General features: G+C 40.5%; 3 protein-coding genes and 2 long non-coding RNA genes across 12 annotated transcripts; 1 reads left to right on the plus strand and 4 right to left on the minus strand.

Moving 5' to 3' along the window:
* Positions 75,167–95,597, minus strand: ATP6AP1L (ATPase H+ transporting accessory protein 1 like). Its single transcript, XM_021379849.1, has 8 exons — positions 95,577–95,597; positions 90,787–91,088; positions 85,027–85,067; positions 84,194–84,255; positions 82,303–82,544; positions 78,601–78,651; positions 77,097–77,340; positions 75,167–75,815 (listed from the first exon to the last, which is right to left on the minus strand). The coding sequence occupies exons 2-8, from the start codon at positions 91,062–91,064 to the stop codon at positions 75,513–75,515; spliced, it is 1,221 nt and encodes a 406-aa protein (XP_021235524.1). The 5' UTR covers positions 91,065–91,088; positions 95,577–95,597; the 3' UTR covers positions 75,167–75,512.
* On the plus strand, positions 96,112–98,242 carry RPS23 (ribosomal protein S23). Its single transcript, XM_021379855.1, has 4 exons — positions 96,112–96,409; positions 96,671–96,830; positions 97,523–97,643; positions 98,048–98,242. The coding sequence occupies exons 1-4, from the start codon at positions 96,406–96,408 to the stop codon at positions 98,192–98,194; spliced, it is 432 nt and encodes a 143-aa protein (XP_021235530.1). The 5' UTR covers positions 96,112–96,405; the 3' UTR covers positions 98,195–98,242.
* ATG10 (autophagy related 10) lies at positions 107,731–189,513 on the minus strand. 4 transcript variants are annotated; one of them, XM_021379853.1, is made up of 8 exons: positions 189,132–189,513; positions 187,827–187,952; positions 182,963–183,079; positions 136,195–136,321; positions 128,805–128,902; positions 109,718–109,815; positions 109,316–109,447; positions 107,731–108,932 (listed from the first exon to the last, which is right to left on the minus strand). In XM_021379853.1, the coding sequence occupies exons 2-7, from the start codon at positions 187,950–187,952 to the stop codon at positions 109,330–109,332; spliced, it is 684 nt and encodes a 227-aa protein (XP_021235528.1). In that variant the 5' UTR covers positions 189,132–189,513; the 3' UTR covers positions 107,731–108,932; positions 109,316–109,329. The 4 variants fall into 4 exon arrangements, with proteins under 4 accessions (XP_021235528.1, XP_021235525.1, XP_021235526.1 ...); XM_021379850.1 differs by lacking the exon at positions 189,132–189,513 and adding an exon at positions 188,993–189,121; XM_021379851.1 differs by lacking the exon at positions 189,132–189,513 and adding an exon at positions 188,944–189,104.
* Positions 208,281–219,697, minus strand: LOC110390352. Its single transcript, XR_002433714.1, has 5 exons — positions 214,996–219,697; positions 214,241–214,403; positions 213,134–213,286; positions 210,291–210,405; positions 208,281–209,694 (listed from the first exon to the last, which is right to left on the minus strand). It is a non-coding gene; the product is annotated as an uncharacterized LOC110390352 (long non-coding RNA).
* On the minus strand, positions 248,560–256,175 carry LOC110390305. 5 transcript variants are annotated; one of them, XR_002433682.1, is made up of 6 exons: positions 255,892–256,175; positions 254,049–254,465; positions 253,855–253,960; positions 253,527–253,609; positions 252,352–252,498; positions 248,560–252,143 (listed from the first exon to the last, which is right to left on the minus strand). It is a non-coding gene; the product is annotated as an uncharacterized LOC110390305 (long non-coding RNA). The 5 variants fall into 5 exon arrangements; XR_002433684.1 differs by having other exon boundaries at positions 254,049–254,128; positions 255,892–256,167; XR_002433683.1 differs by lacking the exon at positions 255,892–256,175 and having other exon boundaries at positions 254,049–254,128; positions 254,310–255,882.

Here is a 256,208-nt window from a genome sequence, read left to right on the forward strand (position 1 = left end):
CCGCCATTGCAATTGCGAATAAAATCTGCTTTTATCAGAGATACCGTCCTGATCAATTATTTGGATATTTCCAACACCATCTAATAACATTAGAATTTTGTATGTTTTATCCTCTTAATTCAGGAAGGAAAGGCAGAATTTCACAGTCAAAAAAAAAAGTTGGAAAAATATTCTTTCCAAGTAAGTAGAACCGTATGTATTGTTCACGACTCTTTTAACTTCAGCCATATTCTTATCTGACCCCCTAGGTCCCATTGTCATCCTGCAATTAGATAACATTTTTAAACTAATACACTGACATAGGAAGTCAGTTTTAAGTCTCCAAACAGAATGTCTCTTCAATTTTAAATTTTCCCTTCCCCAAAAAGGAGGAGGGAATTCATCTAAAGGTATCATCTAAGCCCAACTACTCCCAACAGAAAATCATGGTTTCCATATGTCACGAAAGTTTCCCAAACCTATTTCTGCTTTATTGCAGGAGCAGACGACACTCCACCCCACCCAACCCAGACTAACCAACAGGTCAAGCCTTACCCCTTCGTACTCCTGCTGCAGCATTTGTGAACCATCTGTACAGAGAGGAAGCAGGAGAAGTGAACACAGCTGTCAGGAGAAATTGCGTTTCCCTCTCTTGACTCGCACCATATGCAAACTGAATCTCAAAATAGCCTGGCGGAACCACACAGTGCTTTGTTCCTCTCTACAATGGTGATGCTGAGCAAGGAGGTAATGGTACTGGCGGAGATGAGCCATTAGGATTAGAGATGACCATCAGGATTAGAATGACTATTGAATAATTAAAAATGTTTGCACAGCAAATGGAGAAGAGAATGTATTTCATACTCCTGCAGCCTCCAGTACAGTGTTAATTTTAGTAAATTAGCTGGATAAGGGTAATTCTTCATGCTCTATGAAGGCAGAATTTGGATAGGTAACACACAGTACATATGCAAAGACTTCATCCCTCTGTTTTTTAATAATGCTTTCATTGTCAACGATGGAGCTTCCTTGATTTCCCATAGGAAAAGTCAAAAGCCGTGGTCTGGAGAGAAACATTACAATTAGAGCCGGACAGAAATTTTCCAACCTAATTTTTTTACCCTTAGAAAAATGCCGATTCCATGAAATCAACATGTTCCCACGGTACACTTCATTTTCATCAAATCTTTAGAAGGAAACCAGCTGCCTGGTTCACTGCCAGTTTGCTGCTTTCCTGGTGGCCCACCTTGCAGGCAGTGGCAGAGCCAGGACCCTAGAGGCACGAGCCCACGCACTGAGGATTTCTTCATTCTGCCGAACAGAACCCTGAGGCTCCAGAGAGATTTGCATTCACGTCTCCTGCTTGTACAGCAAAAGGCAGCTAGATGCCTGGGCCAGGGCTGAGGATTCTTGTGCTGACTGGAGGTCCAGCATCAATTTTGTTTTGAAAACACATGGAAGGAAATATCCTATCCATGAGACAAATTAAAAGTTTGCTCCAGCATAAAGTTATTTTTTATTTTTATATTGAGTTCAGAATTTCCTACAGAATGAACACTTTAAGCGCCATATGGCATCATAACATAGAAAGTCACTACCAGATATAGTCATCACTGATTTTGGGCTGGGGGAATTACCTACGTTTGTTTTGTGAGTGGCAAATGACATATTTAGCATTGACTCTGAGCAAGTATTCTTTAAAACACAGGAGAGGAATAGAAGGAAATACACAAGAACCTACAAAGCCAAACTCTAACTGAGTTGGCCTCCTCATAAGTACACAATGAATGAACAAATGCAGTGAGGTAAGATGTCCTATACTTGAGCACACCAGGAAAAAAAAAAACCAAACAATAAAAGAAATAAACCTTAGAGAGATCACCATCTTGGTCAAAGAATAGGAGTGAATGATTAGCAACATAAATGTCAGCCAGGAAAATATCTTGATCACAACTCTGATTTTTTGAGCTGTGCTTCAGGACTTTCAAAGAGGAATCCTGCGACTTCTGTGTAAAGTCCTTGATGAAACCTGAACATGAGAAAGCCTTTTTTCAGAGGGTCCAGAATCACTCTGAAGCAACAGGAGGCAGAATTGTATGTGTGGCTTCCCTATCTTCCAGCTGCCCTAGTCACTGGGCAATCAACTGGCCAGAAAATCAGTGGAAAACTGAAGTAGTTGTCCCACCACTTGAGGCAGACTTTGAATTGTCTTCTAAGTGAGAGCAGGAAGCAGGCATACTGCGCCACCTAAACAGTGCCAGGCAAGACTTTTACCCCTCTGGCTCAAACTCAGGGATGCCTATCATCTTAAATAATCCTTTGCTTAAAATAAAAAGAAGAAGACAGAAAGAATCTAGGCCTTTCCTCCTTGAAGTTTTTTAAATACTTGCAATATAAGAGAAAGTTTCATAATAGAAAGGACTCATTAATTATTGTCATGCAAAACCGTCAAGAAGAAACATCGCTGGGAAATTCAGCATTCAGTTCCTGCTTACAAACTCTTCAGTGAGCCATCTCAGCTGCAGAAATCAGCATTACAGAATAATGTGGCTGAAGGTTCTTCATTCAAAAGGCTGTTCAAGCTGAAGCCAAGGTAGCTGAGTACAACTCTTACTCAGTAACTATTAAAGATATAATCAAACATAGCTGCACTGAATAAACCATTGACAGACTTAGAGAACAAATTGCCTCAAATCTGAGGCCACAAGAAAGGCAGAGTCCAGAAATTACTGTGTTGAAAAGAAAGCCCGTGAATTAATCATGTAAGCATACTAAAACATTAATAGTTTTGAACACTGAAGGTGAAAGAACATTTGTTCACCAAAGGTCAGTCTTCCAGCTCAGGGGGGAATTTTAAAGAACACATGTTGGAAAATTCACCTCAGTATTTGTGTTATTTCACCCCTGGGCATCGTTTGCAATGTAAAGCAATTAGTCTGGTAGCCAATGAGCATCCTGGTGTTGAAACCCTCCAGGAAAAGTCAGCATCACTTAAAGTAACAATACCTCACTGCTGGACCCTGGTTCTCATGAATAAGTATTTACTCTTTATTAAAAAGAAAAAAAAAAAGTCAATTCCAGGCTAGAAAATGAACTATCGGACTGATATATAGCAGATCTACAGCTAGCAGAAGAAAAGCAACTGTCAACGTCAAAGCTATCACTTTTGGAACAATGATATTTTTTAATGGGGGAAGGTAAGTGAGCACATGTCTGAAAAATAAACCACTGACAAACTTTTGTGAAAAAAAATACTTGGTGTGAACAAGGCATTCTGCACCCAGCTATGATGTAACAAGGATTCCTGTAAAGGAAATGTAGTCAGAGTGGCTGTGACAAAGGAAACAGTGAAATAATTAGAGAGAAAGTCTGATTGCCAGCCAAACACATTTTAATATTCCCTTAAATGTCAATTTAAAAGAAAAGTAAACGTAAGAGAGTTTTTCCTCATTTCAATTTACATAATGGAGGCAACGGTAATCTCTTTGGAATTTGGTGCCTCTCCAATGTTTATCACATCATTTATCTTCCAGATTTCCAGCTTATAGAAAAGTGTAATGTGAAGTACAACTGTTAAATCACGTTGTTCTGTTGGCAAGAAATGCCATATATCGTATTTAAAAGGAGTACAGTGGTTGATTTGTTCAAATGGTTACATTAGTTACTTAATATGACAAAAGAGGCAAAAGAGTTTTTAACTATGATAAGGTACACAGTATGGATATTTCTAATGTGAATTCACGAAAGATCCATACTGTAAGTTATTTTCATAACCAATGTGATGGCTATACTACTATGGGACAAGTTTTTGACCTCATATATCTGCTTTTTGCCACCATAGTGATATGAAACATGCTAAAATCATCCTAAATTGACAGCTTCTAATTCTGTATTCAGAATCAGCTTTCTTAAGGAAAACCCTCTGTAAATCCACTAAAGTGATACTGAGAGCATGGCTGTCCCACACTGAGTGTTGAACATTCTCAGCTTCTGGAAGACCTACTGAACATCTCCCTGGAGGAGATGGATGTACATACCATATGTATGAGCATTAATATATGCAGACTATTTACATACTTGAATGTAAGAAAACATAATTACTATCAGAAATTAAGTTCCACTACTGCTGTCATTGTATACAATAATGACTATTTACTCATGCAGCAGCTCACTGTATTGCAGAAACAACCTTACCTATCTCCCATAAGGAACAGTCAATATCTACAAACATTTCTCAGATATTTTGTGGAAGTGCCACACCACCAGTGGATAAAAATGAATTTTTTCTTCATCGTATTTTCATAATAGATTTTTCTTCTTCATATTACAGAGGTCTGCCAGCTGCCCTACAGTATTGTCTGATAACTAGTTGTGGACTCTAATGTCTACAGGCACACATACCTACTCAGACTATATTTAGGCAGGATTTGCAGTACTCCGAACAACAAAATAAGGCTACATCTGAGGAGAAAACTCAGGCTTTTAAATTGCAAGTTCCCAAGACATGTTATCTTTATGAGAGGATGAAAGGACAAAACCATAAACAGTGACCTAAGCATGCTTTGGTGGCATAAAGGTGGAATAGGGAGAAACAAGAGGGAAGAAGTTTAGGGACTCCAATTTCCTCCACCTGATACTGCTACAAAATCCACACCAGCCATTACATGTTCTTTCAGTCAAAATCCCCTTCTGCCTGCCCACCACATGTGGCGTATGAAAGAAATGTAAGGTCAACACAGGAAGTCACCAGAAACTAGGAAATATAAAACAGAGATGGAAAGCGTGTGGTGTGGAAGAGGGATTTGCCTTGCCTTGGAGTAGGGCCAAGGAAATAGAGGCATCAGGGCTGGGAAGCCCTAGCTGAGACAGCTGGGGAATTCAACTGGACTAGGGGCTCTGTGTAGACCCAGGGCTTGTTTTAGTGTACAGCCCATATCACAGAATAAAGAAAGCCTGCAATCCTTCAGTAAGATCTTTCCTGCAACACAGAAGCAAAACAAACAACAAAAATAAGAGCAAAACACACAAGTAGCTTGTCCTGCATAAGGCTTCCTGCTATGATAGCCCAATGGTCAAGAAAAAAATGCAACTACACAGCTAGACCTGGGAAGACAAAGACACACACTCATAGCTGAGCCTGTACAAATGCCAATCTTGGACAAGTGTCATGGTTTTATGATTTTGGTTATCGGTATTCCACATCATAACATCATGTAGTGCACTGGGAGTTAAAGAGTTAATGCTCCAGTTCCGTGGATCGTGGATAGTTCCGGGTTCCTGGTTCTCAGAAGAGAAGAATTACTACATTCCCCAGAGGACTTCACTGCCCTGTTACCATTTTCCATTCAGAGGGAAAGATAAAACTGTTTGCATATCATGACACGTTCCCTCTTCTCTGCCCATCTCTCGTCCCGGCAGCATCTCGCTCCCCAACCATCTCACCGTCGGTACTAGAGTAAGGCCTATTTTAATTTTGGACACTCTCTCTCATTGTATTGGATTTATTAGTTTAAACTGGAATTATATTGTATTATATTGTATTATTTTGCATTCCGATATCTTGTTTAGTAAATTAGTTTGTTTCTCCTCAGATTGTTGCCGCTGTTTTGTTTTTAGGCCCATCTCCCTACCCTTCTTCCCTTTTCCCTTTTCCAAGGCGTGAGCCCATGGGTCCCCCGCCCCAATTAGTCACAGAACCAGGCCGAACCTGCCTGTAAATGGTTGACAACAAGTGACTAACTTCTTCCAAGGCTGAAGTTTCTTTCTTTGCTTGTTTTCAATGCATATTCCCTCAAATGAAGAGCTCTAAAGCTAATAGATTAGTTTATGTACATGAACTTCGTTTTTTTCTTCAAATTGATCATAATGTAAGTGATTTACTGATATCAAAGCCTTGTTCAGAGCCCATCCTCACTAACAGAGGACTACCCAAGTGTCCTTTCCCCAGAGATGAGATGAAGTAGAGAAGCTGAAAACTGTGTCCAAATTTTTGCGTATTAGGTAACATTGGGTGGCACAGGGACACAACATGGGAGAGAGCCAGTTTTAAGAATGATAAGAAAAAAGTAGTCCATGGTAACCTCTAAGTAATAAAATTGTCAAGATGCTGGAGGGTAGACCATGTCTTCAGTTTCTCTCACCATGCCCATTTGCTGCTAAACCTTCCAAACCTTTTACAGTACAACCACAATTCCCATCTTGTTGTAACAAAGGGTGTAGTAAAGATTAGAAAAATTTAGGAACCACATGGCATTCTTTACCTAGCAGCAGATGAATTTGAGCTCCACATTTCGACTGTGGTAGTTATCAAGTAGTCACCTCCGAAGTAAAGCATTTCATGCTAAGTGCTATAAGGAGCTAAGGGGAAAAAAAGTATACAGGAAGGAAATGGAAAATAATCACTGAAGCGGCAGAGGAACTGGAAGTCAGTTTGGAGTTGTAAAACTGCTAAAGAAAGAAACACACACAGCTATGGACTCTCTATGTCCAAAGGATGCAGAACAGAATGTCTTAATTTGAAACGACAAAAATGAGGTTTGAATCATTTGGTACATATTCCTGACTATAGACAGAGAAGCAATGAATTTACATGAGATTGTGCAAATCTCATTACTGGTCTTGAAATCACTACAGATTGTGATGCCTCTGTGCAGAGGAAATGACTAAGGTGCATTCATCTTCAAGCATTTCTCTGACGACAGATCAGTAAAGAGGAGAAGCTTAGTTTTACCTTGGTGGGGCTGTTGTCATGAAACTTGGTAAAATCAAGTTCAATTCATGGTAGTTTGTCTGCACCTGTTGAGATTCAGTGGCCCTGAGAAGTCACAGGATGCAGTACTCACACACACAGCTAGCTCTGCTCAACTCAGTGGTATCCTCATGTCTCTGGAAAAAGTATCCTCAAATGCCTTAACACTGGACTAAACCACAGGACGATTACCTCATAGCATCTATCCTCTCTTCAGTCGTTTACAACTATACTCATAATGATTTCAGAACTAATTATGCAAAGCAAACAGTACCTACCTTATATTTCACTTTTGAAATGTCAGGAAAAACTTTGCACCAGAGCAGGAGTAACTCCTGCATAGGAGACCTCTCTGATAACTTGCCTTTTTCCTTTGTGCACATACGCACAAGTCAGGAATAGTGTGACAGGCCATCCATTGATCACAGTAACAGCTGTCAACTTTTCTCCCACTTCTCAACCTCTCCTTTCCTTACAAAGCAGTAAACTGTCAAGCTTGGACACCATCCATGCGCTACCATCCTATCCTGTGCATTCACTGTTTCCTAACAGCTAAAGGGTTAGAATCAGCTTTCTGAAATGTACAAGAAGAGTAGACAACCCCTGGTTTGCAAGTAGCATGTTTTTTGGTCTGGTATTTTCAAGACTGGAAGATGTTATGACATTACAGGAAAAGGTGCTCCTTGAAATTATTCAGTAACAATCATGACATTTGAAATCATTCTAAATTGCTTTTGGGGGTTTTGATATCCAAGTTTGAAGAACAATAATTGCAAAACATCTCTTTTATACTTATTCTACTATATTTGTACACCTACACTCATTTTCTAAAACAAATCTAAAAAAAATCTTTCGAAGGTATTTTTTGTTAAAATTATGATCAACTTTGCAAGAGACAATAGGGAGAAATAAAATCAGGATAGCTGAAATTGTGCAAATTGTGGTTTAGAAGCAGGAAGATGATCAACAAGAACAAGCTACTTGTAAAAAAGAAAATGGAAGAATGATGTATGAAGTAGCTTATCAGCCCCTTTCTCTGCCCTGTGAATTGTTAACCTTGGCAGCGAGCAACTGACTCTCTGCAAACTGGATTCTAACCAAGCAAAATAATACATAGGGCTCCAATCAAACCGTATATGTTAATAATGTTGAATGAAATACTGAGAGAGATGTACAATCACGATCTATCATCATATAAGCTCCTTTATTTTTATTTTTTTCTTTTTTCCTATTCCTTTTTCATGATTTTTAAGGTGATTTTAATGCTTAGTCTGACTTCAGACTGAATTTTTCTGGCCTTTCTTCACACAGACACAATGAATCCACCATTTATCTAATCAGTGTGTGACATCCACATAGGTATACAGAAAATATGGTAAAGATTGAGCAGGCCCATTGGCCAAGAAGACAAAAGCACTGTGTTCACTGAAATCATTCAGTTCCCTCTGCTTTGCCAGCTCAGGAACAGCTGAAAGAATTTGAGGTTGATTATTGGAAAAGAAAGTCTGCAGTTTACAGCAACTCAGGGTTGAAGTACATACCGTAGTTACCGGTATTGTCCAAAAGAAGATTAAAATTTTGGTTTTTAGAATACTATGAAGAACAGAAAGCAGATCTTGCTTGCTAATTAATGAAAACTAGAATAAAAATAGTTGAAATCACACATGTTCACAAGATGATCTTGTCTACAGAATCAACCTATATATTTGACCTATAAAAATTTAATGTGAATATTCGGTCCAACCATGAAACGAGAATAACTCTTGATAAGTGATACTGTCATTTAAAATATAGCAGATTTTCAACAGCTGTTTGGATAAGAAAGAAACCAGATGAAAGTTGTGAAGGAGGAAAAAACTCAGCCCAAAAATTGATGAAGAAAACAAAAAGTACCATAAAGAATGATGTTCCTAGCAGGCAAAAGAAACACGCTGTCATGCTTCTGCAGATGGAACACTACTAGGGTTGAGATTCTTTATCAAAACAAATGGGATATAATTGAGAAGGGGTGTTGATGTTTTGAATTAAGACAATGAAACAGTGAATATCACCATGAACACAATGCATTTTACAGTGAAAAATTTTAAATAAGTAAAATCCTCAGAACTATCATAAACACAGCCCTATCAATAGAAGAAAATCGGATGATTTTCCTGGAACTGTATTTTAAAGATAGGATAACAATAAGCTTAAGATAGCAACAGAAGACTAATTATTGATATACTCACTTGGAAAGGTCAGAAGAAAGAAACAAAAGATTCTGCAGATAATGAAAATTAAGAATGATGCAATAGGACTTTTCAAGCCATTATAGGAGAGAAGTTGATGATTCTTTGTGAAACTACAGTGCATCTGATGAAAAAAAAAACAATGTGTTAGCACAGTTTGGTAGAAATATACAATAAATCAAAAGAACTCTTCCTTTAAGGTATTACATAATTTTTTATATCCATTCAGTCAGTTGGAAATCCAATTATTTTCATTTGCATGCAGCAAAAGGAGTAGGATATAAAAATTTCCCAATTGCAAAACATTGTGCAACTTCCCTGCTAGATCATGGGCTTGAACCATAGGTGATGCTGCCAAGAGCAATATACATGGCTCCACATCTGTGATCCAGTACACTACGGCAAGCCCTAGGTTCCTGCTACATCTTTGTCTTTGTTTCTGCTGTAAACAATCAGTCTGTGTAAGCTCATTATTCACTTAGTTGTAGAGCCTGAAAATTGCAGCAATAGACCATTATTATAATAATTATGAAGAGCATTTTGGAAATTGTCTTCTTTTTTTATGCAGACCCTCTCCCGCTGTGCTTCAAAGAATGCACAAAAGCTGAACCTAGAAGGCTAAATCATCCTAATGAAGAAACGACAGCTAGTTCTTTGAAAGAAGAGACAGCTAGTTTCAGCACACTGCTAATCTCTGTGATGTCATGGTACAGCTTTCATTTAAAGCACACTAGAAAACAGACACCTGAAGAATTATGAAAGAAATTATTCTTTTTGTAGCCTTAGAATTTTTAAAAATTTGCAGTGAGTAAGTGACACTTTCTTCTACAGTATTTCTGAGAAGAGACAGCAAACCAACCTCCTTAAGGTCAAAACTATTTAAGTGGGACGCTTAAATTCATATTTAGGTCTCCAAATAAAAGTATATGATGGCAACCTGCAAATAACCCCTGACAAATGCAAACCTTAGTCTCAGCTGCTTTAGTAAGTCCTTAACTCCAGCATAGCCACTTTTTCCTCCTGGAGTTTCATGATGATGTTCATTTATTCTGGGGAAATGAGCATGACATTGACAATGACATCATAATTTTCCCAGTGCAGTATTCTTTGGAGAGCATCCTAGCAGCTCTGGCTAGGTGTAAAATAACTAAATGAAATGCTGTTATTTCTTATTACAGAGAAGCAGATCTGGTGATTTTAGTTTAAATGCTTGTTATGCTTCCTGAAGAACAATCACCAAATATGAAGTTAGCACTGGTAAAGAATAACAGGAAGAGGAAAAGCATGCAAGTTAAGTGCTCCTTGAAGAAGTCACAAAACACAGGCTGGCAGTGGCTGTCTGTGCAGCAGATAATTTGTCTTGTAGCACACTTTATCAGCATTTGCCAGATAAAACTGAAAACCATGTAGATGTGGATTTCTCTTGAATGAGTTAGCGGCCTGAATGCGCTTTTATGAGCTCATTACCTACCGTTTAGTGCTTAATGCTGAGCTTTATTATAATCTGACTTTTCCCCTAATTCCTTACCGATTTGTTTTAAAATTTGTCTGACTAATAAACTGGTTCTCCCCTTCCAATATCCAAACACCAGCTGTCCCCAGATTCTCCTCATTAAGAGAAGAAGAAAATAACATGGGTCAGCAAACTGCCAATGAGGAGATTCTGGAGGGAGCAAGGCAAGGAGGCCAGAAGGCTGAAAGCAGCAGCAGGGACATGGCTGTGAACATCATCAGGGAACACTGCACAGAGTATGGGAGCTGCACCAAGGATCTTCAGGCCCAGTGTCCAAAGCTGGAAACTCCATTTTTTTGGGTAGTTTGGGAATTTGGGTAGTTTTTGAGGTTGTTTATATATTTTCGGGCTCTGCACATCCCAGCAATGAGTACTATAACGCATGGGAGCAGTGCAAACTTCTCTGTCAAAGATGTCCATTAAGCAGTCCACAGAAAAATGAGAGATCCTTCCTCAACCCATGCTTTTCCTCCATGATTTCAATAATTTCACATGTCTCTCTCATTCTTTACTTCAATTACTCAGTCAGAAAAGTCTTGTTCAGATTTATCACTATCTGCTTATACTGGGCTGCCCTTAGGTTTTGCTATAAAAATGTTTTGTTATACTAACTAGATATGCACTTCCTTTCAAGAAGAGAAAAAAAAACCTGTTTGACTGATAGCCACAAAAATACTTGCTCACTGCACAGTGATCAAAGTACAGGTAGAAAGCCAAGTGCTTCTGTAGAAACCAGCACAATGCTCTGGTGGTACTCTCCCTGTGGGGCAGAGAGAGCATGAAAATGGAGAACCTGAATCTGAAGAAAGAGCCACTGGAGAGCAAAGTAAACAGCTGTGTGTGGCCTAGAGAGGGAGACACAATCCAGAGCTAAGAAACATGGATTTTGATCTCTGAGCAAAGAAACTGCCTAATTTACTTTACAAAGGAGTCAGGATTTAGAGATATACAGGATTTCTTGGCTGCTGTCTTACTTCAGTGAAGCAACCTGCAAGTTCCTGAATATCATCTAACCATTCAGTCCAAAAAGTGCAGATATATCGTTCTGTATGTGTGAAAACCTGTGTTTGTCCTTGATGCTCTTGCACCTTTGAACTCATCTCTGCCTTCTGCACCTCCTCCTCTCCAGCTCAGTCACTCATCCCTAAGCAGCATCTTGTATCTTTAAAAAATGTTCTGCATAATCTGTAGAGAGTAGTTTCAGTGCTGCTCGAGATATAAGCTTAAGATAAAGAGATATCTCATTATTTGAACTCTATTCTCTGAATAATGCGTAGTCCCATAAAATTTGATTTCCATCTTTGGCCAAGCCAAGGTAAAGTCTCCTGGTGGCACTACAGATTACTGCTCTTCTGTCCAGTTTTCTTCATCCTCCTTCCTCTGTAACCTGTTTTGATCAAACTTCTTAACAAAATCGGTGCTTTGTCTCCTTCCCACACATTGGGAAATTACTAATATGTTTATCTTTGTGTCTTTAGAGGTCTGATGGTTTCTTTCATTGCTTTTTGTAAATATTTAATCTTAGCTCCACAAGAGACTGTTTCCTTTAAGCAATATATGCTAACATTTCCTGTAGTTCATCAATGTTTTAAAAGTTTGCACTTTATATTGACCATTTATTTTATTATTTATTTTATATATTTTCTTGTTTCTTTTTTTCTTTATCTTTTTTTTTCTAACTGTTGTATGAAAGGAATCTCTATTTTATTACTGTTTTACTTTCTCAATGGAAGATTAAGCACTCCTTTACAGGGAATGAAGCTGGCTTTCCAGCTACCTTTTAAACAAAACTTTATTTAAAATCACTTGTGAAACCAGAAAGATCAACAGATTAGACAGTAGTTAAATGTTCAGATCAGGAGGCTTATAAACTGCTCTTCTTGACATCCAAATAAATCTGTTACTCAGCTTTTCTTGTGACAAAACAGGAATTTATCTTACTTAAGCCAGAGGGAAAAGTAATAGGGCAGAGTAAATACATTGATTATTCTTCCCAAGCAGTACTACAATGAAGTTATCTCCTCTCGTTCTTGTGACTCATTCCTGGGACGTTTGAACCAAAAAACTGCTGACTTACATCAAGAGTATCAGCAATTACAACAAAAACAAACGTACTGCAATTCAGATAATTAATTATGAAGGCTTATTTTTACTTAGAAGAAAATAAATGCATCTTTTTATAGTCTCTTTTAACAAAATAAAAGCAAACAAATACAGGAAGTAATAGTCCAAGTGACAGAAAACATGTTCAAATGCTAAGCTGGAATTTTCCAAGCAGCCAACATGAGTTAGGTACATAAACATTGCTGAATTCATTTTTTGAAATACCATCCTAGGAAGAAAACAATGAAAATCCATATGTAACATTTGCAAATGTTTACTACTAAAGTATTTCCTAGGCCAACTATGTACCTGTGATTGCATTTAACATTGAGGGCAGTATTACAAGATAGTATAGGTAACAAAAATGTTTGGGAAGATAGTGGTAAATTTGAAGGAGATACTGAAATTAGGAAATACTGCACATTCTACAGCACCATGGAGTAGGCAGAAGTTAAATACATAAATGGTTTTTAATGCCCAGTGTTGGATATTGTATTGCTTGCTCCCTGTTCTTGCATCAGCCAACTGACCAGCTGTGAATATGAAGTCTAATTTTCATTGAACAAAACAACATGGAGGTATTCCAGTCAGTAGGATGTGAAACTATTGGAGCAGACTGAACAACAGCCGCAGAGAGCCCATATTAGGCATTCTGTCCACTTCATGATGCACTGGAAACATACTTTTCCTTTTGGACACTTCAGGCCTTTCAGTAAGTTATCCATGGTTGATTTCCCCTTCCTTCCTGCTTTTTGGGTTAGTGTGTGAGGCTGAGGGAAGGGTAACAAAGTCATGACAATGCCGGTGCCAACACAGTTGCAGGTAGCCGTTCATAGCCAAGGCAAGGAGAAGGCTCAGACATAGGGTTTGCTAACATTGATTCTAGGCTTATCAACCTCTCTGAATCGCTGCCATAAAATGATGGTCAAAACATTCTCTGATATTGAAAAACAATGAGGAGAGCAGTAAATGTCAGAAAAGGGAAAAGAGGCCTTCTGGCATAGTAGAGATGCTAGAAGAAAAGACTTCTTCTAGCCAGCAGGATAGAGCATGTCAAAATCAAATCCTATCCCATCTAGTTATTGATGAAATTTTGAATGAGTCTCTAATAATGACAACCCAATATTGATATGTCCCACCTAAGTCATTTGGATATAGGTTTTAGGTACAGGTTTTCACTGGACTCACAAGTGTTGTGCCTGGAGGATTGTAATCTCTATTTATCAATGATTAGATGTAGAAAGCAGAAATCTGCTTAGGATTTTGTTTTCAACTAGCCATTATAACACCAGGGGAATCAGTATTGCTTGTATTGGAAGGGTAACTGTGGTTATGCAGGAAGAAAAACTAAAGCAGTTATCAAAGTAATAGTGGCAGTAGAGTACCCATGTTTCAGCCAATAAAGAGCTCACAAATCCAACTTACAGCACTCTGATATCATTTTACAAACCTCTTTCTGACTCAGATCGTTCATGCACACTGCAAGCCTATCATTCCATCAGAGAACACCCTCCATTATAAATAACTTCCTACTTCAAAGAGTAACAAATTACTTTGATGCACTTTAAAAGTCAGTGTTTTCAGTTCTCTAGCATTTTTGCCTGATAGGAAATCACTGAATAGCTGAGAACACCTTGTTTGCATTTACAGCTGTAACCTCTATGAGGAGACACTGGCCCCTTTGCCCTCTGAGATCTGAGGTACAGTATCTGTACCATCCACATCAAACAAGCTCAGAGTAAACCTGCAGTCCATGCCTGGCTTTTTCCAGGAAGAGTTTTGATTCAGAATGATCCTTCCTTTCTTCTCATCTATTCAGTGGTTTGCCAAATCAATGACAAATCATGGCTATGAGTACTAAGTAATCAACAAAAACAAAAGTGTCAAAAAGCAAAGTAACCAACTATTAATCACATCTCTTTGATAACCCTGACCCTACTAAAGCATAACATCTGTCTTGTGTTTTTTGTGGCTGAAAGCCAAAGCTGGGATCAGGAAACAACTATTTCACTGGTCAGATGTTAACATAGCACAGCATGTTGACTTTATAACCACCCTATGAGCTCAGAGAATTTAATGGAACTGTCTTTTATTTGGCTTGGTCCCATTTATTAATATTATCAGAGTGAGTAACTCACATGATCAGACATGTACTTAACAGAGCCATGTCTAGACAGACCCTGAAGTGTTCATCCTCTTTTTCACAATTAAACAAAATCTGTAGACTAGCAAATGTGGAACAGTTATTTGAGTTCACACTGAAAACACTCCCATTAGTTACTATCAAGGTAGACACATGAAACAGCAATTACCAAACAGTAGCAGACAAGAACTTTTGACTGTGGACCAGATGGTAAAAATTGGTGGCATTTATGCCAGTATAATTATTAGGTGACAAAGATAAGTGATTATGCATACGTCATTTCACCAAAGTGGAATTTAAATTGGAATTAGTCCATAACTAGCAAATCCATCTAGTTTCAGTAGGGTGGCTGCCACTTCTTGGCACCACTGTGGCTGATGGTCAACTGTGATCTGCATCCTTTATCGTGCAACCACAGGTTGTCAGGGAGATTCAGAAGATATATAACACCCAAAACCTTCTAGGAAAATAAAGTTTTGTTTTTATGAAGATACAAACTTCAAATCCTAATCTTGCAAGACTTTGACCTTTTTTTGTGATCTGATGGTCAGATCATAAATTCTTATAATGGTGTGGTTTGGAAGGGACATTTAAAAACATCTAGTTTCAACTTTCTCCCATGGGCAGTGTTGCCATTCACCAGGGCCCCATCTAACCTGGCCTTGAGTACTTCCAGGGATAGAGCATCCACTGCTTTCCCTGGCAACCTGTTCTAGCACTTCATCACCTTCATCATAAAAAATTTCTTCCTCATATCCAATCGAAATCTCTGAAATCCTCCCTCTTTCTGTTTTAAAACATTATCTCTTGACTGGTGGGATTCTGTGTGGAAGTACACATACCACCAAATGTTTGTAGCCATGTTATATGTTTTCAACGGTTTACGGGTGTTCGGTCCGGTTCCGTGACAAAGGGGATGGGGGACCCATGGGCCCATGCCCCGGGAAAAGGGAAAAGGGGAAAAGGGTAAGGAGATGGCCCTGAGAGCAAAGCACAGCGGCAACAATCTGAGGAGAAACAAACTAATTCACTAAATAAAATATTGGAATGCAAAACAACACACTATAATACAATATAATTACAATTTAAGCTGATAAATCCAATACAGAGAGAGAGAATGTCCCAAAATCTAGGTAGGCCTTACTCTACTATCGACGATAAGACGGCTGGAGAGCGAGGTGCTGCCAAGAGGAGAGACGGCAGAAAAAGGGGCGAGGTCTCGTGATCTGCAAGTTTTTATACTGCAAGCTTTTATCTTTTCCCTCCAGCTGGAAAACGGTAACAGAGGAGCAAAGTACCGTGGGGAATGTAGTAGTCCTTCTCTTCTGAGAACCAGGTACATTCACTACATGATGTTATGATGTGGAGTACCAATAACTGAAAATCATAAAACCATGACATATGTCCACTCCAGACCAGGTACAGCTCAAAGCATTTGCTGGCCATGGAGAAGTCTGTCATGACAGGTATACCCTGTAGTGTCCATGACCATGGATAAGGCCATGCCAGAATACCTCATAGCATCTGAGGCCATGGATAAGATCAGGACACAGCAGGACATCTGAACAGCCACTGACCTCTGAAGGGAGTGTGGCTAATTGAAAAACTGTATCACAGCATGTAGGTGGATCTCAAAGTGACTGTGAATGGGGATCAGTCCACACTACAACAAGTAGACCTCTGAAGGGATTGTGACTCATGTTGGAGAAGGTACACCTCTTAGGAACTGTGGCAAATATATAAACCCAGGCTGGAGCACAAACAAGAAGAAGAGTACATTGTGATGTTAAACCCTGTGGTGGGTTCCAAAAGGACTAGAGGTGGAAGTTGTGATGGACGTACCTTTAAATTGTTGTAATTAATGATATGAGTTGCATGTTTTAAGAAGTCCTGAAGCACGAACCTCTCAAACTGGCAGAGGATGAGCCTCACAAGAAGTAGCACAAGTGCTGTTGTTTCCTTACCTGGCTTTGGCATCCACACATCACACTGCTTCTCCTGTCCTGACTGACTACCATAACAGATAGAACCTAAGTCATAAACTAAAAGAATTCAGTGGGCATTTTATGGACATTTTACAGTGGTGGTCCACAGATTAAGGGAGTGTTATTTGTGAATTAATGAAGATGTACTGGAGAGTGTGGGACCTGAGTATGATGTAAATGGTATGGAATAAGAAGTGGATATTGTCATGGTTTTGGTTGGGTTAGAGTTAGTCTTCTTTTTAGCAGCTGTTATGGATTTTTGATGAAAATACTGATGATAATACAGCAGTGTTTTAGTTGGTGCAGAGCAGTGTTTACACAGAGAGCCAAGGATTCTCAGCTTCTAATGCTGCTCTTCCAGTGAGGAACTGTGGATGCACAAGGAGCTGGAGGGCACAGAGAACCAGGATAGCTGACCTAAATGGGCCAGAAGAATATACCACACTATATGGAATCATGCTGAACAGAAAAAGCTGAGGTAATGAAAGAAAGAGGGGAGTCTTTTAAAGTGATGGCATTTGTCTTCCCAAGAAAGCGTTATGCATGATGAGCCATGTTTTCCTAGTAGTGTCTGAATATCTGCCTGCTGATAGGAAGCAGTGATTGAATTCCTTGTTCTGCTTTGCTTGTGAGCACAGCTTTACCAAGTAAATTCTCTCTATCTCAACCAGTGAGTTCTCACATTTTAGCTTTCCATTTCTCTTGCTATTCCATTTGGGAAAAGTGAGTGAGTGGCTTTGTGGTGCTGAGCTGCCTAGCAGGGTTGAATCACAACATTCTGTCACTACAGGATCTGGTAAAAAGTATTCCTCTGTCTTTCCTATAAGCCTTCTTTATATACTGGTGTCCTGGGCTCCATCAGAAGAGGGGTGGCCAGCAAGGGCAGGGAGGTGATTGTCTCCCTCTACTTTGCCTTCATCATGCCCCATCTGGAGTACTGTGTCCAGGCCTGGGGCCCCCAGTAGAGGAAAGATGTGGAGCTGTTGGAGAGGGTCCAGAGGAGGGCCGCAAAGATGGTCAGAGGGCTGGAGCACCTCCCCTACAAAGACTCTGTTCTGCTTCTTTATTCCTGTGGACAGTTTTCCTGGGAGACTCATCCAGTAACTCCTTAAATAGCTGAAAGTTCACTCTCCTAAAATTTATTCTTTATTATCCTGGACTGCCTAAAGCTAGCTTGTTCTCCTGGTTCTGACACCTGGCAGATGTCATGCTGATTGAAGTTCCTCAGCAGGATCAGAGCCTGAAAGCATGATGATTTCTATAGGTATGGTAAACTCTTCATCAACATCTCCACATGGAAGATACTGTATATTATCACATACATACTCTATTCTTTTAGGCTCACAAGTATCGATTCTAGACTTAAAAAGCATACAAGAACTGTAGGATTCTTCCAATCCTTGTGCTCCTGAAATCCTCCATGGGAGTTATGCCCAGGAATTAGCATTCTCTCTGTGAATCTCTTTACACTTGCATAAAGAAACCAATTAAGAAATCCACTGTTAAATTTAAATAGTAATAGCATTAAGTCTGAAGATAAAGTATCTGTATGTCTGGGCTCAGCTTCTTTTACTCGTTCTTTCAGTGTATATATTCCCATCACTGTTCTGTGATTCCATTAGAGAAACAAGAATTAGAATTCAGTACTACTTGGAAGAGCCCCCGTGGCCTCAGAGTCAAGGTCTACCTTTCTGTTACTCTGCAGACAAAGCTTGCACTATGTGCAACTAAGTTTGCAACTGAGGGTCATAGTTGACATGATATTTGTTATAATGTTTTCATTAGTGATTTCTCGTTTTACAAAAATCCAGGGTAAAAGCTGTGATAGAATGGCACGGAATGATTTACCAATGTCTATAGCACTTGGTTTGATAATTCAGCTGCCTGTAATCTTCACATGCTTATCTTCCAGCTCCTCCTTTCCCTATGTGAAAGTAGTCCTTCAACTCTCTCATTATTACTGGCACTGCTTGATCTGGCAACAATGCTTTGAGCAACTACCAAGGACAAGATGGTAACAGCCATGATTAACTTAATTTAAATGGTTAATGCAGACAAAGGCAAGTGAAGAAAAGGGAAAATAAGCTGAAGTGAAAATTTGTGCCACAAGTAGATATTACCTCATACTATTTAAACTGCACAGAAGCCACTGAATTTGCTAAACTGGATGACCTCAGTGGTCAATGCCAAAAAGTGAGCAATTGCCTCAAAGGCAGTTCCTCCTATCTATCTACCAAGAGTTTAATTGCTACCTGTATCCACTGTCTAACAAGAAGTCCAGATGAGTAAGAGGCTTGCTTTTAAGATGGCTAATCTTCAGTCATTAGACATCTGTGTTTAAAATAAGAAAACCTACTCTATGTGAGTTTTGGCTTTACTTCAGGTTTCAAGCTTAAACAGACAGAAACTAAGTCTTCATATGTAATGAGCTTAAATGTATACAAACTCACTATAACATGTGTTTTGAGCATTTTCATTCATTTCATGGGATTTACTTGTTCATGCTTGGATATAATATGCCTATTAGAGTAAATTGGAGATAAGAGAAAACAAACACATCTTGCAAACACTTGAATTACTGCCAGCTTCTTCATCCATGCTGCCTAACACATTTCCCTGAGTACTACTTTCTTTGTTTGTCTGAAGTATTTGCCTGAGTTTCTTGTGTTTATTTTCCTTTCAGTGTTTATGAAATCATTTAAATAATTCAGACATTATCCTGAAACATGTATTATTCAAAAGAGAAACAAGAGTACACACCTGAGAAGCTTATATTGTTTTCATTCTGCCAGATAAATATAGTCATTCATGTACAAGTGGCAATGTACTTGCATATAGTGTTAGCTCCCAGATCAGAATTACTCTCCTGAATCACAGTTATTCTGTTTAAAATATGCAAAACATTTCAACAGGTGATTAATTTGAAACATTTCTGTCTTGTGAATGTTAAGCATTCTTTTGGGCCTTTGTTGGGTCACAGCTTTACCTATTCCAATGAGAAAAAGAACCTATCAGATCAGCAGTCCAATGCTTTGGGTCTGATTCTTCCCTTTTATTAAAGGATAAATTGTCATGGAGAAGCAAAATCACATTTGTTTAACAAAATACGTGTCCAAAGAAGCTGCATGTAGTATTTGAGTCAATGTGTCGATACAGAATGCTCTCAAACATCAGCAAAGTGAATTGCAAACCAGGAACCAGTTGAATGTACAAAAAAAAAGAAGAATTACAAAATAATTTGAAGTCCATTACCTCAAGAGATATTCAAGTATCTCAATAGAAATTACTGATCTCTGTAAAAGCTTATGAGCTGATATCTTTTTATGATGTATTCCAAATATTTAAGATCCTAAAGGACCCAATATAATTTTGAAGTTACAAGAAAACTTGTATTTTTATGTAAAACAACAAGAGTTAAAAGCTCATTTTTCCTTTCTGCTTCAGCTATACTCAACTCACCATACAGTATCCACAGTGGGACACATTATTGCAGAACAGCATGGAAGGCACATGCCTGTCAGAAGAGTGTTTATATTAAATGTGAACCATGTAAGACTGTGGTTCATGCAGTCTGTCAGCATCCAGTTTGACAACACTCATGCACAATACTCAGGTGTGCACCTCGCCCATCACCACTCCCACTGCTAACCCACTCTGTCAGCAAAAGCTGTCTGACATGAGGGTACAAATAGGAAGGCAGCTGGCCTTCAGGCTTTTTGTTTGTTTTGATCTAGACAGGGAAAAAATTATCCTGAAGCACATGGCAGGAATTTGTCATGAGATTTCATCTTTCCAGAGTATACAGCATAGCATTATTGAGGGAACTTCAGCCGAACTGAGCTCTGAGTTCTCCATAAAACCAGGCTGAGACACAGAAGTCTTAGGTAAAAGAACACAAAAAAATATCTAGCCACAGTAAAGAATTCCACTTTGAAATTATCAGGGTGCAATTAGCAAGTAGATAAACTGCAATTATCAGCAGATAAAGACTTGGTTTGATGGTCACAGCCAGAGGGCAGTGGTCAACAACTTATTTCCAGCTGAAGGCTGGTGACAACTGGTTACAAGAGCTCTGCTTTTGTAAGGACCCATCTGGAGTACTGTGTCTAAGCCTGGGGCTCCTGGCACAAGACAGACATGGTGCTGTTGGAGTAGGTCCAGAAGAGGGCCACAGACTTGATCACAGGGCTGGAACACCTCTCCTGTGAAGAAAGGTTGAGGGAGATGGGCTTGTTCAGCCTGGAAAAGAAAAGGCTGCAGGGAGACCTGAGTGTGGTCTTCCAATACTTAGTGGGAGCTTGTATGCAGGAGGGAGACCAGCATTTTACATGGACAGATAGTGACAGGACAAGTAGGAATGGCATTAAAGTATAAGAGGGGAGCTTTAGGTTAGGTGTTAGGAGGAAATTCTTCGCTCAGAGGCCAGTGAGGCCCTGGCACAGCTGCCCAGAGAAGCTGTAGATACACCTTCCCTGGAGTCATTCAAGGACAGATTGGATGGGGCCCTGGGCAGTCTCATCTGGTGGGGGACAGTCTGCCCACAGCAAGGAGGTTCTTTAATGTCCTTTTTAACTCTAGTCTTTCTATGATTCTATGATTCTAAGAAACAGTCAAAGCTGAAAGAAAATCATGTGGGTGAAGTTCATTGCTTTAAACAGCTCAAGAATTTTTCTAACGTTGACCTGTGCGGGAAATTGTCAGTGTTTTTGTGTGTCTCACAGTAGAAGGAAATACTGTAATGCTGAAGCCCTTTGGAATATGGAACTATATTAGGGATAGAAATTTTAGGACATTAGGGGAAAAGGCAGAAGGAATTTTTAGAAGGAACAAAAAGGGTCTGAAGGGAACTTGTAAGATCAGAATGCATAGCTCATGTAATCAACGCACAGAGCATATTTTAATAAGAACAAATATTTTGCTATAAAGAAAACTGTTGATGAAACTGAAAATCTTCCTGTTACTACATCCCATGCCCTCTGTCTGAGGAAGCACAGGTAAGCGAACATGAACTAGAGCCAGGAATACTAGGTTTCCGTCCCATACTTTGAGGTAAAACTTCCTAAATAACAGAGGACAAAGTTGATCCTCTACACAATCCTGCAGGGTCTGCAGGGGTCCTGCTGGGGGACACCCCCAAGCCTTGCCACTGATCCATCACACGGAGCTGCCTGCAATGCCCTTGAGGGCTGCAAACCTCTCCCATTGCTATCAGAAAAGCTGCAGCAACACCAGCAGTTTGGATCCTCCTTCCCATGCCATTTTTATCTAGCATGCCTCCGTTGCTTGCAGGATCCTGATTTGTACCAGTGTAAGCAGAGACAATCCCTCGACTGGTCTTTGTGAAGAGAAGTGCACTTCTTAATACATGAAGTCCTTGAAGCCTTGCAAGAGAAGTGTTTCCTTGCAAGAAAACCCGCTTGGAATCATTTGGTCCCAAAGTAGGAGGTTCACCATTTTTAAAAAACTCCTCTAAAGAAATGAACTTGTGGCTTTCTGCAGTATACAACTTAGTCTCCCTGATGGATCCCTTCAGTACACATTTTTAAATGCTAATGGACAAGTAAAATGAATAGAAAGGCTTCAAACTCTGCAATTCCTAACTCACATCCATTTCTCCAAAGTCAACCCTCTTGACAGCTGCCTCAGCTGGCAACAAAACGTATATAAATACAGACACAGCTGAGTTTGGGGTATCTTTGTTAATATTTATATAGCCTGCCACCGGGTGTTTCAGCAGCACAGCTGTTTCCAGCTGATAACTCCCTGTCTCCAATCACAATTGTACAATTTTGTTTCATGAGGGAATACATATAATCATAAACTTGTTATGACTGTCCTGCCTGGTTTATTGCCTGCATATCTCCAAAGACCATTTTGACATTCCAGATGCACTGTGTGTTCACAAAATGCTTCAGGGACTACTAGATTTCACAGCCCCCTTATAATATCTTTAAATAAAATCGCCAGTATCGATATTATGTGGATGCAAAGGTCATAATGCCCAGTCATTAGGCAGTGATGGGGAGTATCTGTGTCTAACTGTACACAGGCACACAAATAGAATCATAGAATCATTAAGGTTGGAAAAGACCTCTAAGATCATCTAGTCCAATGTATAGATAAATGAAAAGATAGACAGACAGATACAGGCATGCACAAATATACAGGTAATTATGCAGAATTCATTTCAATAAAGCCTAATTTAAAAGAAATCAGAAGAATCTAACAACAATACTGGTTTGGAACAGCAAGTTCAATGTCACACAGCAAGACTGGCCAGCAGCACATCATGATAAATCCTTGCTTTTGCAAATAGTCCCACCAATTCCACCTTAGATGTCAATGCTATATGAAGAAAAAATTCCGGAAGTGACCTCAGAAGCTTTCTTTCTTCTTCCTATTTCTGAAAAAGCTGAGGATGGGGGGAACAAATGCCTGCCTGTGAAACTCTTTGAAGTATTGCTCTAATGTGGAGCTCAGCTGAAGACATATCCTGATGATAATTCGTTTATGCAGGAACAGTGAGCCTGGTGTGTTACTTACATATATTGTCTCCTCAGACACTAACATTTCAGATTTTTTCACAATAAATCTTCATCTTCTAAGTCAAACTGAGAATTTTCTTCTAAATAACAGAACTGACAATGACACATTTCAACACAGCTAGAATATAAAACTGTCAGACTCCACTCCATTCCTCAATCTCTATCCCCGTCAACAATGTCTGGTTGCGGAAATTTCATCTTGCAAACCAATCTACTACTAAGCAGGTTTTTGTAAGTCTTCGAAGAGAGAGAAGGATTGAGAGGACAATGAACCCCCTCTGTCTTTAGTGCTAATTCATTCGTTCTCTTATAGAGAACTTGTCACTGCTAAAAATTAGAGGAATGGACCAGGTCAATCAGAGCTTGAAACTATTAATTAGCTTCCTTGAAATGAATCACATTTTTGCATGTCATGAGGGCTGTGTGTTGGGTGAATGCTGATATATTATTAATCATCACTGGATAGGCTTTGACTTAATCACTTATCACCACCTTGTATAACAGGCAGTGGTTTTTCACTATCAAGTCAGCAGTACTTCAGTTGTATTTTTTTTAAGTTGTAAATGAAGCAAGAAAACCTGCTAAATAAGAGAAAAGTATCTCTATAAGCTTACATATCCACATACAGCCCTTGTGCTATAGTCAGACCAAAGTTACCAACAGCTTATGAAGCTCAGTCCACACGTCAGTAAGCCAATAACACCACTTAAAATTTAAAGGGTGAAAAAACAGGAAAGCAGAGACATGAAGCTAACCTATCATCTGTAGCATTATGTGAACTCATCCCAGTATGAATCAGTAAAAGGACTTTTACAACAGATATAACTGCAGTATAAACACATCTGCTCAGTGAATGTAACACATAAAAAACTTCAAAACAAAAGCAGAAGATGATATTCAAGCTGTTGCATTTTAAAATCATTATTAAATGAACTAGAATCCCATTAATTTCTCAAAGGGTACAATCAAACCAGAGGCACACAAAAATATATAAAGTCCCAGATATTTTCTTGCCAGAAGGGACCTGACAAGTACCAAATGCTTAAAGAGAAAATGCACAATCTACTACACAGGGCCAGAATGGATGATTTACTGAGTGGAAGTTTCTTATTAATTATGAGACATTAGAGAGTAATTTAAAACCCAAAGAGACCATATCATCTTGTCAAAAGAACCTAATTCCAAATATTCTATTTGCAGAATTGACTTTTGAGACTTTCTGATTTCTCTACACAACAGCATGCAGTGTCAGTGACTCCACAGCCAGGACATGCTACAGGAAAAAAGACTTTTTGTGTGTGTGTGTGTTTTGTATGCAAACTGTTGAATCATGGCCTAAACCACTGATTGAGCACCTGGAGAAAAGACCTCGTTAGCCCTGGAAGCACAGGTAAAGGCAATTCACCTGTGCAATTGGAAGGGGTGGAGCCAGGCTCTTAGGACTCATTTAATGGCTGATCTCTTTCTGGAGATCCCTGCTTGGTGGAACTTTCCCCTGTGAATCTAGATCTTTAGAGACAGGTAAGCAATCTTCTTCCCTTCCTTTATAGCACCTTTCTATTGTGCTGGTCCTTCTGTCATTCCACCTCTTTTGTAACACCTTTTTCTGTTGTGTTGCTCTTTCTGATTGCTATATTTGGTGAGCCAGGCAGGCCAAAATATTAAAATGGCTTTCCTATGGAATATCTTTAAGTGGGTCAAGGGGGAGAACATTGTCCCTCTAGATAAAACCCTGTCAGGGTATATCCTATGATTTCTAGGATCCTCCTTTTATGAATTTGCAGCCATAGTTGAAAAATGAGGCCCCTTGCAGGATAGTGGGAATATTTCTCAATCCTCATCCCCCATGGCAGAATATTTCTATGGATTGGGTAAAGATATTCTAATTACAAAAGAATGACAACTGGCTATGTCTGCTGTGGCATGGCCACTATTAATAGCACTGAATCATGCAGAATTTTCAAATAGTACTTTAGAAAATAAGAATCAATTACTGCATGATTGCATTGAGAAACTTGAGCAACAGCTTGGCATATTGACAGGGAAAAAATCAACTTTAACTTTCCCTTTAAAGCAAATATGGAATATCACATTGGAAAATACTCAGGCCTTTGAATCAGTAGACCTAGGTAGTCCAAAGGAAAAAATGTCAAGGTCAGATCTCGACACCTCACTTGAGGTAGATCCCTTCGAGATCCGACCTGTAGTGACACAAAAAAAAAAAAAAGGTACAGGACAGACCAGTGGAGTGCCCCCTGATCAATGGCCCCCTGCCCAAATCCACCTCCATTTAACAGCTTGCCCCTGTATGGCATCTGAATTAGTGGACTTGGTGCAACAATTTTGACAGAAACAAGGGAAATTGTACCAGCTTGGTTACTTCAGTTATGGGGCATGGAGGTAGAGAGTGTTGTAGTCAAAGGACCAGAAGTTTCCAAGCTCTCATCCATTACCTCGCACCGTGCCCTTAGGCAAAGACTGTATGCCACTGTGCAACATCACAAGGAAAGCTATTCCCTAATGTATTGGTTAATGGTGGCATGCTGTATCACTTGGCCTAATAAGGCTGATATTCCAGTACATACAGATTTATGGTTCTCCATGGAGGTCCTACAAATAAACATTTGCAAGCTAGGAATGAAAGAGGCAATTTACGAGGAAGCCTTTGAAAGCCCAGATTTAGTAAAATTCTCAGCTGCAATGAGGAACCTAATTTTACAACAGGCACCCTCCCACTGTTACGGTACTTTAGTATCTGTATTGAACCCCCTGTTGGCCTCAGAGGCCGTTATTCAGCAGGCTGCCCAGTTGGTGGCCAATTTGGGGAGATAGAGCGCTTAAGAATGAAGCATAGTATTAGGACAGTGGAAGTGGCTGAGGTATGTCCAGTTATAAAACTAGAAAAGCTGCCCCACAGACATCCCGATTGGGCCCTATATGGATATGGGTGTCCTGAAAACAGATGTTTAATGACCTTATATGGGTTGGGGTGGCCTTTGCTAAAATCGACCACCAACCTAATCATGTTTTCTTCAATTATGGAAACAACTAAAGGATGACCAAAACTTTCCAAATACGCCCAAAAGAGCAGGGGTATGAATAATTGAATGAGTACCATTAAGAACAAGGAACCCTGTAATGGTATCCTGAATATCTGCACAGGTAATTGGGCTGTGTACTAAGGGCTCACTCTCTGGTCAGGCATGGATAGTCCATTCCTGGGTGGCCCACTGTGCAATCCAATCTGGGGCAGAGATATGTGGTTAGACATATGGAATGTGGTTAAACACAGAACCGTACATGTCTACCACGTTTCTGGCCACCAGCCCCTACGGTCACTGGGAAACAATGAAGCAAACACACTGCCCTGAGTTTGGTGGATTGACGATTCACCATCTGAGAACATCACCCGCTGGCTACATCAGAAGCTGCAGCATGCCAGACAGAAGACAATGTAGGCAGCTGCTAAAGCATGGGGGCTTCCCATACAACTATCTGATATCATCCAGGCATGCCGAGACTGTGACGCCTGCTCCAGGATGAGACCAAGACTGTTGCCCATAACAGCAGCCCATCTTGCTAGAGGACACAGTCCTTTTCAGTGATGGCATGTCAATTATGCTGGGCCCCTCCCTTGGTCTGAGGGGATGAAATATGCCCTGACCTTAGCAGACACAGCAAGAGGGCTAATGCAGGCCAATCCAATACAAAGAGTGAACCAGGCATATACCATCAAGGCACTCATCAAGTTGATGGCTGCTTATGGGACACCTCAAGTCATCAAGAGAGACCAAGGAACCCATTTTACTGGCACAATGATACAGTGCTGGGCAGAAGAAAACAACACTGAGTGGCAATTCCACCTGCTATACAATCTGACGGGGGCAGGCATTACTGAACACTGTAACTGTCTTCAGAGCAGCCTTAAGAATACAGACTCTCAGTCCCTGCAGGCATGGGCAAAGAGGCTCTTATGAAACCCCATGGGACCTGAATGAAAGGCCTAGAGAGAGCAGACCCAGTGCCCTGAAGATGCTACAGACAACATGGGACTCCCCACTTAGGATCCGAATATGGGCACTGATAATTGGGTAAGACCCCAAATTGGCAACGAAAATAATCTTCATGCTCCCTGCCCCTGAAAATCTAGAACCAGGTACCCATAGAATGGAATGGCATTGGAAGGTGCCAGTAGGACCAAAGCGGTGTGGCCTACTTTTGCCTTGGGGGAGATTATTGGAGGTGGGAGGCTTGGTTGTCCCTCTGGTAATTGGTGTAGGGCCTACTGACATTGTAGTCAACACTCCAGTCTTCGTTGCTTAGGGAACCCTCATCATGTCCCTGTAGCAGATCAGGACCCCCTCTTTGGTGCATGCCATAATCATGCAGCCACAGATATCTGGCCAAAGGGTGTGGTACAGATGGCCAAGGCATGCCCCAGAGCAAACTGAAGTGCTGACCCAGGACAGGAATACAGCCTGTATTTTTGCCCTAGAGGACAGACCTCCCTCTCCTGGTGCCATTGAAATATCTGTACTACTCCCTGTGAGTCTTTTGAGTCTCTAGGATCACTGGAAGGAGCGAAAATGTCATCAAAGTGTTCCAGTGTCGCTGTGAGATCAAGCACGACACCCAGTGATGGCTTACGTAGGACTGACAGAACATGAGATGGACCCGCGCCAAACAACTGCATGCCTCCAGTAACGTCATTGAGCACTGGCCCATGAAATGAACATGAACTTCAACCGTGAACCGATCATCAATTGTCTTACATTGTGTCAACCTGCATTGCGACGGGCAATTGTGTAAGCGTCGTGGTGTGTCGGACCCCTGTATCAGGGAAGGCTCACCCTCCAGCTGACTCAGTCATTGGCTCCTGCCATGAAGGGGTGGAGTGTATGGGAACTGTTGAGTCATGGCCTGAACCACTGATTGAGCATCTGGAGGGAAGACCCAGTCAGCCCTGGGAGCACAGGTGAAGGCAATTCACTGTCTCCGGAAGGGATGGAGCCTGGCTCCACCCCTCTTCAGCCTCATTTAAGGGCTGACTGCCCCTGAGGAAGAATCTGTTTCTGGAGATTCCTTTTTGGTGGGGCTTTTCCTTGTGAACCTAGATCTTTGGAGACGGGTGAGCAATCTTCTCCCCTTCCTTCATAGCACCTTTCTACTGTGCCTGTCCTTTCATCACTGCACCTCTTTTCTAACACCTTTTTCCATCCTGTTGATCTTTCTGATTGCTACAGTGTTGCAACTTGAAAATTGAACACCTCCCCTTTTCTGAATCAGAGAACATGGTTGTTATCTCTTCTGAACATCTTTATCCAGACTCCCAGTCTTACGCTGCCCTTTTACCATTTCCCTCTTTAGCCATCTGCTTCCTAAAACAAACCATCAGAATTTCTTCAGTCTTCCATCAGGGGGTTATTTTTCCATATCCCCAAACATTCTTGCCTCTTTCTCCTCAGTCACTTCTAATCCATGCAATATAGTCATTCATGTCCCAGAACTGCCAACAGACCCCAAGACACAGGAAAAACTGTGAATCACTATTCACCCTTCTCTGGCATCTGTCCATTTTTGCTTGTAAACTTATATACTACAGAAAATTTCAGTTGTTGTCTTTGTCAGAGTAAGTTTTTCCACTGCAACTATTGCTGGAATGTTGAGCTCCAGTATTTCTCACTGTTAATTTCTTACTTGGGCATCTGATCCCTTGGAAAGAGTTGTATTCATTTTTTTTCCATCGCTGCAATTATGTAGCTATATAAAATCAACCTTTCCTTGAGGGGGATGGGGGGGGTGGAAATTGAGGCACTCATCACATACATTCATGTGGGGTTGAAAACATGCCAGGCTTCTAAAAACTTCCACTTTAATTGGTTGTTTGACAGGTGAAGTTCATCTGGAAAACCTAAGCACTCGTTTCTTATCCATGTGAGAAAAGTGTCTCCTGTGGTCTTCTTTTCTTCATTGATTTAAGCTGGGTTTCCCTCTGCAGATTGCCCAACACCTTTTCTCCTGAGTCCCAAATGCATGACCAAAAGTCTTCAGACAGAAGAAAAAGTATTTAATTCACCCCTGCTGTGTAGCTCTATCTTAAAGTTCCTCTGGCCAGTGATGACTGTACAGCCGTAGAAAATGGTGAAAACACTGTTTTCATCCCAAATTTCCCAGTGGGCTCTGAATACTTCATGCCAGCTGACAGAGGAGCAATCAGTCAGTTCTCTGGTAGGGCTGACACAGCCTCTGCCTCAATAGCCCTGGTCTTTGCTGTAGCCATTAGTGTTGAGAGAAGTTGAGTTCTGAATTGCACTGTCTCCAAATGTTACATCACTGTAATTTCCAATACCATCTCTTTCTCCATCAACAAACAGCATAACAGTTTCTAAGTTAAAAGGTTCGGTGCAGCTACAAAAACAAAATACTGACATGTAAAAGCACTAAAATAAACGTATAACCACACAGAGGGATTTTCCCATGAAAATTGAAGCAGAAAAATAATTTTTGAAAAGTATTTGGAAGAAAAAATGTAATTCTTTTTTTTCTTCTTCTGCACTCCCCACCACTTTTTCTGATGACAATAAATTTTCCACAGAGTCTCACCACGTGAAAAGACTCAAGGCAAGATCCTCAAATAGAATAGTCTCTGAAACCTTAGGAGAACTTAGAAAAGAAGAAAAACTCCTAAAACTTAATGGATAGCTATAATTAAGTTTTGTTTATTAGCCAAATCAGCTCCTAATAGAAAAAAAAAAAAGAAGAAGAAGAAGAAGAAAGAAAGAAATGCCTTTCATTTTTTCATACCTGGAGCCACAAATTGATAGTATTCATACATCTCTTGTTTCCTGTAGTTAGATTAGCATGACAGATCTGCCTGTTTGCCAGCCCTCTTGGTTTCACAGATGATACATCAATGACTGTCTGCACCACCTTATACTGTTTAAGGATCCTACATCTCTTAAACCCACATCTTTTAGTAGCCTTCATCTTTCTAAAACAGCAAAACACAACACCTTGTTTCAACTGCTTTGTTAGGTAAAATGTAGCAAACCCAACAAGAAGGGTAACAGTGCTGTGTTGCTGATCTCCAAAGCCACCAGGGACCACCTGACCATGTCAGCTGCCCTCTGTGGCAGAAAGAAAGATACAGCCAGCATCAGCATGCAAATGGCAGACTTGGACTATTCAGTTAGGTTTACCTCCTCAGGAAAATGACATTCCTCTTAAGAAAAGATGTCTACTTTTTTACTCAATTTGTATTCTTCTTATTATTTTAGCATGAAAGTTAACTACAGAAGAAAACATTTAATGTATTATTAAAGAAACTGCTTTCAACTTTCACTGCCATTCCAAGTTGCTAAAGAAAAGCAAAATGCCTGCTTTTGGTTTTGTGTATATTTTTCATCTGTTTGTTGTTTACAGTTTAACTTATGAGTTACAAATTATATTCAAGGGCACAAAATAAAACACAAGAATGAAATACAAAGGATTGTAAGGACTTTATTTCAAATTGAGAAACTTATTGTGACAATCCAACTATTCTTAAAGAAGAACTGAAGAGCAGAAGAATACCAAGCTCGCTCAGAAATGCAAAAGTGTCAGTGTAGATATTCCACCACCATTATCAAAGACACATTTAGTCAGTGATCTGAGGGTCCTGACACTATCTTCTGCAACTATTTATCTCCTGTAAAACAGAAATGTTACTACTTACTAATCATAAGGATAGAAATTCATTAACATTTCTAACACATTTTGAATGAAAACAAATTATGAAAACAGATTTTGCCGTCAGTTATAATTTTTTAGTTCAGAGTTAGTGAAACTACTGTCATATATTTCAGATTCAAAGGGCAGGAGAGATTGCCCCTCAAGATGATGTGCTAGGCAATGTTATCATAGTTCAATTCTATCATATTATTTTACTTCAAGTCTCCAATGTGATTAATTCAGACTAGCACAAAACAAGAACATGGAGTACTTTAAGAGGCTGTGTCACAAGATGAAACGCTTATTATTTCAGTACTCATAGAATGGCTTGGATTAGAAGGGACCTCATGGATCACCAAGTTCCAGCCTCCCTACCACAGGCAGGGTTGCCAGCCAAGTACTACATCAGATTGCCCAGAGCCCCATCCAACCAGGCCTTAAACACCTCCAGGGATGGGGCATCCACAGCCTCTCTGGGCAGCCTGTTGCACCTCACCACTCTCTATGTGAAGAACTTCCCCCTGATATTCAATCTAAACCTTCCGTCCTTGAGCTTAAAACCATTCCCCCTTGTCCTATCACTATCTACCCAAGTAAAAAGTTGATTCCCCTCCTGTTTATAAACTCCTTTTAAATATTGGAAGGCCACAATGAGGTCTCCCCACAGACTTCTCTTGTCCAGCCAAAACAAGCCCAGTTCCTTCAGCCTGTCTTCACAGGAGAGGTGCTAGAGCCCTTTGATCATTTCATGGCCCTCCTCTGGACCCCCCACAAAAGCTCCACATCTTTTCTGTCTTGGGGGCCCCAGGCCTGGATACAGTACTCTAGCTGTGGCCTCGTGAGGGCAGAGTAGTGGGGGACAATCACCTCTCTGTCCCTGCTGCTCACTCTTCTTCTGATGGAACCCAGGATACAACTGGCCTTCTGGGCTGCAAGTGCACACTGGTGGCTCACATTAAATTTTTGATCAACCCCTAAGTTCCTCTCAGCAGAGCTACTCTCAAGGAGTTCTTCTCCCAGTCTGTACACATATCTGGGATTATCTCAACCCAAGTGCAAAACCTTGCACTTTGCTTTGTTGAACCTCATTAGGTTTACAAGGGCCCACCTTTTGAATTTATCAAGGTCCCTCTGAATGGCATCCCTTCCTTCTGCTGTATCAACTCCACCACTCAGCCTGGTGTCATCAGCAAACTTGCTGAAGGTGCACTCAATCCCATCATTGATGTAATTGATGAAGATGTGTTGAGTACCAGAACCAAGACAGACCCCTGGGGGACACTGCTTGTTACTGGACTTCACCACTTGGACATAGAGCCATTGACAACAACTCTCTGACTGTGACTTTCCAACCAATTCCTTACCCACCAAATTGTCCACCCTTCAAATCCATCTCTCCAGTTTAGAGATAAGGATGTGGTGGGGGATCATATCTAAGGCTTTGCAGAAGTCCATGTAGATGATATCAGTTGCCTTCCCTTTGTCCACCAATACTGTCACTCCATCATAGAAGGCCACCAGACTGGTCAGGCATGACTCATTTATTTGGAACATGTTATTTGCTATTATGGTATAAATGAGCTTTTGCTCATAAAAGTGGCTGGTACAATGCTGATATACAGAATTACATGAAGTAGAGGAATTCATTAATTCTTAAATTCACCCTAAGCTGTATGTTAGCCTACATTTACTATCATTATTCTGTTGTTTTGATGCAAGAATTCGTGCTCTGTGATCTAGGATTTATCTACAGATGGAATCTGTAGAGATTTACTTGGAAATGGTCAAATGTCATCAAATAAACATTTTTGGGCTAAATTGTTACTCAAATAGAGATAAAAGCTTTGTTTTATTAGGCACTGAACAAACATACAGTAGTCTTACTTCTAAAAGCCACATTACTCCAGCTGAGGAAAGTGTATTTATTGGCTTAACATTTCTTTCTGATTTAATGTATGCCAAAGAACAGCAATTCTCTTTTAAGAGAGTCTGCTAAAGACAAATGAATCAAAACCAGTGTACTCTATCTTAGCTGAATTAGTTCAGCTTGTAGGTTCAGGAGGCCTTAGGAGATGTTAGAGCATCCCATTCTTTAGCAATGTAAAATTAACTGCTGTCTCAATTAAGATACCCAGGTTCTCCATTTATTTGCAATAAAAGCTAAGAAATCTCCAATGAGAGAGATTTCTGTTTCCCTGAATGTGTTTTCTGTATAGCCTACAATAAGAAATCTCAAGGAGAAAGTCCTACAGACTTTCTGTTCCCTTTCTTCTGGATCATGAAGCCAGAGATGTCTTCAGAAGTGGTTTTTGTCTGCCAAAAGTTCAGGAAATAAAGGCACAAAGCATCTCATGGCTGAGGTGTTAGAGCAAGCCAAAGGGATGTGAGAGACTTACACTGTGCCAGAGCTGGAAAGGCATATCTTGAATTCATACCCCAGGTGAGTACACAGTTGTCTCTTGGGTCTTTTTTTCTCTCTCTCTCTGTTGGAAATGTTCAATTCTGCATAAAAACAATATGTTGGATTGTAGCCTTAAGCTTACATGCCTAGTCATGGGACTTAATTTATTTACGCAGAGCAGACTGACTGCCAGAAGACAATGAGAGAAACACGCTTTGAAAAACCAATAGACTAGCCATTAGAGCATTTGCTGGGGATGCAGCAATGCATTTAAATGCTTGCTGCAGATGATGAAAAGAGACTAGGACTGATCACTCAAATTGATGTCTAAGCAGTGGGATTTTCTAGTACACAAGTAGTCCTACCCGGATGACTTAAATGTACCTTGAATACAACTAGAGAATTGCACCTTATTAGTCAAAGAGAGAGGAAAGCCTCTTTAAAGCATTAATTCAAAGTGACTCCTGCTACCTCTGTGGTGAACTGATAGAAAATACGGTATTTAGGGGATTAAGAAGCAACCCATTGATAATTTAAAGGGTACTTGTGGTTCAATATATGTAGGTTATGGTGCCTGAAAATGCAGAAAGGTACCATATAGGATGATAGTTTTAAAATAACTTTTAGACAAAAGCTCCTGTTGGTGCACTCCAGAAGGCTGCAGAAATAACTTTATCACCCCTTTTCATAGCAGAAGAAATGTTCTGGTTTGCACACCTTTTTAATAGCAGATCTCAAGCAGTCCATCTACACGTATTATATCTCACATCCTGTTTAGATGAACTATAAAACCAGGTCTGTCACCTGACAGTAAGCAAACTCTTAGTCAGTACTGGCAGGTGAAACTCATTTGCAATCACACTACACTGAATAGAGGGGAAAGGAAATATTTACAGCTCCCCCCCTAACCCATGGTGGGGAGTGGCACAGGAGGAAGACATACCCTTGGGGCTGGCTGTTTTCCTCGGCTGTGATTTCCTACTGCCTTGAAGTTTTCATTGCATGGTGTCTCAAGAGCCACATTATTTACTTTTTGCATCTTTAGGATCTTAATTTTTTTCTAATTTTAATTTTTTAAGGATTACAATTTTCTAGTACTCTTTAAGGAAGATCTCACAAATTAAATCAGGGACAGGAAGGGAGCAGGTGCTCAGCTTCAGTTAGATGTTTACTGAGGCAGGACTTGAGCTGTCCTATCTCATGTGCTCTCAAGACACTATTCCACACATCGTGATTTGGGCAGTGAGTGGCTTCCCCCTGCCCTCTCCCTTCTGCTGATCCTCTACAGAAGATCCTGAAGAAGTCTGTTCCAGATTTCATGGGAACTCATGACCTGGTGGTCCCCAGCTTTGTGAACCCAACCACACACACACTGCACCTTTTCAGCAAATATTTCCAGTAATTATTGCACTGACAGAAACAGGATCTACTCTGAGCTGTTCACAAAGCAAAAGAAGAGTGCATTCATCAGAGAATTTCATTACAAGGGATAAATCTATCAACTAATGCTTCAAGTCACCTTCTTTTTCAGAGAATTAAAATCACATGGCAAGATTCTCAGCAGAGATACAGATGCCTCCAGGAGCTTCTGGGCAACTGCAGCCATTGTTGAAAGTCACAAGAATTCACAAAGCTGCCTTTTAACCCTAAATCCTCAACAGTCTGACTTCCCTAACCGTTTGCTTACTGTCATGACCAAGTGCCTCAGGTTTCACAACATCCAATTGTTTACACGATCTCCAGGTATGCCTAGGCTGGGGTCAGAAAAACAGGTCCTTCCATGCCTTCAGGGCTTCAGCTTTGCTCTCAGACCTACAGAAAACATGGTGGTCATCTCACTTGCCTGACGCATGCCCAAGGCAGTCCAAGGATTGGGCTGTGACCTACCTCTTCCACTGCCTGGGATGGATACCTGCCTTTTGGGAATGAGGCTGGCTGCTTCCCTGCTGCGGTGGTGGCATCCCATTAAGACATTTTTCTCACTCAGATCCAGTGGATCTGCCTTATTGCCGAAATCCACATCTAGAAGTGCTCTCTGAGATAATGAGGTCTAGCAAGAAAGGCCTTTTGTACCACCTTACTTCCAAACAAAAAGTGCTCAGGCTGATCTCTGACCACCCTAGCTGCCTTGCTGACCTTCATGAGCATAACTATGCCATTTATCTCATACTACGAATAAATACCTACTGATTATTTGGAGGTTTTCCCACTCCCATATAGAAAGTCTTTTCCATCCAAGGAGCTATGGTTGTTTATTGACCAGTAGGTTCACTTGAGATTTTAAAAATTCTTGCAACATACTCAATTAACTTTGAAACAGTCATGCTACATTTTTGTAACAATGACAAACTGCTTCCTGAGCAAAACAATGAGATGTCAGCATATTCACAATATTTCAACATTATGTGCTAGTCCATTTGTATCCACAATGTTGTTTCTAGAAAAAAAAAAAGAAGAAGAAGAAGAAGAAGGAAAAAAAAAAGGAAAAAAAATAAAAAAAATAAAAAAAAATAGGAGGCCAGCATAATGCAAAGGGTACTTTGATTTATTTTTCTATTTTTCCTTTTTTTTTTTCTTTTTTTTTCTTTTTTTTTGGTTAAAAATATTCCAGGGCACACCTTGTATCAGTCTTGATAATTCATAAGTGAAACAAATTTGTTTCTTGAGGTGGGAGGTCAGAATAAACAAAGAGACTATCTATAGTTCAAGAACAAGGCACTATTCCTCTTCTGGAAGGAGGGCAGCTTCAGCAGAGCTAAAGACATGAGCCTTGTTCAGCTTACCCTTCTCTACTGTATTCCAGAGTGTTATCACCTTCTTAATGTTGCATTGGACCTTGAGTCCAAGAGACAGATGTATTTCCCCAAAAGTTCTGGAGATATCTATAACTTAAATTTTCTTCTCTCCGACTGATTACATTAGAACAAGAAATGGCATCATGCATACATTCCCCCACATGAAATTACTCTGTTCCAGCAGAGCAACCACTATGTGGACTAACTGTGGGTGTTGCAGAGGGACCAGAAAGTAGAAGCTCCATCACTGAAGAGTTCCCTTCCATTTCTGGGCTGCAGTATGCTCAAGATGAGTGTTGTTCCTTTTGTTGCTGGAGGAAGAGGGAACATGTGTCTCCTGGACTATGGTTCAGAGCACCCTTCAGAAGCACTGCAACAAAATACCCTGATGCCTGAATGCCTCCACTAGGCCCTGCATCATACGTACCTGGATGTTGCTGGAAGAGATTTTGCTTCACTTCTGTTTTTACAACCACGATCAAAAACCATCTTCTTCTATCCAATATCTTAACATACATACAAGGAACAAGTTCCACAAACGGCACTGCTATGAAAACACACTCACCAGCTAACAAGAATATATAATGGAAATCTCCTTTGAAGAGCTCCACTTGGGAAAAGCTGTTAAGAGAGTCTTCAAAGATAATGTCTTTTGGAGAAGATAATGGCATAAGGAAAAAAGAAGGCTCAGCTGCAGTAAAAGGAGCTGGAGAATTCCTCAAAAAGTTATTACTGATTATTGCTTCCAGGAAAAAAAATCCCCTTTGGATAAATTCAGCTTTCTGGAAAAGAGTTTAAACTTCACACATCCATTTTACTCACACTTTGCTTTCCAGCATAGATAAAAGGTAATGACTGACATGAGCTGCATGAAATCTTCTCGCTTATCCACACCTCTGGAAAATATGCTCAGCTCTACTTCCTTCCCAGCTTCAGTGAGGCCCACATTTTCACCCTAACATAATCTTTCCCATGTGTTCAAAAAACTGAAGGTCTCTTTGTATCTGGAGAGTAATCAAGTGTGCACATGCCCTGAAGATGTAAAGTTAATTTGTGTCTGAGGAGGAAGATCTACTGGTGTTTAGGAGCAAATCTTGGCACGTTTTCTTCAGCTGTTGATTATACATCTGCCTCCACTTCTTGTAGACGAAACACCTGAGAAATCATGTGTGTTATCTGAGTGCCAATGCTCCAGTTCTTGCACATGTGAATCCTCTTAGGACCCTTTCTCATGGTTGCAGCTGATGGCCAAGTCAAGGAGCAAGGGGCAGGAGCAGGTCACAGCAGCCCAGAACTCATGGGTGAAGCTCATTCAAGCAGAGACAATGCCAGTGGTCAGCTAATGGCCTGGAAGAGAGATTTTATAGTAACTAGGTGGAAGATGCATGTCAGGAGCATGAGAATTAAGCTTCACTTGGTACAAGAGGTCTTTGAGGAATTCAAGCATGAAGCCTGCTCTAGAGAGGCCTCCTACACTGTGCGGCCTTCACTCTCCTCCCCAGGTACTCCTTGAGGACAACTACCCTCTTGGATGAAAATACAGCTGGAGACATGGGATCCTGGGGCAGGAAATATAAAGGCACCATGTGTCCCTGCAAGCTCCTCTGAACTGTGAAGATATTCAGTTAGCATTTCAGGCACCATTTTTTTCACCTGCATCTCTGATTTGGCTTTTCCTCGCTGAGCATAAACTGTTAGCTCCTGAGGGATTTACAGTCAGAGGATGTTTAGGGACCCTTAAAGAAGAGCTAGGATCTGTGTCTTCTTATACTAGATCAATATTCATTGAAATGCAGGGAAAAGAGAGGCAAAGAAGTAACTGCCTTCCAGCCTTAAAGCACAGCACATCTGCTGCAGGAAAGGTCCAAGGTCAGCACTTTCAAGCAGAGCTCGCTGCCGCTCACATGCAGGGTGAGGTCCTTCATCTCTGCAGCAATGACAGAACATGCCCTCAGGCTGAAGGAGCACTGCATTCACACGAGGCATGCAGGACCCTGGATTGGTTGGGCTTTGTCCTAATTTAGAGGATATGAAATGCAAGAAAAAGCACTCACAACACAAGGATGAGCCTCTTTGTTTCTGTTTTTCCCAGATTCCCTACCAAGAGCAAGATATGCGAGGTGGACTCATAAATGTCTCAGGCTGCAGCCATTTATAGAGCCCTCCATTTCTCACAAAATCCTTTAAAGGAAACAGAAAAGGCCACAGAATGAAGGAATACTGGCACCGTCCAATGTTGCTCTGTCCATTAGTCCAAGAAGCTTCCCAAAAATCTGAATTCAATTTCCAGGCTGCTGAATGGTTGCTCGCCTGGTAACAATGTACCGGCAGCTTCATAAGTTTTTTATTTTCTGTTAAGAAATCAATTGCCTTGAATTCTGGATGAAAATTAAAACAACCCAGCTCCCTCTTACTGTTTGTTCATTGTTTGTAAGCTGTTCTGTATTTGTCCTGCTTAGTGAGCTATTGTTCCACAGAGGCACTGCAAACCTCTGCGAGCACAAACTCAAACCACATGGTAAATAGCACATGGCTTTGTTTAATCCAGCATGTACCCCTCGGCTGCAGCTGCAGAGGCGGCCTGGTGGAGCGGCAAAGTGACCTGCCTGCTTTATTGCTGCCATTAGAGGTTGCCTGCCAGTGCCAGGCAATTGTGTGCCTTATTTATATTTTATTTTTGAAAACTCAGCAACATAAATGCTTCACCACGCTGACTAGTCTTGGGTATAGGGATGTGCTAAGAGTTTCTGTCCACTAACTAAAACAATATTGCCCTGTTCAGCTCTGCTAGGTAAACCTATTCTGGTCCTCAAATGCAGGCTGCTGATGCCCTCTGCTGCTGCACTGCTGTCTGTAGGAGGGCTTTCTGTTGTTTCTGCGCATAGAAAGATTAAACTGCCAGGTATCATTTTCACTCCTAATGAACATGTGTCTTGTCAACAAGTTATTGCAAGTACTTTCCGATTCAGAAATCTATTACCAGGCCAGACAGTGAACTGTTCGTCACAGTGCTTTCCCCTTCAATTTAAATGGTAAGAATTGTAAGCTTTATTTATTTTCTTTTTTCTTTTTTTTTTTTTGTTCATAGCAAGATTTATCAATATTTCAATAATTCATGCAGGGTGATAGTGAGGACATTAAAATTACTTGTCATAAAACTCTTCAATCCCACTATAATTTGCAGAAATCAGCCTAGGCAGTCATTCTGCCCTGGCTGTACATTGTGCACATGAACAATTCAGAAGTTTGCCATGATCATGTATTAGTTTACCCGCTCTCACACCCTGCATGCCATGGGCACAATCGTGAAATGCAGCACATGGCAGTGGCTCACTGCGTGGGGAGGAAGAGCTGTCCTCGCGTGAAGCAGCAGAGAGCCAGGGCATGGCTCTGACAGCAGGGAGCAGACCACAGCCTCCTATAGGACGAGCAGCAGCTGGCTCCTTGTGCAGGGAGCCAATTCTGCTCATCCCCAAAGAAGGATGAGAAGTAACAAGGGGGGAAAGAAAGAGGTTTCTATCTTCTATACGGATAAGTGAACTTTGCCAGCGCATAACATGAAGCTAGCATCTCTCTGAAGCAATGAGGGTGAGGCTAGCTCTGCGAGATGATGCTGCAGCACTGTCACCATTTTGACTGAGCTGTTAGCCAAAATCTGGGGACAAACACACTGTTTCCATTAGGAGAAGTAATTGATGAAGAAATCAGATATTTTTCTGATGCACTCCTATTTTTCTGCAGAGAATGTACAAAGCCTGTTTCCCTTCCCCCATTGTGTTCAACCAGCAGGAGACAGAGCTTTTCTGTTCAAAACTCCAAAACATTTTCCAGCTAGGACTCTTCCTAAGGGTTGTTTCTTACCCTTTTCCTCAGACACATTGCAAATGTGGCTTTGGCTGTCTGTGTGTCTGCCTGGCTCTTAGTGCCTCTTGCTGGCAGTCCCAGTAGTGTCCATTCCCAGGTACTCAGCATACCACTTTCATTAGATATTCCCCACAACCCCCCAAAAAAGTTGACAGCGCTACTGCTTGCATCAGACTCCTTTGCTTTGTGTCAGCAGTGTTGCCCTAACCACTGCCAAAAATAGGTCTTTGCCACCTACTTATTTCATCTGGATGGCATTAAGCAGCAGATTCACAAGCAACTCAGCCATCAGACTTTTGTATGTGCAAACACAGGAAAACGAGCAGTGCTGAGGAGGCCTGGGTGGCAGCAGCAGGGCTGGATCAAGATAAGGGTGCCCTCCTCATGCCGCCTCTCCCACTCATTTTGGTAGGACCTTGTCTCAGCCCAAACACTTGCATCTAATTCTTGGTGCAGGCAGGCTAGCAGAGCTCAGGCTGCTAACTGTTCCTGTGCATCTCTTACTTGCGCTGTTCAGGTGAAGCAGTGCCTTTGTTTCCAGAGGCTGCTATGGGAAGAGCTTCCTCAAGAGCTTTTTTCTCTTTTCCCCAAACAGAGGATGGCTCTCAACCTCTGTGACAAGAGACCTTGCTCCTCACTGTTCTCACAGCACTCCAAACAGGCTGCCAGAAGAAGCAATTTCTGTCAGGGCTCAGCCCCTGAAAAACGTGTTTCCCCTCATTAGCAGATACTAAATTAAAAGTTGATAATCAGGAGGAGAAAGCAACTTAAAAAAACAAGTTCTCCCTGAGGGGACAAAGCAACCTGCTCCCACAGAAGAAAACGAAATCTTAAAACAAAGCAGACTAGATAAACCTTCCGTCACTTGTGCACACCACACAGCTGTAAATTCATTGCTTGCTGGAGAAGGTCATGGAGTCCATCTGCTAATGGATTTCTTGCCTGAGGGTATTTACGAGAGAGTACATTTGATGGACAAGGGCCATCACGGGTGAAAAAAAATCTGACAGCAGAAAAGATGAAAGCAAAGAATGACCAGAGCAGCATCCTTCGAGGACACATCATGGTAACAGCTCAGGCTAAAGGAGTAGACCTCTGTGGGCTCTGAACAAAGAAAGATGCTTGGAGTCACACAGCTGATGAGCACTGACATAAAAAAGGCACCGGGAGTGGGGAGCTCGATGCCGTGCTGATGCTGCAGGGAAGCCTGCAGCTAAGGAGGTACCATGCTGGATGCCTTTAGGGTAAATGAAAGGCAGATTGACAGGGGGCCCAGCAAAAGCAAAGATTATAGAGAGCAGTAAAAAATTGATCATACCTGTCCTTTTTATTCCTTTTTCACCACTCGCATTAGAAGATGGACATATTAAGAAATGATAAAAGGGGAATATGGAAAAAGCAGACAAGGGCTTTTTTGTCTTTCAGAGCACAGGAACTATGTACTCTGAAGGTCACCTACTAGCCCTTGATCTGCACATATAACATCTGTTTATCCATGCACACCTTGACATTGCTTTGGTCATCCCTACATCTTTTTCCTGTGTCTCTGCACTCTCTCTCCTCTCTGCTGTGAGCAGGGCCAGGCATGTTAGCCAGCATCATGACTCCCTCTCAGTGACAGACCCTGCATCCCACTCCCCAGCCACCTGCTGGAGGTAGAGGCAATGGTTTCTTTCTGGGAGCCCTTTTGACTTCCAGCATCAGAGCCTACTTTACTTGGCTGTGCCAGCATGCACTCATATCCACACAAAGTGCCTTTGGTGGCAAGCACAGGAGGTGCTCTACTGCAGCATGGGGGACTTATTCAATGTAACTCTGCCTTTAAATCCCATTAAGCTGGCAATCGAGCTACTGCCAGGTGTGTCATTTGAGTCTGTGCTTTGATGTGACCCAAAGGTTGAGCGGGACAAACAAGATTTTTGCTTTGCTCCTCATGGCTCCAGCACAGTGGGTAGCAGTGAAAACAATATCCTCCAAGAGACTTCACTGTCGCTCTCTGCTCGGCAAGAACTTTCAGTCTGCTTCTGTCACTGTTTACAAAATGTGTTTCTGGGGTTGTTTTTTTTTTTTTTTTGCTCTCAATAAACTCACACAGCTGGCAACTTATTCGCCTTTCTCATGTTTCCCCCCATAGTACAAGCATTGTTTTGCTCTTCCTTGCAGGCCACTCTGTTTCTCATTAGTCTGTGTTTGTCTCTCATTTTACACAGGGTAACTAAACTCCATCACTATTACGCTTTCATTTTCCATCCTCACCTCCCTTCTGTTTTTTCACCAGAAAAGGTGCCGTTAGGACAGTGTGGTGTAGGTCCTTCACCTCCCCACAGCACATGCACTTCAATGCATCACCTCTCAGCCCACAGTAGCAATACTGGGGCCCTGGGAAGCGTGATCTGGTGAGCGGCAACCCTGCCCATGGCAGAGAAGTGGAACAGGATAGTATTTATGGGACCCTTCCAACGCAAGCCATTCTACGGCTCTCTGAAGGAGGACTAGGTATCCAGATCATGGTACTCACCTTCCCTGGGGAACTAGGGCACTCAGAGGGTGTGCCAGCTCCCTTCCCACAGAAGGGACGGCATCAGGGGAGGCCCAGGCCATGCCCAGAGCAGGAGGGCAGCCAGTAGGGAGCCTTGGCCCTCATGGCTCACAAAGATGTGGACAAAGATGGTTACTTCTGGTCCTTCCAATCCAGGCTGAAATTGGAGCAACAGCCTCTTTCCATGGGATATGTACAGCCATGGCCATGAGGCACCATGCAGGTGACAGATCCAGCTCAACATGACAGGCATTTCTGCCATGTACCCAGTGCTCATCACTGAGAGTAGCTCCAAGAAATGAAGCTTCAAGCTGGTGTTGACATTTCTCTGTCATATAAGTTTCTCTGGTTAAGTAATATTGACACAAAGTCTTTTGAGTACTTCCCATCAGCTTAACCTGCTGCCAGGCAACATCATCTCTTTTGTATATAAGCACGAAAAGCTTGTATACAATTTATTAACTTTATGCATTTATTTATACACTAAAAAAAGAACAGGTAATAAGCGTTTGTTTTCATCATGTTGGAAGCAGTCAGTTAAGGTAGCTCTTAACTGACTCAGGTAGCTCATTTTTCTCTGAGACTTAGATTGCAATTTTCAAAATGACCCTTGGAAAATAGGCACCAAAGCTACTCATAACACATATTTGGACGCACAAATATTTGGATACTGAAGCCCATTACTTTTGAAAGGTTACATGATGTCTTAAGTGAAGTCTGTAGAATTAAGGTTTCTCCTGTGGTATTTCGTTCATTTCTTGATGATTTTGTGATATAACTTGCAAACTCATAAGCAAGTCAGAAAAAGACTGCTAGCAGAAAACAGCTTTAGGAAGCCAGAATTGCTGTCTGGCCATCTCCTCATCTCAGCAGCACTTCTGCAGATAGCCAGGCTGCCCATCCCAGGCATTTTAATTACCCTACCCATGTTCACAGCCTAACCCCTGGCTGGGTGATGTGAACACAACCCTTTGCCTGCCTCTGTCCCCTCTTTTGGAGGGCATAATCCCAGCAAGTATCTGTGTCTGCAACCTCTTGTCAGCTAAATTTCGTTTGTCCATAACCAGTTAGGGGTTAGGATGGATGAGAAACTGGGCAGGAACCAGACATTTGTCCCATGGCAGAAAAGCCAGTGCAAAGCAGAGTGGTTCTGCAGGCATTTTACATGGGCAGTCTCATTCCAGTAATAAAAAACTAAATGCCTATTTTAAATTCTTGCTTTTTCTCTTTCCAAAAAAAACTTCTGTCATGCTTGCTTGATTAGAAAACTAAAATCCCTCAAATTTGCTGATGTTTCTGAGACGTGAAAAAGTTGGTCAATGAATTAAATTAAAAAACAGACTTGTTGAATGTCTGTTCTCTCTGGGATTTGGCTTATTTTGATTTGTTAGGTTTTTTTGTTTGTTTTTTAGCAGTTTGTTCCCACATTTACCTGGTTATGCAGACCGTCCCTTGTGGAATGCTGTAGCTCTGCTTCTTCAGGTCATCAGCTTCTGAGAAGGTGCAAGAAGGACTTGCAATCTGCAAATCCAAATGTGTTCAATGAACTTCAGATGAGATATCCTTATGAACAGTGTCCAAGGGGTGTGATAACTCTCTCCATGGAATTTTTCCAAATTAATTCCAAGAAGGGCTATCTCAGACCTCTGGAACATCCTGGCTTGTGAACCCACTGAAAACCTTGGCTTCTGCAATATCTGGATGAATTAGGTGTCTAAATTCTATGGTAGGCATGCATTTCAGGACCAACCAGAGACATATTTGTGGGAAAGGAGCAACAGATTTGGGTCTAAGTCTGTCATAAAGAGTCCAAAGTGCATCTCTGAGGCTGGCTGTGGGCACCATGGGCAGACAGCATCCACTCAAGATAGTTCTGGACTCAAGTGGTCCAAGAGAAATCTTCGTGTGATGAGTACTATGTGGCTATGTTTAGGCTGTTTGAAGGCAGACAATTAAATGCTTGGCAAATAAACATCTATATTAACAGTGCTGCCCTCTGTATAGTGCCATCTTAGAAAGCATTTGCTGCTTGAAGTCTAAAAATAGATTTTCACATCAAGGATTCCTTTGTAACTTACGAAATCAATAATCACTCATCAGAATGTCTGGTCTGGTTTTAATCACTAGTTAAGTCCAGACCAAGGATATTTCCTGGCTGCAGACAGGTGGGATAGGAGCACAGGTGAGCACAGAGCCATGGTTAACAAACTCTTCCTCCTACAGAACCCAAGGTGGAGGCTTAATTCTCAAACAGTAAATTTTTCCGCCATCCTTCACCAACATTAAGTCAGCAAGGGTAGTTTACAGCATTCTTAAAGTATTTTTCATTTGCCTTTACAATCAGAGAGGGAATACATTAGCTTCTTTACATTCTCAATGTACTTAGTGGATTTTGAAGAAGGTCAAAACTGCTCAGATTGGAGAGAAGGATCATATGAACCCAACAGTCCGCCAGAACCATTCATTACAATTACTTGCCTCCAATGACTGTTCAGTAAAACTCTTAAAGCACAGACCTACCGTTGACTTCAATAGGGCATAAAAGTGTGCAAATTTAGACCCCAAAAACATTGCCTTATTGTATTTTCCCATCTCCCTGGGGGGAATCTGAAGCTGTCCAGTTGCTCTTGGATCAGGCCCTTTTGCATATAATAAAAAATTTTCGCCCCCTTTTATTTTCATCTGAGCCAAATTTTCAGATTAGAGGCCTGTATTTACATATGCAAAATGTGTGTGCATTTGCCATCATTATGGAAAAGGTAAGAGGCCTTTTAAGTGTATTATGCCTTCTTATTTTTTCAGAGTAGGAGTACTTTTCCATCAGTTACAAGAAAATCCTAATTAAATAAATTAAACACTGAGCTGTAAATAGAGCAAGTATTAAATTAAGATCATGACTCAGAAGAACTCTGAAGAGATAGTGCATGTTGCTCGTCCTGGTTCACTTGTCAGACCTTATTCCACATGGAAAGCAGTTTTCATAAAGACAGGCAGTAGGCTTTGCTTAGAATCTTCTTAGTTTTTATGAATATGAGACAAAGATCTTGGTCTGAGAAAAAAAAATACTAATTTCAATAAACATAAAACTACTGTTTCAAAGTAGGCAATGGTTATTAGAAAATAATATATCTAAGTGTAAATGTAGATGACATTACAAATGACAGTGGTGTGTGGCTAGTGGCAGTGTGTCTGCTCAGCAGTGAAACTGCAGTTTCCAAGCCTCTGAAAGCAGCAAATAGCATACCTTCATTCAAAGCCATGAGCTCCTAACTCCAGAGACATCCACCACTGACAAGGTGCTGAGTTGTTTTAACTATGAATCTGCTGTATATGGTAAAACGCATCAGGAAGTCAATACATGCACTTAAGCCTCTGCTGGTCTTAAGTGCAATTGCAGCAGTGTGAGGTAACAGTTTAATGCAGGAACTTGAAAGAGTCTACTTTGGATTCTCCTCTAAACCACTTGAAATGCAAAAATGTGTACAGAGTATTTCAGTTAATTGTAGGATGGATGTTGACTTCACACTTACATTTGTAAAACCCTGTTATACAAAAAGTGTGCCATGTCTTTACCTAGTCTGCTATGCTCTGCAGATCATGTTTATTGTATTGCAGATACAGATAGTCTGAGTCAAAAAGTCTTAACAAAATTCTACATCTTGGCATTTCCAATAGTCTAGTTTCAAAAAAGTCAAAAATTAGAATCTGAACACTTTGGTTTTTTCTTTTGTTTGTCAGTAGTTGCCATCCCAAACAAAGCCACAGAGACAGACATCTTGTTTTCTTCTTCATCACAAAATCTGCCCAGTGCCAGGATCAAAACCACACAGCTCATCCATGATTACACTTTTTTTTCAGTGTAACCTTCTATTTCACAGGAAACTTCCCTTTTTTTTCAGAAAAAAATTCATACGTACAGAAGTGTTGATCTATATTTCAGTATTCTTTAGGCAATTATTTCATTTGCAGACAAACCATTCTAATTTTTTGCTTGCTCAAAAATACCACAGTAGCCTTCCTCTTCCCTAACAGAACTCACAACAAAGCCAATACTTGTGTCAACACAGTAGGGTTAGAACTTGCTGTTGAGAAATATTTATGATGCGCTGCCAGTGTTGGGGGAAAAAAAAAAGAAGACAACTTTGCCTGGAGTTTTCAGGCATCAGTTGCACAAGCAATGACAACAAAAACAAGAAAGCAAATCACACCTATGATTCAAAGAAGCTAAAGCATTCGGGATATTCAGACGTAAGCTGAAAAATCTGATGCTGAGCTTGTATGTAGAACAATGTATATTTCTGTCAAATATTCTCTTTTAAATCAGAGCTCTCAGGCTTTGAAATTAACGCTACAACCAATTGGTGCAATGGTGATTTTTCAAAAGTTTTACAAATTGGTGGTGCAGTTGCTGGTAGTTTATAAAGATTTCAGCTCTGAGCTTATGCTTGTAAAAATTACCTCAGCTCTTTTGAAGTATCTGACTTTGGGCACATAAATAAGCTACCACTGAGTAAATTAGGACACCACTGCAACAGCACATTGTGTTGGGAGATGACTGGCCTGCAGGGAGGGAAAAGCAGGAAGCTGTAGGGGACTCAGTCTCTAATGAAGAACTTGGTTGGGGACCTTGATCAAAGCAATTCTTTGTCTTGATGAAGATGTACCAAAGCCAGTTGGCCTCATTTGTCTTGCTAAAGACCCATGAGTGGAATGGACCCAGTTGGGATGATCCAAGCTGGGCCTCCACACAGAAATATAATGCTGTGCTGAGAGTGCTCTCACCCATATTGCCATATTGTACAGGATGTCGAAGGCATGATTTACTGCTCACTTCAGAAAGGAGAATTTAAGATTTCTATTTTCCTTATCAGGGGAAAAAAGAATGAGGAAAAAAAATACTTTTTTAGAGAATGATAAATAGACGATCAGAGCAAGTCTTTCAAGGATAATCTGAGCTCCTTTTTGGTGTCAGACATCAGCCAAGAGTTATACACTCAGAAGTGGTAGCCTCCAACTCATCTGTCTCCTGTTTTCTTTTCCCATGTGTTGTTCTTTACCATCTTCCTTGTACTCTGAGATAAATCCGTTTAACACGGTGCCCCAACTAGTTAATTCTTAAACTCATCACGTAAAATTCCCCCCTTAGACTAGTCCCATTTGCTGTTTTTTTTTTTCTCTCACTTCCTCCCTATATTTAAAGTGCTATTGCCTTATTATTGCCAAATCTAACACAGCTCTGCTTTAATCAGTACTGGCATGATCCCTTTATTTTGATTTCAAATTATTGCTGACCCTTTCCAATTCCTCATTAACCTCCATTTCTCCTTTATTTCTTTGTTAAGAGATTATTCATCCAAGCAGATCTGAATGCTTTCCTTACAAGCTCTCACCCTTGTTTAGGGACAGGAGTGCTGTACTGGCTAATACCTTTAGTTTAAAACTCCCAGTTTTCTCTATACAAATTCTCAGTCTTATCACACTACTACTTACGAATACCTACATGTACATACCTATCAGTACTAGGAACTGCAAGCCCTTCTTAAATGCTTGCTTTCATCAGGACAGCTACAGCCAGTCCTAGGCCTCTGAACTACACCCCCAGACAACTACTTGAGCAACCTCCTTTGTATTCACTGCCTCTGCAGGAGTCAGCTTTTCATGTAGTTTGCTTATTTGAATAGATATGAATATTCCTTCCCTAATGTGGCACTGTGGTGTTATAGTTCTCCAGCACTCAATTTCAGCTCATAGCCCTCACTAGTGCTTATATATCATCTGAAACATCCCCACCAGTGAGACTGGTGTTGTGTATGGCTTTCACCACACTCATGATACCAGCAGCTAGCAGAGAAGTCCACATACATACCATGTAACAGGAGAGAATAAACCACCCTGCTTGGGAATACCAGAAGAATTGCCACATGAAGTTGCAAATTCCACACCAAGGGCTTTAATAAAGCTGTAAAATCTGCGTGTTGTAGTAAGACTGGAACTAAGCAAACACAGGATCAGAGTCACTTACCCAAGTGCATATGTCAGTAGCACTGATTAGTACATCAGACCCACTATATCATTTGAAAAAGGCAAATGCACTCCTCTCACACATCAGACAAGGTATCCAGAAGGCAGGTAAACCACTAATGTTATTTTATTAACTAGACATGAACCTTTATCTGGAACTGTCTGTGCAGTTCTCCCATCTGTGCTGGAAGATGAGCTAAAGTGGGAACGGATACAGAGATATTGCTGGGGAGACCAGGGGAATAGACAGGTGATATTATGGAGGATATGTGGAAGGCTTGCTTATAGCATATCAAAGTGAACATTAAGAGGGAATATGACTGATCTTTAAAAATACACCAAAGGTTAAAACTCAGGGAGGAAGAATGGCTATTAGATTAAATTACAGTTATTGGAACAGCAACAAAAGTGTATAGACTATGAATAATATTGTACTTCAAGTCTGATGGCTTTTGTGCACTGGAGCAGCAAGTCTTCCTCTAATGGAGGCAACACAGGGCAGAAACTAGGAGTTTTAAATTGAGATGTTGCAAATGCGTCACAATGATGTACAGCCCATCTGATCCTCTTTCTTTTTTACCTTACTAATTCTCTTATTAGCCATGTTATGTTACTTTGTTATATTTCTTTTATTCAGATGTATTTTAACCAAAGTCCTGAAGTTTCTGGCTGCTATTTAATTTTGAACAACACTGTATCATGGTTTTCCATGCTCTTGTAGTAACAACCACCAGCCTTATATTCCATAAAAACATGTGAAGGTTTTCATGCCAGACAAAAGTGCATAAGCCAGGATTCTTTCCATGAAATTTTAAAAAATTGTATGATTTTATGTAATATCTCATCCAATAGAATAAAGTCAGTTCGTTTATGACTTAAGAAATTTTTAATAGAATCATAGAATCCTTAGAGTTGGAAGGGACCTTTGAAGATCATCTCGTCCAGCTTTCCTGCATGAACAGGAACATCCACAGCTACATCAGGTTGCTAAGAGCCTGGTTCAGGCTGGCCTTGAGTGTCTCCAGGGACAGCGTTTCTACTACATTTCTGGGCAACCTGTTCCAGTGCCTCAGCACTCTCACTGTAAAATACTTTTTCCTTATATACAACCTAAATCTACCCTCTTTTAGTTAGAAAACATTTCTCCTTGTCCTATCACCACAGACCTTGCTAAAGAGTCTATCCACTTCTTTATTGTAGCTCCCTTTTAGATACTGAAAGGACCACTTCTAACCATTTCTAAATCACATTATGGTATGAAAATATGGTTTTGTCACTAATTTTAAATGTTCCAGTATAAAAAAAAAAGCCTTTTGACTTTTTAAAACTTACCTGAACCTAAACCCTCTGTTGAATTAGTGATATATTCACAAAATCATTAGGCCAGAAGAAAACTGTAGTTTTCAAACATTTATACAAAATAATTCATCCATTCCAATAATATAACAGAAGTAATAACACTCTTTTGCAAGTGGCACTCTTGCTACTACATGACACTTAAAAAAATAGAATGAAAATAACCACATGGCATACACCAAAGTGCACTGGAGCTACAGCATCAGTGGATAAAGGAAGAGCAACTGACATCATCCACCTGGACTTGTGCAAAGTGTTTCACACTGTCCCACATGACAGACTGGTTGCCAAATTGGAGAAAAATGGATTTGATGGATGGACGGCTTGCTGGATAAGGAATTGGCTAGATGGTCGCACTCAGAGAGTTGTGGTCAAAAGCTCTGTGTCCAAGTGGAGACCAGTGACAAGTGGCATTCCTCAGGGTTTTGGTGCTGGGACTGATGTTATATTACATCTTTGTAGGCGACATGGACAGTGGGATCGAGTGCACTCTCAGCAGGTTTGAAGATGACACCAAGCTGAGTAGTGCAGTTGACATGCTAGAGGGAAGGAATGCCATCCATCAGAACACTGACAGGCTTGAGAGGTGGGCCCATGCCAACCTCATGAAGTTCAGCAAGGCCAAGGGCAAGGTCCTGCACCTGGGTTGGGACAATCCCAAGTACAAATATAGGCTGAGTGGAAAACATCTTAAGAGCATTCCTAAGGAGAAGGATTTGGAGGTGTTGGTTGATGGAAGACTCAATATAAGCCAGCAACGTGCACTTGCATCCCAGAAGGCTATCCTGGGTTGCATCAAGAGAAGCGTGAAGCTGGAAGAGACTTTTTATAAGGGCATGTTGTGACAGGAAAAAAGGAAATGGCTTTGAACTGGAAGAGGGTAGATTTAGACTAGATATTAGGAAGAAATTCCTTGCTATGAGGCTGGTTAGATACTGGAACATGTTGCCCAGAGAGGTTGTGGATGCCCCCTCCCTGGAGGCATTCAAGGCCAGGCTGGATGGGACTTTGAGCAACCTGGTCTAGAGGATGGTGTCCCTGCCTATACCAGGGGGGTTGGAACTAGACGATCTTAAGGTCCCTTCCAACCCAAATCATTCTACGATTCTATAAATATTTTAAAGGGTAATTGTAAGCAGAAAATCAAAATCAAATAGAAGTTCTTTTTCTGCAATTTTATAAACTAATTTTACAAATGATACAGGATAAAACATAAAGTGGTTACAACAAAACATGGAACTCAACAGATGATAGCAAGAATGGGAGAATAGTAAATAACAAATTGAAAACAGGACACTGAGTGAAAACAACCTGAATTAGCCTTGGCACATATCAACTGTACATACATACATTTATCTAGACAGATAAAATAATGCATGCAAGAAAAAGAACATATACCACATATATAGGATATAGCATATCTTCCACAGGAAATAGTGATTTAAAAGATTCAAGAATTGATAATCTCTGCATTGTGATCTGCTAGTGACAGGTATGGGCTGAGAACTAATGGAAATTATGTGTGCATAGCAAATATAGAATAGGGACAGGAATACTAAATACTTCCACATTAGCATTTGGGCAACCACTAATGCAATATTGTGTCTATTTCCAGTATGAGCAGATAAATAAGGATGAGAGTTCTGGAGACGACTAGCATAACTTTAAAGAGTCTTAATATTAAGAAAAGAACATGAAATTTGTGATCAAGGAAAGATTCATCTCTTTAGCCTACTCCTCTCCATGAAGAACAGACATTCACAGTAGAGCCCCTAGTAGAGCAGATAAAGTTGCAACAAGCAAGCAGGAGCTGGAAGCTGAACAATAACAGTTCAACACTGAAAAGGATTTCAAAAAATCTAACATGCATTATAAGTCATTTTCCATCACTGGAAATCTGCAAATCAATAAATGGAGGACAGAATTATTTGAGGGAAGTCCTTGTGATCACATCAAAAGTCCCTTCAGCTGATCCCAGTGGTTACTCATTGCAAACAAGAAATCAGAGGTACAAAGGGAGAAGGAAGAAGAGGATATATCTCCATTAAAAAGTTTTCTCTGTTTTCCAGACCCTGTTGACCTTTCCTCAGTACAATCCTGCTGTAACTCAGTTGCATAGTGCTGCAGCATTCTTCCTGGTTTGGAAATATCCGGTAGTCCTCCTGTCCTGTCACTGGAAGATATCATGATCATCATATGGGAAGAGGTCAGCTCATCTCCTATTCTGGATAGTGCTTATGAATTTCAAAGGAACTTCAGATTATCCTGACAGCAAGACAGCACATGGTGACACCTTCAGTGCTTCCTTGCAGGAAGATCTGATGTATGTTATCCTCAAGCATTTCACTGGCCTTCATGTGTTACCAATCTGACACATCTACTGTAAAATAGAATATATTAGACCTGAGGATCTAGCCTTGTCATAGCCATATTAAAGAAGATATTTGCTTCAGCTCACATGAAGTTTTCCTTGATCTGGCACACACACTGTTTCTTCCTTCAGCCATGCATGATGCCCCTCTCAGGAGCCCCTGAGGGGGGCTAGCATGGGCAAAAAGGCATCATAGGTTTATAACCATTTTGCTTTCTTCCCCAAACTAGTGGTCAGTTGCTGAAGGCAGTTGTTTATTTGCCTGCTCCTAGAGCTGGCCCTTATAGCAAAACAAGAAATTCACAGAACCACACTTATTTTAATGAGTTATCTTATTTACTCTTTCTCAAACAAAGCAGACAATGCTGTCCATAAACTACATCCTTCTTGCATCCCCATCCTGTTTTTTCCCTTGTACAAATGTCTCCATCTCACCTTCTAACAGTACATCCAAGCATACAATAATCTCTTCAAAAGAGGTGTTGTCACACTGAAAGACTAGCCTTTATCCTCAGAAACCAAAAATATTTTTTCCCCACTAACTACAGTATTTGTAGGTCATAACATTCATGGCAATATTGGTTCCTTCCTTCCACTAACAGCTACTTTCATCCACAGAGAGCAAGCTGGTATATAGGAGTGGAAGTACAATACCATCACTAAATAACTGGCCATGGTATAGAGACCACTGGCCCAGATTTTCAGCATGGACCATGTGAAAAATCTGTATTACTTTCAGAAGAAGGTAATATGGATAACCTGGGAAGGTCTCCCACTGCTTTTTGTGCACAAGCATGTTATATGCAGAGGGCAGCATTCCTGATGATCATTTTAAGCACATCCCATGCCCCACTGACACTCTAGTAATGACTGTATTTGCAAACGTGGAATGAAAGGACAATCTTGTAATCAGAGGACTTTAATCACACAACAGCTGGAATAAATTTTAAACAAACTCCTTAGTTTACTGAAGTTGCATGTCTTATATTTTCTAATTTAAAATCCTCTAAATCCCGGTGCTACATTTCCTTGCAGAGAAGCTTGATCAGATTGCAATGCGTGGGATTCAAGGGAAGTCCTGTCATGCAGAAAAGAGCATCTGCTTCCCATCTATCAATATCCTGTGGAAATAACCTTGCAAGCCTCATTATTTCTAACTGATAATATCTTATACATGTAGTCTTGTGAAGACACAGTAATGTGCATTATCCATGTACTTGTAGCTTAATGTGACCTGATTGTGCAGTCACTGGGATTTTTCTCTAATCAGGAAGCATTCAGCTTCTTCCACATTCTAATCAGTGAAAACAAAAGTCCTTCTTTATGACCAGGTCCACACACAAGCTGTCTCAAAGAGCAAAGATCTACCTGAATCTGGCTGTCCCAAGCTGTTCCCAGAGAAACAACATTTAAGGTCACCACAGCTTGAGGTTGGAGAACATTAGATTAACTGGAAATTGCCTTGAGCACAAGGTCTGAAGTCAAATCACTCCATCTGCAGCTGAGTCTATTCACCTCCCTGCTGTTACATTCAGACAAACGTTTAAGATTCACAACCCCTGGGTATTCTCATTTAAACCAGATTTACTTAGACGAAGGTTAAGCTAGTTGAGTATAAGTTCAAGTAATTGAAAATCAAACATGTTTCTGAAGTAAAACAGAGTCCATTCAGAGGACTACAGCAATATAATTACTTTGGGCTTGCGACTATGCAAACATGCGTACTGGAGACCTAATGGTGGTATATTTAAATTAAAGAAAAGAATGTGAAGCAAACAGAAAATCTGCCTGTTCAGTTTTCTGATCTCTAAATTTACTGAGATTAGCAAGCACCACAGTCAACTGAAAGCTGCCAGCAGTAAAGGGTGAGACAGAGGTGACAGGGGACATCAGGCTGCCCCTTTTCAGGAGCAGTGAGATATTAAGATATTAATTAGCTGTCAAAATACATCAGGAGTTCAGCTTCCTTTGGATTAATCTTCTATATATATAAATATTTATTGCTTGCATATTTCTGGCTTCATGATCATGGTTCCTAATGCATTTGAAAAATGGCAGCAATGGATATCTACTTTTTGAAGCTAAACTGAAATACAGTTCTGGCAAACTTTCCCCATAATAAATCCGAAGTGATGCTCTAGACTTGTTGCCTCTTTCCCCCGCAGTGCCTGGAGAACAAAAACACTCGTGAGCATTATTCAGGACCATGCCTTTGTTCCTTTGAGGCAGGCTGCTGAAATGTCAGAACAAGAACTGGAGCCATAATCTCCAAAGGAGACAGCCACATCCCCAGTCTGCCGCATTCAGCTACAGACACAGATCTGATTTCAGCAGAGGTGAATTAAACAGTGTCAGAGCACACCCTGAACTGACAGCTTCCCTTAAAACAAGGCTGATGAATAACACAGCTGATGGAAAGGGCTGTATAGCAAATACATGCTGAGGTTTTACATCGTACAAACAACACTGACTAGAAGAAACAATCTCTAAAGGGAGCATGACAGTGCTGAGTGATGTGTGGGAAAGAACTGAAGAGTTCCAGTAGACTGGGTGAGAAAAGTCACTTTGTAAAGCCACAAAATCAATTTAGGTTGGAAGGAACCTGTGGATGTCATTTAGTACTATGTTCTGCTCAAAGCAGGGTACAGTGAGAAGGGAGGTCAAGTTCCTCAGGGTCTTGTCCAGCCGACTTTCAAATATCCCCAGGGATGAAGAGTTCACAGACTTTCTTGACAATCTGTTCCAACACTTAATTATCCCCATTATGAAAAAAAATCTCTCATAGCCTGCTGGAATTTCTCTTGATGTAACCTGTGTCCATTAGCTTTTCCTGAGCACTTCCAATCACTGAATAGGTAGCTGAAGAAAACAACTAGATTTCCCTCATCAGCCTTCAGTTCTGCAGGCTGAACTCCTTGGCCTCCCACTGTACACTATGTTCTCTACACTCTAAATAATCTTCTTGGCTCTGTACTGGAGTTTTTGAGATTATCAGAGTCTTTCATGTAGTGGGGTCACCAAAAGTGGATACAGATGCTGCCTCATGAAAGCAAAGTAGAGGGGAACAATTGGTTCCCTTGCTTTGCAGACCACACACTTCCCCATGGAGCCCAGCATTCACTGACAGAAAGATGTACCCCTGACTCATGTTCAGCTTGATGTCCAGTACAACCACCATTTTTTGCAAAGATGCATCCTATTCTGTAATACCAAGCTTAGCAGCGTTGCACAGAGCTGCTCCATGTCAGGTGCAGGGTGTCTTGTGCTGCCAGCTAGGTTTTGAATCACTATCTGTTACACTTTGACTCCAGTTGCTTGACTAGGTTTCACTAAACTTGCACCCAATCCATATCTACACAATTCATCACAAGGATACAACAGAGGATGGCACTGAGAGCATTGTTAAATGAAGATGAACAATGTCTACTGTTCTCACATCATCCACAGGGCCAGTCATCAGAGAAAACAATTAGGGTGCTCAGGCAGGAATTTTTACTTGAAGAAAAATAGGCCTTTCCCAAATATCTTTTTTTCTTCTATGCTCACTGGCATGGCTTTCAGGAGGATTTGCTCGACAATCTTAGAAGGAACTGAGGGGAGACCAACCACCCCTCTATTTTCTGCACAACATTTTCACAGACACTTTCCTTTCTCCAGGTATCAGAAGACTTCCCTCATCACCAAGACCTTTCAGAAATGACACAGCTTCTCAGTGATGCCCACTAGCCATCTCAACATTCCTTCTTTCCCAGTAACAACCAAGATTGTGTTTTTGCAGCCTTGATTTCTCCAATTTTTAAAAAAAGTTATCATATCATGACTATATCATGGGCCATCACCAAATTCCAGTAAACATATTCTGGAATACTTTAAAAGAGAGGTCTTCTTCAGTAAAAGGTTTACAGCTGTCTGGAATGAGACAAACCACCAGAGATCAAGGACTCTATTTTTCAGTAAAATATTCAGAGGAGTGCAGCAGTCAGATTTCACAGACAGTCAATTCATTTCAGAGCTTGCTATCAGACCACTCTGCACCTCATCTGTATACCGTCTGAAACCTTTTTTCAGCAACAAAAACTAACAGAGAAGACACACCTCACAGCAGTTCATTTTCAAGAGACTGACTTCTCCTTTGACTTGTTGCATGAGGAATTTTGATTAAGAAAATAAATGAGTGAATTCCCTGCTCTTTTGCACTTCTGATACCGCTCAGACAGAGGGGGATTTAGCTGGGAACCCTATGTTAAACTCCTGGAGACACACTGTTTTTTCTCCATAGTCTTGATACTAAGCCCATCAAAGTCAGTGGAAAGATTTTATTGCTTTACAGCATTTCCGTTTCTCTAGTACTGCAGCTGCAATGTTTTAATTATGAGTAGGCTGCTTTCAATAGGAATTCCAGTTTGTCAAAAACTTATATACGTTTTTAAGTTTAGTTCCTTTGATCTGGAAATATTGTGTGACTTCTTAGCTGCTCAAAGAGTTCAAAATAATAATACTTTAATCACATAGATTTCATTATCTTGTGTTCCACTTTCTCTTTGGACCAAATGAAAGTTCAAATGTTATTTGGCAAATGCCAGTGCTTACGAAGTTCAATTTCCTAACATTGCGGACAAAGTTAACACTGTAATGGACTGTACAGCCATCTTCTCTATATAGCTTCTGCAGAACCTTATTCATCTATAATAATGTGAAGAATGGCTACAGACTATGGTGTTTTATCTGGTGTCTTGCAGAGATGCCAAAGTCACAACATCCAACAAACACTGATCTTTTACTAAAGCCTTAGCTGTGATGCAGCACCACCCACCTCTCCCAATCTATCAGCCGTTTACTTAGCTCCTATCTGCCTGTCTTCACTCCATCGTGAATATAAAATACTGCACAATTGTAACAGTTCACCAACAGTGACAGCATCAGGACAGCTTGTTGTCTCTCCAAAATTGATTTCCTTTCATCTATGGGAACTCAGCCACTGGTGACACATAGTAAGAGACACATGTACATCTTCACCTTATAGAACTTGTCAATACACAAAGCACGAGAGCTGGAGCACAGACTCTAAGAAGGGACAAGTTGCTTGGGAAATTCATACTAACATGAAAATAGTAATTGTCCTCCAGGTCAAAAATAAAAAATGTCACAAGGAATGCTGTCATTAATGCTCACAAAGGCTACATTCATCTTTGTAAATTCCCCAAGGCGAGATGCCTGCTAAATTCAGGAACTGGCTTTGTTCTGCAAAGGGGAAGAATGAGCGGAGGGGCAGCATGGGGAGGTAGCCAGTGAGGGGCCCTTTGGGAAGCCTTCTTCTCGATCTTCTGTGGAGCCTTGGCAAAAATCACTGTGTGAGATACCAAAGGCACACGAAAACAAAACTTATAGAAGTCGTGGAAGGTTGCATCAGGTTGATGCAGAATATCTTAACTTCTACCTTCCTGTGACAGCAAGATCAAAGCTGTTCCACAACAGTGAGTTACAATTATATTAATGAGGGTGGGGGTGATCTATGTCCCAATAAATTCTCTGCATGTCTCCTGCTAACTTCAGTAGGAGTGAAATCAGCCCACAGTTTGTGGGTATATTCAGAAACAATTATACACTGCAAAGCAATCTTAGTATTGGTTACATGAAGGAAGGGAGCTATTTTCAAAGTGCACTAAGATGGAAAATGCAGAAAAGTCTCCTGGGACTTTTCTCACTGCTCTTTGTAAATATTATTTGGACATTTCACAGGATCTCTCCCACTATAATCTCACCTGCTTCCCATAACAGCAGAAAATATCAGAGTATCTATGCCTTCCACCATGAAGCACAGTGTAATTTGCACAATATTGTCCATCTTGACTCCATATTTCAGAACTGAAGACTTCTCAACTATTTAACAGCTCTGGAACTTAAAGACGGGTGTCATATACTGTAAGTCATCTTCTTGGTTTACAGATGCTTCCTTTGATATGTCATAAAACTGCTGGTAATTGAATCCCATAGGAATGGTTTTCAGAGCAGTTTGAGAGTTGAACTCTGTTAACAAATAACGACTTTCTCATGTTTCCCTCTGTTGGAACGCAGTTCTGCAGCTCCTAAGGATTCTCAGCTCCCACTGAAGTTGCAGATGCCAGAGGATATGGTCCTTCAGATGGCCTGAGCATGTAGATGTGCATGTGTTTTCAAGAGGATGCACGGAAGTTAGCACAAGAGAAAATGTGCAGGACTCCAAAGCTACGAACATAACTCAACAGTCTGTAAGACAGAAGTAAACCTCATACAGACATAACATGGCAGCTGTTGTCAGATGTTCCTTATGTTTATTAGGGTGCAAGAGGCTGAGCCCTTGTACATAGTGCCCCTATGTATTCCTGTTGATCCAGAGAGGTAAGAACAGCACCCCAAGGCTTAGTGGTCAGTACACTGGAAAAACCTCAGAGCCCATGCCTGCTGCCCTGCCCAGCTGCTTGAGGTATTGCATTTCCCTTCCAAGCCCCACAGACTTGCCCAGAAAGCTGTAGTCAGACCCATGAAGTTACCAGGTCTGCAATCCCCTTGCCTCCTCACCAGTGGTCATTTCCTCTGCCTCTTCATTCACCATGAAGCTCCATGCACTTCAGGCACTGGAAAGTCTCTCACATTTTGACATGGGAACTAACTCAGATTATTGTTGTTGTGGAAAAATACTTGTAAGCAGAATGTGAGCAGCAGTGACAAATGGAAGGAAACAAAGTCCTGTGTCATCAGCCCATCCCTTCTTAAATGACATTTCTGTAAGCAGAGGAGTCAGGGTAGGGTCAGTTTCAATACAAAGACATTGCTCACGAGAGGATTGAACCTCCTGATCCATGGTTTGCAGGGAGAAAGCCTGCTCCATCATGGGCCTCTCCATGGGCTGCAGAGTACCTCTGCATACAGAAAATTAGAAAGATGAAAGCCCAGCTAGAGCTTAATATGGCCACCATTGTAAAAGGTAGCAAAAACGTTTTTACAAATACATTAACAAAAAAAGGAGGGCCAAGGAGGATCTCCACCCTTCAATGGATGCAGCAGGGAACATCACCACCTAGGATAAGACTGAGGTACTCAATGCCTTCTCTGCTTCAGTCTTTAATAGAACAGTTATTCTCAGGGTACTCTTCCCCCTCAGCTGGAAGACAGGGATGGGGAGCAGAATAAATACCCCAGAGCCTCATACCTATTGACCAAAGGAATCTTAGAAAATGAGGTAGGCTGGGAGGAGAAGTCCCTGAGCAGGGACCTGTTTCCACTCCCCTCTCTCCCTCAGCTCCCCTCCTTCTGCCTGATGGTGAGAGAGGAGGGGATCCACCACCGCTTTCCTTCTGAAAGATCTTCATGCAGGACATTTGTTCTTCCCAGTCATTGCTTTTCAAATGCCAAGTGCAGTTCTCAGGGAGTACAACTGCTGCTCTTTCCTAACACTCCTCTGCTGACAGCTCCGGTTCACCCATGTTGGTTGGTCCCACTCTCCTCATTAGCCTTTGGCCTCCCTCCTTACAAAGACAGACGGTCTGCCTTGCAAGGACCCTAGGCTAGGAGCAGGGGAGTATCACTCGTTGTCCTCACCACCACCACTGGCCAGGTACCTGGAGACCACAAGCAACCAACCATGAGCAATGGAACTTGTGAAGTCAGTGGTGTGCCTTTGTTGCTTTAAATGGCCACAGCTGCCCCTGCAATTCTGCAGGCAGGTCTGAGCCAGCAGGAGAGCGGGCAGCATTGCCTCCTGTCCTCCCTGCCTCCAGGGGTGGGTTATTCAGGATAAGGAAGATGCAGTCTCCCTGCAACCTGGGAGACATTTTCCTCTTTGATATTTCTGCTTTTAAATTAAACAGCAGTCTACAGGTCAAGGGAGTTCCCACATCTCCCAACATAAAGCTCTGCACTGCGTCTAAAAGAGAATTATAGGAGATGAAATACCCATCTCTGGACACACGTATATGTGCACACACATAGTGCCATGGAGTACCAGCAAGAAAGACTGCTGTCCTTTCTCCTCCAGCAGGCAGATGATATACTCCAGCCCCTCAATCCCTACTGCCCCAGCATCAAGAGGAGGATGCTGCAGGACAGGGGAGGAGACGCAGGCATAGGCAGGGGAGAGACAGGACTTCTCCAGATGGTGCATTTCCATCCACAGAATAGCAGATTCTCTCTCCTGCTCCATGATCCCTTGTGCCAGATACAGCAAGCTCACATCTGGGAAGGGGAGGAGAGGACTGCACATCTGCTTAGCACAGATCTGTCTGTAAGGACATGCAAAGGCAGAGCCAAATATGTGAACCTCACATTCTGCACGCAAGGCCTGGCAGACCAGTTGTGTTCATTTACACTTGTGTCATCATGAGCTACACATATGTAAGACACAACTAAATTCAGTTGATTTGTTGGAAAGATGTTTCCCTTCTATGCTGCAAGGTGACCTCAGGTCCTGAGATCAAGGGCTTTATTCAAGTCAATATCCCTTGCTTGGCTGTCATTATATCCTCCAATAAAACATGTCACACTATCATATTTCCTCCTCCTGTTTGCCTTTTCATACTAAATATTTCTGGTCTTTTTTAAGTTCTCCTCATGTGGTTTCTACTCCCCAGGCATTGGGTAATTTTCACTGCCGTACCCTGGACATCTTCTCTCATACAATAGCCTCCTTTAATCTCTTCTCCAGTGAGAGCCAGTCATCTGCCACAATGTTTTCAGGATACGAGGAAGAAAAATGTTTTCCACATCTCTAATTGTATCACATTGGGACTGCAGCAGAGCCACGTTCTCCCCAAGTATCTGCATCCCCTTATTAAACGGTTCACCTCCATGAGACTGGCAGCATTCATCAGAGCCAGCCCTGACCTGACCCTCCTCTGAAAGAGGAAGAGTGCCGGGGGCTGGTGGTTGCTCCTCTTCTTTGCTCCATTTCTGTAAGGGACCATGGGAAATCAGATCTGACAGCCACAAGGAATGAGCAGGGGAAGTGCAGACCCTAAGGAATGAATCTATGGGAGGACAGACAGCAGCATTAAGGCTTGTTAAGAATAAAACCTCTCAGAACTCAAAAAAAAAAAAATGGCTGGGAGGAAAAGGAGGAGGGGATGGGAGCAAAAGGCAAAGAAGAAAATTCTTTGCTGACACTTAAGGTGGTCCACCAAAAGGTGGGCTGGCCCATGGGGATATGCAAGCAGCACTGGTGAGAAGCTAAAGAAGAGGTCAAGTAGGAATTATATGACAAGGGCATGAGGAAAAATCAGCGGATGGAAGGCTCTCACCGGCAGTCTGAGTGGCAGAACACAGAAAAAGGGGAAAAGACCACAAGCAGGATGCTCCTGGGGCTAATTAAGGGAACCTCTCTGTGCGAGGCAGGTGCCTATCTTCCTGACTGACAGAGAGGAAGGGAAGATCATATTGCGAGAAACCAAGCTGAACAAGTAACAGCGGGAAGCGAGACAGGTGGAGACGGAAATGAATTCCCCAGCAGACACTGAACAAGGGGCTCCCCTTCTCACTGCAGGGCACTGGCTGCACGCTTGCAGAGGCCAGGCATCACCTCACAGGCCTCACCTCACCCCCAGGGTTTCTCCAAAAAGCAGATCCAACAAGGGCAGCCAAGCCATTGCTGCAACAGAGGATAGGTCTAGGAATGGAGTGGCAGCACCTTTTGCTGTGCAGAGGATGAAGAGGTCTTCAGACTCACAATCACCTTTGCTTCTCTGCTCTGAGCTCACCTCTCCTGGTGGACCGCTCAAGGGACCACAATGCTGGTACCACGCCAGCTGGGGTCTCACCCACTGGCAGAGAGCAGGAGCTCACCACCTCCCAGCACACATCCCCAAATTGTGGTGGTGTTTTCTTGCCACTATTCACACTGCCCAGCTGACTGCCCGATAAAAGGAAAAGCACATGAGCTCTGTAAACCCAATTTCCTATGCATTTTTTCAGACTAAACCTGACATTCCTATCCAGAGTGCCTCTGGGCAAATTTAACGTGACTGTGGCATGTGCTAAGCATGGACACTTAACAGCATTAGACGACACTAACATGCGAAAACAATTTTTTTAATATAAAATCCTACTAGCTGTAACAAACCACAGTGAGGGCGTAAAACACTGCAGCTGCAAGTTAGGCTCAAAATACCTCATCACTTTATTTCTTAATGAATACCTCTTCTCAGTGTGCTGTATGGAGAAGCTTAGGCTAGAAACAACACCACCTCCTGTTGAGAAACTGCCTGCTTTTCTCCAGAGGTCTTTCAGCACAGAAGCAAAGGCCGCTGCGAGATGTTTTCAGATGCTTTGTTTATACCTGGCAGACGGAACTCCTCTGTGTTTGTGAAGGGATTTATTTCAACTCCCTATGGCCAGGGGAGCCCTTCAACCACTGTTCGGTGGCTTCACCAGAGAGGGCAGCTTTCAAATCAGCTCCTGGTGGTTAACCATAAGACATCTTAAAGTTCTGCATCTTTCAGATGCCTTGTCCACATCTCATCCCCAGTCTGTCCCACATGCCACACCTGCTGGCTCCAATCCTGCCGCAAAGAAGAGCGGATGGCATGCCACTGACTCTAGGTAGGTTTCCATGTCTGAAATGCAAGGCAATGGAAAAGAATTGCCTGGCAACAAGTCATTTGTGTCCAAAAGAAGGGGACAAATTAGTCAATGTCAACACTTCTGGACAGGGACAAAAGATTCTTAAACCATATAAAAGTAACTGACATTTAAATGACAGTGGCAATCTTTCACTTGGTGCTGCTGCAGCATACAGTGCAACGAGAAAATGATGCTTCATGACATCCCTGCACATTACTGGAATGTAAGTACAGAAATATTCATAAACAATATCAATTCCCACACATAGCAGAGCCAGGTTAGTTTCTGCCCCTGTCTGTGATTTCATTGAGCAGAAGATAGAAGTGATTCAATTTTTTGTGGCAAATAGTCCACGTTATTTCTAAATTCGGAGTTAAAAAAAAAAAAAGGAAAGAAGAAAAAATATCTTAAAAATAATAAATAAGTGCAAGTCTTCAGAAAAAAATAGGATGACTGAATTTCCTCTGCTGATATCAGCAGCAATTTCATCAACTTATAAAAAATTCTAGAGCAGTGTTAGAGTGAAAATGCAACAGTGGGCAGATAATATGCTATTTTACCAGACACATTTTATACTCAAGGAATGGGCATCTTCTGGAAAGTTTTAAGGACACCCTAAGAAATCTACTGTTTTCTACAATTCTATTGCAAGTGTCTGCTTATTTTTAGGCTTTTTGATTATTAAGGCTTTTCTGACTGTACCCATGGATGAGGGATCTTTGCACTATATGCTTACTTTCCAAAGTGTTGTCCTGCTCCCATTAAAAAAATAACAGGAAATTGTGACAGTAAGGCTCTTTCCATGGTTAATGGTGTTCAAGTAATTTCTGCATCAACAAACTTCTCTGTAGTATCAAATATGAAAAACAGAACCAATGAAACAAAGACACTGTGTCCACACTAAAGAACTCGATGATAAATATCAAGGTGCTAAGGAGAAACAAAGAGACTTTTACTTTACTGTTGTGCAAAGTCACTAAAAACCTTAGTGATAAGAACAATCTAGCAGCCATTTGTTGTAGTTTCATGGATCTTAAAACTCTGCTGTCTAAGCAGCTTCAGCAGTTTCCTCCGTGGAGGCAGTTATCCCACCACACACCTTCAATCCAGAGAGCAGAAAACCTGCACGTTGGGACATCTTGATGGCTTCTGCTGAAATATGAATCTTGTATGTGCTTTGTGCAGTGGAAAACCAGTCTAGAGCCAAGCACAGATAACATAAAAATAGTCGGTAACCAAAAAAACATATACACAAGTTTACTGTTATTTTTTTTTCATAGTCTGAAAGTAGAAAACAGGTTTTGCAGGGGAATCACTTGGTTTTAAAGAAACCATTAAAATCTTATTACTACAGTTTGGTTGTAAGGTCCTTTGAAGAGCAGTTCATACTGAAAAAAACAACTGCGTGTATGTGAGCAAGACCTCATACTCTCAGACTTGCTCGTTCTTGTTATCCTGGGATGAAAGAAGAACAGATGAGCAGGTTTCTACAAGACTGAATACTCAACAAACGAAAACCTAACAAGGGATCCCGGTCTCTTTGCAACTGCTAAAAAGATGAAAAGAGATTTTAAAATATGATAAGGCTTGAGTAAAGTCATAGGAAATATTCAGCTAGGTTTTGCTTCTCTTTTGTTTCAAATAAAGGTCTGTAAGCATCTGCATGTGTGAATGAAACTGCTGATTCTTTCTTTTTGCTCGATGGTTTTACCTTTCCAGTATCAAGCTGCAATTAAGAGTGGCTTCAGGCAGAGTTTGTGGGAAAGGTTTTGAAATCATGTACCTTTTGGAGGAAAGACATGCTTCCTGCCATGTCTAAAGACAATCGGTCCACCAGAGCCACCAGTCTATTATATCTCTTCTTCACAGATGCAGTCAATTCTATACAAGGGTTGAACCAAAAGCTGTAAGAAGCTGTGAACATCTGTATAAGAACAATCAGACTTACACACACTTGCATGGCCTCCACTCTGAACAGCAACTTCAGTATCTCATAGTCTCATACATGTATCTCCTCACCAGTACATTTCTTCACCTCTCATCACTGTATGAGGGATGGAAGAATAATTTTATTCTCCAAACTCAGTTGTGAGGAAGAAGCTTGGACCAAAGTCTCCAGTCTTACAATGAAGTTCAAATGGTGAAACAGAACTTTTAGTCTTAACCCAGGCAAGTGTGCAGCCATGTTTTTTTGTATTTAAAACCAGCTGCAAAGAGTATCTGTCTTTTGAAGAAAGATAGCCATCTACTGCAACCACTGTCTTCACCCAAATTACATCAAACCACATGTATTGTTGAGAAACACTCTTTAGTATGAGGCAAACTCTCTGGAAGAAATACAAGATAATTTTTGATAGTTTAGGATCCTTTTCGAATTATACAATGCTTGATTGAATTCAGAAATCTCTCTCCAGAATAGGGAAGTGAATTTATAGCTGTTCATTTTAAATAAAATATGTCATAGATTTGGCATGATAGTACACTTGCATCAGACAGTATATCCGTCTGCTATACCATATTTCTTAATGGATATTAAACAGGAAAAGTATCAAAATGCATAACTTGGAAGATAAAATTAGCATTAACAGAATATTTCTGGGACTATTGCTCTCCTGTGAAAATTTTTGTCTCAGTATCCTTGGAGAGGTCACGATTTTAAGGGTGTGGCAGAAAATAAGCTTTGACTGGACTATGTTCAGATGTTCGGAAAGAACATCACACTGGGGAGAGAAGCCCCAGAAAAAAATTGACTGGACAACACCTGTTTGAAGACATAAATTGCTTCACTCAGAAACCAAACTTCTTATAAGACAAGTGGAAGGAGATATTGGCACTCTGGAGTCTCCAGACTGCCAGAAAGTGAAACTAGATGGTCTTAAAAACTTCCCAGATTTTACCATGGGAGAGCATAGCATTCCATTCTTTCTTCTTACTCTAAGCATCTGCTGCATGACACTTCTGGCAACAGATAAATAGTCCTACTGGGATTTCTTCTTGTCTAGTCCATTTATTTTTATATTGTGTTGCATATGACCACAACCAGATGAGGATACATTAAGATTACAGCTTCAGCATAATTATTTGTTCCTCTAGTGCTTGAGCTTCAGCTTTCCTGAAAAGGAAGAAACTTGTGTCAGGTGCTAAGAGTTTACCAGTGATCAAATATCTTCCTTGTTCTCCACCAGTCAAGGAGAAAAAAACAGTTTAAGAAGCATCACACCCTCCCCAGTAGGTATCAGATAGCAGCTGGAGGCTGTGTAGTTTTTGACTCCACAGATGAGTGCTTCCGCAACATGCATTTTCTGAGATTATTGAGAATAAATGTTAGGTCTGGAATGTCACTGTGGTTGTAGCAGTAATTTTGATACTACTGCTATTCTCAGTTGTTGTTGCTTAACACTGGTGAGCGGCTCAGGAGCTCCACACTATTCTCACTCTACCTACTCAGAAGGCCAGGGAGAGAAAATACAATGAAAACAAACAAACAAAAAAAAAAACCTCTTGGATTGAGATAAGGACTGGGAGATCACTCATCAATTACCATCATGGGCAAAGCAGACAGCACAGGGAGATTGAAGATTAAAGCAGCAAGAATGAAAAGAAAAGCCAAAACCGTAAACCTAACCTTTCCCTCCATCCATCCTCTTCTACTTTCTCCACCAAAATGGTGAAGGGGAAGTAGGAACAGGGGCCATGGTCAGTTTGTAATGCTTTGTCTCTGCCACCCCTTCACCAGTCTCTCCCTCTGCTCCACCACGGGGCTTCTCCACAGCTGCACATAGAGATCTGCTCCACATGGTTCCCAAAGGGCTACAGCCTGCTCCATCATGGGCCTCTCCACAGGCTGTAGGGTACTTCTGCATAGAGAAAATCAGACAGATAAAAGCCCAGCTACAACGTAACCTGGCCAAGGTTGTAAAAGCAGCAGCAACTCCAGCCTGGTGGCATCTGCAAACCAGAACCACCCCTGACACCACATAGCACTGCCCAAATGCATGAGGAAACCACAAGCCCTGACCCGTCCCACAGCTGGCAGCAGCCCCAGAGCTGCCTACGTGCCCTTAGCAATGGACCTGCTAGTTAACCTGAGGGATAAGAAGGAAATGCATAGGCAGTGGAAGCAGGGACATGTGGCCTGGGGAGAATACAGGGATGCCATCCGGATGTGTAGAGTTCAGATCAGGAAAGCCGAGGCACAGATGGAACTTGATGTGGCAGCTGAACATGAGCCAGCAGTGCGCCCAGGTGGCCAAGGCCGCCAATGGTATTCTGGCTTGTATCGCAAATAGCACAGTCAGCAGGAGCAGGGAGATAAGCATACTTGATTGAATCTCAAGTACTGCATTCACTTTTGGGCCCCTCACTGTAAGAAAGACATTGAGGCCCCAGAGTGTGTCCAGAGAAGGGCAGTCCTGGGGGAACAGCTGAGGGAAATGAGATTGTTCAGTCTGGAGAAGAGTCTCAGGAGGGACCTTATCGCCCTCTACAGCTGCCTGAAAGGAGGCTGTGGTGAGGTGGGGGTTGGCCTCTTCTCCCAGGTAACAGCGATAGGATGGGAGGGAATGGCCTCAAGTCGCACCAGTGGAGGCTCGTTGAGTATTAGGAAAAAAATTCTCCTCAGAAAGAGTGGTGAGGTATTGGAACAGGATGCCCAGGGAGGCGGTGGAGTTCCTGGAGGTGTCCGAGAAATGTGTAGACGTGGCACTGAGGGACATGGTCAGTGGACATAGTGGAGGTGGGTTGATGGTTGGACTGGGTGATCTTAGAGGTCTTTTCCAACTTTATGATTCCATGATTCTATGACCTTGATGCCTGTAGGGCTGCTGTTGATCTGTTGATTTTTTCCTCCAAAATCTGTTGATTTTTTCCTCCCCTACTGTGAAGTCTTTTTGTTGAAACATATTTGCCAACTAATTGACCTTAACAAAGCTGTTTTGTTCACAGACTTAAACAAGAAATTGAAGCAACTTTTCCAGGTCTGGAAGGTCAATGGCAACATAATTTATTTGATCTTCATCCACTAGACTTAATTTTAGACTTTTATATAATTGTTCTTATAAAACAGATCCTACAGAGCTAAGCCAAGCAACTCTGGGACATCTCATGAATTTTTATGTAAGCTATTGGAAATTCAAGGATGTCTTACAAAATGTACGACCTGAAGAAAAATTCTAAAAGTCCATAATATTTATCTCAAGCAATGAAGTTCCCCTGCACCATGAGACTTTTAGGGAAATTAAAAGGGGCTAATAAGGATTAGGTATCGCTTAGTCCTAATGTTTCTGTGCATCTAATAAGAACAGGGAATTGAAGATGTTCCTTGCTTCAGGGCTCAGATTAGGAAGAACGTGAACTCTTCAGAAAACAGCATGGCTGAGCAAGAGCTGTCAGGGTCCCTGATGGCTCTAAGAAAGTCTTTGTTGCCCCAGAACAGTTTCTCCACCCTGCTCATCCTCCATAACCCACTCAGAAATGTTACCCAACCTTTCTTCATAATGCCCAGTTCCCTTTTGGTAGTGCATCCTGGAAGCAATGAGACATAATTCAGGGATTAGGCCCCTTTATTGGACCACAAAATATTCATTAATAATTGCAATCACGTTTTTGTTTGGAAGTAGAGAGGAAACATGAGTGAGAACCCAGCTACAAGAAGCACATGAACTGAGGTTGCGGTGGTACCACTGAAACAAACAGCACGGCAGTACTCTCCGGCCTGGTGTCATCTGCTGCAGAAATGCTGAATTCCGTAGTGCCAGATTATATGTTTTTTTGTAAGACATCAACAAGTGAAATGACCAGTACGTTCTGACAAGCTGCTGGTGGTCAGAGAAAGTGGTAGGGTAACCCCAGAAAGGAAACATAGGGTAAATACTGCTGGATTCGTTCTATTTACGTTTCTTTGCACGCCCTGAATCCCTCCTGCGCGCGGAGTTGCGGCGGTCAGGTTTGGCCACCAGGGGGCTCTCGTGCTCCAGAGGAACGAAACTGCAAGCGCAGGGACAATTCCATCGACGTTAGGCAGCCCCGCTCCCAGCGTTTGCGTGTGCTCCTTTGCAAAGCAAAAGAAAATAAAAAAAGTATTATAACATTGCCTAAAAAATGTCCTTCCAGCAGTTGGCTAAAGGACACATTCAGACAAAAATGCGTTTAGGCACAGCTTCAATACGATCCTCCAGCTACTTCCACGCAAGCTGCTGTAAGGGTACTATGATATCCACTCAAGCAGATTTTCAGGAGAACTGTAGTTTTCCTAGTCACTTTAATTACCTGAAAAATCTGCCACTGAAGGGGTCTGCACTATCACCGTGTTCTCTGTGGTGGTGACCCACTAATCTTCCCAATGCCGAAGTAAGACTCTACATGTAATTCTGTCTTTCTAACTTTCACTGTGGAGTTCTTGCAAAAATTAAAAAGCTGCATGGCATATTCTGAGAACAGAGGTCTCACCATGAGCTGGCAGAGCATCAGTTTTAGTGTAAGTGTTTATATAAACTGTTTCAGCTCCTAAACATTCCCAGCCAGCCCTACAGGCAGCAGCCATGCTGACTAACAGGATGCATGAGCTGAACAGCTGGATTTAAAATTACTTCTCATGTAGTGTAAGCAGCCAGGCTGTTTCAAGCCAAATGGGATGGAAGCACTTTTGAAACAGAGGAACATTAGCACTGAGGCTTTGCTTCTTTGGAAATAGGTTTGGGGATTTCCACGGATAGAAAGGACAGAAGGGAGCTGACTGGGAAGGATTTTCCATTGGCGCACCAAGGCAACACTAAACATTTTAGAGATACCCCCAAAGCAATCTGTGTCTGGGCTGCAAAACTTCCGCACTGTGCTTCCAAATACCCTGTTTTCAAATTCTCCATCATTTTCACTGATTCCTCTTTTCTGCCAGCTCTCCCTTGCACCTGAAAGTCTATCATTTTTGTACACATTTCTTTTCTTTGAAAAGTGTCTGTGCTATTAGATTGATACTGCTGCCTAGGGAACAATGTGATGACCACCTGTGTTTCACAAGGACATCACCTCGCCAGCAGGAATTCGGGCACTGGCGCACTGCTCACCGTGTTTAGTTCTAGGACTTCGCACAGTGCATGATGCTTTTCCACCTCTCCAGAAGCCTTGGTTAATACTTTGTGATGGAATTCCACCACTAGGAGTGAAAAATCTGCTCATTGTTGATAAGGGAAAAGGCTGCAGCTTCAAGGATAAGACCCTGGTGAGCTTCAGGCTGTGGGAAGCCACTCTTCAAAGCCAGAAATAGAATCATAGAATCACAGAAACATTGAGGTTGGAACAGACCTCTAATCCAACCATCGACCCATCCCCATCATGCCACTAAACCACATCCCTCAGTGCTACATCTACACGTTTCTTGAACGCCTCCAGGCAGACTGATTCCACCACTTCCAGTGCCCCACTACTCTTTCTGAGAAGAAATTTTTCCCAGTCTCTCCCCTGAGCTTCCGCTGTTGTAACTTGAGACCATCCCACTCTGCTCTGCAGGAACCTGTGGAGCAGCAGAGTCTGGTATAAACTCAGTCACCCTGAGCTGCTCCAGTGCAAGGCACCAGCTGCCCCTGCCTCACAAGGTAGGGAATGAACAGTAGCGCTCCTTAAGACTCTTTATTAAATATAAGCACTTCTGGTGGTGCTCATCCTGCAGTGGGGGAGCTGGGTCCAGAAAAGGGGAAGACCACCTGTAGATGGAAGAAAACAATGGAAGAAAACAGTAAGTCTTGTCCAGGCTTGGAGCAGTAGTGGGCTCGTGGCCCCCAGGGTGCTCTTTGAGGACAAGCTGAAGGAAGCTGTATGCTACGTACAGCGAGATTGTTGGAATAAATGGAGCCACACACCTTGCTCTGACTGGGCACTGTCAAGTTAGTTCAGAAAGCTGGCCTGTCCAGTTATGGCATTAAGATGAGGAAAGTGCTGTTGTGTTTAAACAGAGGGTTATAGAGTAGATGAACGAGTATAGAAAAGTGACATGGGCAGAAATCAGTGCAAATTTCCATCCTAAATCAATATTCTCTTATGTTCTGAAGCAGCAGCGCTCGCCTACAGACAGGCTCAGAAGTTACTCGCAAATACCAGTTCAAATCTTTAGCTGGCCCAGGACATGACAGTCTACATGAAATTATCACTTGTCAAAAAAAGAGGAAAAAAAAAGATTCAGATTTAGGCAGATGAAAAGCATTCAGGAAGGCTGAATCTCCTTGAGAGGAATCAAAAACAATAAGTATCTTTAGCAAATGTATATGACTCAGAAGAAAAAAAACAACTACATTTTCTGACAAAAGAGAAGTTATCAGCTGGAAGGAATAAAGTGTAAAGGTGCATATACAAGCCTTAGCACTTTCTTCTGTTTCTTATCTCATGAGTGGCTTGATGTTCACAGGCTGTTCCTCTGAGGTTAAGCCCGTGCCTGAAATTCTACCACAAAAATGCTGTTTCTTAGCTTTTGTCGTAAGTTGCCATGGAAGCCAACAAACACCTGTCATGAAAAACAGAGTTTTGAGCAGAGTTTTCATCGGTGCTGACAACCATCTTTCTAGAAAAGCCTATTACTGCATAGCTGTTCTCCTGTCTCTCTCTACTGCTGCTTTCCTCTTCAGAAACAGCTGTAAATGGATCAGCTATGGCCTATGCCAGTACTACATATAAAAAAGTGGTATTTATTGGAAATCATATGTATCATATACTGCTGCTTGAGACACTTCTGGTAGGATTCTTTGTTCAGTCTCCTCTATGCAGATCAGTGTCAATTTTAACTTCAGAGCTCCTCAGTGGTGAGGATGTATCTGCATATAATGGTTCTCCAGTTGGGCACAGACAGGAAGATGGGGAGCAGCACAGCCCAGAACAGGAAAAGAGGGTGCTTCAAGCTCAGCAGACCACACGCCATGGCATCCCAACCCCCTGGGTAACATGCAAGTCATAGCTCTTGGTATGTTCCTTCAGCTGGGCAGACTCTGAATTTTAGTGAAAGGTTTGCGACAGGGACCACAGTTCACCTTAAACAGCCGTGTGATAGTAAAGGTCGTGCAGCTCTGAAAGTGGCCTGGATCTTTGTTCTGTAACATCAAACATGGCCAGCAACATTACAGCAAACAAACCAAGGTGTAAACCAGTAATCTTTGGACTGGATTTAAGATCTATCAGACATCAGCTACACGCTCTTTCTCAGTGTTTACTGGAAATGGAGGAAACTTCAAGAAGCACTCAAGCAATGGTGAAGAGCTGACCCATCTGGAAAAATGCAGACATCAGGGGGTTGGCTGAACAATAGAAGTTACAGACAGAACCCGAAACCAATTTGCTGTTACCTGTAATACAAAAGGGAGAAACAGTGCAGACAACAGCCAGTGACAGTAACATGAGATGCGGGGCACCAGCAGTGTTGGGTAACTCAAGAGCATCCATCTGTAGAAGAGGATTTGTCCTATCTGTCCACCACCAAGTGAATACTGAGTTGTGATTTCTTCTCATTTCAGCATTTTTATTATTATTTGAGTGAGTACACATTTCCTGCAACTAACAGGAGGAACTAACACGGAACTAACATAACTTCCAGGACATGGAAGGAGTTGCTGACGTTTGTTTTCTTCTTCAATCTCACATCGACATAATAGCAAAGCTCTTCACAGCTACATCAAAGTAATGACCGAACTCCACAAGCCCCTGCGTGATACAAAAGAAGCAAAAGGCCTCACAGTGCTGCCGCAGTGGGAATTAACACTTAAAGCGCTAGGAGAAAAATGCCACAATTTTTAAAACTTCTAGTGAAGAAGGAAAGCTTTCTTCAGGTTTGCAGGGATTCAGCCCTACTTACCAGCCTATGGGCTGGGCCCATGTTTCTTCTCCATCTTCACAGCCTTCACATCTCCTCAGCCTTGTGCACTCATAACCAACACTCAGCCAACAATCCACCACTGCAGGTCAATGAACAACACTTCTGGAAAGGTACTTCCAGAAATTTTAGTTTTCTGCAGGTGTGAAGTTGGCTTATACTGAAATGTGGGGAAATAATATAAAATTTAAACTACTGCAGCTGAAATACATGAGAAACAAACATGCTTCGGTTTGGTGTTATCATTGCACAGTGAGAGCTGCAGAGCGCATGAAATCACAGAATTATAGAATCTTTAAGGTTGGAAATGACCTCTAAGATCATCCAGTCCAACCATCAGCCCATCCCCACCATGCCCACCGACCACATCTTTCAGTGCCTCATCTCCACATTTCTTGAACACCTCCAGGGACAGTGAATCCACCACCTCCCTGGGCAGCCTGTGCCAATGCCTTTCTACTCTGTCTGAGAAGAAATAGTTCCTAATACCCAACCTGAACCTTCCCCAGCGCAACTGATGCAGCAGCAAAATTTTGCAGCATGTGGACTGTGTAAAAGAGGTTATGTTTTCTTAATGAGTCTGTTCATGTGAATGTAGCCTGTTTTTGCAGCAGGCAATGTTAACGTGAATTTTCTTATGTCAGAAGCAGAGTGATGGAATGCCTCTGCTGTTCCAAAATGTGCACTTGATAAGGTTTGCTTATCTGCCTCACAGAAAACAGCCTATCAGGAATGCAAAAATCCAGGTTTTGTCTTTTTCAACCATGGTGCTTGCTTTTATAATGATGTTTTTTGATTCTCATTCTGCTTCTCCACTAAAACATCATTAACTCTTTACAAATACATGGTTCCTAATTCCTGAACATCATATTTCTTGCCCATCTAACTCAGCTGGTGTATTTATTATCCTTTCTGACCACTGGTAGCACACAAGTTGATGTGCGATGATTCTGTGCATTTTAACTGCCAGGTGAGAAGTCCCAGCAGAGAGGAGATAACCACCAACCATACTCCATCACCCCTGACACACTGGATATAACACCAATTCTGACATCGTTTTGAAAAAGCTGAGAAAAGATGTTTTTTGCCTTCTTTTGTTGTTTTTTTTCCTCTGCATTCTCTTTCTCCCATTAAGTTTGCCTTGCACATAGTGCATACAAAATCATCTGTCTTGTCCAAGTGCCTCACAGCAGAAAGCGCACACACACACACACACATCTTTAATTCTGCTGCAAAATTCTGCACTGACACGTGGGCAGAACATCATGTGGACAGGAGAACAGCTAGGGAAGGAGATAAATTCGAAGGTCAGGCTACCACTGACAAGTGCCAGTTTTTCATTGCCTGATGGGGAAGCAGACCCCAGGCACAAAAGCACGGCTCTCCCAGCTCTGGGGAACATCACCTATTCAGCACTGACACCCTGAGCTCCTAACATTGTCATCAAGCTGCACCTGTCATTGCTGTGTTTAAGGAAGGGGGACCAAGCCAATGAGTATTTCACCACCTCATGTAGAATGCCTTGGATTTTTTATTTGCAGCTCCAAGTCTTCTTCTCATTCAGGTTCCCAGATATTCCTGGTTTTGCTTGTCTCCTTTATGAAACACTTAATGTTTGGCAGAGACCGGCCACAGGCAGCCCTGCCAAATCCCCAGAAGCTTATCTCCTACATCTAGTTACAGTTCAAAGATGACTGTTATTTTCCTCTGAAGTGCTTTCCTAACTCAGCTAACTGCTTCATACTTTAAGTCTGGTCTGTGGGTCACTTGTGCTACTAAGTAAGAGCCCTTTGGACAATTTTCAAGGTGTTTAAAGAGCACTGCAGGATAGGTTAAAAAGACCATAAACAATTAACTAGCTCTGTTATTTAAAATAATATTAAAAAAAAAAACTTTTGCAGAATGTTTTCTAACATCCTGGATATTCTTTTTGCTGCTGGGGAGCTTCCACTTCTACTATGCTTGCATGTATTTTCAATTTGAGCATTAGGTATTCTCCATTTAGGTAAAATATTGGAAGACTAAAGGGATTTGATAGAGAAGGAAAAAAATCTAGAATTATAGGGCATAATGCTCATAATCCTTCTTTCGGCATGAAGTTGAGCTGGGAAGTTAAGGGTAAGCCTTTGACCAGATGTCTGCTCTTCTCCCACCAGATCTTTATGGTAAGCCTCCGGCTTATAGAAAAGTATCAAGATGCCTCTGTACCACAACTATCACTGTTTCATCAGTGTAGCGGGTAATACACAGCTTAAATGGCTCTGAAGAAGGAGTTCATGCAAACAAAAGGAGAGGTGTAATTTGGAATGCCTGAATTAAATATAATGAAAATACACACTGAAAAATGAATGGATGCTATTTTGTTAGAATACATAGCAGAATGGCTGAAGCAATTACAAAACTCTCGCTGTAAGAAGGAGCCAAGAGATTTTATTTTTTCTTTTTTTATTTAACTTCAAAAAAATTCCATTAGTGATTCTTCTCTTCAGAACTTGGTAAGCTGGCTGCAAAGGTATGCATTTTGGTTTTGTACTACAGGAACAAACTCCTAACACACTACATCTGTAACTCACACTGGAATCTTTTTCTCTTGTCCTGTTTTCAAAGGAAACTTTGAGATGGCTATCAATAAATAACAGGATAAATTGGATAAACAGTCTATTACCTACTTTCCTTTCAGTGGTTGGTGAAAAATTTGCACAAACTACATAGAACAAGGCCAGTAGAAAAAAAAAATACCACTTTCACTGTTACGCTGAGACAGATGCACACTGCTAAATATAGATCTTACAAAACTGTTGGCTTCTAAGTTCATAGGATTCATTTCCGCTACTTCTTAGTGGCTCTTTCTCATCCCCCATGTCATTGTCTTTCATTTGCGCAAAATAGGCAGGAGAAGCTTTGCATTCATAGTGCCTGTCAAGAGATTTCAGGTGGATCAACATATGAAGAGCATAGGCGAGGACCAGCAGCAGAATCAGCGACATAACCAACCCCATTAGAATTGCTGGAGAGAAAAAGGATGCACAATCTTTTGCATAGGCAAAATGTCCTTCTTGAATGTTAAAACCTTGAATCTACAAAGAGAACAAAAGGGCTCATATTAAATAAAGTCTTTGCAAACAATTTTGTGAGTTTGCTCTGGTGCAAGTAAAAATTTTTAATTTAGTATCATCATATTACAAAATTATATCTAGCAGTGCTAGCTGGAGATCATACTGAGCTTATCCAGGTCCGTCTTCTGGAAACCAACAGTTATTCATCTCCTTCACTCTGCTGCCCAAAGGATTTGCAGTTGTATTTTAAACAAAATCTTCCATTATCACTCTCAATAACTTGGTCACGTTTAGTTGTAAGTGTGGTACCTTTCTGGTGCAATGTATTTCCAGTATCATTTGTTAAGAATTTCCAGACTCTGTTTTAAACTGTGCAAATTTCAATGCACCAAACACACACAATTGCCTACCCTCGTATTATATTTTTATCACCAGATTCAAGCATGTGATACATGGTAACGAATCAGCCCAGTTACAAGAAGATGCATTCAACTATGGCCAGTACAAGTAAGTTTTACTTGTGGCTTCAGTTCAAATGTGAAGTTTACCACACTGGCATTCACAGAGTTGACTGCTTCACTGAAATCAGTCCAGGGACATTTACCAAATGGAGACTAAAAGGGGAAAAAGTCCCATATCTCTGCATTTATTTACTTACATTCTTGTTTTGCTTTACTGTCACTAAAAAAAACAGTGCACTGATGGTGAGGTATAGTAGAAGTACTCAGTCCAGTCAGGGCTACTGGGCAATTTGGGCTGGGATTCATCCCCTAAAACTTAGGTATCTAAATGCAAAATATCCAAGCCGAGTCATTTTAGGATCAATTATTGCCAAATTCAGAAATACAGGCGCTCTCAGATGATGATTAACCTCATCCTAAAATAAGGACTTAGGATGAGTCAGAGGAATTATCCACTGGCTTTAGAGGCAGACTGGGGTGACTGTAACCAGGCCACAAGGTTAACATTTCCTGTCTTCTAAAGTTGAGTTAGATGAATCCCAATCTTGATGACTGGTTTTAAGAGTCCAGCTCAGAGACATCTAATAATGACAGTTAATTTTACTTCCCTCATTAAGAGGAAACCCAAAGAAGACACTACAGAAAAGCTACATAGCCCCACATCACCTTTGACAGGAGAATGACTACAGCAATTTAAATCTCCATTTCTATTTAATTTGTTTGAAGTTCTGTGAAGATCATGTAAACTGTACATGGGAGGTCATAATACTTTCTTGAAACTTACGTACAAAATTTCCCATCAGTCTACCTATGGGATTCACCTGGCTTGACTCCACATTACCTGGAAATCGATGAAAGTAACTTCCCAAAGCTTTGAAACGTCGTTTGCAGAGCTTGGTATCAGCAGTGCATCATATCTCTGCAAGCTGCTCACATGTTCACAGTGGAAGGAGTAACTTGCTGGTGCATATATTCTTGTTGCATTAAAGGTTGCTTGTACAGAGTGGTTGTAAAGAAGCTGCAGTCTGTGTAAGCTGAACCAGTTCTGAACAGACAGCTGGTAATAGCTGGTTGTTAGTAACAATCTGAAAATATTTTATGGGAAGAAAGAATAATACAATAGCAAGTCTAAGAGTTTGAACTATTAAGTTCACATGTCAGATAATCTTAGAAGACCAACCAATATTACCAGTTTCCTCCATTTGTATTATCGCAAGCTATCACTCTCTTGAGCCTGGAAAATAATTTGTGGTTCTTCAGTATTGTACCTGAAGGATTTTGTTGCTCTTCCTCACAGTGAGAGGAAAGGCATGGGATTTTCCTAAAGAACTGAGATCTGTATCCAACATTGATATTGCATTTCCATCAACAATATGGAAAGTCTCTCACACCTCGGCCTGCTGATACATATGCTCATATGCCCGTAAGTCACTTCCTCAAGACTCCAGTGATCACTTTGAGATATGACCCAAACTCCACAAGAAAACACTATAGATTTTATTGATGTTAATGAGAACACTTTATGTGTGAAACGTGTCTGTCATTCCAAGTGTACTAAATTGTTGTAATGGAAAAGCTAAATTTTTCTTTTGTCACCTACACTAAAGCCCATTTTTTGCTCTCTGTGTACTATTGTTTCATACAGTTCCACAGTAGTCTACAGGCTACACAGAGAACACCACAGATTCATTACATATCCCAAGATGCTTATCTATCTTAACTTTAGTCATGACGCAGTAAGTTAGAAAGAGTGGATGGGTGTGGAAGAAAGCAAGCTAAATCAATATGATCCAGTATACACTCAATTTATGCATTGGTAAAATACAATCACACACAAAATCATTTATCAAGAAACGCTGTTTTCTTCAGACACCAACAAGCAAACAAAGTAGATCTGATGCCTGCGCAGCCTACACTATCAGTTCTTTAAAGAAAATTCCCAAACAAAAATTTAGCTAATTAGCAAGGTATAACAAATATCTCAGACTACTCAAATGAGATGACCTGAACTTTTCTCATGAGTAGAAAATTCAACATAGAAGAAGAAATGCCATAAGAAAATATGATAGGCAAATAATACAATCGAAAATGACAGCTCTATTAAATGCAAATGTCTTGATTACACCACAGAATCATAAAATGTTTGGGTTGGAAAGAACCTTTGAAGACCATCTAGTTCCAAGCCCCCTGTCAAGGGCAGGGATACCTGCCACTAGCTCAACATATCAACAGTTCTATCACATCATTTTTAACATCTCTCCCCCCAAAAACATCACACAAATAACTGCATACCAACAGATACGAACATGTGATTGCCTAATATTATTCTTTATCATGTAACTTACCTAATAACAAGTCCCTTTAGATTTCCAATATCACCAAACTTCAGAGAGAGCCTAGGTCAAAAAGCAAGTAATGTCAGGCTAGAGAAAAACTTCAGAAGTCTTAAGAGAAAAAACAGCACAGAAAATTAAGCAGTTACACACACTCTTTTACTCAGTATACCTTTAACATCCGTAGAAAAAAACCCTTACAATTATTAAAACTTCTTCCGTTGAAATCCAGTGGTTCATACGTTAATTTGAATGCAGCCTAGTCTATCCAAAAAGAACACAACTGGAAGCTCAATTTTCAACATACTTAAATGCCACTGTTTCAACCTCCTTTGATAATTAGGTGCATTTGATCTGTGCTCACCTTTTCAAGTCAAAAAGGCTGATCTCTAATACGTGTATTGGTCAAGTGTAACCTATATATGTCAGTAAAAAGAGCTACATGTAAACAGGTATGTAATCCTCATCTTTTTAGGTACTAGAGCATAATAAATGCAGATAGTATGGAAGTTCAAATGTTACATATGGGCATCATTACAGCAAAATAAATACACTGGCTGTGAGGTAGCTCTACAAAGCTTATGTGCAGTCAGCATGGGTAATTGAAGTGAAAGGCCCTAATATGTACAAAACTAATCAGAAATATATTGCAAACTATTTTATACTTCTTGTGAGCTTTCTGAGATGCTGAAAATTACAGAATTCGTCAGCAGTGCATGAGTATTCCAGATATTTCTTCCACAGTGAACACATATTAAATCACTGCACAAAATTATACAAGCCAAAGTTTAATCATTAAATAAGAAAACTTACATGCCAACTTAGTAACAAAAAACGCATGTCTTCACAGGCACTACATATGTAGGTAGGTCTAAGCATTATCAGTAATCACTGCATTGTATTCACCAAGCTGCACAATTGAAACGTGGGTTTCAATTCGACTAAGTATGTGTGGTGGGCATGAGAGGTGGAGTCAGCTCTGCCCTGAACCCTCCCCTCTGCAGCATTCCATTGTCACCTACACATCCACACTTGAGCTACACACAGTCTTCTCATGAAAATTACCACTAAAAATCATACAATAATGTTGAAAGTTTCCAATCATGTGGGAGCCGCATTACTAGTCATCCAGGACCATATGTGGCCCACAGGCTGCAGGTTGCCCCCTTCCCCTGAATCTAGACCATCCCATGTTTTATTACAAAGGCATATCATAGTCCAAGGATAGACACATCACAAAAGAAGATTAGACACTGGCAAATGCGACATTTTACTTACTTGCCTGATCCAGGAATTGGTGCATAAAAACCAAACCAACCAACCACTGGCTGGTTTATTATATTATATTTACATAGCAAACGCATACACATTTGTAGCCAGGTCCTGGCTTCAGCTACTTTGCATTGATCAGACAGTATAAAGCAGCTTGAAAGCTAATCCAAAGCCACAGCACAGGATTGTCTTAACAAAGAAGGCTGCGGATGAGAGAAGTTTAAGGGACTTCTCTGGGGAGAGAAAAACAGGGCAATTCATCGTGTGAGCACTCAGACAGATAATCCGCTATCTAAATTGCTAAGCCACTATCAATCATATGTGAGAAGTCATGGCAGTCTGGTGAAGTTCCCAGTAACTAGAAAAGGGGAAATGTAGCCCTAATTTTTAAAAAGAGAAAAAAAGGAAGACCCAGTAACTACAGGCCAGTCAGTCTCACCTCTGTGCCTGGCAAGACCATGGAGCAGATCTTCCTAGGAATGATGTTAAGATACATGGAAAACAATAGGTGGTTGGTGACAACCAACACGGGTTCACTAAGGGCAAACTGGTGAACTTCTACAGAGGGTTTACAGCATTGGTGGATTAGGGAAGAGCAACTGACATCATCTACCTACAAAGTATTTGACACTGTCCCACATGACATCCTTGTCTCTAAATGAAAAAAACATGGAGTTGACAGATGGGCCACCCAGTGGAACTGGCTAGCTGGTTGCACTCAAGGAGTTGAAGTCAATGGCTCAGTGTCCAGGTGGTGATGAGGGGTGCTCCTCAGAGGTCTGTATTAGGTTTGGTACTATTAAACATTTTTGCTGGTGGCATAGGCAATGGGATTGAGTGCACCCTCAACAAGTTTGCAAATGACACCAATCACAGAATCATAGAATATCCTGAGTTGGAAGTGACCCATAAGGATCAACAAGTCCAACTTCTGGCACCACAGAGGACCTCCCAAAAACCAGACTATATGACTGAGAGTGTTGTCCAGACACTTGTGAACTCCAGCAGCTCAGTGCCATGACCACTCCCCTGGGAGTCCATTCTGATGCAGACAACACGCTGGAGGGAAGGGATGCCATCAAGAAGGAGCTGGACAGGCTTGAGTGGGCCTATGTGAACCTCCTGGAGTTCAAAAAGGCTAAGTGCAATGTCCTTCACCTGGGTCGGGACAATCCCAAATATGAATACAGGCTGGGTGATGAGTGGCTGGGGAGCAGCCCTCCAAAGAAGGACTTAGGGGTTTTGGTGGATGAAAAATTGAACATGAACGAGCAATGTGCACTTGAAGCTGAGAAAGTCAACTGTGTCCTAGGCTGCACCAAAAAAGTGTCGCATGCAGGTTGAGGGAGGTGATTGTCTCTCTCTACACCACTTTCAAGAGACCCCACCTAAAGCACTGTGTTCAGCCCTGGGGCTCCTAACACAAAGAACACATGAATCTGTTGGAGCGGGTCCAGAAGAGGCCACAAGGATGCTCAGAGGGCTGGAACACCTCTCCAACAAAGAAAGGTTGTGGATACATCTCTAGGCGCTAAACAAAACTGCTGTTTTCTGTCACAATATTTTTAACATTATGTGTCATTAAATACATTCAAAGGATAGATTTAATGCTTGTGTTCAAGTTAGGTATTCATTGCCTAATTTCTAGACTCCTGTCTACTAGAATGGAACCACCAACCTGGTGCAAGACATGCAGCCAGGTAATACAATAGTACATGGAGGGAAAGAAGTTGTCAGGCACACTAAGAAGGATTAAAAAAAAAGCATACCTTTCTAGTATGGCTATAGGATGGGAGGAGTTGGGATCCAATTAGGTTAACTGGTAGGAGTGAGGCAATGAACTGTTCACACTAAAGTAATTCATGCCAGACTAGTATGCAGATTTCAGGGTTCTGGAGACCTTTCAAATCACATGCAAACCTGTAGTGATTTCACCTTTTCAGCAATTCATAAATCACATTCTGGGATGTGGGGCTACTTAACTCTGTTTCTAAATACATATCTGCATCTTGTAACAATGGTTTACATTATTGTAAACCATTACAATAATGGCACACATCCTATGTAGAGGTAAGTAATTAGTCCACCACCCAAAGTCACATACAGCCAGCCTCTAAATCCTGACATTTAGCATAGGGCCCGTTATTCACTTTCCCAAGCAGCTATTCAAAACAGCTGGAGACTGAAGAGATCAATAGCTGCAACCACATAGGCACTAATGGAAAACTGGCCACAAGGATTGACGTTACTGAAGATGGAGACAGCCATGTCCATCTATATGCCCCATGAAACATTGATCTGAAAGCATTTAAGCCACACCGCCTTGCTGGCTGCAACATGCCCTTGATGTACTGGGGCTCTATACTACACATTACAAGGTTCATTTCTTCAGTGTTTACTTACTAGACTTGTTATCTGGTATTAGTTTCACTGACATCTTACATTGCATTGTCTTCACTGCAGTTTGAATCTCCAACATCCACTGTTGCATGGACACCAAATGTCTTCTCTGTCAAATCCAGCTGCGTGTGGTTTTCAAACTTAATCATGATCCTCTTGGCCCAGAAGAGAATGCAAGGGATGCCGTTAATTGTGACATTGAGAGGGCTGTAGTGGTTGTGGGTGAATGGCCTCCAGGATGCTCTTTCCAACTGTTCCTTCCTGCTCAAGTTGTAGCTGACAACCTGATGGACCATACAGAGGATAAGTATCAAAAGATGGATATTGCAGGAGATAGTCTCCATCCTACTAGAATAAGGTGAGCACTTGTAAAGCATTGCAAGAGCCAGGTCTTAGCTGCAGCAGTACTGAGCTAGGGAAGCAGAGAAGTCCCTGGCTCACCCCTCCCTACACTGGGCAGTGTATCATACAGACCTTTAGCTCCAACACAACTGGCGAGATAGCTAATACAAGCTAGAGTTGTTCTTCTAGTCACTCTACAGAAGTATCACTAGGGTAAATAACATTTTTAATCGCATCTCAGCCCAGCACAATCAGAGCTGCCCAATATAACAAGATGAGGCAATGCCAGAATCACAAGCTGCTCACCCCTGCAAAAGGCTCTCTAGGATTCAGCTGTGGCAAAGCATACAGCCTGCTATACCAAAAGCACATTAGGCAGCTGTAAAGGTGGAAAAAAAAATCAAATTTAAATTGACCTGTACACAGCTGGGTCCTTAGTATGGCTCAGTGTGGATCTCTGCTTTTACAGAATCAGTAGTTCATGACATTAAATGCTGGGAACTTCAGCTTCCACCATGTTCTCTAAGGGCATCAAAGATCCTATTCTCTCTGAGTCAAAGAAAGACAATCTGGCTGTGAGATAATATAATGTGAGGCAGTAAGTTAGGGTTCAGAAAGGATTTCAAAATTTGTCATTTTCATATTTTAAGATTTCCAGATTTTAGCTCTTTTTTAACTATACATATGTCCTATCTGAACATAATAATGTATGTAGTGCCTTCATGGCTGTTTTGCATGCCATATGATTGAGGAAATTCAAAGCATGAACAAAAACAAAGCAGGTATTCTTTCTAAGTTTCAGTCACAAACAGTACCTTATCAGGCTCCAGAAGGGACACAGTTAAGCCCCAAAGCTTTGTCTTGGCTTAAAGAGAGATGGGTTTTTTGCTGTTAAGATTAGCAAATCACATCTCCCAGCTCAGACCCTGAAAGACCCTTTTGATACTTGACCTCACATACGGCACAACGCTGCTTTAGGAATTAAAATTAGTTAGTACTCACAGCAACAAGCAGAAAGCAAGGTAAGATCAGCAAGAAACACTGACTATGAATGTTATTAGCATAAGCAATAAGGCTGCGTTCTATGAATTACCAATGAAATAAATTTTATAAACCAGTTTTTTACATTAGAACACATCACTTGCAGGGTTTTTGATAGGGAAGCCTTTTCCTCTTCATTTCTGACAAGACTCACAGACTGGACTCAGGAAAAACTCCAATGGAATTTAAACAATCAATCAGCAGTTTTACTTCAGATACTCTTTTTGTACCCAGCAAAATAATGGGCACTGCAGTGAAATGGAATTGTTCAGAAAAGGGGGAGTAGAATTTGGTTCTTCCAATACAACCCTGTGCCTGAACCCAGTGCCAGTCAGCTCCAGCAATGGAGCCTCACCTCACTTCTCAGAAAAGCAGAAGACACTGAAATGCATGTTGGGAATCAATAGCACACCGCAATGACTCAGAATTTTGTTGGCTGTTTCTTGTAAATAATAGATTATTTAATTCAATAATAGATGTAAAAAGATCTCAACATGCTATGAAAAAAAAAAAGACAAAGCTTTTCCAATACAGTTCCTTCAAACATTACCTGTGCAATTCCCGCTTGATTTACGTTGAATTTTGGCTTCACATCACCATCATAGCGTCGACCTACAGATAAAAGTGTGTTTTGAGCCCACAGAGAAAGCATCCAATCATTATAAACCCATAATCTTGTGAGTTCTGACGCAAGTAGCCTTGAACAAAATCCTTGATTTTGCTTTAGAAAATATGTGTCTGATGCAAATATCACCTTCAACATCCATCTTATGTTTTAGTTTACCTTGCTCACAAAACAAAGTCTCCTTTTCACTGTCTACTTTGCCATCCTTACTGGGAAGAACTCTGGTGGCCAAAAATGACAGGACTTAGCCTATGCTTGTATACATGTATATACATCTCACACATAATAAAACCTTCTTTCTTCTTTATGCAGCAAATTATTTTCAAAAGGTGTGTGTTGAATTACATGTAAAAGCCTGTGTCTAGGGGTGGGGATTTTTCTCCCTGCATGGGACAGGGATGGGAATCTGTGACAAACAGACAGTCTGCCTGGTTGTCAGGACAATGAAGATTCATAGATGTGAACTTGCTTCATGGACATTCTCACATCTTCACCCTTCAAACACTTAGCTCTGTTTTCATTTGGTTAAAAAAAAGAGAAGACTTCTTCGTTCTATATTCTCAGTACATTTCAGAGTCAATCAGTACCTGACTGTTTTAACCAGACAAATCCCTTAAAGGGTAACTGTTAAAGATGGATAGTTTTAACAAAACATTTGACAAAATAGCAATACCAGAAGCAGCTCCTGGGAATTAGGCTTTTTTACAGCTGCACTGACAAAGCCAGTATCCAGGCATTTAGCCCACTCAAAACCTTACCAGTTCTTTGCAGAGAATCTTGATCTGAAACTACATGTGAACTAGAAAAGAAGAGAAAAATATTTACTTTACAGCATCTGAAGTCTCCAACAGGTTCATAAGGAAGAGCTCCTGCCACTATGTTTCATTCAGTATAACATTCACAATGCAAAATACTTGAAAAGATGCATGCAAAGACCAGAACAACGTAAGGACAACAAGCGGGAGTTACACCAACTTAAATGACTTCACAGCATCCTTAGTGGCAGGATGGTGAGAGTGAGAGCATCATAACCTCATGGAGAAGGATCACAGAGTGGCCTTGAAGTCTGCCCTATCGCGTCCAAGAAGCTCTGCAAGCCAGGGAATTTGATCCTTCTGCACCTGGCTCACTCGAAACCCATGTAATTTCATGAGCCAGCAGAGTGCCCAGGTGGCCAAGAAGGCCAATGGTATCCTGGCTTGTATCACAAATAGTGCAGCCAGCAGGAGTAGAGAGGTGATTGTCCCCCTGTACTCTGCTCTGCTGAGGCCACATCTCAAGTACTTCACTCAGTTTTGGGCCCCTCACTACAAGAAAAACATCAAGGCTCTGGAGTGTGTCCAGAGAAGGGCAACAACGCTAGTGAGGGGTCTGGAGCTCCTGGGGGAGCAGATGAGGGAACTGGGTTTGTACAGTTTGGAGAAGAGTAGGCTCACGGGAGGCCTTACTGCCCTCTACAACTGCCCGAAAGGACAGTGTAGCGAGGTAGGGGTCAGCCTCTTCTCCCAGGTAACAGCAATAGACAAGAAGTAATGGCTTCAAGTTGCACCAGGGGAGGATGGATATTAGGAAAAAAATTCTTCTCAGAAAGAGTGATGAGGTATTGGAACAGGCTGCCCAGGGAGGTGGTGGAGTCACCGTCCCCGGAAGTGTTCAATAAGAGGGCAGATGTGGCACTGAGGGACATGGTTCATGGGCATGCTGGAGGTGGGTTGATGGTTGGACTGGATAATCTTAGAAGTCTTTTCCAACCTTAATGATTCTATTATTCCATGATCTCACACATAACACGCTGTTTACACTCATGGTTTGGAAGTGCAGGAGGCTCCTCCTTCTGATGAGTGCCTCCCTAGCAAGAGCAACTTTTCACAGGGATACTCTGTGCTGCCAAGAATAGATCTGTTGTGTGCCCCTGCATACTCCTCAAACCCAGAAGGCAAAACAGACAAAAGTGACATGAGTCCATATCCCAGCTTGTCACTTTGTCACCAAACACCAGACCTGATGAGCAGTTCTGCTTCTGACCATACAGGAGGCTCAGTCCCTTCAGCAACCAAGGCAATAAAACAGAAGACAGTCTCTGTGACACAGAGAAGATGTGACACAGTACAAAAAGACAGCTACAATCTGCAGCACCATGCAGTGACTCTAATCTGAGCTGAACGAGCCAAAAAGATTTTATGTTATAAAAAGTTCAATATATATAACACTGTTCAAAATCATTTTGGCAGTTTTAATTAGACAAAGTGAGCCCAACCCTCTCCCCAGCCAAGAGCTGTCAAATCCCACAGACTTCAATTAGTTTGTGCACTTTCAGCATGGGTCCCACTCTCACCACATTTTTGAGCCAGGTGTTAGTGCTAGGCCAAGACCTCAAAGTCATGCAGAGTTCCCACGCCAAGTGAGAAGCCTACTTTGATAGACAGGTAATAAAGAACCGCTCACGCCTCTTACCAACCTATCCATGACTAGCCAATTACTTCACTGTCTTCCCCTTCTTTTTTAAACCACTACTTCACAAGAAAGGAGCAGAAGCAGAGTAGTTTTGCTATACCTACCAAACCCAAGCAATCCAGAGCATAATTCCAGAGCAAATTTGTTGACTGTAACTTCAACAGGATCCCACTGAGATGCATGTACTGGGTGTGTATACTGACTGCCCTTAACCTAAGGCTAATTATGGCCCAAGCTGCACCAGAAAGCCACTGTCAGATCACACACAGCAGACTTCAACATCTCCAAGAGTCCAGTGCAAGGAACAAAAACTGGCTGTCACAAGATATGACCAAAACAGACTGAATTTTGTTCTCTTGATCAGACAAAGCTCTCTCTAAGGTTTTTTACTGACTAGGAGCATGGACTTTGTCGTTTGGGCCCAAGAGTAATTTCCTTTTCCAGTTTCTCATGACAGATTGTGCCTTTGGGACAGAGAAGGCAGTAGCTCATCTTGGCATTTTTTCACGACAAAAGCTATAAAAATGAGGCACACGAAAAAGAAATTAGTGTGAATTATTTAGATGCTAACTCTAGTTACATTTAGTTATATCTATACATATTTAGTTATGTTAGATATACACTTAGCTTCTTTACATATGCTTAGATAAAAGCTCAAGGCCCATTATTCCATTTTGGAAACTGCCATGCTGAAGCAAGTGGACTAAAACTAGGATGAGAAAAGACGGGTGAAATTGCATAATTCGGTTAATTTCATCACTGGACTTGAAAGGTTTTTATGTTGCTCTGGAAAGAGGAAGGGCCGGTTTAGGTTTTATGATTGCTGATAAGAAAATCATTACTTAGCTCCCATCTGGGATAATGCTAACACCATGGCCACACCAAGTCGTTCACCTTGAGGAATACTAATTGATAAGCAACATCAAGCCTCCAGGAGAGCAAATAATGAAAATATGAGGCACCATACTCATGGGAAAAATCTGTAGGGTTATACCTTGAACAGAGTTACAAATGCCCTCTACACAGCCTGTGAGGCTCAGGCTGAAGCCTGTGACAACGCAATCTGACTCCTCCACATCACATGCAGTACACTACAGCAACACAGCCACGCTGCTCCTGAAGGCCAAATTGCTTCTCTCAGCACGAAGATATTCAAATATAGATGAATGTGCACAGCTGATGAAATATTCATGCTTTCATGAGGAATGTAGTAGAGAGTGTGACCCAGGAATCACCGCTAAGTGCCACAGTATGACAAACGCTCTCAGCCACATGGCAGCCTTCTCACACACTTGGGATGCAGGCAGAGGCACAGCAGTCAAATGCCTCCACCTGAGTACCACTGTTACTTATCGTGCTCACCAGCAACACTAGCTGCCTCCTTACTTCTTGTATACTGTGTGAAAACCCACTGAAGGGTTTGCTTTGTCTTCTGTGGCACAGATAGTGGGATGTGGGAAGGATCACCTCCTTTTCTCTGAGCAGAAAAAAGTCTGTTGATTTTATCAGGTCCATCAACTGCTTTTGACATTTATAACCCTGAGGTTTCATGGAAGTATGTGATCTGTGACAGAAATGGGTGGCCTTCAATAACCATCCCACTATTAAATCAGTGACCCTTCCAGCCAAGAGCAATTGACGGGTGACTTCTGGCAGCCAGGTGCTTTTGCCCTCAGCTAGACCATGCTTCAAAGGATGAAAGCATTGTAAGAAAAAATGGGAAAAATAACAGCAAAATAAGTACACACATTTGCTTGTATACACAAAATGTTAACTACAGTAAGGGGAGAAAGGAAACTACCTCTAGCTAGCCCTAGAGCTTTCTTCTCCACTGCCTGCAAAACTGATAACAGCGGGGCTGCAAATCAGTAAGAGCAAATCATTTTTAGCAAATAAAAACATACAGCCGACTTATGACACATAATTTTTTTTCAGCCATTTTGTCCTATAATAACTTCGAATTCAGGAGCACACATGGTGTATGCTTTGAGGACTACCATATTTATTTACCAATTCAGAAATAACTAGCCCAGACACAAGCAGACAAGTATGCTGTATGTTGAACTTACCATTCTTAGTGTGTCAGGAGCCCACATGAAATTGGCTTAGCCCTAATACAAAGCACTGGGATGACTAATCACTATGTAAAACCCAATTAAATAAGATTATAAGAATAAAGAAGTGTAAATTCCCTCTTATCAGACAACATTATCCATCTACAAAAGATAACAAAGTCTAACTTGTGTATCTAAAATGTTCATTTAGATTCCATCCCTTGAAGACTCTCATGTGAGCAGTCTTTTGGCCACTGAAGTGAGCAAAATGAATAAACCTGGTATGCAAGAGTGATCAAGTGTGGAGCCCACAGTTTTCATGCCATCAGCTTAAATGTTTTAAGGGGAAGCCATATTGATGGTTGTCTTTTACTTTTCATATTACTGCTCTCACAAACCACATCAGGTGCCAAAATACGCTCTGCTGCAGTATTTACCCCAGCTACACTCACTCTATTGTACAGCTGCAGACTACCTCACTGACTGCTGAACTAGTTTCAGTAATATATGAAGTACTTAGTTGAAAAATAACATAAACCTTCATACACACTAAAAATGAAATTATGACCAAAAGAGAGGAATGCTTGCGGAGCAGCTGGCAGCAACAAACAGATTGTAGTCCCAGGGACATTGTTCATAGGTAATTTCACTGAAGTTATTAAATTATAATTGTGAGTCACATTCAAGGTAAAATCTAATTCCTTCTAAGAAATGTACCTAACAAAAACAGTAATTATTTACAATGTATCTGCTAAAGAAGTTATATCATTAACAAACACCTATAAAGCCTATATCTCTTTACAGATTTTAAATTTTAAATATTCAATGTCACGTTTTGGTAGCTCCATCTGTGATGGGACATGGGGAGACAGACTTACATAATTATTTTATTTTGCACTGAGTATTGTCTGATCTATACTTTTAACATATGTCCAAACAGAATTAGAACCTACACAAAATTCTAGTTTCAAATATAAATAACAAAACAGAGCTCAGAGAAAGTCTATCATATTACAGGTACGATCTCACCTCTGCAAATGCTGAATTCCCATTCAGTTCAACAGCATTAGAAGCACAACTACATTTCTTAATTTTTATTAAAGTTCATGCAGTGTTTTACTCCCTTCTCTCAAATTTTGATCTGATTGCAGAGAAGTGCAATTACACTAAGAAGGCACTGACCAACCTGAAAACTGGCAGAGGAGAACAAGAAGTAAGCTATTTAAATGAAAACATATTGTAGCACTTACTGGTAACTGACTACTAGCTCTCTTAATACAAGCTTAAGCAAATCACCACATGTCCTTCTTGCCTTAGTGCACAGATTTTATTGCCAGCTGTGATCTTCATCAGCATATTTGATGTGTGTTATTAGTGACTTGGGGGCATGATTCAACTAATACAGTTTAGGCTCTTTACACTTTTATAATGCTTGGCATGAGAAAGTTCTCTTTCCCTTACTTTGATTTGGGCTTCCTATTAATATTTCATTAAATAAAAAAAATGGCACAATAAACAGTGATAAATCCAAATTCCTTGCAATTTCTGAACCGTAAGACTTTTGAGCAATGTTGAATTCATGCTTCTGCACAAGTCGAATATTTTAGCACCCCCGTTTCATGGAGTAGTTTTCACACCTTTGCTGTTATTCTATTTATACCTCTTAAAAAAAAATAAAAGTCAAGGAAAGTCAGAGCAAAATAATCATGAGCAAAAGAATCATTAAATATAATGTAAGACAGATGCTCAGAAAACATTCATTTTTAAACCATTTTTAGTGTTACATATAAAGTTGTTTTAAAGTTACGTTTTTACACAGTGTAGGCTTCAAAATTATTAATTTCTACATTTGCCCCAGCTGTTCTCTGACCTGAGAGGAAAATTGAAACCATGCCCTGATATTCTAAACCACAGCCAAATCTTCCTCACGACATACACCACTAAAGGACAACATTCAACACATGCACCCAACTTCACCAAGGGTCGGTCAGTGAGCACTCCATCACTCACCTGCCATCCAGTGTGGCAAGCGTTTGTTCCGCAGATGCTGAGAAGCCCAGACATGAGAACAGAACAAACAACCTAACTGCAGCGTTTCTTTCCATGGAGAAGAGCCCGTGCATCCACACCAAGCACATCTGCTCCTCTGGGCTGGGGGGTGCTGCTGCGCGGCCCCGCACGCCCGGCGGTGTGATGGACAGCAGATGCAGCCAACGAGAGTCGTCTCCGCTCCGGTACCCGACGGGAGAAAGTCTCTGTATGCTCCGATGTGCACTGAGTGCACGCATCGAACGTGGGCACGGCCCATTTCCCTGCGAAGGAAAGATTACCAGTTTGGGGGGAAAATGCACTGGGATGTGAGATGTCTTTCAGGAAAAAAAAAAAAAAAGTAAGAAAGAAAGAAAGAAGGAAACAAGAAAAAAAATAGGAGAAAAAGATAAAAAGAAGAAAAATGGGTGGTCTCTGCAAGCTCTGACTACACTAAAGCTGCAGTTAGAAGTGCTTGTTATCTGTACTCAACCTAAGCCTTAAAGAAGGGTGAAGGCTATGTTTCCAAACAGCTCATAAATTTCCCTATCTGTATGATAACCTGATAAGGATTATTTGTATTATAAAGAAGACTTATAATACCTTAAGAATACTAGTGCTAGCTCCATTTTACTGATGGGAATTAGACACAGAGAGCTCAGAAGTCAAACATTCAGTGTTGGTTTACTTCAGTTTCACTCCATTTGTGCGTGTCCACCTCTCTGGCTCAGATGTTCACATACCTATAGACAATGTGAAGCAGAACTAGCATTGCCAAATGTCCACAAAGTGACAATGCCTCAGTTTGGGAATTGTCTGACTGAGGCACCAGGGTCCATGCCTAGCACAGGTTGGGTCTGGGCACTGGATCAGGTCATTCTGACAAGGGCAGTGGGTCATGGGCATGGGCACCTCCTTCCTTAAGACCTCTGTCATCATGCGACACATCAGAATGGACTTTCAGGTTGGATATTAGGAAAAATTTCTTCACTGAAAGAGTGGCTGGGCATTGGAACAGGCTGCCCAGAGTGGTGGTGGAGTCACTGCTCTTTGAAGTTTTCAAGAAACGTGGAGACATGGCACTGAAGGACAGAGTGGGCAAGGTGGGGATGGGCTGCTGAGTTGGACTAGATGATCCTAGTGGTCTTTTCCAACCTTAATGATTCTATGATTCTATTACTGCAGCTCTATCTGTGCAGGGAAAGAAGAGGGTAGGGCACAAAAATTATTTCTCACCCTGTTGTCTATGTGCTTTCTTTACATATTGCTCACTAACAGCAACTTGAATTCAAAGCATCCACACCGGGAAAGCTGAAATCAAGGCAATTACTGGTGGATCCACTGTCAAAACTGTGCTCTTCCACCTACTCACATCCAGTCTGCCATCAGACATGAGCACAGCTATGATCAGTAATCAAATTGGGAAAAAAAAACTGACAGAAATGACTTCTTAGTATAGGCATTCAGCATGGACAGCCCACTCTTGAAAGATCAGTTTCAAGAGGCAGTCCAGACCAGAGCTCAGCTCACATTTGCAGTCATGCTGCACCCACAGGAGATAGCTACAACCAGTTCCAGCCAACAGCTGCCTTTATATATCTGTGTCTTTATCTACATACACCATACCCAACCCATACCCAACCATAACGCACACTGGTGCCTTGTTTGGCAGCTAATGTAAGCTACCCACTGATGAGATCACAGAGTAAGACCTACTTCACTGACTAAGAGCTCCTGTCTATTGCATTCCAGATACAAGATTAAGACAGGGGCTTTAGCACTGTAACTATTCAAAAGGATTTGCCATCTCAATTTCTCTTTCAGGGACACAGAGAGTATTCACTAATCTTAAAAATCTCTCAACAGCCTGTCCACAGTCATGCTGCTTCTATCCAATTTAAGGTGGAATCCAGATACTTATGCGAGAGTCCTCACTTGAAAAATGAGGTGAGGGAGAACAGTGAAAAATAATGACCAGGTGACAATAAGCTCCACATTTTCTGTGAAACAGCAGAAATTTATGATGCTGAATGTAGAATAAATACACCAGTAAAGAGAAGTGCCTCAGCTGAGAATTTTAAGAAATCATGAAAGGAGGCAAAAGTGTCACACACATTTCCAAAAATTAGTAAGCCACTAAAACAAAGGACATGTTAAATTCTTTAGTACCCCTGATGCATAGTTCCTTTTAAACAAGTTTTTGTTGTGGCTTTTTGTTTGTTTGTTTGTTTATAAAAAGGCACAGTCTTCCTATTTCTGCCTTAAGATTTCACACATGGGTATTTTGTACATGATCATTTTTCACCAGTACAGGAGCAAAAGCTAAGAAAGAAAAATGCTGAAATGCAAATACTTACTGCCCAGATTAACAAACCGTGCATCCTTTGAGGCAGAGAAAGGGAGACAAAATGGTATCGACAACATTTGGCAGACCACAGCTAAAATAAGTCACTATAGGCTGAACTCAATGAAACATCCATTCTCTGTCAACAGAATGTATATTTAATTGTACTTTCTGCCTGCATGTTTCTGTGGGGCTCTCAGTCTTAAAGGGAAAATGCTTTTTCAATCCACTGTTTCACTGAGTGAGGGGAAACGTGCATATTTGTATGCTCAGAAATAAGGCTCTTTTGCAGACAACCAAGAGAACATGTACTGCCAAACTGCTAACAGAGGCTAAACCAATATAAATCAGTGACAATATACTGATCTTCTCACTACATACTGCTAGCACATGCTGATAGAAGGTCACTAACTAGCAATCATCACCTGACAAACTGAGAGAAGCAATGGACATGAAGAAAAGTCTCTCCTTACTTCTCAGCATTTGCTCATAATAAAAAGCATTCACCACTCTTGAAAAGGTTCTTTTTTTAAACAGACTGTGCTGAAAGCAAAGAAGCCATCCTATGCATACACTTTGTTCTGGTGAAGAATCATGATGAAACATCCAACTCTGCAACAAAATTTCTATAAAGCCTGTAAAGAAAACTTTTTGAATGCAGCCTTTACAACAGTAGTCTTGAGTAGGACATGATTAGATGAGCTCTTGTGATTTGGTTGACAACCTACCGTGTACGTTTGCGTGTTTTATATTGAAATCACACAGACAAGCAAAGCTTAATCAGATGTACCTTAAACTGCAACTATATACATACACACCAGGCAAAGGGTGAACAAAGGATCATGGGCAAAGCCCAAATTGTGTTTTATGGAACACTCAAGGTCACATTCAACTTTGCAAATGCATCCAACAAACTTCCTACAGGACAGAGCCAACAATAAACTAACAGTTTTGTTTACATCTCACAAGATGGGCTATTGTGGGCTGAGAGTGGCTAATATTTCAAATAAGAAGATTAAAATGCTGTTTATTGTCACAATTCCTCCATCTGACAATATGGTACTGCTTAGGATCACTCTTCATGCAAAACTTGTCCTGTAATGATAAAGCTGCTATCACTCGTTTATTTCTCAGCATCATGGTATTTCAAACACTTCTGCTGCAAAACGTATAGCAGTCAGGGAGAAGACACAGCAGATCTCATTGCATCTCTTTTTAGATCTGCTCTTAACTGCTCTTATTGTTTGGGATTTGCCTTGCAGAAAAGGTAGTTCAGAAAGCAGTTGGCAATTTATATTCAGAATAAGGGTTCACAGTTTCATGTGGTTTGTGAAGCAAAAAATCACAGAGGCCAATAGGTAAGCCAATCAGCATTCCTGGCCTTCCACATACCCCCAAATGTGTCACCACAGTTCAGCAAGCCCTCTGTCAAAGAGGATGATTACATAAATGTTGATGGAGGCCTAGAGATGACAGCTGTTCTGCCTGATGCTGCAGTGATTATGTACGCAGTGAGTTTGCATGCAACGAATGAGAGTGCAGACATAATTTTAAACATGGATAATTTATCTCTTTGGAGGGCATCTCCTCAGGCAGACAGTGGCACAATTTATTTTCAACACAGTTTACCTTCAGATGACATATCAGGTCACTGTGATCACAACAGCTTTTTAAAATAACATGCCTAACAAAATAACTAAGTATGACATATAAGCCACTGTACAAACACTTAAGAAACCATTCCTATTTTTCTAGTTTAAGACAATGAGGTGTTCCTCTGGTTCACATACAGCTAAAATGGATTGATTCCTGAAATACAACAAAAGTACGGACAGAAAATTGGCTTTAATACATAGAAAAAGTTTATCCCAGTTTAAGCAAAATCTCTTCTTGGCAACTAATTTGCCTATGAGCTTTTCAACCATCCATACCACACAGGCTGTGATGCTGAAAAATTGAATCGTCACAACACAGCTTCCTTCTCGCTTCCCTTCTACTGCTAGCATCCTTCCCATTTACCTCAAAGGATCTCACTCTATCCCAAGGAGCTTTCATACAAAACTGGGATCTTGCTGCATCTGGCTGGTGGGGATGGAGACTGGCAAAGGCTGAGGGAAGTGTTCTTGTTCAGCCTGGAGAAGAGAACGCTCAGGAGAGACCTCACTGCAGCGTTCTACTACTTAAAGGGGACCCAGAAGACTTTCTACTACTTAAAGGGGACCCAGAAGACTTTCTGGAGAGGGATTTTATACAAGCACACATAGCGACAGGACAAGAGAGAATAGTTTTAAAGCAGATTAGATGTTAGGAGGAAATTCTCCACAGCCAGAGTGGTGAGGCCCTGGCACAGACTGCCCAGAGAAGCTGTGGGTGCCCCATCTGTGGAGGCCCTCAGGGCCAGGTTGGGTGGGACCCTGGGTAGCCTCACCTGAGGGGGGGAGGAGGGCAACCTGAGGGCAACCAGCCACAGCAAACTGCTGGAACTGGGCGTACTCTAAGATCTCTACCAACCCAAGTCATTGCGTGATTCTGTGATTGAGTATATGGGAAAAAAAAAAAAAAGTCTGTTTCACAACGTTGATCTACCACGGTGAAAAGAGATCCCAACACCCTAGCGGATGGAACATGCGGAACGGACGCTCAGCCCCACAGCACTTCGCAAAGCACAAAGCCATCAGAGGCCTCTCCCGCCTCTCACAGCGGCAAAATGGCGGCGCCCGCGCGAGGGCCGGCGGGCTCACAGCGCCCCCTTGAGGCCGGGTGGTCCGCCGGAAGCGGTGGTGGTGCCACGCTGCCGGGTGCTGAGCCTTGTCTAAGACAGCGTCACCGTCGCAGATGACATCTCTCCTTGTTAGGGCGTTACCGAGCAATTGTCTTACTGCATCGAAGACCATCGTTTGCTTCAGTATATTCCGTTTCAATTTCCTTCCCATCAGCTTTTATCCACTGATACCGTTTAAGACTTTAAACATTTTTACAAATGTAATATTCTTAAAACTACCAAATCGTGCCTCCATAACACCCACCCCGAACAGCCGCCAACTCCACACACACCTCGCCCCCCGGCAGCCACGCGCCCACCTCAGGCCGCTCACGGCCCCGTCGCACCGCCCCGCCCGGCGAGGTCGCCCTCCGCCTGCCGGGCGCTTTCAGTCAGGCGCGGCGCGGGCAGCCCGCGGCGGGTCCTCGCGGCCGCAGCTAGGCGGCGCACAGCGAGCAAGTCGCTTCCTTTTGCGCTCGGCAGCCGCAGCAGCAGGATGGGTGAGAGCGGTTGGGCTGGGTCGGGCCGGGGGCTAGGTGGATCGGGGCCTGGGCACGGAGGGTCGGAGGGGCGGGGAAGGGTTCCTTCCTTCGTCTACAAGCCTGCTGCCGGCTGAGGGCCCTGGCGGCGCCGCCGCGGTTCCGTGGAAGCGGGGCAGCTATTTCCCGCCGCGTGGCCGGGCAGCAGCGGGGCGGCTGGGCCTCACCGCTGGCCTCGGGCCTACGAGCGCCTCCTCATCTCTTTCTCCCGCCGTCTCGCAGGGAAGTGCCGTGGTCTCCGCACCGCTCGTAAGCTGCGCAGCCACCGCCGCGACCAGAAGTGGCACGACAAGCAGTACAAGAAGGCGCACCTGGGCACGGCGCTGAAGGCCAACCCCTTCGGCGGCGCGTCCCACGCCAAGGGGATCGTCCTCGAGAAAGTGTGGGTGACCCTCCGCCGCTGCGGGGCCGGGGGAGGACCGTGGGCTGGGCCTGGAGGCGGCGTGCGCGGGGAGGCCGACCGGGCCTCGGAAAGGGCCCGCGGGGAAGCAGCGAGCATAAGCTGTTCTATTTTATTTATTTTATTGTATACCGAGTAGCGTTAGCGATCTCTGGGACATCATATTTCTTATTATTGCTTCTTTACTGTGCTAGGTTAAAAAGCACGGTTTTTTTTCCTAGCGATGGTGTTGAAGGATTTTTTTTTTCATATGGTTGTCCTTTCTTGTAAAGCAAAGTAAATACATTTTTATTGGTCTAATTTAGGTTTCGATGGGTGGGGTTTGTTTTTTTCTTTTTGAGAGGGGAGGAATTCTGTATGCCATGTGCTTGTCTTCAGGACTTCCTTAGTGATTTGTAAGCTTTCTTACAATGCTGCTAGGACCTCAAGGGATTTTTTTCTTTTTCAGTTTTATTTCCTGAGTTAATATTTGTAGGAGATGAGGTTTTTGTTCAGCCTAGGAGCTAATTAAGCTTTTAATACTGAGTAGCTCTAAATGCATCAGTGATAGCTTTCTGTGTTGAAATACGTGCCCAGCCTGAAGTTAATACAGTATTATGTGGTGGTGTAGTAAGGGTCTGCTAGCTCATCAAACAATTTTTTCACTGATGTGTTTTCACATGCTTCCATTTTAGTGGAGTAGAAGCTAAACAGCCCAACTCTGCCATCAGGAAATGTGTGAGAGTCCAACTCATCAAGAATGGCAAAAAAATAACAGCCTTTGTTCCCAATGATGGTTGCCTGAACTTCATTGAGGTGAGTGATACCCAGGAACTGACTGATAATGATTGTGTGTCACAGTGAAGAAACATGTAATTGATGGATTTAGGTGATAGTTAGACAAGGTTTCATGTCATTCTAAACAATGTGTATTGTGATGTGGTAGCTGCAGAGGAAGACAGAAGACATCAGAGGTGCTTTTATACTTTACACTTTGTTGGCAAAGCCAGATTTCAGTGCTCCTGTTGCAAGCTAAATAATATTACCCTTTCCAAAACACTGAAGGGGATATTAATCTGTGTGCCCATTGAAAGCCTTCAGTATTTCATGTCTTTTCCCTAGAAAGTTTGTATTGGGGCTCAAATTTAATGCATATTGCTTCAGGAGCATGGATGGCCTTGTTGTTTATAGCTTTGTAACTGCATGGTTTTTCATTGCAGGAAAACGATGAAGTGCTGGTTGCTGGTTTTGGTCGGAAGGGTCACGCCGTTGGTGACATTCCCGGAGTTCGCTTCAAGGTTGTCAAAGTAGCCAATGTTTCTCTTTTGGCCTTGTACAAGGGCAAGAAAGAGAGACCAAGATCATAAATTTCTATTAACTTGCCAAGAATATCAATAAAAATTTTGATTGGAAAAGCTTCTATCTCATCATTTAAGATTTACAATCTTTTTTTAATGTGTTACAAGGGATGGGCCTCATGGAGGTGGGGCACAGTGCCCTTTTGTTGCAACAGGTTTTTCCTTATGTAACACATGCTTTGCTGTTGAATGAAAGAAGAAAGCCAGAACATCTTTAAAACCAGTATGTTAGCTCAGAAGTTCCCAAGTTAACCAACTCCTGTGTTTGGTGGAGCCAACATAGCAGCTGTTTGCCTGGAAATTCAGAGATTTACATAGTATGAAATTGCATTCAGTGCTTTTGGGTCTGCCTCCAGTTGTCAGATCCTTCATGAAGGCTTCTTTTGCTGTCACGATGGACCAATAGATGCCTCTGAGGCCTCTGTCCCTTCACAGGCCCTTTCAGAAAGCTGTTGCGAAGATGGTCCCGTCAACAAGTTGCTGAATAGTCATGCTGCCACATGAACCTCAGGTCTGAGTATGATGCTAGTACAACAGCAATCTGGGGACTTGACATTAGGAAGGAGGCTGCATTAGAGAAGAAAGAAAAGGTCTCTAATTTTTGCTCTGTAGTCTGGATGTTTTCAAGGGATGGAGTGCTGTAAGAGCATAGAGGAGACTGGTGCATGATGCTACCACGCACATGGTCTAGCACAGAGCTGACAAGCCCTGTGTGCCCAGTGAACGCAGTATCTGCAGCAGCTACAATTTCTTAGGACGCTGGAGCTGAGTTTTCAAGCTCCGTGCCTGAGTCCAGACAATGGCTCCTTGTGGTGGGCTATTTCTTTGGTGTCAAACCTACGATGATTCTAATAGGGCTGTATTGTACAGCCAATGTCAATCATTAGTGGTGGCTTCTGTGGTGGAAAGGATTGAGAAGTTTACTGCTTTATGCAGTAGAATTGTTTCCTTGTTTATCAACACCTAGATAGTGGGGAAGAAAATTCCTGGAGAGGGCATTTCTAATTTGGTGTACAGTTCTTACAGATAGAATACAGCAAAGCTGCTATGACCTTTTACTAGTCATGTAATATTTTTGAGAGAATTAATTCCTATTTTATAAAATATTTCTGAACTCCACAAAGAAAGATAGTTTCTTTGGAGTGTTTCAGAAAATACTCTAAAAGTAATGCCTCCTATTTTATGATGTTGGCCCACAATGTCGGAGGTGGATGTTGATGGTATGGCAGCAGAGGTTGAACCTTCCCAATATTTTGTTGCTGTGCAACAGATGGCAGCAGAGGGGCACTGACAGAATGGTGTAACATGGAAGTGCAGATGAATTAAAGGTGTGCTGTTGCATTCCTCCATGCATAAAAAATGGCGCTCGCTGACATTCACTGGTGCTTGCTGAACATTTATGGCGAGCAACCAGTGGGTGTAAGCACGCTGAGGCAGCAGGTGGTGCATTTCAGCACTGGGGAGAGCAGGTCACCTGTACCGGCACTTGTGCACGGCATGCAGGCTCTTTTTCATCACTGGTGAAAATACACAGCTGATGGTGGTGACTGTGTTGAAAAACAGTGTTTTGTAGCTGTGAATTTGCCCTATCAAATGGTGCTATTGTAATGGTTGTAGTTTCCATGGAAATAAACAGGAGGCAGTAGTTGCCAAGCAGTCTACATAGTCATTTTTAGTATTCAAATAATGACAGCAATTCTACTTTCTGGTGTGAAGGCAGGCAGTGGCACCTGATACACAATTTATCACTTAGGTCCTGAAGGGATTATTAAGGCATTTGCCTAATTTCATCTCAGTACTCTTCAGCCCCCAGGACTTCACCCAGCTGTTTTCATATTATATGTTATGTGTTAAATAGTTTGACTTGAGCAAGTCTTGCTGATTTGAAGATACTAATTTATTTTAGTGCATTCCAGTTGTTATCCGTTATCACTTAACTACCAACATACTGACTCAAATAAATCTCTGAGGAATGCTTTTTGCTTTCCTCTGCCACATTAAAACAAACTTCTAAATAGTTGGGACTTTGTTTTGCTATTTTGGGTTGGTTCGTTTGGCTTTTCAGAGGTCTCTAGACCATACTCAAGCTACCTGAAAAACTGAAGCTTTTATCACTTCTCTCTATATTGTCCAGATTTTCAATATTACATTACAAAATGGATGTTAACATAGAATTACAGACGATAAGTAAAGAGGTCAAAATGTCCCTCCATGTTAGCCTTTAAACCACTTCCAAATCTTCCATTCTGTCAATATCAGCACTCTTTTTACCTCAAGTTTGGCCTTCTGAAATTACATTTTATGTAAAGCATATGGTGGAGCACTGGGTCCTTACTTTCGTGCTAGGGCTATCTTATGCAACAAAAACTAAAAATATCTATTTGGCTGAAGTTGTGAGTGTAAACAGTTCCCTCATTAACATCATGGTTCATCTGTGTGTTCATCCACAAGGCTCTGTTTCAATTAGCATTCACTAATTTATATGGAAGAGGAATAAAATGTAAGAGCAGGCTGAGAATCTCTGCCACTGATTGTTTTGCAGCTTAGTCACCTAGTTATTTGTGAGATTTGGATTCAAATCTTTGCTCAGATCAGGCACAGAAGCAGTGTTGAATTTCGTTTTTCCGCAGCCTTGCTAATGCTGTAATTGCTGTTCACAGCATAGTGAAAACTTATTTATTTGCATCCCCTTCCCAATTTTGGGAAAGTTGCTGTCTGTGATTTCAGAATTAGGACTCCCTTAGTTGCAACCTGAATTAAATACCCTCAGATTTTCAGACCCTGACTTCAGAGGCACAGTACTCTTTGGTGCAGAGAAAAATGAGGCTGAGAAGACCAGGGCCATGATGAGTGGGGAAGACACAACAGAACAAGACAGACAGAGAAGAGGGAAGAGTTTTTTAGGAGCTCCACCAGACAGACTGTAGAAGCAGTGCAGATGCACAGCACCAGTAATGTACTCCAGCCAACCAGCACTCCAGAACCTGCGAAGACTCTGGATGGGCCCCATGCCATCAGCTATCCCCGCAGCTTTGGTACCCACTGCCACCACTTTTTTACTGAGATTTGTAGTTTGGCAGCCTTCCTCTCATCTTGGATAGTGGAGGGTTAACAGCTGACATTTTTGTTCTTTCGTGCAACCATATGTGTTTTCTGGATGTGTTCTCTTCACCTAAAAATGATGTTGACAGATTTTGAGGATATTCTACATCTGCCCAATATTTCATATAGCTTCAGTGAATCACATCTACTGTTTATGCACTGTAACTTCAACTATGATATTGTAAGCATAGACAGACATCCCAAATATGTCACTACCACGTGTCCGCTGTGGCTCTGTGTATTGCTTCTGTGAGACACACATGCAATAATCAGAGGTTGCACACAGTAGAAACGCATATATATCCTCCATGAAATCTCTGAAATCCAGCCTTAATCTAGGAGCAGAACCGAGTATGGTGACATCCTGATCTGAAAGAACTGGTTGCTAGTAGTACAGCTGTATGTATCCATAATATGCATCAAATCAAGCGCAGGTAAACAGGTGAGAGAAATCATAATTACACACAAACCTGACCAGCTAAAATGCGATTTTTTTTTCAGCTGATCTTTGATTACAGTAAGATTAGAAGCTGCTGGATTAGCAGACCAGCCACTGCACTCAAGGCTGTGATTCACAGCTTGCAGACCTGACAGTAGTTGTAGTGGAAGAGGCAGGTCCCTGTCAGCCAATTTAACCAATATATCAGTCCCATGTACACAAACGTTATCCTGCACCACTGCTGGTGTTGCATTATTTCACCCAAGTTTATCGCCAGCAAACTGAGTCTTATCATTCCTACTGTGATTTGGTTTTCTTGCTTACCAAAAAATATCAGAACGGCTTTCAGTAAGAAAAAGGATTATACTGCAGCTAGCAAAGAAGACTGTTAAAGAGGTTGTGGTTCGTATTCTTTTCAAGTCCTGAAGTCAACCTGGCAATAGAGGAAACAAGGGTTTAGCAGGGGGTAAATGGAGCTGTTTCTGTAAGTAGGGCACTGTCGTGAGGTAATCTCACCACTAGATGTTGCTGTCAGTATGATGAGGGGAGAAGGTGGAGCACAAAAGGTGTAAACCAAAAAGTTGTCATGCACACTTTGACAGAGGAAGTCTTCAAAATGGGAAACTTAGCTGTTAACCGATTTGGTGAGTTCCCATTAGAAAAATGGGGCACTTCCTGCCCTTTGTCTTTGTGTACCCAATTGAGGGACAGGTGCCATACAGAAACACCAGAGCTTACGATGTGATTTCACTGGACATCTTGTTAGATCAAAAACACAGAATAAAAGAATACAGAAGATTACTACTCCATTGGGCATGTGGACATTCTACAGGCTTGGTTAGATTAGTTTCTGGTTTTTTTAACTTCTTGTAAAGACAGTATTAGATAATATTAGTTGCATGAAGTGAGCAAACACACAGAACTGGGAGCAGAGAAGCAAAGCACAAAATTATTAAAGCTAGTTGCACATTTTGAGTTGCATTTTGCCACTGGTTTTATAAACGTGTTTAGCATCTAATGTCTGGTCAGAATTTGGGCACCAGGATTCTTTTAGGATGTCTATCTACAGAACCTGTCAGTGCTCAAGAATAACGTGTGTTATCTGGATGTTGCAGAAAAGAATTCGGAGGAAGATGAGCCAAGCCAGGCTTTATCACAAAGTCACTAGTAAAGTGGTTCTAAGCCTAATTGAGACATGTTAAAACTATGAGTTATGCAACCAAATCCTCCAAAGCAGAAATCAGAGGTGAACTTGTGCAATAAGTACAGCAGACGTGTAAATTCTGAAGCAGTTAGCTAACCATATGAAGCCAGTCATACCTGACTGCTGGATGCAGGAGAATGAACCTTACACTCTGGAGAATCAGTGTTTGGCCTAGTAAGGCCTGGATGGAATTTACCAAAGATCATGATTTTGACATGGATCAGGTGCAAGGAAAAGAAGGACTACCTAGTTCCTACAGGCTGCCAGATCATTTTCCACCTCTCTCAGCCTAGAGCTGTGGGCTCTATCTGCCCCTGAAGTGGGGTGGCATCAACTGTGACACTTTTTGCAGAGGCAAAAATCACCAAGTCATGCCTCTCCATTGTAAGGTGATGGATTCCAAGAGATGGATTCCAAACCTAACACTGGAGATTCCTCTGGTGACGCAGATGACTGTTTACTGGGATCCTTCTCTGTCCATAGCCTAATCCCAGGCAGAAGCAGAGAGAGGCTGGGAAATGAAGTACCTGAATACTATCTGTCTACCTCCCTCCTTCTGACTCTGCTGCTGCAGCTCATCACGCCTGGCTCCTGAGTCTGGCAGAGCCATGGAGAAGGACATGGCCTAACCTTTTCAGACAGCGCAACTTCCTCCAGTGTGCTGCACTAAAAACGTTGTTGAAAAATAATACTGCAGGAAAACATGCTGTTTTCTAGCAGGCTGGAGGAAAAAGAAGGTGTTCAAGGTGAGACTCTGTAAAAGCACTCTTCTCTCACTTGAAGTTGAAATTCATCTTCAGTAGGTGCCAGTTACAACAAGCTCTCTAGTGGGTAAGTCAAAGTTTGCTGTTTTTTTTTCAGGCACTTCAAGACTCCAGACCAAGACGTGAAGGCAACAGCTGCAACTACTTCCTAATGCTTTCTGAGCACTCAGCCCAAAGCTACACTCTTCAGGGCCACTCTCCTAGCATGCCTCCCCTCTGTAATTAGCCTGGCTTTCTAAATTATGAATTAATGCTGCATCTACTCAACAGGGCAGCTTTGCAGCTATGAACTTTATGCATACATCTTTTTTCCTGGATGGTACAAACTCATTGCTAAGAAATGCTTTAAACTCTTCAAAACATTTTTAAAGCCTACACGTGCTAAAAAATATATACACTGATATCACATGCTGTATTCCCTAGAAGAGAGCACTTTGGAGGAAACAATTGTAATTCACAGCTCAGGGGAAAGAGCAATTGTTTTCCTTTGTGCTGGAGCTGGAATTCTATGCAATATAAATACAGATGTCCAAACAAACTCATTAAATTGTAGTCACAGCAAATGGCAAAAAAAAAAAAAAAAAGATATTGAAGAAGTTCTGCTGAAATTCACAGAGTTGCAACAACTGATATTGATTACTTCACCATATTCCGCTCTAATTAACTAGCACTACGCTGTTGTGAAAACAAGCATGTGATTTGACCCAATAAGTGTTTCTTTTAGTAACCAAAACCAAACAACAAACCTTCTGGCTGACCAGATGGAGGATAAATTCTAACCTGATCATTCTGACACAAATGAGGGATTATGTAGGTTGGAACTGTATTCCAAAGCAGAGCATGTTTTTGGCTTAGTTGAACACATAGAATTCATTTTTCATGCTGATTCTTGTAATTAAGGGCAGGCATGAATTGGTTCCCTTAAAAGAAGTCCCCAGAAGCCATGGTCCTCAACATCTTTCCCAGATTAGCAAGGATGAATGACTGAGCAAATTTACAGAACTGTTTGAGTCCAGAAATTTCTTCTGCTAGGCTGTAAGATTTCAGATATGAAACTACTAAATATCTGCCACATACTAGCAGATAACTTAATTTTGAAATAAAACAGGATTTCAAAACATATCCAACCTCTGTAAAAAATCCTGTAGAGTTATTAAGGCACAGACACAAACTGGGATGCCTACCTCCACTCAAGCCATTAGAAAGTAGATTGTTGAACATGATGATAGTTCACCTTAATCCCAAATATTTAGGTTATTCTGTATTTGTCTCTCAAACTAAGCTTAGAGCATTTGTACTAACTTAACTGAATTTTTGTTTGGTGGTATTCCGGGCAAATTTCAAGGAAACATTGGCTCTGATGATGATACTGCTCTGTTCCTTAGTTATTTATGGTGTTAAAAGGTTCAGAATTGTAGCAGGGCAGGGAACTGTCAGTTTGCTTATCCACTTCATGCTCTCTATTATCATCATTGTGTCCAACTAGCTGGGAACTGGGTCAAGACACTGCAGAGGAATTTGGGGAGGTTTTATCAGCAGAAAGGAAGAGAGAGACTGCTTTAGAAACTGGGAAGAACTATGACTTTGCAGCTAAGTGAATGTGTGGTTATAAGATATGTAAGAGGTAGAGTGATTACCAGCAGAGGACATCTAGAAGCTGGAGTGTGACTGTCAGGACACTGACAGAGCAGTACCCTGCTGGGTGAAGTCATCCCTTAGCAAGTGCCTTGGGTTGTCTCCGACAGGGGAAATCTTCAGCGTAGTACTATTGCAGTGCTCTGTCCAAATAATCCACAGTTTTGTTTACAAGTGATAAATTAATGCAGAAAGTAAAGGCTACTGAGAATTCCTTCATGTCAAAGAAAATATGTCTCATATTAGAATGGCTTGGGTTGGAAGGGACATTAAAGCCCATCCAGTTCCAATGCCCTGCCATGGGCAGGTTGCCACCCATCAGGTAACACTGCCCAGGGCCCCGCCCAACCTGGCCTTGAGAGCCTCCAGGGACAGAGCACCCACAGCTTCTCCGGGCAGCTGTGCCAGGGTCTCACCATCCTCTGCATAAAGAATTTCTTCCAAACATCGAACCCAAATCTCCCTTTAGTTTAAAGCCATTTGCCCTCATCCTATCACTATCAAACTGTGTAAAAAGTCCATCTCCCTCCTTATCGCAAGCTCCCTTCAAATACTGGAAGGCCACAGTGAGGTCTCCCCAGATCTCCCCAGAGCTTTCTCTTCTCCAGGCTGAACAAGCTCAGCTCTCACAGACTTCCTTAGTGGGAGAGGTGCTTCAGACCTCTGGTCATCTTCATGGCTGTCCTCCAGACTTGCTCCAGAAGCTCCGCGTCCTTCTTGCACTGGGAGCCCCAGGTCTGGATGCAGTTCTGCAGATGGGCCCCCACAATGGCAGAGTAAGAGGGGGACAATCCGCTCCCCATCCCTGCTGGCCACCCCCTGTTGATGCAGCCCAGGATACAGTTGGCCTTCTGGGCTGCAAGCACCAGTGCTGGCTCATGTCCAGCTTATTGTCCACCAGAACCCCGAAGTCCTTCTCTGCAGGACTGCTTTCAAGTTCTTTCTCCCACACTGTACACATAGAATCATAGAATCATAGAATTAGCTAGGTTGGAAAAGACCTACAAGATCATGTAGTCCAACCATCCACCTACCACGAATAACCCCACTAAACCATGTCTCTCAACGTTACATCTAAATGTTTCTTGAACACCTCCAGGGACGGTGACTCAACCACCTCCCTGGGCAGCCCATTCCAGCGCCTGACCATATAGATATTATTATATATAGACCATATATTATTGCCGTTATTGAATGGAAGAATATTAAGGAGCAGTGGAAGGCTGATGGTGTGGGAAAGGTGATTGAGGTATATTTTCCTAGAGATTTCTTATTTATTTCTCCTTGTCTATAATTACACTCCGTTTAGTTACACTGTCCAATGGACAATGTCACACAGATGATACAACATACTTCTAATAATCAGTCTTGTCAATGATAATGAAGGAACGCAACTGCTCAAAGCCTACTTCAAATAGAAGTACTGTACCACAGTTTCTGCTTTTGAGGCAGAAACAGCAAGAGATGGTCTCAAAAAAATGTCTATGAAACTGTGGTTATTATAAACTTTGCAAAGCAGCAATTTGGCAGTTGAATCTTCTTAAGGTCTAACAGTTACTATTGAAAAGAATATTCAAGGGTGTTCAAGGCTCTTTTCATTTCCTTTATCAAGTAACAGCTCTTGTCCAGTACTTGGAAACATTAATACTAACATGACGTCCGTAAGTTGTTCCAAAACCACTCTGTATTCAGGATTACATCTTTTCATTATATTCCTTAAAAATGGAATTTCTTCCCAGTACTTGATTGTTATCACAGTACCAGGTAACATCCATGATGATATAAGAAAATGAGCACATGTGATCCTGAGGTACACTGATGCAGCATTCAGTGTTGATGGTTGATACGAAAAATTCCATCAGTCCTTTCCACTTTGCTGATCCTAAGGACAGGAGGAGCTAATTCAGACCTTCACTGAAGTAACAGGACCTGAGGCTAGTTCTCAGTTATCCTGGGAACAAAGGTCCAAAGGGCTTGCCTGCACATAGTGAGTGTACCACTGTGCTGGACAGAGGCAGCAGAGCTGGCCAGCAATGCTGAGCAGCTGAAAGCAGCTGTGTGCTTTCACCCCTCTGTTCTACTGCAGTGCAGACAAAGATGATACAGTAGGGATGAACATTTAACAGCTCTTACAACTGCTGTTATCTGCTTTTTGTTTTTCCTCCTGTGCAAATCTTAAGTTTCAAAAGGGGCTATGGATGTAACCATCAAGCACACGTTACTGTGTAACTTAAGTGTTAAAAAAGATAATGTAGATGCTGTCATGGAACATGAATGGAAGTCCATATTTTACAGATAGTACATGGAAAAATGCCTTTTCCGATTGGTATGACCCAGAATAGGATAAATGATGTGGTTTTATTAGTAATTTCAAAGGGTTGGCAAAACAATACTGCACCAATGAAATTTCAAAGGCTTTATTTCAATCCACTAAAAACATATGATGCAAGTTTAAAATATGCAACCAAGCACAATATAAAGAAAAAAAAAACAGAATTTGAAAACTGCTGTATCTTATATTTCCAGCTCTGATGTGGCATACGTTAGATATTGCTGAACATAAAAAATAAAATTTGAAATTCCATCCTGCTTAGGACTAGTGGTCTGTTTTATATTACACATAAATGTGATTGGGAAGGAATCCAAGATGCCTTGTACAGAAGTTTCGTCTGTTTCTCACTGACTACACTACTATGTGATTCCTACTTGCTCGAACTTCAACAGCTGTCAGGGGATGCTTGCACAAAGTCTGCAGGATGGGGACTAAACATGTGAACAACTACTAGCACAATGATAAATACTAACTGACTACAACAGTTACTCTCTCAGGGTATGGCAAAGCTTCCTTCAGAGGCACAGAGGCAGGTAAAAGCCTGATGTTCTCACAGGATAGCATTAGGCACCTTGAACACTAGAACCATACCTGCTTAGTAACAATATAGACTATAAGTACTCTCTGTTCACAGAATCCTGATCCAGTTTTCTTTCTGAAGCACGACATACAGAATATCTTCTGAGGAAAGTTTTATTCAGCTCTGGGATTCGGATATTTTATGTGTGTGATGTGGAATACCAGGAGGGTCAGTGTATCAGGCTATGGTGGAGAAGGCGGTCCCTAGACAATGTAGTCCCAGGCACTGATTGCTACAAGCTTAAAACACATTCTGCAAGTCCTTCCTGTACATATTATCACACACCGTGCAGTAGAAAAGTGAAAGTAGGTACATTTAGTAGACTCAAACACAGCATTTCAACTCTGTATCAAGGAACCGGAGGTTTGTGCATTTGTGTGAAGCCCTGCTAAGGCCGTAACCACAGTAAAGCAGAGGAAGAAAATGAGTGACTTCAAAGGGTCAGTGCCATCACAAGGGAGTACAAGTATTCATGGTGTTTGGGAGTTGTCATCACAACTACGGCCAACTCTTAAGGCTTCAGCTGTAACTAAGCAAGTACTTGCCAAAGAGAGCCATGAACAGTCATCTTTCAGTGTTGTACTGCTTACCAATTACACAGAATTCCTTTGGTCTGTGTTTGTTTCTTCTCTAGCAAAGTCTGCAGTAGCTTTACTACATGGCTATATCACCTGTCCTCAAACTCAGGGGTCTGGAGACATCAAAAAGGAAAAAGAGAAGGAATGAAATCAAAGTTACAGCAGCACCGTTTTGACAGATCGCACCATCAGCCGTGAGCTGGAAGGACCACCACTAAATGCTCTTATACACCTGAGAGATACCTCCCTTTCAGGAACCTTCTGACAGTCAGGAAAGGTCACAGCTACGTGCCAAACATATATCTCTCAGTGCAAATTTCCATTGCAAAGCAGGAAAGGTAATAAGGCAGTTGTGTAAGCAAAATACCAAAATCTGAGTCCTACATGAACTGAACCAAGAGCTTCAAAGGTAGATAATATTTCTGTCAGTTATCCAATTTTTTTATAATTTTGGAGAATGATGGGAGAAAGAAGAGGTGATACAATTTTCTCTTACCTTTCAATAAAATTTCAATCCATTTCAGCATTTGCATTCTGCGCGGGTCCCAGCTTTGCGTAACTCAAGGGTAGATTTAGACCCACAACTGGGCCTACAGTACTTAGCCACAATATAATGTAATTTCTGTGTCTAGAAAAAAAAAAGACATAAGGAATCCATAAAGATCTTACTCAGCTTTTCCTGGATTACAGATACAGTTGACAGTCATAAAGTAACTTAAAACAGGGCTACTCCTTCACTTGAGCTATATCAAGTGTGTTATAATTTTCAGCACTGAAGTGACCATACAGAATCCTGTTCCATTTGGACCAAGGAAGTTGTTCTGCCCATGTCCACTTCCCGGCTGATTTACTTTATCTACAGCACATAAACCTTGCAAAGCACGGTAGTGTTTCTCACCTGTTCTCTTTTCGTGAACTGGACAGTATAGAGCACATGAACTCATTAGTCCGGCAGGGGTGTAGAACAAAAAATGGCTGTCCAAGTAAGGGGTGCTCCTAAAAAAGAAAGTCAGTTATTTTATTATAAAGAAAGAAAACAGAAAATACATCATATGCATTTGGAAAAGATGAAGGGTCCAGTTGATGCAATTTTTCTCTTTTCAGAACTTAACTCATATTGTTCTTCTGCTAAGTCATTGACAAATCAATATTTAACAGCACATTATCTTACCTAAAAAGAGAAATAAAACCACCAAGTTGGCTATGCCTCAGTTTTAGTTCAAATGTAAAGGTTTCCAAAAGCAGCTCCAGTTACTGTATCAATATTTCTCCAATGCAAGTAGGCAAATCTATTGTATTTAATCAAATGTAATATATAAAACAAAGCTGCTCCAAGGATAATCTCTTTAACATAAAGCCTTGTCAAACTTCTGCTGGGAAGTAAACAGAGTTTAATGTGGAGCTCGTAAGGGGAAGCAGGAGGAAGAGCCACAGAGGTGGCTTTAGCTTCCACTAGATGGCATATCCTCATTTAGGCTATTCTACAGAAAGATGTCCTGAACAGTCATTGTTTGTCAGGGAGCCCAATCAAGATTGTCCTGAGGAAAAAATCATTTTGTGATTTTTAGTTAAGTTTGCAGTCTGACACACTCCCCACAGCAGGACTTTCATTCTTCCTTTCCAACTTCACACGGCACAAGGTGATGCTGAAAAGTCAATCTGATGTTCCATAAAGCTTTTGCTTTCTTCTCCAACAGGCACTTACACTGAGTATGTGCTCTGACTTAAGCTTGCACTCAATCCTTGGCCGTAACAGGCACCCCACATCTGCTTTTACACCAATGATACCAAGATATCAGCACATCTGACTGCCTCATGCATTGTGCCCTGGGAACTGATTTTCCTTAATGCTGCTGAGGTCACTGTTACTGCTTTCCACCAAAATAAACAAATTCCACCTCACACTCACATTCAGTAAGGGCATAAGCACTTAATACAGGACAGCAGGGAACAGTTAGGGGGCGATTCCAGACAAGGAGGATGTCAGACACAAAGGGCTAGGGTAGCCTGTGTACAGCCAAGCTGTGTGCATGGCCATCTGCTGAAGCTTCAAAGCACCGCACACAGCAGGGGTGAGGAGGGAACCAGGCATAGGCCACCCAAACTAAACAGCAGGATCATCACCTCCACACTGTGTTCTCTGTTCTCTGACATGAGCCTGGCTGACAGCACGGGGCTGCTCACTGTGGCCTCAGCAGACCAACAACAAAGACTGATGTGATGGGCAAGGGATCCTGGGTTAAGACCCTGTTCAGTCTGCTTCTTGTGGTGGCTCCATTTCTGGTTGGCTGAGAACAAACTACACAATATCTATACTCTGAGACACATTTATTTCCTTTGTCCAGGCCAAAGCTCCCTGGTTCTGTGACTGCATTTTGTGACTGCACTGCCTGCACTGAAGAAAGGAGGCTCACCAAGACTTCTTGCTGCACAGTAAAAACTCCTTCTCCAGCCCTTTGCCTACAAACAGAAAACAAATCCTGACCTGTCATCTTCAGCAAAAAGGGTATATCCCATTTTGTCTCTTTCAGTTAAAGAACACTTAGTTCTCATGTTGAAAACACACTCATGAGGAGTCGTCCTTTTTTGTCTAAGAGAACTTTAAAATCCAAAAGCTTCAGAACACACAAAAATAATGTTTGGAAGGCTGTGTTTTTACACTGCAGTGCAAGTAGATAACTTATGCATTAATGCTACTATCTGCTGTTGGTAGCAGTGAACTGAAGCCTTTTTCCATTGAAAAATATTGACAGTTTCAATCAAAAAACCCTTTCAAATTATTTGCTAGCTTAAACCAGTTTAGGTCTCTAAGAAATTCTAGAAAACACACAGCTTGGGCCAGTGTTAGTCCTCAAAGATAGTAAAAACCGTTAATTAACAATGTTTACAAAATAATTAAACAAAGAAAAAAAGCAGCAATTTGAGTCAATTCCCTTACATGAGCAAAGAGTGTAAAGAGTTTATACAAGCACCCAAAAAGAATGGAGAAGATCATCTGGGCTTTAATGTCGAAGCACTCTGAAAAAAGCATAGTTTTCCAAAGCTGAACATTGAGCCTGAAGTCAATCCCAACCATCCTGTTACCCTGTATTTCATTCTACCCCCTCCCACTTCTCAGTTGAGCCAACTACCAATGAGTGACAAATGGAGGCCAGAGGTCATTTCTTAAAATAGCTTATTAACCTTATGTTCTACATATCTCTTTCAGTTTTTCCTCCTCTTACAAGATGACAAAGTGAGACTGAAAAATTCCCCAACTCTAACAATTAGATGTCCATATGAAAAAGCAGAGTGCATTGCTACCCAGTCTTCCAAGAGGGTAAAATCCTTGGTCCTATCTTTAGTGTCAACATATAACATGAGCATGTGTTAAAAAGATATAAAGGCTCTCAGAACGCTTGGTTTAGTTTAGCCAAACTCTCCTTCTCCCAAGTCTCCCATATTCATCAGCGTATCAAGGGTTGCTTCATACAGTTTCTGAAGCAACAGTAGTGCCAGAGTGGTCCAAATCTTGCTACAATATGCATAATTTATAATGTCAACAACGAAGTGCCCATGAAGTCAGAAAAGTTTATTACTGCACAGATCCTTCAGCAAGACAGTCCATAGGCATGATGTCAAGCAAACACTTGTGTCTAAAATGGGAAATTTTCAATAAGGTTATTGCATCAGTTTATCTTTCCCACCTTAAATAAAAGGAATGAAACTGCAAGAATGCAGTACTGTTCAGAACTGCTCAAAGCCTGAAAGATAGGAATACATCATACACCGCGTGTCTGACAGGAAAAACACAAAAGCAGAAGAGATTAAAAGAAACACCAAGCCAAGGCTCATTATCAGGAGTCTCCAAAAAGGGAAATGGCTGAGGCAAGGAGGAGAGCTGCTGAGCAGTTAGGGAAAACATTCTAAGAGCACCAGATCTGATTCAGTCCAATTCTGAATTCCAAATCCTGTACATAATGGACTCCCCATGAGGCTTAATATATACTCAAGGTTAAATGACTGACACAGCAGCTCTGAGGAGGAACTACCAGACAGCTGCCAAAAAAAAATGCAAGAGTTATCAAAGCTCTGAATGATTTCAGAATTGATATCGAACTATAGGGCCTTTTCATTGTCAGGTCACCAGTTCAGATTCAGCCTGGGCTGGCAGTGGCTAGAACTCATTATTATGTGATGGCTGTATATGCAACTGTTGGGCTTCACACAGGCCAACCGGCATTACTTAGTGCCTTGCTGGAGGCAGCTGCAGATGAGTCCAGAACTAAGGACAGTGGCTTATCTTGTCATCCCAGGGGTAATCCCAGTAGGAGCAAAGAGCTCTGTCAGGACAAGTAGGCAACGTGCACATGAAATAGTATCCTGACTAAAATACCAGGGCAACAATACTAGCCTTCAGGTAGCCTCTTCTGTGCACCCATTAAGGAGAAAGCATGAAGTCCTACTGAAGTTTTACGCACACCAAAAAAGATCACTTTAAATAACGAAGAGTCTTCTCATTTTTGATCAGTCATGTAGCGATGTCTTTTACTGCGTGTATGTGACTTTCAAGTCAATTCTCACAATCAGTCACTGGCATTGTATAGAAGGAACCCGTTTAGAGGTTGCTCTCAACTCTTCTGCACAGCAGTACCTGCTCAGTTTATCTGAAATTGGCAACTTTATCTTCTTGCAGCTATCCCTACACTGACCTGCAACACTGCTCAGCAGCAGGCACTGCAGTCCACCACACATCTTTGTATCTTTGAGTCTGACCCAGCTTTAATGGGAAATCAGATTTTTACAAGGAGCAACTAGCTCCAGTGAATGTGAAAGCTCAAATCACTGCCAAGTTTACTCCCTGCAGGAGACTGTCTTTACTAGGTAACTTCAAGAATGACCCAAAAGGATGATCTGCACCCATTTCTGTAGCTGATCACTCAGCTTCTCTCATATAAAATCATATAAGAGAGATGGAAGAGAGATGTGAAATATTTCACTGGTAGTTTGGTGATGAATGCACCTTTGTTTAAGGATGCTACAGAAGACTAAATGTGACTGAGCAGTGTGATAGCCTCCTACTTGTTAGCCAAGCAGCTAGAACCATCCCTGCAACTGGGGTGAGCTTACTGGACTATGAAGTCAAACTGGTGATCTTAAACTTCTTTCACAGGTTTATGTTAGGCAGTGTGCCTGAGCTCTTGGCAACAACAATGAAAATGAACACTACGGGCTACTAGAGACTGAAAAACACCTCTGTTTTAGAAGCAGCTTTTTCCCTGTGGTATAGGAAGGTCTGCTCTCAAAGTCTGTCAGGGACACAAAGGCTCCATCACTGTCCTTCACCCATTCTGTCATCATTTACTAACACAACTGGATTTCCCTCACAAGGTTACAAGGAGTGAAGGTGTAAGCTTCATTCCCTCTCTGTGCAGCGCCTGTAACACAGTGAGATGTCAGACATGAATCTGAACAGTGGCAAAAATTGGGTAGTTCCTAAGTGCAAGTAGCGTAAAATACAAAATTTCCATCAGATTGGATTATGTCACTTTATCTAGCAGTGCATGCAGGAAATACTATCCATGTCAAATTTAAATTAAAAATAAACATTACTTCAGGTAATGGGTAATTGCCTGTAGGTAGCCGTACTGTGCTCTGCACTTCTCTTCCCCAGCCAGCAGGTATTCTGTTGTCAGTACATCTGTTGTAACAGCACCATTTATCTTCTGTGTCATAACTGGAGACTGTCCACTAGTAATGGCTTCTGTCTTCTCCAGTGCTACATTAACCTGCCTCTGAGCATACATCATAACTTTTATCGCCATTTACGACAGCGCAAGGGATTCGTGCCTGAACTACCTCTGCCCAGATCTGGTTCGCATGATGTCACTTTACAAAAATAACTAATTGAGGGGTGTCAGAACTTTCATGTGGGATACCTTACCAAAGAACCCAGCACCAATTGTTTTCAGGTATCTTGCCTGTGGTGTTTGCAGTTCCAGTTATCAGGTCAGAAAAAGATGGTAGGATTAATAAATCATGGCCCCAAAATCTCTTCCACTTAGGGGTACAGGAATAGGGACACGATAAACAAAGAAGTTGCACATCCTTCCCTTTTCACCAACTCTTAACCACAGTTACTCAAACAAATGTTTAAGTAAAAATCCTTCACTCAAGATTAAGATGCTAGAAGTATTTTATAACCTTGAATTCACAATCTCCATTTTCATTCTTTGTTTTTATATATGCCAACAGTAACTTACTTGCCAATAAAATCAAATTTCTCTCATTCAGAAAGACAGTGGTAAGATTTTGCTTTACAGATTGAACACATGTCCCATGAGCAGAACAATAACTGTACACACGTGAAACCTAACTTGTGTTGAACTTGAGGTCAAAAGAAGACCTCATGCTTCAATTACACATGTGCCCCAGTTCAGGTATAAAAGAGCAAGTAACAAGTAACAAACTCCCATGAATGAGGGCTAGGGGAACTTCGAGCCATATGCATGTTGTGATTACAAGAACCACGAATGGTGCAAAGGCAACAGGACAGCAACAGCTGTCAGATGAAAAACGTTTCAAATGTCTCTCTCCTACTGTTTCCTTCTTCTTACACAAGTTTTTCCTCTAATAATGCAAATACTACAACAGAAACTCCATTACTATGCTATTGCTATGTTGCAGAAGCAGCATTATGGAAATGCAATTACATCAGGAACTTTTATCACTCAGTTAGAAGGTGTAGATCGCAGCAATAAAGCTGTTAGAATACTAACTGCATAGCACTTTTCCATTCTAGTGACATGGGTCACAACATTGCTATTAATGCAGCCACTTCATAAAAATAATGTATAAGTAATAGGATTGGTATGGGTTACAGAGAAATGATAATTTAAAAAAAACCTTCAGAGATGGCAAAAAGGCTGGTGAAAGAAATGTGCTTTCTGTAATAGCTGTCAGATTAAAAAAAAAATCAAAATCTCCTTTTATCTTAGTGGGCACAGGATACAGTTTATTACCTAGGACAGGTAACATATTTAGTCACCTTGATTCCACTTTACAAACGGAAGCCAAGTCATCCTCCTGATATAACTGAGGAAAGTTTCTGTAACTTAGCAGTAAAACACAGAAAAACACTCCTACTGCAAAGCCTGATGATGATGAAACAACCTACTTCCGTCCGTAAAGACTGCTAAAGAATGACTATCACTGTTCTCCTGCATTTGCTTAGATAAACAAAATAACTGCACTGATACTGAGCAAGGGAAAACTACAGACCGGCTAAGGACTCCAAAGAAACAACAAAGTGAAAACCAGACCAAAAAAGCAAGTTTCTGTAATTACTCAATCACTTTTTGGAGAAGTCCACAGAGGGACTCCAATTTATGCTCAAGTTCTTTGTATAAGAACAGTTACCATTGTCCTTATGATTTAATAGTTGTGTTCCCTGGGTATTTCTAAAGACATATCAACTAACTTCAGTGGCAAGTTTACTTTAATCCTTTTATTACTATGAAACTCGCACAGCCAACTAAGCTTTCTTTTTGCATCAAGTTTAAAGTCCAAGCTGAAAAAGCAATCAGTCAAACTGCTAACAGTTTTCCTGAGAAAAATGGAGTTGCTCTGGCAGATTCCACAGCACAAATACATGAGGCTACTCAATACAGCCAGAAATTCTGCGAGATGAACCACACCTGCCACTTTGTACCCGCTGCTTCAAATCCATCATGGCCAAGAAGGTGGAAATGCTGGTTCAAAGAAACAAACACTTCATGGCACTAACTGACAGTGCTCTTTCCATAAATGACATCTAAAACCCTGCTAATGACATTAAGCCTGAATGCAGCCTTTTGTCTATATTTTACAATAAAATTGTTTTCTTGCTTTGGGCAGAGCTCTGGCCACCATGTTCCATACACACGTCACCTCCATATTGCTAACTTACTGCTCCTTGTGTTGACAGCTGCAGCTTCTGCTGAATGTGACACTTGAACATGTCTGCAGTCAAATGTCACAAAGATATCAATCTCGCTTTTCTGTTTTTAAAGCTATCAGAACTATCAGAGTGTATCCAAAACCAGAACAGTACTTCTGTCCACAATCTTTGAAGACAGCTTTGCTTCTCTTGTCTAACGCACAGCACAAGTTAAAAAGACACAGACAAAGCCAGTTATCCAGAAACAGTGTTTTCAAGGGCAGCAGATCAAAATGAGTTTAAACAGGAACTTTTACATCAGTATACTTAACATCTTTAGGTCTTTTCTACTTCAGGTGTATTCAAAAGATAAACACAATCTCCATGTAGTGATTTCTCTAACTACAATTGTGGTAACAACAGAAATTCTGTAAGATCTGATGTGTATGTGTACTTTTTGTGCAGAGTTAACTGATTATTGCCATACTTTAAGAGCAGAGAATAAAAAAAAGTAATACATAACTAGATAACCAAGATTTATTATGTTTCATTCCCGAAATCAATTCCTTTGACCAATTCCAGAGTGATGAGGTGATGATCCTTTTTTACAATTAGTAAATACATTTAATAATTTATTTAACATCTAACACAATATCCTTGAAAGGCATACCTAAGACATCATGCAAGACAAGCATAACATAAATCAGTAGACAACACAGCTAATACTTACATATATAGAGTGAGGTTTTGGTTATTAAATTTAAGAACAACTGGAATCAAAGCACTAGGTGACGCTCACACAAAACTATGTTTTCAAAGCTAAACTTCTCACAAGTATGTAACTTGCATTTAGGATTCTTCAAGAAAACTCTATAGCTAAAAATTGGCAGGTCCATAATTACATTGTCAAGAAATGGCATCTCAGCCATTTTTCCAAGAAAATAAACAGATGATTCTTCTCCCATGCTTGCCAAAATGAGATTAATTCAGTTGTCACAATTTTAGTTATGTAGCATATAGTCTTAATTAATTACTATTTAAAATCTGTTCTTAAGTTAAGGGATTCATCTAAGGAACAAACCTGAAAGATCCAACAAGCTGTGGAAGTATGGAAAAGATACAGGGGGACACATTTCCCACCCTGATTAAAAAATGGTACATTAAAAAAATAATAATCTCTGATAGCATTTGACAAATGCACCCCTAAAGGGCTCACTTTATGGTCCCAGGAGTTCCTGGACAAAAAGATCTTGGGAAGAGAGATTTCATTGGAATTTTGAGCTTGAAATACTGTAACTAGCAAATGTGAAAGCAAATATTTCCACCTTCTCTTTACAGTTTATCAGCAAGGTAGTATGGCTGATAGCTATAGCACAGTCAAACAGTTAGTTAGAGACTGTTACCACAGGGTAAGGAATGGAAAGCAAAATTCTACTGCAGCAAAGCAGCAGAATGCTAATTTAACTTCTTCAGATATAAGGAGGCAGTGAAGAATCCATAAAAGTGTGAGTCAACCCTCATTCCAAGTTCGGGCCAAGGGAAGAAGACTTTCTTTGTTCCTCATCTCTTCCTACAATGCCAGATGACTGCGTTCCTCTCCTTCAGTTGAAGCACCTTGTGTTGCCTACTACTCGTGATACCATTTGTTGGACCAGTACTCTGAACAACTACTGAAACTGCAAATATTATATTCTTGCACAGACACTGTAACACTGTCAATAGTCAGCACAATTTTACTCATGACAGGCTCCACAGTAGGCTACAAACACTGTATGACCTACAAGCCTGACCTGTCACAAGTTTGCAGAAGGTAGTCGAGGATTTTCATACACAGTCTGGCAGAGGCAGAAGTTTAAACTGGGATTAGTATCCACGAGAAAAGGAAATGCTAGCACAACAAAGGTGGACAACAAAAAATGCCCAAAGGAACTGAAATTGTCTCCAGCAAGGCTTAACAGCCTTCTCAGGACTGCAGCTAAATGCTTTGATGACACCAGTATCTAGAGTTTAAAACAGACTTTGAACACATCAGTGTCTGTAACAGCACAAGTGAAACACTGAAGTCTCTCCTGAGACTAAAAGCTTATGCAAGTGTGAGCTCACCTTTTCTGCAGGAGCCATGCTCCCATCCTGCAAGGGCATCTTGGGTGGTGTATCTCCTTATTCTTGAATTAGGCTGCAGTGCAGCCAGAAATGCAATGTACAAAAAAGGGAACCAAAGCAGGGCTCCAATCGACTTTCAACTTTAAGAGCCATCAGCTGGCGTTGTGAGCTTTGGAGTCTCCATGTAGTTTCATTAACTACCCCGACTCCGTGGAGAACATCCATCTCCCCTCATTATTTCATTAACTTTCTTGAAGCTCAGACTGCCTTAAGAATGCAAGAAGCACCTTACTGGATTGGACTAAAGGTCCATCTAGCAACATATCTTGTGTCTGACAGCAGCAGTTGGGACAGCTGTCTTAGAAAAACAGAAGCCTGGCCCTCCTCGGTGGTTCATCCCTCTTGTACTGCTTCAGCATATTTGTTGTACTAGAGTGTGTGAGGTAATTCTGTAGCCATTTACGGACAAGTGGTTTCATGAACTTCTCTAAATGCTTTCAAACTGCTGATACCATCTGCTTTCAAAACTCGAAAGCACAGGTACTTAGGCATAAATACCTAAATTCCATGTTAAATGGTAATTTAGGAGCTTTATTAATAATAATTAAAAAAAAAATTAAATCTGCAGAAGGGCTTGACCAAAAGCCCGTGCTGTAGAAAGAAAATTGGACATTCTTACGAAGTTTACAACAGTTTTATGACCATGCCAGTTGTTTTTCAGATGGAGTTTAACTGAATGTGACTTATGTGATAACTGCTTCTCTCATATTGTGCAATCAATGTTGCCATGTATTTTAGAATTTTTCATAAAAACTTTCAATAAGAGGGGAACATTCAGTACCCAGCTTTACTCCAGTAATGAACTGCTGGATCCATACAGGTCTGCTGCAAGGTAAAGACACCTCACCTCACAATGAGTAATGCCAGACCAGGTAGAAAATATGCTATTCCATCTCTTTCAAAAAATCTCCACCAGAGGATATCTGTGGAATTTCTTTTACCAGAGAAACTGCAAATGCAACATGTAGCATTGACACAATTTTTCTACAGAAGAAGAAGGATAAGGATCAATACTATTACACTGTAATTCATTCAATTAATTATGAATCAGTGTTGAAATATTATTAAATCTCTATTTCAGAATAACTGATCAATTCAAGCACTGGGCTTGAATACTAGCGCTTGAAAGGCTATCCTGAATTGTGTGCTGCAAATTGGCAAGGACTCTCCCACCACTTTTTATTTCTGTATGAACATTATCAGCTAAGCCTCTTTGTTTATTGTACATCATTTAGTATTAGCCTACTGTTTGGTCTTTTCCTCCTGTGAAATTAGTCAGACCAGGTTTATGTTCATAAAGTCTTACTGGAAGAAACTTGACTCTACATGTGACTATACATTATTAATTAATGCTTAATTTTTTAACAAAACCTACTTGCTAGATCATACAGTACTGTTCCTTGTTTTCAGCCACACAAGTTCAATATACCACAGAAACTTTTAGTTTTAAATAAATATCCACCCCGCTTCTCCATTCTTAGATTTTTTCCCTTTGAAACCACTTTCCAATCCATGCTGGTAATACTCCCTTTCCTCGGGATGTTGTACTAATAATTTTCCAAAAATATTAGCAGGGGATCCATAGCAACTGTTGATATGACTCAAAATGATTTAAGAGCAATCTTAGCAACCTTCTGTTAAGATATACTTTATACAGCCTCCCCCACTTAGCAAAATCCCACAATATGGCAAGAAAGATTTGTATGTCTAAGAATAGCTACCTACACACATTTTTCAAGATGACTGAGCCATAATGATTTAAATCCTCCCTACCACAGTTTCAGCAAGATGTGCCTCTACAACACTATATCAATGTGTTCTGCTCAGTTTTGAATCTTTTTCCTTTTCTGAATCACACCATTAACATCCCTGCCATTTTAGAAATAATGTTTATTGATTTTTCTGTTAACACTGCTATAAATTAAGTGATGTAATGGACAGGATTATTGAAGTACTATAAAGAATATGTCTTTCAGATACTTAACTACATATTGAAAAAGCACAGACACTGGAAAAATACTGCAGTTCTCTGCTGTTCTTGGAAGTTAAGGTTTGGAAAGCTACTTTTTATATGACAGAATGAACATATAAGACAGATGATATTACAACTACCTGCTAAGTACCGAATGACAAAAGAAAAACACATGATTCAGATGAAACTGACAAATAAATACGGAGAAAAAGTCAGAAATAAGAAAATTCAATATCACTTACGATTCTGAAACTTAAGATCAGTAATTTGGGGGACACAGCTGCTAAAATCCCTTTTTGTAGTAGAGTTGTTATTAGTAAATGCCAGCAGCTTTGATCATTGTAGGTGAAGAATCAAAGAAGAGCTGAGTAGTCCAAAACTCAACATGCATGAACAACACAGAAAGAAAACAGAACAATCACCATCAGCCTTCCTCAGTTAATGTTGGTTTCAACAGCCGACAACTTTGGTTATGGGTTATACCAGGCAAGCTTTTAAGCTAAGACTTGAAACATTGCAGAAGATCTTTTAACAGGCTACCACATAGACAACAACAATCTCCCATTTTTAAGAATTTATTCAAGGTTACAGAACAGCAGGAACATACCAAAGGAGAAATAACTTTTTAAGAAAGAGGTATTCATGAAACAGAGCCGTGAAGCTGTGAAGGGTCTGGAGCACAAGACCTATGAGGAATGGCTGAAGGAACTGGGATTGTTCAGTCTGGAGAATAGGAGGCTCAAGGGAGATCATATCACCCTCTGCAACTGCTGAAAGGAGGTTGTGCCGAGGTGGAGACTGGCCTCTTTTCCCAGGTAACAGCAACAGGACAAGAGGGAATTGCCTCAGGTTTCACCAAGGGAGGATCAGGCTGGTTATTAGAAAAGCTTATGCTCAGAAAGAGTGGTGAGGTACTGGAACAGGCTGCCCAGGGAGGTGGTGGAGTCACTGTCCCTGGAGGTGTTTAAGAGAAGAGCAGATGTGGCACTTAGGGTCCTTGTTTAGTAGGCATTGTGGTGACGGGTTGATTGTTGGACTGGATGACCTTAGTGGTCTTTTTGAACCTTAATGATTCTATGATAAGTTAGACCACAAGGTCCATCTTTTCTGCAATGCCACAGAAAAGATACTTCCATGTCAACGTAACCACTGGAAACTTCTTAAGATTCTCAAAGTTTTTTGCACCCATTTGGGAGCAGAATTTCAGGCTGGCAGAAAATCTGAGTTGCTACAGTCCTGAAATTCAGGCCTGCATCTGTCCTTACAAATTACTGCATTTACAGTCAGTATCAGAACGCTATCAATGTCTTTCTTTCTGGGGCATCTCCAAAGCAGAAAAACAAGCAAAACATCAGATCACAGAATCATAGAATTAGCTAGGTTGGAAAAGACCTACAAGATCATCCAGTCCAACCATCCACCTACCACCAATAACCCCACTAAACCATGTCTCTCAACACTATATCTAAATGTTTCTTGAACACCTCCAGGGACGGTGACTCAGCCACCTCCCTGGGCAGCCCATTCCAGCGCCTGACCACTCTTTCAGAAAAGTAGTATTTCCTAATGTCCAGCCTAAATCTCCCCTGGCGCAGCTTGAGGCCATTCCCCCTCGTCCTGTCACTAGTTATAAGTTATCAACATACCATACATGAGACTTGTCTACTCCCATGCTTAGGGACATGCACACAGATTCTGAGTTCATATTTTGATAGTAGATACACTGGGTCTGAACAGTTTTTAACTGGCATGGCACAGAGATGGAGGGAGGGAACGCACGGTCTGTAACTTCATAATCCTTCAGAGCCCTTCAGACCCCCACAGATCAGTTTTTTAGACTGTTTCTACAGGACCTTCAAGTCACCAATCTTTCATTCTTGTTTTATTGGGCAGTTTTTCAACTGCAGAACCTCCCATTATAACACAATTCAATTTCTGTCCTTGGATGTTTGATTTTACATTCCATCATCACTACGCATTGATTAAGCCTTAGCTCATATACTTGATTGTGTTTATGGGTTTCTCAGAGGAAGGCCAGTGTTTATGACAACATAACACTCACAGTTTTGTTTTTGTAACAAAACTCTTGGTGATGCTTGTTCCCAACTGCAATCAGGTTCCTTTAAAATAATCTTGTTAGTTTGCTTCAAAACAGAAACAAACAAAAAAGAATTACAGAGACAGGCACAAGTGAGAAGAACAAAAAATGGACTTGGGCGCATATTTTCAGGGATATATGTTAGATATATTCTCTGAAATTCTCACTCAGCTTCTCCCTAGCCTTAGGAATATCTGTTTTTCAGACTGCTAAGTCCCTCCTCCCAGGAAAAAAAAAAAAAAAAAAAAAACTTTTCTGCTTCTCACCATGTGCATAAACAACTACAACTTGCAAAGATCAGCATCCGACCTATGCCCAATTTGACTCCTAGCATATGTCTGCAATGCAAGTATCCCATAGCCCTTTATGCGGCATGCGCAGCAAACCTGGTCTCACAGAAAATATATCAAATAGGAAGAAGAGATGGTAGTTTTGCCCCACTTGACTCTACAGGCAAGCAGAGAACTCATCAGAGATGCAAGAGACCTAGATTCTGCTTTCTTTTCTGCCTGGTTTTCCTAGCAGAACCATTCACCACTGACCTACATGGTATTTTGAGGTGGGAACATTCCACTTTTGACTACTGAAGTTGTTCTATCCTGAACACAGTTTTATGAACACCTGTCAGAACAAAGACAAGATGGAAATGAATACTGCCTTCCCCTATTGCCCAATCCAATAAATATTCCACTACTTCAAAACAACCTCTAGAAGGTGTCTGGAAAATAAATAGGTCTTCGTAGTTCGCCTTTTAATAGGTAACTGTATGCATCACCGGGCCATAAGTTAGAAAAGCAGGTGTGTAAAAATAGAGGACAAAATCTGACATTCACAGGTACTTACGGCCTGTGAAACTTTTAATTACTGCACATCTCCCATTCACATGAGAGGAGATTTCCAAAATGACAGAAGATGAAGTACAGCCTTTTTAAATGAACTTAAGTTTAGTTATCTCTGTTCTATAAACTCCTGGTTGTTATACCACACACTCTCCACTGTTTGGTTTTGATAGTTTTTCCTATACTTGTGGGTTTTTTTCCTTTTATATTGTCCCATCATTTAGCATTGAACCACGTCAACTTTTGGAATTCTGCCAACTTAGGATGCCTCTGGTACATCATACCTGGATTTTCATATGGGGGATCTGACGTTGGCTTACATAAAGGGGGACCACTACGTTGGAGTTTTTATACGCAGTGCCACTATCTATCTACCAAAAACCATACTGGATTTCTGTGCTAAATATCAGAGCATTTGTGAGAGAAGCACGTCTTTCTTGCTGGCATCCATTACCACAGTGATTTATTTCATCATTCCTTTGTATAGACTTCTACTACCATTTACCTTCAACTTCTTTTAGATGGATCCATTTACTCAAGGCTTTGGAGAATGTTTCTTGTTTTGTTCTCCATTATGAATTGAAATCTCTTCAGGACCTTCAGAGTTATTTTCACATTCATTCTGTTTTCAACTTCTCTTGTGATATTTCTGTTTCCCCCCAATCCACCCTCCTGAACATTTACATCTCTTATTCATTCCAAAGGCCAATATATAGTTGGCTTAATAAGTACTTTTGAAATGCCATGCAACCAGGGAAAAAAAAACAAGGCTGGAAGCCTGAGGAGTCCAGAAGGTCCCCTAGGAAGCTGACAGGGGGATGCATGGCTGGGATTTCATCCTAATTCTCACAGAACAAACCAGCTGGAGGACAGTTGAGGAAAGCTATGTGTTTGCATTTCAGGAAAGGTTACACCAGGCACTCAGAAAGGAGCTTCTTCTAAAGAGGGCACTTCCAGCATCCATTAATTCAAAAAGGCAAAGAGCCATTCTTTTGAAGTATGTAGACAGTAATAACTAACACAGGATATCCTCAAAAGCACTCACCAAGTTACAAGAAAACTATTCAGGACACAGACATGCAATGTCTGCAATTCCATTTCTGACTCTTCATAAAAAGAAGCTAAAATCACAGTTGGCAAGGGTTCTAAAATGCAACAGTAATCCATAAATACTCCTTAATTTTCCTGTCATTGCAGAATTAGGCTACTTCCAGCTCACACAGATCTTACCAGGTGTGCTAAATTGATGTCATTATAAACCATCAGGAAATACCCACAGAGACCTGTAGCAACATTTAGAAGTTTTGTTAAACAGCTGTGTGTTATAATTGATTTGTATTATTTAAAACAGCTAAAGCAAGTTATCTCCGGATGTAGAAAAGGGATGACTGAAGACTCTAGGGAGATTTAAGTCACAAGAAAGCCAATCATAGGAACTTCATTCGAGCATTTTAAGATTATTACTAGAGGAAGTGCAATTAAATCATCACCATTTATCAATTATCATTATAAAACACTATGCAACCTTATCACACTAATTTATTTACAAGAAGGTAACTAGATGACTTCTGCTTTCTCCAATGATAATCATCTAGTCAGTAAAAATATCTGAAGGCACTTTCTCTGAAAATGAATGTGACTTTCCAATGGTAATCAAAAGTAACAAAAAAAGTTCAAATTTTACCTAAAATTTGTTTTTAACTACACCGGCAATGTAGCTGCCAAACAGCTAAACTCTTTGGAGCTTAGGCAGTGGTTCATTTCTGGTCTCAGATATGTTTTACCATATAGAGTACAAGCCAAAATATAGTTGTATCATAACTACACAGGCAAAAGTATGTACATTTCATAAAACATATAGAATATAAGTCCCATATGCTTAGTTGAAGATTGTGGATCTGTGACTTATAAATGACAGTATTACTTTTTTTTTTCCCCTAACCTACCAACCAAGGGTTAAAAGTTAAGTAATGTTATCCAGTGATGGTTTTTTGTTCATTTTTTCCCAATAGTGAATTGCCTGTAGAATTTAAAATTTTTGCTCTGTTTTGAAGCAAAATCCTAAATGTTCTTTCTCTGCTGTTCACATGCACTGAGAATTCAAGCTTGTTTTGGTGAATTTGCCCAGTGACTTGCATTATATGACCTGCGTCCCTGCAGGCAGAGCCTAACCCACATAACAAAATGGGTCAGCAGAAATGCAGAAAAGAGAAACTGTGTATTTCAGTTCAGAACCCTGACCCACTTGAGGGCAAAAAACATGCTTTTTCTTGCAGACCTAACTCATTTTGATCTGAGCTTTGCAGGCTATTGCTTCCAGTGTGCTTGTATTATCTTTTATAATTCCTATGAGAACTCTCTGATTTCCGCTGCTGTCTTATATATGATCTGGCATATGTATCTCTCTATTTACAAGGGGAAGTGTTATAGCAGCAGTTGCAGGCACTTATAATACTATAGTGTTGGCACTGCTAATTGTGCTGGTGCTTTCCCTCCCCTCCAACTCAGCTAGAGATGTATTGAAAACCATGCATTCCCCTCATATTCTGATCACCTGACTGAATGACCACGAGTGAATGCACCCTCACTGCCTGGTGCCTTCCTGCTTTCATCTAAAATTAAAACTATAGACCTCTTAAAGCTGCTTTCCCAGAGGCTCTCTCTCACAGACATGTAGAAAAGCACATTTTCAATCCACGAATGCAGCTGGGACCTATGGACCCTGTTCAGTACTGATATGAAGTAGGCTTACCTCATTCAAGACAGTGAAATTCAACAGCCTTAAGCCACAGGTACATAGTCTTCATGGAGAAGACATATGTACAAGAGATGTAGGAAAAAGAAAGTAATTCCAAATTATGCATTTAGTAGAACCGCTGAAGGATCTTACCACCTCCAGCTTCTACCTGCCAGCAGTTCCAATATTATGCTTGATGCTCAGTCTGTATTATTCTAGAAGAAACAGTTTAACTTAATCCGCAATGTCCTCATTTAATGGAATATCACTTTGATGTGTTATGTTCAAAAGTATTTTGCTGTATAACTTATGATTTCTCTGAAATGTTCTTTCTTATATCCTAATTTCTGTTTGTCACTGGACTCATATAGGCTGAACTGCCTCTGGAAAAGTGCCACCAAGTCAAGAGGTTCAGCACACCATACATTTTACCATCTCTAAAATGTGTCTCTGTAAGCCTCCGCATGCATGGGTCTCATACACATCTCTAGTTATAGTATGCAGGACAGTTTTACTTTCCTGTTCCTTAAGAGTAATCTCTGAGTGGGAGTTTTCTTTTTATCCTTTTGGCTTCCATTACTCTGATTTTACACATTTCAAACATATTCTTTATGCTTTATTCTCAGTAGCACTGTATTATGATTTATTACCTACACAGGGCTGTAGGTTGTTGCAGTGCTTTGCATCAAATAGAAAGAAAATGCCTTCTATTGAATGTGAATGTGGCTTTAGGCCACAGAGGAATCTGGAAGGGTGTAGAGAAGGCAAAAACACCTCAGAAGTGCACAAAGCAGACACTTCTATACAATTTTCCAGGTGGGAATATAAACTACCCACAAATCAGAACAGCTCAGCTGGGAAATACTAGAGATGTTAACCCTGAAGGATTCTTATCATCTGACTGTAGGGTTACTGGTCTCTATCTACCAGGAATGCACAAAGATGGATTCAATGAAGGAGAATTAATTGAATCCTCTGCCTCTCTATGCAGAAACAATGACCATTTAGCTACAAATCTTAAAATTCAGCTATGAATCACAAAACTTTACAGTCTGAACTATGAAACTTTCTTGTACAGATAGGCAGTTCCTGCTAGCATGTTATTTTATTAAATCTAATTTTCTCATCTTCGTTCTGCAGTAGACAAGCTGAGTAATTAACACTTTATTTAAAAGCATCTATCATGAGAGAACCTGCAAACTTACAATTAGAATTCAGAAATGCACAGCAAACATTGGATAACCAATGTCTGTGAGATTCCCAGGGAGCTATTATAATACAAATAATAGTCTGTGGCTGCAAAAACATGAACATTGCTTGTGTTCCCATGATTGAGTACCATTTACAAACAGTAATTAAGTTGTATTAGCTGAATTATGGGAACACCTGTAGACCTCAGTTGAGGTTACATCCCTGTTGTGCCAGCTGCTGTGTTAAGAAACCTGTGTACCTGAAAACAGCTAAGATCAAGAAGCCAGTGATGGAAGCAGTAAAAGAATGGAGACATCAGTATCTTCCTCTGATGATAAAAACTTCACACTTGGAGAGTCCTCACTCTTTGCTCAAACTTGCCCTGCAGGCCTGGAGCAATCAGCTCAGCTCTGAGCCTTATGTCACCCTTCCTATGCACAAGTGATACTGTTTTCAAGACAGCCACCATGCAACTCTGGGTACAGGGCATAAATTGCTGAAATAATCCAGTGTCTTCAAGACCACTTCAAATAAAAGTGATTTGAATAGCTCTAAAGCAAGGCAGTGATAGCAGAGTTTTCTAATCTGTTTCCTCTTGTAAAACACAGCATTCATTAACCACTGATTCTTTAGCACAGTTGTCAGGAATAACGTATCATTTGATTGAGAGATTAATTTTCTCTCCTTCAATCCTAGGAATTGCAAGTTTATTTAAAATCAAAAATTATACAATCTTTTTGGTAATTCGATTAGCAGACAATTTGGGAAATGTTGCATACTAGGTAGCACTTAGTTAAGTAAGACTACTTTTCCATTTACCCAAACCCATGATTACTCAGAAATCACCAAAAGGTTTCAGGATTGGCTTTGGAAAAGTATTTTAAATAAGAGAGATTGTCACATTAAGTCTTAAGTGGTGAATTATTCATTCTTCAAAATCCAGGTCTGAAAATGTTGCTAAGTGGCTCAAACAGCGCCTCAGTGAGACTTCCATATATTTTATTCGTGTACGGGAGACAAATAAGACCTATGAGGATTTGGGCATATACTGCGCTTATCAATTTTGTAAAGGACCAGTGGCTTCTCACCTGCTGTGTAATAGTGTCCCACGGCCCTTCCTGCAGACGAGCCTGGTAGCACACATGAACACTTTTCCATATTTCATCCAGTGTCAAAGGCCTTCCATCTGTGGGAGTGGAAAGGGGAAAAACCACCCACAGTTAACACACTTAAGGAGGCTATATCTTTAATAGAGAGCAGCAAAAATAAATACAAAAATACTGATTACCTGGAAGGAGAGGGAAACAATCATATCGAAATGTGATTGAGACACTTCTCTTGCCTCATAGCTCCAGAACAGCACTGCTCAAATCCTAACTGGATGTGTGTATAAAACTGTCCTAAATTCTCTGATCGTCTTTATTCTCCATCACCTGAGAGCAACAACTTACTTTTCATGTTGCAAGTTGTAAAGTTAAACTAATTATGTAAAGCAACGCCTGGGTAAAAGAGATTAAAAGCCACTGCCCTTCAGTAACCTAGATGGCTGCATTGTTGCAGTAGGCTTTTAGTGGTAGTGTTAGGACTATGCCAAGATATTAGCGTCAACCATTTTGAAAATAAGCATGTCAATTTTTTTCCTGAATATTTGTTTTTGACAAACAGCAATAGGATATTTTGATATACTTTCAATAAGCAGCTTCATCTTCGCATTTATTAGGTGTCAGAGACTATTATTCCATGATAACTAGTTTTATTCTACTGACATTTTCACGTCTGTAAAATGAACAAGATTTATTCACCCAATTAACATTTGAATACCATGTTTAGGTGTAAGTTAAAAACAGCTGCCTACAGCCTCTGTTTTAGTCTCTGCACACATTTTATAAAGCAGCTCCAAGTTCTGCCCTTACATAAGCACGACAGAGCAGGAGCATTAAGATATGTAGCAAATGAAGTATCTGTGAAGGCAACAGAATATTCTGTAGATAAACTAAGCCATCCTCAGGAAGGTGAGACCTGCTAGACCTTCATGTCCTATAGCCTACAATGGCAGATATCAAAGTTGCTCTGGAGACAGCCTAAAACCTGCTAAGAAATTTGGTACTAGCGTGTAAGTCAAGTTTAGAAGGAAATATTTGTGCTGAGATCATCAGCGTATAGGTAATACAAAATGCCATGGATGCTTGCAGTTTCCTGATTGCCTGCAAAGGCAATCCAGAACAAGTCCCAGTGCAAAATGTAAAATAACACACATTTGAGTGAAAAATTCCATCTGCTTCTCTAGATTTTGCTCTGTACACCTTTGTATTTGTGAACTGTTGAAGCAACGCATGAGCAAATGCAGGTTATACATGGAATGTATTATTCTAACTTTAACTGTCTCATTTATAGAAATGATTGAATGCATATCAAGTATTAAGCACAGTATAGTTAAAAATCACCAGAGTTTTGCTATTACTTCATGTGTGAAAAGCAGTACATCTTCCACTATATTTCAGTACAGAATTACTTCATTTCCGACAAAAATATGAATAAATTAAAACTAAAACTCTTACAATAAATGAGATCACAGTAAAATACTTCACCAGTTATTATAAAGTGATTGCAGTGTTTCATATAGGAACAAAAAATTGATCTGGGCATTCTGATCACAGATTTACATACCAAAATATGTTTGGATTTAAGCCCCCCCCCCCCTCAAATTTTGAATTTTCTTCAGAAGTTTATTATGCTTCATTAAACTTTAAATGAGTTTGAAATCAGTCATTTTTATTAATTTTAATTGACTATGGTTTCATACATACTCCTAAATTCCTATAAATTCTTATCTGATCTTGACCAGCTTGGTTTCCTAGAAGATGGGAAGATAAATACAGAGAATAACTTCTTTATACTTAAAAAGTACAAGAGGTTCAGCGACAAGCTAGGAACTGTACAACCCTTGCAAAAGGACAGGTGATTAATGGGCAGTTTCCACATTGCCCCTTTCAGGATGAAGATCTGAAAGGCTAGCACTTTCTCTCAGCATAAAAGAAATAAAATACAATAACTAAACTAAAACAAAATAGAATAAAAAGTACATTAAGATCCCAAATGAGTAACAAACATAGGAGAAATAGAAGAGTTTGAAGTTTTGGCAGTCTGTTTTGGTTTTGCTGCTGTTTCCATGTCAGAATATATGTATTTATGATAAAACTCATTTCAGGTAATTAGACTGGAGGTGGGTCTCACGTTATAAACTCCTTGGCTTGTGTGAGGACGATACAACTGAAGCCATTTTACCCCCAAGCTCCCACCCTTGCACAAAGCACACATCTGTATTCTCTGGGCACTTTTACACCACTCTCTGCAGGGTTGCCAGCATTCACAGGTTCAGCAGCCCATTTCACATCCCTGCAACCCCCAGGTGCCCAGCTGGGCAGACAGGGCAGTCAGTAATCGTTGCTACTGGCAACAAGGGGCCCACAGCACCCACCACGCCTAGCAGCCACTGGGCCTCGCCACTGCTGCATCTCCACATGCAGCACCCCACAGTGGAACTCAGCTCAGAAAGCCCTGCTGGAAAAGGAAGGCAGCAACAAGCAAAGAAACACAGCAGCAGGGGAAGGTGCGGGCTGCAGATTCACTCAGCAATGTATTTATTTATTCACCAACCACCCAGTGGCTGAGGTGTCTGCCACTCATCCAGAGCCCTACACTAGGTTTAGCTGGAAGCTGGTGCGTCGACGGAAGAGAAAATTTGTGGTTTTGTGTAATTCTGTTTATTAAATAATCACACAGTTTGCCACAAAGAGTGAAAGGAAACATATACCACACAGCAGGAGCTGTGTGTGGGCCAGCCCAGGCTTACTGTACCCTTTTGAAACACTGTGCTCATAAAGCTACAAACCTGCACACAATCCATCATCAGTACCAACACAGGTGAAACGCAGACTTTGATGCAAACAACATGACGTCTACCCTGCAAGAGAGGCCAAAAGTGCCTGGGAAACAACCAACAAGGGTATTTTTAAGAGAAAGGTGTTAAAGGACGGGAATCAAAAACTCCTAAATATTGGTTCTGCCTCTGCCATTCACTAGCTGTGAGCTTGAATGAATTGTTTCACCTGCACTAGCCATCAAGCAAGAGTTAACTACAGCCTTCCCGTCAGAAGCTCGGATTTCTATGATTTGAATTGTCTTGGCTGTAATAAACTTTTCTGAGAAAGTCTTGTTGAAGTCAGATGGGGTTAACTCTCTTACGTCACTACAAGCTAGTTAAAAATACTTTAAAAGCAGATGGGCTTTTTTGGTTTTTGTTTGTTTTTGTTGGGTTTTTTTTAATGTCCAAAACCATGATACAACTCATTCTTATAGGACAAGGTCTTAAGAAGAACCATTTTTCTGAGAAAGAACAGAGCGGTTGCATGCTTCTAACTTCAGAGAGTAAGCCTGATTTCTGGAAAGCGCACCAGTCAGGCTCAGCACGATTATGAATACAGAAAGTCATGCTTTCAGGGTTGGAGGAAGTTACATTATCTCACAAGCTGTCTCTCCCTAACCACTGATTAGCATGGCTTTTAATGGCAGGGACCTACCTATGTCAGAGAGCTAGCCATATTTTGAGCAGGTCAATTTGAAAATCCCCTCTCTTCTCTCTTTTCTAGGTGAGTGAGGCTGTAGCCTTTACTGACTCCGATTAGTCCTGCTCTTTTTGGTGCCTTGCAAGTATTAACGATTATTCCTCTCCCTTTGTAGGAAAAAGAAGCAGCAAACTGTGAGACAAGTCATTCTTTTCTTGCAGGGTGTTTCCTGACTGATGCCTGTGTGCGCCTCTGATTTTGTTACTGCTACCTCACTGTCAGTGCAAGAGTCGTTTGAATGTAAGGCTTTAGATGAAGACAGTTCAGGAAAAGAACAAAGTTCCTTGACATCTTAAAGATGAAGAAAAGGGGAAAATACTCTGCTGATTAAAGAAAGCTTACTGGACCTAGCCCAGCCCATCTGGCTGATGCCAGCACTGAAGGGAAAGGCTAATTGCCTAGACCATCTGTCTCTAAGAGGGCTAATTGCTGACATCAGATCTCAGCAAGGGTTCGTGCATTTCTTCAGCTACCTCTTTGGTAATCTCAGAAGCCAGAGAAAGGGCTCCTGCTTTTGAAAAGTATGACATAGATAAAACGGATTTTGGAGAACAAACACCTAGTTCTCTGACACTGAGGTACTGAGGACCCTGAGCTCCTGACACAGACTAGGACTTCCTGTGGTCTGAACTTAGGAAAATATGCCACATGGCAAGTATCATGAGGTAGTGAAAAATGCTTCTTAGGTGTATACATGTATCCTAAAATCATGGTCTTGTCTCCCACAATGTTTCCAATCATCCTTCCAGGCAGTCACCACATTTCATCATTTTCAGTTGAAGTATGTCCTTGCACAGAACAAGATTATCCCTGCAAACCTACTCCCAGAGACTACCAAGAAGTTTAGATGCTGTTCAGAACAATTTAGTTCTATTGCAATTGTACTTGTACCTTGTCATACCTTACATATTTAACTTCCTCTGACAAAAAAAAAAAGGTCTAAAGATGAATACCAGAAAATAAATTATCTCACGCAATTTAAAAAGCAGCAAGGATAAGAATACAATGTAACTTTGTAACTTCTGTCTTTCCACAGGAAGGACTGACCTGCAATGTTCAATCACAACTGCTAGCAGAAAGGAGTGAAAACCAGATGTCTTCACTTCCGTGAGCTCCTGAAGATGCAAACCCTGCCAAGGAGAATAGGAAAAAACTTCACAGGAATTTTTTCAGAAGTCTTTTTCCTAAGAGTTTCTCCTGGAATCAGTGCAAATTCATGTATGATGGAAGAAATGAAGGATTTAATTGTTCTAGAAAAGTTGTTAAGAGTCTATTTGGAATGCTGCAGATTTGGACAGGCCAGCAGCAGTTGCTATCATAACATACAAAGTGAGACGATGAATACTGCAAAACAAGCAAAACTACTTTGTCAGGTTGAACAGAAGAATTATTATTTCCTAGGCAAGCCTCGAGTTGTAATGGCCACTTAACATACTGCCAGAGAGGAAGCAGAGTGTTAAATTCAACCTCCTTACTCTTCTGCTGGGGAAGACAAGACAGGGCAGGGCTGTTGAAACTCTGAAAGGATTATAACTCACCTTCACCTCTTGCAACATGCTCTAATTAGCATGAGGATCAGTATGGACAGGATTCAAGGGAAACCAAGAGAGCTCACAAGAGACTTGTGAAGAACCCATTCTGCTAGTTAATCTGCAAACAATAGCAGGAATTTGGAGTGGGAAATCGATGCAGGTCTCAGAAGATTCTTCCGTGAGTATTTCAGATAAAGAATGCTGCAGTGAGCATTTCTAGCTGTCTAAGAAACAAGGTGAGGAGTCTATCACAGAAAGACTGTGACCCTTGTAAGGAAAAAATATTAGGGCTTTACCTAGAGTTTCCTACATAATAGACTCAGGGCAAGACAAAAGATACCTTTCTCAGCTCAGGTGGCTGTGAATGCACGTTTCTGAAAACACCATGATGGTGCCTTCAGATAGCACAGGCACAGTCAGGTAAATGATCTGCAGCTACGAAAGAATGTTGTTTTTTAAACTAAACTATCCAGAACTAAAATCAGAGAATATTAGCTGAAAATATTCTTGGAGAAGTACTTAGTATCTTGTAACTTTCTCTCTTCAAGAGTTAGAGAATGTTAATGTTAGAAGAAAATGTTAAATATGAAAGACAGGGTAGGTGACTTAGGGAATTATCTGAAAAAGTCCTTGTTTTCCATCATGAAAGTTTCCCAAGAAGCGTTTTAAACCATAGTCTTACTTGCAGGAACAATAACAGATTTGTACTGCAAGGGGAGCTGTTGGCACGTAATACTACAGCTGTGCATTAGATCATCCACTAGCTTCTGAAATATCCACTTCCAGATATAAGGAGTCATGTTTCAACACCTCCGATTCCCTGATGCTGACAAGCTAAACAACTTGTTTTGTCTCTGGGAGCTCTTCTCTGGTGATTAACTGCTTATGGTGAATACTAATTATATGAAAGTACAGTACAGTCGAAATAGTGTCCTATTTCTTCTACCTGCAGCATCTCCATCCTCTTCTGTAGAGACTGTGCACTATTAATTCTGCTAAAACCAAGATGATGACATTTTTCAGGACCACAAATAGGTTAATCTGTCTCTTTCAGCAAAACTTCCCTCATCCTTCAGTCTGCAAAGTAAGTTTAAAAGCAAAACACTGCACATTCATAAATGCTTGTAATAGAAAAGAAATTTGCAGCAGGATGTGTGCAAATGAGTTCTGTTGGTGGAAGGCAGAGCAATGTCCCCTATTCCCCATGTCTCAGTTTGAAAATTTGCCCCAAATTATCCATTCCTGAAAGTGCACCTCTGACTAAAATCTTTTCACCAGGGAGTCTATGAGAATTTGTTCTTCAATTTTAAATCTAAAGTGCCTTTTAAAACGCTAACACTGCAAAATTAGAAACCATTAAACAATATAAGGCAGAGAGTGATTAAATCTACCAAACACATTCAAAGCAGCTTAAGCTACTTTTTAATTAAAAAGAAAAAGATATATCTGGCAACATTCAGACATCTTTATCTAGATAAAGTTAGGAGATTATTCAAAACACAAAAGATGCTGATGCTACCATGCAGGAGACTGAACAAAATGACTTGAAGATTCCAATCCCTCAGCCCTCGGTACACAGTCGTTGGGTAGGGAGGAAGAGAGCACAGCCAGTGCTGCAGTATGATCATTCTATGCTTGCTGATTAAATAAGTGACACTAACAGTGGCCTTGGAGGGAGGCTCTGTGTTCCTCCTTCCTTCCTGACAGGATGGTGAGTGAAATAACAGTGGCTGTAGCAATTGAGTAACGCATAACAAGATGTACATTTTAGGAGGAAAGAACATCCGTTAGTGTTTCAAGAACTGGTATTCATAGAGAGAAAAAGGCAATACCCTATCGCTATTATTTTTTTAAATGAGCAAGGTTAAATAGAAAACAACATACACATTTAAAGGTACACTTAGACCCCAGCCTTGGGGCTCAAATTCAGGCTTCAGAGAAACAGACACAGTTCTGCTGAAGCACTGTAATTATGTCCACTTATTTCATAGCCAAATTCAGACCTGCAGCTTTAAGGTTTCTGTATTCGTTTAAAGAAAAGAACAAGAAAAATGACCAGTAGTTTTAGTCAACCACAGGCAAGATGCCAGGAGCCAAAGTTCAGCCTCCTTCAGGCTGAGATGATATCATCTATTCCAAGGTCCTGAAGCTCTCTGTCTGGAATATTACAGGATTTACTGGTGAACAGCCTCATCTCTTACTTTCTTATTCACACATGATCATTACTCTGTTCCTCTGTTTAATATAAAATTTGAGTTTTTAACATCTACAGCATCTGACATGTTTTTCTACATTACTGTCTAACAGAAAATGGGTCTTACCTAAAAAACAAGCCCTAAAATAAAGCACAGGTACTTGGTAGCTGCTGGAATACAAGACATGATATTCATAGCGAATTACTTCTTCTGTTGCACAGACTCCAGCTACTTGAGAATCATCCAAAGATTCCTAAAACAATAAACACAAACGTAAAATTATATCATTTTGTATTTCTACCAAGAGGAAATTGATTACAACTGTTGTAATTAATAAATATACAGAACAGAAAAAATAGCAATCACCCCTTTCATAGCACTGGAATTCTAATAGGAGCATGAAAATCATAGAAGTCCAAACCCTGCAAAGACATCTTCCACTTCACTTTTACAAACTGTGAACTCTGTGTAAGCATTTGCAGAACTGAGGCCTTTCAAAGCACAGGCTGCTTATGTGGGCAAAAGAAGGCGGCAAACAGTTTCTTAAATCTTTATGGCAGAACACCTGCACAGTAAGGTAACCGCATCTGCATCTCTTCTGACTGCCATTATTATAAACCATTTTAAAAGTATATTCTTGAATAATCTGGTTTTGCCTGCCAAAGGACAAATCAACGGTATCCACCAAAAACCCTCTCTTTTACTTTCTTTAAAGGCTTTTTGCAAAAGTCTGGTTTTAATAATAACACTTCCAAAAGTGGAGATAATTTTTCCCCTGTTACTGTATATTTTGGGTGCAAAGTAATTTATATATGTTGCAGGCCTGAAATAAAGCTGAAGAGATGGAACTTATTGCATTAAAACATTTCCCAGCTGGAACAAAAATCTCTTAACATGTGTATTAACTTTCTTAATTTCAAAATAATATTCAATTTGTACAAAAATATACCAGCTATTCTGACTTTTCTAAAAACTGCCAATTCTTCACAACTCTGAAATTGGAGACATTAAATTATTAATGCCATTAAGATTAAATGTTAGAACAAACTTTCCAAGAAGACACTATGGGTATGGACTTGTTTGGTTTTCAAACCCCCAAATTTTCATGCATGAACTAAGCAATGATAATGCCCCACAGGTTGGGTGTTTACTCCACAAGTTTATTATTGCCAACCATGAATACCGGTTTGCTGCTTCTGTCCAAGCACAATGAAAAAGACTGAATGGAAAAGAACCTGCTTTGAATCCCATATTGGTTCAACACACAAGAAATTCAAAGAATTTTGCATTTTTATCTCACATTCGCAGCTAAGCCATGAAACAACCTATGAAGTGGTATAGTAACAGATAAACTACAGTGGTAATGACATACAAAACACTTCTATTTTTTTTTGGTAGTCCATATAAAAGGTATTTCCCCCACATTTAGTATATTAGACAACCAGCTGCAACTGAATGAAGCATGTGGATAGAAGGTCATGAATGAAGAGCCTAGACTGAGGGAAGCTACAGACCAAGTACTGTAAATACAGTTTTGGACATGAAATGAGAAAATCACAGATGGTCATAGAATAGAAGGTTTCTGGGAAGTCCTGCACAGCTGCAGCTCAGGAAACAGGTAACTAAAGCACTGAAAGGGAACATTAAAGCAAATCCTCTCCATGTTAACCTTGTTTTAAAAAGCAATACGTGAAGGGATACTAAAGACAAAATGCCAGAAGGGACAATGATGATTGCTGCATCTGACTTCATAGGACAGGTGAAGTTAGTTATGCCATGCCTGGCCTCTATATAACCATGTAACAGACTAAGAAAGCCAACTTTTCCCGCACATCAGAACATCTGATCAGATGTCAAATACAGCAGAATACCATTAAAAAAAAAAAAAAACCTCGAGGAAAAGACAGACTCTCTATAGTAAACAATTTTATATATATCTTCAGTGCTTTACTGTGAATAGTAAGAGAAAGAAAACCAGCAGCATGCAGTAAGGGAAATCAAAAAACAACTAGGCTTTTGAGTCCATACAGGGAGGAAAGGGAAAGTGTCCACATTCAGAATGGAACCAAGACTGAAATTTACAAAACCCTTTTGGATCAGCTTTTTGGAATCAAAACAATGCTTCTTCTTTTAGAGACATTTACATTATTTTAGAGACTTCTTTTACAGACATTAATTCTGCACCATCTTATGCTCAGTCACTAACTTACCTTGCCCTAAAAAGTACTGGAAATGGCAGAACTACCTGGCCATGTATTAAATATCATTGTTCCACCAGAAAAGCTGCATGTACACACATACTTCTCTTTCCTGCTTTCTGTATGTAAGGCTAAATAACTCTAAACCCTCACATAAACATTGATTTGTGATAATTTCAGACTGAATGATAAAGGAGTCATACTCTTTGCTACCTGCAAATACCTAAGAAAATAAATAACTTAAACTCAAAAACTAAATACTCAAAAGCTGTATGCCCTTAGGGAAAACATGTTTAGTAAATAACCTACTTACTATCTCAGTAAGTCATAAATTAAGCTAAGAATAACTTTGTAATCAGGAATTCAGATTGCTGGGTTAGCAAGGATTTCAACTGGTAAGCAACTTCTATCTTCACTTTTGGGATGAGGAAAAGGAAAGCAAAGGAGTCAGTCAATCCTTCTAATATTATTGTTCCTTGAGCTGGCCAGAAAGAAAAACCCTCTTGAGAATTCCTGCCATTACTAGGATATTAGGCAGTGGGCCACTTATCAAAACATCCTATTACTTCCAGAGAAAACTGATTTTCTGCAGAAGTGGCCTTCCCAGAAGATGTACGTAGTCTGATGGCAGGAGAGGCAGCAGACAGGGGAAGAAGGCTGTATAAAAAGTTTTGCTCTAAACAAATTACTGCACTGGAGAGCAGAATGTTTGTGCACACATTCATTTTGCATTATCCCAGAGTTCTCTGACTGATGGTTTAAGCAGCGTCTGAAATCAAGTACTCTGCTCTACGCAGAGCTTGAAGAAGCTTTGAAACTGACATTCTTCTCCTCTGTTACAAGATGGACTTGGGTCTACTACAAAGTTTCTGTGCTTATTCAGAACAGTTTCTGATAATCAGATCTCTTTTCGTGCCATTTCTAGTGACAAGCGGGCGCATTGTATTTGAGATCTACATAGAAAGACAGCTGAATCCTTCTTAGGGCTACTTCTAATCTCCTTTCCTTTTGGTAAACGGCAGTGGCAAGACTTCTTACATAAAAAATGTAGCACTGATGTGTAATCCTGTACTTTACAGTCTCTGTAAGTATGATGCATAGGATTTATCCAAGGAAAGTACATCTTGGAGCCTTAACGTTCTGATGGTATCGCTGTCACTGATGAGATGAACTTTGCTGATGAGAGGAATAAAATGAGTACAGTCACTTTAGGCAATCTCTGGAACATCTAAAAATTATGCATGGCTGAATGAGGCCATGGAAGCTCAGAGAGTGTTATATCAGCCCAAAAGAAGAGATTTATTTTTTCCTCTTTAACCAGCTACTGATAAAGCCATTAACATAAAATGTAGGTGTAACTCATAAAAAAAAAAAATCACAGAATTTTCTTTTCACCTGATAGCCTATGTAAATTTTTCTTCAAGTAATGGTTCTACATTCATTTTCAATGTATACAGTTGTTCTATCTCTTTCAGCTAATACAAAATTTTAGGTATTCTAATAGACAACACTAAAATCAATTTTAACATCAGGAGATCGCATAACTTACAAAACATTCATACATGTACATGCATAACAAAACAAATTCATAATTTTGCTTTGATCTTGTCAAGACAAACACATCAGCATAAAGAAAAAAGTTTATTAATGTGTTAACAGAAAAGGTTTTTTGACTAAATTGCAATCCTTAAAGATGAGATGAAATAACTGAAATAATTTGATTTCTCTCTTTTTTTTCTGTTGTTGGTGGTGGTTTTTTTTTTGTTTCTGCACTGCAATTTGCTTGCATGGTTGCCATGCTTCACGTTAAAACTGTGAAACCAGGACTCACCAACTGTTTCCTAAACAAATTGGGAATTTGTCATCAGGAAGCATCTGCTACTCTGTTGCTCTCATGTAAAATCGTTCTTGTGCTACTATAATGGACTGCTGAGCAGATGTTTAAAAGCAATGTATCTATTACAAAAAAGATAAGCAGCAACCACCTAATTAATTATATTAGTTCCATCATAAATGAATTATCACTAATTTTAATTGATATAAAATTGTTCTCAACCTTTAAGTATCCCCTAAACAAATTAAGTTGATTTGTCCTTTTTAAAATGCTAAATTATTTAAATCAACAGATCAGAAATGATGCCGCACATCACTCTGAAGGCAAAGTAACGTGTTTGCACTATTTCCATTACTCCTGATGAAGATGACAAGTCAACAACCGCTGGTGACATCTAGGAGCAGGACAGAGCTAGCAGTGTGCTCTGACGCTGCTCGCAGTCACAGCAGACACAGGATAGGGCAGCTTGCTCCTGAAGGGAGGGCTGCAATGGAAAGGGAAGGGACAGGAACAGGCAAGGTGAAATGGAAGGAGGCAGAATCACCTGATGGAGAAGGGATTTTCCTCTGCTGACACCACACATTTCCCTCTCTCCACCTCACACACAGAAGCTGACTGAGCCAGCATTCCTTCCTTAGCCCAAATTCCCTTTGAAAGGCTAAAGGAGCTCCTAAAGTCTTTTTTGGGGGGAAAAGGGGAAGAGAAGTGGTTTGAACAACAGCAGGCACACTTCTCCTGGATACCACATCTGCCTTTCTCCCAGCTCCCATGTTCCTCATCTCTGTTTTTGGCATCCTGACCTCTGTTTCCTCCTGCTTCCAGGGAGCCTTGTGGGATTCTCCTCACATACAGGCGGGGCAGGATGGGGCTGTGGGCACAGAGGCGAAGAAGAGGTGACGGAGGAGCAGCCGCTGGGACCAGCAGCCTCATTTGTTACTGGGGGACAACGAGATGCAGCCCAGATTGATAAGAAATTTGCTTTCATTCCTTAGAATATATTTACACTTACTTACATTTTGGCCTCTAAAATTGAAAACAAATGTATCATGCGTGTACTTCTTTGACTATTTCTCCAAAAATGACTGTGAGCTCCCATGTGAAACACAAGAGCTCCACAGAGCAGCTCCCCTCCCAGTCCAACACTTTCCCTGTGGCAAACACATGAAAACTGAACGGCAGGACAGCGTTCATCAGACAGAATTAAAGCAGAGCTTAATGTGGAGGGTGCGGCAGCACGGTGAGATTGTATCTGCACTCTTTATTCTTCCTCCTGGGTGTTCTCCGCCTCTATTAGGATTGCGTCTCCCTTCTTTGCCTGCAGCCCCACCATTCCAGTCTCTGCAGGTCACTTTGCTGACAATTTCGTACCTCTAGCACATACTCTCGCATCATCCCAGGGTGGTGAGGCCCTGGGCAGCCTCATCTTAGGCGAGGGACAACCAGCTCACAGCAGGGGTGGGAGCTGGTTGGGCTTTAAGGTTCCTTCCAGCCCAAGTCATTATGTGATTCTATGATCCCCACCATCACACAGAACCTGCCTGCAATGGCTGAGCAAAGGCTGAATGAGCCATGGGCCTGGACTCTCTTCCCAGAACAATCCCTGATGTGGATACTGTAACGCAGCCTACAAAATGCAAGAAATCCCCTTGCAAAAATAAACATCCCGAGGACAAGGGAAAATAAAAAAAAACTTCTAAGAACCTCAAAACCACCCCAGTGTGTGCTTTTTATTTTAATACAGTAAGAGAACTTCTGTTTGCATTATGTGATTGTATTTTCCTTTCAACTGTTGAATACTCACACTATGATAAAGCTCACAGGCTCTAACACGCTTACCCCACTGTATCTGGTCTGTAAAAAATGCATTAAAATGTGGACATTTTCCTGAAAATTTTAAGTATGAATGGTATACAAATGTATTTGCCAACAGTTTCAGCATCTCATATCCATTAATAAACTGCTCTTTTATCTTAAGCATATACCGGGAATTCAGCAGTCCCTGTGTGCCTTCCAGGGCAGCCACCGTTAGTGACAGACAGGCAATAAAAGCACAACAAAAGAGACCCGTGGAACGACAAAGTTACCTTATGGATTTATTTCCTGTATGCAGCTACAGAATACTCCCTACTGTCTTGTGTTACTTCAAATTCAATTAGCCAAGTGAAGAACCTAGCTAAATACTGCCCTTTGGTAACAGAGGAAGAAAGCGACCCTGAGTACAGTCAGTGATGCTGCTAACACCAACCCCAAAGAATTCTCTTCTGGAAGACACAGCTTCCTGGAGAAGCTACTAAGCCACCTATGGAAAACAGACACGCATTAAGGTAAACAAGGAATGGATTCCTACGGGCACACGGATCTCGTAAATAATTCATTTCTCAAAGGAAAACCTCCTAACTGCAAGTCAGCACCCTGACTGATGCTGCTAAAGAATCCAGGGATTATTAGAATGGCTGTTTTTCCCCAAAATATACAAGTTGCTAACAAAAAAAAACACAGCCTTTCGTCATGCAAGGCACACGAAAAGAACAAAACCAACAGTTCCACCCCAAAAAGATGCAGCACATAAAATTTTAGTAGTCCCTCATGCATTAACAATCGTTTCTAATGGTTGGAAATTAGATTTGTCTTTTGATTGCTTTAAAACTGTTATCACAAGTGAAAGTAAAATCTATTCAAGTGAAAGAAGCAATGGACCATGAAAACAGAACCATTTTGAATTTTTTTTTTTGTTCATATAAAGGTGGAGAATTCTTTCAAAATCATCTCTTCATTCTTCTCCTATTGTCACATTCAAAATGCAGAATTTGGTGGCTCCTCTCCTCCCCCTAAAGAGGTATTTTCTTTCTAATGTATAAAATAGGGCTTAGGTAGAAAATCCCTATCTCGCACCCAGCAAGGCCAGGAAAGGAGGTGAGGAAGTCAGGAGAGTGGGACAGATAAAGCTAAGTGCTGAGCGAGAGGCTAGCTAACCTGTCAATACAAGAGGCGTGTCCTAAGCCATGGACAGGCACCCATGGCCTGATGTGTGAGCTGCAGGCATGCATTTATATAAACTCCCTCCAATGAACAACTGTCATTATCAAAATTCTTCCTCCACCTCAGGCATGTGCAGCAGCTCTTCTTTTGCAGGATGTATGGTGAGACAAGAAGGCCTTTGACATGGTCTCTCATAGCATCCTTCTCTACAAGTTGGAAATATATGGATTTGACAGGTGGTCTGTTTGATGGGTAAGGAACTGCTTACAAGATCAAACCCAGAGAGTAGTGATCAATGGCTCAATGTTCAGAGGGTGATCAGTGACGAGTGGTGCCCCACAGGGGTCAATACTGGGATCAGTGCTCTTTAATATCTCCATCAATGGCATTAACAGTGGGATCGAGTGCACACTCAGCAAGTTTGCAGATGTCACGGTTTTGTGATTTTTTTGTTGTCAGTATTCCACATCATAACATCACGTAAAGCACTGGGAGTTGAAGAGTTAATGTTCTGGTTCTGTGGACTGCTGTTTCTGAGTGCTTGGTTCTGGGAGGGGGAGGGAAGGAGCTGCATTCCCCATAGGACTTTGCACTGGGAGTGGGAGGTGGAGCTGGAGCTGCTTCGCAGGTCTGGAGTCTCTCTCTCTTTGTTTGCTGCGGAGAAGCACGTGGTCCCCCTGCAGTTTACAGAGTAAGGCCTCGGTTTTGGACACCCTCTCTCCCATTTTGTTTGATTTGTTGGCCTCAATTCCAATCATATTGTGTTATATAATTTTGCACTCCAACATCATATTTAGTAAATTAACGTTTCTTCTTAGATCGTTGCCACTGTTTTCAGACCCATCTACAATTCCCCCACCCTTCCCCCCTTCCCCCTTTTTTTTTCCCGGGGCATGGGTCCACGGGTCCCCCGCCTCATTACTCAAGGGACTGGTCTGGGCCAGCCCGTAAACTGAATACACCCTTTTTTTTTTTCTTAATTCTTTTCTGCGCTGGCAGGCCTGTGGGCCTGCTGTCCCCCTGTCGCAGACACAGACAGATCCAGAGATAACTCCATGACAGCAGCTGACACCAAGCTGTGGGGGTGCGGTCGACACACCTGAGGGACACCACACCATCCAGAGAGATCTAGACAGGCTGAAACTGCGGGCCCAGGAGAACCTCAGGAGGTTCAACAAAGCCAAGTACAAGATCTTGCACCTGGGTCGTGGCAACCCCCACTATCAGTACAAGTTGGGGGATGAAGGACAGCTTGCCAAAAAGAAACTGGGGGTACTGGTGGAAGCCAAGCTGGACATGAGCCAGGAGTGTGCCCCTGTAGCCTAGAAAGCCAACTGAATCCTGGGCTGCATCCAAAGAAGCGTGGCCAGCAGGGCGAGGGAGGTGATCCTGCCCCTCTGCTCTGTGCTGATGAGGCCTCACCTGGAGCACTGCATCCAGATGAGGAGTCCTCAGTACGGAGAGATGTGAACCTGTTAGAGTGCATCGAGAGAAGAGCCACAAAAATGATCTGTGGGATAGAACACCTTCCCACTAAAGGACAGGTTGAAAGAGCTGGGGCTGTTCAGCCTGAAGAAGGCTCCATGGAGACCTGGGAGCAGCCTTTCAGTATCTGTTAGAAAAAGGGGACAAGACTCCTTAGGAGAGTCTGTTGTGACAGAACAAGAGGAAATGGTTTCAAACTAAAAGAGGGGAGATTTAGGTTGAATATAAGGAAGAAGTTTTTTTACAATAAGGATGGTGAGGCACTGGCACATGTTGCCCAGGGAGGTGGTGGAAGCCCCATCCTTGGAGACACTTAAGGTGAGGCTGGAGGGGACTCTGAGCAACCTGATGTAGCTGCAGGTGTCCCTGTTCATTGCAGGGGAGTTGGAATAGATGGCCTTTAAGGGTCCCTTCCAACTTAAATGATTCTCTGATTCTATGAAGAAGCTGGAGATGGTGGCGCTCCTATCTCTGCTTTCTAGCCACCAGCCTTGATGTAAGAATTACCATACCACACAGATGAGGTGCAGGGATCACTCTACATAGGTCCAGCTGTAGGGACAGAAGCCTCAATCTCTTACTTTAGGTAAGCGGTGCAAGCATCAGGCCAAAGTCCTTCTCTCGATCTTTGTACAGACAGACATGAACGAAATTGCAGCATTTTCTCATTATTATTATTATCTTGAATTTGTACAAATTGTAAGAAGTTACTACAAGACGTAGCACTATTATGTAAGATTATTTTCTTTTTGGACCTAACTGCTTCCTGGATTGAGCTCCATGCTTCATAATTGTATGCTTTATGATAGGCGAAAAAGAAAAAATACTGATACATCAGAAGAGAAAGGTAACAGTTCAGCTGTATTTTAGGTCAGTTTTATCTTTTTAGAACAAGATTATTATTTCTGCATTGAGAAGCTCAGCAGCAACCCAGTTTTGGCCACAGTTAATTCAACAGGGAGACTGACAGAAATTCCTGCAGCTCTTTACTTTACAGAAGACAAACTCAAATCCTCATTAATTTCTCAGATGGGAAACTGTATGAAAATGGTGCCAAGACTGACAGTGTTTAGTGGTAATTGAAGTGAAAAAGTTACAGACAGAAATGCTCAAATTGTCACTAAATCTGGCATGATAAAAACAAGAAATTTAAAGTTACAGGTTGTGATTACAAGCAGCTGGAAGGGAAACTATGATGGCGCAGTCCAGAAGCCTTGTGCTATGCAGAGCCTCTAATTAAGTGCATGTCTGTCAAAATGACACCACTTGGCCATAAGCTGTACTATACAATCACAACAATTAGAAACTGTAATCATAAACCAGATAGATCAATAACAACCAACTTATTTCAGAATGACCTCTGATTAAGTTAAATATATGTTAAGCCTGAAGCACATACATTACTATCTTATTATGACAACAGAAAGAGAAAATTAAAATAGAATGGTCTATTTCAAAATCAAAATAATTATAATGCAAAAAATGTAACTATAACACAAAATAATTATTAACTCACTTGTAAATCCTCAAAAATACTCTGATTTGTTCCCACACATATAAAAATCAGTATCGCATTCAGATCTAGTGATCTTTTCTTTTTAGAAAGGTGAAGGAATAATGAATATTTTTTTAAGGAACAGGGCCAGAGTTTACCAAGTCCAATCAGTTCAGCTTTTATCTGCTCTGAAAAGCTGTTTATTAATATGTGATGTAATACAGATGGACTTACTCTCTACTCTGCAGTCACTGCTACATAGGAAATGCAAAGCTCTGTATTCAGATCTGGCAGGTCAAACGCCTTTCAGTTCATTTTCAAACAAAATACTCTGTATATTCTAAGTATTAATAACTATAATGTTATCAAATGCCGTTTATCACAACTATCCCAAATGTATACTGGTGACATTCACACTGGATGGAAAGAAAATACTGAATGTTTCTTTTATTAACATGATAACAAATGAAAATGGCCATGCTATATTACATGATACTATTAATTTTCAGGAATGCAGTATATAATAGAACTCAAAGCAAATTTAATCACCAGCAGGCTTTACAAAGGAGTAATTGTAATTTAACAAAATGTAGTTAAAATCTACAAAATTCAAATGAGAAGACATAATGCAATACATTCTTATAATTAAAAATAGACTGTTATGGCACAATCTAACAATAAAGGTAGTCATACTATATTCCTACTGTTGAATAGCATTGCTGGGAGAATTCTGTGGGCAAATAGAGAAAATACACAAGTAGAAACATATCTCAGCTATAACCAGCAATTCTGGTACAACACTAGTAGTTTTGTACAACTCAGTACAACTGCACCTAGAAGCCAGCTCTGCTCCAAAACTAAGAAGGTGAAGAGGAAAATCTGGATGAATTTTTTTACCATGTTTCTAAATTGAACAAGTCCTCTAACAGTTCCCATCTTCACACAAAGTTTGTTTCAACTGATGAGAAAGCTCAATACCACACTAGGAACACTTAAATAGATTTACAACAAAAGTTGGCTGAAAACACTTGGGATGGTCAACAACACTGCAGTGACCAATGAACACCACTGCAGCAGCAGAAGGATTACAACAGCCAGGAGTAGCACACACGGCCAAGCTCCCACCTGGTGCTGCGACAGATAAATTACAGAGATGCAAAATCCAAATAATCAGTGAACGATTAAATACACAGATGTATCTCATTTTCAGGGGCTCAGTGAGTGAGAAACACCACGGTGCACGGGTCTGCACAGATCACTTTTGTGTGCAGGAGGCACAAACTGTGAGAGGCTTGACAGACTCAGTTTCCTTGGCTCCAACAAAAAGTGATGCACTTGACATCCCATAGGATCAGAAACACGGAACGCAGTAAGGTAAGAGAACAGCTACTAACCGTGCATACGTGCACACAGACAGAATATAGCTTTGGCTGTTTACTGCACTTCTCCCTCTTATTTCCCTCAAATGCTACTCAGCAGCTCCTGGAGCTAATCTGTCCCTTCAATTCAATTAAGGTAGCTCCGGGACTATTTCAGATATTCACCCCTATTTAAAATAAACTGAAATCACAGCTAAGACGATGAAGCATTTAATTGGTTAAACTGCTCTCGCTTTTCAAAGCTGAGATATTCCAAGTGTCCCGAAGGCATTTAATTCCAAAACAGGAAGCCAAAGAGGAGAGCACTCAGCAATTCTAATCTTGCGCAGATCTCTTGGAAAGTACTTTCCTAAACATTTGCTGAAAGAACCTTTTATTGTACTGCGTGCTGCCGCACGTACCCCAAATAGGGTCCCTCAGAAACTGCAACATATTTAATACTTAAATAATTTCTGGTTATATAAAGGAATCAATCAACTATGAACATGCTTTCCTAAATATTAAACTTCAGGAATTTGCAAAACAAAGGATGTAGAGGGAGAAACAGCTAAAAATACTCTGGATGTATTTTTAACATCCTATATTATAACATTATTCATAAGACTGAGGCTATGAATGATAATCCTGCACCAAAATCAAATATGTACTTCAATTGATTTTTTTCTTAACTGCTGTTTGTAGGCTTCTGCAACTCAACTGCAATCCCTGAAAGCATAATTTTAGAAGAAATGCCTGGTGTCCATATGATATTCTAAGAATTACCACAGAGGTCCCCATTCCCTAACATTTCAGGTACAGGAGGACCTCTGCATTTTTGACCTTGCCAAGATGGAAATACTATGGGAGACAACCAAGAATTTATGGTTGCAAGAATCAGTTTCCAAGTACCAGGACCCTTCATACACTGAATTCCACAAAACCATATGCACATAATAGAAAAAAGGCAAATGTTGGCTTTTAATATCAACGCATATGTTTTAACAAACATTTGGACACGAGTGAACAGGATGAGTAGATATTTAGGCTTTTTATTTTTATATTTTTATAGCAGACATTGAGCTGAAGCACTCAAACAAGAACTGAAGTTTCCTAACTAATTGGGTTCCCATGCACATTCGATCCACTTAGGTGATTTTTTAATCTCCTCTCAGGGGGCTCTTTACCCCTTGCAGCACACAAGGGACAAGCAGCCAGCGGCAGCATGACACTTCTTTATTCTTGTTGTTCAGTATGCAGCATCCAAGTCATAGACTAAGACAGAAGTGTGGGAAGCTCTACTGAGGGTCCCTCATATCAAAATAAACGATAAAGCCTGATTTCTACAGAAATGACTCACAGATGACTACAGAGGATGACAGAGGAAAATACTTAAAGAAATGAAGGTTTAATTGAACTTTGGGTGGCAATTTTGTGACTCACTGGGAGTTACCTTTTCAAGAGAAAGAAGGTGGAGGCATGGTATCAGTGCTGATTAAGAGATGACTTTGTTGGGGATGCTTAGTCACTGGTAAGCATCCACACAAAACTGAGACTTCTCACAACAAAACATTATCATTTGCACTTGGCTAACGTTTTCAGTCAGGTCTAGTACAGCTAGTAAGTATTTTAAAATAGAAAACAAGATGGAAAATTTGAAAGATTTATCTGTTTACCAAACAGAATAAAATCATAAATCATAAAGGAAGAAACAATAAAACATCTATGTACGTAAAAAAATACCAAATAAGAAAACATCATCATCATGTTTGGAAAGTCATGGTTGTCAGGCAAAGCCCACATGACTGGAAAAAGGGAAACATCACTCCCATTTATAAGGGCAGAAGGAGGACCCAAGGAACAACAGGCCAGTAAGCCTCACCTCTGTGCTAGAAAAGATCATGGAACAGATCCTTCTGGAAGAAATGTTAAGGCACATGAGGGACATGCAGATGATCTAAGACAGCCAGCATGGCCTCACCAAGAGAAGGTCATGCCTCACCAATCTGATGCCCTTCTATGATGGAATGACAGCATCGGTAGACAAAAGGGAGGCAACCAGTGTCATCTACCTAGACTTGTACAAGTCCTTTACAGAGCCTCCAACCAACCCTTATTTCTAAATTGGAGAGATACTAATCTGAAGAGTGGACTATCCAACGGATAAGGAATTGGTTAGAAGGTCACAGCCAGAAGGTCAGCAGCTCGAAGTCCAGGTGGAGACTGGTGATGAGCAGCGTCTGCCAGGGGGTACATCTTAGGTTGGGTACTCTTTAACATCATTTAACATCAATGACGATAGGACTGAGTGCATTCTCAGCAAGTTTGCTGACAATACCAAGTTGAGCGGTGCAACTGATACAGTGGAAGGAAGAGATGCCATCCAGAGGGACCTTTAACTCAAAAGGTAGGGCCTTTTGAACCTAAGGAGGTTCAACAAAGTAAAGTTCAAGGTTTCACACTTGGGTTGGGGCAATCCCAGATATGTGTACAGACTGGGAGAAGAATTCATTGGGAACAGCCTTGCTGAGAAGGACTTAGGCGTCCTGGCTGACGAAAAACTTAACATGAGCCAGTAGTGTGTGCACGCAGCCCAGAAAGCCAGTGGTATGCGGGGTTCCATCAGGATGAGGGAGGTGATTGTCCTCCATCCCTCTGCCCTCACGAGGCCTCAGATGGAGTACTGCACTCAGGCCTGGGGCCCCCACACACAGGACAGATGTCAACCTTTTGGAGCAGATCCAGAGGGCCACAAAGATGATCAGAGGGCTGAAGCACCTCTCCTATGAAGATAGACAGAAGAAGCTGGGCTTGCTCTGTCTGGAGAAGAGAAGGCTGCAGGGAGACATCATAACAGCCTTCCAGTATTTAAAGGGATATTACAAACAGGAGGGAAAACAACTTTTTACACAGGTAGATAGTGATAAGACAAGGGGGAATGGTTTTAAACTAAAGGAGGAAAGACTTAAATTAGGTGTCAGGGGGAAGTTTTTCACTGAGAGAGCAGTGAGACCCTGGCACAGGCTGCCCAGAGAAGCTGTGGATGTCCCATCCCTGGAGGTGCTCTACGCCAGGTTGGATGGGGCCCTAGGCAGCCTCATCTGGTCCCTGAGCTAGCAGCCACCAACCCTGCCCACAACAAGGGAGTTGGAACTGGATGATCCTTGAGGTCCCTTCCAACCCAAGCCACTCCATGATTTTATGAAAATAAAATCTAGAAAAAGACTTGATAATGTTGTTATCAAAGAGGAAGTACAGTCCTTGAAACTAAGGACTACAGTTAGTGAAAGGGTTGCATCTGCACTACAGAGGACCCTGGCAGAGGTCAAGGAAAGCATTCCCAGTGTCCCACTGATTCAAGAACTTGGGCAATACTGGAAGAAGCAGAGGTTTCTGGTGCATGCCCTGAAGCAAAATACTACAGAATTCTCTCTCTTAGAAAGCGCTTTCAGGTGCCTTTATTCCGGCTGTGAATCATGCAGAGAAATACAAGTAACACAGACAGTTAACTCAGTTTGGGTCAAAATCATCTGGGGGAAGAATTATAAAAACAGGGTTTACAACAGTACAAATAGGATCTACAGGATTTTGTGTGGATAGGGATCTCTGAAATACTGTTAGAGAGATTAGTGCTGCCAGGAACTGCAGGAGACAAACTCAGTAGCAAAAGATCACAGAATAGATGTTTCTAATATTGACAAGGCTCACTTTTCCTTAAATGTGATAGCCTTTATAAATTTACGTAAATATTTTTAAAGTACTTGAAAAATTACGAGAGCTTATGATTTAAAGCGTTTCATCAAAAAAGGTGAAGGAATAGAATCTGGAAAAGGCTTAAATCTATCTCATCAGAGATATAAAAACTCCCTAAAATCTACATTCTGAATCACTGAAAAAATACCACAGAAAAAAGCTTCAGAGTTAGCTGAGTCAATAACCACTTCAGAATGGATGATAACAAAAAAAAAAAGAAAAAGAAAAGACCTGCAGAGAATGAAAGAGAGCAAAGAGAGCAATGGTGAGGGAAAAGAGCTACATCTTGAAGTCTAAGGTAGAAGGAGAAAGCAAGAACTGCCAATATTCAAGGTAAATTTACACTGATGAATGGCAAAAGGCTCAGCAGACACAAGTAAAAGAACATCAAGAGAAAAAAAAAGCAGTGCAAAAATGTAATAAGACTGAGGTTCAAATGCAAAACTCAACACAGGAACAGCCACAAACCCAATTTCAGACTTCGTCTCAGGTGCGCTACAGTGGAAGATGAGAACACCCCATAATTGTTAACAAGGATGAGGGTACATTCATCCCATGATACACAACCATGGCACATCTTGGTCATTTGAGGGAGAGCCAAGGAGGGAACCAGAACAACCTCCAGTCCAAGAGTCTAAGGGAGCAGACACACGTAGGCTAAGATCTAGCAGCAGGGATTTTTACCACTGAATGTGTTGAGTGAGAATACCTGAATGCGAGTATTCGCATTTAAGAAAAAAACAAATAACCTATCTAGCTAACTGTATTCTGACCTCAGCATATACAGGGGTTAGAACAATTTTTGAACATAGGAATAATAAAACATACAGCTGTATGGAAATGGGGACAAAATGTAACACCAGATTACCAAAGAGAAAGCAGTCCGGACTGACCTGCTATCTTTATCTGACAAGATAACTGAATCAGTGGACAAGGAAATGCAGAAGATTTAATCTGCCTGGATTTGGGTAAACATCATATACTGTGCCAAATAAGAAATTACTATTTAAACTGGAGAAGTTTGGGGTATACATTAAAAAGTAATGCATAAGAAACTGGCAAAAAGGAGGTAATAAGGGGATATGCTCAATGGCAAATTATTGACCAGGAGACCACTGACTAGCTGAGTACCTCTAAAACTGGTTCGCAAAGTAATCTCGGTTAAATTTTTCCTTAATAACCTGAGCACAAAAGCAGGAGATTGTAGACACATTTTGCTGATGATACAAAGTTGGGAAGCGCTGTCAATAGAGCAGAGGTAGTGTTACAGGAAATGGTGTTCATAACACAAGTGTTGCCACATCAAGATCATCCACAAGCTGACCTCAGCACTTCTCCCTCTCTTTGTCAGAAAAGTATTGACAGTATCAACAAATGAAAAGACAAATGCCCCTCATTCTCATATTGCAGCTATGGGTTCTCCCTACCTTTCACAGATCTTTCTACAAGAAAAGAGAATTCAGACTGCTAGCAATCCAAGCAAGTTCTGCTATTTCCATCCCATGAGGGACTTCAGATTTTTAATATTTGTCTTTCTTTAATCAACAACAAAGTTAGATATGAATATTTATCACATAACAAAAATATTCAGGTTAGAAATTGTGAAATATTAAAGAAAATGTCTGCATTTCCAAATTAAAATGTGCCATGTAAAGCTGCTAACTCACTGATCTAAGCCAGCTGGACATTCAACATGATAATCCTAGAAGCATGCATAATCAAACACACCTCCAGCTCTCACCCACACTCTACGGCTTCTAGCCTGCCTCTCCCTATAGGAGGCATTCATAGGCACTTCACTACCCTAATGACTACAGTGAAAGGAAATACTACATTCTACCATTAAAAGTATAATGCAGAAGGATGTAATAAACACAGCTACATCGGGTAATGCAGCATATTGCTGAACTCCTGCTGGAAAGGAGAAGTTTAATACATCATCACACTTTCAGTAGGATTAAACTGATCCTACGTAAGCTACTTCATTTTCATTTGACTAATTAGAAAAACAAATTCTTGAAGAAAAAGTTGACTTCGTAGAAAACAACTGTGCCATTAAAAAACTTCTCTAACACCATCACCTCTGCCACAGTATTCATATAGCTCTAAGAAAAAAGAGAATTGCAGGCATATAAACCTGACTGCAAATATAATTAAGAAAAAAAAGAAAAAAAAAGGAGAGCAAACTAAGACCACTTACTAGTCAAAGAAAATTCATTTATTTCATGTTGATACCAAGGACATTTCAAATCCTTTCATAAGGCTTTTACTGTGTGACCATATTGAGCACAGTGACAAAGTGCTTCATGAGCCAAAGCATGCATTTACATGATAGACTGTAAAACCAAAATCAATTTACTGCAGCTCACCAAGTACAAGTCTCTTACATCAGCTTTGTCCACTGTCTCTGCAAACAATGGACAACACACAAATAAAACCAAGGTCTGGAGTTGGAGCATCTACCACGCCCTACAGGCCTGCCTTGTAGATCATCCACAACATCCAGGCTGCTTGGCAGTGTGGACAGATGAGACAGCAGCAGCATTTTGATAAAGCAAGAGTGCAGTCCCACGGACTGATTTCTGGTTTATCAGCCAGATTCACCCCTTGAGGGGCAGGACATGGTCCTACCATCAGAGGAAAAACAGCCAGCTGTGGCTTGTGCCCTGCTGTGCTGGCATGGCCTGCTGGCAGAGCATGCTTAATACAGACCTGCCTTATTATTGAGATATTTTCAAGTTTATATTCTTTCGGAAGAGCCTTTTAAAATGTTTGCATTTCAGTAGAATTAGAAACAACATTCCCATCTTTCCCTCAAGTATAAACCCATTCCATACTTCCCAGCGATTACAAGAGATAACAAGATTGTATTTTCCTCCTACTGTCATTAGAGACCCAGACCTCCAACAGGAAGTCATATTTCATTTCACACTAAATTCTAGCGTAGAGGGGGTTAAGCTAGCCCTCTAGTTTTGCTCTCATGCCATTTCTTTTTCTTCCTTTTCAAATTGTCCTCCAGTCGCTCAGAGATATGGGTCACCAGAGAAATGTGTAACTACTTACAACACAGTATGTTAGTACTCAAACAGAAAACATGGTTGCTACTCAAGCCGAATAAACAACCTGCAGCGGGGGAATCTATAATGATATACATGCTCTCATTACTGCAGAACATGCAGGAAGAATTCCTCACATCATACCCTGTGTTTTATTTGGACAATATAATGTTTCCCCTCCCCCTTGATCAGGGGAAACAGCAAAATTAAAATTGGATGATAATAAAAACAATACAAGCGGGGTCAAATTTATCCCTCTCTTAATTCTACACACTTTCACGTGTCACATGGAAGGAGACCTGGTTATGTACAGCTTTACTGTAAAATGCAGTTTGTTCTAACTTTAAAGCTTAGGTTGATGATCTGTAATAAATATCAAACAGCTCACTTCTGAGATTTTTACACTCACAGACTATACATACGATTTAAGTCACACCATTTTTGGTTATTATACTATTCCAGCTTGAAAAAAAAGAAAAAGACCAAATTGTCAGTAATGAGCCTGAAAGGATAAACATGTAATACTAGAAGACAAGATCCTAAGTGTTCATCTGGTCATTACTTAAAAATAGGAGTGGTCAAAAGGAAAGTAAACATAACATGAAGAAGAATTCACTCAAGGTAAAGGTCTTGCCTTAACAGTTTTATTGGGTATTATGAAGAGGTTTTTTTCCATAAAAAGTGGCATTACAATATTTACTGCTTATTCTGCATCACCATTGCTAGTTAAAAAGTTATTTTACGTTGTTAACTTCTACCCCTAGCAAGCACAAGCTATTCTGAGAAGATGGAGATAGAAAGGTGAAGTGCTTTCATCAATCTTGCATGATAAATTCACAAGAGAACTCAGAGTATAAGTTACTGACTCCTTGTGCCAAAATGCTGTGTATTTCCAAATGCTGAAACCAATAATTAGCTACCTTGCAACTCTATATTTTAGCAAAATAACTTTAAATCCAGTTCTGAAATTGTTTGTGAACATTAGCAATCTTTACAACAAGTGGATAACAGTAAAATACATAGGACATACTAAACACACATTTTTGTTCCCAATACAAACATTCCAAAACGAAGAGAAAGTATTATACAGTGCTTAGAAAGTCCTTTTCATAATTGTTTGAATTTAAAGTGAAATCAGTAACTGTGCTTAACCATTTAATAAATGTCTGTGCCATCTATAATCACAGGACAATACTACCATAATCCTGACTCAAAAGACCTTATAATATATCTTGGAACCTTCACAGCTTTGTCCACTGCTGAAATTAGTTCCATCCACACCTTGACTTCTCTGATCCCAACTCTGCATATCTGGATGGCATCTCTATATTTTCACCAGGCCACCCATCCCTGCTACCACTCTGCCTGTACCTTTCCTTCTTATCCCTCAGTTTAGCCAGCAGGTCCTTGCTCAGCCACACTAGCTTCCTGCCTCCTCTGCTTGATTTCTTATACTGGAGGATGGAGAGCTCTCATGCTCTCAGAAAGGCGTCCTTAAAGAGCTGACAGCCCTGCTCTGTTCCTATGTCCCTAAGGACAGTTTCCAAGGGGATCTCATCCAGTAATTCCTTAAAGAGCTGGAAGTTCACTCTCCTGAAATGTAGAGTCCTCTGATAAACGAGACGGGAGAAATGGCTTCAACAGACTGGGAGAAGGCTGAAGTCCTCAATGAATACTGCCTAATGTGGTTGCCAAGTCACTCTCCATCATATTTGTAAAGTCAAGAATGTCAGGAAAATTCCCTGGTGACTGGAAAAAAGGAAACATCGCTCCCATTTTTAAGTGAGAAAGGAAGACATGGTGAACGACAGGCCAGTGAGCCTCACCTCTGTGCCTGGGAAGTTCATGGAGCAGACCATAATCATGGAGTATATGCCAAATTACATGAGAGAGGAGGAGGTGATCTGTGACAAAGAACAGGCAAATGATGCTGGCTACCAGGACCTGGAAGGCCCTTGACATGGTAACACACCATATCCTTAACTCTAAATTGGAGAGATATAATTTGAAGTCTGGACTACTAGGTGGAAAAAGAATTGGTTTCCTGACATCTAACCTAAACCTCCCCTGGCGCAACTTGAGGCCATTTCCCCTTGTCCTGTCACCTGCCACCAGTGAGAAGCCTGTAGTGTTGCCTGGGGTTGTTGTGACCAAAGTGCTGGACCCAACACTTGGCCCTATTGGAACTCATACAGTTTACCTTCATACAGTTTACCTTGGCCCATCGATGCAGTCCATCCAGGTCCCTCTGTATTGCCTTTCTACCCTCTGGCAGACCAACACTCCCTCCCAACTTGGTGTCGTCTGCATCTAGATTTAAGAACAAAAAAGACTACCAAAACAGTTCTATAAATGATTAGATAATGTCCATTCAAAAGCTGGATCTCCTATATCAGCAAGAGTAAAATTAAGTATTTAGTAACTCCGAAGAACTAAATGGAAAAACACTTGGACCAGTAACACCAGGGCTGTGAATTTCCTCAACTGGCACTAGACTATTACTAGACATAACCAAGAAAAATTGTATGATTGTTCCTTTAAAACAAGTTTTATCTTTTCAGTAACAGCTAGATGCTGGAGAAGCAACAGCAAGTGCAAAGTACGCTTTACCTTATACTTTAAAGCATATATTTAACTTAGAAGTATAATTTAAACATTGAAACAGTTAGCTCTTTAACAAATTTGTCTTCTATTTAGATAAGGATTAATCATGTAAGTGCATGCCGTAAGTATACTTAAATATAGTTGTACACACTCTGATTTAAAATTCTCTTCCCATCTTTTCCTCTGTTAGCATTCATGTTAGCTCTTCAATCAGTTTTCCTCATAATAAACAATCTTATTTTTTGACTTAAGATAGTAGCAGAAAATCTCAGTTATTGATAAAATCTTTGGAAAAATGAAAATAGAAAAAAGAAAAAAATGAATTTTACACCAACAACTAAATAAACACATTTTAACATACAGCCGAACTATGAAGTAGAACAAAATATGTATGTGGGTATGAGCCTTTCAAAACTGACTAGGTGCAGTTTATGTTCTCGACATAACTACTGTCTTCTGGTGATTTGCCTAGTTTCATAGAATCATAGAATTGCTCAGGTTGGAAAAGACCTTCAAGACCATCAAGTCCAACCACAAATCTGCATGAGCAAACTTTTTGATATATGACACAGTTTTACACAAATCCATTTGATTTAGAATAAAAAAGACAAAGCACATGAGTAAGTACAGAATCCCTGAATCATGTTAGCCTTACAGATTGCATTTTGGGTTTTTCTGAGGTCCAGGTTTTTCCAAAATGAGGATGCATTAGATAAAAGTCATGCCTACAAATTAACCAATATACTTTGTGAGAGTTCAATGATTCTGAATGCAGAACAGCATGCAGCAACAAGGTACTTCTCTTATATAGCAATCTTGCACCATAAATTCCCTGTTAGCTCTATCCTAGAACCATAGTCTCACTCCTCTTCTGGCAGTCTTGAAACGCTGTGAGAAACAACCTAACTTCCAACCAGATTTCTGTATCTTTCACTCCTTTCATATCAGATGCTTTCAAAATACGTAACTTTTTCCAGCTTCTCTCTTAATCACACTGGTATTGAAGGAACTGTTGATGTTACAGATGTGAGGTAAAATGCATATTACTGAGCCAAAAGATACATGCCATTCGGAACAACAACAAAAAAATCAGATACTAGATAGAAATATGCAACTTCGCTAGATGAAAATGTAAGAAAAGTTTTAATTAATCCTTTGTTATGGAGATAAGACTCAAGAAAACAAAACAAAAAGCAATATAAGCCCTGATGAAAACCTAAAACATTTCTCAGAGACTTCATTTTGTTTCTGAAGTTTAAGGTTGGAGTCTGTTGAGAAATAGCAGTTACATAAGTTATATTGCTTGTGTAAATTCTAAAATCCTTGTTTCTCTTCCTAAAACACCCCGTATGTATGTACATAACACTGTTCTAGTCTCATGTTAACAAGCCCCAGAGATGCCACATAGAAGCTGCATTCAGTTTAAGATTTCCAATGGGTATTTAGCTACTGATGCATATGTTTAGAATGACTTTTTTAATGTCCATTATGTTTAATATTTTCACTTCCCTATTTTTACATAAGTCTTTGGCTCTGGTGTTTTACACATCCATTTCTTCAGCCCCCATGAACTCATTCTTTAGAAAAAAAGCAGAGCAATCATGTCTCTATCTGTGCAGAAAAGCAAACAATTATACTGTCTGCTCTGAGGCTTGTCATTTTGATGAAGAAACATGACTTAGTGCTCATATTATTGCTATTGATTGCCAATCACAATTGGGAACTGTCTGAGTCACTCAGACAAAATTAACCTAAAAAGAGCATATTAATATTAGATTTTCTGGTATAAGAACATAATTCTATTATCAAGGTTAATTTCTTTTTTTTCAGTATAAACCTCTAATAAGACAATGAGTATACAGATGGTATACTCTCTTCCCTACTTGTGCCTGCATGGACACAGTAACAGGCATAGCTGGTCAGACAAAGGACAGTCCTCCACAAGCCCGTATGGGGTATGTACAAATCTCATACGTCTTGGGGATCCTTCTGTGGCACTGAGCGGGGGGGAACACTAATGCAGGTCAAGAGAACAGTGCCTACGCAAACCCAGAACTACTGGCCTTACTCTTATCGTGTAGATAAGAACCGCTGAAAGCCGGGTATTAAAAACGAAATACAAGTGAAGATATTATTTCTGAAAAAATGAAGAATGCTTAGCTGGTTTAGAAAAAGGAAATGAAAATTCAACACTTTTACAGATGACGTCGTCTATTCAGTCTTCATTTTATCAACATGAAAAAGGTATTCACCTCACACTCTTTACTATGTACTGGCTCACTTTTTCCTCAAATGAAAGTAAAATAATAAGCTCAAACAAAAATCATGAAGATGCATAGGGTTGAGAACAAGGGCAAGGGAAGTTAAGAACAATGTTAATATTCAAAACTCACCTATTTCAGCAAGGCAAGCTTTCAGCACCAGTATGTAAAATGGCACTTTCAAAAACATTTGTTCTTTTTCCAAATGATTGCATCTTCAGCCACTAACAGTAAGTAATAAGGTCCACTTAATAGCACATATGCTTCAACTCATAGCATGGTTCCTGAATATCAGTCATTTGTAACAATTGGTTAAAAGTCTTCTTCCAAAGCTGGAAGCATGCAGAAGTATGAAATGACCTTGAGGATTGCCTAGGGCTTTGCTTTACTCCATCTGTACCTTGACTGCCAGGACATTTCGTATCAGTCAGTAGCTGATGCCAGGTACACTTGGACCATGCCAGTTGCTAGGAGTCACACTCAGCTTTAGAAAATCTCCACCCTTTCAGGTGGTAGATCCCTGTTACTTGACAGCTTTACATGCTGCTTCTCTTGGACACATCTTCTCTGGAGAAATATGTTTGTCAGTTCTGTTCATTTTTAACACAAGATATCTTAGAAATGAAAACAAATTTCATCTAGCAAAGCAAAAGATTATGTTCTTGGCTACAAAGTAGGCAACAAGATTGCCAAGAAAAAAACATATAGCTAGAGCTATGTATAAACTGAAATTTTAATCAACCAAGAATATCTAATCATTTGTTGATCCCATGCTACCACAACTACTAAACATTTAAAAGTTCATCACAGAAGTGGATGGAAGCTACGTGCAGCCCACAGGACTGCTTAGCCTTACTAACAATAACACTTGGAGAGCGCTACCAGTTCCACACCACGGAACAACAAAAGCTCCAAGCAATGTGCATCACCATTAAGCAAGTTTTAGCAGGTAACATTACTTATCCATACCAATGACCTTCTGTCTATTCCTTCTTTCTATTTTGTCTAGTGTTTCTCTGCATGTCCCATTCATGGCCTTCCTATGCAGAGTCCAGCCGTAGAAAACGCTCCTGTACCCTTTCTCACACATCCAGAAGTGTGACCACACAATCTCACCCTCAAGCCCTCAGCCCACTGTCTCTCACTAATCTCATCTTCTTCTGAAAGCTTCCATGACGCAGACATGCCCTTAAGGAAACATAAACCAGCTCAAAGCACAATGAACAGCAACAGGAGCAATTCCATCTGAGCCTGAGCAGAGGCCAGATCCAAAGAACTACCTGCTGATTTCAGGTTGTGAGGAATTAGGAATGAGAAATGAGGAATAAACATCTCATTCTGTTTCCAAGAACAAATTTCTATTGTCTCAAACCTCCGCTGGAAACTCAGTGACTGCTCAGTGATCTAAAATGCTAAGCATTCTCCTCTGCAAGCCTCTTAATTCTTCTCTCAACAGAAGTTTAGCGAGGTAGAGAACCCTGGGCTGTGAGAACCACTCCATGTACAATGGAATCTTGTAATGACTTTGGTGCCTAAAACTCAATGAAACAAATACAGGTAAGAAAACCAGATATAAATATGAAAACTCTTGAAGAATGACTGTTACGTTAATTCTTGATAAAATTCCCGTATTTTCTTCCCCCGATTCTCCCTCTGTGAAAGAGGTCTCTCTCTTACTTGTTGGGGGGAAGGGCATAAGAAAAGGAGGAATCTGAAAATAGAATGTAGAAGCCCGATTTTGAAAGAAAAAAAAGCCTGGGGAATTCAGAGGATAACAGTTCCTCAAAATCAGATCTCAGGCTTTTAGGACCTCTTACCTAGAGCAAAAGTGAAAATCTCTCTTACTTGGCTATTGTAAAGATGAGGGTCCTATTTTACAAACAGTGGAAAACGTGAATTCTTGCACAATCTCTGCTCACATTTCCTCACCCTCCAAGCAGCCTTGCAACATGTGATATGTAACAACAAAGGCATTAACTTTAAATACCTCTCTTTCACCACAGTCATGGATAACAACAAATGAAAAATAGGAATGTATGAAATACAAGGGGAAGGGACCTTCTGGGTCATTAACTTCCGACTCTCTTCGTTACAGGTATCAAACATCACATAATGCTTTATACTAAATTTATGTAGCTTAACTTAAAAATTAAATGGCTTCAGGACATTGCTGTTTCTTTTGGAAAGATATTGCAGCACCTCACTTCACTGGTTCTAGCGCATGTTTATCCATGGTCAGTTTATATCTTTTAATTCCAAAGCCAATATTCTAGTTGGGTTTAAATAGCTCTTTCATTCCCAGACATTTCAAACCTCTTTTCTCCAATGTATTAACACAGATAAATCACTACCTTTTTGAGGCTTTGTTTTTTTCCAGGCTAAACGAGACAAATTCTTCTAGATGTTTCTCCTAAGACTGGTTTCTCCCATTTGCAGTTGGATTAGATGATCTCTGAAAGTCCCTTTTCACTGAACTATTCCAATCACCGAAAAAAAATTCCACCTTGTTTTATGGTGCCTATTTCAGCTGAGAGCATCACCAAGACAGAACCTAAAACTGTCTTTATTTCCTTTATGCCCATTAGCAACTCACAGTAATCCTACGATCAACTGAAACACTCATTTCTTTCCCCTCCTCAGTCATTTCCAACTAATGAGCCACAAGCTTCTGACACAGAATCTTATCTTAACCTTACTCCCTAAGTACATGACCTTATACTTTGCACCAATACATTTCATCTTGTTTCTGCTATATCAATCCTCAAGGTCCTCTGGTTTTCTCTGCAGGAATTTCTTCTTTTCCTCCTATTTTGATGATGCCTCCAGATTTTTCTTTTTTTTGCCATCAGCAAATTTAATTAACCCACTCCTACTTCCTGTACTATAATTACTAGTTAAAATGCTAGATCTGTCCACAGACTAATGTTTGTGGTGTTATCACTCACTTTCATCTTCCTCTGTGCTTTTAATATAAAATGTTTTACTGAACTATAAACAGATTAGAAGGAATATTTTTTCTTTCTCCTACTAATGAGCTATTTAGCAAAATGCCATGTTTCATATGTCCATCTTCCATAAATCCATCTTGCACTCCGTTCCACACTCTTTTTCAGTGATAATGTATTTATTCTTTAATAACTTATTAAAAAATATTGAGTACTACTGGTTTCAGGCTTAGAAGCCTACAGCTTTTTGCATTTTAAAATTAAAAATTAAAATCTTTCCTTTTTCTTTCATTTCAAAACTTTCTCTCGAACAAGACAAGCATTTAACAAAAATTCTAGAATACGGAAGCTGTTTGTTACCTTCTGCCTCACCATCTTCTCTCAAATGTTGCTTCTCTCAATCAAAGCAATTTCTACATACAACCCCACTGTTACCAGTGATCCTGACTCCTCTGAAACAATCTATACTGAAAATGGGATTTTCATTTATTTAGAGAGTAAAACATAATTGTCTGCAATCTTCTCACTGGGCTTGCTTCTCTTCCTTTCTTTCTATCCAGTAGGGATAAAGAACCATTTGACATTTATCTTAAGCAAATTTTCAGACCTACTTTCAAGGTATAATACAGGTTCGTTTTGTGTAAACTCTTCTTTTATATCTAAAACTTAAAATGTGTGTCTTCACTCCATTCCTTAAAGTTGCTTTATTCTTCTGCTAATCCTATTTTAACAGTTCAGTTTTGGACTATTCTGCATTTCAATTCAAGGGCAGTAAAAGTGTGTTTCAGCTAAAATGATTAAATATATTCAATAAGCTACAGTTCCCCCTTTTAAAATTAATAAACTTAAGGTAGATGAACAACTTAAGTCTATTTTAAACCTAATGAAATCATAACACAACCAACCAAGCTTGTTTTCTAAGGCCAGCTATTATGTAAACCCTACTACATACTAAAACCAAACCAGAAAGAGTTTTAGGTTTTTCTCATTAAAAACCCAACTGCTGAAAAAAAATCCACCAGTTGTTACGTCCAGAAGACTCTTCTCATTCTTATAAATAACAACTCAGTAATAATTAAGTTTAATAATGAACCAATCATTTGCAATAGATAGCAGGGGAATATAATTCCACAAGCTTGCTTTCAAATTTTGTTACTGTCATGGTGAAAACTTCTTTTTCAATTAATAGCTGAAATGAGTTGAAAACCTCCAAAACTGATTTCTAATCCCACAGTATCTTTCCTGGACTATTTTTGGAGAGAGAGGTTGCAGAATCTTTTTTCTTTCTTTCAAATGCTACAGATGTGATTGCTATTTATCTACCATTATGAAAAACGGTCAAGACAAACATTATCTATTAAACTGCAGGAACAGGAAAAATGAAAAATAAGGAGACAAAAAGGATTACACATCCTGTGAATCTCAGTCTGAAATGAGCAGGAGTACAACACTGTAGGGAAACCAAATACCAAAGGTATGAAGAGATGGAAACTATTCAGTGCATGCAGCCATTTTATATTGTTTGGTTTCCCAGCACTATCAGTATAAATCACCTGTTCTATCAAAATCATCTTCAGAACTTCTGCAGAGACATAGCTCAGGTACCAGAAACAACATAGGCACACACATTGCTGTGATTCTCTGCTTGGAATAACATACTATCCTACCGCTCTGTGAGGTTAATTATGCCTAACAAAGCAATACATAAGGGCTAATCTGCTTCCAGAAGTAAGCATTTACAACTCCTTCAACAACAGAAGAAACTGAAGGTCCCTTAAAAATCAGCTTACAACCTAAGTTACTTCCTGGTTAAAGCCACACGTCCGACATATTTGAGGAAGTCTTCTTATCTTTTTTCACTTCTCTGTTATTTGAGAGATACCATAAATAATTACAAACTTTGTAGGTGTAGTGGGAGTACACATTTCCAGTCTAACTGCCTATTTCAATGATTTTTATAAAAGCTAATCAATGCTTTGAATTCCTAGCATCTTACTAAAATATTATTAAAATGTATATATGTTTCAGAGCCAGCTGAACACAACTGTATTTACCCAATAGCCACAGATATTTTTAAATACCTGTTCTTTGGAATTACTAAGTGATAATTTAAGAGACAGACTAACAGAAGATAAAAGGGGGAAAAACACCTTTTTGCTCTCCTTTCCACTCTCCTGATGCAGAAAATTACACTACTCTTAACCTCACTTTTAGCATTCTGAAACTGCTATAAAATTAGTCTCCAATGACTAGAATAAACCCATGCCCTTCCCTACCAAAGTACTGCACCAGCTCAATTCCCTCCTACTCATAACACTTGATTATATTCATCCACTCACTCCTTGTAAGTATATCTACATATTTTTAGTAAGTTCAGTTCAAAGTGTAAGTGCTCATTTCTTAATAATTATGATTTTAAAATTTGCTAGGCACTTGATTTTGATTTGATTAAGTAAATTGTTGCATTACTCATGTAAGGTTATTAAATGTTCTTCAGTCACTAAAGAAAACTGATTATGCTTTTTAATTGCACATTATTTACACCTTTAAAGAGTACTGTCCTTTAAGAGGGACTCAACACATTTAAGGGATTATTCCTTCTCAGAAAGATTTCTAGTCAATACTGAGAAGCAATATACCATTCACTGGAACACCTTCAACATAACTAGCTGCCAGTACATTAGACTCTTGGAAAACCGGTGCTCACACATAGGAGACCAACGATAAAGGGCTGCCATTGAAAAACAACAGGTAGAAGCTAATTCTCAAAGATGCAGCTTACAACAACACCAGCAGGCAAAATCTGAAATTACCAGCAAGATAAAACACTGAGGACACCTTCAAGGAAAAAATAAGTGTATCAGATTACAACAGGGATTTCAACTGAAGATAATAAAGTGCATTAACTAAAAGGATCAATAACAACCCCTCTCATGCTATTTTTCTGTTTCTTCCTTTTTACTGATATTTCCATCACAGTAGCATCAGAGCAGTTTTCAGAAAGACTTTTTACAGAACAGGATTAAAGTAACTGTTTTTAAGAGATATTTTTAGAAATGGATTTGAAATAAAATTCCACAGCAAGGTGCAACTGTAGCAGCAAAATATCCTTTTCATGCAGAGACAAAGAAAACAGATAATGATAGTAAAGGGGGTGAACAGTAAATGAAGTCTAATACTAAAAATCTGATTAAAGTGGTAAAAAGAATTTTGTCTAGGTTACTGATAGCCAGGTTGCTCTAGATGCCTAGGAAAGACAGGTACCTAAGATTTTAGCCTAGCTAGAAAGTTTGAAAACATGGTTTGGAAATATATTTAGTTCACTGGTAAGTGTGCGATTCAGTTTGATTCAAAAACTTGGATATTACCAAGCTTTGCATGTCTGACCACTAAGTCTGTTGTAACATGTAAAGCAGGTTCAGATATAGTTCACATTAGGGTGAGTCCCTTACGTTAGCTTCAGCAAAAGCTGCATAGGATTTCAACACACTTTCAGTCTGCTACAGCTACCACTCTCCATGTAATAGCATCATTAAAAAATTATGAAACCAACCGGAGAAAAAAATACCCAAACATTAAAAAAAGACAGAGAAATCAACTATTTCCCATGGTGAATTGAAAATTTCCAATTCACCTTCCTTTCAAATATAAGGGTTTATCGTAACTACGAGAGAGACCCAGCACTACACAGTGCACTCTAAGTCCCATGTTTTGTCTGGAAGCATTAAGACTTGTTGCATACACAAAGAAATTGGTAAAAAGGCTCAGTGCAATCACTGGGTTTTCAGCACAGCTCTTGGATTTACTATGTGTGGAAATTCAGTAATTGGGACCATGTTTGTACAGAAATTTAGGCCAGATTTACCAAGTCTGAGTATCTATATAACATAGGATCAAAAATGCTACCAGAAAGGCTTTGCACAGTTTTGCAGTTCACAGACATTCAAATCTGCCATTCATGGGGACAAGTGTGGCACTAGTGAAAACACGACAGGCTTCCCTGAAAACTGCAATGGCTTAATACTCTTAAGCTCTGCATATTGCCACAGGGCTACAGGACTGCCCATCAGGAATATCACTTTACCCACAGTTAGTAAAAGCACAGTTTTCCCAAAGCGTACCTGTTTGAGGAAAGAGGAAAACAGCTGCAATAGGAAAAAAAAAAAACAAAAAACCCTATTTATTTGTCAGTCTAGTTCTTTAATCAACTCATGTTTGTTTCCCCAGATTGCATCAAATCCACATGACAGAACATTTTGAAGTTGCTCATCAAGTTGCTTGTTAAATACTGTACACTCATAATTACCTTGAATTATTTTTCAGTGTTTTGTCTGATTGATTTTTCTTTCCTTCAGATTTGAATCTGTGGTCATCTGATTTTCAGGTCTAAGGAAGGGCAAGGCTGGGACCTTTAAAAGGTCTCTCTCATATAGATTTCCTGGCACACCACAAGTTATCAACACACGTTGCAAGTTATGTTCTTTGTCTTCCACTCAGCCACTGATTTTCACAAAATTTACAAGAGCTTAATTACATATCAAAACCTCTACCTTGGTCAAACGTGGTTAACATCACTCCACTGATGGAAAAAAAAAATTCTGCAGAGAGACATAAATAGGCACTAGAGAAAATCAAAACAGATCACCTAATACAATCAAAAGAAGAGTTTTATACCTTGCTAACTCTGTCAGACCTCTTGGATTCTCATCTTCGCAATGTTTAATATTTTTTCCTAGAATTTGGTGCAGTTATGGTTTTCTTAGAAACTTGAGCAATTAGAGTTTACATAGAAATCACGTCTTTGATTTTAAATGACAAGTATGCTTCTGTACTTTCAAAGTACAGGGAAAAAAACAAGTAATATGAATATTACACATCCAGCAACAGACAGCAAATAAAATATTTTTACAAATGAAAACTCACGCAACTTTCTACCATTTACACTATTTAAACAGCTGTAGTTTTAAATATTTATTTTAGAAAACAAAATAATTCTACCTAATATCATACTACAGCATCAAAGTTTTGATTGCATTGTCTCTACTGTTCTTTAACTGTATTTCTGCATCTTCATTCTGCATCGTGTTTCTTTGACATCCTACAACAGAAAACAGTTTCTTAGCTTTTTTTTTTCCTCACCAGTCATTACTGGACTGTTAAAACTTCTTTGGCATACATTAAAACAGATGCTGTGAAACCACTGAAGCACAAGACTCCTAGAAAAGAGATATTGAAATAACATGCTATGCATCCTGCATGGGATTTCAGAATTCGTACAGAAAGATTTTTCTTGCGCATATTCATTTCTGCAGATGTATAACCACTCAGGACAACTAACCATATCTTACCTTACCTTCTAAATCTTGGATAAGTCTCTTCCAATCAGAAATTTTCATTCAAATAAGCAGGCTTCTATTTAAGCACCTATGTGGCCTTACCTTCCAAAGACCTACAGACTGGGAAGACTCCACTGAAAACAGCTGAAGGACTCACCACTGCTAAGTATCAGGTCAGCTGAGAAACTCACACCTAGCTTCTAGGGATTACTCAAAATCATATGGTCCAGATGCAAAAAATTAGATGATGATCAGTCATTTTTAAATAATTCTTTTCACATTCTTCACTTACAACATGAGCAGTATTATCTGCTAGCATTCCCAAAGTGAGGATTTGACTGAATAGTGCATAAAGGATGAAAAACAAAGATTTTGTGAGGAGAAGATGGAATTCCATTTGCTTAACTTAGACATTTAATTCCAGTTTGCTCTACATTTAGTGAAATAGTCCTCGTAAAGGGCTTGTGTTTTAACTTAGTCGGTGAAAAAATAATTGAAGGTTTCTAAAAACAGCCTGTGTCTCCCTAACTACTGCCTGAACTCAAGCAGACAAGATCTCTATTTGGAGACACTCAAGGGCACATACTACTCTTTACTGACTAGACATGAACTTAATTTCTTACTTTAGAGTACTACTTTAATAGGCACAAATAGTACACAAACAGGTGCTTAGGGGCTGTGCTTGTACCAGCAAGTGACCCAGGTGGGAAAAGAACCCAAAACAGACAGTATATGCAGCGCCAGGACTTACTTCACAGGTTTATTGTGGTGGGGTGTAAGAGAAGACCAAAGCACAAACAACACTATATATAAAGTTTCACATTTGTTTCAATTATTTTGAAATCTTGTAACACAGTAGCTGATTGTTTGAAATGGAAATCCGCAACTTATCAGCATACTACGCATAATAATGAATTGTAAAAGTGGCTAAGATATGAATATTTTAAAACTCTGTAGGGAGAACAAACTGTCCAACTTTAAAGAAGCTTTAACCCCCTGAACTGTGATGCCATATATCTGCATCTTGTTTACACCTTCCCAAAGTTCTTCTGCAGTACTGTCAGCATACAGCTTAGGTCTTTAAACCTCTTATTAGCTGTAAGACAAAATGCATTTCACTTCACTGATCCTTTCGCTTTCCATGAGATACTGATTTTTTTCTCTCACAAGTAACTTACCAATAGGAGATGAACATCAGTGACATTCTAGCACCTATAAACTGGTCCTTTTCCACATGGGTTTTCCAGACTCATAACCGGCCAGAAGGGGAAAAGCTAGGACAGGTTAGTATTACAACAGCACCACCGTAGAATGTGAGGTATACAACACAAAGTGACAAGCTCCATGAACAACTATGGTTAAATCATTACAAGGTTATACCAGTACCAAATCCTTCTAAAGTTCCATATATGCAAAAGTGAATGTTTCCCATGTAGTCTCACTCAATTCAGCCCCTTGTTCACGTCTTCTGAAAGCAAGACTATACAGCATTTAATTGTAATTGTCAGAATGGAAGGAATTCCTACCAGAACTTTCAAGAGAACAGTCAGCAAGTTCACTTACCTGCTCACTGCTGCAGGATGTGGAAGAGAGGTAATGGCTAACCTGGCACCCTTGCTACGAATGTATCAACAAAGACACTGGCCAGATGAACATCGTTATTTCAGATGCTCAGGAAAGATCAAGAGCTGGACTCTTTTAACTGGTTTGCGCTGAGAAATTACACATCACCTTCCCCTTATCTCTTGGTCCGACAAGATGTAAGCACACTAATCTTCACGTTCCTCCTAAAATAACTCCACAATTTCAATTATGAAAGCTACAAATACTAACGATGCCAGAAAGCTGAGACACATGGTTCCTCCAAAGGTTCCTCGTGAGGACCTAAAGACGATCCTCATTCTGCAGTACAGTGAGGAAAATGGCAACCCTGATATTGCTCCCTGTTAGGAACCAATAAATGGAAATAAGGAGAAACATTTCAAAATAAAGTTGTCTTCTTTTGCAACTGGGATTGAAAAAGTCAGTTCCAGTGCTTCCCCATCTTTCAGGAAACCACACTTCCCTCATAGAATGACACCTTCTAGTAGCTATTTTACATCCTGAACCTTAATCAGTCCAGATGCAACACGGAAAACAACTACAGAGAGCCTAAGAAAGGAAGAAATTTCAAGGCTAGGATGTTAGCTGACACAAGCCAGGAAATTTAAAACAAAAATTGAAGTTTCAGTCTAAGACAGACATCTTGGCACAGATAATGCATGATTTTCCTTTGAGTATTGTCAGTCAAGTTTCTCACTCCTGGGAGCGCACCTTCACAGCACATTCCAAACACATACAACATGCGGAGATGCTTTAAAATCTGATGATATTTGCATTTGGACTGACAACTTCTTGTAATACATTTGACACCGAGCACTTCAGGAACAAAGAACTGAGCCGATTTCAACTCAAGTCTTTTCCAAAGAATAACGGGCAGCTACACATGAATGAATAAGTGAACAGTTTGCTACAGTAATGAATGCCTCTGAAAACAGCAAGTTTGTAGGCACCAGATGGAAGAAGAACATTATTGCAATTCCTGTATTCCATTGTGCAACAGCCAACAGAGCTGTTAACGCTTTCTGGTGATTTCTAAGCTTTTTAATGTGTTTTCTTTTGAAGGTGTTTTTTTGTTCCCTGTCAGCCTGCAAGCTAGGTTCAGCTGTCTTGGAAAGAAGTTTTATTGGCAAGCCATCAAATAAGGAAAAGTCGAAAATATGGATGAAAATAAATACTACTAAACATATTACAAAGCTTGTTAGATTGACACAAATCTAAAGTTATAAAAAATGACCCATTACCTACATCACGAATCTTCCACCTCCTGCAGGCCACAGCTTTCTCTCTTTTGTTCTAGAGGGATCTTTACGCATCTTAGTTTATCACTGAAATGTCTATCTCATGGTCGTGAGGAGTCTTCGCACTTTTTTTTTTTTTCCAGAGAGCAAACTTATATTTCATTAAGCATATGACATTTTCTTCTCCAGAATTCAAAGCAAAATGGTAAAAACTATTCCAGGTCAATTCAGATTAGTTATTTTGACTGATATCATCACAGATCATCACAAGAAAGCTTCCCACCAAGTAAAATGAAATATGCCCCGCAACAGACATCAGTTTTCACTCCACAGCGCATTCTCCCATCCTCAAACATATATGATCACTTAAACAATGTTCCCTTTACTTGGAATGTACAAATGAGTGTGTCTCATTTCAACTGTCAGTAAACATGTCTAAGCACTGTCTGAACTAGACTCTGGCAAACCAGGACAGAAAAATTACGCAACATTAACAAGCTGAATTCAAGTAAAAAAATACCTGCTGTTATTAAAGATCTACTGCCTTATTCATTCAGGAAAACATCTGTGTCTCATACAAATTTACAGAATGAAATTCATTCCTGCTGTAAACCAAAATAATAATTTTGAAATTGGGCCATTCATAATACCATCAGCACCACATTTTAACATTCTGCCTTGGTAGTGCCATGTTGAGCACCAGCCCAGTACAGAACCTTATTTCCACAGCTACATTTTTATGGGACATACATTACAACTTAACTATTACAAGAGAAGAAAGCAACGTCTCCTCATTGTCTTTACGAAGCTAGGTAAGTTATTATTATTGACAATAACATTGTTATTAACTAAAGAAAATATTATACTAATGCATAACTTCATAGATCTCAATTTCAATGTTACTTGGTTATAGGTAGAAAGGATTAGACTTCAGAATCACACATAGACTACAAAGTGTCTCTATGCATGAGGAACTCTTTGCATTCTGTGCATTCCTTGAGAAGAAAACTAAAACACTATATTGATAAAATGAACAACAAACCAGCAGCAGCTGCTTTTTCTTTTTTTAATTAATAAGGCTAACAAAATTGGTGATATAAAAAGATCTAGTACACAGGAAAAAAGTATGGGACCGCTTATTTTTCTTAACTAGGAAATAATGACTGCTTTTTGTAACACAGGAGAAGAAGATTGTTTCATGCATCTTGAGAGTGATGCATAAATTATTCACAGACAATGAATGACGGTGAGAGTGTTGCGGGAGGAAAAAGTAGACACACCAGTAGACCTCACAGAGAAAAGCACAGTGACAATGACTGGGGACTGTTAAGGTAGGTAAACTAACTGGAAACCAGGGTCACAGTTGCATAGCCTACCACCACAATAACACCAATGACAAAAAAGGTTAAAGATACCACTCTTCTTAATTTTCAAGGTAATTTTCTGCTTACATTTCTGGCAGACCTAAATTTTCAGTGGCCTAACCTTGGCAGATCCCGGCAATGGAATTAGGTTTCGGTTACCCACCACCCAAAGAAGAGTTCCCAAGGTTGTCTGCTGGATTCTGATCCATGGTACAAGACTTAAACAAAGCTAGAAGGACAATTGATTAGGAATCTTTTTACAAGAAGTAAAATAATTTTCAGTAAGAAAGCAAACAAACAATCAAAGAGCTTTTCAACTTCAGAATTTTCTACAGTGCAGCAACATGTGGAAGTGTGGCCATTTTGCCTGATTCTCAGGAAAACACTGCTTCCTGTAGTGCCCTAAATCTGCAACTTTTACTCCAAGTCAATATGACCCATCTGTTACAGGTGAATAGCTAATGTGCTATTCACTAATGTGAAAGATGAAACATATGATGCTGCTCCAAAACACAGGCACTTGGATAAAATCAGAGTATTGTTCCAATAACAATAAGCATTCTTCCTAGAAAACTAGTGCATAATACTGTACCAGTATAATTTAATTTAAAAGAAACAAAGCGGGGGGCACATATGCAAGACCGGTAAAATGAAGTATTTTGAGGTTCACCATAAAAAGGAAAAGGCTAATAATCAACAACATTGTAATTTAGCTTCTTTTATAGTAAAACAGTATTGACAAAGATGGCAGTGTCATGGGATGGGGAGCAAACCTAATCTGCAGCCAGCACAGCATATATCACTCAGCATGATGCTGCAGCTGTGCCACCTAGAGTGCTAGGAACAAGTCTCCTTCTTCACACTATCCAACCACATGTGCCACCATCATTAAGTATGGGCATGAAACTGAAGCACGGCTTGAAATTAAAGTCTCCAAAATGCTAATCATGACACAGGCAGCTCTCTTACCTCTCTGTATCCTATATTAGCCAATTAAATATGCAGTCCTGCATCCATTATTTTCAGAAGTATTCATGGTCCTCTAAGCCACCTTATCCTTACTTTCATAAGGCCAAATTATTCCAATACATAATTTTTTTTATTTTTTTTTTTTAGGAATGCAGAGATTTTAATCTTTTTATTATATTTAACATCACTGCCAGAGTCAATATGAGTTTTTGGAGCATATTCTTTTTGCATTGGGTGTATCTCAAAGATTAATCAATTCTGAATAACTACCGCCAATTTTTATCATTAATTCTACTCAACTTTAAGGTGCATAGTTTTCATTTTTAAATTCACACAATTAAGAAATGCAGCAAGGTGTTAGAGTAAAATTCAGAGTAACAAGTATGTGTCTTGTATACACTCTAGTGAGCTTTTAACCACACACCTGTTCCTATTTATGAGCTGTATTGAGTAAAAACACTATAGTGTACAGCCTCTTGCGACTACTGAACAGTTCTGAAGGCTTAGGGGGGGGAAGTGTTTCCTATCTACTCAATCATACAAAACAAAATATCATAGTACTCTACTCATACGTTCCTCCAATATTTCCATTCCCATTATCCCATAGAACAGAAACATTCAGGAAATGAATGTCACAGCAGTGCTATGAGGAGAGGTTCTCCTATTGAGCCAAGGCTGCATTTTTTAAGTTTAAAGACCATGGTCTAGAGTTTTCTTTTCTAGATTCAAAAAAAATCAACCATATAAACTTCTCAGAACCACTTTCCAGAAGCCATCAAACAATGCACTAAAGTCAGCAAAATGACAATGCATCTTCTTAATACCTGTAACACTAAATCACTAGGCCAAATGAAGGAGCTTACAAATGATTTCATCAGTTGCATTACTACTAGTCTGTCAAAGCCTAGGCTCTAGGAAAACCATAATCAGTGACTAGTCTCAAGGCATGCTTCATTTATTTACTGCAAAAGCAAGACATTCTGCAGGGATTATGGCATGTCTTCAACTACTGTAACTCTAAGTGAACTGTCACATTCACTTAAGCTGAACTAGAATTTTTTTTCAGTGTTTGATGTAGAATTTATTTGCTAGTATTGTCAACTCCAAATACTAAGGTAACACATAAAATGTTGAAACCACTTTACACTAGCATCTAAACTAAAAAGAAATTACATACATACAACGCGCTTCTTCAGTTCTCCCAAAAGCTTCATAATTAGTTTTTATTTGTATCAATTCTAAGGTTTGTAAAAACTTATGCCTATTCTGGTGGGTAAATCAGAACCACAATCAAAGAACACATAAGATAAAGATAACTGTCTCACTGCACACAATGATAGCCGAGCCAACAGCACGTCATCAAATTTCTTGAAAACTAAGTCTAACTACTTTTAAAAAGATCTGCCTGAATATCAAAGTGACATGCTGAAAGTAATCTGCAAAGGTGTGGGGCAAGGGGGAGAGAAAACTTCCCATGCCTCTAGAACTCTGTAAGAGAAGAATGTAGTTAATTTCCGTGAAGACTGAGACATCCCACCAATAAAGGAATCCTGAAGCAGGATATATCCTGGACCCAAATGACTTCTGTCACCATGGCATCCTTTCTTTATTTAGGTTTCTCCAGTTCAAGGAAGGGGAGTAGTCTCAATATCAAAGTTTCTTCCAGTCTTGATACTTCTAAACCATGTCATTCCTTTGCCAAGCTTTTTCCTCTAAAACACAGTTAATAAAATCCACACCCCATTTTTTCCTTGTGGTTTAATAAAAACCAATTCCATTTTCAGATTAGTATATTTTTAAGCACAATCACAAGGATCTTTGCTGCATTATGCAGCTCACTTTAGATCTGCTTAAAATAAGTGGTTTCTTGATTTAGTTTTTCCATCAACAATTTGGGTTTTCTTTTTGTGACCTAGCATTTTAGAAGGTTTGTTGTATATATACTAGACAATGAAACATTAAGGGAATTTGGGTGAGAGAGACAATCACTGGCCTGGCTAATACAAAATTATGGGGCACAGACACGTACTGTGGCAAAATTAAGGCTGCCGAGCGGTACTTTGGGCAGCAACACCAAAGGAAGTGCTGGTTCCAGTGAGACCTAATGGAATATAAATAGGAAACCCAGCATGCTGAAAACAGTCTGGGTAGGTCTGAGTTGAACCAAAATTAGAAATTTTCCTTCCTATCAAAGTTATCAAGCCTTCCTCCATTGGGTTTTCAAGAAAGTATTCTCTGGCTTGAGTACATACACCATGACTTACTCCCTCCCCAGAGCAAGAGGGAAACTATGGGAAAGACCATGGGTAAACTCACCTGTTTCAGAGGCAGCTGCACTGCTTTTAAGCTGTGATCATTCATTATAAACTGATGTTTTATGCGAGTATATAATACCTGATTTTCTTCCTCTTCTAAGGACATTTTATTATTTTCTCCAGTGAATGCTGGATTTCATTAAGTGTATTTACATTTTTCTCCTTAAGTACTTTTGCTGGGTTTTTACTTTACATTTTTTAACCATCAAACAAATACTGTGGTTATGCCAGTGCTTACACTGAGTTCATCTTATTTACTTTTGCACACAAAAGGAGTTGTCCTTAATTCTAAAAATACCGGATTTGTTTGGAGAAAAAATGATTAATAATTTCTAAGCTTTATAATTTTCTAGTTGTAATAAACTGAACACCACAGCTGAACAGCAAATCACATAGTACCAAGAAGCACAGAGAAGATGTCAGACTCATTCCCACATCCTCTAACAGGCAAATATTCACTTACACTATTGAACATCTGCCAGCAAAGGTAAAGCTGATGTAAAAATAAATATATAATTTAACCAACATGTCTGCGAGGCTCAGTGCTCATTTTCCAAAGGCAACATCAGGTATTAAGAGACCTTCAACATTCCCAACCTGCCTACTCCTACATAAAGTAGCTACAGCTCTAACTTCAGAAACAGTTCCAGGCTGACTCACTACTCCTGCAATACCCAGAAGAGCTGAAACAAACCACACACAGAGAATTATGACTCCAAGTTATTGCTTCCCTTGAGCTATTTGAATAATAAACAAAAAGAATGCATAAAGTGAATCCAGATTTTCCTATTTTACTCTTTCAGAATATAAGCTCTTTGAGGCATGCAGACTATCTTGATTTTGAGTTTTGTACAGGATTGTTCACCTTGTCAACAATTCATGTAATAATATATGGTAGTAATTGTTCTGTCCTTGCTTGAGAGGTGTCTATGTAGAGCTTAACAAAAGCTGGAGTTGGATGAAGTTGATGGTAAATACTAATATCCAAAAACACAGTTTCAGTGAAATTCAGAGCTACCCAGACTCAAAATAAGTTACATACAACTCTACAGCATTTAAATAGTTTCAACCATAGGGAGGGGGAGGAAAAAAAAAAAAAAAAGGGTAAGAGTCCAAATCCAAAGCAGAAACTACTGCCTCAGTCAAGATACCAACGCCACAGTATTTCTCAAAATCAAGCCCAGGTTAAGTTCATCAAAATTATTCCTTTCCCTGCACCACAGCTGGTTATCATTGCATCTAACCTCAGTGAAGAGCTTGTGATGCACAATTTATACGAATCTCAGCAATAAATTTGGTCAGTATAAGACTGTCAACACAAATATTTAAAACATATATTTCTACATATAAATTAAATTATACAAAAGATGACGTGATTCCATGTCCATTGATATAGATCCTGACAGATCTCCTGGCAGGGCAGATTTGGATGTTGGTCTGGATCAAGAAAGAACACAAACTGAATACTGTTGTTGAATTAGCCCGAATACAGTACAGTGGTTACAAAAGATTTATGCTGTCTGCAGAAAAGCATATATGACGCTTACTTGGCATAAAGTGAGGTGAGCAAAGAAAGACCAAAACGGAATAAAAATATAACCAGATAAAAATTGCACCTTGTAACTTTCAAATGGGACCACGCATTTGTATCGCTTCCATGCTTTGGAACATTTCACATTATTTTCAGCACAGATTTATGATCTCTTCAGCTCATATCCTAGGGACAGGATCCCATCTCACTAGTTAGTAGTGAGCTTCCTTCACAAGGCTGGTCAAAAATCTGTCACAATGTCATTAGCAGTTTCTGTTTATCAACCTGGATAAGTGTACTGCCAGATGTAGACATTGGGCAGGATTTAATTCTTCAAGAAAAGGAGCTAAAGTTCTTTTTCATATTAAACATTCTGATTGAACTAAATCCACAGAAAACAGAGAATCGCTTTTCATAAGAGCACTCACTATCCTTTTCTAGTAAGAGAGCAAATGGAAAGAGAGAGGGTGTGCACGAAACATGACAACCAGGTGCCTGGTTAGATAAATAGATTGACAACTCAGTTACCAGTAAGTACAGAGAAACTTTCTGAAACTGTTCTAAGTAGGTAATAGCATTTAAGCTCACATGTCTCCAAACATCCTGCCTTTAAAATGTCGGTGCATCTATGCAGACATAAATCCTTCAATTTTCCTTAAACTAAGCATACGCTAAAGGTCATTTAAATATAATGAGCAAAATCCAACTCGTGGCTCTTACAGCACAGACACTTAAAAGCAGGGCAGCAGACCCTCTCACAGATAACAGCATATGCAGTCCTCATATGAGTTCATGAGCTAACTCCTCTATTTCCTAGGACAGCTAAGGAATTAGCAAGAGCATGTCTGGAGTCCTGCAGATGCCAAACCAAAGGCTCACTGGCACGTGAAAAGATAACTAGGAGACAGTTTGAATTCCACAGGCTTGGCAGCGAGTTGAAGTTATCATCAATTAAGTATTACGTGCACGATAGAACCATTCAAGTTTAAAAAAATGGAAAACCTGCTTTGTATTAGATAACATGCCACACTGCTGCAGTTCAGCACAAAGGTTCCCAAACCTGTCCTCAGTTTCTGCTGTATTCTGTTCTGAAATATGTATAAGCTTTACTGTCAAAGCAAAATCTCAGCCTCAGTGAAGTCAACAGCAAAAATTGCTACAGCCTTTAATGGGTGTACAACCATGCTTCATTGTACAAGATACATATCACAAAATGCAGATTACTACATCAGAGTTAACCATCTAGCTTCCTTGAACATCAATGAAGAAAAATAGGTGCATCCTCTCTCAAAACAGTTTGATTTATAGACAACAATCACTTTTCACTGCCTCAGGCTGAAACACAGATTTAAGTTACAAGCTCTATATTGCAAATATAGAAAAACAGAAAAAGAAAAAAGCCCTACGCTTTTTTTTTTTTCCCCTTGGTTTTCAGATGCTTTTCAATCTCTTTATCAAAACAAGTCATGTAAGTGAAACCAAGCACACCACCTAATACAGACTGCTGTGAAGACTGGAATACATAGTAGTAACTCATCACTCCCTCAACAGAAGACCCCAAATATTTAGATAGCAGAGATTAAGATGGAAAGTTTGAAAAGCTAACTGTCCATGACCAATGAGCAGAATTAAATTTTTCAAATAATTTGATCTGTTTCTCTGGGGATCCCATGAGATTGACACATTTTTGATAATATGATATCAGATAATTGATTTTCTATTTCAATAAGTTTACTTTATTCTACACATTTTTTGCACTCTATCTATATTTTAGTATTTCTTGACAGATTTAAAAACAAAACAGGAACAACTTCGTTTCTGTGCAGTTTCAGCACAACATTAAAATTCTTTGCTATAATAGGGTATACCCGCTGAATTATTCAATGTCACTTCTTCATTGATGTGCCCTCTGGCTCAATTACTTAAACAGGAGTTCCATTCTCACTATGGATGGCTTTCCCCTATTTCTATCCAGCTTCACAATTTTGTCTTCAAATTTTCCTCCTAATTTTCACCTGCCACAACTAGTGTTCCATTCATAATCTCTGAACTGGATTTGCAGGAACACAACAGAGGAGACTGTTGTGGCCTTTTATGCCATTCCATATACCACAGTATATTTTTTGTTCTTTTTGTCAACACTTTTTGTTCTTAACAATGGATACTGATTACAAGGGCTTTAATTTTCTAGTTTCTCCTTTCTGACTGTTCCTAATTAACTACCTTACATAAAACTTTCTCCAATGATACCTTGAAGGAGATCAGACTAACAACAAATGAAAACATCTCAGTGAGACACGAACAGCAGCGATACAACATAGTAAAGGTACAGATCACAACAGTAACTCTGAAATTTGAAATTCTGAAATATGAATCTATCAGCCAATGACAGACATTCTGCAAAAGAAATTTAAATTCTTATTTAGATATCCTTTTGCTTTCAAATATATAAAAATAAGATTTCTAGTTTTTCTAAGAAAAAGCTATGGTAAATACTGACTCTACATAATCAACAGAGGACTTCCCAAGCTCTGCAAAGATCACCACTTCAGTTGAACTTTACTCAACTGAATCTCTTTCAATAAAATATTGTAAAAGACTGTTAAAACTCTGCAACAGCATGTGATTTATGGGCACAAAGTTTATTTTTACAAAAATACAACCTATTTAATAATAGATTGTTAGTGGAACAGGACTTGCAGAGTCTACTTTGTGGAAAAACACATTCTTCATACATGCACCGGTTTCACAGAATGGTTTGGGTTGGAAGGGGCCTTTAGGATCATCTAGTTCCAGCCCCCTGCTATAGGCAGGGACACCTCCCTGTAGACCAGGTTGCTCACAGCCCCATCCAGCCTGGCCTTCCATGTTTCCAGGGAGGGGGCATCCACAAACTCACTGGACAACCCCTTCCAGTGTCTCACTACCCTCACAGTAAAGAATTTCTTCCTAATATCTGGCTTAAATCTCCCCTCTTCCAGTTTAAAGCCATTTCCCCTTGTCCTGTCACTACATGCACTGATAACAAGCCCCTCCCCAGCTTTCCTGTAGGCCCCCTTCAGGCACTGGAAGGCCGCTATAAGGTGTCCCCCCCAAAGCCTTCTCTTCTCCAGGCTGAAGAGCCCCAGCTCTCACAGTCTGTCCCCTTAGGCCAGGTGCTCCAGCTCTCTGATCACCTTCGTGGCCCTGCACTAGCCCACTCCAACAGCTCCATGTCATTGTGTTGAGGGCCCCAGAACTGGATGCAGGTGGGGTCTCATGAGAGCAGAGTAGAGGGGCAGAATCACTTTCCTCAACCTGCTGGTCACACTTCTCTTGATGCAATCCAGGATACGGTTGGCTTTCTGGGCTGCAAGTGCACACTGCCTGCTCATGTTGAGTCTTCCATCAACCAACACCCCCAAACCCTTCTCTTCAGAGCTGCTCTCAAGCTGTTTTCCACCCAACCTGTATTTGTGCCCGATACCGCCCCAAAACAGGTGCAGGACCATGCACTTGACCTTGAATAAACTGCCCTAGAATCACTGCTTCCACCTTTCTGCTTAGCACTGAATGCATAGCTTTACTTTACATGTCCATAACAAATTTCATTCTTTAACTTACCAGCATGCTTCTATTCTCTATATTAAATAACGTCACTCTTAACAGCTCGGTTAAACTCCAGTTCAAGGAATGAACATAAATATGACATAATCTGTGTCAGACAGCAAATATTTTGGAAACAATTTTTTCTTACGCATACCATTATGTCTTATAAACTACATAATTGCTAAAGAAATTTATCTTGCTTTGCTGTTCATCTTTATTGTTAACTTTGCAACATGAGTAAATGCTTCTTCTCAAAGAGAAACAGATACATGCTTAAGGTCCCTTTCAACCAACGCATGTCTATGATTCTCGACAAGAATGTCTTTCACAATATTTCAAGTGGTAATGATTAATATTAGAATCTTGATAAACCAGAGTTTGGCCTGGAACTATATTTCAGTATATTTAAGACTCTGCTTACTCTAGCATTTCAGTATACTAAAGATGTTGTTTTGGTATGTTAAAATCTCTGAATACTTTTATTTTTTTTACTCTTTGTACAGCTGAAACTTCTTGGCTTGCCTGGGCCACATTAAGTAAAGATGAATTGTCTTGGACAGCATATACATAAGTTACTCCAAAAGTAATGTCTCCTATTTAATTCCATGGAAACTACAACCAATACAAAGAGCACAGTAACACTACTTCATAGAGCAAATTCTCAGCTACAAAACACTATTTTTCAACACAGTCACTACCATTAGCTATGAATTTTCACTAGCAACAAACAAGACCCTGCTTGCTGTGCTCACAACAATCTGCACCATCTTAGGCGACCCACTGTCACAGTCACCACTGCTGAAAAACACCACCCACAGCCTCACTGTGCTCACATTCACTGTTTGGTGAAAAAAGCTATAACACGAACAAAGTGGGAATGTGAAGTGAAGGATACCTCTCTCTGGTAAGAGAGGGTTTACAGAAGTCCAGTAAAGAGACATGATCAGATTTTTTTAGTTGAACATCCGATTGCAACTGTACACATTCCATTTGAAAATTTACAGGTCATGTGCTTATATCAACTGAAAATGATGCCACAAACATAAATTGATGATCTTTTCAGCAACCTTGAAACCTATTTTCAAATTCCTTTATCACAACAGAAAGCAGGGCTGCGTATTCTCCACCATTCAGAGCCCTGTGTTCAGCCAGTGTATCAACACGCACACAGTTATGTGCCATCACTTGAGTCAGCACTGCTCTCCCCATGCCCTGCTTTCTGTCAACGCAGCAATAATAGCACACCGATGTTTGGTTGTTGTGAGCAATGGCTGCGCAGGGGCCACTATGCAGGGAAGAGCCACTGCCTTACAGCACAGGGCGGGGGTACCCGCAGGGCCAGCCAGGCCAGACCACAGGCGGCCTGCAGGTTGGACAAGCCTGTTCCAGAGGGAGGTCTAAACAGCTTTAAAGCATATTCTTTTAAAATATACTCTGAAGAAAACTTGATTCATTGTTAAAACAGGCACAGTAATAAAGATCAATTCTGAATACGAACAAGGAATCTCTTCTTACAAGCCTGATCTGAAGTATATAAACACTGTTGTAAAGACGGCTAAATAACTTCTGAAGCACTGATATCAATCAGCCTTCAGTTTAAAAAATACTAAAATTTCAAGGAAAACCTAAAATGCTGCAGCTGCATCCGACACAACTTACATAATCTGCCCATTGATTTGTACCTATCTAACAAATATAAGGTAATGATTCTAAAGATGATAACAATTCCAAATGGTATCAAATCTGGTGTACCAGCAATGGGGCTGTAAAGCTTTCCAGCTTTTCTCAGTGCATCCGAAGAGTCGTCTCATCAGCAATGGAACACAAGCAATCTGCAAGCAAGACTTAGACCCAAGAATCCCAGCTGCTCTTCAAGGTACTCTGAGAGACCAAGGTGCTCCTTCACTGCGGTACACGCACTGACCAGCCAAACCGAGCGTAAGGATCAGAGATCTACCTGCCAGCAAAAATCATCTTTCACCTAGCCAGACATCAGCTTTCAGATTTCTTAAAAAACAAACTCTTTGAGAGATCTACCCTTCTTTAAAATACAGTAGAAATCCATGACTGAACTCAAAAATCAGAAGAAATAACTACCTAACAGATGGTACAATTGCCTAAGTGGCATTTCCTTCAGAATTCAGGCCAAAAGAATACTTATTTCAGACCGTGTACCAGAGTATCTGTGGGGAAAAAAGAAAAAAAAGTTGTGCCGATGAAGAAAGAAAAGGAAATGCTACAAGAAAAGATAACTGGAAAATATACCATGTCAATCTAGTCAACAGCTTGTAACATAAGGAATCCACTGTTTTCAGTCAATTATAATCCAAAATTTCTTTTCTTGTGTATGGTAACAACAAAACAAGCGAGTTTCCAGTGTTTATATCTTGATTAGTGAATAATCTGAAGGTCTAATGCAGAGTCAAACAAGCAAATAATTATTTAAAACAATTCACCCTCTGTTTAATGAACAGAATTTATTTTCTGGAAGAAAGAAGTTTATTTCCCTTCAAGAATACGTAACATATTTTCTTTTTCATCACTAGTTTCAAAAAATTGCTCAGTATTTTTAAGAATTAGTAAGAAGTAATTGTAGAAAATTGCGTACTCATTGCATACAATGAGTGTAAAATTTCTACACACTACTTATTTCTTCAGAAAAAAAATCACTTCTATTGAGTATTTCTTTCAAAAATAACTTCAGTTCTTTTAATGTTTGTGCAAATCAATGTGCAAAAAAATATTATCTTTCCATGACAAAAACATATAGATAGAAGACGCTGGTGCTGGAGCTCTTCCATTTCCTCCTAAATTTCACCTCCCAGTTATCTGTACACATTAACAAGAAGCACTGTATGAAAAATAACTAACAGCCACTGACAACTGAAGATCTGAAATCTTACTGGAAGGACTTAATGCTACATTTTTTTTAAAAATCCTGTTCAGGTTTTATTTATAAACACAGAAGTTTAAAATCTGTACTTACTTCAACATGTGTAAGCAACGTTTGTTCATTGTTATCGTTTTTCTTCTTGATATCTGGTGGGATGCTTTTATTTGTTACTTGGAAATGTGTTTTACTGAGATAACCATCACCAAGGTCCTGTGTTCAGAACAGAAAAAAAAATCCATAACCAAAATGCTAAGTGATACCACTGTTACAGAAAAAAACTGAGCATGACATATAAGCAGAAGCTCCTAGACTTTTTACAGAAATGATCGTATTGCTTCTCAGAATCTTCTCACAGGTAGTTAATACTGTTCTCAACACTGAAAGAAATCAAAGACCCTAAAAGTGAAAATAAAACCTAGTACAGGATGACTGACAAAGAATCAGAAGACAGTGCACTGAAGTTCTGAAGAGACGAACAGCTAATAATAACTTGCATTCATACCAGTACTACACACTTCCAAACTCTTAGTTTTATTTTAGATCTGTTTACATTCCAACTTTCATAAAGTTAAAAACAAAAACTAACAACCTTTAGAACTTGAGTGTGTAGAGTCACAACTTGTTCCTTCTCTTGATCACTTCTGAGGGTCAAATGTAAGAGAAAACAGCAATGCTTTGCTTTCTCCCAGTTCCCTTTTTATCATTCTGCTTCCCAGACCACCTGGCCTACTGTTGTAAAGGCCCTTTTGCAATTTCAGAGTTGCAGCAGAAGCTCTAAGCAGCCTTCCCTCTTCAGTGACTATCTGTACACATATATAAAAGTTATTTTTTCAATTCAAAGAATAAAAACAGATCACTGGGAAAACATACACTCTGAAAGGAAGAAAGAGCACATGGAACACGAAGATCAGTAGTTACATGTTAAGAACGTATTTTTCAAAGGAAACAAATAAATTGAGGTTTTATTAGCTGTTTCATTACATTTTATTCTAGACAAACACAGAAAGCACATGTGCAACATCTGATGAAAAAGAATTCTATTCAAAACAGACTCCCTACCAAATTCATTAATGTAGCATTACACTGCCTGACAAGGCCACAAATTTAACCATAATACGGCTCTTTGGTTAATCTCTTATTTCTGACACAGTTTGTTTCATGTATTTTGACCTTTAAATCAACATAGGCTTTACTCTGATATACCAGTTCTCTCCTTCCAGTGACACTGTAGAATATATATACCTCCAACACATTATGCCTATAGGCATACTTTGTTCTTATCAAGTTTCACACCTTAAATAAAACATTAATGCCATCTACATGTATTTTTGCCTGAGAATTTTTAAGCACAAATCATGCTGCGGGCAATTATCTCACCCATCAACAGGACAAATATACCAAACTTTGCTGGATGCCCTGGTTGTACAACCAACTGCATCCTGTGCATGTACCAAGCATGCAGAGGACAAAAGAGATGGAAAAACTGAATCTTGGTGACATAAAAACCACTCCATTCATTCTCAGCACTCTCTCAAGTCTCTCCTTGTGGAGTTTCGTGTGAGCGAGCGTCACTAGGAATAAAGCTCCCTACATTAGTATTTATTACCCTAAGCACAGCAAAGAAAGTACTACCACCACCCACAGAGGTGGAATGCCCCACAGCACAATGAGCTTTGCCAGAGAAGATCTGGATACAACGTTCATCTCCCTGAACCAGTTTTTCCAGTGAGGGGAAAGAGAGCCAAAGCTATACAGCCTTTGTGCTCCACAGTATTTGAATGCCATGAAAAATATCTACAGACAGCAGGAAACGTGGAACTAGAAGCCTCTGTGCTTGATAGCTGTACATTGGAGGTCAGTGAAGAGGTGGCGGGAAAGAGGAGCATCCTTCCTGCTGCACTCTGTAGACTTCTGCCCCTGCAAATAAATCAATACTGTAGCAAGGATTTTGATCCTCATTACTGTGGAAAAGGAGTACCTTTCTACTCCAGCTGTCTTGTAGGTATCATAAACAAAAGTGAACTGATATAGACTTTGATATGATTACCCAGATTAACCTAACTAATATGAAACAAACTTAAAACAGAAATGAAATGATGGGACAGCTGTCACAGACAAGATTTAATTACCCATCTCTAATAACAACCAGTGTTACTATCCACTTTTTAACTCCATGAGGTCCTGCAACTGAGATGCTCTTAGCTTCTTTTTTTTTTTGTACAGCTTTCTTTCGAAAGGAAAAAGAAGGGATTATAAGAACAACGTGGTTTAGAACATTCCACTTTCAGCTGTAAGTACTGGGTTCTGCTGGGGTCACATGAGCTCATGCCATAGGAGTCAGCCTGACAAAAACAGCGAGTATTTCATCATCTAAGTTTAATCTCTACAAAAAACATAGGAACCTAAGAGCACATTTCTACAAGTCTGTGTGGTCTCATTGCCATCAACGGGTCTATTCATGCAAGTGTGGAACGAGGAATGGGATCTGAGCATGTTACAGTGGCCAAATTGAGTGCTTCAAACTTCCTGTATCACAAATATTGTTAAAAAAAAAAAAAGCAAAAAGACAATGAGAAATGTTTTTAATGAAAAGCTTCCCTTAGAGATTATATAGTATAAATGGGCCATCTCAATGGTCAGCTTTTTGTTATGCTCTGAAATCACAAAGTCATCAACTTGGCCCATTAAAAAAAAGCTCCGTTTTTTTCAAATACATGAGAACACAAATCTCTTGTTTTGCTCTTTCCAGCAAAGCTTCACATTTCACAGAAAGTTCAAAGTTTGACCTACGTATCAAATTCCCCATAGAGGCTCATAGCATCTTTCTTTGTTGAATAAACCCCTCATAAATACAGCCTTCGACTGAAATCTAAAGTTTCAAATGGCTGCCTACAAGAAAGGGTGCATCGTAACACTTGACTAATATTTGCACTGTTTTAAAAACTTCTGAAGTGAATGCATTTAAGACCAAGACCTGAAATTGTTTTATCTGTGATGAAAGGGTTACAAATGGTAACCCTTCCATTTGAGTACAATTATTTAAATAGAAATGATACCACAAACTTGTTCTCAGACTTCCTGCATTTCAAAATGTTTTAACAATGATTTATCTCCCCAGAATTATTGAAAGGATGGAAAACAAGATATTAAAACAAAAGACCACCAGTCCAGAAAAAAAAAAGAAGTAAATTCTACGCAGCGAAGAGAAGAAATACAAAGGTAGCACTGAGCATCTCAAACCCTCCATAATAGAAAATCCATCAGAGAAGCAACAGAATCTAAGAAAATCTACACTGTCCAACCAGTCAAAAAAAAAAGAAGCGATGGAAAGAGAGATGCTAATATAATATGAATCTACTATTAGATGGAAAATTATAGAAGCATCCAAAGCAGAAAAATCAAGTGTTCAAAACATTTCTGTTGTTATTAGACATCAAATACAAATGGTGCAGCCATGTGCCACAAGCAGTGGTTAGACAGGACATAAGCATGAAGTCGTAGTGACTGGGTATTTTCAAATCAGCACATAAGAACTTCTGATGTTCTTTATGACTTTGAACACTGTGAAAGTTTCAGAGGACTTGGGAGAAGGCCAGAATGTATCCACGTACCCCTAAAAGTGTATACCAGGCAACGTGTACAGCTGTACACTATCCCAAGCAAAGACTTCAAATGGAATTCAATAATTAAAGGAATACCTTCTTTTTTCCTTTTTTTTTTGTTTAGTAGTCAAAGTAATGTACAAAGACCTATTTTTTCATAAGCATTATACAATATATGCCCATACTTCTGTATGTTAACCACTGATTTCAAAAGCAGAAATTAAAAGAAATAATATAATCCCAAACTAATCTGACACACACTAAACGATGAAAGAAATAATCACAAATGCAACTCAAAAAATGGGGAATCACCATAAAAGAAGTGATTCTAATGGGGCCTTGGGGGATCAGCCTTAGCCCCATGCTATTTAAAATCTTGATTAATTACCTAGAAACAATATGTATATTGGTGAAGTTTGAAGTTGACAGGGAAGCAAAAAATGAGGACTGACCACATACTGCCCAGTAATAGATTATTTCAGTTGCTGTACGCAAATAATTAATTGTATTCTAGTAAGAAATATAGTCACACATCTAGAACAAAGACTGCAAGTTGAAGGATTCGATCCTAAGGCACAAAACCTCTGCACAGATCTATGGATAACTAGCTGAACAGGAACATCCCATGTGCTATTTTAGTTTAAAGGGCTAAAGTCATCCAGGAAGGTTTGAATTTCACAGTGATGCAACATCCATCCTCTAGCTCTGACCATGGACAAAGAAGGAAGGATGTTGATATACTGGAAAGGACTCCAGAATCCACAGGAATACTGGAAAAAATGCCAAACAGCCAAGGTGGTCAACCTATATTACTTAGCTCAGATAAGGTTAAGGAATGAATTGATCTGAATCCAGACCTACCAAAACAGGAAGAATTCTGATAAAAGAGAAGTCCTCAGCTTCACAGACATGGTATAAGTTAAAGTGGCTGGAAGCTGAAACTAGACAGTTAAGATTAAAAGTAATATTTTCTTTAAATTTCAAATACAGCCAGTCACTAGCTTGCCGTGTTGAAAATTGTAATTGTTTCCATACCTTTAGGAATTCTGAAAATAAATATCGGATAATGCCTTAAAAGACATCAAAACAGACATCATCTGAGATTATTATGTGTCTTTGTTATGTAAGGCCCAGCAGTTGTTTTTAGATTCATTAATTCTATTCAACAGAAGTCTTAGTCTAAATGCTCAGATAAACCGCTTCTGCTCTCTCTTGCTCACAGACAAGCTGTGAAAAAATGTCATTTATTTCATGCAATATAAACAATCCTGAAGGATCTTATAGCTCCTAGCAGTTGCAAACTACTAAGAGAGGCCAGCAAGCTATCTGAAAATGAACACTTAGATTATTTTTACCTTGGTAGTTCTCCACTCCCAGCCATCCCCTATTTGTTGTGAATGTTTAATAAATTCTTCACAGTACTGCCTGAATCTTTTTTCTTCCAAAAAGAAGTCCTCTTCAGCAGCCATGCTACAGGACATCTGCAGAGCAAACTAAATGTTAGTACTGACAAACAAACACTAAAAATAACATGCACTGATTTATAGCAACTGAACAGCAAAATAACAAAGCAGTGGAGAATGCTTTGCTTCTTTAAGACAAAGAAGTATTTCAAACGCAACACTTTAGAGAACCACAAAATGGCTGAGGTCAGAAGGCATCTCTGGAGATCGTCCAGTTCAAATCTTACGCCCAATGCAGCACCAGCTACTGAAGGCTGCCTATGACCATTTCCAGACTCCAAGGAAGATGTCACAACCTCTGTTCCACTGCTCAATTACCTCAGCACTGATTCTCTTATTTTTATTGTTTATGTTTAAATAATAAGAAATATACATATGTATCAGTTTACTGCCTTTCATTGAACAGTATTGAGAAAACGCTGGCTTCAACTTATTTATTCCTTCCTATCTGGTATTTACATATTTACATACACTGGTAAGATTCCCCACGAGCCCTCTCCAGCCCGAACAGTCCTATCCCTCCCAGCTTTCCCACTCGTGTCTGACACCACACCCTTAGCCATCTTGGCAATGTTTTGCTGAACTCAACGCAGTACAGCCTTCCTTGTACTGAGGAAACCAGAAGTACAGAGATGTGGTAAGGGCAGATGTCCCCTCAGCACTGTGGACCTGTGAGTGCCCACAAGTCTGAACTCACTCATGGGTTTATTTCACCAGGCCTAGTGCCTTTTCCACGGGGAACCAAATGCCAGAGGGTTAACCAGCGCGGTGGCTGTACAGCCCAGCTGGAGCACCACAAACCTGACAGCCCAGGCGCAGCTTCAGGGTGCTGCAGTCTGAGATGGGCACCTTCCCTCCCCTTACATGCCTTCCTCCCGGGTCTCGCAGGGAACAGGGGTACTTCGACAAGCGTGCCAGTGTCTCTTCCTGCTACCAGAACAGACGAACCACACACACCCTCTCCAGTCCACCTGTGGGGACCAGGTACAACCGAGTTCTGTACACATACACGCAGGGACGGGTAACACCTCCGCATATTTAAGTTGAAGTGCCAACACCTCGCGTTGTGCTCGCCACGCTGCAGGCTCTGGTCCCCGCCACACCGTCACCCTGCCCGCCTGGGGCACAACATCTGGCACTTGAAACTGCGTCATTTCCTGTGGCAGGTCGCCCAAGCCCCCAAGCAGCACAAGTTACCTGGATGCGACGAGACAGGAAATTTGGAAACGGGCTCCACGAACGTGCCCGCGGTTCCCAAATTTCCCAATCCGGATGAGGCGCTGCCCGCCTACTGCAATGCAGGCGCAAAGCTGGGCGCTGCGTTTTAGCGAGCAGGCGGGCAGCAGCCGCCCCGCGGCCCCACGGCGGCTAACCGACACAGGCGGGAGACTTGAGTCGCGATAGGAGGCTCAAGAAATGCCACCCCGCCTGCGGGCCGCACAGCAGACCCACTGCGGCGGCAGGGCACGGAACAGCCCCACAGCGGGCGGTGGGGCAGAGCGGAGAACACCACGCCCACACGCGCCTCACCGCGCCCCCGGCCCGCGCCGGCGAGCTGCTCATGCGCACTCGTGGCAGCGGACACCGCTCCGCCACTGGGAAGCGCCGCGGGTCGGGGAGAGAGGGTGCCTGGCGCGCATGCGCGGTGGGAAGGTAGTGCCGTCCTATGGGGAGGTGGTGGAGTTCGGTAGGGAATTTTGTTGGGGTTGTGGTGTTTTCTCAGCGGGTTTATTTTGTAATGCAGTACCCCTAGATATAGTGTAAGGAGTGGCAGCTTTAAAGTAAAAGGAGAAATTTAGGTTAGATGTTAGGTGGAAATTCTTTACTCAGAGGGCAGTGAGGCCCTGGCACAACGGCCCTGAGAAGCTGTGGGTGCCCCATCCCTGGAGGAGCTCAGGGCCAGGTTGGGTGGGGCCCTGGGCAGCCTCATCTCTGGGGGGCAACCTGCCCACGGCAGGGGGTTGGAGCTGGTGGGCTTTAAGGACCTTTCCAACCCAAGCCATTCTGTGGTTTCTTTATTGTTATTTTTCTTCTGGAAGGCAGGGCTGAAGCCTGAGTCCATCTTCCAATCTTTAGGTGTTGGCTTTAAGGAAGAAGCCTCCCCACCTTAGACCCTGATTGCCACAGCTGGTGGGAGACAGCCAGAGGTGAAACATTGCACCCATGCCATCCTCCAGCCCTTCGCACTTAAATGTTTGATGTTTGGGTGATGGAATTGGCATCTGTGAGTGCATCGCAGACTTAAGTATGATAGAGTCACAGAATCATTTTAGTTGGAAGAAACACCTAAAGGCCATCCAGTCTAACTCCCCTGCAACAAACAAGGACACCTACAGCTCCATCAGGTGCTCAGAGCCCTGTCCAGCCTGGCCTTGAATGTCTCCAGAGATGGGGCATCCACCACCTCTCTGGACAACCTGTACCAGTGCTTCGCCACCCTTACTGTAAAAAACTTTTTCCTTATATCCCATCTAAATCTCCCCTCTTGTACTTGAAACCATTTCCCCTTGTCCTATCACCACAGACCTTGCTAAATAGACTATCTCCTTTCTTACAGCCCTCCCCCTGCCACCTTGAATACTGAAAGTCCACTCTCAGGTCTTGCCAGAGCCTCCTCTTCTGCAGGAGTACTCTGCAAGTCCCTGGAAGGCTTTCCCTTCCTCCAGCTCTTCACTCTCTGCCCCCTCCTCCCACTGCCCAAACAAGAGGAGATGCTGGAGCTAGATAAATTTAGTTCAGGCTGGGCTTCAGCCAGAAGCTCAACAATGCCAGTTTTATTTGAATGTTTCTAATTAATTTTCAAGACTTAATCTTGGGTTCTGTCCCTGTAATATAAATATGTAACGATGTATTATGACTTTCGTCTAGTGAAAACAAGGAGGAGAGGAACATGAAATTAAAGTAGCCAGGTCACCTGAACATCATGTTATAACTGATGTTTAAGTAGAAAAGCCATGCAAAATGATTATATAGCTTTCTGGAGTGGAACAGAACAGTTGGAAGTGACTTATAAAGACCATCAAATTCAATTTCCTGCCCACTTGAGGGCTAAACGAAAGCTAAAGCATGTTGCTGAGGGCATTATCCCAATGCCTCTTGAACACTGACAGCTGTGGGGCATCGGTCGCCTCTTAGGAAGCCTGTGCCAGTGTTTGAGCACCCTCACGGTACACAAATGTTTCCTAATGTCCAGTCTGTAGCCTCTTAAATTGCTTTTGGTTATGATTATTTGCTAGGTGCGCAAAGCACCTAGGATTTGTCTACTACTTATCTATGCTAGACAGATAATGTGCATCTACTGTGCTGAATGTGCATCTATCTGTGCTGGATAAATGCTAGAAGAGTTATTTTTAAAGCTCATGACTCTATCAGACCAAACATTTTTTGGAAGTAAGGTCTTATCCAGTGTGACTAGACTATCCAAACTATACTAATTACAGAATGCATAATATTTTGATACACTTAAATAGAACATGATGTTGACTTTACCAGTGTAGCTGTAAACTACTGTTTTAAAGAGTTTTGTTACTGCTGTAGGAAGAGTAAGCAAGCTGACCCATCGTCTCTTAAGTCCATGCTATTCAGTGTAGAGCCTCCATATCCATAGGATACTTCACTTTAGCTGACTGTAAGGTGACATTTTTCATCTGCACAGTTCCCAGTTTGCTTGTAATCCACAGGGTATGGAAACTTTATAAGGGCCAAAGCTTTTAGCTGGAATATTCTGATGTAAACCATATATCTTTATTCTTAAAAATTCCATTTTCTGGTTCTTGGCTGTTAGCAGCCTAGTTCTTCAAATATATACCATGATTCATATTTAAATATAATTTTCACACCTCTTCCTGAAAAATGTAACATTCCGTGTAAATCCGTAATTTTCAACATTAAGTATATATGAGAAAAGATTTGTTTCACTGGATTATTCTGGAGAAGATTTAATTGTGCAATGTGCTTTGAACAGGTTACTATACCTCCACAGATTATTATTTTGACTGCATATTAATTTAGAAAGCAGTTGTATGGCATGGGTGATGCCACTAAAACTACAAGCTGTGATGTTATAGTCATTACTTAATCATTATATGAATTAATTATTTATATTGTTAATGGCTGTTTCCTTTAAATGTTGGCATTTGGAAATTTGGTACATAAACACCATGTTGTCACCCAGCCTTGAGTTCTGAAGGGAGATTTTACATTGTGGAATATATTCTGTAAGCCATTTTTGCTAAGAGAAAATGCCTGTGTTATTGAAAAAATGTCACGTAATGTGCATTGCCTTGGAAGCTAGAGCTCCTGATTTCTAATTTTAGCTTTGTTACTGTCTCTTTGCATTTTCTCAGGCAAGAATCATAGGTTTAAGACATAGTGCATTTAAAAGTGGCTGCTGGGGCCCCGGATTTTGTGTTGAATTTAGCAGAGGATCTGCCATGGCTGGCAGATTCCAGAAAACTAAGCTGTAGTTTCTGTATATTTTGATCCATTCACTTTAACTAAAATTTGTGTAAACTAATGTTCAAATACAGACCCTGTAAAAATCAAGGACAGCCAGTAATTAGGTACTCACCAGAAGTAGTCATTTTTGAAGACTATAGGCTTTAGCCATGCATGAGTTCAAGTATCTCAAACAGGCTCTCTTATCTACAGGCCTTAAATTGAATATACACAGTGTTAAGTAATAATGTATTGTTAAAAGTAAGCACAAACAGTGGGCCGGAATATCCCCTTTCAGTGCTTGTCAACTTCCTCATGACAATCATAACTAACTCTTAAGGTTACAGAAGTAAAAAATTTAAAGCACTAAAGTTTGAAAAACTATTAGTATCTGTACACTATAAATAGCAGTATTAGTGAAATGCTCTATATCTTGAAGTAAACGGGATATTGCAGGGAGTGGATTCTAATCCTGGTTTTGTTACTGACAAATTAAGGCTAATGGTTTCATTTTCCTACGTCCATTTCTCTTTTTGTCCTTCCCCAAAGTAGATCAGACTCACAGTATATCCTTAGAGTGCCTAGAACCAGCTGCGTCATTTCAGCAAGTTGTAGTGAATGCCTCTTTATCAAAGGAAATGCATTTGCCGTAGTTCTAAAATTACTTGTTGGCAGGCCCCAAATATCATTGTAGAATCATAGAATGGCTTGGGTTGGAAGCATAATCAAAGATTATGTAGTTCATCCCCCTACTCCCCAAAACCACCAGATCAGGTTGCTCAGGGCCCCATCCAAACTGGCCTTGAATACCTCCAGGGACAGGGCACACGCAGCCTCTCTGGGCAACATGTTCCAGTGCCTCACCACCCTCTCAGTGAAAATTTTTCCCCAGAAATCAAATTTAAATCTCCCTTCTTTTAGTTTAGAACCTTTCCCCTATGTCCTATCACTGTCTACTAATGTAAAAATTTGATTTCCTTCCTGCTTTTAAGCTCCCTTTAATTATTGCCACTATCAGGTCTCCCCTGGGCCTTTTCTTCTCCAGGCTGAACAAGCCCAGCTCCCTCAGCCTGAACATGAGGGTTTCTGTCCCTTCCTTTCCTTTTCCTGCCTGTACTGTGAATATATTCCCCAGTTTCCTGTCTCATTTCTGCCATACAAAAGCATTAATAGTATTGTTCCTTGTGTCACAACTTAGATATTGATAAACAGAGGTACAGGTCATCAGGCCATTTTTTACTCTAAATACACAAATATATATATTTACAAAATCATGAAACATTGATCATTTTTGAGAGCAAAATACAGTAATTATAGGAGCTTTGTTGGTTGGGATTTTAGAACTAAACTGAATGAAGATCACGGAGAATAATCTTTCATCATCTAGGAAGTGGACTGAGTGATCTCTGAAAGGTCTTTTTCATCTCTTCTTTCTTGTCTTTGGTTCCAGGGAAGACAACTTCATTCAGAGCTCATTGATCAGTCAGGAAACTCAGGCAACGCTGTGCTAGTAATGCTCTCCAAAGAACAAAGGCAACACTGCATCTCTAGAACTGATAGAATTAACATGATGTACTTTCAATTTCATAAATCCTTCTTTGTTTGATTCAGATCTTGAGCAATTCACAGTAATTCTAATGCTATTTCTTCCACTTTGGTTTTTGATTACTCTTGATTTCCAGCGGTGAGCAATGTACCTGGATTGCAGAGTGGTACTAGAAAGGAATATTGTTAGCTAAGCCAAATAAGAAAGGATGGATTAGCCAAAGCAAAATGTTTTGAAAATCTCATGAGGCTATTTGACAGCATGTTCAAAAGCAAAATGTCATTTGTACTATAACACATCCTATCTTCATTTGCTCTACTGATATTGTTGCAGGAGCAAATGTACCTCATTTGCAGTTAAGAAGGATTGCATATATAGGCAACATCTGCAGAAGTGAAATGTGGAACTTCATTCCAGTTGAAACTGGTACTAGCAAACATCAACCATGGCTGATCACTTAATTTAAATCCCTTAATTGTCTACTAGATTAATTGACCTAATAGAAATTCTGCACAAATAATACATAATAAGAATTAAAAATATGTTCTTCTGCATTCTTCTGCTTTCTTTGTTTAGGAGACTTCATAGACAAAGTTCTCTTGATGGAGACTGTTAGTTGAAGAGGTACTATTTCAAAATTGTTAATGGAGATACAAACCTTACTTTTCAATAATGACTGCAATATTCTTACAGTGCTCTGACAAAGTAGGAGAGTAGCGTTATTTTCCTTTTGTTGGTAGAAGAAGAGGAATTGGTGAAGGCTGTGGTAACTCATTGTTAGGTTGGTGAATGGAGCTAAGTTTTGTAGATCCATGGTCTGCCTTCAGTTTACTTGCGTTCTTGGCACTGTGATTGTTCTGAAAGAAAGTTCAAAACGAAACAGACTGAGAGGTGCACAAGCAGCATACATTTTTCCTGGATGTTTTTCTTTTACTCCTGCAGCTATGAACTGGCACTGAAGAAAATACTTGTATAATGCAGCAATTTTTCTATTCTTCAGGTTTGAACAATTATTCTACTTTTACCTATTTCTTTTACTGAAAGAGTTTAATCTTTCAGGATTCAGATTTTTTTCCTATGTGTTTTGTCTGCTCTTTTTTGCCACTGTTAGTTATGTTGCATTCTTTTTTTTTTTTCCTATTAGACCAATTTGAGACAGGCTGCATATGAAATTATCATGTCATTAATACAGATGGTAATAGCAAATAAAGGCCTCAAAAATGATGCTCCTTAGCAGTGGGATGGGACTTTGAAAATAATGAGGAGAACTATTTGATACAAAAAGATAAATTTTTAAATCAATTTACATGTTCATGGTCAAAACAACATTAAAATATCTGCAGACAGTGGAGCAGAGGTCATTATAGCAAAGGATCATATGAATATGCAGTAAAAAATACTTTAGAATCTATAGCAAATATATACATATGCAAAAAATTAACAGGTTACCATCTGTCTCTCATGTGTATTAAGCCAGCAAAGCTATGCTACCACTGTCACGTCTGCTGAAATCAGAAATCATTTCTGAGTACAATATCAGAAATATTTTTGTTCAGGATGCTAACTAGATCAGAGCTAAAATTTGTTCTGTACGTGTAGGTTAAATAAAACCTTGTGTAAAGCTCCAGAATAAGTTATTCCTGAGACCTAGTTGGTCTGGTATAGCTCTGAAGGTCCACTTCATAATGAGCGCTGAAGTGAGTCAAAACTGACTGATATTGGTGTTACGGAATGAGCATTTTATTCTCAATTCCTACAATATGTTGTGAACCAAAATTATATAAGGTAACATGCAAAGCTATGTTTTGAGAATATTTTCTTCAGATGATAGTTACAAAGGTCAAGAGGGAAGCTTTCTGAATACAAAATGACAGGCAAGAGCAGAGCAATTATCATCTACCTCATATAGAGAAAAGATTCTGAGCTTAACAAGAAGACTCTGAGCCTAACAAGGAGGTTTACTGCAAAAGTTAAGAACTCTGTTATTTAAGGAGGCTGAATGAATTGAAATATGAGAGAATTTCTTCATGAATTAAGAATGAGTCTTTATATATTTTTAAGCACTTCTTTCTGACCAATCTAACTAATGTGCTGCTGATATAGAACCGTCTTATTGGAAGGGACACCATCTTATCTGTCATGGCAAATTCCTGGCTGTAGATTTCTGGCACCCTCATCCAGGGAGGTTTGTATCAGTAATTCTTTTGTACTGCATTCATAACAAATCCTGTAGGTGTACCAACAGGAACATGCTCCAAGTAGTGCCTGTGACACAAATTACACAATGAATCAGGGCATTAGCCTTACTTGCAGTGACAGTGCAGCTCAGTGAAAGAAAACAGAGGGGGCATGAAGCCACCTTTCCTCACTCCAGGCAGTTGTTCTCATTTACTCTGAATGAAATAATCCCTTCACAGCAGTTTTCCAAGCTGTACCAAGTCGGTTTCCTATCCTGGAACCTCATCTATACTTTTAACATGAAGTCAGCAGCATCGTGGTAGAAAATGCATTTTGAAAAGTCTGAATTCAAGTACATATGTGTTGTTAGTGCATGTTGTATCCCAGCAAATGTGACATAGTGGATGTTACATGTCACAGCATCATATGCTCACAAGATCCAGCACAACTATAGGTTTGATTTCAGGATTTATAGGGATCATCAGATGTGTCTTTCCAGGAATTAGGTTGTTTCTTGGTTTTTGTTTTGCTTTGCAAAACCTCATTTTTCACCCTATGATCTCAAAGTGGGAAATAAATGGCTGTTACAGAATAATGCTTTTACAGCTGAATAAGGTCCCAAATTGTTCTAGAGTTGCTGAGGGACTACAGATGCCCCCACTTTGTCCTCAGAGAATTATGCCAGTCAAGATTGATGCATTGTAGTTCAACAGAGGCCTGACTGATGATAAGGACAGTGTTTTTAACATCAGTGTGGAAAATATATCAAGGTCTGACACCAAAGTAATGAAGCATAATGCTTAATCTCACAGACAAAGTTAAGTCCTCCCCAGTATGTTGCTTCTCATGGAGTATTATCTCCATTATTTTAGTAACAGCTAATGTCTTTGTTAAAGAACATGAAATCCTTTTCTAACTGCATAGGTACCAAGATAAAACTGAAACTAAACTGATTTGTGCCTTCAGAAAATAGACCTGTTAAAACCAGTGCAAGTTTATGAATGGTAAGTAGATTGGAGATACTTCTGTAAGAAAAATAAATTTACTTGGAAAAAATGTTATTAAATATCTCACAAGTGCAAGTGTATATCATGGTGATTACATTCCTGTTAACAGTTTAAAGCCACTTTTTGAAAGGTAAGCAAAACGGGTGCAGAAACAAAGTGATTTAAAACAGGGATCTTGACGTTTCTGTGCAACAAAGAAAGGATGAGTGAATCTGAAACCAGATTTAGTGATAATTGATTTGCTGTCTGGAGTGTCCCTTGTCTGTATTTCCTGATTTTCTGTTATAGTGTTTCAAGAAAAAGGTCCATTGTATGTCCTCTTCCCATGCCAATGGTGAAAGCCTCTGTTTCATGAGAGTTCAAATTCCCATACAGCACATACACAGTGAGGAACTGGAGCTACCCTTGCACAAACAACTGTAGATCTAGCACTCACTAGGACCTGCTGTGGGTATACACAGTGACTCCACTGTTATCCTTCAGATCTCTCTTTACTGTAGTTAAGGCTTTTTAATGTTGTGTTGCTCTTTAGCATCCCTAATGCCATCACTGTGGGTGCTGAGGAAAGAACCAAAGTGGTTAGTGGCACTTGCTTTCATGAAATGGCCTCTCCTGTTGCTATTGTGAAAGATAGACTAGTCAGGCACTTAGGCCCGTGGGCTGACCAGCTCAGCTGCCTCTAATGTTTTTAATTTCCGCTCCAATCCTCTTTTGTATCTGCTGAATCCACCTACATTGTTCGCTCAGTATTGATTCTCAGACACATTGTCTTATTGTTCTTATTTTCTAAACAGCTGTGCTGTTCACTTGGTTAGCCTTCTGAATGGTGTAGCTAAGTATTCTTACTTAGAAGTGCCTACCATAGAAAAGGAAAAAAAAATGTTTATCTGATTTGTTGTAAAATGCTGGAGAAAAGCCCCGAACTTGGTTGTCTTCATCAACATATGGCCTCTAACATTTTTAGTATATCTCTTTCACCTTAACATGATAAGAATGTTATAACCCTTTCTAAAATTACATTTCTTATATAATTATGGTATATGTTATAAGTTGAGAATTTGATTGATTCTATTCTGTTGTCATCAGTCCTGCCTGTTTTCCAGACTTACTACCAAAAATCTAAATGTCTTGAATGCAAGAAAAAAAAGGTCATTTCAGCCAGTGATGGTGTTCTCATCAGGATATGCAAATGAGATTTTTAAAAGCTCAGTGGAAGAACAGCACATCAATAAATGGAGAGTTTAGCATGTTGGAGAAGTCAGTCATCTGCAGAGTTTGTTACTTCATCAGTTTGAACTGACAAAATTCTGGTTGCCTGGAAAAAAAAAAAATAACAGCTAAGTATCACCTGCCAGGACTGGAAAAATCAGAACCTATACTGATAAAATGATAGATTGAACAGTGAATAAATGATCATTCAACTGACACTGAACTTTTAATGAAGGATTAATTAACAGCACATGTCAAAGCAGCATAGTATGAATGCTAGGCACTCTATCTCTTTTTCTGTTCTTCTGCATTTTCAGATTGTTTTTGGCACTTCAGAGTGCTTCGTTTAAGACCTAAGTAAGCCAGTCTTGGTTTAAACAAGCCTGTGCTAAACAGAATATGAGCTGAAATACCTCAGTTAGCTGTTTATGGCTGGTTAAGCATGGTTTAGTTTGGGTTGTCCCCAGTCTGCTCCCAAGATAGCCTTTAAAGACCAGCCTCTGTCCCATTGATCCTGAGCAGGAAAATGGTTAAGCAAGCATCCTCCTGGAAAGGATGTAGGAATCCTTAACCATGATTGTGTTAAGGAAGCTGTGTATCTGGAAGTCATCTGCTGCTCAACAGAGCAGTTTACAAGAAAAATGATGGGCTAAAAAATGAGTGCAATGACACAGGGTGCTATTAGCCTGCAGGTAAAGATCAAGAGAAAAGTCAATGGAGAGCATAAAGAGCTAGATGATAAACATAGAGGACACAGACAATACCTCTGAAAGATTCTCTGTACTGCCAACACATGTAATATTCCTGAGTTCAAACACTATGCTAGGTACTGGTCTGTGCCCATCAAATTATTTTCTCCCAGGGTTATCTAGGGGTTAAAAATACATGATGGAGATAGGAGGTCATGTACATAACTGGACATAAGGAACTTTCAGTCTCATTCTTTGTCTTTAAAATGGGCATTTTGTGTGAAAATCTCTATACTAGATTTCAAAAAACTCTCTTAACTAACATTAGCTAATATATGACAACAATGCTTCCATTTACCCTTACTTGGACATAGTCAAAGGCTTTTTTCATCCATTTGAATTATACTCCAGAAATTTACCAGATCTCCAGAGTTCAAATGACTGCTAAATTACTGAGATATTACCAAATCCAGTATGCAATTTTTTTTCCAGAAAAATTGTACATTATTAAGATAGAGTTTGACTTATAAAACATGAAATCATTGAGTAGATCAACTAATGTGATAATTTAAACAACTCTGGAATACTTTCCTGAACATGATCACAAAACTGCTCCTGATTGCCGCTGAAAAAAAATAAGTGCAAAACAAAGTCGAGCTGTAGGGATCTAGTCCTGTGAAACACTGTCAATAGAATTTCATAATAAACTATCCTGGTCTCGGTACTCTTTTCTACCCTATTATAAGCCTTGTAATTTCTTTCTTTTTGACTGTGATTCTGAAATGCATTGACCCAATTGACCAAACCCACTCTAGCGTAAGAGGCTGTAACTCCACTTCTTTCAGAGACGTTATATTTACCTATAACACAATTATGCTTTGCTGGAATATTTCCTGCCGGAAGGTGTAAAGGTTAACCAAACTACTTCCAGTCCTGAGTTTCAGTCATCATGCTTAGAGTCATATGCAGCATTTATACAAGTTAAATAATACAGTAAGAGTCAAAGAAAGTCAAGAAGACAAGAGGATGAAGAGCAGACTGTCACTGAAATAGGAATGATTTATTTAATAACACTGAAATAGCACACTTTAGCTTCACCAACTCATCAGTGTCAGCTCCCCTCATCTGTACATGGCACTGACAGCTTCTTAACATAACAATGGAATCCACGGGCCAAATTCTCCTCCGCTGTAACTCTGCTGAAGTCGATGGAGGTATGTCAGAATTAATTTAGTCTGACAATTATTCCCCATTACCTGGAGTAATTGTGGGCTGCAACACCTGGCTAATGAAAAACTAGTATAATATGGGTACAATGGTGCACAGCTGACAGCATCAAAGTGACCCTTCTTGGAAATAACTGAGTCACAGTGTAGTCAGCACAGGCCCAGAACTGGAGGCGAAATGACTGCTGCAGAACATTTCAGGTATCTTTACACGGTGCTCCAAAATGCTGTGGGTCAAGGATGTGTTGCAGAGCTAGTGAGTCCTCCTAGAGCACTAAGGAGCACAGTACAAAGATAGCCAAGTGCAGGAATTGGGTTCGTTCCAGCCAGATTTAGTAGATCCATTCCAGCGCTGGCCAGATAAGTTCATGCAGAACCACAAACGCAGCTGCAAACCAGTGCTCCTCATAGCTGGAGAACAATGCCAAGACACCGGGTCTGGATCTGTCCGGAGCTGACTCGGGTTCATACAGTTTTCTAGCTTATATATGAGCTAAAATATAGCTTACAAGTGTTCAGTTTGCATATATCTCTATGCCAAAATTGGCAACATCTGGCTCATAACTGTCCACAGATAATTGAACTAGATATGATTCAAATGAAATCGTGTTTAAGAGACGGATTTCTTTTCCCAAGATTTTTCATGAAAACGGTGAAATTCAAGAAGAAAACCAAAGTAAGATGCAAATTTAAGTTTTGGATCCCTAACATACAATGTATGCATATTGCATATGATTTGTAATGTAGAGGCCAGAGAAGTAGTAATTTTATATGTAACAATACTGGAATGTACCCCCAAGCACAAATTTAAATGAGACCCACCCAACACCAGTAAATTGGAGTGCTGCATTTTCCCAGCCTTGCTTCTTTTGTCTGCTGTCTAGAATCATGTTCAAATCCAGGTCACTTTCTTTTTAATCCCCTTTATTCCAACGCTCTGTAACTGTTCCTTTCTTCATGCCTGCTCACAGTTGAAAAATATTGCTTTATTGATGAATGCATTTTGTTACATAAAAACACTTTCATTTATGTTTTCAACAGCTCTTATAAATGTTGTCTGTCTAGTGAATGTTCCCTTTTTTAGGAAAAGTGTTTAGACACAGAAGCAGCTAAAAGCAGTGGTTAGCACCCTGGGAGATGACAGCTTTTCATAGGTATCCAGCAGTTTAGAAACAGCTGCTGTATTCTGTTTTATCAACTGCAGGATTACTGGGGGCTAATGATGAGGGTGGGGTCATCTGTTTTCAGATCACATCTGCTTTCATCTCTGCCACTAACTCTTTCTATTACCTTTGGCAGGTTACTTGTTTCTTGCTGTTATTTTCATCTATCTGCAGGATGAGAATGATAATGTAATAGGTGTTTTGAAGATTAACTCAACACTACTTAAGGCCCTTTCAGATACTCAAGTGAAAACATCAGTGTATAGAAAATCAAAGTATAATTATTATGAAAATGTACGTTATTGTTTAGAGTAAAAGTGAATTGAAGACAGGATGATGAGATAATCAAACCACTAGAACTGAAGGATTTTGAGGCTTGATATTAAATAAGTAAAAAGCAGAACACTTAATTGAGCTTAGAGAGGATTTTCCTAGCAAGCAATGTTCATTTCCTTTGTAATTTTTTTTGTTTGTATTGCTATCTAAGAAAGATTTAAGATGTAACATGATAGGAAATAGGAAGATGTAAAATAGCATTCAAAAGGACCAATCCTGCATGTACAGACTCACAGTCCCAGTGAATGCAGTATTAACAAGGTAAGTTTAGATTTAGGACCCTGCTGTTTTATTATTATTGGCTATATTATCAGATAAAGGTCTAATGGAGACAGTATGAGTTTATTATAATTGCAAGGCTTTTAAAGAATTATATAATAAGAAATTAATCAAAGGTTTGCCATGTTTCTGTTTATAAGAGATCAAAGGTCTGAAGTCACCTCCATTGTCATCAAGTCCCTGCGCTGCTCCCAAGAAGCCAGTGTTACTTCTGTATCTAATGGTCTTTTTCAGAGAATATTTAGTACTTCATGAAATGGCGTATCTACAGCTCAATCCAGAAAAGGCTAAAGGGATGACATTTATAAAGCTCCAGTTGCCACAAATCAGATTTAACTATAACTGTACTACAAATGATGTGAAGTCAGACATAAATGAGATATAACACTAACAGAGTGGAAGTTATATTACCCTACATTTCATTTATTGAACTTTCTTTAATTTATTGGCTTGTTTGGATTATACAGCATCATGAATGCTCCAGTAACAACCCTCCAGTTGGGATTTCTATTTATAGCATACTCTCTCTTCATTGGACACCCCTCTACATTAGTTTCAATGAAGCAGTAATTAGGCCCTTAAAACAAAATTAAGATATCTTTAATAATTGAATTCAGACAGAAAGCCTACCCAGTATTCTTCCAAAAGACAATCATTTTTATAATTCTTTGGGACTGTGAATAAAAGATACATTTCTAAATGCTCCTTTTAATTTTTTTCTCCTATTTTTCTTTTATTTTTATGTATTTTGGGGCTGTGCAGCCACCATCTCCACAAATTCCAGATTTCACACATACACATATTTAGCCATAAGGCAGTTCTGAACTTTAAAAATCAAGCATACAGCTATTCCCTGTAGGATAGATTTCTTTTGCATTCTAAATAAATTCTGTCATGATAGCCAGGGGAACTACTTAGCTGTACAAGATGCTTAACTAGACTTGGACCATAATTTTAAAGAGAAATTAGAAATATTCAAGAGCTTTAATCCTAAATGCACTTGCCAGTGCAGCCCTACATGCAGCTTTCATTGCTGTAGTTGATACCATGAGAAATGTCAAGAGTAGTATTACAAAAAAATATTTCTTCATCACCATCTATTGTCTGATACTAACTCAAATACCAGGTAACAAAAGGACGCACAGTAGTTTTCACTATGTAATGCACGCCGTCTGTGTTAACTACGCTCATCATCAAAACCTAATTGTACGACCAGTTCACTGGTTGTGGTGAAGATAGTTGCACATTGATTGGTCAGGGTAAAAGGGCTCAATATGCTGGCTGTGGATGGTGAGAAAGACATGGCAAAAGTGTAAAAAGGAAAGCAATGAGTATATAAGCAGCTGCATTACATAGCTGCATATTTCTTTGCTCTGACTTCGGGTTGTTTTTTCAGTGTGGAAATGTTACTCCAAAATTACCTTTTTTAGAGTGTGAGAATCAGACAGATAGCAATTTTGAGTATGTCTTGAGGGAGCAAGTTGATTTGAGTGATGAAATTCATAAGCCTTGTAATTACAGTAATTATGAGGCCGTACCTTTACAGGTAAGAACTCATAAGCAAAAACATTAGCATGACCAAGAAGCTCGATAATTCATTCCAGGGCATGTGGTTACAGTGCAATGCTTAACATAACCTTCATGACTGCACTGGCACCTGGTCTTACCTCTGAAACATATATCCATCTTGTAAGCATATGCCCCTCTGTGCTATACTCTTTGTGCGCAGTCTTTTTAAGATTAGTTAATAGTATCTCTAGCAGATGGTTACAGGTGCTCAAACCTTACCACTCATTTTAGACATCATTTGTCCCTGCAGCTTTTAAAAGAAATAGCCTGAAACACTGGAATGTTCTGACTCAGATTTTATTCAGAGAAACGCGTGTTGGAATAAGTATTCCCTCCACAAAGGGAGCTTTTTTGTCCTACATGTACTTTACTCTAGCCCTGACCTGCTGGCTAATGGGTAAGGAAAGTTTGGTAGTATAAGGGAATGCCTCCTTCCTAGTCAGTCTGTGCTTTTTTTGATTTATTTGCTCAGCACTAAAGTGCCAGGTATGTCTTCTGTGACTGTCACCTACAACCAACACCACAAACTTTTTGAATGGTACTTGGAGAAGCTTGTTAGGCACAAAGCTTCTCATCAAGTAGACATGCTGAGACAGAGAATTTTTTTAAGGGTTATTAGATAGGATATTGTTAATATTCTCCAAAGTTTGTGTCCGTGAGCTACAATAATAAATGCCAGTCATAAAATGAGGGTATCTTATGGAAACTGCAGATGATCCTTTTGATCACAGCAGTATATAATGTTTCTCAAAGGTGAGTGGTGAACAAGTTTGTACAAATTTGAGCTTATTCCATTTTTTATTTAGTTTCATATTGCTTGTTTGAATTTTATTCTCACTGGGGAATACCTGCACTGTTCATCATTTATATTTATGATGCTAATAAACTTATTTTATTGTTCAGTTATTTTCCTATTTCATTATTACAATTTTGTTTGGAATTTGGAGCATCCTGGTCATACAAAATTACCACTCCATACTAAAATTTCTTTTAATCTCAGTCAGTTTCAGCTGTGGCTGAACTTTTGTATCCATTTAAAATGTTACCAATGAGGAGTGAGAAAGACTACTTGCCATCCAATTAAAATACATGTTTTAAAAATACAGTGGGCAGAGGTTTAAACAAGAGATCTTCTGCCTAGATACCAGGAAAAAAGTTTTCTTCATGAGGATGGTCAAGATAGTCTGAAGAGGTTTTACGGTTTCCAGCCTTGGAGATTTTCCAGAAGCAAGTGAGAAAAGCCCGTGGCAACTTGGTGTGATCTCACAACTCACCCTGCTTAAGGCAGGAGGTAGTACTAGAGACCTCCTGAGGTCCCTTCCTGCATGAATCATGCTATGATCTATTTTGGGTATCTGAAATAGTTGTCCACAGTGCCAGCACTCAGTGCCTCAATAGGCGAGGATTACAATTCTGAACAACCAGCAGGATAGTCAGACATCTTAAGACTTTTGTCACGGAGCTCAGTTTTGCTGTACAGATATATATTATGCAATTAAAACATAATTTCTCAAAATAGATTCAGTTCTCAATCAAATACAAAATCAGTGCATGTCTTACCAAAACATGCTATGTGAGGCAAAACCAGCTTCATAATGTTTGCATTATCTGTTTCTTTGTATTTGTACTGACCTTGCATTAAGATATTCTTATTATAGGATTGCAAATGCTACTCTCCAGATAAGAATTTGTTTTTTAATATTAACATGTGCTTAAGCATTTTCACCAAGCTGGCCTCTTTAGCTTTTTTTTGTAATAAAATAACTCTCCCTAAAATGTTCCATCCTTTCTCATATCTAGATATGATATTTTAAAAGATTTTGGTAGAACACAGAAAATATTGTCCTGAATTACACTGTTGTGAAAACATGCTGAACGTTGTTTGTTTTTGTTTTTGTTTTTTATTTTGTCTGAACTTTCCTCTGGAATCTTTGCTTTCTTTTTTGTTATGTTGGCCTCATTAAGGAGAAGTGCCCTTAGTATTTTAAAAAGACTGCTGAGGGATTAAAATATATATACAGAGTTATTTCTTCATGAATTTTTATGTTTATAATTTCTTTGGTATTATAAAAGGGGGATTTATCGGGGCCTTTAAGCGACCCTCCCACTAGTAAAGTGGCCCTCTAAAGAGCAACATTTAAATTAGGAATACTATCAGCATTTATACATATTGCACACAAAAGAATATGTTAAAATAATATTATTACATTTGCAAAGTCAAGTACTCGAAAGTCACAATATACAGAATTAAGCTTCAACTTGTCCCCCTTATACATCAGTGTTCTAGTATAGTAATTAGTGACTGAATTGTAGAGTACTTGCCTGCCTTTTTGGGGCACAGAATGGATGGTGTTCCTTTAATGAGCAACAATACATTTTTACTCTTATTCTCTAATATGTTGTCGCAGGCCTTATTTTCAGTACTTAATTTAAACACCATTTGGAAGACTGAATTACTAATCGCTTCTCGGGGCATCTCATAAAGAGAGTATGGAGCTTCATCAGAGGAATATCCATGGTTCCTGTGCAAGCTGAGGCAGTACTTGTTATGACTGTACACTGCTTCATAGAAGAGAACTGCAGTGCATAGGGGGAAATCAGAGATATCTGATAATTTGGAATGCCTAGGACTCCTCCTTTTTTCTTTTTTTTTCAGTGAACTTAAGCATGCGCCACAGACTGTTTGCTCTGTTTTTCTTTGTAAGCATAAGCACTTAGATCTTCCACAAATTAGATACCAGGGTCTTCAGTCAAGAACCTACAAAAAGAGGAGAACACAGTTAATGACTGTCTGTGGTAAAGTTGGTTGCTTCCTTGCATCAGAGACGAGATCCAACCCACCAGAGTGGTGCTCAACCATTTTAATCATTAAAACATTGTTTCTGTGTCAGCCATCTCTTGACTCACCAGCCAAATATGTTCAAACTTCCAGATCAAGTAAGAGGTTCTACAGAAAACATTCACCCCTCTTACAAGTCATGAATCATCCACGAGCAGGTTCCCCTGAGGCATTTACTAGGGAAGAGTGCCTGTGAAAAATCACTGTATGATCATGTAACTCCAACACAAGAGTGCATTTATGAGTCTAAGTTGCACGTGAACAACTAGCCTGGAAAATTTCAGCCAGGAAACTCTTGTTAGCAGGAATTGTGTCACAGTAATAGAAAGTTACTACCCATGCCACTCACAATAACCTTGTAGTTAACAAACATTGACGAAACAAATAACTTAATATTCACTTCAGGATCACAATTACCAGAATAAATGAACAAAGTGTATTAGGCCTGGAGAAGGTGGAAATACAAGAAGGGTATTTGTACTCATCAGAATACAGAGCTCAGACTGGACAGACTTGAAGAGATGTATACCAACACAGAAGAGCTGTAGGAACCTAGGGCAGGAAGCAGAAATTTTTCACAGATAAAGGTAATTGAAATAAGAGGTTGGTTTGAAACCCTCTCCACAGACACAAAGATGTTAGGTAAATTAGAGAACTGTCCCGTGACCGAATTGTAGCAGCTCCTTGGCACTCCAATCACCATGGCTATGTGATGAGGTCAGAAGAATGGTGATAGGACCTCAGCAGGTGGGTAGCCTGAACCCCAGATTCAGAGGGAGCAATGCCTCTGTCTCTTTGGCAGATGGTTTGTCACCCCAGCGCCACCAAACTGCTATCTTCTCATGGCTTTCGAACAAATGTAACTTTTAATACAAAAATGCATAAAGACTTTAGAAGGTGGATCTAAAATAAGGAAATGCTATTCTGGTGTTACTGTTGCTCTTTCACAAACTAACAACGTCAGTGTGGGTGATCCTGGGTCCACTGGGAATCCTTCTTTCTTCGCTCCCCTCCTTAAAGTGCTCAAAACGACTTCCTAAGAGAATCTGCCTTTCTTGGAAAAGGAACAGCACTTATACTACTCCCTTTAAAAAAAAAAAAAAAAAAAAAAAAAAAAGCAAATAGACAGATGGGTAGGAACATAGGTAGGTACACAGGTACATAGATAGAGGAACTGATTTACTCTTTTTTTTCCTTCTTTCTCAAATAAATAAGAAGTTGCAAAAACATTTGTTCTCCAAATTCCACGCACACCTATTAAAAAGAAGAAGAGGAAGAATGAAAAAAGAAGAAAACTAGCAGTATTAGCTCTGCTTTAGTTTCACTTCTTCCTCCTCAATCCTCAGAAAAGAGTCTGTGATCATTGCACCCCACTCATTTAATTTTTTTTAAAGGGAATACAACCTACACTGTACAACTGAGCAATCTGCTCGCTGAACACTGGCTATATAGTCTTTCACGCTCACATTATTCCCACCCAGCTTGCAACATGTACATTTTTAGAATACTTGCATAGACCTATGCAAGTCTGACGATGTTACAGCCATTTATTCTTTCCAACCAACAATTCTAGTATCTAGACATGCCAGTTTGGCAATAGCAGTACTCATTTCCCTCATCAGAAAATCTGAAGGACACAGGCAGGACACAGCCCGTGCAAATCAGAGTGGTAACACAGAATATTTAACACCAAATAGTTAAAAATACAAGCACACTAGTCTGCAACAGCCACTTAATCATATAATCAACACACTTCCTAGAACCAAGTGGATCAAACAGTTCAATTCTGTTCATTAAAAAAAAAAAAAATTAAATATATCTTTTACTACACAAGCCAATCCCAGAAGTAGCACACCTCCATGCTAAACTGATGTACATTAATGCCCTTTGAATATATAATTCTTTCTACATCATCGCTGTGTTTACCTAATGGCATACAAAATAACCAGGATCCAAGATACGTCTTTTTACTACCACAGAACAGTAAATTACAGTTAAAGTTGAGCTGGGTGGCAGCTGAGGATGAACACTTGTGCAGCTGTGGCAATAGGTTAGCTCTCATGTGACTTTTGTAAACAGTGTGTCAACGTTGTAAATCGTTGGTAGATTTTTTGTAACAAAAACATAGTGCTACTTTCGCTGATTAGCTGAGCTCCCCATCTTCGCGTTGTCAACTCAGCTCTTAGATGACAGATTTGGACTTCCACTTTATCAGACTAAGTGATTTAAATTTTGAGACATATTTAACACACAATCTGAGAGCATCACAGCACTCCATCAGGAGATCTAGTGGCAAAAAATTGAGACTGTTTTGCGAATGGCATTTATCACTATGGAGTTATAACTCCAGCTAAAGTTTGCGGGAGTTGCATTAGGCAGCACAAGTATATAAACAGTCACTTTGCACTACTCTGAAATAACATTTTTCCCTACTACTCCGCAGCAGAGGTACCTCTGCTCCTCTTAGCTAAAGACCAGTTCCTATTATGCTACCCAGATGGCGTACTAGCGACTAGCATGGGCTAGTATTTCCGCAGAGGGCTAACACTGGGCTATACTGCCCTTGTTCACATTGCATCATGCTGATCTTTTCCTCCTGCAAAGGGCAAATCTGCACCATGTGAAGTCATCACAGAGGTCGTCCAAATCACACCTCTGGCTAACACAGTCTCCTTCTCCTGACCAGCTAAGTGTTGTATGCAACCATTTTCTTTTGGCAGAGTAGGACCTCTCAGGACCAGTTTGACAGTTCTCTGGTATACAGTGTGTCCAAGCACAGAGGGAGGCCTTGAAATCACAGGGCTCATGCAACCAGATGTGGCCTCAGTGAATGATCAGAGGAACCAAACACTTCCTAAGTGTAACTAATTCTGCAGTAAGACAAGACAGGATTTGGAGTAAAAGTTTTGGATGTATGTTACGTATCACAATGATTTAAGTGCTCAGAAAACTTACTTAACAGGATCTGCCTCTTGACAGTTCCGTTATTTACCTCTTTTCTGTTTTTTTGTTAGATTTGTTGCAGATGAACATAAAGTTTAAGTAACTGTCAACTCACGGAGCTAAACAAAATGTAAGCAGATAAAGTACACAAGGAAAGAATAGCATAGGCTGGATCTTTATTACATTTATCCATCGCCATGTGCATTGGAGAAAGCCTCTGACCAGACAATAATAATTAACGAAGTTGTGAGCAAGAAGGTTTATCTTGTCTAAGGTCAACCAGGAGGTTGTGGAGGATCGTGCAGTCACTATCAGCTTCCTTTCCTCTGTAGGTCAGACCTGTATCATTGGAGGGATATAAACACAGATTTCGATTTTTACTAAGTTCATTTTCTGACTGTATTTACACATAAGAGAGCCACTGAAATATTAAATCTACATTTCAGATGCTTATATTTTCTTCTTGTATAAATTCATGAAGCAAGCCACATGTTAAATGGTGCATTATTTGCATCATTTCCTAACATATAGTAAGCAAAAACATTTTGTAAGTTCTGCTATGAAAAGGAAAGACTCAAAATTTTTGTCCACAGGGGTAACTTAAATACTCTGCCATGATTCATGGCTGGAAAATTGGTACACGCTAAGACAATAAATAAACTGCTGCCCAAATTAAAATACTTCTGAAGACATTAACTGGAAGCTACCTATTTCATTTCCTCCATCAGTTGCTCTTTCTAGGCTGAGAACTTTCTCTGATATACAACACAATGCAATATTTTCACCAGCAAAAGCATACTCTGACTTGTTATTATAATTTAATCCATTATCAACTAGTTACCCAAGAATTACATGCATTTTAGATAAACACATATTGAGCACACACATATCATACTTGCATTAGCACTACTGTCGAGCATGTAAAGACATGATACCTTTTATAAAACAGCCACAGGTTCCAACTCCAGGTAAAGCATTCACGGGTTAAAACTGGAATCAACAGTAATGCAAAATTACTCTTACTCAAATCATCACAGAGATGGATATCAGCTGCAGTGAAAAAGAACAAAAAGCACGAAAACTTTAGAAAAACATGAATTTCAGCTGCATAGGAAATGGAACGGTTTGTGATTGTTAAGTAGTCTACTCTTTTCTCCTGTTATTATTTTTTCTGTCTATTGAAGTTGCTATAATATTTTCAGAAAACTGATCCTGCAACTGTGAGATCTCTGGGAGTTTTGTTACCAAGAGTGGAAACAGCCTTAGCTCCTGCAAAGGTTCCTTATGTTTACAGATTTGTTTGTGACTATTCTGTCAGATTTTGTATTGTCCTCTTCATTAATTGCATGCACTGCACTTCTTTGATTAAAAATATATGCAAGCACAATTATAGGTACAAAGCAGTCAAAATACAAGTAATTTTGTGTGAAATGTGGAATCACTCAGATTAGGTTCGGAATAATCCTTTAAGTAATTTTGGAAGTTTTGGACACTTTCTGGTTATCACCAGGCAGCGTGCAATGAAAGAAAGCTACATCTACTATTTTGAGGACACTTTCAAAGCATTCATCTAATTTTTACAGTGCTATCAATTCTGATTCTTTTCCCCAGCTGCAATCAAATAAGGATTTTAGATTTGGCCTTAACTGAATATACAGCATTTGGATTCTAACTTTAAAGAGATTGAACCATTTTGTTCCAGATACTTCCATTTCATCTATGTGTAAAATCTGTACACCAACTGTCTGTGGACTATGGATATTGCGCACATTTCCCACTTATCTTCGCTGTATGTACTGCCCCATCACATTTCTTTCACCAGAGCAATGCAGCACCACATTCGTGCATTCGGTCCCATGAAGTGTATTCCCTACACCTGCCTTACTATTAAATATGCATAAAACAAACCCTGCGGGACAGGTAGTATACATAAATATAAATAAATAAATAAATACATTTGGGGTGTTTGTTGTAAGAAGAGATGAAAACTTATCGCAGAATAATAAGGGCTAAATTGAATATCAAAAGGTATTATTATTCCAGACATTACTTCAACAGTGTTCTCAAAATAAATACCAAATTAAAAAAAAAAAAATTAAAGGTGTACACTTAATTGCTAGCTACTGCCAAGAACAAGAAAATGATGTTTACTGTATTCTGGTCGGCATTGTATGAATTCTCTGTCAGTTGGAGCTGATGACAAACCTAAATGTTCTTGCTGTTCTAAAAGGGGATACTTTATAAACACGGGTTGTTAAAGTGAGTTAGAACTGCAACTGGAATATACAAACTAAGAGCACATTAGACGAACTGTTACACTGAAGTTACCTTTTATTCACAATACTTATTTTTTATTTTTCCTGTTTATGCAGTATTGGACTAAATTTACAATTTTTTATGGGATCTGTCTGATTAATGATGTTAGAATGTTTGTTCATTCTGTCTCCTCTGTGCCTGCACCACCAATGCCTACTTCTGTGAACGAAGAGCTCATGTTGCATTCATATTTTTGTACCCCGCAAACAAAATGGTGGCGCATGGGCGGAGTTAGAGAGCAGGCATCCATTTGTCATCTTCAAAGAAATTTTAAAGGCAGCCTCTTACATGCCTCAGGAAATTCAAATAAATGCATGGGTCATCTTAGCGATTGCTAATATTATATACTATATAAGCTAATATGAAACCATTTCCAGTTACAAAAAAGTTTCTGTAGATACAGATCATAGAAGGAACCCCTTAAAAGTACCAGAAATTTCTCACAATGATGAATGCGTGTCTTGAGACCTCATTCAGAAACAGCTTTGATAAACAGTTTGATTGAATAATTTGTTCCTCTCCAAGAAGATTTAAAAAGTCAAACACACAAGTCATTATTTATTGCAACGCTAAAGCATTATATTATCCACAGATTTCTTAATAGCAGACCTACTGCAGTCAATCGAGACAACAGACTTAGGAGAGCCCAGGGCCCAATCCATCAAGGTGCCAAACACCTCACGCACCAAAAGCACCTCAGGCTCCAGCTGAAGCCAAAAGAAATGAAAATATCACTCTGCCAAACACCTGAGCAGTTTACAAGGTCTCATATTTAAGCAGGCAGTTCTGTGAGTGTAACACAAAATCAAGCATGTCCAAAGGACCATGCTGAATGATCTCTTAGTTAATGGTTCGTGTGAGTATGTACCATGTAGGTCCAACAGGAAAATACTCACTAAGATCTTAAAGCCAAAAGAATTCCCTGTCAGTTCTGAGAGACAGGGTTTGCAACCACGAGATGTTTAAAGTAAGCTTTAAATTAAAGCCTTTTTAAAATTAAAACAAAATTTCAATAAAAATCATGTAATTACAATCTGCAACTAACATGCAACTTTGATGCGTGACAAAAAGTTCCAAGAAAACATTCAATTAAGAACATATCTTTAAGATTCTCTGCACTCAGCCCCACGTGCCTTCAGAACTTGGATGTCCCAGTTTGGCCATACACTGACTAGGGCATCTGACACTGACATCTGCAAATTAATGTATTGTTTTGCTTACGAGTAATTGGATCCAAATGATTACAGTACTCAGAGTTCTCACACATTGTAGTACCTTTCATTTTAAGACTGTACATTAATGTTGCAGAAAAATGTGAGTAATAAGGTAAAAGTATCACAGAAATGCACAGAAAGAATTAAGCATATTTCAAACGTGTACAGCCATACCCTTACTCATTGCTTACTCCTGAGTCAGTCAGCAATTTTGGAAGCTTTTAAAAATTAGGCACAGTTTTACTTACTGTTATTGTTTATTATGGCTCGATGTGGTGAAAATGACATGTCTGTACAACCATCACCAATGTCTCATTTGCACACCACAGCTGACAGGTCTGGAAGCATATGGTGGGTACACTGCTACAGAACTCCAACTCCATTTCTCTGGAACTGTCATACTAAACAGAAAGATTAAAAAAAAAAAAAAGACATAAAAATAGGTCAGCCTGATCATCTCAGGCACTACAATGGCATTTTCCAGAAACTTTCTGATAGTCAGATTTTTGTTAAAGAGCAGCAACAATGCTCATGGATTTATGTTCCGGCAGCTTCAGACATCCCAAAAACATCAGTAAACTTTTATTTGTAAAATCACAGTTAAAACAACAAGAAGAAGAAATAGCTACAGCCATTCATCAGTTCTAATCAAATTAAGTTTAGAAACACTTAAGATGTATCCCCTCAATCACTTCAAAATAAGGAAGCTTTCTATGGAACTGAGGTGTCATAGAGAAGTCAGCTCACTCTCCTGAATGAGAAGAATATTCTTTGCTAGCTCAAAACAAATAGCCCTCTGTCAATATTTAATGTATGTGTTCGGGATGATTTTTTTATGATTAGTGTGGGATATATAACACATAGACACTATTTCATTCAAAAAGTTGATCAGGATGAGTGGTCTGCTGCCAAAAGCACAGCAAGTGCAGCATCCCTACCATGTTGGCTGCCCTCAGACAGCCCTGTAGTACTTCTCACACAGAATCACAGTATTGCAGGAGTTGGAAAGGACCTCTAGAGATCATTGAGTCCAACCCCCCTGTGAAAGCAGGTTTCCTAGATAGGCATCCAGATGAGTCTTGAACATCTCCACCTTCTCCCCAGTGCACTAACACCCAAGGGCATCTTCATTTCAATATTCCTTTTCTCCTCCTCATTCCTTTTCCCATATTAGGGATGCCGCGGAGGACTGAACCACTGCTGCGCCTTTATTAGACACCACAAGACAGACTCTCAGTTTAGGCTGAAAATATACAGCTTGTTTGGGGCACGGAGAGCAGCAGGATCACTGTGTGGCATACTGTAATTCTTGCCTTGTGGGATCATACCCTGCCAACATCATGGGGACCACTCACTTGGTTAAAGGTAAACGTGTCCCCTGAGCATCTCCTGAGCAGGAGCCGCACAAATGAACAGCACTTTTCAGAACAATCTCTCAATTTCTAAGGGTTTCTCAGCACAGATGAGAGCACTGCTGCAGGTAGACTTGCATGCTTGCTGGTCACAGTTGAACTGATGCTGTAAAACATAAAATCTGAAGTGAATGAGAGGAAGAGCTGTTGTCAGTAGTTTCAAGCCCTTTGGTACAGTCTGCTCTTCTTCCTCCCTAAGTCACAACCCTTACGTATGTCCACGCACAGCTGTGCCAAACAGGCCTGATATTTTTAAGAGGACAGCACTGCCGAGGAAATGCACATTTTGAGCCGTACAAAGAGTTAATCTTCCTCGCCAGAAGCCTTCAGAGGGCAGGAAGCCAGCAGCTAAACACCCCCAGAAACTCCCAGCCTGGAGGATCATGAAGCAGCAACTTCAGGCCACCTTGGTCCAACGTAAGGTGACAGCTCTGACTGAAGTTTGCAGTCTGTCTGGTGATAAGGTGTCAAAATACCTATGTATACGTACATGTACCTATGTGTTTGCACAGAAAAACTCCACACACGTGCGTATCTGTGTATCTACATGCAGGAACTCCACTCTCTTCCTTGCTCCCCAATTCACGAGGCAAGGGCGGACATCTTCGTCACCCCTCTTTGTTCGACAGCGGGCCATGGCAAAGGGACATCTCCCCACCACCCCACCAAAGGACACCCCGGGGAAGCAGGAAGCCCACCTGCTCTCCCTTCACGTTAACACAAACACCACCCCGAGGAGAACAGCCGCGCTCCGGGGCAGGGGCACAGCCCCACACCCCATCCCGCTGAGGTGTTCCCGCCGGCGGGAGGAGCGGCGGCCATTGGCAGCGTTGCAGGGCGCAGCCCGCCTGTGTCAGCACAACTCGCGGGCGGAGGAGAGCGAGGAGAGCGCCGCGCGGGGCCGGCGGGAGGCGGCCGCGGGGACGGAACAGCAAATGCTATTCAGCCCGAGCAGTTTCAAGCCGCCCATGCTGGGGAATTACTGTAGTCTAGCTACGGCTCTGAGCGCTGGCGCTGGCTGTGTGTGCGTGCGCGCGCGCGTGTGGGTCTGTGAGTGTGTGAGTGCGTGTGCGTGTCCGGCTCACACACACGCGTCGGGCGGAACGGAGGTACCGCTCCCCGGGAGGGGGCGGCGGCAGCAGGGGCACCCAACTTTCCACCGGCCGCGCCACAACTCAGCCCCCCGAGGGACTCGGACAGTGTCTAAAAAACGCACGCACACACTCCAGAAAATAAAAATAAAACACACGCACACACAGAAAAAAAAAAAAAAAAGCATATTCTTGGGCAGGCTGACAGCCGGGGTCAAGAAACAGCTGCTGGAGTTAATGTTTCTTCCTCCCACTCCGTCTGATGGCGGTGCCCTGCCAAGACGAAGTGGGAGCCTGAGCGCGTCTCCTGCCCTACGGGGCTCCGGGGCGCCTGCCCGGCACATGCCGCCCGCCCGCGGCCGGGGCACAGGCCGAGCCGGCCCGGGGAGGCGGGAGAGGTCACGGCGAATCGGAAGCGAAACGTGGGCCCCTCAGCGACCGTCCTCCCTCACGGCCTTTTGTGCCCCCGGTCCCGCGGCCAGCAGCTGGGCTCAGGCCTTCCCAGGGAGGTGGGCGAAGTTTGTCAGGGCATGGTGGGCCTGAGCAGCCCCTGAGGCGGGCAGCTGTGCTGGTCCTCAACGGGAGAGCAGCAGTTCGGTGTCAGAAGTGGATGTCTTCGTGCAGGCTCACGTTTGGAATTTAGGAAATGGGCAATATCTGGCAATTCCCACTGGATCAGCTGCTCAGAGCCTTTAGGACACACACTGGGGACGTAAGAGCTCTACGTCTGGCCATCCTTTTGGAGAAGTTGGGCAGTGTCAGGGAACAGCAACATTGCATCACTCTGGTTTGCTCCCTAAGGACTAGGCTACCCACCCACATCTTGTGCCTGCCAGATCCATCCTGCTATCTGCAGAGTTACACCGCAACACTTCATCATGGCATCACCACCCGTTACTGCCAGGTTTTACTGAGTTGTGACACAGCCTCAAAGCAAAGAGGTTGCATTGGCTCTTATGTATCTCTAGAATATTTCCACATTTGCCATTGCCAGAGAGATGCCTTTTCATAAATAAAATAAATACAAGCATGAGTACTATTGACATCCTGCAAACATGGCTTGCTGGAGGCTCATTAGAAGCAGAACTGTCCAGTAAGCCGCAGTGCCTCCTGGCAAGCTGGCCTATTTCATTTCTTCCTTAATTCCCTGTCCAGGATGGTGTACTATTCCAGCCTACTGCTTTATAGTGTTCTGTGAGCTCCGCTCCGGCTGCTGCTTTTCCCAGTCTGGTCCACTTTGCTCTTTCAGCTGTATTCTCCACGCAGTTCCTCACCCAACTGCACTGCTTGCTGCTAATTAATGCCTGATTTTTTGCTATCTAAAAAAGATAACACTTTGATTAGGCACACACACACACACACACACTCATATACCAACATTAACTCTCCTCTTTCTGAAGACGTAAGTGGCATGAAATCCAGATGTTGAAAAATTCCCATTGACTTCAGTGAGATCATGATTTCACATGTGGCACCCAGAGCTATCTATGTGCCTCTAACACTTATCCATCAAATAGTAATTTCCATTTGCCATAATTCAACCTCCTTATTTAATCCTGTAATTCTGATGAAAAACATGTACGTATTTTGTTGTACTAACCATGAGCTTTTGCTGAGCCAAATCTTTGCTGTTGCAACCTATACAAAGCTGCATTACGTCTCCTTCTTCTTTTTTTTCAAGCTTTTCTACAACCTCAGAAGAATTAGTATGCATGGTTTTCCTTTTTTAGAGACTTATTTCAAGCATTCAAGTTGCAGTTCATAAGAATTAGCACTCTGAGTTTTTCAGCCACCTTCTTTTTTCATGCAAGTATTTTCCAAACATTAGCCGCTGTGTGTCCAAATCTTTATGAAGTATAAATAACATGAGGCTAGGGACAGTTTCTGGAGTTCAGTCAAAGAAGAGATTGGTCCTCAAACTCCATTAAGCTCTAAACTATGTTCTCCAAGGATCCAGAAGGTCATGAGAAGAAATATCTCCTTCAAAATGCTTAGTCTCACAATGTGATACTCTGGCATATCAAAAAACTGAAATTGGGAACTTGCTTCTAGGTCAAATGGGAGCTGGAAAGAAAGAGTGGTTTTAGCCACAGGCTGGGGAGAGACAAGCTATGACTTGCAAAGCTTTAATTGTGCATTTGGAGGAGCTGTTCACAGTGGCTTTTTAGTAAGACTGGAAGGAGCCCATTGTCCTACAGAAGCCTGCAGAGCAGTCTATGGCTGCACAGCTCCATTTGCAGTCAGAATAGTATATTTGTGAAGAATTGGTGGATTGCATGTAGGCTGTCTAATGCCTGAAGCCAAATAATTAAGCTTGTTACACCTTTAGGAACTTGCATTGCGTAACTGAAAAGTTACAGGGTAGGGGGAAAGGGCACAGGACTCCTTTCAGATCTTTATTTTTGTGCTTTTCTGCCTTAAAGGTTATTCAAAACTAAAAATCATTTTAAGACAGTGTTTCCAAAAGATATATGATGTTGTTAATGCACAGGCAGGAGCCAATGTTTTGGGCACTTATGTCGGCACAAAGATTGCTCTATCCTTGCTTACTATGCCAATGCTGATTACATGGTTTGTTGCAGAAAAAAAGATTGAGAGCTTCCATTCCCTCGTTTGATACATAAGGATGGTGAAACAGCCGCTGAAAATGAGAGTTTACACACTCACTACCAATGAAGGAAAATGTTTTTTCAAACCAGAGTATTTTAGATGAGAGAACACATTGCCACAACAGAAAACTGAGATCAAGTAGTTCTCAAGTTACATAGAAAAAATAGTGTTTTTCATGAGTAGCAAGAATATTCAAAACAAAAATAGTCAAACAAACAAGTACAGAAGGAGATGGAAAACCTCATCTCCAGATCACTCAAGTGAGATAAAGACAGATACCAGGCTGATTACTGTGGATCTTTTCTGAGAATTCCTTGAACTTGTATTGGAAACATCTGATTCTAGAAGCTACTGATACAGATTAAAGACCCGAAGAGAGGAGGAGACCTAATCCTTAAACAATACAACTAAGTTTGTTTTGAGCTAAGAAGAAATTGCAAATTTACAAGTTGTTTAAACTGTGTGGTCACTTTCATCTGCTGGAAGATACCTACCAAGGAGACAAACTCTTGCAATTGCATTTGTTGGTACTCATGACTTGTGTTTCTCAAACCGAGGGACTGGAATTTACCCACTTTACATCCACAAAACATTTATTTTCACAGCAGGTTCTTGTTTTACAAAGCCTATATTTTTGTGTCTAAGTCATTCATCTCTGTTTTGGGACAGTGATGTTCTCAATTCCACTGTGACACTGTTCTGCCTGATTCCCCTAGGACTCAACACATGGTCAAGTCACTGGATGGTAAGCTGGCATGTGAATATACAAGACTGTGCATGCATACGAGGAGGTCTGGGCTGCCTTGAGTTACCTTGCTTTATCCTCACGTGCACACAAGCAGTTACCATGGAGGAGGCAGCACATTTTAAATCCACCTCTCACCACTAAACTGGTGCTGCATGCTCAGTGCTCCCATATCATTCCACCAACACCAGCTTGCTCTCATGTCTTTAGGGGATTTGTCTCCTGCTGGCTTTGGTTCTGCAGCTGGATCCAGAGGTTGAAATTTTGTCTGTGCCTTTGGGCTGAAATCAGTCCCCAGGATCGACTGGTACAGCAAAGAAGGCATAGCTGGCTAAATGTAGTGTTGTTCTTCCATTCTCCTGAGGCTGTCCCCTCAAGAGAAGATGGCAAAATGGATGTTCAGATGCAACAGAGTAATTGTGCTGTTGGACTGCACGGAGATAGCACCTCAAGGAACTTGAGTGCTTTGTACTGCCACCACATGTATTTCCCTCGTGGTTTAAGCATCCCTCCTCGTCCCCATCCCTCATTCTGCACCGCCCGCTGCATTGTGCTGGCACAGCTGTTTGCCTGGCTGTGGGCGGAATAGGGGTGGGATGAAGCAGCTGGAGGGGTGCGATGGCTGCTTCTGCAGCTCTGCCACTGGATGTGCAGACCTGGCCCAGGATCCCTGCAAGGTGCTTGAGGGGCAAGACATCCCATGTTCAGGCCCTGTCCAAGCCACCCCTCTATTGTTTTGAATGTCGAGCAGGTGATAGCTGCAGTATTTCAGATGGCATTGCATGGTAATTGATTGTAAATGTTGGCTTACTCCTGGTGACTGCAATGTATCAGTTTTCATTAGAAATGTAACATAAACTGGAAGTACTGAAAAACAGCAACAGAAGCAATTATGCATGTGATCATCGCAGAGAGTTTGAAAATCATGCTTCATAAAGCCTGAGTAGAGAGAAAGCAAATTCTTCCACATAAATATGATTTGCTTTTGCTAAGTGATGGCAATTATCAGTGGCATTAAAATATATTATTTTGATATTTTTCACATAATTTTGTGACAGTGAGATTTCTGCATTATAAACAGCATCTTCTGCTAATCTTAAAAACACCACCATCCTCTAGCTAGTAGCATTCTGCATAAATCTCAGAAAATAGGAGCCTTTCTCCCAGATTTTTAGAAAATTTCCTGCAAAAGCTTCCACATCAAGTCCCTATCATCTAAAGAAAAAAAAAATTAATAAAAGTTCCTCTTAATATTTTATCCAGAGAAAGCACTTAAAGGGCTTTCAGAAGACAAAGATTTTCATGCAGCTGATGATTCAATGGAATCAAAATATGCTTTTTTTTCTGTCTTTCTTTACAAACATCTGGTAGAAAATGTGCTTTCACAAGATGCTGAAAGGCTCTCCTAAATCCCACCAACTTTTTCATAGTAGCTTCTCTAAGGATCAGTGGAGCTTCAGTAACCCAGGGAATTTTAATACTATTAAATAGCAGAAATGTTCACATTTAAAATTATTTACTCAAAAATGGGCCTTATTTTAACGAACATTCCAAAAAGCACCCAGAGGTTGCCCAACTATTTTATATTTCTTTCAATAAAGTTCTTGATGACATTTGGTAAAATTGCATTATTTTAATGACATATCTGTGACCTCAGCCAAATGGGTGCTTCAGATTTCCCCTTTGCCATAGCAATATGCAGCAGTTGAGCAAAAGGTACTTACTTAGCAGTGGGTAAGAAAGGCCTCCAAAAAGCAATCTACGTGCCTATTTATCTTATCTAGGCCTCTGTCCTTCCTGATTGTGATCCAGACATTCCTCTGTATCTCAGTCTGGTCCCCTTCAACAAGTTCCTCCACACAAAGGCTCCTTTTCAAGATACTTACCAAGTTTGCTTGATTTGCATTTGTCAGTCCTTTCCTTTCCTGCTTTAAACCACCTGCAGGTTAGCAGGAGAGGAGGAACATTCTTAAAAATTGTTAGGATTTGTCTTTGTTAATTGTGATAGCATAGGCTTGCAGCCTTAGTTATGTGAACATTACGTCAGAAATCATGAGAATTAGTAACAAGAGTCCATGTTTTTGTTAGAAAAAAAGTTCAGCTAAAAGGTGTGGAAGTAGAATAGGTATGGATATTCCTGATAGATTTATAGGAGACTCAAGAAGGAGAATGCAGCCCTCTACTCAATATCTTAGAATTCGGTACTGCAAAAAGTGTGGGGATTAACAGGAAGCTCTGAAAGTCTCAGTGCATGCTCAAAACTGCAAGCTAATTGGCATAGCAGGCACTTGTTCAAGTAATTTACATGACTAGAATATTAATATGTAAGGGTATAACTTGCTCTGAAAGAGTAGGGAGGGCAAAAGAGAGGTAGTGTTTTATTGCACTTCTGGATCATGAAACTCTTGCTCTAAGGCCCAGGGTGAGAAAGAAGAGAGGTGGGTTATAAGTCTGTGGGTAGATGTAGCAAGAAAAAAATGAGGGCATTGTCACAGTGCAGGCCTTTGTATGCCACTGAACCATGAAGATTAAGTGAGTGAAGTTTTTGAAAGCTGATGAAATTCTTTGAAAGCACCGGGCTTGGTGAAATGCAGAAATTTAACTCCTCTGAACGTGTGGTTGGAAACCAGAAAAATAGGAGACAAGTAAATTCTAGAAAAGTAATGTATTGGAAATAATGTTATACAACTTGTGGGAAAGAAAAAAAAAAGGAAGAAGCAGTTAAGCAGCTGTGGATTTTTTTCAAGCCAACCAGCTTGAAAACGTGAGGTTGAGAACGTGAAGGTATGAAGCATGTTGGGTGAGACTGGCCATTAAATGGACTCCAGCCAGGAAAGAAAAACAAAACCAACAGATTTAAGAATGAATTATTTAATGAATTCGTGGAATTGGAAAGACTTTATAAGAAATAAGTCTGAGATATCCAATAGATCTGTCAGTTCATTTTGAAAAATATGCTAAAGGCAGAACCATAGACTCTTCCAATGTTGAAGTATACTGAGAAACAAATGTAGCTGAATCATGACTTCACAGAATCATAAAATCATTTGAGTTGGAAGGGACCACTAAAGGTCATTTAATCCAACTCCCCCACAATGAACAGGAACATCTACAGGTATATATATACGTATATATATATAAAAATATAAAGACGTGGAAGTGAATTAAAAGGACCAAAACAAACAAACAAACAAAAGGCAGCTAATGAGGAACACAAAGATTAGCAGGAATGTATTCTAAAGGTATTGTAGTGGGAAGGAAGAAAATCAAGGAGAAAATTAGTCTGCTTATTGAAAGAGAGAATAAGATACTGATACTAAAAAAGGCCAAAGGTTTTTTTTTATTTCCATCTGAAAGACAACAACAAAGCCCATGATTAAGCAACACAAGTAATTAACATCAAATATAGAGGTAAGAATTGAGACTACAGTTGGCAGAGGAGAAAATCATGGATACCTGAACACCATGAGATGCTTCCGAATGGTCTGCATCTCATGCAATTCAGGCTAAGCATTACATGGAGATCAAGCCATGGTAAGCAGCAACACTATTGCTAGTTACTCCTGAGAGCCCGTGATGGATGGCCGAGGTTCTGGACCACTGATAAAGGGCAAACCGGTGAGTGAGGCAAAACTCCCCAAAGTTCAGCCATCATAACTTCAGTCTTGGAGCAATTCTTTCAAGTACTCATGGGGTTATAAAAGATAACAAAGAGATAAGTAGCAAACATGAATTTGTCAAGAACAAATCATGTCAAACCGATCTAATTTTCTTCCATGACAGAGTAATGGGCATCGAGAGTAGGAAGAAGCAGTAGATATCGTAACATCTTCCGTGAGGTTTTGTCACTGTGTCATATAATTCCCATATGTAAACATGGCTACATGAAACTGCTGTTATGTGGTAAACTGCTTACAGAAAATGTGTTTTGAGAGCATGGGTATCACAGGTTCTTTATCAAGTCAGTGATACCAATCGTATGGGGTTTCACAAGGGTCTTTTCTGGTCTAATGCTATGTAACAGCTTCAGTGATTACTTAGATGCCAGAACAGAAAATGTTTTTGAATCTGAAGAGAACAGCAAGTGTAGGGCAGCTGCAGTCATGTTCAAGGACAAGGCTATAATACAAAATTTTGTTGAAAAATTAGAAAAAAATCTGAAAAACAAGGATAACTGCAAAATTTCACTTACAAGCAGTAACACAGTTACACAGAGTAAGGACAGATGTTGTACTGCAGGAATAAATAAAGATGTTGTAAAACAAAGCTTAAGGAGGCTCAAAATCCTCAGACTGATACAGAAAGAGGCAGGCATTGTTAATGGATGTGTATCTGGGAGAGTATTCTGCCAGATGTGCGGAGTACCCCTTTTGCTTTATCCAGTTGTCCACTACTTGATAACTATGTAGACCAAATAAAGAGAGGAGCAGTGAGAATGAGGTCTAGGAAGTATCACTTCTGAGGGAGGGGAAGAGGAAATGGGGTCATGTACTCTACAGAGAAGTAGGTAGAGAGAAATACAGTTGGAGACTTCAAATGCCTCAAAAGTAGCTGTTCAAGAATGGTCATCCATTCCTTTCCATGTTTGTCAGTAGATTAAACTGCAGTTGGGGAGGTATAGATTAGGTATTAAGAAAATATTTCTAGCAGTAAGGCCAGAGGAACACTGGGAGAGGTAGCCTAGGATCACATCTTCACCACTGGACTTACCTAGGATGAAACTGGACAGACCAGAAATATAAGATGCTCTGTCTGGAACCAAATCTTCACCAAGGCACTGCTTTGAAGGAAGATAGTCCATGTATTTCGAATGACTTGTGGGACTGAACTACTTTAAAGTACTGTGGGAGAGATGAGGCTAGGCAGGACAATTTGTCTTCAGCTGCCTGTTTTTTGTTTTGTTTTTCTCTGGTTATTTTCCTTAGGGTTAAACTAATATAATCATAAAATGTTAGAGTAACCAGAGCAACATACAGGAGCTACTGCAAAGTGTTTCCAAATCTGTTACAGCCCAGTGAGTGATGCAAGTTAAAATTTAAGAAGTTATATGTTCATTTTTCCCCATACTGATTCTAAGGTTTTAATAAATTTACCTGAGCAAATGCAGCGGTTTTATTTAATCTGGTTATATTAGTCTCATATGAGTGCTGCAGATCTCTACAGCTCCTTCTCATTGACTGTGGTATATGTATTAATGAATAAAAAATTGATGAGCTTTAGGCCTTCTTCCTTGCTTCCTTTCCCCTCTCCCATCAGTGACTCAAGCAATGAGCTAATAGAAACATTACTGAGAAACAGAAACCTTCAAGTAAGTAATTGCCAGTCTGCTGCAGAGGGTAGAAACATACGGACAGGCTGGAGAGTAGTATGAGGCACTGGGAAAAATACCCAGATGCAGGAATTCATTGAAGGACAAAAGCATGTTTGCTGTTACAAAATTAAATTTTTAATTTTCAGTATTTGTGACACTTTACTGAAGTTCAGTGAGAGTCACTATTAAAATGTATTTTGTCTCTGGTGTCCACAAACAAATTATAGGCATAGAGCCATAAGCCACAAATATTTAGTCTGCCGCCTTTCTTGAATCAGGTAGTGGCTAAAGTTTGTAATCCTGCAAGATTTGCCTCTGAGGAGGGAAACGGATGTGGGAGCTGGCAACTCCAGCATAATCCCATTTATTTACCAAGCGTGTACACAAGACGAATGGAAAAAAAGATTGTTTCTTGACTTTTCCCGTGCACTGCTCTGCAAGTATCCCTGGCACCGTGCCTCAGGGTCCTTCCTTGGGCTTAGCTTCCCTACTTCTTTACCCATTGCATTCGTAGACATAAAAGCAAAACCAAGAGATTTCTAATTCAATGAATACCCAACCTCCATAGCCTCCTTTACTTTAAGCGTATAGACTTCCATTGGCAATGCAGTGCAGCCTTACTGTGGACCTGTGCTATTCACAGTGGCCTCTGCTGCGTGGATTACCAGGTTGTGCAATGGACTTTAGCAGCTTCTTTACATTTACCCTTCAAGGAAGATGCCTCTCCAACTGACCACTATGCTATGCTTAAAAGAACCAATAATATCAAGTGTTGCCCATATTTGGGTGCGTCTCAAAACTGTTCGCAATAATTATAAAAAGTGTTGGGAGTTCTGCGGGTTCAGGCAAATATACCTGCACTGTTCACCTTGGGCCCGATCCAAAGCTCGCTGAAGTTGGTGGAAGTATCTCTGGTGATGTCAGTGGGCTTTGGATCGGGACCAAGGCTTCTCCAGCCTTTACTCAGATCTTACTCTGGCAATTCTCCCATTGAAGTCAATGAGATTATTCGCTGGGATAATAGAGCTCACTGTCAGGAAGATTTTAATGATATTCAACCTACATTTTCCATGTCTTCATATCACCCCATTACTCCTAGTTATATCTCATTATCTTCTTTTTTTTCTCAGAGACCCAGCCCTAACCTTCTTAGTCAAGCAAAACTCACACTGACTTCGATTAAGGAAGCAGGAGCTCACTGTGATCTTTGCTGTTTGGAGGCCTCTGTAATGCCCCCCATTATGTCATCATATAGGCAATCCATGCATGGTATTTTTGCTTGTAAAGACTGCAGCACTGAGCCTATGTCAGTACTGAAGAGCAGAGAAAAATGAAAAGATTTGTCAGTATAATTTCAAGACATACAGTAATATGAATTTTTAAATAACATTTGATCTTATAAAAATATTTTATCATCTATCAGGCGTACATCCTCACAGCTATATAAAAATTTGTATTAAAATTATTGTAAGTAATTTCTTTGATGAAGAACTCAACATCTGTGATTTAGAATAGCTTTATAATTTTCTGTGCTCAAGACGGATAACATGATACTTCTTTCTCAATAATCATTTATTATGTATAATTTGAGCTTTTTGGATGATTGGACTGCACCGTGTCCTAAATAACGAGAAGTTAAATACTTCTTATGTATATTAAAAATGGTTATTTTCTATATAATTTTCTCTGAATTTGTATTAAGAGACTGCATTTTGTTTAGAGTTAAGACATCATATAACTCCAATGGTCTTCATGCAAACAATTTTTATCACACTTATTCTGCTAGCTTAAAAAGTAAAGCTCAGGGAATTGGTCTCTGATGCTCCAGAGAAAAGTGTAGAGTCCTTTCCCCCCTATCCAGTCACTAATTAAAAGCATGCCATGATGGGACACTCCCAAGGCTAGCTGATTAGTGTGGTACTTAGGGCTAAAGGGCTAAAACCTGGGTGCATCAGCACAGAGCAGCGCCAAGCCCCAGATCTCACTGGTTGTTGCACCATTGCCAGTTTATAAAGTGTTTGGAACAAGAGCCCTCTTTTTGTCGGCTTTCATACAGAAATGGGCATTCTGTGAGAGGGATTTTATGGTTATACAGTCACGTTAACGGTAACACTGATAATAAATAAAATTAGGAATACTAATGAAAAGAAAGAATGCATGCGCATTGTACAGTACATCACAAATATGTTCCCAACCCTGCTACAGTGTGCTTCCTTACTCTGTTCTGGAGAAGCAGAATGAATTCATCTGGCATAGATATGTGGGACACCCTTGTGAAGATGTGATTTTGCCAGTTAGAGCTTTAACTATTTCCAAGTAGCTCTGGCAAATAACTTTTCTCTACATGCTAGATTTTGCAGGTTTTCTATCACATACTTGTAGTTAATCATTGTAGATTTATGTGTATATTTCTTTTGCTATTAGTTATATTCATTTTGCAGCAAATGTCCAGAGTTTACATTTATCAAGATGAAAAGTGTAAAACTATTGCAAGCTCTGTGTCCATCACTACTGTCCCTATTTGGCCTGCCCACTCTGCTGTTATGCGGATGTACAGTAAATGGAGGTTCAGCTCTCAGGTCACCATTCAGACCTATTTCTTTAGCATGATAAAAGAAAACATTCCATTGCTTTTGCAGTTATGCGTTTCTCCAGGAATGTTCTGTTCAAACTGAGTATATTCAGGAGGCATTTACTCATCAACTGAAGAATTTCGCTTCTTTATTCCAGCCCATCTCTCCTTTTCAGATATGAGGTAGCACAGAAAACTAAGAGGTAAAATAGTGCTAAGGAATGGCTTGAAGAGTGATGTATCTTGATTCTCTGTTTCAGTTCAAATCGGTTTGCTCTTGAAATGCATCTACTAATTATCCTAAGTTACCATTCTTTTGTTTGTGTCCTGAAGCATGCAGACTGGACCCCTTTTGGACTAAGCTAACCCAGGTTGGATATTAGGAAAATTTTCTTCTCAGAAACTAAGCAGTCAGACATTGGAGCAGGCTCTGCTGAGAGGTGTTGGAGTAACTGTCCCTGGAGGTGTTCAAGAAGAAGGTAGATGTGGCACTGAGGGACATGGTCTAGTGGGCACAGTGGGTATGGTTTGACAGTTGGACTAGGTGATCTTAGAGGACTTTTACAACCTTAGTGATTTTATGGTTTTGTGAAAAGACATAAACTAGGAGCCCACCCAACTTGTTTCAATAGACCAGTAAGCTTGTGGGGTCAGACTTGAGTTAGTCTTGAGTGAAATCCCCCCAAAACATCATGTGGACATTGGATCATCAGCAACAAGACAAACACAGTTGCTCAGTGTATCCTTCCTTGCTGCGCACTTTTGCAGATGTACGCTTGGCTGCCTTTTCAAAGAGACAAGTCTTGTAGTGTTCCTTCTACCACGTTTCTCCCACCCAGTTTCCTGGTATTTAACCTGGTCCTTCCCACATGGTACAACTCTTTCAGTAATGTGCATTAGGGAGAAAGTTAAAAGATGAGGAGAAATGCTTGTCCTGAAAGTCCAAGCACGATCTTAGGTTGTATGTACAACTGCCTGGCAAGGGAACAGGGATGAAGCTCACCTCTGCAGCCAGGGTATCCTCTATGAGAAGGGCAGCTTCATGTTGTTCAGAAACATCAGCTTTGATTAGATTAGCATTTATTTATAACAAGTGAAATTTGTCACTTTAATCTATAGTTTGTGTATCTGGTTTTGTTTTTGTGGGTTTTTTGTTTGTTTGTTTTGTAGCTACACTCTTCTGCGTCTTATATTAAAAAATGTCCAGTTAAATTCAGACATGTTTGAAAAGCGTCTGATTTTGTAATCAGCATGATGTGAGTACTATTTTTATCTGATATCGTATGGGTTTTACACAAAGATGGATGTTGGACTGTCAACATCTCTCATTTCCATTAACCTTCTTTCCCTCATTAATAACTGACCCAGAGCAATAAGAGCCACCCATGAATTTAAGCAAATAAAACAGTCCCCTTTTCTAGGCCCAGCACTTTTTTCTGCATTGAGCCTTCACAGAGGAAGCAGCAACATGTCTGCTGGAAAATACAACTCCACAGACAGCAGCTTTTTACTGCATTTCCTCGCTTTCAGCCACTGTCACCCTAATACAATAACCTAATCCGTGAATAGTAAAATCCCTGCTAATATCCTGATCCTGAAAAATTAGCAGAAATATATGTATAAATACAATGATAATAGAACACAGATGATAAGCATGTATATTTAGCATAACAGATCCCAATATCATTATCTCTTATATATTCTTCCCAATTCAGACCAGTTTTGTAAATCTCAACTGTGCGGTTTATCTTATTAAACAGAAAAGCTATGGCAAAAACAATGCACAAAAATGTTTGTAATGTAATATGAGAATGGTGTTTGGGATCTTAATACGCTGTAATTGACCACACAGAATTTTTCAGTGAAAAGATAATATGGCATTAGAATTGTGCAGTACTTAAATAATATAATTTTGATAATGACAGTAAAATACAATCTCAGTAATGCAAGTGAATCATAAACTTGAACAATATTTCTCATTCAAATGAAGTATGTAATATGTCTGAATGCTGTAACTATTGTACATTTTAAAAAGAACTATCTCATGAACTGTTATTAAATATTATTATATTTCAAATATACAGCAAAAACTGGTGAATTTACTGTACAAACAGAAAAAAACAAATTACATTTATTTGGGAAATAATGAATCCTATGGGAGCAAGTCAAACTTTTTTCTCTAGACAGTTTTATTGTAGACTTTTTGAAGAGCTGAACTTTGGGAACTCTTCACTCATATTTAGCTGAAAACTGAAACTGTGATAGGTTTTGACCTTCTGAAGATAAACAATAATTCCCGTGGATACTCATGGTTCCCATTTCTTATTGCACCGTACCATGATTCTGAGGCAAAGGGAGCTAACCTGTTGGGGACCTGATCAGAGAGAATTTTTTCTCTCACTGAAAGCCATTCTTTATTTGTGGCATTCACCCTATGGCTTTTTCACAGCTGCTTGTGCAAGAAGTAGCATTGCACCAACAGAAAGGTACCACAAAGGGCACATGGACTGGTTGGAATGAAACAGGCAACCCACATCCCTTCTGCAGGCAAGTTCTGTGAGTTTTTTAATTTTTAACATTCCTGCCTTTTCTTTTCTCAGGGCTCCTTCCTGCCCCTTGCATAGGAGAGCTGCGTGAGCAGAGCAGGTTCTGCCATCTGGGCATGCAATGTGTACCTTGATGCTTGCAGCTCACTGTGCTAGCACATGGAGACTTTGCACCCACTGCAGGGATCATTGTGTAAACCCAGGTATGGGGTAGGTAGAACACTGCTTGCCTTGTGCCCCAGTGTCCGCATTGGTTCCCTACATGGTCATCCAGTTGGAAGCAATTCCATCTCCTTTGTCTATGGCTGCAGCTGCCAGATAGCACATTGAACACTCTCTTACATTTTATCAAACATGTGTTTGAAGTTCCTTTTTATACATGGGTTGCTCCAAAAGTAATGCCTCCTGTTTATTCCCATGGAAACTATAACGGATACAAAGAGCACAATAACACCATATCACAGAGCAAATTTTCAGCTGTTTGAAAAACACTGTTTTTCAACATAGTCACCACCATTAGCTGTACTTTTTCACCAGCAGTGAACAAGAGCCCACATGCTGTGCTTGTAACAGTCTGACCCAGTGGAGGTGACCCACTACCACTGTCGCCACTTAAATACACCAGCCACCACCTGACTGTGCTCACATCCTCTGGCTGGTCTCCTTAAACATTCAGCAAGCATCAATGAATGTCAATAGCTTCTATTTTTTTCCTCATGGAGAAATTCAGTGACACACCTTTACTTCAACAGCACTTCCAGGTCAGACACCATTTTGTCAGACTGCCCCTCTGCTGCCATCTGTCACACTGCAACAAAATGTAATGGGATATTGGTGGGAAGGTTCACCCTCTACTGCCATCCCGCCAACATCCACCTCTGATGTTGTAGGTCAACATCATAAAATGGGAGGTATTACTTTTGGAGCAACCCATATAATATCAGATAAAAATAGTATTCACATCATATTCTCTTATGTATATAATGTTCCCTTATGCTGCTACATTTCATTTGCAAAGATAGGGTTTATATACTGTAAATTTTACTTCTTAACCAAAAATACATTATCCTGGAAGCAAATTGAGAGAAGTGTTCTCAGTGTGCCTGTAATTTCTTTGCAATTGTGTGAGGTGTGAAATTCACTTGACTGTTCTTAGTGAAGGATCTGAAGGGTGGGAGATAAAAAAATTGTTTTACTCCTGCCAAGCAAGCACGGAGAAGTATAGATTATGTATGTCGTTTCTGGAAAGAAGATGGAGGAGCTGTGCTTCCAAAAGACATCCTCAGGCTCAAAGAAAAATGAAAGGACCTAGGACAAATATATATATATATATATTTTTTTTTCCTCATCATACAAATCATAGTAAAGAGAGAGAGATTAAAGATTCTTTACACTATAAGATAAGTTAAATGGTTGAATAAGCTAAAGTAAAGTTTTAAGCAGTAAAAATATGGAGAATGCACCTGATACAAACTTCTTGTAACAAAGGATATCTATAACTCATGATAGAAATGAGAAACAACACTTTTTTGGGGTGGATAAAATGTCTTTTTGATTTTTTTAAGCAGATGTAACACGATTTTTCCTCCTTATTTCAAAATGGTGATCCACGCATAAAAGCGGACATTAAATTTAATGATATGAAATTTAATCTTAAATTAAATAGGGGACTTGCAAATAAATACCTGAGTGGGTGAAGGTGATTTGGTATTTTGCCTTCTCAGTCATTACCTTAGCATGGCACTAGGAGGCAGTCTGCTATTAGAGGTGTCATCCCTCAGACATCAAAGTCCTTGAATATTGAGGTCTTTCAGCACCGAATGACATTGCCCATGAGAAGCTTTAGTAATTTCTTTCGTGTCAAATTCTATTCTGCATCATTACCGTCTCCTTAGTGTCATCCATATGTTTTAGAAAATTGTACGTTGGTCATTTAGAACAGCTTGCCATTACTCTGACCACATATTTGGCCAATCGTGACGTCTGCCAGTGTACCAAACATACAAACGTGGTTAAATGGAGGAGTACTTCGACTGTAGGTCTTGGCAGGGCTACGATAGCCAAATTGTCAGTGTTAATATGATGTATGCGTTCCCAGATATTTCCAGATCAGCTGAGATAACCTTAACAGGGAAACTTCATGGACCTCTGTAGTGTGCATCTCCAGTGTAGAAAGCATCTAAAATTGGGTTAGTGATGAAAATGAATAGTATGGACTCAGGTAGCAGTCAGACAGCTAGGGAGATCTCTTATGGCAGCGAACATAGAGAAAAATTCAAATGACAGTAAAAATTACATGGACATTCTCAAACGGAACATCAAAAAACAATTTTAAATTTCTTTTTGCCTTAGTTTGCATCCTTTTTGCTTTCTTACTTTTTCTGGGAATGCATTGATTAATTCAATTGATAATTCTGCCTGCAGATGTTACTATAACATAAAATTCACAGGAAAACCAATGAGAAAGTTAATACCTCTGTTTTCACAACATGGTCCAAAGTAATCTATAATACATCTAAGGCTGTGACCATACTGAACAATGAGGTTGAATGAATACACCGTAGCTTTAAAATCTGTTCTCTGAACTACAATTGCAGGTATTCTTTCAAAAGGGCAGCGTAACTGCGTGTCCTGCAAGCCTGCATCAACCTGTGTGCAGGGAGCAACCGAGGTTCCGTGGGCAAGAGTCACATCATCTCTTCCTACCTGCTGAGTGCTTGACTTTGCCACCCCAATAATTTCATTTTTATAAAAGCTCTTCTGTTGTTCTTCAGAAGCAAATGTACATTTATATGTTTTGTAATTCTGTAAATAATGAATTTAGATGATTTAGAAAGATTTGATGCCTATCACAGCAAGGCTCCGAGTTAGAGCTGGAAACACGCTTTTAAAAATGTTTTCCCCGAGTGTTTACCAAGACAGAAAGCTGAATTTGGTTTGGCTCTGTTCATGCTCCTTTTGTTTACTTTTTGTGAATATTTTAACTAATAGGTTTGCTGTTGGAATTGTTTGTAGAAACAGCACATTTTAAGCAAATATTTCAAAAATGTCATGGAAAATATAATTTAGACCCTGAAAAGGAAATGTTTTCACTAGGAATCTAATTATAAGATTTACTGTAATGTATGCTTTTTTTGTGCAATCATCAAATTAGAAAATATGTCTATGCATACATAGTTTTACACTTACTAACTGTGACCTGCTGGGTTAAATAGCAACAACAGAAAGGGCATTGAAGATCACCCGTGTGAAGCTCAGGAATTCTAGGTACTAAGTAATTTCAACAATATAATTTAAATCCCTTGACATTTTCATTCCGTTAGATACTGCCCTTTGCATAAGCCAATCTTAAAAGTCTGTGTTTCAGTGTTAGGATGTGGTGTGATTTTGTTAGATGGATCAAAGCATGCAAGAAAAGAGATACTGCTGTTTAAAAAAAATAATAATAATAGGGAGAATCTTGAACCGTGGTTACAATGTTTGTAACAAAGAAAAAAAACCTAATAATTTCAATTTTTAAGTCTGTTTATGCACAATTCTTTGTCTGTAAATTCTCTTGTGGGTTTCAAATCTTACAAAGAATTTTGTCTTGCTTTTTAAAACCTCTCCCTTCACCTTTTAGAAAAGAAAGAATAATTGTGTCTGTATGTCTCTCTAATATAAACGTAATTAACATCAGTGGCATATGGAATTAATGCTGCCTGTAAGGAAAGAGCTTCACAATTGAATCATAGATTTGCTGTTGTGCAGTTTGAAGACGTGAGCTCTGCTCACTAAACAATGGGTTTATATGCCATATTCCATAGATTCTCATTACACGTCTTGTGTCAGCAAAATTATATTAGGCAATCTCACTACTTGCATCAGCTCATATTAATATTATTTGTAAGACAAAATGGCTCTTGACATTGTGCTTCCACTCATTATCAGAAATCATTTTGCTCTAGAAATGTTAATAATAAAGTTTACATACAATAACATTACTATTTGTTTTAATAATTTCCAATAAAAACAACTACTGTTTTAGTGACTCATCCTATTTTCTTGTGTTTCCTGGCAAGTCCTGCATGTCTTTTTAAGGAATACAAAAATAAGTTGGCTACAGCTCAGCTCAGAAGCTGACTCCTTGAGCTGTGCTTAGTGGAGGCTGCCACTGAAACCAGTGACCTGGACAGGACATACAGGACGGGGTACGTTCCCAGCCTCCCAGCTCTGCTCTCCTGCACCGAAACACCATAAAGCAGCATTAATTGAGACTTAAAATATAATGGAAATCTGTTAATCATGATATAAAGGAGAGCCAGGAAAAAAGGGAAAGACTGGAAAAAAGAGGCGGAATACAGACAACCCCACGGGTGACCTGCCATGTCAACATCAGCTCAGGAAATGGCAGCTGCTTTGGTGCGCCGCACCACCCTAGAAATGCATTGCCTAGGAGGATGTTAAGCAGTAAGTTCAGACTGCGCCTTGGCAAAATTCAAAATGCTCCCATTTCTAGTTCAAGAACAAATTTTCTGTTCGTGCATAACCAAAGCTCTCAGTGAATGTAAGGCATGTGCACTGCTATGACATCCCACACTGTATTAGCACCTGAAACACTGAAGCCTATTAAGAATAAGGAAATCATAGAAAATGTAGTTGGGCTGGTATATTTTGGGAAATACGGTAAGTTTTGCTAGCAGTTTAATTAAAGAAAATTGTCAACCTCAGTATAAAAATGCATTTTTCATTACTTTATCTAGGACATTTTAACTAAAATTTGAGTTCCAGACTTTTGTAAATTATTTTTGGCTATCATAACATACTTGTTATGAAGTTCAGATTTTAATACGAATGTGAAATCTTTTTCTTTCATCATTTATCTTTCTTTCAGCGCTCTCTTTTGGCTAGTCTTTGGTTTATATTTCCACCTAAAATGGACAAACTCTACAGTCATTTAAATCCGTCCAACCCTATCAACCTCAACCATATTCCTATCCTGATTTACAGCCTCATTAGGATTTTAATGATGTAAATGAAAGCAGAATTTGGTCCTAAATCTTCACTCTAAATTAAAGAGTGAATTCACCTCTCAGTGTGGGACGTGGGAGTATGTGCTTCAGAGCATACGCAGCTAAAACTTGGCAGGCAAGGTCTCAGCTAGAGGGTGGTTTTTTTTAATGTTGGGCTCGCTCCTCTCCTCCGATAAGCAGGCGCTCATTCCCAAGTATCTTGTAAAATCTCTAACAGTTCTACACATGCATGTACAAGCATAGTGCTGTTTTTACAAGATATAAAACAATTCTTACTCACATATCTTTCTAATGAGAGAATGAAATAATCAGCCTAAATACATTTGCCCTTACTTCAGTATCAAGGCTCCAGGAAGGACAAGCAATTGCCAGCCTCTGGTCCTTCCCTGGAGTACCTGTGGCACAGCCATAGTTCCTCATGCATTGCAGGTCCCCGAAACCTCCAGGTAAGAGGGTGAAGAATGAGAAAGGGACATCTTAGTTTTCTGGTAATGTGGAAACTCTAACCTTAAAACAGATCCAAATCTCACAGAAGTCAGAAGAAAAATTCGTATTAACTTCAGTGCCCTGAATTTCTTCCTGGAAAAGAAAATTCCATGTACTGCATTCAGTATCTGCTCTAAATTTAAGCCAGAAAACTCCACTGCTTCAAACACACCACATATTAAACAGTAACTGTGAAGGACTTAATATTTACGTTGCCTGAACCTCACTGTATTAAAATGTATTTCATAGCACAGAACATGTAGAGAAGCACAATAAGCAGCCCTACCCTTATGCTCTTTGTAGCTTGCATGTAAAAGCAATTCCAGGGACCCACATTACCTGAAATAATTTTTCTCCGACCCCCAAAACTGCAGCTACTGCAGAGGAAGGCGGTTGCCAGAACTTGCTCCAGAAGAGCCATCTTCATACAGTCTTCCCATCAACATTTTAGAAGAGCAGAATGCCTGGAATTCATTCAGTTGTTGCCTTCCTCATGCCAATAAACTCTAAACAGCGTCACACACATTGTATAACGTCAGCAGAGAAGGACAGTGGGGCCGGTCGTACCAGCACCATGTCTTAGGGGCACTTGCCCAGGGACCACAGCCCTGCCAAGTTCACTAGTGCAGGATGAGGCTGTGCGCCATGCGGGCAGCGTTGTATAGAGTCACAGAATCATGGAATCTTTGAGTTTGGAAAAGACCCTTATGATCACCAAATCCAGCCATCAGCCTGACACTACCACGTCCACCGCTAAACCGTGCCCCTGAGTGACACATCCTCTTGTGCACAGAAGGGAGCAGTCAGGGATTTCTTTCTTCTATTACTTTGGGGCTGTTTGGTTTTGAGTTTATTTTAAAGCACATTGAAGGTTGATTACTTCTAGCGAAAGGTGAAGTGCTGCAGAGTCAAGAAGCAGAAGAATTTTAAAGGATCTTACATAACTCCGGTGATATTTTTAAGCCTACTAATTGGCAGGTGCTTCTCACAAATCAGGAGGTGACTTTCTGAAAATACGTTTGCCCCTTGAGCCGAGCACGGTTCATTTCACCGCTATTTTCACCAACGGGATTCAACACCTGTAACAATGAAGAAGGAAGAAAGAAGCAAGAGGAAGCATTCCTCCCCAAAACAAGGGGAAGCAGCGAACAGAGCAAGGCAGGAACAGAAGCTCACGAGGGCCATGGTCACAGGACCTAATCCTGGACAAGTCCCCCATCAGCCATCCCACCACCACCTGATGTGCGCTCAGGGCATTTGCGGGATCCAGCTGGCAGCACCAAGCAGTCTTTAAGGTTCCCTAAAGAAACACCGTCTGACCAGCTGAGAAAGGCAGTTTGCAAAAAGAGCAGGAGAAAAGTGTTTGATAGCAGTGCTATCAGTAACTGGCTTATATGCGTTTTCTCTTTTTCGCTTGGTGCAGCTACCCTCAGCACCCAGCAGGGAGAAACACTCGGATCATGCTGCATGCTTGCAGCTAAGGGGGAAGGATCTGATGCTGCACGCCTCACCTTGAGGCTGGCAGACGGGACATTTTGCTATAAACACATTCACATTAACTCGCAGAAACCCGTCTTTGTGGGGTTTTTCTGGTTATCTTCCTTCCGCTGATGCAAAGGGAGAGTGAAATTACAGGTGCCAGTTTACAGCACAGAATGCTGATAAACAACTTGCCATTTTGCAGTGGCTGGTCACATCTGGAGACTTTTGGGATGCAAAAGTACTGGAGGATTATTGCAAAACTTACAGGCACTTATGTTACCATAACTTTTGTTTTTAACCTAAATTTGAAGATTTACTTTCTTTCTTTTGGATTATTTTCCCAGTTATGCTATACTTATGCAAAGGTAACTGGCTAAGTCAGCAGCAAAGCAGAGAGCGGTCCTATAGCTCTCATCAGAAAACTTTTCTGATTTGACCTTAGACTGAGTCGGGCTGGTACAAAACCATGGATGGGTGGATTGCCTCGCATTAATTTCTGTGTGTTTCAAAACTCTACGGCCCCCGACTGTTATTGTGGAACATCCAGCACCATTATACAGTGCTGAAAGAGAAAGTGTGATGAATTTGAATTTCTTTTTTCCTCCTTTGAGTTATCATGGTCCTTTTGTAGCACAGACAGACATGCAGAGACAGACAGATGGACCCAGAGCACACAGCACGGGCTGTGGCAGTGTGATTCCCCCGTTCTTGCATTTTGTTATTTTTATAGCTGTTCCCGCACAGGCTACAGTGACACAACAGTCAGTGTGATCCAGTGTGTTACCGCAGTCTTTCACCATTGTGAAGCACCAGCTACTCTCTCTCACAAATCCCCACCGAAATCCAAGAGGCTGTGAGGGACTGATACTTGTTTATAATATTATTAGTCATTTCTATTTGTTAACGTGCAGGGAAACACGAGAGGGGCTGAGGAAGGTTTGATTCTTCGTGTTTCTGGTACGCAGCGGTGCTTTGAAACCCTGGCAGAATTTCCATCAGGTCACTGTAGTAATAATTATGCATGTATGCAGTTAATGTTCCCTGACTGCTTCTGATCCGCTACGTCTGTCTCCCGCTCCGCGCTCTCCTGTTGGGATCACACGCTCTGCGCGCCGCGCTGCAGGCTGGTCGCAGCCCGGTCTGCCAGCCCTGCTCCTGCACACAGCTCCCAACCCGGGCGAGATAAAAAACTAAGCCCTCATTCACACTTCACCACCCCCCCCTCATATTTCATGTGTTTCTGTTGCATTAGAAATATCTGAACTGTCTTTGATGTATTTTCTGCGATTATCCACAATTTCCTGTTATGTAAGGTACCTCTCAGGAGACCTGATACTCAAGAACAAGTTGCACTGGGAATTACAGCTGAGATCTGGCCCAGCCTGGTTTCCTCACTCACTGAGCACTGCTGGTGTGCCGAGCACTGTATTTTTCCTATACTGTTTAGTGTGTTTATATAAAATATTCACTCTGAAACTGAGAATGCTCCAAATTTATCCTCTTGTGGCACACGTGATCTTCCATGAGAATCCAGTTAAATTTAGTTTTTTTGCTTCAGAGGAGATATTGTCAAGTCTGGTCTGGCTTTCTTCCCCCTTCCATTTGAAGGTCAGTGATCATTTAGGACAGTTTTCTATTGTGCATTTCAAATGCGAAGGCAGTGCTTTTTGCAGGATATGAGCCATAATTTATCAGCGAATCTCTGTTCTTCACCCCCTTCCACCACTGGGGTGCTTCTCTGCACAATGTCACTGGGCTTCCAGCTGGGTGGTGGTGACACCAGTAACCGTGCACCAAACAACCTTCCATCGTGCAGCAACGCAAGGCGCACTGCCTGGATCGCACTGAGAAGAACTAGGTTGTCCAGTACTAGTTGTGGGAAGAGGAATCTGGTAGTCTTTCCCCAGCACCACACCTGCCAGCTGCTCGTCAGACCCTTGGTGCCTGTCCCAGGAGGATCAGCGTGGGGATGCAGCACTAAAGCTGGGCGCACATCTCTGAGCTCCTCGCTTTGCTGCCTCCCCCATCTGAGCAGGTCTTTCAACCACCCACTGCAGTATCTCTACCTCTGCTTCACAGTGTTCCTGACTTCCAGTGCTTTCCTCTTTGTGTCCTCTTAGAACTGCTGCTTGCAGAGTCTGTTCTGCTCCTAGTTTCATCCTGAGCTTCTCCAGCACAAAAACCGCTTTGCACAAAGGGTATATGGGTGTGTTTCTAAATGTAAATGTTAAGAAATATCAGAATATACAGGATTTTTTCCATTGTTTCCTGTACCTAAATTTGCCCTTTTTGCCCTTCTTGACATTTTCTATGCACAAAACATCACAAGACATTCTCACAGTCCCGTGGCTCAGCATAGATATACCTATGGCCTTAAAATTCTGCCAATAAAATATTTTAAGAGACATTTAAACCTTTAAATGTGTCAAGTATACTCAGATTTTATTAACTGAGCTGCCTAATAACATACAGATTTCCTCTGTCAGCTTGTCCCTACCAGTCTGCACACCACAGGGTTCCAGCTGCATTCCTCCTTGTCTGCATCCCTGCGTCCCTGCACCCACAGGGGAGCCCAAAACCCAGTGCTCCTGACTGAGGCACACATACTGTCTCTACGCAGAACAAAAATAAGAAGTAGCTGTCTTTGCTGCATTGTTAGTGGAATCAGGTGTTCATTCTGTTGTGCTCTGCCAGCTGACGTGACACAAGTACATGCTCTGCCCTGTCTCCCTCCTATACTATGCAAGGTTTGCTCTAAGCAGGGACCCAGAGGTCCCCTCACAACACGCAGTGCCCCTGGGAGCATAATCTGCAGAACTCTTGGGCTCTCTACATCAGAAATCACCAGTAAATTTCAACCCACAATTTTACTCTTGTTTGCAGGTTGGGATTCTGTAACCTAGCTTAAAATACAGTGCTCAAGCACCTTGAAAAGAAATGTGACATCACATTTGTGGATGGAATTAAAATAAAATGCTGCTGTTCAACTGAGACACATTACAGATTAGTCCTGTGCAGGAACAACTGCACGCTGATGGATGATTTTCCTATTGCTGTTTACTTGAGCAGCTCCAGGTCTGGATGCCTACCTGCTGCACTTGACCCTCAAGTCTTTCCTGACAGTTGTCTGCAGTACTTCTACTGTGTTGGTAAATGATATAATGAATATGGTTAAAAGGAGAGAGATACAAGGGTTAATGAGCTGTTGGCTTATCTCCTCTGCCTTGTGGTCTGCTAAGTGCACAAAATACCTTCATGCCAAATTCAGTGCATTTGGGAGTCCTTATCAGAAAGAATCTCGACTTGGGCACAGAAGGCTTATGGTGAAAAGGGCATCCCTCTGAAAAGACGTGGTTTCAAAGAATTCACTGATACTGCAACAATTCCTGCCAGGAAGAAAGAACAAAAATTCCCTGTGGTTTTCCATCTCCATTCCACAGGGAGCCTGCGACCAGGCAGCCAGGCAGCTGGAATCCAGAAATGTGGGGGCTCTGATCTCCCTGTACAGAGGTTGTTCCCCTTGGTTCTCCTGGCTGCCCGAGACAGCACGCTGAGCTACCCACCTGTAAGGTGAAGCCCTGATCTGCAGGGTTGTGCTCCTCTTTTCTGCCCTTTGTTCCTGGAATATGGAGAACAGTTATGCACACCAAGAAGATGGTGGGTCTGTCTTCCCCATGGTACGTAGAGAGAAAGAAGCTGGAACTGTGTTCCTGGAAGGGTCAGATCCTATGCAACTTACATTCTGAGAGCATTTACTGGGGCAGCTGGGAGATCCTAAACAGAAAGATGTGAGGTTTCTGCAGTGCTGTGGAGCTTCAGGCAGGAGATGTCAGACAAGATGTTGAGCTGGTGAGTCTGTGGTTGCCACCAGTTTCAGGTCACTGCGTTCTGCTTTGCATCTAGCTCCAGCCAGGCCCCTCTCCTCTTGCATCCCTTACTGAATCTTACCCACAGATCCCCTGTCATATTTTGAAGAATTAAAATCTTGTGCAATTAGTACTGATGCTGTCATAGCTTGGGCAGGATGAAGGCTTCTTTGTGCTAAGCTCTTTCAAGCAATGAAAGTCTCCAAACCATAAAGTTGATGAGGCTTTAGTGGAAATACAACAGATAAAGCTGAGAAAAAGCAAAGAAAGATGCAGCAACAGATTTGTCCACACAGGAAGGCTGCGAGCCGATCTCTATGGCATGAAAGGGGCAAGGCAAGGTGGCTCTGCTTGGCCTCCCAGAGCACTAACTGTTATTACAGTCACTATCAAAGTTAGAGGAAATTGCATCCACTTTACTGTTGAAACTTACAAAATGCACAAAGCTTTCCTAGCATCCATAAACAGTGAAATATATTAGAAAATAGAGGACACAAGGCTTGCTGTTGTTCCTCAATCTCAACTTGTATTGCTTTCAGTGGCCATTTAACCTCGATAAAGGCAGAAGGATCCAGGCCTGATGTTTTTAATTACAAGTGGCATTTCCAAGCCTTCTGTGGTCTGCACCTCATCCAAAAAAGTGACTTCATTTCGGACTCTGGCAGTACAGATTCTCTGTGTAAGAGACAGACTGCAAACTAGTTTCCATCCTGCTTTAATAATAGGTTCACAGTCCAAAAAGGAACTTTAAACACTTTTTTTTTAATATTCAGGCTTAGAGCTTTCCTTCTGTAAAGGGGTATATAACCTAGCAATAAAACAGTACCTTTGAAAGTTGACATAAAAGGTCTTAGGAAAGCAGTGGATTTTTAGATTTAGGCCCTCAGTGTTTACAAAATATTAACAGTTGAACAGAGATGAACAAACTGGTAGCTTGCATGAACAAATCTGCCCTGACCAGGTGACAAACTCAACTTCTTTTCCACAGGCAAAATGTGCAGGATGTCCCAGTGCAGGAACACTTCTAGCAGCACTTCCTGCAAAGTGAACCAATGGATCTGGATGGATGCTGCTGGGAAAAGGTTTATGCTTGCTCATCTGCACCTGCAGAACTAGCCCTCAGCAATGAGAGAAAAGGCAGGCAGAACAAATGGGGAGAGAGAGATGTAAAGAAAGAACTGAGGCGAGCACTAAGATCTGGTTTCTACATGGCAGAGAGCCAGAGGAAATATTATTCTACTGGGTGGATAAGGGCTTGTCTTCTGCTGAGGTGTAACCAAGGCCCACTGAGACTCCTATGAGCTTTCAAGGAATTGGCAGAAGCCAGGGGAATCCACATGGAAAAAATACAAACAGTTGTTCTCCAAACTAGATGTATGAGTCTTGATGGATTAGCTGTTTTCCATTTCCACTGAGAGCTTCACGAACCCAGGATTGTCCCTGTTCAGAGTTCAACTGTACTTCAGCTATGATTTTTTTTTTACTGATTTCATTCCAACCACGCTGTTATGCCACTCATCCTGCACCCAGTCATTCTGCACTGAATCCCAGGACTCTGTAGTGCATACTCTGTGGAGTACTGAGTACAGGCTTGAGGGCCCCTGTACAGGAAGGATGCGGAGCTGTTAGAGCGGGTCAAGAGGAGGGCTGTGAAGATTATCAGAAGGCTGGAGCACATCTCCTGTGAAGGAAGGTGGAAGGAGCTAGGATTGTTCAGACTGGAGAAGAGAAGGCTTCGGGGAGAACTCATCGAGGAGTTCCAGTACTTAAAGGGAGCTTGTAAACAGAAGGGAGACTGATTTTTTACATGGCGTGGTAGTGATAGGAGAAGGGCAAATGGTTTAAACTAAAAGAGGGGAGATTTAGGTTTGATGTTGGGAGGAAATTCTTTACTCGGAGGGCAGTGAGGCCCTGGCACAACTGCCCTGAGAAGCTGTGGGTGCCCCATCCCTGGAGGAGCTCAGGGCCAGGTTGGGTGGGGCCCTGGGCAGCCTCATCTCTAGGGGGCAACCAACTCACAACAGAGAGGTTGGAACTGGGTGGGCTTTAAGGTCCCTTCCAACCTAAACCATTCTATGACTCTATGATTCTGTGACATCCTCCCTCCTTCAGGAAGCTCATACAGGACTCAGCCTCAGCATCCCAAGCTCTCTGGTGCAGTCACTACCATTTGTGTTTACGTCCTTACGGCTTCTGAGTGTTTTATCTCACTAGCCTCCCAAGGCTGCCTTTTAGCCAACCAATTTGTATTGTGAAGATGTATACAAGTGTATGTATATGTATTAAGTACTTAAATTCCATTACATCAGCACCTGGACATTTTGCTGCCCTGACACGCAGTCAGGCTGTACTGGCCTGCTCACACCCGCAGGCCAAAGCCAGCTCCAGGCCTGGCCCAGGCTGAGCACAATGCAGACAGGCTCCTTTTTCCTTGTAGTGCTGTCCTTGCTGGTAGCTCATCCCACATGATGCTGCTCTAGTCACAGCTGATCTGGAATTATTTTTCAATAAGATTTCACGAGGCAGTATCAAGTGCTTTCCTGAAATTCAAATATATTACATCTACTGCTCTCCCATCATCTGCTAATTTTGTAATTCCATCAAAAATGCAATCAGGTTTGTCTGGTGAGGCTTATTCTTTATAAACCCCGTGATTCAATTTACCTGCCAGTGAAGGATGAAGGACTGAGTCAACCTTTGCAAGCTTAATCAAACTCATCCAAACCTCTGGATTCAACAGACTGATCTGGAAGTTTTGCAGGAAGGAGCTTGCTCTCAGCATTTGCCTCACTTTGTGGTTTCTAATGGGATGGAAATACTGGAAGAAAAGTCTTTGGCACTACATTTTAGTACTACTTCACTGCTTGAAAATAAGGAAAAACACAGAAAATGTGTTTCTTTTAAAGTAGACCTACTGCTTCACACTGTAAAAAAGGGTTCTGGAACATTAAAACAATTGTTAGGTAATTGTTTAGGTCCAACTTTACTCTTAACTAGCTGTCTCCACTTCTCAGGCTGAACTTGCCAGAAAACAAAAGCCCAGACAAATAAAAACAATGGCTAGTTTGGCTAGGATAGAAGCATAGCATCAGATGAGCTTTGAGACCACACTCAGTGTAATTCTTCCCACTTCAGAAAAAACACTCCAAATCTTTTCTGAAGATTTATCATTTTTATTTTCCTAGACAGTAGCTTTGAGAAACCTTATCCTTTCACTTGCCTTTCACCTTTGTTTGCATTTTCCTTATAGGTTTTGTTGTTGTTTTATATATATATATATTCCTGCTTATTTTCATCTGTTTGAATTTGACAGGGCTCTCTTTCTTACATGTAGTTCTTGTGCTGCTCAGAGGAGGAGATTCACGTGGCTTTCAGTAAACTTGGACACTAAAGTCAGAATATAAGAAAGATTATTTCTATAGACAAAACACTGATGAATACAACAGTGGGACAGAAATCTAAACTGAACTAGAAAGAGGAATAAAGCAAACAAATGCACCATATATGATAGGGGTTACCTTGAGAATGAATCAGGTGCATTGCTAGGAGGAAAAAAAAACATAGAAAACCAGCCTCATTGATTAAATTGTTAATTATCTCTTCTTTAAACATTGGCTAAATCATGATGCGGCACACTGCTTGGGACCTTAGCTTGCCACTACAGCTGTCCAAGGGGCAAAGTGCCACACTTGATCCACCATGGTTTATGACAGCTCCTTCCCCACTTGGTGCTGTGTGTGATGAGATGGTCTCTTATTTGCGATCAGTTCTTCAATGCCTTGGAGAGCCTTTGTATCTGCACCCAGACAGGTAGACAGTCCTTCTTTGGAAAAACTGGGAAGTAATTGTATAATCATTTCTATGGTGACAAACTGCGAGAACATAACTTCAAGACGTTTAGAATAATAATGTGCCTAAGCAAATGCATATTTTAAAATGTGTTGCTTGTGTATGAAAAGGTCCTAGGCAACTTCTGGCAGTCAGGAGAGACAGTCTACCATAAACGTCCTCACAGCAGGCAGCTACTCAGTCTGAAAATTAATTTCAAGAAACATGACTGACCACTGAGCAATTTTTTTGCTGCAGCTTTTTGCTGAATCTTTTGTGGTAAACAATGCTGTTAGCTGCGCACACAGTGACTGGACTTCAAAATTAACAGCCAGGCCTGCAGGCGAGAACAGAAACACTGCATGGCCCATGGTGCACCGGAGCATCCATTGTTAGGAGGCAAGCTTGCCCCTGAATGCCCATACCACCTCCAACACCTGATAGGGACAAACGGGCAACGAGTGCATGCAACACCAACTGTATTCATCTGCCTGCTTCTGAAAACAGAACTCCTGAAATATTTCAGACAAAAGGCACTTGAAAAATGACCTCTCTCAAAAGATACGGATAGTTTGTAAGCAGTGAACAAATGGTTTTGGTAACTTGAGTATGAATGTAAGTCTAGCTTGGGAAACGTATTTTTCTGAATTCAGATTCAAGTTGCAAAACATGAGCAAAGATAAATATTAAGGGAATGATGCATCAGATTATTCTTAAAAGGATAGAAGAGACTGGACTGAATCTTGCCTTCTTTGAGTATCACAGATTGAATTTTCTCAGAAATCTTAACAGAGAAGTAATATCAGGAAATACATAAATATATTTAGAAGGCTTAAATAGTGAATTGTGAGAAATGTGTTGACTATTCCTACGTGTTTTGCTTTGTCCTGGTCGTTTTTAGCTCAAGTCTCAACATATCTGGTTTCCAACATACACTGAAACAATGAATATACAACATATTTTAAACTTAAGCTTTTCATTATCTAAGATATCTTCTATGTTTCATATAGCTTGGACAATGTCACTAAACTTGTCAGATTCCCCTTATGCTTCTCATAAACTAACACAACGCTGTTGGGTTAGTCTTCATCTTCCTGCAGACAAATATCCAAATTCTTCCAAAGGATTGTTTTCATTGACTTCAGAGAGGATGGAAAACAAATTATGGCATTTGTATTTGTATTAGGAGCCAGATACTGCTGTAATTGTGGAATTCAGTGGCAACACTCCTATTGGATGTTAATACTTATAAATCCGTTATTTATTTTTAAGCAGACCTAATTTGGGAACCTTGAAATAGTTTATCAGTCCCCTACTGTTTTGCCTTCCATCTGTCCAAGTATTTATCGAATGAGAAAGAGATTGTTGGGTAATAGCTGCTGGAGAGAGATATGTGTGGCAGACTCACTGAAAGGGCTAAGGGACAGGTTCTCTTCAAAGTTTCCCTCATGTCTTTCCAAAACTTGGTGTGTTATCTCCTTGATTCTTGGCGGTAATGCCTTGTTCTACACCATGGTCCTTTCTAGTTCTGTGACTGCATGACAGAGTTGCTACACCTGAATTTAAAATGCATAGTTTCCCTGGACATTACAAACACCTGTGGAGGTGAAAGGGGATTCATAAAAATAGTGGAAGAAAGTGAAAAGAAACTGATTTCTTAAAATCGATTTTAAAGAATCAGTATGTGGGGAGAAAGACAAATATAATATAAAAAGGGCTCTCCTTAAGGTTGTGTATTTCTTAGCTAGATTAATTTTTCATTGCCGTTAAAATTAAAGTTACCTTTCATACTGATAGCTTTTTAAAAAAAGGAATATTTTTGTCAGTATCAAATACATTCAAACAGCAGTGTCAAATCCAGAACATTTTGCATGAGCAGTCACTGACTGATGATGGAAAATGGAGTATTTGGGAAATATGATCAAGTGCCTACTCCTGCTTCAACTTCGGGCAATGAGAAATCAGGACCAAACTCCGTAAAGAGCTGCAGTCTCACACAGACACAAACTGGAAAGAAAGCTTGCACATTGGAATGAAAGGGCTCCCTGATTCCTTGGTATTCAGGACAATTATATATATTTTTCTAGTGAAACATGTTCTTCCCTTTCACATATGAGATTCTTTTCTATTGTAAGGTGGAGACACTTAGGGTAACAAGAAATTTCAGTACATTAAACAGAGGATTTCTAAGATCTGAGTCTTCTCAAGGATAGATAAAATAAAGAAGCACTTAAGAACCATCAATAAACATCTTGCCCATTTGGCATGAGCTTGTGGAAATCAACAAGATGGAAAAAAAATCAGTATTGGGGATAACTAAAAATGGCATTAAGAGAACCAGCTATGCAAGGAAATTAAAACAGTCTCTTTCAGAAATGATTCTGGATAGGGCAGACATGCCAGCCTCAGGACTACTACAAGGGTTTTCTACCGGGCAAAGAGAGTAATAAAGAAACTAAAAAACTTTTGGCATTTCAACTTTATTGAAAAAGGGTACAAAGGAACCACCTCTGGATATTGTAAAACTCACAAATAAATTCTTTACAGCTGCACAAGGGAAGATAACAATGAGAGCCCGATATTTCATTCCTAGCACAGTAAAAAATCCTATTATAGCCAATGCTGTTATGGGTGCACCAGCTGTATTCTGGGAATTCTATATAACTTCTGTCTGTTTCTGAACCAAAACCCCTGAGGCCAGCTTGTGAGATTAAAAAGTCCTCCTCTTTCATATACATGCCCCTCCCCACCTCTGTTCATTTACCAACGTCTGGAATTAAGTAAGTTGTCTTAATCAGACATGACGCCCTTCCAGGCCAGGAAGGATCTCCTCAAGAGCTCTTTTCTGACCCCAAACTATTCTATATTATCCACAGTCTTATAAAAAATGCACCTCTTTATCTCTTACTAAAACCTATAGCATAGAATACTGTAGGCAGATAGCTGATGCTGTCTGAATTTCAGGGTAATGTAAGCTCGGGGGGTTGGTGTGTCGGGATCTGTTTTAAGTCAGGTGTGTGGTTGTTTTTTTTTTTTTTTTTTTTTTTTGTTCTTTTTTGTTGTTTGTTTGTTTTTATATTGTTTTTTTTTTTTTTTTTTTTTTTGAGAGAGAGAGAGAGAGGAGAATTTTAAAAATTAGAAAGATTAAAAAAAATGGGGAAATTGAAGAAATTAAATCACCTCTGCTTCTCAAGTCTGCTTTTGAATCAATAGAGGACTCATGCTACTACAAGTCAGGTAAGCACTGTGAAAATGAGCTGTAAATTTTGACCTTGGGTATAAAAAAATAACAACAACAACAACAAACTTATTTTAACACAATTCACTTTAAATTTCGGGCTTCTTAGCCGTTTATCCTAGGAAGCCAAGATACTACCCTGTTAGCAGGACCATCAAATGTGGAGACGTCAACAGGTGAAACAGATTGGAGGAGTCACGGCTCCTAATGAAACCCCCAGGGCATCTCTGTTCTCTTGTTCAGGACTTCACTTGTGACCTTCCCAGTACCAGCTGCTCAGACAGGACTTGATTCTCCTCTTAGACCCACAGTGCCGTCCTTCATTGGACAGAAAGATACCTGGGGGGATTCAGGCACAAGAGCTTATCTGCCCATGTGAACAAATCTCACAAGAGTCAGCAAAGTTCTTTCAGTCCAGTGCCCTAAATACCACCACCAGGCATGTGAAAGGAAACTCAAGAGAACAGCAAGTAAACAGCAAAAAGTTTTATTCAAATATGCTATTTATATCCAGAATAGAAGAAAAAGGAAACCTTTTGGAGCTCTCAGTTCAGTTCAGTCCCTTGACTTCTGTCATGTCCCAGCAGGCTCTCAGGTCCCTTTGTGTGCAGAGAAAAAGAGTTAAATTGATGTTTGCCTTACACCTGTCAGTCCCTGGTGACCCTGGTTTGGAACTGTCCTCTCTCATTCATCACGGTGGATTTCTAGCAGATGGCTTAAATGATGAAGTGTATGAAAAAATGTCCTTTAATCTACAAAAACATAACCAGTTAAAGTTCAGCAGTTAGTTTCACATACTTGCTCAACTTGCTTGAAAGCGAAGCCAGAATGGGTCTAGATGTGAACAGCAGTGGAAGGTGTGTCACTCAGACATCTTCCGAGATATGTCATTAAACGATGGAAGTTAGTGTCATCTCTGAAGATATTCTTGCTGTACAGACAGAATAGGTGCAGATATAAACACATTTTCAAAACAGTGCTATTTATTTATATTAAAGTTCAATCACTTTTGCTTAATTGTTTTCTACAACTGCTTAATATTTTTCCCCTCTGAGAAGCCAGAGGTGGTCATTTCCATACCTCCCCTTGGCATGGTGACGGCACAAAGTTTCATAAACCTGCAGGTTCATTTAATATTTGTTTCCTAGCTGAAAAAGTAATTGCAGATACATCAATGCATAGGATCTTTCTATCCTGAATATTCATATGTTACTTTCTCACTGAAGTCAGTAAACAGGATTTTGAAAAACTAGGCTCTACTCTTGCTTTATAGTTCCTGGATTTCTACAAAGATGACTTTAGGATAGGGACCCTGGAGAAGAAAATGATGAAGTAGAAGTGCAGAGAGGAAAGAGAAGAGAAAGGAGATGGAAAGTTTGTTCTTTCCATTAATATTAAACTGTCCATTTCCCAGCTGCAGCTTCATGAAAGGAGACTTCTTGGTGATTACCTACTAATTCAAACCTTACAAACCCACCTCAGAACACACAAAGACAAGGTAAAAAAGGATTTTTTTATTGCAGTTTAATGAAATATGATCCACAGCAGTGCTTGAAGAATTCACTAAGCTTTTGAACACATATGCAGCCTGGTATCAATTTCTTTTTTTATTTCTTCCTTACCAGATGAACAATATATAATGAACAATATTGTGTGTGTGTGTGTGTGTGTGTGTGTGTGTGCGCGTGTGTGTGTGTCTGTGTGTGTAAACATGAGTAGTTTTTATAAATGGAAATGCCAAAGAAAACAAAAATAGTCTTTCTATAAAAGGCTCTGTCTCACAAAACAATCTCCTGCATAAAACCAAAACAAACCCCCAAAACAATTTTCATGTGTTAATATTACAGAGCATAGTTGCCTTTTACCTGTTTACCCATTCAAAATGTTCAGTTGAAGATGAACCTAAAGTGCATGTTATCCTCACAATCCCTCTGTACTTTTATCTCAGAAGATATTTAGAGTTAAATGGTTTCCCCTTCCAAGCTAGTGCATCCTCAGTGCTCTGACATTGTCCATACCCCATTATAAACCTCCTTTACCCTTCTGTACCTACAGAGACCTGAATGAATAGGTTGTAATTTTGTTCCTCTGGTGTAATTGTGCTTGTAAAGAGCAGTTCTAACAGGGCATGAGTTTCTCATTGTTCTTCATATCTCTCAATTACCTATGAAAAGCAAAAAATATCAACAAAGTGAGCTTTACAGTGCATTTTACCTGAAACTGGCAAATTAAAAAAGCTTCATGTGCTTTTGGTTTAATGAGTACACAAGAGTTAAACAACATTTTTTTTCTTGATTCCATACACTAGTGAGCATTTTTGATCAATTCTTCTTGTTATTTTGCTGGGTTTCTGGGGATGTTCTGTGGATTATCTTCCCCAAACACTGTTGTTCATTTCTGAATTTATGATCTCTTGGAAGGTGAAGAGAAACGAAACATACATAGGTACAAATGTATGAATAATGTGTGGTTTTCTTTCTTACTTTTAACAACATTATTGGGCAGCTGTTAAACAATCAGTCAGGACTGATGTAACCTTGATTTGGTATGTGCCAGCGTTTTCAATCATCAGCAGCCTCTTCTTGGGCCCTGGGTCCAAAACAGGGTGAAATTTTAGCTGTTTTCAGCATATCTATTCCTAACTGAACATGCATATTTCATAAAAAGTAAAAGAAGAAAATGCTCAAATGTTGGTGTGGAAAGCAAACAAAATAACACTCAGCTGTTGTAGTCCTCTTGCCCATTTTGTACTTCTTAAAAAGAAGAGAAAGACTGTAGACAATGACTTCATTTCCTATGATTTTTGAGATCCAGAAAAATTAGCTCCTTCAAATTTTAAGCCCATAACGCAGTTTGAAGTGATTTCCGTCTTTCTTGAGCTATACACATTAAAAAAAAAGCAGAAACATTCCAAAAAACTTGAATGTATTGATGCGCATGGCTGATACGGTACACCACCGTGATGACGCTGGATTCACTATTAGATGCCCAATAAAAACATGGAAAAATGGAATGAACCATTTTATTCAAGACTGAGCATCTAATGAAAAGAGCTATTCCAAGAATAGAACATCACCTGTATTTGTTTATAAAACTGCGTAAAGGTTTGCCAAAGATGTCACAGTGTGATAGCTTTGGCCATTTATTTCCCCAGATCTCCACGTTGAGTGCTACTGCTTGCTTTGGAATATTTTTTTATGAACAGAGATTAATAAATACAAAAACCAGAGAGTTCTGGAGAGGTTACTTGTCCTAGTCATGATTAATTGCTGGCTAAAGCCAAACTCTTTTTTGTCAATACACTTCTGCAACTCCCAGCTTACAGCCTGTAATATGCAGCCTCACTGATACGGGCTAACAACATTGCATTTTGACTCGTCCTGAAGCCCAAAGAAACAAACATGTTAAATAAGCCTGTTGAAGCCAACAGCAGTTTGCATGTGTCAAACTAACTCCGGAATTTTCAGCAATGCCATACTGGGTTCATCCTTTTTTTGTAACATTCTACTCAGTGTAGTGACCCTCAAAATAAAAGCAGTTTTGATTCCTGTAATGCCATTTCTGGCTTTGTTGCTGTTGTTGTTTGTTGGGTTCATGTGCTTTTTTTTTTTTGTAAACATAGCACTAAATGCTAGAAGTGGGAGCCAAGGCACCGTAGCAGTAAAGTCCTTACAAATCCTTGCACCCACATCACACAGAAATAGATCTGCCCAAGTGGAGCTCTGTGTAGGGCCCAGACCCAAATTAGCCTTACATTTACCCAAATGAAGGACCGGCATCTCCCAGATTTCATGCTGTTTTCTTCTAGTTTGGGGCCCAGACAGCACATAAGCTCATATTGCTAATGAGACACATCACTGAACCATCAATGGTGACCTTCAGCATTCCTTCAAATGATTAGTAACTGAGGCTACACACTATTTCTTTACAGACCAGTTTGTTTGATAATATGCAGTTTCAGTCTGATAGATTAAAACAACCAGTTTCAGCCACGCCGCTGAAAGAAATGAGGGCAATCCCACACGCTGCGTGTGCTTACATGTAAAACAGTCATCAGTTTAAGACATTACTAAATAACAATCAAATTTAGCAGACAACAAAAGTAGTAATTCAGTTATTTAAGCAAAAATACGTTGCTGAGGAGAGGGACCGTATCTGAGCTGCTCTACGTGACAGGCATTGAGAGTTCAAGCCTTCACCAACATCAGACAACACATCACCTGAGAGCCTCTGCGTGTGAGAGCGAGAAGGAGATACTGGGAAAGCCCCTCCTGTGGAAATAACATCAGGGAGATCTGAAACCACATAAGACACCAGAGAACCCAAGAGAAAGAGCTAATATGGAGGGAAACAGTACTTACAAAACATGCGTTTTTCTACTGTATGAACTCAGACCGTATTGTCACAGAGCCCTTTACAGGTAATTTCTGAGACTCTGAATTGCACTTGCACACAAACTGGAAAGTAAAGCACTTATTTACACCTGTGAGCAACCATATCATTGTCACTGTGAGCAATAAACCAATGACAGCTTTATTTTTGCCAAGTTTTATTTCTAAGCTAAATGCACTCAGATTGTACCCGGCCCTTTCATGGGTGAACCGTGTAGCAGGAGGCTGCAAGGAATTCTTGATTCCCCTCCAAAGACAGAAAGAAACTGCAGTTCTCTGGAAAAAAAAAAAAAAAAAAAAAAAAAAAAGAGCAAGGAGGAGGCAGGGCCATAACTTAGGTTTCATGGGAGAATGAGAGTGAGCAAGCAGCTACAGCCTGTGTTACAGGAGCAATTGCAGCAGCCAGCAAATTCTTCCAGCTGTTTTCAGCATACAGCAGTGCCTCTCCCCATCCTGTGGCTCTGTGCTGCAAGATGCCCCCAGCTTCCTTCAGTGAGCTGCTCAGTGTCTCCCAGGACAAGTGTCCTTTAACATGAAATAATTCCAGCAACTAAACACTGCAGAGCAGGATTAACTCTCTGTGGCAGTGAAGACTTCTTCTAGAGGAAAGGCTGAAACACCTGTAAATGGCATCATGGATACAGGGAGAGTCCTTGCTGGCAGGAGACCTGGGTGACAAACAGGTTATTAAAGAGCCTTTTGTGAGACTTTTCTTTACATTGTTCTCCCTGCTGCTGAGCTATAATTACTTTTATTTCCTTTTATTCCCTCCCAATTGGAAGATAGGGACAAACAAAGCTTTTGTTTAACACTTCAGAAGCCTGCATTCCAGCTATCTTCATTCTCTAATAAAGATCTAGGACTCACCTCACTCACCTGAGCATTTCTTACCCAACTGTATGGCACAAGAATGAAAGACTGCATAACGAGGTTCATAGTCAGAAACTCCACAGAAAGATAAGACATCCCACAGAAGCAAGAAGGATTCTTGGGAACAGCTTCAAAGCTGCCTCGGTCACATATCTGTTGAAAAAGACCAAACAAAAGCTTCTCTTTCCCATGATATCTTGTCCAAAAAATCTTTCCAGCTACACACAGCAATAACTATATATAACTACAATTAAAAGACGGGAGTAGCATTTACTGGCTTAATTTCCTGAATAGGCCTTTGTTAAAAGCTGTCTGAAAGCTGCCAGTTAGATTGATGATTTTGAAAATCAACAGAATGGGCAGAACTGTATATTAATTGCATATATTACTGCAAGTATATGAGGAAAATCATGATTCTGTAATACAAGTTACATTGTTTAAGTAAGTCTTATACAGCCATAGGAGTAATGTTTCACTGCAGACATTCTTAATGTTAATCCATAATGTAACTAGCTGCAGCAAGAGAGAGGAACAAAAACCCACACCAACAGTTTGTAGCTATCCCATATCTCCGACAGGGTGATATAACATAGCATATGTTTTAAAATGATAAAGACTTCCAAGAATAAGATGCAGTTTCCAGAGAAATATTCATACACGCCCAAACAAAAGCAAAATCTTGTAATAATTGAATAATTGCAGCATTCTGTACCTAAGGAGTCCAAGAAAAATCCAGCCCAAACCAGCCCTTTTCAGTGGCTTAGCTGGTCAACACTCTTATACACAAAGCCCAGTGCTCTTCCCTAAAACCTAAGAATTAATCAGCATTATGTAAGAGATTTTTATAACACTCTAAAAATACATTGTGAATTCCTTTCCAGTGTTGGACTGAGAAGCTTTAAAGTACAGCCACCCCTTCATCCCCCTTTTAAACAAACACTGGATCTTCCCTTCTGATATTAGAAACTTAAATTTGTCTCAGTATATGTGCCTCAAATCTCATTAATTACAATACTGGCCTCATGAGATACAATTGCTGCTATTAAGAGCAGTGTTTGTGCTTGAAATGATTTGAGCATGGGCACAGATACAGATACTACATGTTCAGAAAGACTTTAAAACAGGACTAATGACACATAAAAAACTTAACAAGACTATAGGATGTTTCTGTGTAACTGTACCTGTTCACTTGGCAAAATCTTGTATCCACGCGATAGTGCTTTGTTTGCGTGGTTCCAAAGGATACTACACCCTGACAGCATTCCTGCAGAGGCAGTTGTAATGTTAGCTTGGCAGATCTACAGCAGAGTGCTATGATTACCTTACTCCTTTTTGCCCTCTGTTTTTCGTACTCAAAATAAATGAATAAATAACAGCATTATTTCTATATCTCACGCTGAAAGATCTCTAAGCAAAATTACAAAGTCATCACCTGAATGTTAATGGTTGTTCAGGGGCTATACCTGTGCAGAGAAGGAGCTCTAACACTGCCCCTCGGAGCAGACTCACCCTGCTCAATTCTGGACGTTCATTGCTGCCCTCTAGAAGTTCACCCTGCTCCAATTTGTCCACCAAACCACGATTTTATCTAGGAATATCCAAGGTGTCTGCAGCCCTTCAGAACCAAATAAATCATAAGAATGCAAATGAAAAATGGGAACAAAGCATTTTCAGCTGTGAAAATCTTGTCATGGAATGCATACCCAAAGGACACCGGAGCAATCTCATCTTATTTTCGGGAAACTCCACAATGTAGTTCTTTTCCACACAAAAACTTTTCACCCTGCAACAGCGACACACCACTGACATAGCCATCTTCTCAAAATAACCCCCCACCCTCCAAACCACAAACAAATCAATCAAAACTACTGAGGCAAATGAGAGAGGAGATTTTGCAGAAAATAAATAAAAAGGGAAAAAAGGAAGACACAGAGAAGAGCCAGGAACCACTTCACTGTTGTTACCAGCTTTGTGTGAAAGCTGTGCTGAAACCAGGGCAGATGGGTGACAGTACGAAGCCTTGGACAGGAGATAGCCAACGTCTCTGATGGGATGACAATGGCTGTTCCACGTGGGTAAGCAAACGTTTCGATGAAAATTGTACTCAGGACTGTGGTCATCTGAACCAAAATAAGTGTTATCTATCTTGCATGCATTTGCTCAAGTGTGTCCATGTTCACTATTTTCCTCCCTTAGACTACCGTTATTTTTTTGTATTTTACCCACAACCCAGGTCCTTCTTTGTTCTCTGCCCTGATTCTTTCTCTGCCTTTCTTTCTTTGTGCCATTTTCTGCTCCCTGTATTCACACTGAATACAATCAGTCACATGGCTAGCCTTCATGTGAACTCCATGCTACAAGACATGTAAGTATTATTCGGTATGAATGAGGGCAAAACGCATCCCTTTGGTTGGCTCTTCATTTACATGCCATTCTCAGATTCTCTCTCCACAGTCCTTTCCCTTTTTCATCACCCACGTTCACTGTGCCTTGTTCTTGCGCTTTGCTTCCTTTTTCTCTTCTCCCCCATGGCCATTTACAGCTCCTTCTCTTCCTGTGTCGGCCTCCCTCACCCTTCCCACCTCTCCCTTAATGCTCATTCTCTCCTGTTGCCCGCTTCCTTCCTACTCCCACCAGAGCTCTGTGGACAGCTCTTCCCCCACTGTAGGTGGTGTGACCTGAACACAAGCAGGACCTATGGTGGTGTGGAGGCCTGGGCTGATGCTGGCACCATCCACCAGACCCACCTCCACCACTCCATCCCGCTGACCTGTATGAAAAACATTGCGGGGCAAAAGCCTGGGGCAGACAACTTTGGCATACAGTGGCCCTTGCTGCAGCTCGCTTTAATCTGGTGATTTACTGCAGCGAGTTGCAAAAGCACAAATCCCACCCCACTGGAGCTGATGGTGGGGAATGGTCTGCGTGCAGCCACCAGCATGCAGGACTCCTTGGCATTCCACTCCTTCCTGTTGTCTCCACCGCTCCATCACTAATTTGTTCCAGTCGCTCATTAATGCTCTCCTAATCCCCCCCAAAACAATTTCACCTCCCCAACCGTTTCCTTTGCTCTTGCAGCTCAGGATCCAGAGGACGCTTTGCCGCGGCTCTCACAATGATAAACAGATGCCGGCGGTCTGTGCTGCGGACAACTTCCCGCCCCAGGTGTTGTCTGGTGGTTTGGCACAGCGGGGCCTGGCCGGAGAGCGGTTGGGAGCGCTGGGCACGGCACAGTGAGAGCCTTTGGGCGGATGCGTGGGTGGGTTTGGGTCAGTTGTGTGTTAGTAAAGGTGAGTGGGTACCAAAGGATGGGAGAAGTGGGGCTGTACTTCAGAAGAGCAGGGCGCGTGAGGAGAGCAAAGCGATGCGTGACCCCGGCTCTCTCCCACCACATCTCCGTGGCACGGCTTTAAACCCCCCCCCAACGCATTTCCTTGATTTCCCTCACACCACTGTGCATTCCCACTCCGTCTCCCCGAGGACACACTTTCTCCTCAGGAAGTGCTCCCTCCTGCCCCACGGCCCCCGCCGCCCACAGCCGCGTACCGGGGCTGCACGCCGGGCCTCGGCACCTCGGCACCGTGAGGGGCGGCCGGGCCCGGTGGGGGGCAGCGCCCGAGCCTCTCAGGGCTGCGGGGCGTTGTGGCGGGGCGACCCGGCTCCACGGCCGCGGGAAGGCTTCGCTCAGGGAGCGGCCCGGCTGCCGACTGCAATCCGCTCCGCGTTTTGCCGCTCGCCGCCGCGCTCCCCCCTCGGCGGCAGCGGCGGCGGGCGGGTGTCGGGCGCTCGGAACAGCCAGTTGTTTAAAATCCTTCTAGAACCGTTTCTAATTCCCCCTTGCGCCGGGGAAGGGAGAGCGCGAG

Source organism: Numida meleagris, chromosome Z (genome assembly GCF_002078875.1).
Source record: "Numida meleagris isolate 19003 breed g44 Domestic line chromosome Z, NumMel1.0, whole genome shotgun sequence".
Lineage (NCBI taxonomy): Eukaryota > Metazoa > Chordata > Aves > Galliformes > Numididae > Numida > Numida meleagris.

Bases quoted from the DNA above. Each gene is read 5' to 3' on its own strand.
- ATG10 (XM_021379850.1), bottom strand. From the start codon at position 189,088: ATGACGCAGTTTCAAGTGCCAGATGTTGTGCCCCAGGCGGGCAGGGTG. The intron at 183,080-187,826 runs GTAAAAATAATC...TTCTGAACACAG, and splicing joins GGGAGTGGAGAACTACCAAG to GACCTTGGTGATGGTTATCT. The intron at 136,322-182,962 runs GTAAGTACAGAT...TTATTGTTTTAG, and splicing joins CGTTGCTTACACATGTTGAA to GAATCTTTGGATGATTCTCA.
- RPS23 (XM_021379855.1), top strand. The intron at 96,831-97,522 runs GTGGGTGACCCT...CTTCCATTTTAG, and splicing joins GGGATCGTCCTCGAGAAAGT to TGGAGTAGAAGCTAAACAGC. The intron at 97,644-98,047 runs GTGAGTGATACC...TTTTCATTGCAG, and splicing joins GTTGCCTGAACTTCATTGAG to GAAAACGATGAAGTGCTGGT.
- ATP6AP1L (XM_021379849.1), bottom strand. From the start codon at position 91,064: ATGCGTGCACTCAGTGCACATCGGAGCATACAGAGACTTTCTCCCGTC. The intron at 78,652-82,302 runs GTAAGATGTCAG...TTTTTGACCTAG, and splicing joins TGCAGTGAAGACAATGCAAT to GCTCTCTCTGAAGTTTGGTG. The intron at 75,816-77,096 runs GTAATGTGGAGT...TTCTCTTTGTAG, and splicing joins TTACTTTCATCGATTTCCAG to ATTCAAGGTTTTAACATTCA.